Source organism: Fundulus heteroclitus, chromosome 21 (assembly GCF_011125445.2).
Source record: "Fundulus heteroclitus isolate FHET01 chromosome 21, MU-UCD_Fhet_4.1, whole genome shotgun sequence".
Taxonomy (NCBI): domain Eukaryota; kingdom Metazoa; phylum Chordata; class Actinopteri; order Cyprinodontiformes; family Fundulidae; genus Fundulus; species Fundulus heteroclitus.
The window spans coordinates 28460315-28699312 of record NC_046381.1 but is presented as its reverse complement, the minus strand read 5'-3'; the positions used below and the strand labels follow the sequence as shown (position 1 = coordinate 28699312).

At 42.2% G+C, this 238998-nt stretch overlaps 4 protein-coding genes and 3 long non-coding RNA genes across 12 annotated transcripts; 3 read left to right on the top strand and 4 right to left on the bottom strand.

Moving 5' to 3' along the window:
* Positions 1-1667: 1667 nt before the first annotated feature.
* Positions 1668-36361, bottom strand: si:ch211-276f18.2 (glucose-fructose oxidoreductase domain-containing protein 1). Its single transcript, XM_012871197.3, has 3 exons — positions 35266-36361; positions 6445-6638; positions 1668-6233 (listed from the first exon to the last, which is right to left on the bottom strand). The coding sequence occupies exons 1-3, from the start codon at positions 35516-35518 to the stop codon at positions 5493-5495; spliced, it is 1188 nt and encodes a 395-aa protein (XP_012726651.2). The 5' UTR covers positions 35519-36361; the 3' UTR covers positions 1668-5492.
* Positions 36362-39422: 3061 nt separating this feature from the next.
* slc12a7b (solute carrier family 12 member 7b) lies at positions 39423-115600 on the bottom strand. Of its 6 annotated transcripts, none has more exons than XM_012871177.3 (26): positions 115273-115599; positions 68719-68813; positions 68036-68167; positions 65081-65227; positions 61833-61887; positions 60678-60808; positions 59504-59745; positions 59203-59414; positions 56384-56551; positions 56175-56273; positions 55748-55805; positions 54845-55019; positions 54641-54759; positions 54364-54462; positions 53908-54027; positions 53629-53733; positions 51806-51974; positions 50227-50422; positions 49853-50022; positions 49572-49703; positions 49022-49129; positions 48559-48675; positions 45988-46163; positions 45389-45403; positions 43799-43932; positions 39423-41632 (listed from the first exon to the last, which is right to left on the bottom strand). In XM_012871177.3, exons 1-26 carry the CDS (start codon positions 115502-115504, stop codon positions 41541-41543), a joined length of 3498 nt encoding a protein of 1165 aa, XP_012726631.2. In that variant the 5' UTR covers positions 115505-115599; the 3' UTR covers positions 39423-41540. The 6 variants fall into 6 exon arrangements, with proteins under 6 accessions (XP_012726631.2, XP_012726633.2, XP_012726636.2 ...); XM_012871179.3 differs by lacking the exon at positions 115273-115599 and adding an exon at positions 92675-93033; XM_012871182.3 differs by lacking the exon at positions 115273-115599 and adding an exon at positions 76496-76712.
* On the bottom strand, positions 101768-103854 carry LOC118556726. Its single transcript, XR_004927311.1, has 3 exons — positions 103801-103854; positions 102708-102801; positions 101768-101842 (listed from the first exon to the last, which is right to left on the bottom strand). It is a non-coding gene; the product is annotated as an uncharacterized LOC118556726 (long non-coding RNA).
* A 26115-nt stretch (positions 115601-141715) lies between the features above and the next one.
* On the top strand, positions 141716-186501 carry LOC105922897 (NACHT, LRR and PYD domains-containing protein 12-like). Its single transcript, XM_036125540.1, has 9 exons — positions 141716-141843; positions 142317-142552; positions 145521-147324; positions 157956-158141; positions 160054-160230; positions 170857-171030; positions 174315-174491; positions 184705-184875; positions 186243-186501. The coding sequence occupies exons 1-9, from the start codon at positions 141716-141718 to the stop codon at positions 186265-186267; spliced, it is 3078 nt and encodes a 1025-aa protein (XP_035981433.1). The 3' UTR covers positions 186268-186501.
* A 12683-nt stretch (positions 186502-199184) lies between these two features.
* LOC105932155 (NACHT, LRR and PYD domains-containing protein 12) lies at positions 199185-237909 on the top strand. The gene is made up of 9 exons (XM_036125539.1): positions 199185-199355; positions 205583-205815; positions 210843-212628; positions 215786-215971; positions 218759-218935; positions 224109-224282; positions 227420-227596; positions 235150-235320; positions 237344-237909. Exons 1-9 carry the CDS (start codon positions 199228-199230, stop codon positions 237366-237368), a joined length of 3057 nt encoding a protein of 1018 aa, XP_035981432.1. The 5' UTR covers positions 199185-199227; the 3' UTR covers positions 237369-237909.
* LOC118556914 lies at positions 222779-222914 on the bottom strand. The gene is made up of 2 exons (XR_004927486.1): positions 222885-222914; positions 222779-222843 (listed from the first exon to the last, which is right to left on the bottom strand). It is a non-coding gene; the product is annotated as an uncharacterized LOC118556914 (long non-coding RNA).
* LOC118556915 lies at positions 232334-232811 on the top strand. Its single transcript, XR_004927487.1, has 3 exons — positions 232334-232361; positions 232452-232535; positions 232647-232811. It is a non-coding gene; the product is annotated as an uncharacterized LOC118556915 (long non-coding RNA).
* Positions 237910-238998: the final 1089 nt, after the last annotated feature.

Sequence of the window (238998 nt, the reverse complement as noted above, 5' to 3'; positions counted from 1 at the left end):
ATTTTACAACTTTACAAGAAAAAAAAATCCCACTCTCAAAAATGGGAACGCCAGTCCCTGGCACTATTTGGGGGGTCGCTGGCTGAAAAGTTTAGGAACCCCCAGCTCTAGATCCCCTACTTGGAGATACTCACCATGTTCTGAGCAGTTTTGAGGTCCACCAATCTCCAGTCAGTGATGATGGTCAACAGCAGCAGCAGTGCTGCTGTTGTTCTTCTGATGTTCTTCAGGCTAACAAGACAATGAGCAGCACTGGTGTGGAAGGGCTGTGAGAGGAGAACCTTTAAGAACATTGTAGCTGTGTGCTGCATATTTAGAAGACAGATTAGGGAAAAGTAAAAGCATTTATCTGCAGCAAACACTTGTTGATTTAAGGAAGGAAAACTGCAAGCCTGGATAATAATTTATTGTCTGTAAAACATGGTGGGAGATTCATGGTGGGATCCAAATTAAATATTTGGCTATATTCTTAGGTAAAAGTGTGTAAAAAGGCATTAAATGCATCCAGGGCATCCTCACAGTGAACATTTAGGAACACATTTATTGAGGTAAAATCCCATGTTAAGAAAGAGTTGTTGTTTTTTTTACATAAAATTATTCATCTTATTTGTGAAGCACTGGCTAATTGCTAAAGACACACAGGTCAACACAGACGCAGACATCCTTCGCATCTCAACTGCTTTGTAGTCTAAATGTGACACAAACCAGTAACAAATGTAAGAATGTCAAACTTCTCGCTGTACATTTATCCTTTGGCCATCCAGACTGGCCTCTCAGAGGAATGTAGTCTCCTCTGTCCCCCTGGGTTCCCAGTCTGAGGGAAGAGGGTATATGATCCATGAAAAGATGAGAATTTGGCACCATGGCACCCGGTTACTAAGCAACGCCTCCAAGGCCAAAAGAAGCACCTCTGTGAGGCTGTTGGTCTCCACAATAAAACAATTTCCCTCCCGCCTCAGCTCCTCCCTGCCTGAAGAAGAGAGGGTCTTTTCCCAACAGCGACCGTTAGCGCTGCTGAGGCACATCATAGTGGCATGGGGTCGACAATAAAGGCAGTCCAAGTCAAAACCGCTGGATCCGAAGCCCCTCCTGCCTTTATGTGTTTCTGCTGTTCTCCCCTGTCTAAGCAGAGAAGCTACAAGCAGAAACACCACCAAATTAAATACAGACACAACAAAGGCTGTGACAGCTGCAACAATGTTTTAATAAAAAATGAAAATCAGTTATAACAGCAGTCAGGAGATTTATAGAATGCAAAAAAATCCCCATTTTTCAACAGAAATACTCAGGGACTTAGAACCCAGATTTGGCTCTGAACATAGTAGGCAGATACTTTACCATTAAGTAGGATGGTTTCATCCCTTCATCAGCATCGCCACTGTCGGCTGTTTTGGTTTCTGATTCTACACCTTGCAGAATATCACTCTTTCTGAATGAAAGCCCTGCGATGCTGGCTGTAGTTTTAACCAGAGGCAGAAGCTGACGACACGCTGGCCACAGAGCTCAAGTAGCTGGCTGAGGAAATGCCGTCTAAGCTGTTTAACTGAGCCAGCTCAGAGGGCTGAGGGTGGGCATGCAAACATCCACCAACTGAAACCAAGCCAGGCCCCGAGTGAGAAGGCTGCTTAGAACACAGACACCAGACAAAGGACTGGCTGCTGCTTTGGAAAAAAAAAAAAAAAAGTGCTTCTCCGTTCAGCTAACGTGACCTCCCAAAAATATGCAATAAAATGCTCGCTGGGTGAAATATCACCCTTCCAAAATATAGTAAAATTTTATCTGCCGCCGTTGCTGCACTTGAATTGTTGAAGGTCAATGATAACAAAGCTGGTTGTTCACAGAGTGCTGTATCCACGCATATCGATGGAAAGTGGAAGGGGAAAGTCTGATAGAAAAAAGTGGCCAAATTACAGGGACAACCTCAGGCTTCAGATGCTTGTCTGACTATCAGACACGTTTCTGAGCTGAATTAAAAGTTTAAATTTGAATCTGTCAGGCATATGAATCATGTGGGGCTTAAATGTAGAGGGGTATACCTCAACTGTTTATTTCTATTAATCTTGATGATTAGGGGGTAGAGCTAATGAACACCCGACATTCAGTTCTTCAGAATTTCTAAATGTTATATAAAAAAGTAAAACAATGCATTTAAAAAAGGTGCACAAACAGCAGGGATAACTGTAGTGGATTGTCAAACAAAGCTGGTTTAAGACTTTTTTTATTGCTCTACCTCTAGAGTCTGGAGGAATAGCAGAAAGGCAGAGAATCTAAGTTGATCCATTTTAAAAATATTCTATTTTTTAATAAACTCAATTTATATTTAACTTTAAGCCATATTCAAAATTTACAGAATTACACTCTTGAAATAATTATTGTGTACACTTAATGTATTTCAGGACCCATTTACTGCTCTTCTTTTACTAGTGCAGCTCTTATGTAGCAGTGCTGTCACTGTACCCAAAGGTTAGATCTAATTCACAAAATCAAAGCCTAAACATGACAGTGAAATAAACCCTCATGAGAAAAGTCCACATCCTGACAACAGGTTTTATAGGTGTTCATTTAATCTCTTATCTGACAAAGGGGGAAAGTCTGTATGTAGTTTTGATAAGGTGTTTGGTACACAAGGGGCAATCATTTATCTTGAATAGCGATAGCTTATCTGTGTTGAGCTCAGAATTTTTCCCAGGCAGAATATTTGGCGAGCAGGTATTTTTTTTTGTCCAAAAGTATTTCTGCTGTATGTGTGGAACAGTTCGGACCCTAGTAAGTGAGCAACGGCGGAAAAGCATGCTGTAACCTGACAAACCACAAAAACCAAACATAGATAACGCAAACGAGACAGTCATCAACATACAGGCATCACCGATTGTTCACGTCGCAGAACATTTACAGCAATGACGTTGGGTTCTGGCTGTGATCCATTGTGCAGCCTGACAGCAAACATAAAGCTTTTCAGTGTGTTTAGGCGTTTATTTTGGTCTCCAAATGGAACAAAGAAGCTGACTGCTCCAAAGGCCTCAGTCTGTTGTAAATCTCACGCATAAACTGCAGGTCAGTCCACCAAATGTAAAACATCAAAATCACACCATAAATACCTTAAAACTAATTAAAACACATTGCAGTTCCTTGGTTTTCACAGATAGAACACATACAACACTTGTTTAACTGTTTAGACAAACACTTGTTTTACAATATTTTCATATGTACATTTTCAGTAGTTGTAACACAGATAGGACTTTAGCACATCTTATGAACTTCAAACTGCAAATGGAACATGATAGCAATGCATAAAATAAAATGACACCTTTTGGCTTCTTTAAATGTTCAGTTAAACTTTACAGGCAGCTTATTTTGTTAGCTTTGTCAGGAAAAATTGGCAAACAATTCTAAACATAAACTGACCCTACAGTATTTTCAAAAGCATTTGCTAGAGGAAATACAGAGGCCTCCTGCTGTTTCTGCTCTTGTCCATCTTCTAATTCCTCGCCGAGCTTTGAGCTACAGCCAAATTTAAAGCTAACGTGTTAGCCAAACGGTAAACATCAAAATCATTAACATTCATGTAGAAACTCATTTCTGTCCATGTTGTAAATTTCAATTCAACTCTGATTTTTACCATAATTCCATCACCAATATCTCTTTTAGCTATAAAGTGCTCCACTATTCGCCGGACACACTTACTATTTGCTTCGCTGGGGTTTTGTGCACTAGAATAGCTGCCTGCTGCTTAAAGCAATGTTAATGAGGTGTTCAATTTGCTTTAGAGTCAACACTCTGAGTTGGTGATCCTAACTCACTTTCATCTTAAATTGTGAAAACGCCTGGGATTTTGGCTTGTATTGATAATGCTGTTAGCAATATTAGCTGATTGCATATTTCTCATTATTCTCTGAATTAAAAGGCAGTAGCAACATCATCTCTCTTCATGTTTGAACAGAACTGTGGCCATGACTGATTTAATAAGATTTAATGATCGGTATCAGAAATGTAAATTTGCATCTTATTACAACAGTTAGCACTGTATCGAATACAAATTGCAGACATTTTGGATTTTGAGTTTAGGCTTGGTTTAGAAACCTACAACATGTTTAAACATCCTGACTCAAGGGGCATCCTAGTTAATTTTTCAGACTTGGACCTCAGAAGTTCTGACTTCCATATATAAATGAAACAAGACAAAAAAGCAAAAACAGCGAAAGGTAATTAAAACAGGCATATTTTTTGTTCAAGGTAAAACACAGATTTAGCCTCCTTTATAGCTCTAATTATCATTAGCAAGAGGATACAGAGTGGGATAGTCTCAAAATATTACAGAAATTAACACTGTTGGCAATTCGGTTTACATAAGACCTGATGACATTGAAAAAAGCAACAAAGAATACCCCCCACCTCACAGATTAGAGCCTCGTGTATTGGTCTTTGAAGCCGATGGTGGACCACACTGTGCTACATGGTTCACTGGTTGAAAACTTTGCAGTTTTACTGGATGTTTAGGCATGTTGAACAAGATAATATTCAGTTGCAGCAGCAGTTCGGGTAAGCTTAGCATTAACTATGTGCACCAACAAATGGAAAGTAAAAGCAATAAACCAAGGGGAGATCCAAGTATCACCACTGATCACTTGTGCAGAACTAAAATGCACAGCCAACTGCATAAAGGCATACAATAGTGTGTTCTAACCCTTTATTTCAGGCTGCAGCCTTTTTATATTGCATACATTAACCAGAAGGTTAAAGCCTCTGAGAAACCCACCAGCCAAGCTATTATTTTTTTCATTTGTTTCGCGCACACACAGTAGAGTACATAGTAAACAGACAGAGACTATCAAGCGCACTGACTCAAGCGCATTCACTTGGTAAAACTAGCAAGAACTTCAGAGTACAGCAACAACGGAGCGGCACAATTTGAGAGGACCGTCGTTCTTCCTTGGCTGTCCTTGCTCGGACCCACAGTGTAAGGTATTGTGTTTCCACACCTAGTCACCAAGTCATTGAAGGGATGCAGGGAAAGGATGCACAATACTCGTTTGATCAAGCAATCAGCAGGGTGGTGAAAAGCATCAAGACTCATTAGCTCGTCAAACTGAAAGATCAGACGCAGATCCCCAACACGCCGTCGTTACTGACTGACCAGCCGACCAGCAAGTAGATTCCCTCTCTGATACGCTTCCAATGTCGATCTGTTGTGAATTAGTCTGATTTACAATTGCATCTACAGGAGGACTCAAGTCCTTTTATCAAATGTAAAAAAACAGAGGGAGCTTTCTTATAGATACAAAGCTTGATTGTTAATACCCTAACCTCTTCCCCATATGTTGAGGCAGCAAAACCACAGATATTTGCATCACATTGGCATAAACTCTCTGTAACAGTAATGACGCACAAATAAATAAAACTAGAGATGAGTTGAATGAAATCCAGCAGCTTTGTGGAAGAACTTTGAACTAGACCAAGGCCACGGTCCTCCACAGCTGGACATCAGCCAGGTGTTAACAGTAGAGGGACATCCTGCTGCGACGCATGGCCTCACTGATCAAATAGGCAGGGCTGACCTCTGGTTCCTCCTTCATGACCACAATGTTCTGCCATTCCCCACACTGGTTGGACTGCTTGATTGTGTCCACAACGCAAAGAGCATAGAGGCAATCCTCAAAAGTGGCGGCCATCGTCAGGGGCCTCCCATCCCAGGTCCGCCGGTCGTCTTGGTCCTGAAAGGCCTGCCGCACAGCCTGGATCATGCGGATAGTCCCCGTGAGGTAAGGGGATGGAATGTCACTAAAGGCCTTTTCTGGCAAGGACGCCTTCTCCAGAGGAGTGGTGTCTTTGAGCAAGAGTTCAGGACCGCCACCGCTTCCCCCGCCGCCACTGTTCTTCTGGCCATACAGGTCTGTTCCTGTGACCATTAACCTCCCGACGGTCCCCACGACAATCACTTCCTGACGAAACTCCCCGGGGACGTTGAAGTTGAGGGTGACGGTGCAGCAGGCGCCGCCCTCTAACGCCATCTGGAACGTGCAGAAGTCGTCGCTGGTTATCTGACGGATGCCTCGGATGTGGTCCGTCTGTTTGACGAAGGTCTTTAGGAAGCCGTGGACCTTGACCGCACGCTGGCCCGTCAGGAACGTCAGCAGGTCGATGATGTAGCTGCCCACCGAATGCAATCCGCCTCCCCCCATCAGGTCATCGCAGCTCCAGTTGTACTTCTTCCCCAAGAGGCTGCCACTGTGGACCTTAGGGACAAACGACAGAAAATGTGTCAGGGTGCTTGCTATTGCTTGAATTTCTTGCTCCAAAGAAACCCAGGAATGAGTCAGAACATAAGTAGCAAGATAATGTCAGGTGGCTTCCTCCACATTCTGCTGCTTCATGGTTGCTCTAACGCTACGACAGCAACAGACACACCTCCCAGTCAAGCAGCAAGCCTCGGCTTTCATATCATACCTGGGCCTCACAGACCAGAAGTTCTCCGATGTACCCTTCCTCCAGCAGTTCCTTCATCCGAACAAAGGCCGGCAAGAAACGCAGCACATTTCCCATAATGCTGAGCAGCTTTGGGTAGTACTGGGCAGCTGACATCATTCGGAAGGCATCCAGAGGAGTAGCGGTCCTATCGCATATGACATTCTTGCCAATACCTTTGAAAAGAAAAGCAGAAAGTAATGAGTCGTGTGTTTCTCAGCGGTAAAATCAGTTGTTCCTCCATCTTTCCTAAAGTTCAAGTAGAGCCGAAGCTGTCAAGAGAGAGAAGCACCGCGAGCAGATTTAACAACGTCTACAGACATCTTGTGTGTGAAAGCATCCATTCCCGTGAGGAAACAATGCATCACTGCAAAATGAGGCAACTCCCTCAACAGCTGACTCCAAGATTTTGTGAATAGAACAACCCTTCCTCTCTGAGTCTAGTAAAGTGGACACATGAGCAGACTTTGAGGAGAAGCAGAGCGTGTAGTGAACGTGTTGCAAATATACAGCCAATATTAACAAGTAACCAGGAAGATTTTACTCTAAATCTGAATCCTGCATGCAGTTTGTAAGACTTTATACACCCCGGAGGGCTCGACCAATGATCCGATTAGAACTCAAGGGTATAAGACAGCAGAGATTGTAGAGCTTAGATAAGATCAACTGGTATAGCTGAGGCTCAGTAGAAGGCTAATAAAAAAAAGAGTAGAAAGATGCTTTGGACACAGTATGAAAGCTAATTAAAATCTCATCCAGCAGATCAAATGGCCTATAGCTGCGAGCAACACCCAAACACAACACAGACAGTGATGTGAGGACAGGCCGACTCAAGGAGATTTTCTATCAGAGCTAAATGGAGAACATGACTCCAGAAAACACCAGTCCAGCTTCACCTGACTGATGTTTGGGGGGGATTACTTCAACATATTTTCCAACTAAGCAGTCAAGCTCGATCAGAAACTAAAATGTTATATTGATCAATATGATCAATGAATCTATAACCAATAGTCTGTTAAATATTCCTTTAATGCTTTCAGAATCTGGTATCTGAATGTTTAACCTTTCACTGGATTGGCGGCTCAAAAAACATGGTTCCGTAAAATTAGATGGAGGCTGTGCATTTACAGTGGCAAGTGCTGCTTTTCCTGCTGTAACGCCTGAGGGATCATGGGTGACCAAAGCGTTTTGGAAGTGGATGCCCCCTAATAATTTTCTATTAGCTACAGTTTGCTAGGCCAAGACATAAATCCGTCTGACCCAGTTCTGAGGAGCGCGCCCACCCGGTCTCCAGCCGGAGCTGACACACAAAGCCAAGAAACTACAGAGGAACCACTGCCTCACTTGTATTTTTGTCAGCAGACCGATTCTCCTTCTCGGTAGATTTTTAACTCAGCTGATGTTTTGCTGGCCTTCATTTCTGGCTCCAGGACGTTACAGAGCAGCGGCTGCAACAGCTGCAAAAACTAGCGACTACAGGTATTTAACGCAACAAGATTAACTAAAAAATACAAAAAAACGTCCCCTGAGGCTCTTAGTGGGAACTTCATGAAGGCAGAAATAGGGTCAAATTGTTTCTCATGTGCAAAGGTTTGAAAGGTCGGGACTTTGACGTGTGACAGACGAGACAGTGATGCTGTCACAGCTTCACTCAGCGTGTGTTGCCATTCCTTCCTACAGAGGAGAAGCTATGCGTAAAGCGTTTAAAGTGTTTTCTTAAGGGACTATATGTACGAATGTTGCACAGAACTACAGAAAGGCCAGGCACGCCCATCTATTCTTGTTTTCACATGTTCCAAATAAGGTTTAAAACGGGTCTTGTTGAAACAATGGACCTGGATGCCCATGAAAGAGGGCTGGTTCTGACAGCAGCACATGTGCGGCACATAAAGGAAATATGTTATTCCAGTCAAACTATCCACACCAGTGGCTTCTGGTTGGGAACCATCACCCAGTGATTCTTTTGGATCGGTTCTCTTTCAGTATCAACGTTCCTGATCTAAAGCGTGAAGCCCAGTCACTTCAGCACAACACAGCCAATGTTCCGTGTGCATTCCCCTAAAGCTTTTAGTATCTTCAACCTGGACTTGATTGTTTCTATAGCTTAGTTTTTTCAAACTAGTTAAACAGGGACATAAATAGGTTTGCATGGACTTTACTCAAACAGCTGGACACTGATGCTTCAGATTAGAGAAATAACCTAATGTGGAGTAGAGCTCAGGGTGCAGGTTCATCTCCTGGCTCATGGTGACAGCAGATACTGGATAAGGCACAATGAGCCTTCCTGGATTTTTGCTCAGTCCCCCAACATTCCCAATTTATGAACCAGACAGGAGAGCCTGAAGGGACCAACTGACGAAGACATAAAGTGCAGACGAAGTACGAGAGGAGAGGATGACTACTGATACCAGAATGAATCAAACAATAAAGAGTTTACTCATCAACCTGGTATCGCTCGACACCCCCGATATCAACAAGGTGTGCCTTATGAAGGTATTAGGACAGGTACCTGACAGTGGTTTTTACTGCACTTTAACCACCTTAACATCAAGTCAGACAAAACTAAATTATACTCTGTTTGTCCAAATTAAGCCTTTTGTCCGGGGACCCAGACAGCTTACCAAATATTAACAAACTACACACGCTATTATCTTTTATTAAAAGACAGAGTTGGACAAGATAATGAAGCCTTGAGTTAGAAAACTGAGAAAGGTAGATAGAGCCAAATGAAATATTAACATGGTTTAGCAGATAGATGGTGTCACTTTAAAATGTCTAACAAGATAAAAAATTATGACCATATAATATTTATACAGCAGATATGAAAACCTATTTTAATCTCTGCAATATGATGAAAAGAGAGACTCACATACTTGCTCTTTTATAGATGAATTAATGTATATTAGGTATATGATCCACGTAAATGAGTATATTTGCTAAAGTATTCCTACTGAAGCCACCAAATGGGGTATATTTTATATATGTTAGCATTGGCAACGTTAATGCGTTAATGCATGTGATAAATCCAAAATGTTTCACACATTAATATTACTTGACGCAAATGAATCACATGATCTATTTTGACCTAACGCCCTCCCTCCAGCAGAGGGTTACCTGGCTCAAAGCAGTGCGATATAGGGCCTACTGTGGTCGACAGTGCCATAAAATAGAGGGAAATCTGGAAGATAGCCTCAGAGCTGAAAGCACAACAAGCAGGAGTCACTTGTCCAAGATGTCCCTACGTGCTGGAATTCAACTCTGGAAATGATCAAATGGATTCAGCACAACAAGGATCCACTATACACCACACTGGCCCAGCACAAGCACAACTTAGTCATGATAGCCCCAGTTTATAATGATAAGTTGGCAAAGCTAGGAACTCTCCTGAAGCACTGCTGGTGGGGGTTATGTTTTTTTTTTCTCCATTTTAGCGATTAATTTAATCCAAATGCTGATAATAGCTTAATTTCATACAGACAGACAGACAGACAGACAGACAGACAGACAGACAGACAGACAGATAGATAGATAGATAGATAGATAGATAGATAGATAGATAGATAGATAGATAGATAGATAGATAGATAGATAGATAGATAGATAGATAGATAGACAGACAGACAGACAGACAGATAGATAGACAGACAGATATTTCAAACCTGAAATCCAACAGATTCTACTTTGCATCAGCAGTGGTGGAACTCAGACAAATGATTTGTTCCTTTTATCTGACCCAGCAACAGTAAATTTAAGGACACATATAAAACTGAGTTTATCTGACTAGGGTTTTACAACATTGGTTGGATGTGTGCGGTGACTGCACAGCCATGACAGTGAACCGTGGGACACCGGTTCAGTGAGCGGCAGCAGAAAACACCACAAACAGAAACGGTGAATCGATGTTTCAAAAGGCTCATTTTATCACCAAAGTATCAGTGATTAAAAACATCTTAATTGCTTTTAATGCATTAGGTGGAACAGGAGCAGACAAAAGGAATGACCCAACACAGGCAGGGACTCAGAGAGGCCTGGGGAGAGTAGATGCATCATTACAACTGAGAGCCAGCCCTCCACACTCCACCGCTCCTCCCGGCTCGCTGCCGAGCACATCATCTGGGCCTCTCTGCTGGACACAGGGTCTACAATGCTGAGCGCCAACGTTCACAGCAACACACACGTATGGGCCGCGGCCTGCAGAGGGAGGAGGGCAATAACGCTTCGTGTGCGGCAAAGGAACACCATCAAAGCAAAGATTTCCAACCTGTGCTGATGCTGCAAAAGGCGTGGCAACACGGAGGATGGAAAGGCCGTGCTGAGGAATGCCAGGCAGGGTGTAAGCGTTCGCTCTGGAGGTTCACGTTTGGTCTGCTTTTTATTAGGCCAGAATAGTTAGGTCCAACTGAAATACAATTTTCTGATTATTTCAGGAAAACAAACCAAGGCTACATCTGCATGCACAGAGTCCATTGAAATCCATCTGTAACACGGCCCAATGGGAACAGCTGGAACTCACCATACAGAGGAGGCGAGTGGATTAATCTTAATGCCGAGAGCCTAAACAATAGGCCTCTTTGCCTGGTTATGCTAGAAATAGAAAAGCTGGGAGAATCGGTCAGGAGCGCTAACCATCTGGCATGCTGGGCCGCACACGTGCTCCTGCAGGGAGAAGGTCAGCAGGAAGAAAAACACCAAGAACTACCACATACGGATGAAAATCAGTTACAGTAACACAAGCCTCTAAGCAGTGTTTACCTTTCATATGCTGGTCTATTAACGGGGATATGCAAACTGATCTCTTATGTTGACTATTCTTTTGTCTTCACACGTTGATTAAAGGTTTCATGAATCACTAACTGCGTTTTAAACGAATCTCTTATTGGAGCTGAATGATTTGGTCCACGTTTGACTGTTTTTTTTTAACCAGAATTTGTCGAATTCTAAGGTGGACCTAATGCCAAGAAGCAATGAAAAGTATCAAGTAAGATCCTCTTGTGGCTTGGTGCTGGAGCTGCAGGAAATGACGCATTGATGCTCCAGCAAAGCATTCATAGCTACCCAGTCCCCTTCAAAATATGAGTCTTAGACGTAGTTACACCTGGAAGCAGAGTGTTGGCTGACCCTCTCCCCAGAATTCTAGTTTCTGCCTCAAAGATCTAGTTTATTGAGCATGTGATCAGTACCTATGGTAGCGCAGGAATTAGTTCAGTTTAAGCTGCAGCTCCAGCACACCAACACACAAGTAATGTGGGTGCAGCCAGGTACATTTCCAAACTCTAAAAACTATTTAGTCACTTATTGTTAAAATAAATTTAAAACATGAGCAACAAGATCAAAAGGAATGAATAGATGTTGGAAATAGATATCTTTCATATTAGAAACAGCTTTGGTTGAAAAACAAAATTTCTACACAACACAGGCAATGAAAGAAAAAAACATGTCTGTTTTAGCTTTAGTAAAACCAACAGCTAGGCCCTCAAAGAGACAAGCCTGTATCAATTATTCCTAATTTAATTTAGCTTAAAGCAATTACAGAGCAGGGATGGTAGGAAAGAAGAGGCAAACATGTTTTCATGGTTCTTAAGCAACATCTGAATAAAGGTGGGAATAACTTTCTCTTGGAAATATCATGCCTATTACTTGTGATCGATGGAAGCTGTAAGTTACACACCTTAAGAAAAACAGAAGGACAGCCTGTTACATTAACACAGGGCATGATAAAGGAGGGAAATATAAAATAGACTTTATGTGAAGGTCATTATCACATCGGATTGCCACCACACTGAAAAAATTATTTGGGATTTAAAGAGTTGGATACTAATTATATAATACCTTAATTTAGAATAAATGGGCTAATTGACAGATAATTACTAAACAATTAATTAGGGTCTTTAGAATTTGTTTTGATAATTTGGTTTTAGAATATCTTATTTTAATAAAAACGAACATCATCACAAAACCCCAGCATTAGCTAAAGCTGCGTAGCTAGAGACCACTAGCTTAACCTAGCTGCCAAGTGTGAACGATAAACTGTTCATAAGCTGTTTTTTAAAAAAAAAAAAACAAGACCTTTCCTTAAATTATCAGTAACGCACTTTGAAGGTGGCCGTATTGAGCTCTGGTCTACCTAGAAATTAGGCTAACATGAAACATAAACTGTTGAGCTTTTTTATAAAAAATATTAGCTTTAGCTACACCCTTAGCTACACCCTTAGCTATTGCCGTTGCTAGGCTTTGACCTCAGCAATAGATTGTGATGCTCTGTCACACGCTCTTTTGTTTATGCTTTACATTTATCTACAGCTCAAAGGCACAATCCATGATTTAAAAGTGATTTTTGGATCTGAAACCATAAGCTAGCAGACGGAGGACATCTAACATTCAGACAGGATGATCGAACAGCAGCAGCGAGCACTGAGGCTACGCACGGCATGTAATGCAACTCCAGGTCCATTAGTGTACAGCAGAACCATGAATAATGGCGAGCATTAGCCTCACTCAGCCAGCTCTAACCCTCAGCTAATGCCCTTCATCTGGAAGGGCTTTAGCATTGCAAAATGTTTCTGAGTGCCACAATTAACCCCAACAGCAGAGTGGCTTAATGGCTGCTGTAGAGCAGTAAACAGAAGAGGGGCATGCTCTATAGACAAAGGTTCTGTCCCAGTCCAATCAGTCTGTGTATGTAAATATACATGAGCGGCCTTCCACCTGCCGCCACCCTGCCTCTGGTCCTCCCAGGTCTGATTAACTGCTGGACTGAGCTTCTTCCCCTCCTCTCTAATCACTCAGGCACAAGCACAAAGGAGCAGCCCTCATAACTCCCACACAGCTGAGCCATGGCTGCCTCTGATGGATCTGTTCGGGCTCACAAAGGACCACCTCACAGTGTCTCTGGCAAATTTGCATTTTGTTATCCGAGCGGCCAACAGCTGCTTCAGTCGGACAACCAGAAACATCTGTCCAGACACACTTCAGGTTTTAACGTATCTAAATGCCCCATTCATTGTCATTTAAGAGCGCTTTTGTCTTGCCAACGCGGTAATTAATCGCTGTGGTGTAAACACGTCTTTGTAGGCCTTCCAGCTTGTTAATTACAAAGGCATGAGTACCAGATCATTCCATGCAGCTTTAAGGAGGACCAAGAAAAAGAAAAGGTTGGCTGAGGGTTGGCTATTTGCCTACAAGACAGCACGTCCTGATCATGATGTGGAGGGGAAACACTTACTGAGGGTAGAGGCTGTCAGAAATATAAGCAGGTACTGAAACTGTTTGTTTTTTTGTTTCACAGGAACTGCTTCTAAGTAACAGTTTTGTGCAGACTAAATGAGGTTAAAAGGGCAAAGGTAGTTATTGTGTACATAAAAAAAGAGTTATTAAAATAAAAGCATGTTTGGAAGGAACCAAAAACAGAATGAAGGCCAGTTTAGTATCCAAGATAAGTTTCTCGTCCTATTGAGGGATTAGGAAGAAACGATATATAAAAAGGTGCTGACCAGAATCTGCATATTTTCTAAGCTAAATCAGGCCTGATCTGTGGCTGGCTGCTTGGCATAAATTAAAAATGTGATCATTTTCCGATCAAAATAAGTGCTACCATGTTTGTGTTGTTACTGAGTGCTGAAGACCCAGTGTCAGCAATTTCCAGTATCAGAAAGTCAAAGGGAGCACGGACATATAGGAAGCTATTTAAAAGTATTCTCAACATGTGGAGACATGTTTGTGGTTCATTCAAGCTGTGAGAGAGAGCAAGACTTCAAGCAAATAACACGAAGGCTAAAGTGTTTAAAGCTGATTTTAAAATAGTCGGCCAATTGTCAAAGCCTGAGATGTAACAATAAAGAAAAACGGTTGTTAAAACAGCTTTCTCGTGCAGTGTGTGGTGTCCGGTCAACATCTAGCACAACACGCCACACACAAACAGGCTTCACTCAGGATCAGTCAGATATCAGACAAATCTGGCAAAACCTCTCAAGATCAAATGTGAGATCATAGTAAATAAACATGGACGACAAGGGAGAATAATGGCCACAGTTTGTGGACTAATTTTAACAGAGAAAAAAAAACATAAAAAATAAATCAATCAAAGTTTATTTATTTATGTCCACAGTTAACATGGTGCACAAAGTGCTTTACAAGCTAAAATCCAAACAAAAGATGCAGGGACAAAATGGATAAAATCTAAAAATGTATAGGTAAATAACAGGATAAAAAGAGATAAAAACTAAAAAGCGCATAACAGCACAATTCAAAACGATTGAAGAGCTATATAGAAAAATAAAACCACAAAATAAACAACATTTATCCACAGTTGAACAGCTAGGAGTGAAAGGCCTGTTTGAACAAATGTGTTTTAAGCTGTGATTTAAAGAAAAGGAAATTAAAAGAGTGGAGACTTTGCCAATGGGGAGCCCTAAGTTTGCTGCACAATGATATGGAGTAGATATGATGATATGATGTTGTTTTTTCGGGGTTGCCCTCACCGCACTTTCTGATTGGCTACACGTCACATTGCACAGGCTGCGTGCTCGTTTGTCCTCGGGGGGACCCCACATACGCTAGGATATCGAGACAAGACAATCCAACATGCTGAATATCCCCGATTTGAGGTCTGAGCGGTCCAACGTTGCACCGAGCGGACCCGATTGCTCTTAACACACCACACACTTATCTTAAGAGACACGCTGATAGCTGGCGCCTGTCGGAAGGGGGAGATTGGGGCAAAAATCGGACTAAAAATCCTGTCGTGTGAACCAGCCTTAACAAGAAGTTTTTTTTCTTCCCTTTTTTCTCTTTGAACCTCTGTTTTTCATAAAACACGTGACATTTACAAATGTTGACATCCTCATGGAAGTCTCAGAGTGAAGGTAATCTATTTTCTTTTGTGTTTTCACATGGAGACAGCGGGTTTTGTAACGCTAAATGCGACAACTGCTAAAAAATGCAAAAGCAGGTTTGAAATATGAGGTGTGTAATTCTTTTCAGGAGGTAATCATTTTTGCAAAAAGTAAGTCAGCTCTTCAAAAACACAAGATGTGAGCTCGGCTTTTCTTTCAAGAAGCCATCGTGGCATCTTTGTGTCCAGGGAAGCTGCTATGAGGTCCTAGGAGGTGACAGGGCTGGAGGGGGAGCGGAGGGGTCTAGTGATGCTAATGGGCTGCAGTGAGCCAGTAGTTACCACTTTAAAGTAGCTAACTTTTTCCTTGCACACAGCTACGTAAACCTCTACACTTCCTCACACACGGCTCTTCTATGGAACACATGACTCAGCGCACATTAAGGAGCTGACTCCTAAGCTCATTACCTACAGACTATGGGCTGGCAGTTCATGCCAGGAAATTCAGCAGGTCTAGAAAACCCTGAATAATCAACACAATACAGGGGAGACTAAAAACAGATGGACCATGAGATCTTTACTACAAAACAGAGGATTCAAATTAATATCTCCTTTCAAATGATACAGCAAAAGTTTGATTTTCTTAAACCGCTGGAATTTTGAAAACTGGCATAAAATAACACAATAGGGGGGACAAACACTCTTTAGGGAAGAGAAATGCAAATGGTTTATCTAAATAATGTTTAGATTATTTATAAAAATTACATTTCAGTAATTTTCTCACAGTAATACAGTAGTGTCTGTAAAAGCATCACTTGGGTTATTTCTAACCAAAGCATCACTGATCAGAGATTCTGATGTCTCCATTTCATATTAAAAACTACTGATAACAACTAAGTAATTGTTTTTCTACTTCTGGAAAATTGGAAATTGAATTTTCTTGTAACCATGGGTGAGCCTTTAGAACCCTTTCTGTCGTGATCAGATATGTGTGAGAGAGAGCGGTCTGTGATACACAGTCCTGCATTTGAACAGGTTTTTACTGCTACTGAAAAACAAAGACAAAATCATTACAGTGATGACATTGTAAAACATCTTGTTAGCAATTAGCAGTAATAAGGGTTACTAAGTGCAGCCCATAAACACTATGGTAAATTAAACGCAAGCTGACATAATCTTTAAGCACTACTATATTGCCATTGAAATGCCAGATTCATTATGGACAGTACTTTAAATGTCCGAGACACGACAGAAAAGATTTTGTTATTGTTAAACTGTATTCATTATTTATATAGACTACTTCAGCCAACGCTGTTCCAGCACACTGACACCGGTTAACATGGAGGGAAATCATATTGAGATAGTGGACTGTTATGCTGCGTTCAGACTGAGAGCGATTTGAGCGCCAGGGTTTGGTTTATATGCAAAGTCTATGGTAGACCCACATCTAGGAGCATCGAGAGGTCCTGCGCTGCGTTTCACCTGTCTTTTTGCAGTTTTTTTCACTTTTGTAAATAGGTTGTGGTTTCTTACGCATAAATACACAGTATGGAAGTTTACAGACACGCTTTGAACATTTAAAAAAAAAAAATCACTCTTCCCAGTTCCATTTTTCTGTAAGTTCTTGAGTATACTGTTTTTATTAAACGGCAAAGGATTTTACTCATGTTTTAAATTTGCCCTTACTGTGCAGTATTTTATTATTTTATTTTTTTTTTCAATATTTCTTCCCCTTGTGTGTATCGGCATGCTTTCATTTACGTTTCATTTTGCTGCTTTGACACCTTAATCTCTCCCTCTGGGGTACAATACAGGTCATTTTTATTCTATCCTAAATTGACCTGAAAGCGGCGTCCGTGGCCTGTTGTAAGAGAGATGACTTTACTCTCATCAGCATCACCAACATGAGATGTGAAATGTTTTCCCTCGGGTCACTGATATCATAGCTCAGGGGAAACAATATTTCCTGTCTCTATAAACACAGATTGCTGGAAGCGGCCGCAGCGGACAATGTGACTGCTGAGGCGCGAGACATCTCTGTCTGAAGGGCCAGCGAACATGAGACATCAACAGCCGTGTCACATAAACCAAGCAAAGTGACCTCCATTAACTCCTGACAGCATGCGTCCTTCTGACGGAGTATGACAGGCCGAGATGCCCTCTCCCTGAGCTGATTATCTCTACCTGATCCCTTTGCTTGGTCTAGTCTGCTTGTATAGGTCTGTGTGGTATACTTGCTTGCTCAGGATATCAACAAGATAAAAAAAAGAGCAAATTACTCTGGAAAAGACTGTGAGGAGAACCCACACAGCCGAACACAACGGCGTAGTTAACACCACCGACTGAGCATTAGAGTCTGCAGAACGGCCAACATTAGTGGCAATAACCCAACAGATGCTGAAAGCTTATGCAACAACCACCGATGTAGTACATCTATATACATCGCTAGGAACAGAAGTTTGAAGTTTCCAGTGTGGACTTAAATAGCTGCACAGAAATAGAGTAAACCTTAACTCCCACTGTATGCAAAACTTATTTGCATCTTTCCATGCTAATCTGGTTCTACCTGTGAATGTCAGGGATGGAAAAGAGGCCCGCCAATTTCTGCAAAATGTAAACAGTTTATTTCTAGGCTTGCCATCAGAAATTCCTAACTGGTTCTTAATGAAAATCACATTTAAATTGTCAATCCTCGACCATTAGAGACGCTAAAAGCAGATGTCCCCATGCGGGAATCCACAAAAAACATTTGCTCATCTCTGAATGTCAGTCTTCAAGCCTTCCCTCAGATTCTCAAAAGGATTCAGGTCTAGACATCAACTGGGCCATTCTAGCACATGCAAATACACATGGATCTTAAGCATTTTATGTGGTCTAGGCTGTATGTGTAAGGCTATTGTCCTACTGGAAGATGAACATCCACCTCAGTCCAAATTCTCCAAAAAAACCTCTGAAGCCTTCAGAGAAAAGCTGCACGCACACTGGGATTAAATTACACACAGATATGGACTCTATTTACTAATTAGTTGACTTCTGAAGGGATTTGGTATGTGCTGGATTTGTTTAGGCTTAAAGGTTAACCCATGCCCAAATCAACTTTTTTTTGCTAATAAACTGTTAACATGGTTGTCTGATACTGCTGTCTATATATCATGGTCGTTATTTTTGCTGAAATCCTGCTTTTGTCTAAAACCGTCAGTGCTGCGCCCTCCTATGGTTGTCTTCCACTGAACTTCAAATCAATATTACCATTTCTTTCAAAAGATTTTGTGAGGTCACTTAGAGAAACTGACGTGTGAGTAGCTCTGTGGGGTCATTTGAGCTGCACCACTCAACGTTCAGTCTTGTTTGACGGTTAATGTTTCAATTCATTTTTAAGTGGTACAGGAGCAGCATAAAGTTTTCACAAACCTAGAGTGTCCTCTTGCAAACCTAATGTTTACGACTTGGTTGATGTTGGTTAGTACGATTTAGCATTTGATATATAAGTCGTACCTGACTATAAGTCCTAAAAATACAGTATTTAGGTTTTACTTGTAGCCCAAACCGCGGCAACACCCCCATGTTTTCTGTTTGTCTCTCGCCACATTTTCCACAGTCTCATACCTATGACATCAGGCAGAGTAAGGCTCCAATACAGGGTAGAGTTACACATTAATACATATGCCCAACACACTTTTCAGTTGTTTTTTTCTTTGTTAAAAGAGACTTTAAACCACTTATTGTTTCTTGCCATGCCAACAGACTTTGTATTGGTGTGTAACATAAGATAAAAAAAAATACAATGAACATAGAGGTCGTTACATGACAAAGTGTGAAGAGGTTCAGCAAAATATGAGTATTTTTGCAAAGCCGTCCAAGAGATGGTTGCCCCTTAATGAGGTGGCAACAGAGCGGAAGCGTGTGTATCCGCCTATCTTTGGGCACATTACCTGACATCCTTCCCTCACATCGAGAAGGCATTACACTCTGTGTGTGTTGAAAGCAGGAAGCGATCAGAAGAACCCTCAGTATCACACAGAGTTCCCTTCCACCACGAGCACAACAGGAAGTGAGAGGCACTTCAGTGTGGTACACCAAGCTCTCACTTCCTGCTTTACAATATAACGATTTCATCAGCAGTTACTCAGTAATTATCAGCTCTGTGCTGTTTCTTTCTGTTTGATCAAAGGAAATAAATGTGTAGGTTTAAGGTGAAATACTGACAGAACTGACGTCACGGGATAAAAAAAAAAAGAAGCTCCGGCTGTCAGTGTCAAGACGTCGCTCCTCTCATGTCTACAGCTGCATCTTGTCCCCCGTCCCTGCTGGCCAATTAGGACAGACAGCCGGGTATTCTTGAGAAAGAGACTCGAGCAGACCCGTAGCAGCACAGCTTCACCCTGGGAATACAGGGCCTAAGCTGGGACCCGATAAGGATGAGCTGGGAACGTCTGAGAGCACCAGATGGTAGAAACCATTCAGAAAATGATGCGAGGTGTGTCAGAGGGAGGAGGACAAGACGTGGAGTGTTTGTGCAAGATAATATTACACAAGTGATTTCGTAACGCCGCAGACAGAGACAGGTAGCTGCGTCTCAGCATGTTCCAGTCAGCTGAGTCAGCCGCTCACAGCCAGGTGGGAGTGTAAGAGCAGAGGAGCATTAAGAGGCTACCCTGATGCAACCTCCTGCTGTTGAATGGTACCCACTTTGTGTTGCCTCAGGCTAATATGTTGGTGCTTTGTTTTCATTCCTGTCCTCCTGGTCACAGCTAGGGTCATCATATAGAACTCTGTCCACCTTAAAGAGGTTTGGTCCGTTAAGCTTAAATAGACATAGTTCTTCCATAAAAGGCAGATTTATAAGTCTTCATTTTTCTTTTTTCATACTCCACTCATCTGTTTGTAAAGGTAGGAAAATCCATATTTGGAAGCCAGAGAAATTAGGGTCTTATTGCTTATTGCTCTTCTGTTTAAACCAGTAACATAAATGACAATGTGGGGAGAAGAAATAAATATACCGGCCTTACAAATAAAAACCGTGCCGATATGAAGCAAAAAGACAGTGGCTGTTTCTCATTATGCGTACTTGAGCGTTCTCGTGTGCTCGTGACACGTCATCAGCCTCAGACCGAGCACTGTTCTAAGAACACCAGACCGAGAACGCACCAAATACCCGGATGTTGTTCTCGCCCCGCCCTCTTTATCGAGCCTGCATCAGAGCAGACTTGTGCGTTCTTCGGACCGACCACTTTCCCAGAATGCACCGTGGCTGCAGCTTTTTTTAGATATTAAAAATATTATTGCTTTAAAAATGTTTTCAATAAAATATGGTGTAGGGAATAAATCGTTTTATGTTAAAAAAAAAGCTAAGGACTAAGAACTTAAATTATAATTTTTTTAACACAAAATATCACATTCAACAATTAATACATCATTCATGCAATTATTTAATTTTATGATCAAGATAAGTAATAATTTATTATCATCTAAAGACTACTACTACTACTACTACTAATAATAATAATAATAATAATAATAATAATAATAATAGGTGAAATGCAGGTCCAGGCGAGCTGTGCGTGTGGTGATGTCACAAATACACGAGTACGCTTCTGTTCCAATACACAGAAATACGTTCTGCGTTCTCCCGTTCTCCACAAGTCCGTACTTCCTGTGTTCTTGCCAAGAACGGACTTGACGAGAACTGTGAACTTGTGAACTGAGAAACGGCCAGTGTTGTCCCAGGCCCTGGCAAAGCTGTCAGCTGGTCTGCATCATGTAAGACGAGCCCTTCCATAACAGATCGAGGCCCAGGGTAAACACGGGTCTACAGTACGGGCTAAAAGCGTCTGAAGCAAAAGCAACATCCTGATCTTCTAAATGGAATAAGGAAAGCTTATCTGACTTTGTTACTTCCAGGTTTCCACCATTACTTCAGTCTGATGCGTCATTGAATTTTCCTTTATTCAGGCTTTTAAAAGGGAGGAACCAACTTTATCTGGATGCTGATATGAAAACAGGGGGGTAAGGATATTCAGCTCAAGAGACGGGACAATACTGGGTCACACAAGGCTAGATGAGATCTTAGCAATATCATTTGGAAAACTAAGAATGTTTTTTTTTTTAAATCAATTGAACATTGCACAAAGATTCTGTAATCAGAGAAGGAGATTTTGCTCCTAGTTTAATAGTTCAATGCACAGCAGTTTTCATGCCGGTATGAATCTACTGGTCCTAAAGTAAAATAAAAAAAACATCATCAAACAGAATGCTTTCTGGAATCTTCCCAAACAGATAAAACGATCCCCTTTCTTAGTGCAGAAAGGCAGCTCTTCTTTAGCCTCATTAGCGGCTAACAGTTAGCCAGTTGTGGTGCTCTCACGTTGCCTACAAACTGATCTCATCCCATCTTTCCTTCCCTTATTTACTGGCTTCCTTTTGGAGATCAGTGTGGTCAGCCAGCCTTTCCACTAGTCTTTATTAGTTAACTTTGTCAATACAAACGGACTTCTTCCTTTCGTAGACATAGGTCCAACCAGCTGTTAGCTTACAGCGCTAGCCTTCACGTAAATACAAGGGATGCATGAGATATCGTCATTAACATGGGTATTGGAGGATGTCAGTAATTTTTTTTAACTTATCGGTATCTGTTCATAACAAAAACCGGGAAGATATTAATAACTGTTGTTTGTGGGGGTGGGGTTGTTTGGTCATGTGACAGTGATAGCGATGCAGCACAGGATTGTGGGTGTTTAATTGAAGCAGAGAGGCAACGTCAGCAGTGTGATTGTTCTCTCACAGCGGCGAAAGGGTAGAAAGTTTAACATTGGTAAATATTTGTTATCGACGCCTACATAAATATTAATATTGGATATCTTTCTTACCCAAATTTTCCCATCAGTGCAGCCCAAATAACTAGCTTACAAACCGGACGTAGTCACATGCTGACAGCAACTGGAAACCACTCCGAGAGACCCTTCATGGTCTGTAAGGTCCTTGACAACTGATTTGTTAGAGTTAAAGCCGTTTTAATATCACCAGCTCTCGTTACTTCTCCGCTGTCTAATGACGAATTATTTCCTTGACAGCCGCATTTCACAACAATGACCACATGGCTTCAATTTGCACAGTGGTCATTAGAGCAGCTAACCCCCCCAACACACACAGACTGAGTTGACTCATATGTGGGGAGTTTAGGACGTCACTGGGAAATGCCTGAGCTGAGGATCTTTGATGACACCCTTTCTCTTCCTCCTTTCATATTCTGTCGCTTTCCTACCCAAATAAAGGCAAACAGAGCATTCATCATCTGACAGCCTGACCCTCTGACACAAAAAAAACCCCTGGAAGCAAACTCTCGCTTTCTTTAATTCAGTTTGATAACAGAGAGACAAAATCCTTCTTCACATGTCTGCCTAATGATGCAGAAATATTTCGTACTATAAGCTAGCTTTTGATTAAATCCTGTATGAAAAGCTTGCCCTCTCTCTGGCCCCAGGATTTACTACCACAATGTGATTCTCCATCCAAAGCCTCTAACCCAAGTTCATTGCCGCCTCAGACGTCCTGCCGGCTCCACCCATGAATGAAGGGGCAGAGACGAGACGGTTCTTCGGGGTTGCTCACTTGTCAAGCGTAGCGACGAGCTGAGAGAAACTGCCCCGATCCGACCATTCAGCCGAAAACACAAAGGCGATTTCACAGGACGACAAGCCTCCTCTCTGCTATTCTTCCTCGCCGCTCCGTATCGCATCCCCGTCCATTCCTGTCTCTCCCACAACCTCACCGGCCCACAGACTCCCAGGCAGTCATTAGCATGTTAATGGGCGTCCGTGTTCCCCCGGACGAGAAGCAGTGGGAACCTTGTGCTGCTAACACTGAAAGGAGAAGGCATGGGAATGGCAGCGCAGCACTCCATCAGAGCTGACTCTGTGTGAGGGGGGGTGTTGATTTGACTGGGCCTAAAATCGCTCAGAATCCGCTGAGACCCAAAAGCCCCGAACCCATTTACCCAATGAACAGAAGTCAGAGGGGGAAAAAAAGGAGCCTTTCTTCGTATCAAACCTGATTACGTTTAGTCGTGTAAACAATCATCGTGACGGAGCCCAGAATCACTGCAAATAGTCTGACAAAGGCCCGCATCAGGAGTTGAATTTCCCCGCTCCCATTTAATTTAGCCCTAACGCAATATACCTGAATAGTCGCCTTAGCAGGGTTTAGAGGGGTTCTTTACACAGACATTCTGGAAAACACCACCTCTGATTAGCTTCACAATGCTATGCTGGGATTTGCCTTCTTCTGTGACAATCATGGGCAGAAAAGGTTATCTTTTACTTATCAGAACAAGGAATGTGACTCGTACGCTTCTTATTTCCTCATGACACTGATTGTGTGCTGTGGCTAGTTGGTAACAAGCTCAGTGTAAAGTCCTGTGAAAATATTAGGACACCCTTACAAAAGCCTGCGTGTTTGTCTGGTATATTTAGACACAAGGATATTTGATGTCAGTTTTAACAATACTGCAAAATTCAAATATATCAATAGGCAGTTAAAACTGAAGAAAATACCTGTAATTATTAAGAAATCTGTAATTAATTTTTAAAAAAGTGCAATTTCTGGTAAGAACACAATTTCTTATGGAGAAATGGCTAAAATTAAACACAGGCGTGTCACATCAGGTACACATGGGTCGAACATTAATATTCAGTATTTTGAAGATGGTTTGCCTTGTTTACATCACGGACATTTAGTTTGGTGCTGCTGGTTGTTGAAGAGACGGTGGACCCCATGCTGGAATCCATTGAGCTGCCTCAATCCTGCTGAAAGAAAATCGTGGCAGCTTAGCAGCCCGGTAGGGACTTTAAAGACGTCTCAGAAAGAATCTGAAACCCATGTAATACAGTCTGCAAGCGGAGGCCATTTAGAATAACAGCAAACATCAGACTGGATCATTCAGGCAGGTTTTCCCCGAGAGCAGACTGCAAGGTGCTAAAGGAAGTTTCCAGAAACCCTAAAATGTTTGCACAGAACCTACAGAAAGATATAGCTAGAGTTGCTATGAAGCTGTGTGCCTTTACAATCATGAAAATACTGCAGAATCTAACCATCATGGAAGGTGTGCAAGGAGGAAACAACCGCTAATAAAGAAAATCACAAAGGCCAGACTGCAGTTTGAACGTAGACAAAGACCAGGACGTCTGGAATAATGTTCCTGGGACAGACAAGTCTAAAATGAGTTTGGACCCTGGAGCGGAGGACATGTTTGTCTTAAACCAAATGCAGCGTTTCAGGAAAAGAACCTCATACCAACATGGAGCTGGAAGTATCATGGTCCGGGGATCTATTGCTGCAGCAGTAAATAGCAATCCCCAGAAAAAGCAGTCCCAGTGAGGCAGGCCACCAGCGGGCCGGGCCAGAGCGGCTGTGGAAGGGCTCAAAGAAAACACGGGTGTGTTCAAACGACCTCCCTGCTACCAGATTCATCCACACATCTCTGAGAGGGAAACCACATCCATGGACACCCCAGGGGCAACAAAAGGCTGATTGCTAATGTGTCGATACCAGGCACTTCAGAACATCCCATGACGATCTTTGACTGTGCCTCAACTGGCTCAGGCTGTTTGGTGGCGCACATTTTACAGAAGGAATCTGCAGCGAATGAAGAATAAATAATTCAATAGATTGGCCCGGTGCAGAATTGTTTGTCTCCTTCTCCGATTTACGAGGATTACCGCACAATCTGCACAATCTGGCATCGCTGTCCCTTTAAACAAATGTGCCTGCTTGCCAAACAGCCCATCCCTGCTCTGAAGTGCAGTTGCATAAGAGCATCAGAGGTGCAGCGCGTATTTATGATGATGCCGGTTTGCCCTTTCCAGGCTGGTTATAAATAACGCTTTGCCTTTGGGTGGCCGTTCAGAGCAGGTGTCTGGAAGCTGATCAGAGTGCTGATGAACCAGCAGCGCCATGACTCAGCGTGTGTCAGCACTAACAGGAATAACACCCCCATCATGTGTGCTTTACTCTACGCAGATACGCTCTCACATGATGATGGCGCGCTAATAAAAGACTCAGAAATACATCCCCGCCATACGTTGCTTCCACAACAAAACACGGACTATCACAGAGCATTGCGGCGAGTAGGGAAAGCTCTGTGAAGTATTTCTGCCGCTCTTGGTTTGGTTCTACTCTCCACAGACAGAAAACAAAGTTGACTCCCTGAAACACCAACATCCTCTAAAAACAGGATACATGTGACAACCACTTACAACCGAAGTGTGACATCAGAAAGCAGCAGCTCTAGAAATAGAAGCCAGAGCTAAATGCAAAGCTCATGCACTTTAATGGCAATGTTGGTGACAGAGTGAAGACATCAAAATGAACCTGCCTTAGTGTTTGCAGGTTTTGGTGTTGAGTTCTAAAACATTTTTAAAAGACTTTTTTTTTTTCTAAAATGTGAAATACAAATGTGTTGTTGGTAACAGAATATATGGAATACTTAGAACAGAAAAAATGTAATTTGTGAAACAGTCAAATGGATTTCATAGGACCCAAAGATGGCTGCTGGGCCCTTACCTGCCGGTGGAAGCATGCAGACTGAACTTCTTACGGCTTTCCATCAACGGTGGTTTTCTTTTCACCACTACTCCGTGAGAGATGTGAAGTTCACCACTAACAGTTGTCCTGTCAACAAGTTCCTCCACCTGAGCGGTGGATCTCTGCAGCTCCCCCAGAGTTGCCATGGCTGGCTGATCAGTGCTCTCCTCTGCCCAGCCTGTTAGTTTGGGTCAGGGTTCAGCGACCTTTACAACTCACAGAGCCATTTTTGCCCTCGGTCCAGCTAAACAAATTTTGTTTAGAGCCACAAATGTTACATGTCTTTTTGAAACAAGAGCTTGTTTTATAGTTTACTATAGGACATTTGTTAAAAAAATGTAAAGATCAAAAGTTTTTATTATTTAACAAACAGTATTTTTATGTTTAGGTTTAATGCATTTTCTTCAATTGGACATTTGATTTCTATAGCAAAGGGCATCAAAATGATGAAAAAGCAAGTCGTTGGCAACCTATTGACAAAAAGATACTTCATTTATCTATAGTAAAATATTCTATACACCATTAGTTTCTTTCTTTCTGGAAATGTTACACATATATTGCAGAACTAAATGCATCCTAAACCTAGCAATTTTAAATGACCTTTACATTTAGAAACTATTTTTCCCCCTGCATTTTTGGTTTTAAGAGTTTTAAGGTTTTAAGAGCCAAGGCTGAAGGTGTAAAGAGCCACAGGTTGCAGACCCCTGGTTTAGGTGGACAGCCAGATCTAGACGGGTCTAAAGTCATTTCATTCCTATTCCATTCTTTGATGAAGGATTGAAGCGTGCTCTGTGAGAGATTTGGAGCTATGATTTTAAGACGAAGAGCTGTAGCTCTACTGAGATTAAATTAAGTTACACACAGGAGGCATTATTTACTAACTAGGTGATTTCAAAAGAGAGTTAGTGGCACCGGATTTTATTTAGGAATATGAAGATAAAAATGGTTTAGTGTGAAAACACTCTTTTTTTCGCAAGAAATATTGAACATCCTAAATCAGTCTGAATTAACTGTACACTACTTTGTGTTGGTCTGTCACATAAAATCCTAAGAAAATACATTGAAGTTTGTGATTGTAACGAGAGCAAATATGGAAACGTTTTATTGGTTGTTAAAGTAACAAATATCAGGGGTGGCTGGATTATCCATCTCACTCAGCAGCAGTTACTGTGTGGCCTTTCATCTGCACATATACGGTGGAGAAACAACATGTAAGTACGGTTCAGTTACTAGGAGCTGTGGCTGAAGGCTTAAACAAGCGCGTTTAATGGCTGTCAGCAGGTCTTGCATCAGCGTAAGCAGGAGTTCTTCATCGCGTCCCTAATCAAATTCAAGCTGAGAGGCGCACACCCTTTAATTAACCTCCTTACAACCTGCTCCGTAAAATCAACAACCCTCCTACTTTTATGTCTGCTCCGAGCGCTGGCTGACGAAAAGGGAAACTGTATTTGGCAACCGTGTCATCATCTGCAGTTCCAGGTCAGAGTTCATTTGTTTTGCGTCCATAACGCCAGAGGACACTGGGTTACGTCAGTGAACATTTAAGGTTCAATGTCTAGGCAGCAGTGTCGTCTAAGCTCAGCGTTCACAGGAACCAGTTCCAAGTTCAGCTCAAACAGATTAAAACTGAACTAATCCACATTTATAGCTCAGCTACTTAGAAATTCAGAAACAGCATCATAGCCTTAAAATGTACGGATCTACAAAACATTTATCTTTCATATAAAGCTGTTAAACACAGTTGAATAACGTCATCCACCAGTTGGGTTCCTTGCTGCATCCTCATGAGATAGCAATCAGGTTCCAGGCAATGTATTCACATTTGTTTGCTCCATTCTCTCTTTTCTCTGTGTGCACAAACATTGTTGTAGTAAAACTAATCTGCTTTCATTCACATCATCTCCCATAAAGGGTGTTTTCATTCCCTAGCTGTTTTTCCACCGAAACTCCAAGCATTTAAATACATAGGATTATATATATATATATATATATATATATATATATATATATATATATATATATATATATTTTTTTTTTTTTTTTTACCCGGGCGAAATGCATCTCGGGTAATTTGTCTGCTTTCTGTTCCCACTGCCCTGAAACGCAGCAGAAAACATATTCATGGGGACACGTTGGGGAATGAGTGAAGAAAACTGCGCTACACCTCCGGTCCAGCTGGAGGCGGTAATAAGAAATCGTAAACCTTAAAATACGAATCTGGTTTAAAGTAGACTTCTGTCACCTAACAACCATGACAGCGTGAAGCATAAAGCTGTGAAGATGGAAAAATGGAGCCCAAACCTCTGCACCTTTTTTTTTGTTTTGTTTATTCAGTCCTTGAGGAAGTCCAGCAGTTGTACCATTATTGCAGGCATGTGTTAAAGATTAATTCATTACTCATTTACAAACTCTTTCTTCTGCTCTGCAGTAAGAGATTAAAGTTAAATAAAGCTATCGTGTTATGGTGCTTAAATAGTGACTAGACCTAAATTAAATTTATTTGCCGATAAATTGTATAAATTGGGCCTAAAAGGTAATATTTTTATGTTACTGTACTGTCTTTATGCTTGAATGGAGATAAGGCCGGCCTCCAAAAATGTACAATACCATCGTTTGGTCCAACTAAACAAACTTTGCTCAGTCAACTTTATGTTTGAATAAACAAATGTTCCGTGGCAGGTTTCATTTTTAACCTTTTCATGGTGTGGCTCAATAAAAGTCAGTGTTTTGTCAGAGATCAAAACGTGTACTCATCTGTTTAAAAAGGGGGGACATTATGTTGATGCTGGAGACATTCAGGCTGCACTGTGAACCTTCCGTGATGGTGAACATATCTGCTCCGTTATTGTATATTTACTTTTTTTGCTTTTTGGTTATATTTAAAAGTTTCTGATTACCAGAAAAATCTCAGTATCAGGCAAAGTTACTTCCATACTTTGACTAGGCCACAAGGCTAAAACCCATACTCCACAGCCCAGGTGTATTTTAGCTTGAGCTCCTTTACAGATCCATGGACATTCTCCTTTAGGATCTTCTGGTGGAAAGAAGAATTCCTAGTTCCATCAATTACAGCAAGTTATCCCTCTTCAAGGGATTTCTTGATTCTCTAGGTCAGACACTAATTGAGCCTAGGTGTGAAAATTAACCCCACTGAACTCCGCAAGGCGATTGCTTTCTCAGACTGAGTCAAGCTGATTGGGAAAGCTTTTTTCCCTTAAATTCAAATGTTTGATTTTCTCTGTAGGTTGTGAGATTTATTTGATCTCTGCTAAATGTGCAACAATTGGAAGCTTTTTCAATAAGATGTTGAACTTTGGCTGTAAACCACCCTACAAGTTCATTACTAAGTCTGAATATTGTGATGTTGTGGTGCATAATGTACTGTTAAATATAATTTAAATAATAGTATGATGCAATGCCACATAACGGGGAATGTTTGTCTTATAGCCCCTCAGAGTCAGAAGTAAGATACAGCACCAAGTATCAGACATGACCCCACAAGTCCTGAGGGGGCAGGTAGGAGTTCTCATTTTGTGAATATTATAATTATATAATTAATACTATAATTAATACTATAATTAACATAAGTTAATTATAGTATAATAATGAGTGCGGTGCTGCTCTGTAGTGCCCTGAGATGTTATGATTCAGCACTACATCCATCAAACTGACCCAAATTTACCAGATGGCTTTGTAACAAGGGGTGATTTCATTTGCCCTGAAAATTATCATCATTTTCAAAATCAGGGTGAGCGATATAGACTGTAAATTTTATCACGATATATTGTGGTAATGTGTGATAACGATAAAAGTGGTACGAGTATACACAGCTTCTTGCAGTCTCTTTCAGGTAGCTTTGCGGCTGTGACTGCATGTCAATTATTGCCCAATAAGCATGAATACTGTCCTTAAAGATGTTTAAAAATGTAACATATATTAAAACAAAATTCGAAATATGTTTCATTAGGGCTCAAGTTACATTAAGAAGTGTGACTTTTCTTATTACCAAACTGTAACGTAGTAACAGCATTTAATTATATTTTGGAATTTATTGATATTTATTAATGCTCTCAATAAACCAACAGCGGAGAAAACAGCAAAAATAACAATCCTGACAATACTGGCAGTTTTGGGGCTATTCGGACACCGCTAGTAGGGTTTTGTCGTTGTCATAATAAATTCAAATTCTTATCATGATAAAAAAGTTTTTAAGATAACGATAAAACGATACGATGAAGGCCCAGCCCTATTTCAAAATGTGATTTAGTGTCAGAAGCAGAGCCAGTAGGGATCAGTGGATTGCTCCCGTTTGTCTGGAAGCAACAGGCGAGCTGTTGGAACAGAGTGTGTGAAAAACAAGCGTTGGTTCTAATGTGGCTGCTTTCTATACCCAAACAATAGTGACCTGTTATATGCATTTTATATATTTAAAAAGTAAGATAGCAAATACACAAAGCCCACAAGTGAAAGGGAATAGGAAGAAATATAATCTAAATCTACATATGCTTGTAATAATAATAGGTCGCTATCTTAAGTGGGCCGGTCTGAGGCCTGAGACTTCCTGGGCTGAAAATGAGTCCCAGTCCGGTCCTGTCTGCAGGGACACTCATCCTGCTACTACAACTGATTCTGAGTCAGTACTACCGTCTGTATTTACCATTTCCACGTCATGTCACAACAGAACCTGGTGCATTTGGCAGTCAGATACTGAGCAGCCTTAGGCGGAGGCTCAGGTGTCGCCAGCCGCCTTAAAAAGTCACTTCCTGCTGCTGGAGGACTCAGGCGGTCACACAGAGTTGAGCTGCAGGGTTTCTCTCCCACCACATCCTGCCTCCGCCGCCTCAACACAGGCGCACAGAGACGCAGGGGAGAGCACCTACGCTCTGCAGCGGCTTGCATTTCACTGCCGCTCTCACGTTGCGGGCCAGCATCAGGCCCAGAGACTGCTGCAGGAACAACAGCCCAGTGTATAATATCTGCCGTCACCAGCTAATCCAGCAGTCTGTAGCCCGGTTCCTTCAGTCGTGCTGAAGGACACTTAGTCACCTGAAATATTCTGATTCCCCAAAGCGTTCAGCCACATTTCACACCCCGGCCTGCCTAAAAACGCTAGCCCTTCCCTGAAGCGCATTTTCTATGCTCAGACGCCCAGAACTTTCCTCCACTTACTGGAGCATTAAAGCTGCATGGCATCCATGTCCAAGCGAGGACACTTGAGGAGATTTTCACGGCCGTGGCGACGCTCATAAGAGGAAGCACTGCAGACCTAGAAGTTATCAAAGCAGAACATCTGGGTGATCGTTTCCCCTGCTGTGCACCACATGTTTACTTTAACTGGACACGCACTGGTCTCCTTCTACTGGAGAGGAGAAACAATAGTTGTCGGTTTCTGAAGACTTCACATCATCTGCTCAGGCCTTGATGAAACGTGCAGCAGGGTTCCAGCCCCACAGTCACGTCTTCACAGCCACTTCCTGCGCAGCTGATTGGAGGCGCAGCGAAAAAAAACAAGGTAACACCAGCGGGGGCGAGTCACTTTGCCGTTTCCTACCACGGCAGTTTAGGTTGCTTCGTTCGTGGCCAGTTGTTTTCATGGTGCAAAAAGGATCAGCACAGTGGCTTTCATGATGGCTACCAATCAACTGGTACTCATGTTAAGGATCTCTTTGTTCGTGCCTTCCACGGTCTACAGGGAGGATCATCAGTAGGAGCCCGATCAGAGTAGGGCTGGGCGATATGCACCAAAAAAGAATCTCAATATTTTTAGGCTGAAGCCCAAAATATATTTCTCAATATATTTTTCTTTCCATAAAGTAATTATAAAAATGTATCTCTGAACTAAAGCTTCAGCCCAAATGTCTCACAGGCACATTTTTTACCAAACAGCTGTAGATAAATATGAGACACAGCTGTAAAATAACCTGCTGGAATACATAAAAGTATAATCAGAACGCAATATAGACCATCTCGATATAGTCTCAACTTTTGTCTTTTTTTTTTTTTAAATCTCAATATTTTTAAAATCTCCATATGCTCCCCGGCCCTAAATAATGGGAAATATGTAAGAAAATGTAATTAATATTACTTATTGTTAAATAAATGATACATAAAACATGGGCATTTATGAATACATAATTGTAAAAAAGATTGGGTGTTTACAGGAGTGAAATGAAAGCAAATGGCAATGTTAAGGTCCAAAATGAAGTTATGAATTTAAAAAAAGTCAGATCATTTTTCCTCTCCACTGTCGCTACATGCATGCTAGAGATGAGGGATTGCTGCAAAATCAACGACACAACGGCAGCGACTGTCCCCTGTGGCTAAGCGCTCTTCAAGGAGTGAATGCTGCTTGTCAACGGCTCAATTCAATCTGCTGGGCTTCCTTAGATAGGAAACTTTTAACCAGCCTATCTGGGTGATTTGAATGAGTCGACTTTAACGTGCCGTAAGATGACACGAGTTGTTTTAAAAATACCTGACTTGAATTAAATAATCATTATAGAGAAATAAAAAGATTTTTCTTCAGTAACTGTACCTAACTTCATAATTGTGACCGGTTCCTAAGTTACCTATCAAAGTATGGCACGCTGTTAAAAAGGGCTGTTGCTGCACACTGCTGATCAGCAGGCTGAAAGAAGGTACTACCACGTCTCTTTGGATACACAAAGTCAGCTAAACTAGAATTGAATTGTAGGACAAAATTTTTTTGCTTCCTTCCATGTAAAAAAACAAACAACCTAAATATAAGTAACAATAAATAAAAGCTATAACTAACATGATCATAACTGTAATAATCAACGTTTTCTTGCAGTAGAGACACAATCACGTCTTGCTTCTCTGTCTCAGTCAGAGGTGTAGATGGCGTCCGGCAGTTTGGGTTAACCTTTCGACCCAAACACCAGGACGGGACACCGCAGTGTTCTCTGAAGGTTTCCCTCTGAGCATCTCAGGCCGGCCCAGTTAGACTGAACAAGGCGTTCTTCTAATCCAGTGGCTCAGCACAAACGTAGCCAGGTCGGACATTTCCGCTGAGCTAGGGCTGACTTCAAACACCCCAATCTAGAAAGTGGTCTGAAGCAGAGAAACTGGATCTTTTGTTTTTAAGCCCTGTGAAATCACACCTTAACAAACTGGGTCTGAGGGTCCCCTCAGGCCATCAAGGCCCTGTCCTAGAAGGCCGATCGCTGTCAGTGTGTGTGTGTGTGTGTGTGTGTGTGTGTGTGTGTGTGTGTTTCAGACAGCGTGACGTCCTCTGTCCTACTCCTGCTCTGCAGAGATAAAGGCCCGGGTGACAGCCGACGCCTGAGGAATGCAGTTGTAGCAGGAGAAGGAAACCTGGATGTAGGAGGAGGGATGCGGCCCAACCAGACCGACTGGTTGGTCGAGCCGACGTCGAGTAAAACCAGAACGACTGCTGCCACGTTTTTACTGACCCCGATCAGTGCTTTTCCGTTTTCCACAATTACACGACAAACCTGACTTTCTCCCCGTGTGTCCCGGGTCGCGGCGGCAGCCCAGAATCAGGTTCTGTTGCCTTGGAAAGACAAGGCGGAGGACCTGAGGCGGCACAAGGTGAAGCAGAAGGACGAAGACGCGTCATGGAGCTTGAAGCCAAGCTAACAGACTAATCTACTGATCCAAAGTGACATTTCTGTGAGCCAGAAGCCTGATGATGTTTATGGAGGTGAGCCGGCCTCCCCTCTCACAACCTGCTTGGGGCAGGAAGTTAGTCTTTGCAGCTGAACGCAGCAAACGACCGACCGGCAGCTCCCAGCGGTCCGCCCCGTGCTGCGCTGACGCCACAGGCTGAAGGTCCGGCCGCTGTCTGCTGCTCATCTCCCGGCGGTCAGCTGATAGAGATCAATCCCATGTCAGAGCAGGAGCACGAGGCCGCCGCTGTTTTCCACAGGCGGGACAGGAGGAGGCTCTCCCTGCCGCGGCTGCTCGGTCAGCTGCGCAGTCATCCGCCAAAGCGTTTGTTTCACAGCGCGTTCGAGCCCCAAACCCTCAACACTCAAACGGTTGTGAAGCCAGATGTGCTCCACCTGTGTTCTGAATTGGCCCAAATGATCACACGCCGGTCCGTATTGGTCTGCCCAGCGGAGAGCAAACAGGACTGGACCAGGACCGGGCTGATGAGGAAGAGGCGAGGGTGGGAAGGAACAGGCGGCGCTCAAACAATGAGGAAACAAGCTAAGAGGAAAGAGCAGAAGAATGGCATGCAGGCCAAGCTTAGCCGAGCTGAGGTCACGGGGACGTGGTATGGATCAGATGCTGCTTATGTAGAAGGCTCTTCGACACCTTCTAATGCTCAGCTGAAGGGCGTCCTGGGCCCTCCTCCTTCTGTCACACACACACAACCAAACACACCCAATCCCCCGCTCAGGTCTATTCTGCAAAAGTGCTAGATGGTGAAGGTTTATAAACATATAGATGAATAAATTAGATACGTACAGATTTTACTGATATGTATGAGGCATCTTTAAGAATCTCCTTTTCTCAAATATAGACCAAAGATTATTAGATCCGTTTTAAAGCATCTGTAAGTCGTTCAGATTTGATCTGCCCGTATCAGGTGGTTTTTCCACATAATCTCAATCTAAACTGGGATCAGCCAGTCATCTGACGGCTGTCGGCACCAACGTCCGTGCCGTCAGCCTCCCCCCGAGCACGGCGCCATGTCTTCCCTGCAGCGCCTCCACTGTGCCCACCACAGCAAGCGTCCAACGCTATCGACCAGGCACGCACAAAGGACGCTCCCCCAGCCGCCCGCCCGCCCCCTCAGGCCATGCTGCCCTGGGAGGAGAGCCACGGCACCCGGAAACAAAACAAAAAAACCTGCAACTGCTCCGAGGACACATCAGTTTGAAATGAACAGCAGGGTCAGTGAAGAGAACAAGATCAGAGCATCGGTCAGTGTCGACGCCACCTTGGACTGAAACCCTCAGCGGGAGGAAAACTTTCATCTCCTCCTTTGGTCACTGAGGATGCTGCGCGCCACGTCCTCCCCGTTGTCCTAAGACATAATATGCGGGCCAGCCAATAGAAGCCGCGCTTTCAGCCACAGGGAGGACCTATGAGAGCTGGGCTCCGGCTGAGCCCTGCTGGCCAGCTGCAGCGGTGAATGAAGCCTGTGTGGAGAGGCTCCAGGGCCCCCGCCACCATTCATCTCACTGCCGCCCCACGGCTCCTGGATGTCAGCTCCAAAATAGGCTGCACTGCTCCACATCCTAACTAGATCAGCCTTCCGCTGTGCGTGCGTGCGTGCGTGCGTGTGTGTGTGTGTGTGTGTGTGTGTGTGTGTGTGTGCGTGTGTGTGTGTGTGTGTGTGAGGGGCCAGGTCCCATGTGATGAGTGAAGCAGAGGGGGGGCTCAGGGCCGCAGCATCCACTCACCCAGCGTCTTGACGGCGATCTGCCGCGTCAGAGGCGGCGGCAGGTTGATGCACACCAGATCCACGTCCTGGTGCAGCAGCACGTCGTCGATCCGGTTGGTGTAGAAGGGTACGTTCATCTCCTTGGCCAGCTCCTCCGCCTCCTCCTGCGTCCGGCCCCACAGCGCCTTCACGGCGAAGCCTTCGTTCTTCAGCAGCGGGATGATCACCCGGGTGGTCAGGCTGGTGCCGAAAACGCCGACGCCGGGAAGCATGGCTCCGCTTGATTCGCGTCACTCCGGTTCAGGTGCCCTTTTTTTCCGAGCTGATCCGCCTGAGGCCGGACGCCGAGGCGGCAGCTGCCTGCCAGCCGATCGGGGGGGAGGGAGCGGCGGCAGAGGCGGTCAGGTTGGTCATCCACCTGCAGCCGCGCACCCGCCGCGATGCATTCTCCCGTCGCTGCCGCTCTGGCCGGGCATGCGGGTCACTTTCCTCCAGAAAATCGTCCCTCCGCGGACGAGCAGGAGACCCGGTCGGTCGTCCCCGGAGTTCAGCAGGAAGATTTTAATGCACCGTTCTGGTCCTTATAGCCCGGCGATCAGCGCGATGACTGCGGAGAGGCAGCGAAGGGCATTCCAGCCTCCTCCACCGGGTTAGCGCTCCATCTACTAGCGGGCTCCTGCCTTCGGATCAGCGCTGCGGGGGGAAAGGAAGGGACGCCCCGGGAAGGAGCTTCATCCAGCGGCAGGTGGACCCAGACAGCGCCGTCCGTCAGTGCTGATGTTGCGGCTCAGACAGACCTGCGCCGCCGCCGCTGCTGCTGCTGCTCACACTGCAGCGCGACTCAAGCTGGCCGGAAACCCAGCGCGGCCCTTCACAATAAAAGTCGCTCCAAACGCTTCCGTCTCAGAGAATCCACCGCGGCCTTTAAAACGTGTTATTCGAGTCGTTTCGCTAACCAGTAGTGCCTGTTGTAGGGAAACAAAGCAGGCTGAGAGCCGGCAGACGCCGTGGAAGACCCGTGAAAAGCTTTTATTGAAATGCAGCGCTTCCGGTCTTCCTTCAGAAACTCCCCGGCTTTACACGGCGCTCTGCCGCCAGATTTAACCCCTCCGCGGCCGGGCACAGTTTGCCCTTCTATACATAGCGGCCACTACAGCGGACAGCTATTCAGCGGCCGTGTGAGGCTGTTGATGGACGTAAACTTGCATAAACAACTTGATGGGACTGACTCAACGCAGTGCCCCCTACTGGACAACCAGCGCAAGTGCAACAAAACAATCCTACCTACACTATATTGCCAAAAGCATTAGGTCACTTTCCTTTACAGTGATGAGTGTGTAAAGTTAACACACACATGCAACCTTCGTTGACGACCCATTTTTAACACAAAGGCTTTTTTAGGATAGTGTGTATGAAGGTAAATTTGAATCTAAAATATTTGTGAATTGTAACTGTGAATTTGAAGTCACAGAGAGAAATGCACAGCCTTTCCAGCTACAATAGCTTCAACTCCTCTAAGAAGGCTAGTGTTTGCAAGGTTTAGGTTGTTTATTTTTTATTTTATTTTTTTGAAATAGCTGATTATTCCTCCAGGAGATTATTTGCCTAGAAAATGATTGACATAAGATAACAGATGGGCAGAAACACCTCATAACAACTGTTAGGTGGAAGGGTTATGGGGTTTTTAGGCTTGTTATGCAGCCACCTGTATACCATACAGGGGCTGTACAGTGCCACATATATGTTGCACGTGCTTTGAAAAAAAAAAAAGTCTGTGTGACAAATTATAAACGAAGTGCTTGCACAACAGCTTTGCAAGCTAGAGGTGAAGCCATGTCGGGTCATTATGCTACATAGTGGTGGTAGTCTGTTGGGTGTTTCCTTTCAAGTGTTTCCTTATTAATGCAGTTAGCCTCAGATCATACAACAATTCCCACAATTCTCCTGTGTTTACGTCCACTGGGTAGACAGTGTGTGCATGCTCTCAGACAGTCCATGTCTCTGACAAAATGCATAAAATGGTTAATATAATAAAACAGAATTAAGATATCATGGGAAAGTCATGAGACAGCTGAATAGCCCAAGACTGAATCAGTGTTGTAAAGGAGTGAGTAAAAATTCCTTGTTGTCTCTGAGAATTGCTACTAAATGTCTGCTTGGAACTCATCTTCCTCATCTGAAGCTGGACCTTCTATATGGTTTCTGAACCACCAAGCAGGGGTGCCGTCACGAATTTTGGGCCCCATGACAAAAAAATCTAAATCATCTCGAGAGCTTTCTTTTTTTGCGCCCTGTCAATCAAGGACCCTTGGAATTGTCCTAAGTCCTGCTTTGCAGACTTAAAGTGTTAAAGTCTGCAAACCAATGGGTGTCGGCTTTGAATGCTACATCAGATGTCTCGTTTCATGTGATAAAAGGTTTTTCAAACCGTAGCTGACTCTGTGAGACGGGCTACAGCACCACATCCAACAGCTATGTCTGAAGTGAGGTGAATGGATTCTTAGGGAAAGTCCTGTGTATAATAAACAGAAATGCGTGAACTTTGGCTGTAATGCATGAAAACTTCACAGCCGGCTGCCCCCCCATGTCACTCCCAGCTCTGACTGCTGATGCAGTTTATTAGTTCAGCTGGTCAGTGCTGGACAGCTGAGTAGAGATTGGTAAATGGCATTTGGAAATTAATCTAAAAATGACATGATGGAGACCAACGTCCCCCTAGCTTATTTAGTCATCTCTTCATCTTTTTTGCCTCATGCAAACTGCTGTGTTGGTTTAGGCTGAAATATGAGGGAAGGTTGCCCTCTTGTGGGAGTTCTGCTGACAATATTTTGATTATTGCAGCTTTTTCGGCTTCTAATTATGACACTCTTGAAGGATATCTATCTATATATGTATATACTGTATATGTAAACGGCATTCATTTGCAAACAAAACTACTGGCCATGGCACTAAACGAGGAGATAGGAGGGTAATTAATGGACTCAATGAAAAATAAACCTGTGCAAAAATCATAAAGCAACATAAAAGCAAGGCTCTCACACTGAAACAGGCTCTTTTCAGTGTCCAGATTTATTTGGCTTATTTCCTCCTTTGTATTTATTTATTTTTTTCTTCATAGTAGGCACACCTGGTCTGGCGTTCTGTTAGCTGTGACATCATCCAGGGAAGACAGATCATCTGCTTTTACCATCTAACGTAGAACAGATTACTGGATCAACATGTGCTTCTGTGCTTGTTTGTCTCTCTTGTTGTGTCTCTGTCTTCTGTAACCCCCAGTCAGTCGAGGCAGATGACCGTTCATACTGAGCCTGGTTCTGCAGGAAGTTTTCCTACCTGTTAAAGGGGAGTTTTTCTTTGCACTGTCACTTCATGCATGCTCAGTATGAGGGATTGCAGCAAAGCCATCAACAATGCAGACGACTCTCCCTGTGGCTCTACGCTTCTCCAGGAGTGAATGCTGCTTGTCAGGACTTGATGCAGACTACTGGGTTTTCTTAGATAGGAAACTTTTTGACCAATCTGCATAATTTGATTGAATTTGATTGAAAGTGCCTTGAGATGACATGTATCATAAATTGGCGCTATATAAATAAAATTGAACTGAAACCTGTGATGGACCTTTCCAGGTGTACCCCGCTTCACCCAATTACCACTAGTAATAGGACATATGATTGATTTCAATTTCCTCCCAACCTCTAACTTCCCTTTACCTGTAAGGGGGTCATATTACAGAGAGACTGATGGGATGTGCCAAGGTACTCAGTATTGAGGCAAAGTGGTGAGCATGGCTGCCTTCACAGGTGATCTGGGTTCAGTTCCCAGCCGTCGTATTTCATTCTTGGGGAGTGGTGAAATGGAATTTAACCCCTTGGTTCATGTGTGTCGCAATGACAAATAAAGACCATTAAAGTCTTTATTGGTCGACTTAACTCATTAAAAGGTCTGTGCGCTTATACTGGTGGGCCAGTAGGTGTCAGTGTGTGGCAGACAAACTGAAGTCCAGTGAAGCATGTAGCAGCACCTGCATGTATACAAGATGTCCACCGTAGTGCCCAGTATGCATGAAGACTGCCACGTCTCCTTCAGTCTTCTGTTCAAGATCACTACATCTATTCACCACAGTCAGCACGTTAAAAAGAACAAAACCCTCTTTATTTATTCATCTTTACAACATTCAAACTTTTTAAAACAATGTGGGGTTTTTTTAATTTGAATTTTACATTTCATCTTTGGTTACTATAGATGTAAAACAAAGAGCAACATTGAACTTCATGTAGAAACAGAACTCAGACATCAGCTTCACGTCCAGAAGGTCTCTGGATCAGTTTCTTAGTGCTGTGCATGTTGTGTTTCCTTTAGGTTGGAACAAAAACACAAAAAATAGAAGAAAACAAAAGACAACTGCTGCTGTCTTCACACAAACTCTTCCTCTTTTTGTAAAATTCACACCTGTAAATAAACACTTAAAAGTAACAGATCAGGTATGATCAGGTAACAAACACTACGAAGAAAAACAACAACTATAAAGTTGGACAGGCATACATTAACACCAGAACACAACAGTAACGTACACATGTAGAACTGAAGTGAGGAGGTCCCATTCGCCTTCACAGAAGTGCAGGAAAAGGGGACTCCGTTCAACAAAATACTGCACGGCTAATGAGGAGCAGAAACTGTGGAGGTACACACGGCGAGGGCTTCCATCCTGCCTCCTCAGCGCCTCTGGAGCACACGTAACACGGGTGGAAATGCCCTTATTCATTCCAAATGGAGATTGCTTTGAAATAATCCTGCTAGAAACGATGAGCTCTGCTAAAGTGTATTTCTATCTTTAAATAAAATTGTCCAAATACTAAAAAAAAAAGGATCTGAGTGACATCAGTGCGGCCATGGTCGGAGCTGCATTAAGTAATCATACTTCCAGTTTCCTTGTGGTCATTTTGGCACTTTTTCCTCCTACAGAACAACTCGTCTATGCAGTCTGGGACTCAAAGCCAAAGAGTTTCGATGAATAAAACATCACACAGAAACATGACTAATAAAAAAAAAAAACGCATGTATGCCTTCTACTAGCTTCTGTTAACAATTTAGTGGTGTTGACAAAAACAATGTTGGCTTGAAAAATCAAGTGAAAGTGAATTAAGTGCTCGAAGAAAGGTTGTGCAAAGTTAACAGTGCTGTAACCAGAACAGTTTGGGGAGATTCACACAGAATCACAAAGCAGAAATCACTTCTTGTCTTTCTGCTTTTCTAAAATCAATGCTAAAAATCCTGAGGGCCACCTCATTCGGTTTTCTGTGCAAACCTTCTAGCCGATCCGTTTAAAATGTTACACTAATGCATACTGAAGAACAGCAATTTCATTTTAAAAAATTAACAAAAAAAAAATATAAATATATATTTGTTCCCAACCAAGCACTCCTGCAGAGACTCTAAACACACTAGCTCAACATTAGTTATGGCTATTCTCCCTATAAAAACAGAGAAACAAACAGCATTAGCGTAAATGTGACCGATGCACATTAAGCATCCTACTGGCTGGTCCTTTAACATGCTAAATACAGGAAGCCTGAACACCATGTTGGATCCAGGCATGAGAATGAAAGAACAATATTTAACCACAGTGTAAAAGCAGCTTCTAAACTAGTTCATTCTGATAAACCTTTTGACAAGTTGATGAAACTTTGCAAAAAGAAACTGTGTTGTCACCTCTTTAAATAATAATAATAAAAAAATCAGCACAAGGCTGATTTTCCTCTTTAAAGCCACTCTGCATCATGCCATCATGTAAGCTGTGTGCAGGTTTCTCCTCAGGTGCAGAGCTCAACGCACCGGGAGCAACGTGAACGGGCAACAAGGTTGGCATGAGCAACGCAGCCACTTCTTCTGTGCTGAGCTGCAGACGGTGACAGGCAGGAAGTGGACAACATAAACACGCCATGGAGCGGATGTGAAGATGGAACAGAAGAGAAGAGAACAGGGTGTTTCAGGTTAAACGACAGATATAAAGTGTCTCTATGCGCTAGCTCCCCTCTGCGGGGGTTCTGGTGCCCAGCGCGGGGCACACTGTGCTCACGCTGCCAGCCAGTCCATCAGCTTCCTGCCATCTCCTTCATCCCGACGTCGTTCAGTCCATCTGTCAGTCACAAGTGGCCCCGCTTTCCAGCAACCTCCGACCCTTCATAAAAAACAAATTGGGCTTTTTCTCTCAAAGCTGCCTGGAGACAGGTATCCATGGCAAGCCGCCCTTATGTGCAGTGATGGGCGTGAGAGTCTTCAAACTTCTTGCTTGTTTTAGGAGTAGATGGTGATGACTTCCCGGCCCCCTCCTCTCACTAGAAGAACGCGGTTGAGCCCCTCCAGGAGAACCTCCAGGAACTCCATGTCTACGAGGAGGACGGTTAAGGTCCAGACAGGAACAAGCTGCAGGGCTGACAGAACTAACCACATGGATGAGTAGAGGCTCATTGTTGAAGTCAGAAAATAACCTAACCTATGCAAGCCACAGTCCTGTAGAAATGCAGGCATGGTTGCTCCGTGACCGAGCAGGAGGAGGTCTCTACGAGACAAATCGAGTTTAACTGAAACGTAGCCGTCTACTGGACATATGGTGAAATTGTTCAATAAGCTACAGCTGAATACGCAGAGTTAGTAATCATGTCTTAACCAAACAGGTTCAGATTAAACTACAAACCTGAATAATAGACCTGAAAAAAAATTTAAGTGACCACAGCTCATAAAATTGTGGGAACAGATGTTTTTATTGGTTCAACCCCTACACCCTCATCCTCATTGGAGAACAGAGTAATTGTCTTTTCTCCTTCAGTGGGAGCTTCCTGCTGCTGTCTGGTCCATGTTTCATGTAACGACAGGTAGTGACTTCAACAGACAACTGATTTTACTGGGACTTTATGGGACAGACCAAAACTGTGTTGAATAATTACCAGGTAGAAGGACAAAGATATAAATAAAAACAATCCGAAAAGTGTGGTGCACAGTTTTACTCAGCTCTCTTTACCAGGATACTCCCAATAAAATCTAGTGCAATTCCTACAAGTAAAGCCAAACAGGAACCCCTGTGTGAGTAAATCCAGTTGGCCTCTGAAGTTTACTAGAGAACCTCGGTGAACGAACAGCATCATGGACAGTCAGAACCTCAGCAGGTCAGGGCAGAACCAGTGGAGAAGTTCCAGGCAGGGTTGGGATCCAACAACATCACAGACTTTGAACTTCTCCCAGAACTTTGTTCAATCCATCGTCTGACAATAATTCAGGGCACAACTGCAAACCCACTAAGACCTGGTCGTCCAACCAACCGGACAGCCAGGCCCGGAGAGCATTTATCAGAGAAGCCGCCTAGAGGTACCTCTGGAGGAGCTACAGAGATCCTCAGCTCAGGTGAGCTGGTAGTTGTGCACTAACCCGTTAGAGGCTACAACAAACCATGTTCACAGAAGCCCTCCATCCATTCAGACGGAACTTAAACTACTTTGCAATGAAAAATGGGCAAAAATCTCCAGATTGATTTGAGAAGCTTAAAACAAATCCCAAAGACCTACAGCTGGAAGTGAAGAGAAAGGTTACTCCACAAAGTGCTGACTGAGATGTTAAACACACACTGCACTTTGCAGATTTTTTTTTGGTAAAGGTTTTTGAAACCCAACTATACGTTTCCTTCCACTTAACAATTATGCACTAACTGGTGTCAGTGTATCCCATCATATCCTGATGAGACTCAAGTTTGTATGTGAGGAACTGTTAAACAGTTAAAAAGGTATGAAAACTTCTGTACTACTTTGAAAACATAATTTCTGCCTTTCCCTGAACCCTTTGGAGTTAAGGACCCTCCCGGTGCTACAGGAGTGTTCTGCTTTGTTCCTATAGCATGTATTGAAATAAATCTGACCAGAACACGTTGCTAGGCCCAACTAACAGACTTGCTGAGACATCATCAAAGCTGAGAGTACCTGTGGTCAGACCTGTACTGTATTTCCTTTCATTAGCCCTGCAAATGTTCACTAGTGAACTTAAAGGAAGGCAGGAGAGGAAGACACAAGGAGGGACTTTTAGCACACTGGGGCAGTTGAGTAATGGCTGCTTCTCATCACTTAGGGAGGGTAATGTCAGTGAGTACCCTCCCATGGAAATGTAACTACTGATGGTGGTGCCATTTACACATTTAGGACTTCCTAATGATTAATTAGCATCTTTAATATCTTGACGGTTTTGGGCCCTAGCTGTAGCTCTTCAGCCAATACATGCCTTTAACGGTGTTGGCAGGAGAGCAGGTGCTGCTTACATTTTGTTTCGTTGACAGTCAGCTTCCTAAAGCAGCTATAAAAGCTGCCCAGAGAGCTGTGAGAATGAAGCGGCTCCGGAAATCTGCAGCTGAACAGTTAAAGTGTGGCTTAAACTCACTGTAAGACTCAGTAAAGTCACACTGAGCTGCTAACTCTAATGTAGCCCCCCCATGACATGCACATGCAGCTTCTACAGGGATCCTAGGCTAATAAAAACCTATTTAGAGGTAATTACAGCTGATTTAAGGATACAGTTTTCATCTCCTCCTCTGTTCTTCGGTGGTCCTGGCATGTTGAGCAAAACCAGATGGGCTCCCTGCGACTTGTTGACCACCACCTCATTCAGCTTGACAGCTGTGTGCATGCGACGCACATTCGACTGGTTCCTGGTTTGACAAATATTTACAGTGAAGAAAGCAGCAGGAAAGACACCACTGATTAAAAAAAAAGACAATACATGGCATAAGGAGATTGTGTTGAGAAAAAGCAACATTTTGTTAGTGTTAACAAGAAGTCAGGCTCAATTAGGGGATAGAAGCTCTTGAATTTCAAACAAAGAGGCAGCATTTAAACACAAAATGACCAGTTCATAATCAAAAGCTAAGCTGAAGTTTATTTAGACCGTTTTGAACAAACTGCAAGCTGCGAAATTTAAATAGACTAATCGGGAACCAGAGGTCCCTTCAAACGCTGCCTCTTTATTTTTCATGATACATCACAAGGAGACACAGCACAGAAGCCAAGTTACTGCAGAGTTAAACCCGTTTTTCATGTGTTGGAAGATGAAAAACACAGGTGACATATTATGCTTCCTTTAAAAGATTTGGGATAGGTCTATGGACTGTAATTCTTTTTTTTTTTAGATATCCCCTCCCCAGTTTCCCCCATTTTGAGCTCTTTTCAGAAGGAGCTGTTTTTAGGGCTCTGTGACTCACTACATGTCTGTGAGTGTTGTGTTGGGTTATGTTAGATACTTCTAGGAGGCATTTTGGTTGTTTTAGGTCTGGAAAAATCAGAGAAAAAATAAGACCAATAGCACTAGCGTCCTGTAGGATTTCCAGTGCAAATTAGCATCATGCTAAGTGTTAGTTGTCTGTCTCTTTTCAGCTGTGGTTAAGCATAAGGGAATTATTTATTTTGGCAGCTTTTTCAGCATCCATTAATGCCAATGTTCAATTGTGTATGAGATTTATTTGGTTGGTTGGTTTTGCATGAGCTGCAACACCGACGAGGGGGAAGACTAGTTCAGCTCAGCTCTTCCACTACGGACCAGATAAATGCCTCTTGTGCTAAACCTTTTTACTCCATCATGATACACTGAAAGTGGGGACTTTTCCGGGGAAATCAGGGACGTCTGCTCACCCTAATTTAAAAGTAATGTGTTAATTTTTGTATGTTACAGTTTTACTTCATTTGGGTTCCTAGATGAGGGGCAGTGCCCACCGATTGTGATGTAATAATCGTGAGGTTTCTGAAACGTTTCCCAGACTAAAAAAAAATACATTTACTTATTGCCAATAAACAGCTGGATGTTTTTTTGTGCTTGGACTATTTCTTTGAGCAGTAGACTCAAATGGAAGTACAAAGAACATGCAAAAAGTGAATTTCTCATAATAGGTCACCTTCAAGATGCAAAAGCCAATAATATTACACCAGTTTCATGCAGTGTTAATCAGAGGAGGTCATCCAGCCAGAACGGTTTAAACTGGACGATGCAGTGCGTGCAAACAGGTACACCACAGATAGAGACAAGAGCACATGAGCTGGAGGACAGTGAGAAAAGACTAGAGTAACCACAGCAGCAGAACACAGAGGGCCCGGGGCAAAGAGAATGCAACTTACAGACTCTCCCACTCTCTAGACGGAGGAAAATGGGACAGAACAACAGAAACAGGCTTAGATGCTTCTACATCAGCTCTGCAGCGCTCCACAACACCGCATGCTTCCAACTGTCACCACTGACCCACACTACACCTGACACAGTAACATGAGGCTGTTTGATGCATGTTGGGGCGCTTCAGAAAAAGGAGTCTCTCTTTTCCTTTTTTTTTTTTTTTTTTTTTTTTTTTTAAAGATTGGGCCAACCTCATAAAGTCCAAAGGCTAGTTATTGTGGACAGTATGGAATGGAAATGTTAGTGAACAAGGTGTGCACATTGTGTTACCATGCACATGAAGTGTACACACATGCTCCATGTTGGATGCAGGCTGAATGCACACGTAACATGCGTACAGTCATCCAGTGAGGTCCACACGCTGAGGCCTTGGCACCACCCTGAAGTCCTGTCGCTGCTCAGAATGGTGCTAATGTCTCCCACAATGCACATCAAACAACACCATGTCACAACAGGGCATTCTCCTCATATCAGCCGCACCCTTTGAGTTACAAATTCTTCTGAGTGTAAACGTCCAGCAGCTGGGTTCAAGCAGACCGACACTCACGGCTTCATGTTGAACAGGTCCCGGACAGCCACGTTGGCATTAGGTTCCCGGTTGCGGTTCCGCTCCGTGAAGAGCTTCTCTTTTGTCCAGGTCATGTGCACCTGCTCGGGCCCAGCTTCAGCCTTGTCGTTCAGAGCCACGTGAGAAGCTGTGTTCTTGTCGTGGATGAGCTGGGCCTGGTAGGAAGGCAGAGAAGGCAATAAGAAATAATAATTTTAAAAAATCTGAGGATGGATTTGAGAATAGGAGCATTGATAGCAAAGACTTCTATAAAGAACAGCTAACAATGAAGCTACGTCAGTAGGATGGAACACAGAGAAGATAGGGATGTGATTGGGAATAGTGACAAAAGGAGTTTTAACACGTGCACCAAAGACCTGATTCTTCACCGATGTTCTGTGTATGAGAATGCTAACATCTGCAGCTGTCAGAGCAGATTTTGTGCAAACAATGCTTATAACCTCAGACTGAAAGCATCCAGGTAATAGTAAAAAGGTCATAGTGACATACATGTGTGCTCTCTAATGATGTTCCTATCAAAACACACTCTGAATGTGTGACTCTATTTCCATCACTAAACGTATGCACTTTCAGGTTATCTTTGGCGTCCACCATGTTACTGAGTTAAGATGACTGAAAATTAGACCTCTTCAACAATTAATCAGAGGAAGCCCACTGATGTCAGAAGACATTTAAACAGACTGTATTTTCTACGTCATGTTGACCATGTCTGCCGTTGACTCCGGCAGGGAGAGAGTATGATCCTCAGCAGATAACAGGAAGGCTGAAGTACAGCAACGATGGTGTGTTTTATGTTTTTGAACATTCTACTTCTGTCATGGAACACGCTGGGTTTGGAAATGCTGGCAGCCTTATGGAAATTTATGAGTTAAGGTTCAGACACCGGAGCAAACGTCTCTCAGGAATATGCACAGAATGCTGATTTGTAATGCTAGCTTTGCTAATTGCTAACACAGGATGCTGAAGACTGCTTTATGCTGATTGCTCTCTAACACGTGGCGGGCAACATCTCTGAGGTTAAAAATGAGCCACAAAACTCTGAGCTTCTCCTGAACAAACAAGGAATGTTTAATAATGTCATCAGAGCGTTATAATAGGAGCAGTGATCTACAGCACAGCATGATGAGGCAGTGATGGCCTCAAGGTTCCACAACCGAGATGCATTTGTTCTTTTAACGCCAGTAAATGATCAAATATGAGTAATCCACAATAAAATTTGCTGTACTGAGTTTTCATCACATCATGATGCCATGACGCACTGTTGCATACGTTTATTAATTAAATCAGCAAGAAGCAGTGGAATCACTTTAAGGCTTTTTTTCTCTTTATTTCATGCAGACGGGAAAAAGAAGCAGGTGAGGGATGCAACTGTGGTCAACTGGAACAATCTATAGCTGAAGTAAAATAAAAACTAAAACTAAAAATGAAATTAAAATGGGAAGAGAGGAAAGTATTGTCAGGACAGGTAAAGAGGACAACATTCAGGTCATCATTGCTCTGTAGCTGTAATAGAGAGCGCCCCTTCATACGCCACCTTTCATCAGATAAACAGGTTTCTGTGACAATACTCTCCAGTCTTCGTGCTCACAGCTTGGAGGGCGGTGGGATGAGGAGGGATGGTCGGGTTACAGGGGGCCGGGAAGCGGTCTCGGGATGCAGAGGGCTGGTGTTCACAAAGCTGCTTTCATTACTACACAGTAAGTAGCGCTACTGTTGGGTCGATCTGGACCTGCATGCCTGGACTTTAAATGTTCAAGATAGGTCTTTCTTAAATGTTGGATTCTGGCTCTTTACAGGCTTTACAGACTAAACCTGGCTGACAGTTAATAAAAGGTGGGCAGTTTCAGGCTTAAAAGCACTGCTTCCTGGGGCCATATACAGCAAAACATCTGCATTAGACTGGATAAAGCTGGTCCAGGCAGCGAAACGTGGTAACAGCATCATCTTACTCCCTGAAATACAGCCACCTGCCCACCGCATGGACAAGGACAAACTCACGCTAAGAAGGTTAAAAAGCTCAACGGATTATCTAGAGAACTCTTTCCTCACTTTGCCGCGGGCGTGGCTCTTAAAGTGACGCTAAAAACACCCTCTGGGTTTATTTTTAACTAACAAACTATGAACATCCTGTCCAACGCCAAGTATCTTTAGCAAATTAAAACAACTTGTTACAACTATTTCTAGAAGAAAACCCAACTAATAAATTCTCTCAAACAGTTTATCTGATCACAAAGGCTGATGTTTATCTATTAACAAACCTCAGATAAGCAACAGTTTACTGCTTTATTTCTTCTCACTGGTTTGAAAACAAAGAAATCACAACTCCATGTCTGCACTACAGCATCCTGAGATCATGTTTGAACTCTGATCACATGCCCATCGTATTTCAAAATGCGGCAAATATGGGGGCAAAATACCCATCTCTGAGTCCAGATATAAATGTGCATACATCTTGATGATGATGACCACTGCAGCCAAAGATGGAGCTTTGTGAAGACGGCCCTGTGTATCTAACAGGGACGGGACAGTGGGTTGACAAAAATGAACTACCTCGTCCTCCTGATTGTCCTCCGCCGTTGAGGACTGCCGGCTGACGGTGGAGTTCTCGGTAGCTCCCTGGTTCTTCCTCCGGATTGAGCTACGCGACTCGTCAGTGATACTCTGAATCTGAGCGTGGAAGCGGGGCCCACACAGGCAGAGTTGGATGAACACGCAAACGGGCCAGTTGTCATAGAGCTTAGAGTCTGGCCTTAAATCAGCCAGTGTGTGTGTGTGTGTGTGTGTGTGTGTGTGTGTGTGTGTGTGTGTGTGTGTACACACGAAGACACATTTATGTGTCACTCAATGTTATGAAACAGGTTTAGTTTTTAAGGCAGCTCATTATTAGTAGATATATTTTACATGTAGCAAATCAAACAGTATCTCAGGTCTCAGTGTCCAAGCCGTGTGATTTAGAGGAATCCCACAATGCAGCATTGCAAAGAATGATGTGTTTTGTAGCGGTGGACCTTACCTCTCTCTCCCTCTCGGTCCTGGAAAGGTGCATCTGTTTCAACATTTGAGACCTCTGCTCCATCACCAGTGTCTTCTCATAAGTGAAGGCTGATATATCATTGTCATGCTAGCGGGGGGGAAAGAAAACACACGTTACTGTCTGAGGAACTAAACTAAAAAGTTTATGCGTTTACGAATGAGTGTTAGGTTCATTTGTCTTTATTTTGCCATTCTTATGATGTGAATCACTTATATAGAGTATATGCGTCACTTGAGGAGATTTTCTCCTCGTTTTGTATATTGTGTGTGTACTGGGATGAAGGATGCATCAGGTTGAGGTACGTCCCATTTTATGCTTATACATTTCATTATGTGTGAAAGATAGTTTAATGCTCTATACAGGATGACAGCAGAAACAGTACAACATATGCAAAAAATATTAGATGTGTGTATTTAGTTAATGTTCCAAAGAATGCAGAGATGTTTTCTCCTGAGCACATTTACCTCTTTAAAAAAAAAAAACACACCCAACATACTTTTTGTTGCTATGTTATTTCGATAAATCTCACCATCTCCACCACTTCCACTTCAGCATCCAGCCGCAGGTGGTACAGGAACATCTGGAGATCTTTCTTCATTTGGATGCTGTTGTCATCCATCTGGGCAACGGTGAAGATCCTCATCTTGCACTTCCTCCACACCTGCAGGAGCGAAAGCAAAGGAATACAACTAAGGAAATATTGTTGTGTATGCAAAAAAACAACACAAAAACAACAAGATCGGTAAGCAGCAGAATTATATAGCTTAAGGAGCTGGTACGGATAAAACCAGTTCAAACCCATCTGCATACCTTGTGCTGTCTCAGCAGGAAGGGCAGCAGCATCAGCAAGCCTCCGTCATGAACCACCCACCAAACATCAATGGTGCCTTCACCGAGGCGGTCCTGGTTAGTGGGGAAGCTGTCTACGTTTTTAGCTACAAGTAAGGCCTGATGGGCTGCGGTGGTCTCACGTACCGTCTCTGCATGGACACAGGAAGACAGAAGGTGTTCTAAATTGTGTGAGGATATAATTTTTAAATGAATTCTGATGCATATGATGATCATGTCTTTTGATTTGTACTTGCATAAGTACATTTGGTTTTGGATGCAGCATTAAATCACCAGAGAGCCAACAAATGCTCCTGTCTAAATGTTTATCATCTGACTCGTCCCCTGTTCTGTACCTATAAAGTTTTTCCATGACAGTGGGTCACTGGCTTGTCTCCAGGTTCCAGGCCAGCTCATCAGGACCGTGTTGTGCTTCATGCCCCCCAAACCTGCCGACTGAATGAGGTGGGAGACTCCATCTCTGAGGTTTGAAGACACCACAACGTGACAGAAACCTTTGGTTCGCTCAGCAGACATCGCTGACTTGATGTTCTAAATAAAAGAGGATGAAAAAAACATCAAATTAATAGCTTGATCAAGAAAGTGACTGGACTTCCTGATCTGCACCCAGCATTTTACAGAATGATGCATTTGAACAGATCAATGTGAAACTGAACTTGAATGTTACAGTAAAAAGGGTTGTCTCTTGATTAAACTGGCATTTCCCAGTACAATAAGTAAATCATTTTAATGTCTTATTATAACCAGTAGATGGCAGAGTCAGCTTTTAAGACCAGTTATTTCAGCCAGACATACCAGATTCACTGACAGCATACAACGTGAGTACAATATGAAACACCTTATTTATTTTTGTAGCAACTTGGTCCATGAAATTACAGATTTAGTGTAATATAGGGTTCTCAGACTGTTTAATTTTTTAGAAAATAACCTTTTTCATTGTGTTGATTAATTCCTACCACAGTAATCTAACTCAGGCATTCATTTCTGTCAGTGTTGATGATTATGGATACGAGCTCATGGAAATACCAATTTCAGTTCCTCAGAAATGCAGAATATGACATAAGATGAACACAGGCATATTATTGTCATGTTATGGCCTTAACAATCACGGGGAAGGCTGCTGACCCTACAGTGGTCTAGCAGACAGTCTCTACAAGAGACAAAAGATCAATGCTAAGGAAGCAGGTTCTTCACAGACTCCTATATCCAAGCATTTTATGAGAAAGTTGAGTGGAAGGTGGGAAAGAGCTGTAAAGTCAGCTGTCTTCTTCATGCTTTTCATGCTTGCTCAGTATGAGGGATTGCTGCAAAGCCATCAAGAATGCAGACGACTGTCCACTGTGGCTCTACGCTCTTTCAGGAGGAGTGAATGCTGCTAGTTTAGGTCGATGCAATCTGCTGGGTTTCCTTAGAGAGGAAAATTGTTGACCAATCTGTCTGGATGATTTGACTGAATTTGACTTTGTAAAGTGCCTTGAGATGACCTGTGTTGTGAATTGGCGCTATATAAAAAGACTGAGTTGAATTTCACTTTTCATGAAGAGTTATTCAAATATATTAAAGTTCTGACGGTCTTCTCATTTTGTGAGAGGCCCCTGAGTGAGAAGGAAAAGCTTGCTTTAAGGAAGGGAACTAAGGAAATGTCCAACCAGTCCACCCAAAACCATTCACATTGAATGAACATGTGTGAACCCCCAAACCAGGCGTCTCCACTTATGGTCCTAGAGAGCCTTTAGATGAATCCTGGTTCCAACACACTAGAATGGACTGAACTGCCCCTTACCAGGCCTCTGCAGTTCTAGAAGAAAAGCTGAGCACATAATCAGTCACTTGATTCAGGCGTGTTTCAGCAGAGATGCATCTAGACGGTGCATGACAGTGGATCTATGTTTGTATTTAGAAAGAGAACTACACCTGCTCAGCCTTCTTGGCCTCTGCTTCCTTCGTGAGGTAGGTTCCCTGTAAAACATTCCCCACTATCGTCAGGCCTTTCCCCGCCTTCAGCTGAGTAGTCAAGGACAGCAGACGTGGGTGCTTGACGCCTTGATCTGAGTCCAGATTCAGGAGCACCAGTACCTGGGGCCTAGATACACAAGAGAGAAATAATGATTCAAAATAAAAAGACAATAACAGAATTCATTCAGTTCTCCGGTGGTTGAGAAGCATGAAGGGATTATAGTGGGACGTCTTTAACCTGATTCTTAAAAACGTAACAAAATGCATTTGTGCTTGCAGTGAACAAGGGCCTGATCTTCCAAATAATGACTGCTATTTGTGCAGGCAAACTAAATTGTGCGTGTAATAAGTGGGCGTGCTGCGGGTGATCTACAAAGATTGGACCCGCTATAGATAAGAAGTGCAAAACCAATTAGGTCCCATTTAAATGAGTTGAATTGTTGAATTGCGTGTACTACTGGCAGTTTGAGAGGGACCATAAAAGAGATGAAATTTTAAGCAATGGAGATGGAGGTAATAAGGATAATTATTTTTTTTAAATAACATTGATAATAATGATACATTTATTTATAGTGAATTTTTAAGTATCTCAAAGTGCTGCAAACAAAAGTAAAACAAGTTAAAAACATAAAATAACTAAAGTTACATTTAAAGCATTACATCAATCATAAAAGCTCCAGCAACTGCTGACAACAGCTGCTTGAGCCTAAGTATTGCAAACCAAGGCAGCCCCATAAGACTTAATACAACTGTATGAGCAATGAGCGAGGGAAAAAAATCCCTCTTGCCACAATTTATGGATGCGCACTATTCCTTTTCTTATTGGCTCAGCGGGTTTGCATGCCACAATATTGAAGCTCAGTCAGTGTTTTTCATTTTGTTAAATTGCATAAACACTGTTTACTTCCCGCTGCATTAATCAGTAATGGCAGATATCCTTTCTCCACTGACATTACTCTGCAGTCCAAATATGTTTCCATGCACAGACACCCTCTCTCTCTCTCTCTGTTGTCTATCTGGCCACAAGGACCGCAGGCATTTTGCATCCGAGTTTGCTCCTGCCTTTCAAAAGGTACTAAATATAGACGCAAAAACTGCGGCCGCCATCAGTTTCAGCTTTGATAAATCGCTTTGCGGGTGGTAAGTATTTATGTTTGTATATCGCCCTCCCATAAATGTGCGTGGTTTGGTCATTAGCATGTGATCTGCATAGTAATGAAGACACACATGCAATGTTGGTGTCCACTGTTCTGCTCATTTTACACACAAAAACTGCTTTGCTCCTGGTATGAAGATCTGCTTTGTACACTAATTGGTTTGCACATGTTTTAATTTGTGCAAACCTTTTGAAGATCAGGCCCTCACAGTGAAAAATCTAACTGAATGTAGCTACCAGTCCTTCACTTAGCAAGCAGACTAACAGTTGTCTGTAAAGAAATGGCTCCCTAAGCAACAGCTGCAGTAGCATAATTACCTCATCAGAAGGCCAACACAAAATGGACATAAAAAAAACTATTTTTATCTTTCCTAATGACAAGAAGAAATGGCAAAGGATCCACAACTGAACAAAAACAACTACTTGAGCACTCGAAGAATCAGCCAACAGGTTCAGCTTTTGCGGTTTCTATGCAGTACAAAGGCTCACCACCCAGGAGCTGAATTACACAAATCACTGCATCTACTTTGATCTCCTCATCGTCCAACCAAACTGGAACAAAGGCTGCACCATTTCAACCCTTCCCTTCCCATGTTCATGTGAAACACTCCAGAGTATTCAGTACCTCCAGTTCTTGGTGTGTGGCGGAGCATCCTCAAGGCGAATGAGGGCGTAGCGCGCAGCGTTGAGGGAGAGGCCACGGATGCCGTCTCCCCATTCCTTCTCAGCCCTATGGAGCAGAACCAACAAAAAAAAAAAATGATGCCAAAACACAGAGAGCAATACTTCCTGCTCCGTTTAGCTTCTTGCTTCAAACACATATGAACACAAGTATATAAAGGACTTACTGCTCACACTACATGACTCTGAAACCAACCAGTTTTGCATGCAACACAAGTCCTACCCTCGATATTCGATGTATTTGTAGATGCAGCCAGCGATCACCATGGCAACAATGGCATAATACCAGGAAGAAATGAACATGATGGCAAGACACAAGCTCATTCCCAGGAAGGACAGGGTCCTGTTGATGGAAAAACCATTATTAAACAAGGAATGAAAAGTTGCACACTAAATTTAAGGAAGGAACGTCACAATGGAGAGCGCTATTAGAGGCTTTACAAGGATTAAAATCCACAGCTAGCAATAGTGTCCACAGCATTGTTCTGAACCTGCCCTTATCTTAATGAAGGCTGCCACACAGAGCGCACTCCAGTTAATCTGCTTGTGCTTTGACCAACAAGCCCAACAATCTGATCACCAATCCAAATCTGACGGCCTAGAGTTTCGGGCTCCATGCTGTCATTGAGCACTTCTTCCCAAACCCGGAGCTTTCCAGTGCACCTGTAACAGCACCTACCAGTGGTAGTATTTGAAGCGTGGTCTCCAGTTGGGCGTTCGCAGCAGGGTCTGAACGGCACAGGCCAGGTTGACAAACAAGTAGCACATAAGGAAAAACCTGTGGGGAGAGGGAGGGTCGGCAACAAGCCAAAACAAGCATTTCTCACTCATCATCCATCTAAATCCCACTTTATGACTTCATAATTGGCTTTTAAAATGAGGATACTTAAAGGATCTCTGATGATCTGATTTTATAAAGGAGAAGTGGGAATAAATCTTTGCAGACAGACACTCACATGGAAAGGATCGGAGCTACGGCGTCCAGCGAGGCGATGAGGATGCCGATCTCACAGATCCCAGCTGTCAGCAGCAAGGCCCACGTGGGTTCTCCATTAGCTTTCCCATGACCAAACACCTTCAACCACACAGACAGCTGAGTGTTAAGGTTGGTCCAAATGAAAGGAGAGACCACGCTGGCAGTGTGGTTGTTTGTGTCCAACCTGCAGGAACGGGACTATGCCATCTCTGGCGATAGCCTGCAGGAGTCGAGGCGCGCCGGTCAAACTCTGCAGACCTGCTCCACAGCAGGAGAAGAACGAGCCGATCACAATGACCCAGGGCGAGGGCCAGGAAAGTGTGCCGATAACCAGGTTCCCTTTCACCGAATCACCAAACCTGCAGGATGAACAAGAAGTCATAATGACTGAAATAGGCATTATCAACTTTAATTCATTTTTTGTGACATTTCCTCCAATGTTTCTCCACAGTTCGTGGTTTCACATTTACCTGACTCCGCCAGATAGATTTGCTCCGCATATCCATCTGGAAACCTTCCGTTGAAGTAATTTTGGGAAGGGGCGAAAATACTGGTTAGCTGATTGGCCTATGTTGGTGATAGACGGGCCAAATAAACCAATCAGATTCCTCGTCGCTCTGTTACGAGCGACGACGAAAACACAACCACAAGCCAAGCTACTCTTGCTGCTGCAGGTAAAGGCTCGTTAGCTCAGCAGAGAAATACTCTGTAATTCCGATAAAACTTGCTCGATAGCCACGCTAACGCTAGTTTCATCGGCTGAAGCCGCCATGTTCTTTAGACTGAACTGTCGCGCTTCTCGTTGCGTCACACCTCAACCCGCCTCAAAGCCAACGCTGATTGGACGTTCGTTTGGTGAACGGCTCCAAACTTTCTTTAACGGAAAGTAGCCAGACTGATCTGCGAGTGAAACCTTGAAAGCTCGCGAGATCAGGATGGTCTCACAAGGCTAGTTTCACATGGCAGTAGGGTGAATAATCAACAGCATCACCATTAATGACAGGGATAATAACCAAGAGTCATCACGTCAGGTTTTTCAGTGTGCATTTTTTTTTACTAAATGTGTCCAGCAGCTTTAAACTCTCACTTGTCTCGAAGAAGGACTCCCTCGATACAGGCACCAAACAGAATCACGCTGGAGATGTCTGGAAAGAAACGTTCAGGCAAATAAACCCAGCGGAGCAGAAAGGCTTCAGACCGATTGAACGGATGTCACACGTTACTCGGTGGCCGTCTTTAGCTCTGTGTAACCTGTGTTTTATGTCGTCAAAAGCCAGATATTCAAGACGTAATCTATAATCCTGGCCCACAAAGCAGCACAACAGTAAAAATGACATCAGAGTACCATGTGGCATGAACATATTAGTGTAGTAATTACATTTGTAGACATGGTCATACTTGTTGGCTTCATTAATAAACATGGACCTCTGCCAACAGACCGTCCCATATCTATCTATCTATCTATCTATCTATCTATCTATCTATCTATCTATCTATCTATGGTGAAAGGATACAGATAAAAGTAGTGGTGGCTATAGCCAGGATGGTTCCAACAGGGATGGACTTCTGGGCATCCCTCAAGTCACCTGAGCGGTTTGAACCGGCCATGATCCCTAAAGCACAACGCAGCATAGAAGCATCACATGGCAGCTTAACCAGATTTCACATGAGTTCACAGTCTGCTCATTATAAAACACACACTTTGTTGCTCTATGAGACTCACCAGTGACAGAGGGGAAGTAGATGCCGACCAACAGAGTAAAGAAGGTGGCGATGTCGTTGACAACATAGGGGAGGTAAATGTCCTTGGCAGGGTCACTTCCACCAAAAGATGACAGCTTCTTGTTTTCCACCATCATGCCAAGGGGGCCGTACACTGACCACATGTTCTCTGCAGCACACGCAGCAGTGAGGGCCATTAAGAACAAATTTAAGCTCGGTCCAACAGAACACGGTTAAATGAAGTTAAAAACAGAGATCAGTTTCTGGAATAAGACTCCAGAGCTCAACCAGCTGCGTATTTTGCCTTTCTCAGGAGACAAATAACATTTTATTTGGGATATCAATAAAAAATAAAAAACAACACTTGTGCTTAAATCAACATTTAAACAGAAGGGAGAATGTTTAAGTTTTTGCAGATTAAAAGCTGAATGGTGGCAGAAAAAGTAACAGGGAAATATTTGGATTGGATCTATTAATTAGTCATGTCTACATGGATCCCATTTTAAAAGAAAGTATTTAGTTTTGAGACTTGAAAAGAGCTCATGTTTAGCACAATGCTAAATCAATTCAAAGTCCATTTTGTCATGGTTTAGGTTTGGTCTGGCTTTTTCAGTTATTTTTCAGTTCCTCCTCCTCTTACTCAGCTCCTCCTCCACTCAGTAATCAGTCACACCTGTTAGGCTCTAATCAGCCTGAATTCACTCCACCTGCCAGCCTCCCTACATAAGCCTCCCTCAGTCTTCTCTTCAGTCTCTACCAACACCTCGCCTGTCTAGTCCTGTTCTCATCATTCTCCTCTGAGCCTGGTTTGTTCCCCGTTTTGTTGCTGGATTTCCTGCCTCCTCTGTGGCATAAGTAAAGCCTCTGCTAGCTGCTGGATCTCAAGAACCATCCCTGCTGCTCTGTCGCTGGATTGCCTGCTACCGTGTGCTCCAGCAGTCCTACACCCCAAGAACTGTCTCGCTCTGCACCTCTGGTCTGACAGCAGCCCAGCAGCCCCAAGAACTCTCTCCAGTCTCTTCCAGTCAGCCTGCTCCTGCACCCATCATCTCCCATCTGGTTACTAACTCTGGTCATCATCATTTCTACTCATTACTTTCAATAAACTGCAACAGAACAAACTCTGTGTGCGTGCTCTGTCCGGGCTCACGTAGACAAATCATGACACATTTCATCAGTAAAGCTGGACAAAAATTGCCTCCAATATGCAGCCCAGACATCCAACCCATGTTCTGGAGAAACAGCACCATGTGGTGCTGGAATGACCCACGGGCCTTTTGGACAGATGTTTGTGCTGAAAGTCAACCGTGAGCCAGAAGGTTAGTGCTGGAACGGCACCTCCACCTCCACCAGGCTGCGTCTGGGAGTAGAAGCCATTGAAGCACACCTTCAATGCTCTGTTTCACTTTGGTGCTCCTAAAGTTAGCTGATTACCAGGGCGGTCCAGACACTTTCATTAGATTCTGCTTTCTACACCAAAGTTTAGTGGAGGAGTTCAGAATTAGACCATAAAGTCCAGTCTGCTTCCTAGTTGTTCATCTTTCCCCTAATCTGTAGTTCGAAGGTAAGAAGAGTGTTTTATTACATTGTTAGTGGTTAATTTGTGTTTTCCTTTGATTCTTTGTTTCAGGTAATCAGTAGTGAGCAACTACTAGTTGATTAACAATACATTTCATTGTAGATGTGACTTTTAGTCAACTCTAGTAATTTCTTTTAATTAAAATTTCCTTCTTTAGTTTGATTAAGGAAAGGAAAAGTGTTCCCTCTCCGGGCGTGATGAGGCTGGCTCCTTTTAGAACAATGACTTAATTTAAGCCAAAACAAACACTTTTAAGGACTTGAACTTGAAAAGTTAAGGTAAATCATCTAGGTTTAGCAACACAGGGGCAAAGAGTTTTTACATGCTCAGTGAGTTTGCAGCACATCCAGGCTACAGACTTAGAAACACAAAAAAATGACTCAGCAAAATATGAATATTTCTCAGGGAAGAAAAGGTTCAGAGCAAGTTACATAAGCAGGATGAGAAGAGCAATTACACATGGACTCACCCAGCACCTGCACATTGCACATGCCTGTCCCTGCTCCTGAGAAATATGTGGGGAGTGCATTTTTGCTGAGGGTTAGCAGAAAGACTTGTTTTTTTTTCACCCTGCAGTTTCACAGCGTTCTCGCCATGTTTAATAACTGCTTACCATCCATGACTTTGGACATTCCTACAGAGATCCAGCATGCATGTCCACACATGTTCAGACCTTTTTATTACTCACGTACCGCTGGATTATGATTGCTGCCACTAGAGGGAAGAGCTTTCTGACTTTTAGTTGTGAAAGCTGCGGAAGAAACATTTTTGTCGAGGCAGCTGAGATATTGAAACCTTGCTGAGTCACAATATTGTGGACTTTTAAACTGTTTAAAGAAATAAGGTTGACAAACACTGAACAGACTGTCACTATTTGGTTGGTCAAAAGCTCTTTTAAGGCACCCAGGTTAGATGCCTGTTAATTTTGCGGCAATATTTGTACATGTCGGCTTTGTGGAGTGATACTAGAGACTACCAGAAACTAGGTTTTCAAACGTTCCTCTTACGACACATGTATCTCGGACCAACTGGGTTAGGAAGCTGGTTTAGGTTTCAGAAAAGTAGAGCTGCGTGTAGCGCTTATGAGCAATCAGTGTCTTATGAGCACTTGAAAGCAGGAAGGGCAATCTCATTTGAGAAATCATGGAGAAAAACTCCTCAGGGCATTATCATAGAAGAGAAATACAATCAGAAATCACACAGAAAAAAAGGATTGAGGTCCACATCCTTGATGTTCCCACCTAAGAGGACTCCACTGGTCAGGCCGGGGATGCCTTGAACTAGTGTCAGATTGTTGTTTGCAAAGTACTCGTTGCAGGTGGCGTTGAGCTCCGGTCCGTCACAGAACACACTCCACAGCTTGGTGGTGACCGTCAGGTTATCGATGACATCAGTCTTCAGACACTTGTCAAAGCCGTGGTTTTGTAGAGTTCGATTCCCCAACATACAGACTCTGTGTGTACAAAGACAGGAGTCACATTTAATAAAGGTAGTAAAAAGGTGCAAATGACAGCACTGGAGGTTTCTATAAACTGGACTCACGGAAAATCTGGTGGCTCAAAAATGGACTTGATGACTCCAGCATAGATGGCAAGGATGGAGAGAATAACACAAGCCAGGAAGACCAGGGCGAGTTTGTTGACATATTTGACCCCAACAAAGACAACTATTGCCATGAGTGTCAGGCAGCAGGTGCCATAGACACGCATGTTGTTTAACAGGGCATCAACTTCCTCCTCCTTTCGCTCTGCCTTAAAGATGGCAGCTTGAGGCACAATGTAGGTCTGAACAAAGGAGAGGAAAAAGCAGGTTAGTTTTCTGCATCTTCAGTAAACAAGTTGGCAGAATTCATTCAACTCTGTTGCCAAATGTATTTGCTCTCCTGTCTTGACTCATATATGAACTTAAGCGATATCCCATTCATAATCTCAATTTGGTGTTGGTCCACCCTTTGCAGCTAGAACAGCTTCACCTCTTCTGTCCACAAGGTTTAGGAGTGTTTCTGGGAATTTCTGACCGTTCTCCCAGAAGCACATTTCTGAGGTCAGACACTGATGTTGGACCAGAAGGCCTGGCTCTCAGTCTCTGCTCTCATTCATCCCAGAGGTGTTCTATGGGCTTGAGGTCAGGACTCTGGAGTCCAGAGGCGATGGGCTCTACACCGCTGCAGCTGACGCTTTGCGTTGCTCTTGGTGATGTACGGCTGGGATGCAGCTGATCACCATGGAGACTCACTCCATGAAGCTCTCTGCGCTGTTCTTCATCTGATCTGATGCCACATGAAGTTAGGAGGTGTGTAGTGACTGACTGCAGAACCTTGGTGACCTCTTCCCACTATGCGTTCAGCGTTCACTGACCCCGCTCCCTCAGTTTATATGGCCGACCACTTGGTGGCCGAGTAGCTGTCCTTCCCAAACACTTCCATTTTCTGATGATACAGCTGACTGTGGAATATTTAGGAGCCAGGAAATGTCCCTACTGGACTTGTTGTACTGGTGGCATCCAATCACAGAACCACGCTGGAGTTCACAAATGTTTGTAGAAACAGTCTGCAGGCCCAGGAAGGTCATGGAAGTGACAGGAACACCTGATTCCTATCATTTGGAAGGGGGAGCAAATACTTTTGGCAATATAGAGCCTCATTTAGTGGTTTATCAGGAACTAATCCAAATGTAGGTTGAGAAAGATACACAAAGAACAAACGGGTTTCCCTTACCAGCAGAATCTCAATGGTACCCAGAATGTACATGGCACCTGCAAAGGTTGTTCCAAGGTAGAAACAGAGACCCACCGCCCCACCAAACTCTGGACCCAGAGATCTGGAGATCATGTAGTAAGACCCTCCAGCTGGAAAACAGAAACAGTGCAAATGACTTTGAAATTAATATCACAAAGAGAAACCATTTCTTTAAAAAAAAAAAGCATAGTACCAGCAAAATCAACTAATACAAAGAAATGTGAGAAATGCTTTTTCGCTAACGGTAAATTAAATACTGAACACACATTTGCTGCTGGAGCACAGATGGCTATAAGAATCATCTTGATGTCAGACTCAAATGCTTTAATATATAACACAGATGCAGACATCAGATGGTGACTGGAGTCAGATCATTTTCACCTTAATCTACAATTCGTAATGACTGGCCGGTCGGAAACTCTAAATCAGATATTTTCTGATCAGTGAACACGAGATGCAACAAGGTCACCCTAACAGCAACACTTTTCAGTGTGGAAGTTGTAACAGAGGGAAAAATAATCAAGTGAAATATATTTCACTCTGATTAAAACTGAGTCAGGGGAAGCAGAGAGACTGTATTTTCTACGACCTGTTATTTCATGACTGTGGTCCGTTTAGTCTGACAGAGCAACGATTTTAGCAGAGAACAGGAAGGCTGGTAAGAGTTCAACAAAGTCGCTCTGTTTTACCCCTTCAAGCTTTCAACATCTGTCTTGGAACATAATGAAATTTGGAAATTCTGGCAACTTTTTAGAAATCTTAATGTTAAGGTAAACATTGACACTAGCTTGGGAACACAAAAGTGTGGTTTTAGTAAAGCTGACTACGCTAACTGGCCTAATTTAAGACGCTAAAGACTTTCATTTTGTCTGTTTTTTAAACAGTAAAACCCCGTTTTACAGCGACTGCTGTCTCTCACACAGATTCTACTGCTTCTTCTAATAGAAACATTTAACTATTAGACTATTTAACGACTGCTCAACCCAGGAAGTATAGGATCTGTGCATATAAAAGGTATTTTATTATCTAAAATTAATTGGCAGGAAAAGGGACTACATTTCAAGCTTACTGGTAATATCAAAATGTTCAATTACAGAAAAACCAAAAACAGAATAAAAAAAGAAAACATCCAACCTGGTACAACACCATTGGTAGCAATTGCACTCATGGATATCGCTGTCAGCATTGTCTGTGGAAAATGAGAGACAGGTAAAAAAAAAACTTTGAAGGGTGAAACCTTTATATGTCTTATATTCATTAAATGTTATGTCATGGTCAAATATATTTTCCATGCTGCATTAAAACAAAAATATAAACAAAGACCTTCAAAGCAATGAGATCGCTGGAGGATTAATCTGCCATTTAGTCTCTTAAACGGTTCTCAGACGCTTTATGCTCCAAGTCTTTTGGATTTGTTATGGATACAAGCTTTTCTTTGAAATCACTCACTGTGGTGGAGGATATCTACATCAGCCTGTTACCTAACAGTACGTTCCGGATGAGAGGAAGGTCAGGACAAAAGAGGAGAGCAAATTGAGGCTGGTGCAAAGACAAAAGGAGGGGAGACATGCATAAAAGTGAAAAGATGAGTGAAAGAAAGCAGGGAAGAGAAGCTTGAAGGAAGGGAATCAGAGCACAAAGAAAAGAGAAGGAGCAGAGACAAGGACACACCGAAGATAAACCTCATGTCCTCCTCTGGAAGTCTGGTTTAAAGTGACAGACATGTTGGATCAAAACCAATCAGCTCACAGTTTCCAGTGAAACCCTAAGCAGCTCCAGAGCAGCTTGGATTTGATCAGACTGACAGAAAGCGCACCGTGAAGCCCTGACTCTCACTGCACATCTCATTAAATCACTGCTTCGGCTTCCTAGAAGTTCCTGAAACAAGCAAATGGCTCCTAAAAACTCAACTCAACTTACCAGCGGAACTTTAGAAAAAAATTTGAATTTGTTTTTATGAGCTGTGGTGGGAAGTAAACAAAACAACCTAGATAAATTGAATATAAATGACAAAAATAGTACAATATTAAAAGAAACACCTGGCTTTTAAAGTCATTTAAATTGCTAGTGAGAAAAGAGTAAGGGGGGGGGGGACTCTTATTTAGTGAGGAGCAGAGCTGCGCAATATATAAAACTGGAACTGTTAATATCAATGTGATGGTAAAGCGCTGCTTGGAGGAGATATTTGATGAGATATCATCTTTCATATGCAGAGCATTCCTGTTCTGTGGTGCGGTAATTTATTTGGCCAGTTGTTTGGTCTCTAACTTCCCACAACAGCTGCAGATCTTTAAATGCCTGCAATGCTAAAGCTCACAGAAAATGGTGGAGAAATTCTCCAGCAGGAAAAGTCAGAACAAACATGGTTAACTGCCCTGAGCTTTGTTGTTGTAATATTCACTTCACCACACTTTAAGCATATATGGCGTGGGCCTGGTGAGCAGTGTCAAAAGGACCACAGGTCCAGAACAGACCTGCACCCTGCAGAACTGCATCCATGTGGAAGTCCTAAAGAACTATATAGTATTCATAGAAGGCTACAAGGGTTATGGACTTCCTGATGATCTCAGGGTGCTGGAGACCACTGATGTTTTTAACTAAACTTAGGACGAGTCTTTCTGGTTTAGCCTTTATCTGACTATGAAGTATAAAAAGGATTTGTTCCTAATCTCATTTTAAGTGAAAGATATCTGTATTTTAATGGCACTTTTATTTTCATGTTAGATTCCTGCATGTTCCCTACTTATTTATTCTTCTTTCTTGTGTTTAATGATTTTTTTTCTACCCGTTTGAATGAAATATATAATTTATAATTTATTAATTAATATTCCTCTTTTATTTTGGTTCTCTCTTATCTGTACTCAGAATATTTATGTCATCTTTCAGTGTGTTGTCATGGTCAGCTATGGTTAGCTAATTGTTTTTGTATTGTGTTTTTTTCCATTACCTCCTGTCTTATCTTTTCTGAAGCACAAAGTGCTTCACTTGTGTATAAAAAGCACTCTATAAATAAAGCTACCATAACTAAAACAAAAAGAAAAACCAGTGGTAGAACGACCACAGATAAATGCCAACGTTCAAAAGATTAACTTGGAGTTTTCTTTTATTTGTGGTAACATGAAGAAAATGCAAACCTGGAGGAAACGTTTTAAACGTGCAACAATACGTGTCCTTGTTCACATCGGTATAACGCAGATGGATTTGAGATAAAAAAAGATCTTTTATTTGTAAAAATGACTCTGATATGAGTGTGCCTCTAGTAAACATCTGATCTTGCCGAGGACAATCAAAGGCTTAATTCTGAAGAGGAAAATTCTTCAATGGGAGAAGAATGAGACCAGATTTTCTCTTGCCACTGGTGGCCTTTATCTGACAGTTCACTGAGAGGAAATGGGGTTAAGAGCGAGGGGGCAGACATGCAGCAAAGGTTCATGGTCCGGCACTTGAACCCGGGACAGCCTCGTCGAGGACTGAGGCCTCCAAACAAGGCTGCTGCTGCTGCAACGCCCCCCCCCCCTGCACCACCGGCATGTCTCAAGACCAGATTCTAAAGACAACATTGTAGAGGCAGACATAAAGCTTCATCGCTGTTAGCTGGTGTTGTGAAAAGGTCTTCAGCTGGTTTTCAGCAAATGTAGGCAGTTGGGTTTAGCCAGGAATTACTCTGCATGTCATATCTGTAGGATCCGACCTATAAGGAGGCCAGAGCCATTAGTGCCAAGTCAGATATGGTCTAAGCGGTGAAACTGAACGTTAATCTGCTCACTAAGCTCTGCTCTCTTACGTAACAGCAGGGATGTGAGGTACGGTTAACCCTGCACTCTACACAGCTTTTAATAAAGGGAGCGGCGTTCCTGTCATTCTAGACGAGGACTTCTTACAGCCTCAACATCGGACAGAGAGGTGCTCTGCACCGACGTCTGGGTGCTCCTAGAAATCAGCTGTCACAGTGCTTTTATTCTTTAAAGGAATGCTACATAATTGCTTCTTGATTAAGAACAGCCTGCAGCGGCGCCACTGTTGGAGAATTTCATTATCAGCTGAAACTGTGTCACTGAGATTACAGTCATTTTTTCAGGTTTCTACTCTCCATGATTAATCTGGAATAATCCAGTCTGCAGTGGGACAGCCAAATATAGGCCTTGAGTGGGTGTAGATGAATGTCACTGTGTTTTTTCCAGATGGACAGATTAGACGTCAAAGTGGCAAAAACTAGAAAGCAGAGGAGTCTATGGTGGAGAAATGGGGAGTCCCTCATGAGCTCTTCCACGGCCACGCACATTACCACACTGAGGACTCTGCTGCCAAAGCCCTCACTAAAGAGCGAAGCATTTCAGGCCAGACTTCTGTCACTCACAGTGATGAAACACTGAAACACTCACGCAGGTGCAGCACAAGCCCACGATCCCCAAGGACTCCAAGATGCCGGCGGTGCCGACGATCCAGGTAAGGCGGAGAAACAGGATGACCCCCAGAATGTTCTGAAGGCAGGGGAGGTAGACGCCCATGAAGGTTCCCATCTGAGGGCTCTGCAACACATGGGAGGTACATTGGGAGGGAATAAAGAAGAAAAATGAGAGCCAGCAGGTAGAGGTAATTATATACAGAACACACATCTGGAAAGAAGAGAGCAAACCAAGAAGAAGAGAAAGAACAAATCAGACAAATAAGGAAAAACTAAAGAAGAAATATTCAAAATGATTGTTTTATCTATCCAGAACACAAACTTAACAGTGTGTAGTATTGTACTGCAATAGACTAATGTAAAAAAATTAAATTTTAATAAATTAGAAATGTACTTCAATAATTTAATTTAAGAAGTGTAACTCAATCATTATTTGCATTTATTTTCACAGAGATAGACATTTCCTTTACTTTTGATGATTAAGACTTCCAGCAAATAGAAACCCCAAATTCAGTTTCTCAGAACATTAGAAAATTAATTAGGACAAGTAAAAAGAATATTTACTAGAGGGATATGGGCCTACTGAAAAGTGAGAATGTTCTGTACAAAATAGGCAGGCGATACTTGGTCAGAGCTCCTTTAGCATAAAGTACGGCATCATTGAACTTGACTTTGTAAAGTGCCTTGAGATGACATGTTTCATGATTTGGCGCTATATAAATAAAATTGAATTGAATTGAATTGAATTAGTGCAGCGCTGATGGAGGCCATCAGCCTGTGGTTCTGCTGGGGTGTTAAGGAAGCCCAGGAGCTTGTCTGCGGCGTTGGCTCTGATCTATCATCTTCCTCTGGACAATACCCCAGGGATTCTCAGTGGGGCCGAGTTTAGGCCAGTTTATTGGCCAATCGGTGATACCAGGGTGACTCAAGCAGGTCATCTGGTACTTTAGGCAGTGTGGGCAGCAGAGGGAAGCCTGAAGCGCTCCAAACTGCTTGTAAACAACTTTTGGACTTGATAAAACATGGTGGACCAAAACCAGCAGATGGCATGGCTCCCAAAGTAAACACCAACTGTGGAAACTTCCCACAGGAACCCAAGCAGCTTGGATTCTGCACCTCTCCACAGTTCCTCCAGACTCTAGAATTTTGCTTTCCAAAAAAGAAGAAGCTTATTTTCCTTTGAAAGGAGGACTTTGGAGAGGAGGACTTTACTATGCTAGCCCAGGTAAGACCTAACTGAAGCTGCTTGATTTTGGAGTGACCTAACACAAGGGGTGCTACTGTTGTAGTCCATGGATCCATCTTTGTGTCGTGGATCAACTCCAGCGGCAGTCCACACTGTGCATTTCCCCCTTATTTCTTGAAAGGGTTTTGCTTCACAATCTCAAAGCTGTGGTTGTCCCTGTTGCTTGTTCACCTTTTGGTAATGCACTTTTTCCTTCCACTCAACTTCCCATCAGGATTCAGCAAATAGAGACAGCCAGCTGCTTTAACAATGAGCTTTTGGGCTTTACCCTGCTTGTGGAGGGTATTGATCTCCACTGGACAACTGCTGAATCAGCAGAGTCCCCTGCAACTGGGTCGGCCAAAACATGCTCCGGACAGAACATTTCAAATTCCTTTTGTTAATTGGTCTTATATAAGAGCAATAATATTCAATTTGGTTTATTTCAGTAGCACTTCTCAAAGACATGTCACCTCAAGAAACTAAATCCATTTTCTTGGATCATCCAGATTGGTTTAAAGGTTTCTATCAAAGGAAATCTTTGACTCCTCCTGGATGAACATGGAGCTGCACGTCTATTCAAGTTGTCTGGAAAACTGACTTACAAAATTAAGTTATCTATGAACCACAAAGGTAAAACATGAGAAAGAAATGCTTAAAATATATCACTTTCATATTTTGGATGACAATCAGACCCGTAAAAGCAGCATTCTTAGAAATTCACTTTCCAACTGTGTTTAAACAAACGTGTTACCAGTCCTGGTTTTATAATAAACTACTGCTTATTGTAGCAGCAGCTGTGCAAAGCAGAACATAGTATGGTTTTAAATCATGGTTAATATCAAACTGAAATTCAAACATAAATAAGACTTACATGCAAGTGACAAAAGAACCCTTTACAAAGAACGGGCGAACTTCCAGAAAAAAGCAACACCTCGGAAATTCCTTTAATCCTTCAAAAAAAAAGCAACGGTCCCTGCAGTTTGGAAATAACGTGCAAAAACCAGAAAGTGCCGAATTCAGCTCCCATGAGCAAAGAAATTAGCCACTAGCTGTGCAGCGCTAACTTTTCCAGACAAAGAGTGGAGCCAGCTTCATGTTCTCATCTACTTCTTCCACTCATTTCAAGACGTTTCTGCAAGCCAGTGGGAGGTGACCATGGCCCATTTCTATGCAGGGGACGGATGGGGAAACTGACGAGGGTCTGGGTCTGGGGCTGTGGTTAGAAAAGCCTCTGTGGCAAAAATGTCTAAAAGTTTTGATCCTAAGAAGTTTAGACGTAGAGAATGAACAATCCTAAAGGAGAAAGCTGAAAAATAAACTATGGATATTGGTGAATTAAACACGCTTGTTCTAAGCGGTACATTTAAAAACAGTGATGTGGATGCGAGAAATGATGTTGCTGAAGCCTGACTCTTTCTGAACAGTAATGAATAAAAACGATCCAGTAAAATGTGACATCATGGTATAAAAGCAACGGAAAGTGGGGGGAAAAAAGTCTAAAGAAGGCTTAACGGAGGAAGAGTTTATAACCAGGGGAAGATCTGAGATTAAAACCTACAGCTGGGATTCATGGGTCAAAGACCCCGTTACGTAACGGCTGTTCAGCAGATTTAAAAGAACAACTGTTAATATGCAACTGTACGCTATCCTGTACGGAGCCATGTGAACACCGGCTGAAAGCAGGCTGCGTGCAAACTGCTCTACCTTAACAGCTTTCTTCTTGGAGCCCTCCTCTTCGTCAGCTTCCTCGTGCTCATGCGCTCCTTGGGTGAGATTGGTGTAGTTGGCCAGTTTGTTGAGAAGTGATGACACCATGGGGTGGCTGTCCATCTCCTCCTGCAATGCACACACAGTTCACTGGCAGCACTAAACAACACTCTCCATTTTGAACTCACCGAACGGTTTGAAGGTGGTGTTTGTTGAACACATTCTCTGTTAGCAGGGTGAAAGTATGACCTGGTTGGAGCGACTTACTGACGAGCAGCGTTAAGTTCAGTCTGAACCTTCCTAGCTTGTTCTGGATGCATGTTTTGTGTTTTTAATGTGCCTTTAAATGCAGAGCAACAGTACTTTGAAAGAAACGTCTACCCGGAGAAGAATGAATATAATGTGTAGCTTCGTATTTGTCCAAAGGGTTTAGGAGCAGCCCAGCTGGATCGGCTTCACACAGGGAGCGGTGACCACAGAGCAGCCACAGCTTCAGCCCGTTAAAGCACAGACCAGATCCATCGGTCTGCAGCTTCAGCGCATCGCGGCCTGATGAATGGTTTCAGCTTCATGGCTATGTTCTAGATTAAAATGCACCCTGTTTTAGCAGGGACAAACGTTTCTGATGTGCAGCGTCTCCTGTCTGAGGTATTGCTGATCAGAAATGGTGTTACAATCACCTCAAAAAGAGCCATGTTGGTGCCATCATAACTGTTGTTCTTGTCATGCTCGGTGTTGTTGATGAACGGACTGTTTTCCTTCGGGACGCCATCACCTGTAGACAGAAAATGGAGTAAAGTTAACAACCAAAGCAGACTTTTTTAACAGACTTGGGTCGTGCTCTTTAATATGTTAAGTTGCCCAGGAGTGAATTCATCTGAACCTTCTATGGCACACGGTTAGATTTAGCACCATTAAGTGGACTCATGGATGAATGGACTGTAATTATGACGTTTTGCAGTAAATAATTTACAAGAGAATTTTTTTTTAAACTTTTATCTATATCTAGATTATCAACAAAAGCTTGTTAAAAGGGTGATGTATCCAGAACAATCTGAATTCAACTGAAGCAAAACATGAAACTTTGCCACATGAATCCTGTCAGGATGTCGGCTATATGACGGCATTCATAGGGAGCAGCTGACTGTAGATTATAGTAGACTCGATCATTTATCCCTCATCTCTTCTAATCATGTAACCAGGATACATATGAAGCTACTAAAGAATATAAGTCTAAATAATATTTTTCTTTTGCTTGGCTCCATCAGTTCTTGCTCTTTTATGTCTGACAGATAAGTGGTGTTATGTTTGCATCACTGAAACGGTTCCCGGTACATGGGAAACAGGTGGATATGCGTTCTTATTTGTGATAAAACTAAATTTGGAGGGCCAGGAAACCAGACAGTGGTGGCCAATAACACACGAGTTCTCAGCAGGTCAGGGGTCCGGATGTGAAAAGCAGGCTGGACAAGACTCCTGTCACATGGAGTATAAAAGAAGCTTTTAGCTCTTCAAGAACCTAAAGGCTCTCCTGTGATGAAACAGCAGACGGGATTTCTGCAGTGTGTCATGTTGTCGACCACAACACACTTAGACAGGTGGGCCATGTCTCACTCACAACCGTCTTCATAGGAGACGTTCTGACACCAATCTGACTTCCCTGTCGCCAGCAGCCAGCTCTGGATGAACCGTATGTGTGCATCTATGGTGACAGGAAGTGTCCTAAAGGCTCAGAAAGCAGGAAGAACACCAGCCTCTTTCCCAATCCCACTCTGTTTCAAATAAACTCAACCAAATCTGAATCCGATTACGCCAGACAGCAAAGGTTCGAATTAAATGTTCAGCATAAACCTTTAGAGAACATAAAAAAAACTGCACAAGGTGATTTGTTGTGAGAAAACCTTCTAAATGAAATCCAAGAGGAGCAAAAGTGCAGGAAAGATGAAGTTCAAACTACAGACAGGAGTAAATATGCATCCAATAAAGAAAGGAAATGGGACGGACGACTCTTGGAGACGAAGCAGAAATGAATTCAGAAAAGCTGGACTGGCTCAACTGTAGAGGGCCAACTACTTCTAAATCACATGTTGCTGCTCTCTAGAGACAAATGCTTTAAAAATGTGGAGCCATGTTGTTCGTTTGGCCAGCAAGTCCACTGCTAATTATACTTTAGTGGGAAGGAAAGACTGTAGCGTGGCTGGAAAGTGTTATTATGTTGAAGGAGTGATTTTCTGGTAGGGAAGGCTTTATCATTTCATACGTTTTATCCTATCAGGATGTCTTAGAGCCCAAATGGACCCTTTTTTGCCACATTTTATTCAAGTGCATCATAAACGTACAGGAAAGCAGGACTCTGAAATCCATTTTCCTGACTGGAAGCTAGTATAGTAAACACCTGTTTCTACTTTGCTCAGGACCATTTCTGGGAACCAGGTCGGATCGTACAGACGGTTGGCCGTCAGCTCAGAGAAGACTGGGTGCAGGCAGGAGATGCTTCCTTTGCTCATTAATACATGCAGAGAACGCCTGGAACAAAGAGCCAGGAAGACGTTTGTACGGGCCGCAGCTTTGGGAACCGCTTGTGCAGACGGCGCTAAAGGCTCCTCGTCCAGTTTATGCAACACTGAACCGGCAAAGAAAGAGAAGCTTTGCTCCCCAAGGCCTGAGAGAAACGGCATCTGTTTTAAAGCTGGAGCAGATCTAGATTCCCTCATCAGTGACCCTTCTATTAAATCCCTTTTAGCTGGATTGAATTAGAGAATGTGGCAAAGTCTACTTTACAGGACAAATATGGAAACATATGCAGCTGACAGGGGGTTAATTGACAAGCTCCAAGAGTATCTCAGCATCTGTACCCGGTACTTTCCGCTACAGTTCTGTTGCACATCTGGACCTCTGCCACAGCTGTAGCTGCATGATTTTAGAAAAACAGGATTAAGATGCGATCATTCAGTCTGGCAGAGACAACTGATGTGACCCACCAGGACGTCCTCTCTCTGAGCCTTAGCATCTGGCCACTGTGCTCCAGGTCAGGTGTGGACCAGCCATGTCACCAGATATATTGACTTCTCAATGGATGGTGCCTGAAGTATTACAAATGTTGCATCCAAGCAGTCCTGTGCCACTGGAATACACACACTGATACTGCGAAGATGATTGCGGCTTCGTTTTCAGCCAGATGGAAGTTTTACTGAGTGTCCAAAGCACTTTAGCTCTGAGAGTTGTTGTTGTTTTACCTTCTCCTTTTTATCCATCAGAAGAGAGCCTCGGGATTGTGGTAAATCCCGCCGACTGCAGGGAAGTAGGCACATGTGAGCTTAGCAGAAATCAATTTAAGGACTTGTTGTGCGAAGAGAGAAAATAGCTTTGGATAAATCAAGTTGGGTTTTTTCTGATCTAAATACATCTCTATTCTAGTCTGCTGTTTTTCGTTTTGCAGCTCAATTTTCTTTAATGACATGGTTCCCTTGATTCCTGCTCATTCTGATGACGCAACAGAGGCTTTAAGCGACACACAGTAGCAGCAAACCGTTGCCTATGTGAGGGTAAAGGCATCTGTGTTTAGTCTGGATGAAAGAAAACCATAGCATCCTTTGTCCAATCAAAACATGGGACTTAAACTGGCGGGCAGTGATGTAGTGATATAATGCGGTCTGCTTCAACGTGACTGATGTGCACGTCACAGTGTCGGTACTGGCAACCATATGCTGGGCGGCCGGGCACTTTTTAATAACGAGAAAGATGTAAAACATTCAGATTTTTATTAAACCATGCCACAAACAACAGTGCAATAAACACCCCTTTCTGCGTTCATTTCAGTGAAAAGTTTTAATGAAAGTCTCTATATGGTTGGTTATCTGTTTTGCGACTGAGTCGTACATCAATAAACGGCTAACAAAGCAATCATCCAACCCAACACATGTGAGCAGCAAACACCAATTCCATACGATTCAATCCACAGCTCAGCCACTCGGCTTAAATGTTCTGTTCAACAGAACACAATTCAACTTTTAGGACACAATAATTGAGGACAAAGCCAGGGAAGGATGCTTCACAACTCAATGAGAATAACCGTTAACTCACTAAGAAGCAGTGGTGGCGGGCAGACCCTGGAAAGGCGGCCGGTACACCTCAGGGCAACCAATCAGAGCCTAAAGGCCATTAGTGAGAGCAATTAACCTAGCTGTCATGTTTCTGGACTGTGAGAGGAAACCGCCGTACCCGGGAGAACCCGTGCACGCGATCTGAAAGGTTTCGATTTGACGGGAACATTTAAAAACTGCATGTATATTCAGGGAAAACTCTCACTCTGTACGTGTGTGTGGTCAGAAACTGGTACATTCAGTTACTGTCACATCCCCAGTCACTGTTTTCTACCACCTCTGAGCTCTCAGAACGGCAATAGAAGCGGCTGACAAAGATAAGTGTTGAGGTAATCCATCTCGCTGCATATAATAGCAGATTTTACATGTCTGCAATGTGATTTGTCTCCATTCCTTGATGCAGCTGACTCCACCAGTACAGCTAAGGTGATAGATTACTGAATGAGATAATGCAGTACCATCCTGTTGAAGGAAACACTTTTTTATTGTAGTACAAAAGTCTTTAGCATTTCTCCTCGCTGCCTCTGGCTGCATTTCCTGACTAACTTTTACCGCCTGATCCAGCTGTAGGGGAATAAAAGGCTTGGAGCCTGGCTTAGCCTGCTAGTAATCACTGGCAAAGTCATTACGCCCTTGCTCTTTGCAGACCTTCGTCAGTCTGAACAGGATAGCAGACCATATTAAGTGAGGAGAAAGTGTGGATGAGAGAAGGGATTTTAGAAGAGGTCTACTGGGTGGGGGCATGCAGCTAACCCCAGCCTGCCAGTCATAACTCAGCTCGGTTACAGAGCACTCAGCCAGTGATCATTTTCCTTACCCACCCTGGGTAAATCTGCTTTGAGACGCGGCAGCAAGCTAAAACAGGCTGTGCCGTTACCAGATCAGTACAGGTGAGGTTTGTGTTTTTATAGCACGGCCACATGGTCGGTTATGTCATCAACGAGAAAGTGTTCAGACTGCTACGCCACATGGTAGGAAGGCACCAGACCAAGAGAACGAGTTCAAACCTGAGCTCTTCACAGCTCCTTACTGGGTTTAGGACGGGACCTGTTTAAAGATGTGAGATTAAACTATTCCAGTTTTATGAGGAGGAATGCTTTCGGAAAACTCTCCAGATCTGTTTTCTACAATGCCGTTTATGGGACTTCTTATTGCATAAATGGCATCTGGAAGAAGTTAATCTGGGATAATACCTTTACTCTTCTCTGGTCCATCATCTGCATTCTGATGTCATCAATGCCAAGAAAAAAAAAGAATCCCACACATAGACAGAAAGCTTTTGTCCTATGCCCCTTTAAGCTAAAAACAATCTCATATGGACCAGTCCCATCCGTGTCAATAAATCCCACAGTGACCTTGAGTTGCACTATCAGAAACAAGGAGAAAGTGCCAGCTGCCACTGCTGATGTTCAACACTGCAATTAATGCAGAGGCTGTTGCAGCAGATTATGTTCTTTCTAAAAAAGACACGTGGGATAACACAGACAAGGAGACGGGAGCAGAGCTAGATGCAGATGAGCTGGGCTTTAACATGCCTGTTAGACTCTTGTCTATTATCTGGAGGATTGAAGGTGGGAATGTAAACGTGTATGACTGGGATTTGTGTGCGACAGCAAACGGTCCTGAGGGACTTGGTCTAGTTGTTTTATACAGTAGCAGCCATGATAACACATAGGCCCAGCTAACAGATGCTGTGCTGTCAACATCACTCATGCTGTCTATGATGTTTCCTTCTGCATCACCTGGACGTGGATTTCTAAACTTTGACAGTAATTCCTCGTGTTGGCATGGTATCTAGTTATCTGACTCCAGATAACTGTCCTATTTAAAGCCTGTGACATTGTGACATTTGAGAACTTACAAAAGCAAAACAGCTGATTTGGAGTGAATGTGAGGAGAGCCGGCTGTTTAAAGTCACCTTCTGCTAACGTGCTCTCTCCTTTCACATTCAAACACATGCGAAGGTTGGAGATGGGTCAGCCAATCAGAGAACAGAATGATCTTGTTTACCCTAGACTGGTTCAGACTGATAGGGAGGACTAATGCTATAAAAATCTAAATAAAAACAAAACGCCCCAACCCCCATTTATTAAATTAATCAAAAAACAAAAACAGAAATCAGACAAAACTGGTTTTGATGGTTGGAGCTCTGAGAAAACCAGATATTGGTATCAGCCAGTAATATCGCTGTATGTGCATTTACAGTCGATCCAATGCGACATGATGGAGGGAGAAAAACCCTCATGCTGAGTAAAGTGGGACAGCAGGCATTGACACAAGGTTTAGGACGCCATCTGTGGTCACGCACATCTGTTGGTGGGTTCACTTGTCCTTTAAACTAACTTTGGCTCAAGTTCAATTAACAGCTGCGGTTTGCACAGAAAAATACAAACAAACGTGTCATAAAAGCGATCAGCTATTCAAATGATTAGCCCCATGCTGGCTGGAAAGTCTTTAAAATAGAGTCAGACTAAGAGAGTAGATTAAGAGACAGAGGGGAGAAGCTTGGAATCTAGGTACCTGCTGATGAAGAAATGCAGGTGGAGGCAATGATGAGCCGTGTGTGTGTGTGTGTGTGTGTGTGTGTGTACACATGCTCCATTTCTGCAGGTGTTGGGCAGACACTTCCTGTGCTATAGAGCACTACGTGATCACTAATGACGAGCGTTTGCTTCAAAGAACCTGCAGAACATCAGGGGCAGTGACTGTACAAAAACAGCTACGTTACATTTAAATCTGCTCATCTGGAGACATTTTAGTTCACAGCGTGACGAAACATTTGTTGCTAGTTTTGTCGGCTTTTAATTTTCCCAAAAAGCAAAACCATGCAGATCTGATGACCGATGCAGAACAAAGACTACGGTCGTATCCATCAGGCTCTTTTTGGCCAAAACCGATTTATGGTTCTTATGCTGATTCTGATTTTATTCTAAAGCCTTTCTCATCCTTAAAAAAAAAGAAAAAGAAAATGCTGCAGTTTCTTTAACAGAGGTAGAATTTCTATACCCACCAGAATATGAAAAACTAACAACATTCTCTCATGTATTGAAGCTTACATGAGAGAAGTAACATTTTTGGATTTTAACTACACTTCAAGCAGCACACCAAAGTACATGTTAGTTGCAGACCAAAAATGCAATTCTTAGTTTGGATTTATTTAACCAATAGGGAGGAAACAGGGAGGAAATCAGATCACAAAACCAGAGTCCATCACTGGTCAGAGCCCATCAGTTGAAAATTGTCTGATTCTGTTTGGCTGATTATTTGGTGCATCTCCAATAAACATATTTAATGTTCCAAGATTGACAGTAAGCCTGTCAGACTGGACACAGAATATAAAAAGATACCGTTCTGTTGAAGCCAGATCATAACTGCTTTGAATGTGACGGGGAACTGACTTGGACTGCGTAGTTAGTTAAACAGGTTGAACCCACTGCCTGACAATATTTACAGGACCTTTACAGACAGATAACAGCTTCATGTTTTAGCTTTAATGTGATTTCTGACTGTATTAGTGGAAGTGGCGGTGGTGGTGGTGGGCGGGGGGGTTACAGCGCTTTGAAACAACTTTCTTCTTAAAATGCAGCACTCTGCACTGTAAAGGCTGCTCGGAAGTCAGGATTTTCTGTTTCCAAAAGCATGATGCCGCCCTCAGACATCATCTGCACTTAACTTCTGAGCTGGTACAAATGTGTTCAGCAGGTATATTAAGGATGTGCTAATAGTTAGGCTCAGCCTTGCTGGTCGCTGTGGTAATAAATTACCATCCACACTATTTATAACTGCTAAGCCTTAGACTGTGACAACGCAGTAAGCTGCCTAACACTGCCGATGTCAGCCCGTGGGCCATTGTACCAAGAACTCAGACTGATGTAAAAGCAGAAAAAGAGAAAATTACCCTCCAAGCCAAAAACCCTTTCTCCAGCCACTACAACTGATTCAAGAATAAGCAATAAATACATAAAAGCAAGAACACCAAACAACAGTTTAGCCTAAAAATGTAATTGGACATCATGGCTTACAAGACTTTAAAGTGAAATGTGGTGGGCCAAATATAGCATCAGTCAGTCACACATGTTTGAGTCCAAATCTCTGCCCTTTCATCTGTTTATATTCATTTTGAATGGGACACTAAAGTTGACGAAAGTAAATATAATTTGCCTTTAGTGGATCAATTAGAGAGAGACGTCAGACAACACAGCAGTGGTCTTGAGATGTAGTGCAGGTAACTGTCAGAAAGTTGCAGACTAACCTTATTCAAGCTATACTCAGAGTTAACAGAACATACCCCCAAATATTTTCACAGCTCATTAGCTAAAACGTAGAGGTGCTAGCCAAAGGGCAAACAACTTACCCTTCCGTCGAGAGCCACCCTTCAGCTCCATTCTGAGGAGCCTGGATAAAAAGGGGGGTGGAGGGGAGAGGGTCCTAGCAGGGGTCTTTGGGGAACTCCAGTAACGGTGGTCCGATGTATAAAGATACTTCTACTGACGTGCACAAGTCAGGAATGCTGGCTGCACTGTGTGATAATGTGAGGATAAGCTATTTCTGTGACAGTCTGCGTTGATGTTTGTGTGTTTGTGTGTGTGTGTGCGTCCAAAGTGGCCTGTGACGACAAAGTCAGCGACATCAGCAACGCATCACAAAGCACCCTCACCCTCCCACCGACAGACCTGCAGCAGCAGGCGTGTGTGTAAGAGCACACACACACACACACACACACACACACACACACACACACACACACACACACACACACACACACACACACACACCCTCCGTGAGCTTCTGATCGCTGCTGTGGCTACGCAAGCTTGAGTTAACACACACACACACACACTGAGAAAGGGGAGGAGCATAGAGAGCAAAAGAAGCAGAAAAGCATAGTAGAGATAGACCTCCTAGGTACCACAGAGAGAAACAGTCCATCAACTCGCCCTCTACCTATAGAGCTGGAACTCTGACAGTATCTAAGAATAAAATCAACTTTATTCACACCCACAAGGTCATTAGACCGTTTGATTAAAGTCATTCAGTACTCTGAGTTTGAATCATTTCAGTTTGAACAATAACTGTAGCTCTTATATGACGGCTATTCATTGTAAAGGGCAGTAACGCCTCAGAAAGCCATCAAGCATGAAGGACAATGGCAGACAAAGCCTCGCTCCAGTCATTGCCTCGGTCCACCTAGCACTCCACTGTGGTTCTTTTAGTTGCCGTTTAATCTGTTTGGCAAAGAGCACGCGAAGTGGGCTCTAATCACTTAACCAGATTAGGCTAATCCTGAACTTTTTATAAAACAAGAGGTAGCGTTAAGGCTGGGCCTGAGGAAGATATGGCGTTAAAGCCGTCACTCAGAGAGAAGCTGTACTTCCTGTTCCTGTCTCCGGCCCGCGGGTCACATGGCCGTCATTAGAATGTCCAGTGCCAGCCTGAGCGATGCTGGTTAGCAAGGAGAAAGAGGCGAGTCATCGGCGTCATCTACATAGATTAGCTAGATAGGAGCCAAACACGCACATCATTCAAACCCAAAGACCATCACCGAGAGTTTTTCTGCTCCCTCGGGCTTCATGGGCCCATGGGGTGACTCAACTGAACATCTGTTGCCACCATCATTACACTGACAGATGTGTCAAAGCAGAGCTTACAGCAGTGCCGTCAAATTACACTGTAAGAAGGATTTAGTGGCGTCAAGCTCTACTAAAGCTTGTCAGAATAAACTTAAAACCACATATGTTTTGTCTAAAACTGTCAGAAAAAATAACATTTTTAAAATTTCACTATTTAAATTCATTTTTGCCAACATTTCACTTTGCAAGTCAACTCTTATTCATTAAATTCCAATAAATCTATTGAGTTTTCAATCCTAATGAGTGACTATATTAAACAACTGAGTTTGCAATATCAAAAGTTACTGATAATGATTTAAAAATTATCAATAACTATGATTATATTTTCTAAGTAAGATGAGTGGAGTCATTCTCTATGCCAGCTGAAATAGCAACTGTGTTCTTTACATGTTAAATATCAGTTTCCAGAGTTTAGGACATGCTCCACTACGGCATAATACTTAAAAAACACTCAATACTAAAATGCTAGTTAATTGCCCTAAACACGACAGTGTTCCTGATACCTTCTAGGTGAATCCTTCTGATAATGTATTTGTTCAAACGTAGGACCTTATATATGAAAAATAAATAAATCAGAAATTTTATTTATTTCATGAATCTCTGGGAAACACTAAAATAAATGTTAATCAAAGGGTGTATTAAAATAACAAATCTAAGTCAAATGAAACATGGAATAATAAATAAAGTAAGGAAAGTTACAAACGTCCCAGCCATTAAAAATAAGACCAAAGTACAAATTCAGCTCAGGTTCTGTATTACTTACTCATAGATCACTGATTGTTTACATTTGAGGTGGCTGAACAGATTTGTTGTGTAGCCATGTAGAGCCCACAGGGGGGTGAATGCTGGATGTTAAGTAATGATGTAGGTGTCCATTATCACAAATTAATGGACAACGCGGAGGTGTGAACCGTCCGACGCAAAGTCCATTGATTTCTGATACTGGTCACCTCAAAGGGCCTTATCTTGCTTATACCATGGTTACTTACAAAAGAAAGAAATATTAAATCAATTATTAACACTTTCATTTTTTTACACCGTTAAAATTGTACGTTTTTCACAAGAAGCAGGACTATTTAATATCTCTCGTTGTGACGCATTGCCAAGGTAACCAGGGTCAACTGGCTGTTACCAGTTAACGTTTGAGCCAGCGCAATAATTTAGAACAATCAGGCTATTTGACCGGAACTTCTTTTATAGTTGTCCTTTATCACTGCTCAACAGACACCCTGCAGCCAATCAGAATCGAGTATTCCCCCAGACTATGGTATAAGTGTTTTTAATCCATGTTTGTGTCTTAGAAACCAAAGACTTTCCTAATAAACAAACTGACTGGATGTTTGTTGTGCTGCAGATGCAGTAGACGCTGTTCATTCTGTCCCTGCTCCCTGTAATACCTTTAGAGTTTGGCTTGATGACTTCCTGCAGGTCTGAAATGGGTTGGCTACTGCTGGGTGTTGTCATCCTTACCTGCAACGGCTTTTCTGACCATGAACAGTCTAAGCAGGTGGATTTAGCTTTTAAACTTGTAAAGTGGACTACATTTCTTAGTATGCAACACAGACCTAAAAGATGAAGTAAGGAGAAGAAAGAGGACTAATAGACTAATGTCCACGGCTACCGGTGTGATTGTTAAAAGTGAATCAAAATGCCAAGGATAAAACAACTTGAAATGGACTTAAACTGCTGAACGGCTAGACTAAACAACACAGACTTATAATGCCCTTCTTTTAAAATGCTCATTTAAAAAGGAGATAAATGGGGTTTAGGGTGTGTTTCCTAAAGTGAGGGGAAGTTTAGAAGTAAAGAGAAAATGAAGAAGCAAGAAGACAGAACTCAGCCGAGACTTGTGAGATCAATGTTACTTAGTGCCTCTTACATCTGGATCCTTACTCCTCTGTAACCATCAACCATGAGAGACAAGTGCCAGGAAACAAAACGAACATCACTCTGAGTCGACGCCTCTGAAATGGTGCTCTGCTTCCATGATGGCAGAGAGCCTTTAATAGCACCCAACAATTAAGATTAATGGTTCTGAGCACATTACCTGCATCCACAACAACAGAGAGCTAACTATGGGCTGAGGCCAAATAATCCATTCACATAAGAATCGTGATTCCCACTTAACCAAGATTCAGAATCGACATAAGATGTTTGTCGGCCTCCATTCTGTTACTCCGCCGTGATGTCACCACGCAGCCAGTTATGGAAACTAAAACATGGAGGAAAGAGAGAGTCAACCGGCCCCGTCGTTGTTGAAGGCTATTGGATTTTGTTTTTTTATCGAATGCCTGGTAAGACCGAGCTTGACACGAGCCTCACAGTGTGCAAGGTTTGAAGAGTAAGCGCTTTGGGAACACAACTAAAGGACACGGAGCAGAGTCAGCCACCAGCAGCGGACCAGCGCACCCTGCAGCGCTTCAAACACTCTGCAGACTCTGAGCGGGCATGAAAAAGAACCAAGTCTATCGCCCGCTTCATCGGCAAAGAGTTAAAGCCTTACAGTGTGGTGGAGAACAAGGGGTCCATCTGCATGTTGCAGACAGACAAGCCAAGGTACGGCGTTCCATCACCTGATCCACAGCTCTGTTAAGAGACTAAAAAGAAGGGAGGAAGCGCCCCCCAAAAAAATATATATATATTCTGAATGAAATTGTGGCCCCAAAAATCAGAATCAAATCATGAGATAATAAAAGATTCTCAAGAACTCTAAATAAAACGTACATTCATTTGATTTTAGATACCTAGATTTTTGGTCAAATGAGAAAATAGTTTTTGTTTTAAAATGTACAAAGCCTTTTTCATTTTTTCTAAAGGAATATCAGATTCAGCAGAGATGGAGCAACAAAGCCTTCAGTAAAGCCTCACCTGGCTTTTCCTGATCTAGTTAAAGGTTAAAGGGTTTGCACCCGTCTGCCTGCTGGCGCTACAGCAGGCAGACGGGTTCTGTGCGCGGTCGTCGTGTGTCCTGAAAGTTATTTCTGGATTCATAAAGATTGCTGGGATATTTTCTGCTCATGGTACTTGGACTTTTTAACATAGTACCAGCTCGCAACATCTGTGAGATTCCACCTTTTATTGTGGATTCCTTTTGGTTTATTAAATCTCGCATTCACATGTGCGTTTTCCACCACACAGAAATCCTTGTGGGCCTGTGACTGTTTAGACTGGAAAGCCCTTCCAGGCTAACCTGATCAGCTTTCAAGGTTGTTAGTTTCAAACATTGGTCACATTTGAGGCATACTGGAGGGGAGGCCTAGGGAATGGTTAACAAGCTGTTATTATACAGTGATTGTAATCCTACACAGGGCCTATGCACAGCTTCAGTTCACTGCGTGCATATCTGTACATTTATGTGTGTAAGCCCAGCCAAGCAGACACACACAGCCAGAGAGAAAACCTCACTCATGCAGGGGAAGCGCACACTGTCAATAAGAGTGTGATCACTCCCTCTGCTGCTCTACACAAACAGATCACCACTCACTCAAAAACAGTCCCGACACCAGATCATTTTCAAAGAAAGCACCAGCCTCAAAAGAATCTTCTAACTAAACTAAAACTGGAAATATCATCAGAGATTCATTAGTAAAGCAAAACCTCAACAACAAGTGATGTTCTCATACAACAATCTATCACTGTACTCCATTTCTTCCCATGTCTTTGAACCCAAACTGCAAATGAAACTCGTGAGAGCAAGAATTAAATCATGTGACTTCACATAGACAACTTCCTTAAAATGTAGTTGCCTCCCAAACAAGTCTAACAATGTCCTGTTTGACTTTATGCAAATAAAGAAAGTGACACCCTACTCCACCCTGTAGCACATGCTGCAACTAAAGGACCGTCTTTAACAAAACTGCTGACAGGCATTAGAACCCATCCTCAACTAACTTCTACAAGGACTTGCAGCTGAGGCTGGTTTGCTAAAAACAATTATTTCATTTAGAATCCCAACACAGCTTTATCTGGACCTCGTCCAGAACTTCTAAGCACAGACATTAAGCTGCAGCCAGTTTAGGGAGATGCTGTATGATAATCGTTTGGAACAAGATGGTGGCTACTCCACCAACACCTTCATGGCTCTTGGTTATGAGAACCGTTGCTAAAACCTAGGGGGTGGATTTGGAAACATTAAGTTTGATGATTTAGCTAGGCACCATCCTAGTACTTTGCAAACAACACAAATAAGATACTGCTGTTAGTGTTTATGGGTATTCGTGTTTAAAAGACTCCAGCTCTATAATATATTCTAAGTTTATTTCTATAAGTAAAGTTTTTATAAATATGTCTAAGTTTAATATTGTGTGAGAACAACAACTTTATTTATTCAGTCAGTATTTAATACAAGTGACACAATAAATTGTAAAAATATAATGATGATAAGCTTTTTAAATTCAGCATATTGTAAAGAAAAGAAGCCCTTCACGTTATGGAAAGAACCTCTTGATAGAAGAGAACGCTCTGGTTTTTAAGAAAATGTCCACTTATCAAAATGAATCGTCAGTCAATTGATAGGAGCAATGGATTTTAGATTAACTCAGTGGATAACATGCATCCCTAGCCTAGACCTTAACCCCATTGAGAATGCTCAGAATTTAGTCAGACTCTTCGAGGATCAGTACAAGATGCTCCTGAATGCACCATAGCTTTCTGACGCTCGCAAATGCATCACACTGGTCTGTGAACGCTGTGCTGTGTAGATGCACGTTCGATCTTCCGCTTAAGAGAAACCTTTGCAGTTTCAAAACTCACGTCGGCTCTCACGGTTTATTGTGTGTGAATGACAAGAGACAACAACTAATAAATCAGCCATACCTTGGATAAAATCTTTGGATTTAATGTTGTTCATAACACCCGTAATTTTGTAAATGAATCTGCCAAATAACCACATTTTTTCCCCACAAGAGGTATATTAAAACGTTTTGGTATAATTATTTTAAGAACAAGTAACTGCATTGGTCAAATTTGAATCCGTTTTCCTCGTCGATATTTAGTTGTACAGAGTGAGGCACGCTCCCGCGACAGGGGATACATATCTCGGCAGGCATGCACTTTTCGGAAACATGCACTTTGCGAGGGAACGTAAAAGTTTTTGTGAGGGAACGCAAAAACAAAAAAAATCCCCATGTCCCCTAGAGGGCTCCCTAAAGAAGAGTACCTCTTCACCGAATTCAAAGGAAAACCAATGTGTCTAGTTTTCTTGGAGACACTATCAGCCCTGAAAGATTAGAACTTAAGTCGACATTACAACACCTTGCATAAGGTTAAATATGAGAAGTACACTGGAGCTGCCAGAACCACTGTAGAGCTATTTGCAATCAGTTTTTTAAAACTTTTTTGTTCTTTGTTATAAATGAGTTCAAATTCCTTTTGCACTTTTTTAAGCAAATGTTTTGTCTTTGTTGCATATGAAGAATATGTTAAATGCATTTATTTTATACACAGAAACTATTTGCAATCAGTTTTTTAAGCAAACTTTTTGTTCTTTGATATGGAGGAGTTTAAATACCTTTTTGCACTTTTTTTTTAAAGCAAACGGTTTGTCTTTTGCTTCAGGACATATTAAAATGCATATATATGCAGAAAATAGTTACATGTTGGTGCTGTAAACATACAGATATCAATTCATATAAAATGTGTTCTTATTGAGAATAATTTGCAGCGTCTTTCATATCCAATTGTTTGAAGTGCGTGGTCATGTGGCCCTCCAATGGTTGTGCTGAAAAAAATGTAGCCCTCTTTATCATGGAAGTTGCCCGTCCCTGGTATAGAGAGTATAGATAGTACAGAGATATATGCTAGTATAGAGAAAGGCTGTAAGGCCTAAATGGCTTTTTGGAAGGTAGAAAATTCAAGGTTTTCCCCACCGTATTATAAGCTTTACTCACCCCCCGCCAGACTAAGCGTAGTTTGTTTACTTGCCAGATGTTCTCGATGTTTGACAGCAACATAAAACCTCCATACACTAATGTGCTAGCTGTTATTAGCTTCAAACACGCTACGCTAGTCTGCTGCGCCCCCTCCCCCGCTCCATGGTTCTGTGCACATGTCCCGTAAGCCACAAAGACAGCGCCAGGCTCGCCCAATTTTCTGGGGGAAACCCGTAAATGTCTAAAATATTGTCCATACAGTGTTTGCTAGAAGACGACTTTCATCTGTGTGTAACGGATGCAGTGAGTGAACATCTACAATAGAAACAATCATTTCCCTGTCCAGGATATCTGTGGTTGTTGGTAAAGACCAAACTGGTGGAGCCACACTAGTGGTAAGAAAATGTGAGCAAATGAACAATAATGACCATAATCAATTAACTTAATGGGTCTTGTAAGAGAGCACATCAAACGAGTGGGAACTTTGTAGAGCTTTTTAAGTCTGGTTTGGTTTTAGAAGTTCCTTAATGGAGAGCGACTTTATGGTTTATTATTCTGATGCAAATGTCACATCATGTCCCCTCACAAAAATTCTTATCAGTTCCTTATATTAAACTGATAAAAAGTTGAATCCTTGTGAAGAAGCCTTAAAGCTTAAGAACATTTCACTATTTGGATAGTGGCTGAAAATGGGCTATAAAGGTTAGACAACCATCTCTGGATGTCAATATGACTATTTGACATATATTCGTGATCATGGTTAAAAGAAATGCGACTGAAAGTGGCCATGTGAGTGGGATCTCGGTTGTTCAACCAACAAAACTCTGTGACCTTGGTGGCCTGACAGCTGCTGCTGTCAGTAAAAGAATAGCTAGAAGGAAAATAGATCCCCATTAGGATGGGTGTATGGTGGCGGGATAGGAGCTTATCAGAGATAGCACATTGAGAACAAGCAACTGGTGAGAGCGAGATCTCTGAACAGGAACAAGGAAGCAGCAATGCCATTGGGTACAACTCTGACCAAACAACCTGTCAACAATGAGAAGCAGCATTTCATTCAAGTGCTGAAGCTCGTCTTTATATATATATATATATATATATATATATATATATATATATATATATATATATATATATATATATATATATATATATATATATATATATATATATATATATATTTAAATAAGCCCCAAGATGTGGTTGTTCAGACCTTGAGCGATCAGTTCATGTTTTTTTAACTCTACCTTGCGTGTTTGGCTGCTTCCATTGCAGGGTTTGAAACCAACTATACAAAATTATTTCCTCTGCCTCCTGGTTTCTTTGTTCGCTGCATCTATTTCCCCGCAACAACACACCCATCAGTATGTCATAATACAGAGATAACACATGACACAAGGTCCAATCACTTTAAAGAAGAAAGTGGGAATGTGTACATGCTGCATGCACCTAAATGCTGCTTTGTGACGTTTTACTTAGTTTTTCATCATCGACGAAGATTAGATTAAAAAAAGAAGAAGCTTTTAATCTAATCAGCAGCAATAGTTTTCACTTTAAATATTTCCAATAGACGAGGTCTTTCTTCGCTAGTCGTTAAAAGGTCACACTACAGGGTAAAAATGTAACTGTTGCAACAAGGCCAAAGCAAACACACAGAGCTGAAAGTTGAGAAACATGGCAAGGTCAGGTGGGACACATGCTGGAGTACAAATACACTAAAAAATGGCCCTCCAAAGCCGACTTCAAGTACCTGCTGAGGCAGTGAATACAAACGTCCACTGATTCTGTGTGTTTGTTTTTGGAGAGCAACATTTGAATGACGTGAACTGGTAGGAAGCAGAATGAAAATCGATGCTTTAACGTAACAGCTGAAGTGTGCAAGAGAAACTATAGCTGCTGTAATAAAACGTCAGAACAGGGTCTTTAGCAAATGTTTTCTACTCCCTTCAATTCTCTAGAAACGTGTGTAACATCATTAAGTTGCAGAGGATAAAATAGTACCTTCAAACGATCTTAAAACATTGGATTTCGTAACAGTTATGGAACAATTTACAAATGAAAGCCTGTTTCAAAGTTTCACATTTTACCCAAAACAGAAAGACCCGAGGAGATCTAAATTGAAAGGTCAACTACATGGTCATGAGAAAAAGAAACAAAACCATCAAAAAAGAGAGATGGTCACGTTACAACAGGAGGTTTAAATGAAAGCAGATCTGACTGGGAAGCAAACAGGAAACACATGACTCGGACAGATGGGCAGAAATCCTGACTGAGGCAGGAATACCTCGGACACTTCCCGGCTCAGTTTACACTGCAACAATACTCAGTAATGCTGCGAATAACCCCAGATTATTTACTTTGACGATGAAAATGATTTAGCATTGACTGAAAATACGTCCCTTTCGCCTAGTTTGATTAACATGCTTGAAGTGATCATGTCTGCAGTCCATCCTTCACAAGGCTCAGCGTGGTCCAGAGTCCTGCGGACACCAGTGTACTGCTCTGAACCCATAGAGGTACTTTCCTTGCAAAACCACAGGAATTAAAATTCACTTAAGAGGCATGAAGGGGACTTCTTTCTCAACTCATACTGGTCACCTCCCACAGAATATTTGTCCATTTTATGTACACTCTTTACTCCCTTTCCTCTCACACAAACACTCTCCCTCCCTATCCAGCAGGGATCTTGCTCACTACCTTCTGGAACACCATGTTCTGTCCAAAATCTGCTTTGTCTCAGCTGGACGCAGAAATTAAACAGATGTAATTAAGATTTCACACAGGCTTAAATGCAGCAGTCACGTAGAGAGCCCCCCTACATGTGATAACTATCAAACCTAATAAGGACACAGCTTCAAGCAACTGTTGCCATTGAAGGGTGTTCTGATGTTATTTTCTGGTTTGTAAAGTTAATAACTAACAACATAGGATAGCAAGAGGCCAAAACAAGATCCCTGCAGCCAGCCCTCCTGATTCTAGGTAAAAGTGAGACCCGCTCACTGTAAAATACCAGCATACTGAATAAGTCAAAAATATGGTTAAGACAAGCTAGTGGGGGCCATGCGAGACAAATGACTACCTTTGAATAATATTTTTTTAGTATCAACTAGATCAAGGTATCAATTATTTTGACAGCCCTGCTCCATAAAGTTAGTGAGAATAGGAAAACGTCACACAACCAGTCCATATATTGTGGTTTTCTAGTACTGGCAGGGTTTCCCCCAGCGAGTTATAACACCAGGCTCCCCACCAGGCTAAGAGTCGTTTGAAATGCCTCGATGTTTGAGAATGACAGTAAAGTTCCCACCTGGGAGAAAACCTCCCGGTGTAAATAAGCTAACGTGCTAGCTGTTATCAGCTCAACACTCAGTACGTTCACGCAGCACCTCTCCTTCCGAACTGCATGACGCAACACTCATGGCGCTTCAACGTTCCGCAACCACCACCACCCACCCCCGTGCGCACCTCCTGCAACCCACCACGACACCTTCCGCCAGGACTACCCAGTTTTCTGGGGGGCACCCTGACTGGTCTAATAAATAACGCAGCTGCAGCGGCCCTAACACTGCTATCACCCTGGCCAGGCTCGCCTGACAGCGGGTCTCTGCTGCTCTCAAGTCCAAGCAGAATTTAAATTCATCTTGAAACAATGTTTTGTTATAAAAGGTTATAAAAGCGATAGATTTGTAAACTCCTCATCTCCTCACTCCACCGTTGTGGCGGACAGTTTTTCTTACTACATGCCACGCCACCCCCTCAACAAGCGCCGAGAAAGAAGAGAAATACTGGGTCGGGTGGGGGACCAAAGCCCCAGGAAAGTAAAGTGCAGGTAAAGTGCAATTAGTCGGATAAATGTGTATGGAAATGCTACCTGTGATTTGCAAAGTCCCAGGGTAAAAGAAGCTTGTTGTATACACCCAAACCCAGCTTGATCTAGACGGGGCCTAAGTAATATGAATAAAAAGCTAAATTTAAGTTTTAAGCTAAAGAGAACAAACTTTTCAGAAAGGGAAAAAAAAACACCAATATGCAGTTATTAATTGAAAATACGGCATATTCAGAGGAAAATGCAAACATTACATAAAAAAAAAGAAACGCAAAGAAAAGCAAATATACAGAACGATGTGAGAAAACTATGTGGAATGCATGATTTTAATAGCACACACCTCAGAGAAGCAAAAAGGTGTTCAAATGGACATTAGCATCTGAGAGACAGTGTGAATCGGATTTTGATCGGATCAATAACAGATTGATCCGATCAAACCATTAGCATGTTTACACACACTGAGTCTGTTGTGAGCAGCAGAGATTCTAAAGTCTAGCAGCTGCTGGGAGGAAGGACCTGCAGAAGCGCTCCTTAGAGCATCTAGGATGCAGCAGTGTGTCACTAAGAGCTCTCCAGCTCTGCAGCAGCTCTGCATGCATGGGGTGGGAGACATTGTCCATCAGTGATGTTATTTTCCTTCAGTCCTTCTGTCTCCCACCACCTGCACTGGGTCCAGGGGGCATCCAAGGACAGACCTGGCCCTCCTAATGAGTTTATCCAGCCGCTTCCTCTCAGCTACAGATAAGCTGCTGATAGTAAAGAAGTAAAGTAAGTAAAACTTCATTTATATAGCACCTCTCAAGATAAAAATCTGAAAGTGCTTTACAACAAAAGATAAAAACGCAGACAAAATTAAACAAAAGCAGATTAAAAAACAATAGGTTTTAGCTGGCTTTTAAAAGAAACCACTGAATCTGCTGAGCTCAGAGTCAGAGGAAGGGAGTTCCACAGAAGGCTTGGCGATATGGACCAAAAACAATATATTCATAATTTTAGGCTCAATGCCAATATACAACATTTATCTCAATACGTTTTTCTTTTCATAAAGTAATTCCATTCAAATCCAATGTCTTTGTAATAGAGTACAGCCCATCAGCTCAATGGTAAGTCCTTATTTGCTGAGTCCCTCAGCACAAGCAGGCAAGTCAAGAACTACTATTTTTCTTAGTTTAAAATCAGTTTTAAATAGATGTCAAACTTAAAAGAATCACCCTGATTTCCATATTCCACAGTAATAACTAAAGCTTACTATCCCAGAAAATGTCACATAACATCCCTACTAGCTTACGTTAAAGGTAAACGTGAGCAGGATGTTTGGCTGAGTTTGAGCCAAACACGTAACTAGCGGTATCCTTGTCCTACATCTGGTGGGGGTTGAAGGGTTCAAGTAAGTGTGGGCAAACAACACAGTACAGACTTTAGCTTTCCACCACGGTCCGATGCTTTAAGGAATGAGTTTGCTAAAACTAAAGGGCCTCCAGTCTGACCTTTACAGAAAACAGACACAGATTAAAAGTATTTTAATACATGTAACTAGTTTAAACGTGGCCCTGTTCAGTTTTTTGGATTTTAGAGTGAACTTGGATAAAAAAATCAATTTAAGGTAAATATAAGCAAGCAAAAAAAAGGAGAGGGGAACAAAGAGGAAATTTATGAGTCAGTGAGAAAACGTACAGTCTATTATATTATGGGATGGAGGGTGGGGTCTCACCTCCCTCTACTTAGCCAACAGGAAACAGGCCAGCAGGATAATCAATACCAGCGACTCCTGTCTGACTCTGTCCTCCCAACACATGCTCATGAAACAGCAGCAGTGTGGCTAGCTTGAACCCTCCCTATGAAACATGCAGACAAACAACTTCAACCCGTCTCCATGTCCAGTTTGGCCTTTCATCACACTGAGGTTTTCAAAGCTGTTGCCCAATCACAAACCTTGGATGAAAATGCATAAATACAAAATGACCGGTTGGTAACTGAACTGCTGAATTAAACAGTTAGTCGAACAAAAACAACAAGTCTGGTTCTGATACTTCTACAGGTCAAGATACAAGAGATCATTTTGTCTTTGGTGCCTATGTGAGCTCTTATCCCTCGCTCAACATCACAAACACCCTCCGTCAAACACAAACAGTTTGCATGTGCCAGAGAACCTAAAGCAGCATGATATCCCACCTAACTATCATCATAAATGCCATTCACTCTCCCACAGTCTGTAAAAGCTTAACCAGCCGGCAGCTGTAATTACAGCTCCATAGCAGAAATTAAACCCCGAGAAATAAACAGCTCGGAGTCGTGGAAAATGCCGTAAAAGTGGTAACTTCACTAAAATCATTTGAGAAAAACATGGAGTGTCAAATAGGAGTTTGTTAAAGATGCACTCTACGACCTCTCTGGTCTGAATGCTCAGATAAGACTATCTCTGCACACTCGGTCATGCTGATTGATAATATCGCTTTCAGCCAGCAGGAAGAGCGTTTATGAAAAAAAAAAAATGCTAATCTGTCCACTTGTAAGATAGGTTCTGCATGTCAGAAAGCGGGTCTTCAGATGGACAGGTCAATTCTAGGCCAACTCTAAAGAAAAGTTCACAACACTGGCCTCTTTCCAACAGCCAGCCCAATCCCAGGTAATAAAAGCTTCACACCTTGTGGACCAGTCAGAGGTTGCTGTTCTCACAGAGCGGCATTTACAGCCTAAGTGTCAGTGGCCAAGCACTGGAAAGAGAATAATACGACAAAACTAAAACAAATCAACCGTTACGAAGATGGCAGAGGAATTTTTTTTTTTTTACTTTAGTATAAACACCTTTAGGTCTAAACCACATCAGGTTTCAGGTTATGACTAGAGAGCCTTCCTGCAGAGGCTTACCTTAAAAATCATGCCTGTTGGACGTTTGAAACTCACGGACAAAAAAAAGGGCCAGCGTGACTATTTGGACGACAAGGCCAAAGCATGGCTTGCAGGTAGACTAACGAGAAAAGTTAAAGGGGTCGAGCAATGTATTTTGACCATAAAAACCCATATATTTATCTTCAAACAAAACAGTATACGCCAGGCGACCGTCCTGATAGTGTTTGCTTAGTCCTTTTTTAGTCTGAAAAGAACTTTATACCAGGTGTGATCAGCTGACGTAAACATTATTGTGCCATCTGCTAACAGTACCAAAGAACTATAACAAAGCAAGATGGCAACAATATATGCAGCTGCAGTAAGAGCCAGTAAACCGTCCTGCAATGCCTTGCAGTGACATCCCAGCGTGGTCCAAGACCAACCCAATCACACACGATCTTAGACTTTTCCCCTTTTTTGCACGTCCGCTGGATGTTGCCGACTCGCTCGGCTCCACTGCGTCTCCTTGTTCACACGTTGCACGCATGCTAAATATCGTACCTCCAGTCATGTGGTTTTGTTGTGGTAAATATGCAGAAAAGTGCCTCATTTTACTAACAAATAGAGCAAAAACAAAGTGTAAAACACAGAAATAGAATAATAAGCCAACAGGGCCCAATAATTTAATTAGAAAACCTCTGTGTGCAATCAGAGTGAGCTACTCGCGTAGAAATTCGTAGTCATCGTACGTGACTAGGCCCTCTTTAAAGGAGCAAGGGTTATGTGCAACAAAGGCGAGTAGCACAATAATGCTGCCGAAGAATCTTAAAGCCAGATGTTCTGATGTTTAAGAGAAATTAAAAATTAAAACGTAATTAACACTGCTATATCTGTAGCAGTAAAGTAGTAAACAGCAGAAGCTAAAGCTATCTGTTTAAAAATAAGCAATTTACAGATAGTCGCCTATTATGGTGTCACACCATGAAAGTGTGTTTTGTCATTAGCTCCACACTATGCAGTGCCCCATCCTACTATAGACACACGTCAATGTAGGCATATGCCTCGAAGCAGATGGCTCCATCAGGTCCATTAGTCCTCTGTTCAGCAGTAAAGGGATTAATATGGCTAATATGCTAAATGATGATAAAAAGGGTTAAAATATAGTGAATTAAGACTGAAGCTGACAAGTCTAGCATTAACTAGTGAGAACTAGTGGTAACCTACCCAGCTGACTCTGGCGAATCAGCCGGAAATTGGTTGCAAAGTTACAAGAATAAGAAATACAACTGAATAATTTTCATTTAACAGTTCCATGTTTACACTGTAAAAATATATGTTTTCCAAATAATAGCGAAACGGATTCCAGGGTATATGCTTCCTTTAAGAATATTAACACTTCTACCAAGCTTTATCTACTGTTTTGCTATGAAAGTGGCACTTAAAGGTTTTTTGTCTGATTAACACAAATACTCTCATTCTTTTTCAATTGGCTATATTTTTCTGATCTTAATTAGAAAGAATTGTTCAAAAAATATTGCGCAGTGTCAGAAATGGTATTAGTTTTTTTCTGTTAGCATGAAATTTGCGACGACCCAAACTTCTATAGATGCAATATTTAAATGTTTCCAAACAACCTTTTAGCAAACAGCCAAGTGAATTTAAAGTAAACTGAACCAAATCTATAGATATTACTACCTACAAAAACTAAGTCATATGTTTAAGGTAATGAAATAATTTGCAACTTCTTTCACAAGCTCTAAGTCTTAACAGGTCAGCAAACTTGGTGCCTGACGCCAACAAGTCCCATTCATCTAAACAGTTGTGCTTTTCAAAAAGGTCATTTGGAATAGATGGAACAGATTTGGTTCTCCTGAGGAGCTGGTTGCTAAGTGAGATCAGAAGAAAACACAATCAAAAACAACACAACCCCTAGAGCTGGCAGCTGTGAAGGGAGAACAAATGGAGTAGCAGGGGCGCTCAGGCCAAAGAGGAAACAATGGAGCCGTCCTCATGTCCCACTTCCTTGAGTGGCAGTTGCGTGTGAGGAAAACCCATCATGCAGCAGCTGGACCAAGAACAAGCAGTACCTAAAACGCAGCATTTCTTTCACATTATCCGCCCACATGCAGCCATGAACAGTTTTTCTGAAAAATATAAGCTGTAATTACCCTCAAAATACAGCTAAATTGTCAGCTTGCATTGGACCCTGAAATAAAACTCTGGAACTTTCCGGAAGGACCATCTTATCTAGAGGCTCAACAGATGAATGGGGTCTAAAGAAAATGTAAGAATGTGAGATAATTGGTCTGCACCACATGGATATCTTTATCACTGGTTCTTAAATGCGAGTAACTTAAAAAACAACGATGTGATCTCACCTGTAGGATCTTCTTCCTCTTTCAGCACATTGTCCTCCTCTACATCCTCCTCTTCCTGCCCTTCTTTTGCCTTCCCAGTGCTGTCCTTCACCGGGACCACAGTGAAGTTAGTGGGCATTTTTTGTTTGTCCCACTCCCCGCCTTGTGTCTCCTTCTCCCTCTGAGCTGCTTCTTCTCTTTCTCCTCCTCCTCCGTCCAGCCAACTTCCACTCTGCTCTCCCTTCTTGTTCTCCTGCTCAGCTGCTCGCCTTGCTCTCCAGACCCGATGCCCTCATGAACTTAAACACTCACCGGCAGGCGACGCGTCTCACGCCTGAGTTTTTGTCCCAGTCACTAGAATTCAGCTTTTGCTCCCATGTGAGCCCGACCCCCACCTCAACCGTCCAAATAAGGAAGAGTGGGGGGTGCCCCGCCCAGTGGGGGCAGTCCACACAAACAGACACCCTGGCAGAAAACATGACATGCGTTTGGACTTAATAGCGTGGGAGAACGTATTGGCGGCTTTTTGTGCGCCCCGAGGCTGATTTCCTGCTGCTGGAATGCCGTTGTGTCTCACAGAGAACAGGATCGGCTGCGGTTACAGGGCAGGAGGAAGTCTGGAGCTGAGCCGTCGAGGAAAACGTTAAAGCGCACACAAAAACAACCATCTTTCCACTTGTCCTGGACAGTGTTATTTGACCCAGCATGTATAGTCACAGGGTTACAGCAGTATCATGAATTATATATCTGGAGTCAGTCACCTATAGCCCCGGCTTGTATCCGTGCACGTTATTAAGCAAAGTTATCAGTGTGTTGCTTCTTGATAAGACCGTTCAGGAAGGGAGATGGGAAACCTGAAATCATTCGTCTTCCTGACAACTAAAATGTTCAAGAGTAACTGATTGATTGCATAAAAGTGATAATTTAACACCGTTTTTATCACTGTTAAAAACTCCACCTCCACTGGCCATTCCTTGGAACAGAACTGCATTAGAGCAAGCAATAAGGTCTCATCAGCTGACTTGTTCATGTCCATGAGTCATTTCCTAAAGATCTGCAGACAGCCGCTGACCATCATTTCCCATACCAAGTGAGCAACACCATTCAGTGACGGGACGTACTGCAAATAGCAGCTTCTCCTTAACGCCACACAATTAACAGTCTTTTCCAATGCTGCAAATGGAAAATTAACTTGCATATCCACAGAGGACGGCCAGCCCCCTAACCCACTGACACCGCAGATCAATACAGCTGAAGGAAGGGAGGGGGGCTGCAGGAAACAGGAAAGGAGGAGGTGCAGCGGGAGGTAAGAGAATAGGCCACCATGGGCAGGGAGGGCCACCAGCTGCCTCGTCTTGTTAAAAATGACAGCTCACTGCTTACTTCTGGGGACCCAATAAGAGGAAGAACGTGTCTCCGGGACAAAGTCAATAAAGTTTTAGGTGTCTTTTAAATGACCTAAAAATGCATAACCTATTAGATATTTACTCATAAACGAGTTGGATATGGACCAAAAGCTGTGCCTGGATTTCCATTCAAATCTTTTAGTTAGAAATTGCTTTTATCATATCTCTAGATTGAGAGGAATAATTTCCAAATCGGACCTGGAGAGGATTATTCATGGTTTTATTTCCTGTCGTTTAGATGATTGTAACTCTCTTTTTATTTGTTTTAACCAGTCAGCAGTGACCTGCCTCCGGTTGGTCCAGAACGCTGCAGCGAGGCTTTTAACAGGAACAAACAGAAAAGCTCGCATCACACCGGTCTGATCCTCTTCACATTGGCTACCTGTCAAATTTAGAATACATTTTAAAATTGTAGTTTTTTTTTAGTACTTTTAGAGCTTTTAAAGGACAGGCCCCCCAGTCCATCACAGACCTTTTAATCCCTTACTCTCCGGCCCTTGGGCCAGAACCTTCTGAATGACCCGTTTAAAACTCGAGGGGAACCTAACGGCAGGCCCCAGACTGTGGAACGCCCCGCCCCCCTCTCTCCATGTGACCAACTCTGTTGAATCCTTTAAAAAGCAGCTGAAGACACTTATTTAAATAAGCGTTCACTTAAATGTACGGATTTTTGATGTTATTCTTGTAAGCTGTTCTTGTCATATTTCTATTTGGTATTTGTTACACTCTGTAAAGCACTTTGTGGTTTTAATCTGTGAAAGGCGCTATATAAATAAAGTTTACTTGCTTACTTATTTATGCAGTACTGACAAATGTTTTTTTTTAGAATAGTTTACTTTCTTACTCCAGTCACTAGGTTTTTAGTCTGCTTTCAAAGCAGCATCTGAACACTCATATGTGGGTGTGGTTGAAATAAGGCACAGGAAACATGCGACTCAAAAGAGCAGAATCATAGCTACACCGCTGCTTGGAGCAGGTTTCATTTCTACCATAACAGGCAACATTTCTATGCACTGCATGGCAGCTAAACAACACCAACTTAGTAACGGCTCAGTAAACGATGAAGTGGCCTAACCGTGTGGGAGTGGTGGCCTGGTTTAGAGCAGCAGCCTGGCGTTCTGGGAAGGCTGCGAGAACCCAGGTGGAACCCAGCAGACTGCTACTATGGCTCGATGAGCCCCAGGTTGTTCCCAGGGAGCTGTTAGCTGCCCACCGCTCCCTAAGGGATGGGTTATATGCAGAAGACACGTTTTGTTGGAACGTACATTTGCAATGACAAAGATTTCTTCTTCTAACTGTCCAGTTGTTTCCCATAAAGAAATGCTTTTCCCAGAACTGAAGGACAATGTCTGGTTTGTGGGAGCCCGTCTACATATCACTCCAGTAGGGCATCTTTCACTCAGCGTGTCCAACTCTTAAAACTCAGAAGATAAACCACAAGAATTACATTTCTAATCGTTTCCACGTTAAACCACAGTAGTGTGCCACGTAAACAGCCCAGTTTGCTCATCATGCCAGAGCTAACCGGCTAAGCGCTAATCTGTCATGCTAACAGAGACGATCTTCAGTGGGACAGCCATCACTACCGTTCCTACAGAGGCATGACTTTTCTTCACTCATTCTGCTACTTTTAAACTATGACAGAGACTTCAGTCCATAACAGGAAGGCTAAACATAAGAGTTATGCTCTCCTGAATAACGGTTGAACACACGTCTATACCTCACTGACTCCTTCCTAGAAGAGTTGAAGCCGTTGTGGCAGCAAAGGTTGGACGAATGGCATCTTTGCATTTAGACTGGGCCATCACAGTTTGCATGTGTGTAAAGGGAAGTGGCCATCTAGCGGTATGACTGTCTAGCCTCGTGAGACCATCCTGATCTCGCGAGCTTTCAAGGTTTCACTCGCAGATCAGTCTGGCTACTCTCCGTTAAAGAAAATTTGGAGCCGTTCACCAAACGAACGTCCAATCGGCGTTGGCTTTGAGGCGGGTTGAGGTGTGACGCAACGAGAAGCGACAGTTCAGTCTAAAGAACATGGCGGCTTCAGCCGATGAAACTAGCGTTAGCGTGGCTATGGAGCAAGTTTTATCGGAATTACAGAGTATTTCTTTGCTGAGCTAACGAGCCTTTACCTGCAGCAGCAAGAGTAGCTTGGCTTGTGGTTGTGTTTTCGTCAACAGAGCGACGACGAAGCATGTTGACGAGTACGTCATATGCTTCGTTGATCTGATTGGTTTATTTGGCCCGTCTATCACCAACATAGGCCAATCAGCTAACCAGTATTTTCGCCCCTTCCCAAAATTACTTCAACGGAAGGTTTCCAGATGGATATGCGGAGCAAATCTATCTGGCGGAGTCAGGTAAATGACTGTCTCCATTAAAATGTTCAAAACTCAGAGTTTAAAAGAAACAGATTCTTGTTCTGTTGATATTTCCCTCATGACTGAAGTGCAAACCTTTATAGATTTGTTTAGTTATTTTTCTATTTATGCTTATTTCCTATTCTAATCTCCCCATATCTGACACTGAAAATAAACAGAATTTCCTGACCTTTTTATTACAAATACAAAAATGTTTTGTCAAGTGGAGGTTCAGCTTTATGCTTATATTTTGTGCTTTAAAGTGATATCTCCAGTTATCTTGAATAAATTATCGTGAAAAATTGTAGCAGACTCAATAACATGGCATTTCAAACTCTAGTTCAAAGCTTGCACGAAAAGTTGTTATCGCCCAAAATAAAAGCAACTCAGCCATGAAGCATTAAGGGGAAGTGTTAATGGAAATGCTGCATGTTGGTTTCATGTGTCCACGATCCATTGTTCCGGCTGACTTCAACACGATTACAATGATGAGCAGGCTCACATCTCCCATCTCAAAATAGATATATCGATCGATTGTATGTGGGAAAGATGAGCCGAGAGCTAACCTGAAAGCAAGATCAGGGTGAAGGACACAGATGAGCTGAGCTCCTTCTTCTCTCATGCACCATCGTGTCCATACATCCTCAGCAGATAAACCCATCTAGCTACAGTCTTACTAATCTACACTTTTTTATATCTTCTAAACTTGCCAATTCAATTTCACTACTTCTTTTCTGTGGCATTTAACAGCTATAGACTGCATTTTCCTTCAAAACTAAAAACAGAAAGAAAGGTATTTTGAGGACAATGCAGGCAGTAGTCCAACAGCCATCCCCTTTAAGCACGTCCAATAACTAAACAGTGCGCCCTAGTGGATGCAAAGGGTACTGCAGAGTAGTGCAGAGAAGCAATAAACACTACTGACTGCAAATATTTGTCTGCCATTTTCAACAAAAATAAACGCGCCTTGTTTTTATTTGACCACAAGCTGTTAGTTCAAGACTAGTCATGGCACAATGTTGCCCCCTTCTGACCACATGTGTAATTACCTGTGTTGAACATAAACTCCGCAAGAAAAAGGATTTCTCCAAACATCTGTTACATCTGCAATACCAGCCACAGCAGTGTTGACATGTACTCTGGAGTTGAAGGTAAGTAAACAACTATTTTCCAGAAACCACACCCCGTCATATTTTCCTGTCCTACTACTAAAGGGAGACCAGGCCGTCTAAGTGGCTTTATGAAACATTTCCATGACAGACATGTAGTTGTCTGTATGGAAAGGAGACTGAGCGTTGCATTCCAAAGATGCTGGTGGAAAAAAAAAGTAGTCCCAACTAGGCTTGAGCAGTTCAACTTATAAAATGTGTTTCATAAGACATAATGGGGGTTGGGGTTGGGCAACCTCTGCCTTGGCTAAAGAGTCACGCAGTCGTAGAAAGCTGCATGTGCGCCATCACACAACAGTGCACACCATTAAACACTGGGAATAGAGGATGTTACACAGCATGCTTTGACAAGCCCTCAGCTCAGGTTATGTAACCATCTAGAGCAGCGGTTCCCAAACTTTTCTAGCAACGCATCTCCTTTTGTGTCCCAACCGGGTTGATGCACCCCCAATCTTCAAACAATTTTAAAAAGTGCAACAAGCTTTTTTATAGCCATATTAAAAGGCGCCATGTTTAATCATGCTCAAATGACCAGAACACACAAGACAAAAAGGAAAGAAAATTGAAGTCGCATTTACAATAACAACCATGATAACCAAGATTATGGAAATAAAATTAAAACAGAATTTGAATTAAACTGCACTAAAGTTGCACACAACAGGATCCTGAGGATTTTCAGGTGCATCGGTGACTTAGCGTGGCGCGAGACAAAGAAAGAGACGCTTAGATCGGTCACACCTCCACAACCTGAAACGTCTCTGAAGCAGAAACCATCCAGGTGGATTCACGGGCTAAACTCTGATGATCTACCTCTGTGTGTTCTCACTTTATGTACCGGCTTCTAAATCTCAGTCTGACTCACAATTTACGACACAAAATAGAAACATAGAGAACAGTTTGGTAGAGCAGCACAGAGTAACAATAACAGAGCGCTCCATAAAGATGTTAATAAATCAGAGAAATAAAAACTTTCACAGCGGTTACATCCAGCAGGTAAACACGCGCATGACTATGGAGGACCAATCCTGCCATAATTAAAAATACACACAGAAATAAATGAAGGACTTAATAATATAAAATGGCTTAAGAAAAGTGTCTAATAATATTAATTTGTGTGCCATTTAATGTGACAAAATAATAAAAATAAGATATTTCTTCAACAATTCATCAATTATTCATCAAAAAATATATATTTTAACTTACACTTTTATTTTTACTTTTCTTCTTGCTTTTATGCTGACTTATTTTTAACCCTTGTATTTCTGAAACAATCATTTATTTCTGCCTCTAACATTTCTAGCTGTTTTTTTACCCAAAGGATTTACACCTGCCCTTTTATTTCCTTTTCCCCTTTTTCCACTTCGTGTATTTCTACTTCTTGTTTTTAAAGCAACATTTCTAAAGCATGTTTTTCCTCCACCATAAATATTTCTTTCTAATTTATTTTAAACTTATATTTCTGAAACATATATTTATTTCTGCCTCTAACATTTCTAGCTGTTTTTTTACCCAAAGGATTTACACCTGCCCTTTTATTTCCTTTTCCCCTTTTTCCACTTCGTGTATTTCTACTTCTTGTATTTAAAGCAACATTTTTAAAGCATGTTTTTACTCCACCATAAATATTTCTATTTTATTTTAAACTTATATTTCTGAAACATATATTTCTGCCTCTAACTTTTCTAGCTGTTTTTTTACCCAAAGGATTTACGCCTGCCCTTTTATTTCCTTTTCCCCTTTTTCCACTTTGTGTATTTCTACTTCTTGTTTTTAAAGCAACATTTCTAAAGCATGTTTTTCCTCCACCATAAATATTTCTTTCTAATTTATTTTAAACTTATATTTCTGAAACAATCATTTATTTCTGCCTCTAACTTTTCTAACTGTTTTTTTACCAACCCAATTTTTGCCTGCCCTTTTTATTTCCTTCTCCCTTTTTTCCCACTTCTTGTATTTCTACTTGGTGTTTTTTTACTTCCTCTTTTTCCACTTTGTTTATTTCTACTTTGCGTTTTACTTCCTCTTTTTCCACTTTGTGTATTTCTACTTCGTGTTTTTTTACTTCTTCTTTTTCCACTTCGTGTATTTCCACTTCATGTATTTCTACTTGGTGTTTTTTTACCTCCTCTTTTTCCACTTCGTGTATTTCTGCTTCGTGTTTTATTACTTCCTCTTTTTCCACTTGGTCTGACTGCAGCTGTTAATGTTAATACGATGGCAGGGAGGGAGGGGGGAGAGGGGGGCGGTGTCACCGGCAAAGCTTCACAACTATTGGCTAAGGCCTGCCTCCCCGGAAACGAGCCTGCATCAGCTGGCCGCTTTCCCAGAATGCACCGCGGCCGCAGCTTGCTTATGGACAGCGCTAACAGAGATCACAGTGGTAAGTTAAAAATTACCTTTTCTGCTGCTGTTGTTCTTTAAAAGTACGTTTGAGGCGACAACATTATACTTTTAAGCTTCCCTATATGGCCTGTTTACAGAGTTAGTGGGTAATTAAAAAAGAACAAGTCCGACATGAGTGGACCACAGTGATCTGCAGATTCATTCGGGAGCGTCAGAAAGCTATGGTGCGTTCAGGAGCATGGGACGTTTCATATTTACAAGGAAAGAGGCATAAAACGGAACAGAACTTCACTCGTACAATATTGTGTCTATCCAGAAACAGTGTGGGCTTTCTTACAATACTGAATGCTCTATAATTGTATTTCTGTTATTTTTTGATTATGCACACCTGCTAGCTTTTTATTCTGAAACTTCTAATGTCCCATGCTCCTGAATGCACCATAGCTTTCTGAATGCGCTGTGCTGTGTAGATAGATTCACGTCTGATCTTCCGCTTAAGACAAAGCTTTGCAGTTTCAAAACTCATGTCGGCTCTCACGGTTTACTGTTGTGTGAATGACAAGAGACCACAACAAATAAATCAGCCATTCCTCTAGGGAACGCAAAAGTATTCTGAGGTAACGCAAAAAAATATATATTTTCCCCATGTCCCCTAAAGGGCTCTGTATACACTTCCCTCGGCCTTGTCGTGTGTCAAGTGCTGCTGGTTCTGATGCCGTTTTTTGTTGTTTTAATTCGGCAAAACGTTCATTTGTTTTGTGTTTATCTCACTGACTTGTGTTGCTTTGCTAGCCCAACTGTGCCAACTGGTAGTCATTTTAAGATTAACATGCCTATTTCCTACTTTTATCTTAAAAAAAAAACATTGAGGATGGTATTGAACAAGTGATAAGTTTGAAATTGTGACCATTTCTCTATAACTCATGGGAAAATGAAAACACAATTTTAACATAACATTGCAGGGTTAGAGTACTTTGTTGTACCTACTGACCACAGCATTGATCATTAAGATAGGAAAAGTCATTTCTGTCTGCCCACTTTTACAGTGATTAATCTATAAATTATGTGCAGTTAGTTCAGTTCATTCTCTTAGTGAAATGGCAAAATTAATCAATACATCTTACAATGAGAATCTGTACATTATAAAAACACCAGAGAAGAGAAGCCATTTGTTACATTTGCTATATTTGACTAGTTTTACAGGACTATACATTTTACTTTTTCTTGCTTGAGAACTATATTAGTTTACATGTTAACCAGGTATAGTTTTATGATATGAAAAGGTGAGAAATTAAAAACCAATTATGGTAACATTTGGCATTTTTTATTTACAGGAAGAAACACCAACAAAACATGTGAGGATAAGGAGAGTGCTGGTGACCCTCTTCTGGCTGGCGGCGGTGCATCCTATAGGGAAACAGCCGACATCTTTGTGATGCCCTTGTGTGCCAGGTGGTGCACAGAGTCATGAACTCCCTGATGGGGATCATTAAAAAAAAACTTTTCTTCCCAAAAAGACCAGATTTGGAGGAAGTGGGTGCTGGTTTTGCCCGCCTTGCTGGGATCGAGGCGCTCAAAGGAGCAGTCGGTGCCATTGGTGGGTGACGTGCGAATTGTTCCACCTGCAGAGCCACAAAAGAAATGTTATTTAAACAGAATATTCCCTTCAATCATCCTGCAGGGTGTGTGCGACGCACGGGGAAAGATTTTGAATGTTTACATCGACAATGTAGGCTTTGTCCATCACTCACTGGTACTGTGGCGCTCTCCGTTGTATAAAAATGCTTTATACCCACCTGAGGGATTTTTTTCCTACACTGCAATGGTGTGTTTCCATGCCTCCTGGACCCAATCACCTCCCTGACGCTCTATCGCCCGCCAGTTGCCATTAAGATCTCTTACCTTCTTGTCCTTAAATAGAGCCAACAATGACACAAAATTGATACATAGATTATATTAATTGGATAGAACATTAAGACATATCAGCATATTACCTAAATTACAAGTTATTTTATATTTGGTACAGTCCAAGTGGAGGCACGCCACTACAGGCACCACGCCAAGGCAAGAAACATCATTGAGCGTGCCTTTGGTGCTATAAAGACGTGGTGGCGTTCCATTTTCTTTAGGGCGCTGGAGGTCCGCCCGACATTTGCCCCAAAAGTAATCGCCGCCTGCTGCATCCTTCACAATATTAGTATAGAGGCAGGGGACCAGCTTGACGTGGAGGAGGAGGAGGTTGCATGTTTAAGTGAACAAGCCTACATGTGACCTAACCTAGATCAGTTGTAGTTATGTACACATGCTGCTTAGTTTAATTTTTTTTCCACTACCTGTAAAACAAATTAAATCAGTAAATTAATTTCCATTCCTGTTATTTATTAAATAGTATGTTTGTGGGTGTTCTCTTTGTCCATAGTGTTTATAAAACTTAATTATTTGTTTTAAATCATATGTTAATTGTTTTGAACATGTTACATCTTGACTCTGTTCCAAAGTAAAATCATTTGTATAAAATAAATGTCTTTTTTTACACTGTTAGAATTGTTTTCTTTCCCCTATCAATTCTTTGTGTCCTTGCTCAAAAGAAACTCACTTAGATAAGAAAAACATTTATAGATTTTATTTAAAACTTGTCAAGTTTTTCTAAAAGGGACATTTATTGGCCCTTTTGGCAGCCAAAATCTCACAAAATCACTAGTTGAATAGAAAACAAGTTTAGTGTCACAAGAGCTGAACATAAACATTTAGGCAGACATAAATAAAAGTTACTTACTGCCATTCGGTTTTGGAGGAGTTCCTCCTGCCTGTAAATAGGCCCTCATTGGGAATACGCCAGTTGATGAGGGCCTGGGTTCCTTCTGTGGTCCCTGTTTAAAATATAAATGTCAATTATGTAATACTTCATAATAAAAGATGAACAGACAACAGAACCCACGTTAAACCTAAAAGCTAGGCAATATTACGACTGCTTCTGCTATGTGTAACTAACATGACACTCGCAGACCGAACATATTTTGTAACCTATATAATAGCTGATAACTAACTGCTTCTGCTTATGCGTTTTGTCCTGAATGCTGCTGTAGTTTATAATTTATTCCAGCAAGTATTGAGTTAATAAAGCAACACAAGTCAGTGAGATAAACACAAAACAAATGAACGTTTTGCCGAATTAAAACAACAAAAAACGGCATCAGAACCAGCAGCACTTGACACACGACAAGGCCGAGGGAAGTGTATACAGAGCCCTTTAGGGGACATGGGGAAAATATATATTTTTTTGCGTTACCTCAGAATACTTTTGCGTTCCCTAGAGGAATGGCTGATTTATTTGTTGTGGTCTCTTGTCATTCACACAACAGTAAACCGTGAGAGCCGACATGAGTTTTGAAACTGCAAAGCTTTGTCTTAAGCGGAAGATCAGACGTGAATCTATCTACACAGCACAGCGCATTCAGAAAGCTATGGTGCATTCAGGAGCATGGGACATTAGAAGTTTCAGAATAAAAAGCTAGCAGGTGTGCATAATCAAAAAATAACAGAAATACAATTATAGAGCATTCAGTATTGTAAGAAAGCCCACACTGTTTCTGGATAGACACAATATTGTACGAGTGAAGTTCTGTTCCGTTTTATGCCTCTTTCCTTGTAAATATGAAACGTCCCATGCTCCTGAACGCACCATAGCTTTCTGACACTCCCGAATGAATCTGCAGATCACTGTGGTCCACTCATGTCGGACTTGTTCTTTTTTAATTACCCACTAACTCTGTAAACAGGCCATATAGGGAAGCTTAAAAGTATAATGTTGTCGCCTCAAACGTACTTTTAAAGAACAACAGCAGCAGAAAAGGTAATTTTTAACTTACCACTGTGATCTCTGTTAGCGCTGTCCATAAGCAAGCTGCGGCCGCGGTGCATTCTGGGAAAGCGGCCAGCTGATGCAGGCTCGTTTCCGGGGAGGCAGGCCTTAGCCAATAGTTGTGAAGCTTTGCCGGTGACACCGCCCCCCTCTCCCCCCTCCCTCCCTGCCATCGTATTAACATTAACAGCTGCAGTCAGACCAAGTGGAAAAAGAGGAAGTAATAAAACACGAAGCAGAAATACACGAAGTGGAAAAAGAGGAGGTAAAAAAACACCAAGTAGAAATACATGAAGTGGAAATACACGAAGTGGAAAAAGAAGAAGTAAAAAAACACGAAGTAGAAATACACAAAGTGGAAAAAGAGGAAGTAAAACGCAAAGTAGAAATAAACAAAGTGGAAAAAGAGGAAGTAAAAAAACACCAAGTAGAAATACAAGAAGTGGGAAAAAAGGGAGAAGGAAATAAAAAGGGCAGGCAAAAATTGGGTTGGTAAAAAAACAGTTAGAAAAGTTAGAGGCAGAAATAAATGATTGTTTCAGAAATATAAGTTTAAAATAAATTAGAAAGAAATATTTATGGTGGAGGAAAAACATGCTTTAGAAATGTTGCTTTAAAAACAAGAAGTAGAAATACACAAAGTGGAAAAAGGGGAAAAGGAAATAAAAGGGCAGGCGTAAATCCTTTGGGTAAAAAAAACAGCTAGAAAAGTTAGAGGCAGAAATAAATATATGTTTCAGAAATATAAGTTTAAAATAAAATAGAAAGAAATATTTATGGTGGAGTAAAAACATGCTTTAAAAATGTTGCTTTAAATACAAGAAGTAGAAATACACGAAGTGGAAAAAGGGGAAAAGGAAATAAAAGGGCAGGTGTAAATCCTTTGGGTAAAAAAACAGCTAGAAATGTTAGAGGCAGAAATAAATATATGTTTCAGAAATATAAGTTTAAAATAAATTAGAAAGAAATATTTATGGTGGAGGAAAAACATGCTTTAGAAATGTTGCTTTAAAAACAAGAAGTAGAAATACACGAAGTGGAAAAAGGGGAAAAGGAAATAAAAGGGCAGGTGTAAATCCTTTGGGTAAAAAAACAGCTAGAAATGTTAGAGGCAGAAATAAATGATTGTTTCAGAAATACAAGGGTTAAAAATAAGTCAGCATAAAAGCAAGAAGAAAAGTAAAAATAAAAGTGTAAGTTAAAATATATATTTTTTGATGAATAATTGATGAATTGTTGAAGAAATATCTTATTTTTATTATTTTGTCACATTAAATGGCACACAAATTAATATTATTAGACACTTTTCTTAAGCCATTTTATATTATTAAGTCCTTCATTTATTTCTGTGTGTATTTTTAATTATGGCAGGATTGGTCCTCCATACATGACAACACAGCTCAGCTCCCCGCTGCCCCACCCCCCACCGCCGGTTTCCCTGTTTCTGTCTGAATACGCGCTAAAACTGCATCTTTAAAATGAGCTGCACGTGTCTGAATCACAGTGAAAAGTATTACAGCTCTGTGCGTGAGGCAAAGGCAAGGCAAATTTATTTGTATAACACATTTCAGTACAGAGACAATGCAAACTGCTTTACATGATTAAAATATAGGAAAATAAAACCGAATAAAAGCAAGTAGGAATAAAATGGAGAAACAAAATAGACACGGGAGAATATAAACTGTTTGTAGGTGCTGCACTGTCATTCAATTTAACCTCGTAAATAAAACTTTCAGCCCAAATTCACTTTTCCCTCTACTGACGTAAACAAAATGAAGTGAGGAGAGAGGAGGAGACATTTTCTGATTACTGCTGGTTTTCTTCTCCAGGCTCCGTTGCTATTCTCTCGTCTGTTGCCTCTGATTCCTGATTCTCTCTTGGTTCCTCTCCTCCTTCATCACTAACTTTGACCTTAGATGTCTCACCTACCTGACAGTTTCTCTGGTTTCAGCCAATTTCAGATTTGCCAGAATGATTGAAGTAGAGACCACAGGCTAGGTACGCATATACAGCACAATGCGTAGAAGAAGAAAACTTCTATTCATCTTACAATGAAGCGTAGAAGACTTCCTCCAAATAAATAATGTTTCGTTTGAATACATTATTGAAAAAACAGTCAGCCACCATTCCATTATTCAGCTCGCGCACCCCACACTTTGGGAATCCCTGATCTAGAGGATCGATCTGCCTGGTCTGACTTCAGACGGTCAGCTGAAAACTTTTACCACTGAGGATGCTTTCATTTCTCATCAGAATCTAATCCAAGACAAAATACAGCCTTTAAGTAAACTGATTAGTGTTTGAATTATATACATAAAAAAAACTATGATTTGTTTTCATATGTATCATGTACCAGTGACTGGATTACAATAAACATGAGTCACTTCCATTAACAATGTCATTACTCAGTGCTGCCAAAATGCATTCACTTTATAACTATTCTTCACTTTCTAAAGTCATATCAGATTTAACATTTTGCTGTCCTGACCATTCATTCTAACGTTGTAGCCCACAGCATCATTTACTGCGTTAGTAAAGACTACACAGTCACAGTGTCTATAAACAAATATAGAGAAGGTTGTATCAACAGGGTCGCACAAATATAGTTAAGCGGTAGTTTTTTTGTGCAGAGCATTGGTATTTTAGAGTTTCCACCACTCAGATGGGTCTGCAGACTGACACATTGTTATTTTTAGAGTCGTTTTGTCCATTTTGCTCTAGCTATGACCATTTAATGCTGTATACATCATTGCATATTAGGGCAACTTGTAATTTTATACTACTGGTTAACATGACAATATTAATTATAATTAACTTAAATGTAACTGACTATTCTGGCCTCTGGAAATCTATCAAATAGAAAATAAAAAAAAACAATTTATATTACTGGCATGCCTTTTTCGGGCCAATTCTTCAGTCGTGCGAGAATTTTTTGGATCGGGGTTTCAGCTTGATCGTTTGTCTTGCGTCGTGTAGTATGGGGGGGGGGGGGTATCAAGGGGCGATTCGCCTCTCACAACCACCTCCTGATCAGGAATTGGACGATCGGATGAAAATCAAACATGTTTGAAATTCAATAGGCCCTTGTGAGGTGATCGTGAGCGCATCCTGCTGTTGAAATGGAGTTACAAGCGTCTACGAGCTGATTTCACCCAACCTTGCACACTGCCCATGTGCAAACAAGGAAATTCTTCTTTAACTTCTCAGACGAAAACATGGCGGCAGTACGTGGGACATGGAGTCCAACTACAGGGGAGCAACTCGTAGAATTGCCAAGGCAGTCCGTTTCTTTCTAGTGAGCCTCATGTTTAAGGTTTTTCTTTTTCTACTGTTTACATTTTGCTTCCGAATAGACAAGTCTGACACATGCCATCTCTTCTAGGTGTGGTTTTTGGTCGTACAGTGTCAGCAGTCAGGTCGCATCAGAGCGTCGGGCCGTACAGTGTAAGAACAGCAGATATCATGAGCTGTGAACTTTTAAACCCTGCGGTTTAGTCGTACAGTTTGACATGTAACTTATATGAGTACAACAATTGAAAATATCGTACAGTGTATGCCCGGCTTAAAGCTGATACCGAAACTGATTACAGTAATTTTCAGACTATACGGTGCACTTAAAAGCCTAAAATCTTCTCAAAAAATGTATGGTGCGCATTATATATTATATGATTATCATTGTGCTTACTGACCGATTTTATGTGATACAATGCGATCAAATATCTATTAAAATGTGTAAGTACGACTTTGGTAAACAACGAAGCTGCTCCGCTCTATTGATATTCGGAGTAGGGCTGGACGATATAAGTAAAGAAAAAGAATATCGATAAAATAGTAATCATATTGATCAAAATCGATAATTATCAACAAATTCAAAACATATATTTTAAGTGCAACCCTGACCATTATATGCTGTTGCTTAGCAACCTATTATTACATCTAAGTTTACATCTGAATCAGCTCTACAGAGAAGAGTTCTACTGAATCCTAGACATAGTGGATCCACGTAAACTGAGGTTTATTCAATCAGGCATTCAAACAAAAGAACTGGAAAACTCTTCTCTGACACTCATTAGAAATGTTCCACCAGGCTACAATCCCTTCAGGATGATTATTTAATACCGAGTAGTTTTAGTTGAAGAATGGATCTTTTTTAATTCTGCATTTGTGGTTCAAATAACTTTTTTTTTTAAAGATTCTGCCTTTGTCTTGGCCTCGGAAGAGCCGGTCTTGACTAAATAACTGGTTTACAGATTAGAAACGATATTGGGAATATTAAAAAAAAGTAACTGTCTGTAATATTTAATTCATTTTTGTCATTAACATGGTAAATATCAGACATACCAGCAATATTAATATCGGATAATGATATTGGCTTAAATTTTCAAATCGGTGCATCCCAGACATCAGTGAAGAAACTGGTTGGGGTGTTTGTGTATTGCATGCGATGGATTGAAGATATTTTTATCCCATAGCTGCAAAAGGAGATTACATTATGTGTTACACAGAGCACACTCTTTCTGCAGTTCGTAAGGACTCAAAGAAGTTCAATTAAATATTTTCATTGTTAAGCTACAGCTGACGAGAATCCAAATGCATATATGTAATTTACACAGAATCAGCAATTTATCAACTCATGCTCCTACACAGCCCAGTTGTCCTGCTGCTCCTTGCACTCAATATGATTATAATTTTCACTGCATGTCTCAAAAGCAACAAGGGCACGTCAACGTAATCCTTTCTTTAAGCACTGCAATAGCAGGGGCCATTGTAAGCCGCTGGAAGCAGCCCATCTGGCCCACAAAGTATGAAATGATTTCTAAATGACATGAAATCCAGCTGAGGAGTCAGGCCTACGGGAATTAGTAGACAAGTGTTCCCATGATGCGGCTCCTTCACCCCAGCCCTTTGCTCAAGCACTGTGTGAAGGTCCTTAGAGATTCAGTGATTATAGGTGTCTCAGCCGCAGCAGCTACTTCATTTCAATGTAAGCTCTAAATCTTCAATATAAGCCTCACAGCAGGCAGACACTTTGTAGAGTGAGCAAAATGCCACTGACAGATCCCCCCCGCTCTGGTTTTAGTTACGTTACGACAAAACGCGACACCTTTAGCTGACCCGGTGGATGCAGAAGCTGATTTACGTTTTAATGGCTGTTTTATCGTTCATAAACCTGAATGCAGTCTCAGTCATCCCCAGCATCTAATGCAGACAGCCCACATCCTTAGATCGCTCCACGTGGTTTATAGTGATCTACTGACAGCTTCTGGTTGTACCACATGTATGTAACCCAGGGGGCAGCAAGATGCAACACAGGAGCATGAATGAGTCACAGAAAACACAAAACATTATCAAGATATTCACATTTTTTAGAGATGTACCTGTATAAGAAAATGTAGTTTTGGTCTTTTTGCCAAAGTTTTATGTTTTTCCTAATATTGGAACACAAAACTAGAAATCAAATGGGGCTTCTTTAAAATAAGTTGTTGTGTTTCAAAAGGTCATGTGACATTTGTGGCTCTAAATGTGTTTTAAAGGTTGCAGAGCCATTAATTCCCATTGTTTATCAGGCTATTTCTATTGCTAGTTAAACTTTTGTTGAGTTATGGAGATGCATTATCATGAAAATGTTGAAATCTCATTCAATTACAGTTAACTGTTCATCATTTTCTCAAGATGTTTCATTACTTCGTATTTTTGCTGGTTGCAACTCTGTTCCTCACTTGGACCATCCGACTCTCACGAGCCCAGATCAAACTTTAATAACGCGGTGACCTCTGGTCAGATGATATTTATTGGAGTCAATAACATTTATTCACAGTTGACATGAACAGAATTTATAGGAAATCTCTTTCCATAATCAATTATCAAAGTGGGAACAAAGTGTCAGATGTAACTTAGCTCCAAAGACAGTAAAACTGCTGAAGTACGGCAGTGTAGAGTCAAACCATGCTAGCCTCGACTCGCCGATGTTATCTGACCGCCAGAACTTTGAAGAGTCAATCCGCCATGAGATTTTGATGAGTTTAAATCAAACTTTGGTCTTTATGTCCAGTTTTGATCATCATCTGACTGTAATGTGTAGCTGCCACCAGGCAGACAGCTCACATTGATCTCACCAAATTGTCCCTCTAGATTAGATTAGATTAGATTCAACTTTGTTGTCATTACACAGGTACAAGGCAACGAAATGCTCTACCTTGTATCGACGTACTGATTGCGTTTTGTGGCCACATATACTGTAGCGGCTTATTTGCTCAAATCTCACGGATAACTTTCTTTAACTCTATGTTACATTTGCTTATGCCTTGGCAGACGCATTCATCCAACCTGACTCACAAATGAGACTATAACGATGCAGCAATTATTTGCAGCAACTTTATATTACACTACATCCTCAATTGTTTTGTTTAAATTCCTGTTTAGGCCACTCGACTCTTGATGATGACCCAGGGCTCTGGCCAGCGCATTTCAGCGTAGCGGCCCGTCTGGAATGATGTAACGGCCAGCACCACACGGATGTTTGAGAGCAACATAAAAAGGGCGGTAAAGCTCTTGAAGGTGCGCCGGCGCCGCTATAAATCTCCTGTGCAACATAAGCTAAATGTAGCTGTTATTAGTCTGATGAACTGTCCTCCTCGTGCTGCGCATCGAAACGAAGCGGTGAAACGACACACCAGCCTAAGAGGTGAACGACCCGGACCCTGCTGGTCCAGGTCGAGGTGGCTGATTAGAAAACTTACTCTCCTCAGGGTGTCTGAGATGCTGAAAGGTGCTTAGAGCTGCTTCTGAAAGTGTAATGGATATTTGTTGTGATCCTGCTGCATAAAAACGAAAACTCTGTGTAAAGACGAAGAACAACAGCTCTCTAGAGGCACGGCGAATATCAATGGGGGCAAACAGAGCTGACACACAAAACTGAAATCAGCGCCATTTTTCATGGGCAAAAAGCCTGCTGGCTGCAAAGCTTTCAAGGTTCAACAACTTTCTATTGTGAATTTGCAGAGCCCTGAGAACCAGGCCCAGACCATGTGTGGCCGTGTGTGTTTGTGTGGGCCGGGCTGCCATATGAGACAAGGCGCACTGACCGGGCTTTGACTGAGCAACAAGTCCCGTTTAGCACAAATCTGTCATCCCCAGACCTCGGGATGCCGGTTCAGAACGAAACCAGGCAATCGTTGCCCTCCACCAGCACCAGAGGTACAGCTGAGCAACAGTTTGCTGCTGTGGACTAAAGTTGTCGATGAGTCACCTCGCCTCTGGAGCCCTGCAGCCCACAGCAGAGGAAGTTCAGCAGGCTGTACTGGGAAGCAGCTTCAGACGGGCAGCTACCAGCTTGTTCCCCGATCGCTGGCTCTGGGCGGCGCGGACGGCCGACGGGTGAAAGCGCTGAATACATTTTCCTAAAATCAACTAATAAAATGTGCTTTCTGATGTGTGCTGCAGCCTAAAACTCCCATCCCCACTGGTCACCGTCAGCTCTGCTTCCCTTCTCATTAAAAAACGCCCGTCTGAGTTTCCGTTCATAATTTCTCCTCTTGAGAAATGTTGGGCTTCTCTCACATTGGTTTTCAGTTTCTCTTCAACGGATAACTGCATTTGCAGCCGTCGAGCAGCAGCTCAGTCACATTAATGAAACTGAGCACTCTTCTCCTGTTCAACCTGCACACCGGGCTCTGGATCAGATTTAACAGCCGCTCTGTGAATCCAGCCATATTTGCCCAGTGGTCGCTGCTAATCTGGACAGGGCTTCATTTCATCCTGTCTGTAGGAGGAAAAGCAACATCTCATTGTCTAATCACCAATGATTGCGTTACTTTCTTCACAACCACTGCTTCCTCCTTTCTATGCAACACTTCATCTCCCAACATTCGTTTTGCAACCACGGCCAGAACAGAACAACGTTCCACGTCTCTGTTTGACTGTGCTGCATGATCCTCTGAAGGCCAAATAAAGTCCCACAAAGGCATAGGGCAACTTTTCCGTTTAGCACACCCCTTCTATCTCAGAAAACCTGCAATATTTGTGCAAACACGGCGACAAAGGCAGGCCTGTTTCCAACGGCGCGCTGGTATGGCAGATCTGCCCCTCGTCACTAAAAATACCACAAGGTGTTTCCTTGTGTAATGGAAAGCGCCTGACCGTCCGTCACCCCGACATTTTCTGAACTCATTATCAGCAGCAGTCACCAGCTTCATCCCGCAGACACGCAGTTTCAGGAGAGGCACCTCCTGAGGAGGAAATTAATCACCACAAAACAAACTGCGCCGGCCACTGCCATTCATCAGGCACTGAACGCTGAACAAGAAGGGAAAAGAAAGCAAAAAGTGTCGCAGTGATAAACAGCTCCTGGTGTTTCAGAGTTATTATCTCTTGCCAACGACGTAGTGGTGCTTTTGAAACGCCCGCGCTTCTACGGCTGAACGATATGGACTGATTATTTAGATTATTTAGGCCTTGGAAGGAACACAGCTGGCCACTTTTTTAGCAAAAACGATGACAGAGGAGCCAGAAGTGAAATCAGCTGAGATCGACACGCCGTGGCTGCGACTGCCAGCTTCCCGTGTCCACAGAGGAGACAGGCTCTTCCTCAGGATCAAGTAACAGAGACTTACTCTGACATGTGCTGGTGAAAGCCCACGTACAATCCTCTCCATCGCTGGCGACAGAGAGATTTACAGCAGAGGCCGCGACAAACAGCGAGCACACATAATGCCACCATGACGGCCCAGATCCGCGTCCACCGCAGCTCTTCCCGCCGACATCTGAATGAAACTCAATCCTTTTGTTGAACCCGAGCAGACCCGTCTCAACTTGTTGTACGATTACATTTTTTTTTTTTGGTGGGATTTTTGTAGGGAAATGGTGTGGAAAACATTTTCCCTGGCTTTGCTGCTTGTCGCTGGCTAGACACCCCTAATCATTCCAGCGCCGCTATACACAGCATGAAGTAGGACCAACCGGTCACTTTTCAAACTTGGATGGGATCTCGTTGGTATCTGCAGTGCAGACACCAGCTCACGTGTTAGTCGGCCGTCGTTTAGCTGTGGCTCTGAGCCAGAGAGACATTTTTCAGGCTTAACATAACACACTGGCTCGCTGTGTCAAGAGCAAGCCTCTTCCACGTCCCGGTGATTCATAACAAGTCCATCAACCACTCCACTTACTCCCTGACTCAATTTGTTCAGCCATGCTCTCTTTTTAAAGACACGGAAATCTAATTGATGGTTTCACGGCCGCTGCTCTCTAACTCTTTTATGGCTTTATGAGCAGATTTTATTGTGGTGAGTGGAGTTAATCAGATGGGTCTCAGGAAAAGCAGCCCAGACAAGGTCCGTCTAAGCCCCGCCTCAACCGGTGACCCATCAGAACGTCAGAAAGCCAGATGAGCCTCAGTGTGCTCTACTGATCACCAATCAATACACACATCAGACAGCTCCCACCCCACACCCGGCCATCATGTCGCACGCTTCCATGACCAACAGGGCCGGGCAGCTCCTCTGGAGCCTTCTTCCTACCCGTGTGTCGCTATAGAAACCTTGTTTGTCAGCTACCGCAGGAACATGGTCTGAGTGCAAGGAGAGCAAACAGAGTAAAGCGGAAGGATTTGGCTGAATGTCAATAGTCACATGGATCAATACGGCTTGTAAAATAAAGTGATAGTAAAAGGGGAAATACTCCTAGAAATCACCTGTTGACTGGAACAGGACCTAAGCAGTGACCTCCCAGAAGAAAACCCAAATAACCAACCTTTGTTCAGATCAGTGAACACACCATACGTAAGCCCCAACAATCACACTGACAGAAAGTCTTCACTGTGGATGCAATTACAGAGTGAAGAAGACACGGACATAGGTAATCGGAAAAAAAATCTGTATGTGAACACGGAAATCGAAACATTGCGATGGGATTAAGCTCAAACCTGGAATGAAATCGTATTCTGAACGAGATGGGGTGATTTACGCCGATCTTTAACCCGGCAGCGTCCATTTGAACACTTGTTTGGGTCGCGTCGTTCGGATACGGCCAAGCTAAGCGTGTGCTCGGAAAACACAAAACCAACACACTTCCACATTTGCTTGTTTTGGGGTTGTTGTTTTAATTAAAGATGGAAACATCTTCTGTGGGTTTTTTTTTTTTTTTTTTTTTTTTTTTTAGGGGAATTTAACAACTCATAAACGACATATTCGGATTTTTTATTTTTCAATCCGGTCAAGGAGTTTTGCACATGTAAGCAAAGCTAACGAGGTCTTTAAAATAAAGTCAGACCAAAGAACACACATAAAAAAGCAATATAAAAGGAAACCATTTCCTTCATGGCAAGACATGTCTGCAGATCATTCAGGGTGCAAAGCTTTCAGTAGCGGTCAAGTTGCTGTCCAATCCCTTTATTTACCCTTTCTAACATGAAACATCCTGAATTTGGAAATATATTCAGTCAAGGAAAGAGCTACATTGTAGAGGAAATACACACAAAGACTGTTGTTTTATTGCTAGACGTACAAACTGCACTAATTGCTCATCTAAGCCACAAAACCCAGTGTAAAAGATCAACTGTATAAGCGCTTTGTTTTTCTCTTCCTCTCCTCCGGCAGGTCTGACCTCACCTCCTCCTCCTCTCCTCTGAGCAGGAAGGCTGGGAAAAATTATGTCAATGCTGTTCTTGTATCTTCTTATAGTATACATTAAAAAAATAAACATTCAGAATTGCCCAAAACCAGCAAAGGTAGAACAAAGTTGTACAAAATCCAGGGATCAGAAATGGGACACAACACTCTGATCAGTGCGTATTTAAATTAAAAAAAATTACTAGCACACAAAATGAACAAATACCTCTTTAAAAACGACTTTGTTTCGGCCAAGTGTGAAACAACTTATTGTTTCCTGAGACAGAGCATCAATATTGCGCCAAAGATATGAGTGTAGAAGACATTGGCTGCAGACAAAGACCAGCTTCCCGTTCCTTGTATTTATTTGCTGCTGTTTGCTCTTAAAGATAAGACAGCAGGCATTTGGGATTTTTCCATCAATCAAAGGTGCCTTGAATCAGGTCGTTCCTCTCGATCCCACAGGGATCTGTGTTGCCTGTGTCCTGCTAGCAGAGACAGAGCCAGGCAGGACCTGATGGTCCAGGACAGACTCAGTGGAAGTCCACCCTCCCGAAGTTTAAGCTAGCTGAGTAAAACCTTAATAACTATTAAAATACCCCCTACTGTGTTCAGCTGATTTTTTTTTTTTTTTTACAAAGACTCTGCTAATTAAACAACCACCTTTTAGGAATATGCGGAACTACATTTTCACTATTTGTACAACTAGCTTCTCCTTGACTTCGCCCGGCTGTGGTTTAGGGGGGTGCAGTTACCCCAAACTTCATCAGCCTCCCGCGGTAAACAGCACTACAACCAAACGCCCGACAGCAACACGTCTAATCCAGTGAGATAAGAAGTGGGACACGGACTAATGTCTGAGCCAGCTGTCTTACCGTACTTATTAGGCTCCCTGTTGTACTCCAGGATCGGTACCGCCGCCTCGGGGTCCTGCGGTTCGAACACGGAGTCTTCCAACGGCTCTTTTTCCTCCGCGGTGCCAGCCCCGCTGCCGACGCTGCCACCGGTGTCCGGTGCCGGGTGAGCCCCAGTGGTCCCCGGGTGCTCTCCCTCCCTGGGACCCATCCCTCCGGTGTCCACAGGGACCACCACAAATCTCTCCCCCATGTTGTTTTTCGTCTCTTTTTTTTTTTGGTTCTTCGCGCTAAAGGAAACACGCACCGTTGGGCTCTGCCTGTCGGAGCCGTCACTGACGCTCAGGATACGCTCACGCGCTGATCAGAGGATTGATTACAGTAGCGTAAGGCCCGCCCCCGCCTTTCTCTGATTGGTCCAGAGGGGTAAGGCGCGCCGTCAATCACCAACGGCAGCGAATCGAGAGTTATTTGAAATCATTTGTTTAATAAGAAAGTTTTAATATAAGCAGAAACTTGCTCTTCTCACGCTAACCACGAGAGATAGCACAGTTGGAAGTAAAGAGCTAAAACAGACAGAAACATGCTTTTTGCACACCCTCCGCTGGATCTTGACTGCCGCCCTAGGCGAGTCCCTGCTTGCATCCCTTCTCACAGATAATAAGAATACAAACATCATTCGTGCCCCTGGCAAATCTATATGGAAGTATTTATTTAGCTGTCCTGTCATGTTTATTCATTTCAGCAACTCAATTAATTTGGTAAAACCAATCATGCACATTAAAACAAAGACGTTAAATAAGTTAATTGTCATGATTTTTCCAAATGAAAACGCACGCACACACACACACACACACACACACACACACACACACACACACACACACACACACACACACACACACACACACACACACACACACACACACACACACACACACACACACAACTGCACCGCACCTAAAAGTTTAACTGTGCAGCTGAAAAGAACATTCTTTAAATGGTTTCATTTAAACATTCTTTAAATGGTGTAATGACTTTCTGAAGACCCAAATAAAAATGCATTAAATAAATAGCGTATACGAGATGGAGCTTTGCTATCACAGTGGAGTTTGTATGCTGGCATGTTACTGTGCCCACTGCAAGCTTCCCTAATGATCTCAAAATGATAGGGTGATTAACACCGACTCTTAACATCCTCTGCTATCTATAGCCCTGCCACTGCAGCTCTCTCCGTAGATCATTTTAATTTAAAAAGTAATGATAGTTTAGTCATTTAGCCTACACCCCCGCCTTATTAACTCTGGTATGTTCCAGCTTAGAATAAATGTTTTGTCAATACATCAGGATAAAATGACCTCTCATGTTTCCAAGCACTTTCGACACGTAGTCTCTGGGGAACAGGTTTTTAAGCATTCTCAGAAACAGCACAGGAACCAAAAATATCTAAAATGACCAGCATGCATCTGTTTCCTTTTTTTTTTGTCACAGATTATGTAGGCAAAAAATAATCTTCTAATACTGTAAATACATCCCCCAAAAAACCTTAAAGGCATGCGGGTTATGAGCATGACCCCTTGACTGAGATCACTGAAGCACCAGCCTTAAAGAATCCAACAGGTCACTGTACCAAGTAACAGGATCTCAGCATAGCAAAATACTTGATGAAGCACGATAAGTTGAGGTCAGTGGGTCACACTAAAGCCTCTGCAGGGGGTTGTGTTCTCCTAACATGCAGGGTTAGGGTACAGTTGTAACTTGGCTGCTCATGGTCTACAAATCAAAGCATTTAAAGCTTAAAATTGTCATACAGTGAAAGAATCGCAGGTCCTCAAGGAAGTAGTCACGCCAGTTCAGTTCTTTTGGGGATAGCATAGGCCACGCTGAAGTCCAGAATTGTACAGTTTCATATTTCCAGATTATTGCAAAATAAATCAAATAACATTTTGTCATAACTCAAACTTAAAAATAACTCAAACTTAAGCAAAATTTTTTTTATCTCAAGCTTGTATGTGATACATACAAAGTAATGTATTGATATGAAAGGAAGATAATTCATGTTTTTTAGATTATTTATTTAAAATTAACAGAACAACAGAAAACTGGGGCTACCTGCATTTGCCTTCACCCCGTCCACTCCCATAGAGTGCCCCTGTGTGTATTTTAATCTCAGTATAAATCCAGCTGTTCTGTGAAGACCTCAGAGGTTTGTTAGAGGACACTAGAGAATAATGTGAGCAAGAAGCTCATGGTAACTCAAGGGGAGCTGCAGAGCTCCGCGGCTCAGGTGTGTGTAAGTGCGTTGTCTTTTTGACAGAGTCTGTCAAAAAGACAACGCACTAAACCAATCTAGCTTTTATCATGGAGTCATAAAATAAAGATATTTAAAAAAAAAAAAAAACACCAAAAAGAAGTCGCATTTGCAGTTTGCCACAGGAAGCTGCGCTGGTCTGATGGGACCAAAATTGAACTTATATAACATACATGCAAAGCACAGTGTGTATTGCCAAACAATGACTGCACATCCTCCTGAACACCCCATCCCCATCATGCTGATGCTTTGATGGGAAGATGGATGGAGCTGAATGGAGGGCAAGGAAAAAATTATAAAACATGAATCATTTCCCTTCCGCTTCACAAACATGTGTTGGCATGTCACATAAAGTTCCAATAAAACACATTGAAGTTTGTTGTTGCAACGTGACAAAATGGGGGGGGGGGAATTAAACGAGCATGGATATATTTGCTAGGCAATGTATCTATGTGTGTTTGGGTGTCCGTGTGGGGAACATGGCAGCATTAGAAACTATTTTTAAGTTGCTCTCTTTTTTATCCCCACTGTTTATGTATAGCAGTAAATAAAATAAATGTCTGTCAATAAGAACATTAGATCCAACTTGTCTTACCACCCTGTTACAACTTTAAGGAATGTATGTCATCTTTGAATCTGTATCCCAACATGTTCTAATTAAAAACCCATTGCTCTGTATATTATATATTACCCATTTAATATACTTGGACCACATTCATTTTTCATTAAAGGAACTCGTAAATTCTGACCAGGAAACCCTTTATTTACTTGACATCCAAGCAAAACGTATTTAGAGCGAATATTCTGGAAGAGCTCCAGACACCATTCAGACAGTAATTGCTTGAAGGGTGTCGCATGGACCAAAATAGACAGCTGGCAGAACAGTTGGATGACCGATGGGTGGGAGCATAAGCGGGGGTGGAGATGGGCCCTGTGGACGGTACAGAGGCAGTTTGAATGAGTTCTCTTAGCTATCAAAATGACAGGGAAGTACAGAAGTGATTCCCCGAGCAGATATTCTAATGCAGGCCATAAAACAGAGTGGATAGATCGCGTGCTGGGTTTGAGACAGAGCTGACAAAGTCTTTTGTAATCCACCATGTCCATGTTGTTTTATTCATCTGCAGCTAAACTCATCACCTCAGTACAGAGTCATTCATAGGCTGGAAGGAGTGAATTGCAGATTGCTTGTGCCAGAACAGCAGCAGCCTGTTCTGAGTGAGAAAATGTCAGGAATCATTTTGGATCTACCCTAGATTTCATCATATACAGCACAGCCTACTTTATTTTGTTAGTGCCACCATCTCCAAACCACTATCCTTAACTGGTCTCGCCATCATTTTGTAAAACTCCATGTAATCTCTTGCAGCTATGATAAACTACCCCTGACACTGCCGTCTACCCAATCCACCCCTGTCTCCGCTGTCCTTTGAATGCTTTCTGATTTTATAAGTTTGCTCACTTGCAGAGAAAGGAAATGTAATTTTAATGGCAAGATACAGAATACTAACCAAAACTCCATAAAGCAAAGTACACGAGAGTAACAAATCTATTTGCATATATTGTTAGACAGAAGTACCTGGTCCCCAGCACCCAGAATTCAATTTTTATGATCAGTTTCTTGCCAATGTAGCAAACAGATCAATCACTCAATCGCACACAGTCATGACCTCAGCTCATTAAGGGGAAGAAGCATACCTTTCCCTACAATCAATTTCTTCTATTCCAACCTCTCCACCACCAAGGACAGACAAAAGCATTGTTTTGTCCGTCAGGGCTGTTTCATCCTCCCCACAGTGGTCACAGTACCCTGTGTTATGCTTTTCTACATTAATAAGTGTATAATTAGGTACTGTATGTCCAAATGTTTGTCGTGTTATTATTCAGTTATTTCTTCTGCTACCTTTCCATTAAAACCATCTTCCTTTTCTTCCCCCATCTTTCTGTCATTCCTTCTCTCTGAATTACAAATTGTAAAGTTCTTCCTTAGTTAGGTGGATTGCAACCCTTTGTGTTACATAGTGCCAATTACTGTACAGGAGTAACCTGGAGCTCTGATATGTCAATCATCTAGGGGTGGGATCAAATGTTTGTAGGTGATCCAGTGCCCCCCCGGCCCTCCTTTTAGTTCCACCCTTGTGTAAAATGGCCGTCAGAGCTCCTTGGAAGATCTTGGTGAGGGATCAGCCCATGGCTACATGTGAAGTGAATGGTCATTATCTTGAAGCAGTTGGCTCCGGGATCTATAAAAAATACCATTGGTAGCCCACTGCTTAAAATCTTGTAATGCCCTGTGATAACAGACTTAAAAAGTATGTTTTCAGGCTGTATTTCTGTCAAGACTACAGGGAAAGTTTGACATACTGAGAACCCATTGATAGGTCATGTAGTTAGAAAGCTTGGATGAGAAACTTGTCTTCCTTCAGCTAGACCAATGACAAAGTGCTATGGATGGGTCTTCCGGAATGGTCTAAAACTCACTATAGGAATATCTATGGAGGTAGTTTAATCTTTGAGCTGAAAAGAGACAGCCAACAATCCTATATTTAGAGACTTTCTATTTCAAAGAGTTAGCCAGAATCCCTCCTGAGGCACATGTACACCTATTGACCACCAACAGAAAATGTCTTTCTGCCAACAAAGACTTGTCCACCAAGTACTTAATCATGTTGGCAAATGCATTACACTCAATGACATCTAAATCAATTTCTAAGTACTGGATGCCTCCCTTAGTCTCAGTGAAATTACCATATGAGAAACTGTACTTCTTTCAGCTTGACTGTTCCACCTGCTTCATGCTTATTTATTCACGTGTGATCTGTCCTGCTTCAGCTGTCTTCCATTCCTCTTCTCTCTAGAGCCATTTTTCACCTGTTCCACCACTCTCAACATAAATCACAATGTCACATGCAAGCATCACTGACCTAATCTCTTTACCTCTCCACCACCAATACTAAATGGAAATGTTCTGTAATGTTCCTTGATGTAACCCTACCTTTAAACCACCTACTAATACTGCCATATACCTCACCACCATCTTCCTGCTCAGCCAAGTTTCTGCAACCATCCTCATCTACTCTTCTCTACCACATAGGACAGTTCCTCAGTTGGGAGCCTATCAAAAAGCATGTCCTTCCTTGCAGATTAAAATTATGACTCACTCAGTAAATGTAAATGCAATCATCTGACTTCACCTTTCACACATGGCGCGTTGTGAGTATAACTCAATCTAAAAGTATAACTCAATCTGCTCTTTATCTTTGAGATGAAGGTATGTGAGTGTGTCCAGGGCCATTTCAAGAATCATTTGGATTTACTGACAGAATGCAAGTGACGGGGAGGCCTGTGCAGCTGACCGCTTTAGACAGCAACAGTGTCAGTGGAAAAAATGGAAGTGCAGTCCATAAACAGTCTCCTCCCATCAGACTCTGTTGCCACAGAGACTGCCCTCTGGGAAGTAACCGAGCAAACAGGCTGCAGAGGTAGTTGTTGTTAAGAGGGCCCCAGTGGAATAAATTCAGCCCTTTTAACTCAGCTTTATGGTTGTATTGATTTTAATGGAAAACATCAGCTGTGTGACATACGGAGCTTTGCAAAACTATCTGTGGTCCCATTCCTGGTCACAAACTTCAATGTGTTTTTAGAGCGATTTTATATAATAAATTATACTAGCGCGCTGGAGAATTTACCTGACTCCGCCAGATAGATTTGCTCCGCATATCTGCGAGTGAAACCTTGAAAGCTCGCGAGATCAGGATGGTCTCCCGAGGCTACTGGAGAATAGCAGGTACCTGTATTCAGCACCATCTGAAAATAGAGTCAAATTGCATGTAACTTAATCTTATCTGATGATTCCAGTTGTGCTATTAAGGCCTCAAAGGTTGGAGAACATTAGAAAACAAACGGCATCATGCAAAAGTTCAAAAGGTATGAATACTTTAAATGATGTAGGAAGCTCTTCCCTGTCCTAAATTCACTTATTTGAGTTTAGAAGTAACAAAGGTATTTGTTTTGGATTAATATCTCAGGCAAACTGTGAATGTCTCTCTCAGCACTTTAAGCACCAGTAACTACTTAATTTATTTCCTTAGGATCAGGTGATCTGAAGTGGGCAGCTACACTGAGTTCTCTTTCTAAAGTTTCCTCTGTGACGGCCTCAGCAGTCATTTACTGCAAGGCAGCGCTCCGGAGACTGCCTCAGCTGTGTTGGGGAAATTACCGGAGCCAATGGTGCGTGCTCGAACTGAATGTGGGGCAGAGATACATCATGAAAAGGAACTTTTATTCTGAAATGGGGCCCCTGCTGCGTTGTCATTGTGCTGCTCCTGTCACAGCAGCGAGGGATGGTGGGTCATCAGCGGCACATCCTTGGTTGGAAAGTCAGCTCAAATCTCAGTGGGGTGTGGGATTAAAGAGTTTGCTGAGGACCTGCGAGGTAGCAAGACAGCTGCCATGTCTACATATGAGCAGGAGTCTAGCAGGCTCTCTCCCCTCTAATATTTGCAACGCAGAATGTACAATGTATGAATCCTAAAAAGAGAAAAGCAAACAGACAAGCACTGAAGATAGATTTTTTTTCCATAATAAAACAATTTTTTTAGCAAAACTGTCAAAATTATCTAATTTATCTGAGCCAAAACTGTAACATTCTGTTGTGGTTTAGGTTATTTTCAGTTTGCCAACTTTCTGTTTTAGGATTTATTTCTGTGTTGTGTTGTTTTTGATTTGTGATTAGTCTGTATGTTCATTCAATTGCTTTCACCTGTTTTGGTTAATTGGTCCCGCCCTGCTCACCTGCTCCATCCTCCTATTTAAGTCTACCTTAGTTGTTTGTGTGTTGCCGGTACGTCTTGTGTTTATCCCTCTCGCCAGCCTGCGGTAAGCTCTTTCCAGCCTCTGATTATTTTTGTGTACAACCTGACTGTCTGCCAGTCCGTGCCTGTGCTGTTATTTGCCTTTCAGTTTTTTGAGTCCGCCTTTTTGCCACCTGGATTTTGTTAATAAACCCCTTTTTTAAAATACAGCTCCGTGTCTGGCTCACATTTGGGTTCAACATTAGCAATTCATTACAAAAACAGAAAAGGTTAAATGTAAGTAACACTGGAACTAAGATTGTTTTCACATATAAATTCTTATTTATCAAAACTGTTTTCATTAATATTGTCAATGTAAAAGCTTATCAGGTCTGCAGGGCGGTGTACGCTCTGAACAGCTCGACCGTCCGCAGGGCAACACAGAGACATACAGAACTAACAACTATGCATACACACTAACTCCTCAATGTAATTTAGAGTAACCAATTAACCTCACACACAGGTTTGATTGCCTGCATGTGCAATAGTCACACAAAGTACTACTTCTGATAGCAAATATGTTGCAGAGCTTGAATGCACGCCGAGTAGTAAAACGGCTCAAGTTATTAACTGTGGTTAGTCAGCTCACCAAAAAACCAACAATGAAAAATTCTGTCTAGTTTTCCAACATCGAAGTGGAACATAGCTGGGTTCGGTGTGACATTTTTCATTGAGTGGAGTTCTGACTGAAACAGAACGCTGTGTTCCTTTGGCTAAAGGAATACATGTGGCCCCACACCAAGCTCTACCATCAGCTATCAGGACCAACACCAAGAAAACTTATGACCAAGAAAAACAACCCACTACACTTGGTCAGTGCCTCTCAAATAGTGGGGCGTGCTCCGGAGAGGGGACATGAAGGTACTGCAGGGGGGTGCAAAAACAGCCTTGCCTTTTCTGTCCAAAATACAGACTTTCTAAATGTGACAACAGCACCCCCTGCTGTTTGGTCTGTACCTGCGGTCAGTAGTATGATGAATACTATTAATAAACTCCAGCGAGCCCCCTTTCAAATGGGCTTGAGCTCTTAAGCAACAATAACGCTCTTGTAGCTGACTAACTGTGAGACCAACACACACTTATATGTCCAGATCTTCATATGAGACCCCTCCACTAAAGTGTCTACCAAATATATAATAGCATGCCACATTTTCAATTTCAAGAATAAATTCCAAATTTCAGAAATTGTGCAAAACTATGCTAAAATGGCACAAAAGAGTAGGGGTCCACCTGGATTTTTTTTTTCAGTCGAAACATGTATAGCTTCTCAATTGTTTGTTGTGTGGACACCAAAAGATGTAACCAAAATGTGGTAGTTACAATTTATTATGTACAAGTAAGACGTTTTGTATGTAAGCATTTGTTTATTTTTCTTTAGGCGAAAATTTTTATTTTTTCGGGCATTTAAATCCTTTACTCAAGCCCAGAATAGTTCACTCTCAAACTGTCACATCTATATCATCCTCCAGGACCTCTATGTTAGTTGATAACAAGGTTAGCCATTTAAGCATTGAGAGAAGTTGAGAAATGCCTAATAAAGCATGAGTATGCACTTTTGGAAAATAGACCCTTGGGTTTAAAAGTTTAAAAAAGTACTAAACTTAATGTAACTGATGTTTATCTTTAATATAAATGGTTTGATATATTTGCCAAATGAGGTTAATAGCTTGTTAAAAGTTGACTGTGGGTATTTATCTTAATATTATATAGTTAAAGTGTGGCATTGTTGAATCCTACCAATATTTAGAAAGGGACTCTGGATAAACATCAGGACGACAACTTTAATGCATTGAAACAAACCAAACAAAAAAAACGCTTAGTTACATTTTTGACCAATTTTGTTGGGTTGCAGGCACCTGAAAAATTTTACTTCTTCAAGGAGGGGAGGGGGGCAACAAAATATATTCGAGAACCACTGCACTAGGTTCAGTATCAGGTGCATAACAGGTGAGAAAAGAGGAAGGATATTCTGAGCACCATGCAGCCAGAGAAAGCCTCCACGCTTCTGATGCTCTCTGGCATCTTATTAGTAGTACTGGTACTTTAAATCAGGGGTTCCCAAACTTTTCAGCCTGCGACCCCTCAAACTAGTGACCCACTTTTAGCAACTGGGAGTTTTTTCTTTTTAGGGGAAATTATAAAAATAAAATCAGAATATTTTGAAAATACACTTGTAAAATTATGAATATTTTCGTAAGAACTCTTACGGAAAAAAGTCCACCCTTCCTCCTGCATTAAAATGAGGAATGTTGTGTCACGCTTTAATGCAGTTGAACCCGATTTTTAGCCAGACACAGAGTTACGTTTTAAAGAGTTTATTGAAGGGGTGAATAATGGCAGATGAAGCAGGCACAGTCTTGGGAGAGAATCCTGATAGAAAGTGCTGGTTTAACAGGATGAGCAGAGAACCAGGAGATGTAGGCGGTGACAGAACCAGCAGGCCATGTGGACTGGAGAACCACCAGAATGGGTAACCAAGCAGCAGAGACTCACAGAGGAACAGCTAGCATAGCAGCATGGAGACTCAGGCAATCTCAGCTAGGAGAGTTCAGCTGGCAGGGCACACAGGATCCTGTAGAGCAGGAAACAGGCTGAACTATCTCACCACCGGGGTGAGATACACTATTATTATACATATATATTATACATTATATATATATATATATATATATATATATATATATATATATATATATATATATATATATATAGTTCAGTTAAAGTTCAGTTTAATCTTACCTTTAATCTAACAAGAAGCAGTTTTACTTCAAACACAGCGTTTACAAAGAAGTACCTGAGTCTTGCTTGGTGGTTGCTGTCCTAACAAGGCTGCAACAGACCACAGCTGAGGTTAGTGATTGTAGAGGGAGATATTATTGTGGCCTGTTTGTGCTTGTTTGCAGATGGCGCACTGCAACGAGATCCCACGGGGTTTCTGACAGTGAGACAAAGAGAGAACTACGTAATCGTTACATCTGGAACTTTGCTGAAAACACAGCTGGGTGGGTGAGGAAGGACTTTTAGAGATCCTTATGTGGTTGAAGCCGAGTCATTTCAACTACTCACAGTGGATGTGTTGTTCAAATATCTACCAGATTTTAATTTTCCTATAGGGTTTAAATTTGCCAATATTTTCTATGGGGAGTCATTTTCATTCTAGGTAGAAGTCTGAGAATTAAGAGCCGAAACTGCTGGACGTTTGTTGTCACTCTACCAAAAGACCCATTCTACAACCCATTGTACATTAGTTTGATTACTATTGTCTCATTCCAGTTGTGAAAGTGATGCTCCTGTTTGGATTAGCTTTTTAAAAGTCTTCTCAAATCACCTTTTCTTTGTTTTAGTGAACACCTTTATTTGACTTTGTTGTTTGAGTCTTTTTGTGAGTCAAGTGAAGGAAACTGGTTGAGTATGTAAAAGTATCATCAGGATAGATATTCTACTAATTCTCCAGGAGTATACGAGGAGACTGCTGAAGTGATGCTGTCCTCTAGTGGAATAACTCCGTCATTGCACAATACCTTCTTTTTAAACCAGCCAGTTTAGCTCTTGTCTATCCCTCCATCGTTACAGACCAGCATCTGCAGAATAGCAAGAGTCCATGGTTTAGTATTCAAATTTATCCTGCCACCGTAAACCCCAGTAACAAAGCAGTCACAATAAGTAGTCTTACACTGCAAAAAAACTCATCTCTTTCAATGTAGTTATTTCTAATAAGCTGTGTTCCTTTAAAACTAGAGGTTATATTGTTGTCATATTCAATAAATATTGAATATGACAACAACACTGAAAATGTATAAGATTTTTTTATTTAATTATTACAAAGTGCACATCATAATATTCCCCAAATGTTAACATTGAACAAGTGCAATGTAAAATTGTAATTCTTGGGATCTAAAAAAACACAGCAAATAAAACTAGTCATAATGATAAAAAAGATCAAATTTCAACATAAAAACTCTAAAAAGTAATGCAATACAACAATTAAAATAATAAAATTGTAAAAACCTCAACAACACAGCATTGCAAAGTGCTCAAACAGTGCAAAGTTGGCCTGATACTCTTTGCACTACAAGTGATGCTCACAAGCTATGGCTTTTACCACCTCATCCAGAACCAAAGACCTTCGCAATTTGTTCTCTATTGAAATGCATCATGTCTCCCTTGGGACATGATGGACCAGATGTGGTTCGTTGTAAGTTCTAGGGCTGAGAGGCCTCTCTCCCCAGAGGAAACAGTGATTGAAAGAGTTAACAGCAGACAAAAGGCAATGCTTAGGTTCCTATATGGATCCAAAAGCAGCCCTTGTAAATGTAGTTTTTCATGGAGAGGTTGCATCAGGAAAGCTCAGACCTCCAGCACCAAATCATCTGAATCTTCTGAATCTATGTAAAGAATGGCCTTTTCTAGTTTTTTTTTACACCTTTCTGAAAGTATATCACTCCAAATAGCTGCTGACATTTCTTCCTTTGAAAACAGCAAGCCAAAAGGTTATAAAAAGCTTTGCGTCTGGATAACCTATCATTTAGACTGGTATGGGTTGTGTCCACTAGGGGGAGGAAAAACTTTCCATTCAAGTGTTCCTCTGGAGTACACCGAGTTTCCTTTCTGCTTTCAGGTTGTTTTGACTTTTTTTCTCGAAAAGTTTTGTAGACAGCCAGCCCATTCACCCTGAATTGCTCCAGGTACTTTCTCACTGCACTTGTTTCACTTTTAAAAACATCCACTGGGGCTTTGCAGAAGCTTATTTACATAGCTCTCAACTCTCACGCATTGACCGTGTGACACATGCATTTCACTAACTTCACACGCTCACACGCAACACATGGCATTTCACACGCAAACATGGCATTTCTCACGCATAAAAATCACAAAGCCCATCTGGGCTGCGGACGACAAAACTCCGCCTTCTGCTGAGATGTTTCGGCTTCTTTCACAGCTTGTGGCCATCAGTAATTCCTGCTGCAGTTCGTGTTAACAGAGCAGCAGGAAGAGTGATCAGAGTTAGGAATAATTTTAGTCTAACCAGTGGTGAAAGTGAGCCGGTGTTATGCTCAAAATGCATGCCTGCCGAGATATGCATCCCCTGTCGCGGGAGCGCGCCTCGCTCTGTACAAATGAACATTGACGGAAAAATAATTAAAATACGACCAATGGAGCGACTTGTTCTTATATTAATTATATAAAAACGTTTAAATGTACTTCTAGTGTGAAAAAAACTGTGTGTATTTGGCAGATTCGTTTACAAAAGTACGGGTGTTATGAACAACATTAAATCCAAAGTTTTTATCCGAGGTACGGCTGATTTATTTGTTGTTGTCTCTTGTCATTCACACACAACAATAAACCGTGAGAGCCGACGTGAGTTTTGAAACTGAAAAGCTTTTTCTTAAGCAGAAAATCAAACGTGCAGACACAGCGTTCATAGACCAGTGTGATGCATTCGTGAGCGTCAGAAAGCTATGGTGCATTCAGGAGCATGGGACATTTCAAACTTACAAGGAAAGAGGCATACAACGGAATAGAACTTAACTCATACAATAATCTATTTATCCAGAAACAGTGTGGACTTTCTTACAATACTGAATGCTCTATAATTGTATTTCTGTTATGTTTTGATTCTGCACATCTGCTAGCTTTTTATTCTGAAAAATGTATAATATTACAGCAGCAAATTATCAAAGTTTTTCAAAGCCTGTTTAAAAGCTCCAAATGGGGCTTCAGATCATAGAGCGACAATTTCGCTGTCATTGTTTTACAGGGCAGAATTTGCATTTGCTGACCCTTGTCCTTTAATTACAGATGAATATCCAGGAATACAGTCATACAAGTGTCAACTCCTCTGAGATAGCAGGGGATGCATTTTTTGGCAATGGGGCTGCCAAAAAACGCATCCCCCTATGTTTTTAATCTAAAAATTGTCCCACACACCTGAAATTCACACTAGTAGTTTAGAACACATGTGTAAACACGTAGAAAATTTTACATCAACTACAAGTGTATATTTCTATGAAACAGCAGGGGATCTGTTTTTTGGCAATGGGCTGGTTATAAACTGTAACAGTCTAGAAGTGCATGGAGCTGAAAAGAGGGAGACATCAGCAGCTGGATCATGCATAAAGACGCAGCGGGAACCTCTGTGTGCTTTAGTGTTGCTGCTGAGGGGAAATGTTGACCACAAAGACTTGATGAAACTGATTCACCAATCAGGTTATAGATTTACAATGATCAACAAACCGATTAATGTGTAACAGTGTAATATTTCGGTGAATAACTTAAAACTACTTAATTTTATTCAGTATTATTTGAACAATTGTGTGTTTTTTATGTTTTAATCCAGGGGTGTCAAACATACGGGCCCGCCAAACAATTTAGTCCGGCCCTGTGGCTAAATGCATTATCATTGTTAAAAAAAAAAATATATATATATATTTTTTTATTTTTTTCCAGTGTCCTGTCTGGCAGTGTGTCAATAAGATGCCACAAAGAGCTCATCAAATTTGACTTTCACAAGTGGACAAGATAAAAGGAAGAGAATGATAAAACAATTATTAAAAAAAACATGTACTTCGTTTAATTGAAAATATGCAGTTCCTATATTGTCCACGAGGGACGCTGTGTTTTAATTAGCAGATTAAGCTGCAGGTGTGGAAAAATTCAAATCATTTCTTAATTTTTATCTATTTGATGTATTTTGTCATGCAGGACAGTGTTTTTAAGTTCCAAAAAATGTGAATAAATGTTTTTGAACATTGTACAATCACTGTGATCAGTTCTTATGCATAATGCACAAGTAAATGTTTAACTGAGTAAAAGTATTGTTGAAATTGCACATACTTTTCTTAAAAACGCTGAGGTTATTCATAATATATTGTGTAAAAGTAAAATTAACTTAATATAAAAAATCAACAACAAGTCCACATTTATTAGTTCTATTTAATCTTGCAATGAGTTAACTCGTGTGGCCCTCTTGAGATCAGATAAAGCTGTATGCGGCCCCTCAACCAAAATGAGTTTGACACCCCTGTTTTAATCCATTAACTGAACAATAAGGTATTAATACGTCTCTTTCTCTTTTTAACAAAAGTAATACATGTCTAAATGAGATGGAGTTGAGACTCCACCGGCTCTTCCAGGGTCCAGTTAGCCCCGCCCCAAACAAGCCCCGCCCCCAAAATTAGCATAATCTCACTCTTAACTTTTGATAAAAGTTGAGAGGTCTTATTTACATGATTAAACTGGTATAATATATTGTACCAGATTAAGGTACACAACGCAAATCGGCATATCAATATTTTTTGTTATGCTGGTGGCTGCTGACAATGTTTCTGAGTCCTTCTTCAATACCGAGGCAGTATGAAGGGCAGCCAGTGTATGGAAGGCAGTAACAGAAAACTTTGACAAACGTCAGTTTGTCAAAGTTAGCTTCCTATCTGGTCACTGAAAGAGATTTGATGGTTGACTGTTTTATAAGTTGCTGTAAAACTGCCCAGTGTTTTACACTATTTTAAAGGGGACACATCATGCTTGAAATGAAAAGTTCTTTTTCACATTAAAATCATTCAGTTGTGGTCTATTTAAAGTGGAACTGCAACTGGTCTGAATTCACTCGTTATTGTTACCCCTCAGACCCCTCTTTACCCCTGTTCTGAGATGTGTCTGAAGTTACATCACACCAAATACAAAGGTGGCGGCCCAAGTGACAGATTTATATGTTACCCCCATGTACAGATGCAACACAGGAGCAATGCGACACAATGCGATGCAAAGCAAGACAACAGTTTATAGTGATGCAAAATGTGTGATTTTAGCAGTTAAACTGAAGCCAGAACGACACGACACCTGCGATGGAAGCGATGCCTGAAATTGAAAAATCTGAACTTTTGTGTCCTGTCATGTTGCAACAACCAACCAGGAAATGGATGTGGCTGTGATGTGGGGGACTGCGGCAGAGACAAAGCAGTTTTCATTCAGCATGGAATAAAAGCTGATAGGGGCGGTCTGCGGTCGGGTTGTATGACTCAATCGATACCTAGACAAGTCCAGAAAGGGCCGAGTCTGGAGAAGAGTGAGTCCCACTAGACTTGTAGGGAGACGGAAACATGTCAAATAAGATGTAGGTATCACATTACCACACATTACCATGAGCACACCATCCTGTCTGTAAAACATGCAAAACAAAAGACTGGGAGTCTGTCTCATTCCGCCTACTTCTACACTTCAAACACTTAGTTTTAAGTATATAGTGTAGATAACACAAAAAGTCAGTGCACTGAAGGTACCCGGATGACCCCCTAAAAATGGTCACAAAATGCTGTGTGTAACGATGCACCCTACTCGCACTAAACTGACGCCATCTTGACTACAAAGCGGAAAGGGAGGGACTAGGGACGTCGGGAAGATGTTCCCATTTTGAAAATAATGGCGTACAATTCAGCCGAGACAGCCGTAATTCATCAACTTAATGCAAGGAACTGCTCCTGACTGTTTTGAAAAGGTAAAGTGATTGATTAATCCTACTGGTGTAGCCTACTGCTGCACTGCAATTTGTGCATGATAGGTGTTTGTAAAATACACGAACATACCTCATGTTCAGCCAATAGTAGGAGGATCCTGCGTTGACGTCGGAGGCGATGTATTTTCCACATGCTGTGAGTGTTAACAGCTTTGTTGTATTTCTCCTCAGCCTTTACAGGGAAGCGAACCCCAGCTGGAGCTGAAAAGCTAGCAGAATGACCTGCTGTCGAATTCTGGGGAAAACCTGCTCTAATCGGGACTGCAACCGAGTCAGAGACTGTCTGCAGGACATCAGGCCTCCAATTACGACCACATGTTGCTGCTGTTAAGCCATTTGCCCGCTGCTTGATGAGCAACAGTTCCCCTTTTACTGCCTTCTCGGATGACCAAATTGGACTGGACTCACATGAGGCACCAACAGGTTTGGGCAGCGAGAGCTGAGGGACAAGTTAAATGGTTCATTTGGAAATGTTTTGTAAATTGTTGTGCACATGGTGCCCTTTAAACAAAGGGCTGACTAAATAGCTCATTGCTGGCATTCGGTACCATGTCATTGTTGAGTGTGTTTTTATGGTTATAACAATGGTTTCATACATTGATGGGACATTAATGTTAACGTTATCCAGCCCACTCATTATGACTAAAAATAAAGCTAAAGCTTTTATTTGTTAGCGCCGAATGCCCGCTAGCCAAAATGCTATTAGCTCCTGCTAACATCCACTTCCGGTAATTCAAAAGGAGCTTGTTTTAAAGCATTAAGCGTAACCATTCTGCTCGGCCATCCTTTGATGGTGCTATGAACCTTATTCCCGCATTAATATTGAATATTAATGTCGGTTTAAAGGCAAGTTTGATAACTTTAACCAATTTAGCGACCAATCGCTACAGCAACCTCTAGCGACCGAAGGGAGAATCACATTAAGATCGGCCGTTCATAAGGGTTAAATGATTTTACTGAGCAAATCAGTCTTTAGAATATTATTTACTCAAAATACTGTTCTGGTTAACTTGTGCTTTGCATTGTGAATGGTTTGAAACACATGTCAAATGTTTTTTAAATTAGTCAAGCTAATTTAACCTCAATTCACATTCTTTAAGTTGAACTTATATTCTTTAATTTAAACAGAATATTATTTCATCAAATAATGTTTTATGTCAGGATTCTCATTGTGAATGGATTGAAACACATGCCATATGTTTTTTTAACTCCTTTCCATGTTTTTTTTAATCAGATCTGCAGTGAACGGGATTCACTGACTTATTCTGATTATAATCAGCCACTTTTGTTTGTCTTCTGTTTGTTTTGTTTTTTTCATGTAAATAGTTCCTTAGCTTAGCTTCTTTTTTATCTTCATTTTGCTTAGTAGTTTAGTTAAGTTTCACTAGCCTAGTAGAGAGGATTTGTTAATCTAAATATTGTGTTAATTCAGGTAAACAGCATTACATAGTGATGTTCTCTGGATGTTCATTTTATTTCTGTTATTAAATCCTTGAACTTGAAAAGAAGTTGTCACTCCTTTATTCTATGTGTGTGCAGGGTTTGACGTTAAAAGATTGCTAGTGCTCGAATTCATCCCTTTCAACCATTGTCTTGATCCAGCTCAAGAGCTGATTATCACCAGACAATACTTAACAGACAGAGGGTTATTTAATAAACATTCAATAACATTAAACAGTGTATAATTGCACAACAATGGCTGAAGCACAACATTTTGGTGACAAAGCCCCTGATCCAGGAGCAGGGCACTGCTGATAATCCCATATTGTGGAGCTTCAGGGCCAGTTTGTAGTGGATGATTATCCCAACCTCCGCAAAATGTATTCACATCATCCTACAAGTGAGGCAGAAAAATACAGCGGAAGAAGTATGCAGCATTTGAAATGTCGAAAAAGCCCTCTTCCTCAAGGTTGTGAATAAATCGTAGTTAAGGCATTTAATGGCCACCAAGAGATCTCTCCATGGTTGGTATATCATGAAATAATATCCATGAATACTAAATATATAATAATTTAGTATTCATGGATAAAACAAGTCATATTTGAATAAATCAAGTGCTTTTTCCTCTCAACTTCGAAGTGATGGTAGATATTTAAGTGCATCTAAACACACTTGTTATGATCTATAAGGACATGTTCAACTGACTGATTAGAACAATTGTCTCCTCGTTTTGTTTTTATCTCCTGTGTGTTGAAGAGAATTGTTGAGTTTAACAGAATTGTTGAGTTTAACAGATTTGCCTGATTATATGCTCAGTAATTCAGTTTGGCTATCTAACATATCTACAGCTCTTTTTATATTGACTGCTATTACCAAGCAGCCAATTCAGAGCTAATGCAGTGGCTTTCAGTTTAACAGTATACATTGCAAGATAGACACACACCTTAGCTGTCATACTTTGCGGTTTTTGTTACGGACTGACGGCGCAGAAGAAGCGGCGAGGAAGCATCAGTAGGCAGGTAAGTGATTTAATCCAGAAAACACATCAGGTAGGTAACAAAGGCAGGCCACAGACTGGGACGGAACACCAAAAAGAGAGACCTGACTGACTTGGATGGTTACAGCGAAGACATTATATACGTAGACGCGTCATTGGGCGGGTTCTGCCTATGGTGCGATGCGTCAGAGTGTCGGCCATCTTAAATGTGGCAAATCTGCAGTTACTCAGTCACTTAAACAGTATCGGAGGGACTTTAATCTCTGAATATACTTTGTATTCGTAGTATTTTTGTTTTTGTTATATTACAAGTTTATTTTCATATCCCTTTAGCTTCATTCTCCTGAATTTATTCTCGTAAAGAATAAAAATAATAAAAATAATCTAACCTGGTCCTGTTCCTCCAGGAGTGAAATAATTCTGCAAACTGTGACTATTCTGGAAATGTTCCCTCTTAATTCTCATAATATGACGTTTTTCTCACAACATTATCACTTTTGTGTTTGTTTGTTTTTTTTCTTTATTGACTGTGATGGACCGAGCAGCAAGGACAGTCAGGCACTGGTATATTTTCAAAACAGGGTTCTTTTATTTAACCCAAAAAGGATAAAATGTACAAAAATGGATCCAGAAAAGAGGTCAAAGGAACAAAACTACTCAAAATAACTAATAACAGAAATAACTCAAACAAACTGACCTCCCTCAATAGGACAAAGAGGAACTTAAATAGTGGCTGAGCAGTCCACAAAAGAAACACATGGGGTGAAACATACACAAACCTAACTAAACCAAATGAAGCAAAACCCCCATTTCCCCCCATAGACTGATTTGGTATGGTCCAAATCAGCTCAGCCCCTTGGCCACCTGCTGGTTCCTCAGCCAAGGGACTAGAGCAACTGAAAACTCAAACAATCATAACAAAACAGGGTAAAGCAAAATGTGCACACTAATTTTGAAATACAGTGTCATGATGATAAATAAATTCCAAATAACGAAATGGCTCTGTAAATGAAGCCCTATATGAAAAAGAAACTAAGTTACATAAATGGTATTTTTACCACATCTGTGTGGCTGTAAATGCAGCCATCACACACTCCCCCTCTTCAGAAATCTCGCTGGAACAGCGAGAGAGACAGTCCGCAGTACAGTTGTCTTTGCCGGGAATGTGGTTTACTATGAACCGGAATGGCTGGATTGCGAGGTACCACCGTGTGATCCTCCCATTTGTGTCTTTCATTTTCTTAATCCATTGAAGAGCTTTGTGGTCCGTCTGCAAAATGAACTCCCGTCCGAGCAGATAATACCTGAAGGAATCCAGGGCCCACTTAATGGCCAGTGCTTCCTTCTCCACTGTTGAATAACGCACTTCTCTTGGAAACAGCTTGCGGCTAATGAAGGCAACCGGATGGCGTTCTCCAGGTGGTCCCTGCAACAGAACTGCTCCCAATCCTCTTTGTGAGGCATCAGTCTGCAGAATAAACAGTTTATCAAACTCAGGGCTATGTAAAACTGGGCTCTTACTGAGTGATCTTTGCAGGTCCTGAAAAGCTGCCACAGCCTCCTTAGTCCACTGGATTTTGTTTGGACTCCGGGAGCCAGTCAGATCCGTCAAAGCAGCGGCCCTGGCAGAGAAATTAGGAATAAAGCGGTGATAGAACCCTGCCATCCCTAAGAATGATCTTAATTGCTTTCTTGTCCCTGGCAGGGGACAGGACTCAACGGCAGCAATTTTATCCACCTGAGGCTTTATCACTCCATTTCCAATTACAAATCCAAGATATTGAGTTTCTGCTTTGGCAAACACACACTTTGATGGATTAACAGTCAAACCAGCAGACTGGAGACGCTCCAACACTTTCTCCAGATGTTGAAGATGTTCTTCCCAGGTTAAACTGAAAATAACAATGTCATCCAAGTAAGCTGCTGCAAAAGCAGACACGTCAGCTAGTACCTGATCCATCAGTCTCTGGAATGGAGCTGGGGCACCATGCAGCCCAAAAGGCATTACTGTAAACTGAAAGAGGCCCCAAGGGGTCCGGAAGGCCGTCAGGTCCCTTGAGCGCTCTGTGAGTGGTACCTGCCAGTATCCCTTACAGAGATCTATGGTGGTTAGATATTTGGCCTTGCCCAGCCGCTCAACCATGTCGTCGATGCGGGGTGTTGGATAAGAGTCAAACTGGGATATTGTATTCAGGTGCCTAAAATCTATGCAAAAACGTATGCTGCCATCCTTCTTCGGAACCAGGACCACCGGGTTGCACCACTCGCTCCTTGATGGTTCGATGATTCCCAGTGACAGCATCAGGTCAACCTCCTCCCTCAGCGAAACCAGCAGACGCTCAGGTATTCTGTAACTCATTCGTCTCACAGCAGCTCCATCTTTTAGCACAATATCATGCTTTACAATGTCAGTTCTACCAGGGTTCTGCTGGAATACTTCTGAATTACACAGATTTCTCACCTGAGTCTGCTCTACTTCAGAGAGATGGTTGAGGTCCAGGTCTTGAGGGATGGGTGCTGGCAGATACTGCTCATCCACTTCCTCATCCTCCTGAACATCTTGGATCAATAAGACTTCCGCCGTTGTTGGCCTCTCCACCCACTCCTTTAGCAGGTTGATGTGTAATACTCTGCTTGAGCGGGGCTGATCTGGAATGGCCACCTGGTATGTTGTCTGTCCCAGTTTCTTTTGGATCTCATATGGCCCCTGCCACTTTGCTAGCAGTTTGCTGTCATCACTTGGAAGAAGCACCAGCACTCTTTGGCCAGGACTAAAGGACCTCTGCCTGGCAGACTGATCATACCAAGCCTTCTGGTGCTGTTGTGCTTCTGCCATATGAGCTTGCGCCAGTTCTGTCATCTTTTCCAGCCGCTCACGCATCTGGACAACATAAGATGCCACATTAACAGTTTTGGACTGTTCCTTGTCACCATCCCAAGTTCTCCTCAGCAGAGAAAGGGGACCCCTTACTTCATGGCTGTATAGCAGTTCAAAAGGTGAAAAACCTGTTGAGGCCTGTGGTACTTCTCTATAAGCAAAGAGAAGGTAAGGTAGCCATTGATCCCAGTCGGTGCCCGTTTCATTGACAAACTTACGCAGCATCTGCTTCAAAGTCTGGTTGAATCTCTCAGTGAGGCCATCAGTCTGAGGATGATATGGAGTTGTCTTTAAGCTTTTGATTCCAAGAAGCCGGTACACCTGTTTTAACAGACTGGACATGAAGTTAGTTCCACGATCAGTTAAAATTTCATCTGGGAACCCAACCCTCGAGAATAGCTGCACCAGACAGAAAGCAACTGCTTTAGCTTTTATGCCCCTCAAAGGAAAGACTTCAGGATATTTTGTGGCGTAGTCCGTAATAACCAACATGTAACGATTGCCTGCTTTACTTCTTTCCAGAGGGCCTACAATGTCCATTCCTAGCCGTTCAAATGGAGTGCTGATGATTGGTAAAGGCTGGAGAGGAGCTCTGGAGGGGAGTTTCAGAGAGGATTTTTGGCACTGAGGGCAGCTTTTACAAAACATGGCCACATCCGCCTGCAATCCAGGCCAGTAAAAGTATTTTTTGATGCGGGCAATGGTCTTATGTTTTCCAAGGTGGCCAGCCCATGGAACGGAGTGCCCAAGAGACAGCACTATCTCCTGGACTGCTTTGGGAACCACCAGCTGCAATGCTGACCCTTGCTGACGGTAAAGAATGCCATTCTTTAGGAAAAACTCCTCCTTGTTGCTGAAATCTTGCGCAGACCTTTGTTTTCCTGCTCTCTGAAAAAGACATGCTAGCGTTGGATCATCATGTTGCATTTCAATAATGTTGTTGGGGATTTTAAAACCCAAAGGCAACTCTGGCTCAGTAGAGGATAATTTAGGAGTGTTTTGGAATTTCTCCTGCCTCTTTTGTCTACGTGACTTGCGAGATTTTCCCGGTTCTGTCTCCAAGTCTACATTATAAAAAGGCAGGGCACTAAGTGTATGTGAAAGTTCCTCTTTTCTCGTGGCTTGAGCTCTGGTTACTACAACATTACATGTCTGACTAGAATTGAGTAAGTCGAACAACACAGGTAGATCTCGACCCAGTATAGCAGGAAATGGCAGATTCTCTGCAACGCCAATATTTAAAAGGTAACTTTGTCCTTGTACCTTAATATATACATCTGCCGTTGGATATGGCTTCTCATCCCCATGAACACAACGAACAGGGATGGTCTCAAAGACATTGACTTTATTTGGTGGCACAAAATGTCTGTGCACAAGTGTTTGGGTACTTCCTGAATCAATAAGAGCTTTCAGTGTTTTACCATTAAGCTCCACTGATCGTTCTGAAACTCCACTTTAGGTTCAGTCTGTCTGGGCACAAAACACTTTTGAGTTATTTTTGCAGAGCTCCTAGGGCACTTTGGTTTTGTATGACCCTCCATTCCACACAAATAACAAATCACAGTTTTGGCTGAGGCTCCTGTGGGCATATTGAGTGGCTGGTTCTTTAGATGTCTACTCACACCAGCTCTCGGGTAATCCGGTGTAGATTTCTGACCATCCCTCATTTTCCATGCTGTTTGGCTCCAGGGCTGCCCTTTTCTCCTTGCTGCCACAAACACATCAGCCAAGTCTGCAGCCTTCTCAGCACAATCTGGGTCATGTTCTTTTATCCAGACCTTTAACTCAGGAGACAACATTCTCAAGTATTGTTCCAGAATCACAATTTCACCAATCTCTTGAACAGTTTTTCCTTTTGGTTTGATCCACTTCCCATACAACTCCTTCAAACGGGCATACAGTTCTCTTGGACTCTCATCTGGCTTTACATCCAAGGAGCGAAATCTTTGTCTGTATGTCTCAGGGTTGATATCATATTTCTGAAGGATTGCTGCTTTAACTTTATCATATTCTAGAGAGTCATCCATGTCCATATGAACATACGCACCTCTTGCTTTACCAGTGAGCAATGGAATGAGACGAAAAGTCCAATCTTGTTTAGGCCACCGGCAAGCCAGAGCAATGCGCTCAAAAGTTGTCAGGAAGTGTTCAACATCATCATTATCGGTCAACTTCTCCAGCCTGGGTTCATGAAAATGAGACTGACCTGGTTGAGCATACATTTGGCAGTTACTGGGGCCAGCAGAGGGAGGATCATGTAATTCTATGTGCTCTTCTGGTGGTCCAGACGTAGTCAACTGAGGCTCAGAGATGGGGGAGGTGCGAGCTTGAACTTCCACCTGTAACATCTGAAACTGATGCTGCAGAGCTCTAAAACGTTGTTCTTGGCGAGAAGAGTCTTCCCTCCTTCTTGCTTCCTGGGCCTCCTGCTGACCCATATGAGAACGAAGAATGGAGATCAGTTCTGACATTGTCGGCTCCTTACCTTGGCCCTCAGTGCTATCCACCCCTCCAGAGGCTCCATTTTCCTCTCCTCCATTTTGTCCATCTGCTCCAACTGGTTGGTTTTGACCATCTCCTTTTGCTCCTTTGCCACTCCTTCCAGTTTTATGCATGGCTCAAAAAAAAAAAAAAAATCCTGTGCCTTCAACTGCTTGATCCCACTCCTGACACCACTGTGATGGACCGAGCAGCAAGGACAGTCAGGCACTGGTATATTTTCAAAACAGGGTTCTTTTATTTAACCCAAAAAGGATAAAATGTACAAAAATGGATCCAGAAAAGAGGTCAAAGGAACAAAACTACTCAAAATAACTAATAACAGAAATAACTCAAACAAACTGACCTCCCTCAATAGGACAAAGAGGAACTTAAATAGTGGCTGAGCAGTCCACAAAAGAAACACATGGGGTAAAACATACACAAACCTAACTAAACCAAATGAAGCAAAACCCCCATTTCCCCCCATAGACTGATTTGGTATGGTCCAAATCAGCTCAGCCCCTTGGCCACCTGCTGGTTCCTCAGCCAAGGGACTAGAGCAACTGAAAACTCAAACAATCATAACAAAACAGGGTAAAGCAAAATGTGCACACTAATTTTGAAATACAGTGTCATGATGATAAATAAATTCCAAATAACGAAATGGCTCTGTAAATGAAGCCCTATATGAAAAAGAAACTAAGTTACATAAATGGTATTTTTACCACATCTGTGTGGCTGTAAATGCAGCCATCACATTGACCTAGGACTTTTTTTCCCTCATATTATTAATTTTACCTCTTTAATACTCCCCTAAAAAGTCTGTTCCTAAAGATTCACATGTGACACGGTTTTATGAAATAATGAAGACCACAATGTTTAGATTTAACAAATTGATCCTTATATTCATAACACACACACACACACACACACACACACACACACACACACACACACACACACACATACACATATGTGTATATATATGTATATATATATATATATATACATATATATATATATATATAAATAGCCTGTGTTGCCACTCTGCAGCTTTAGTGTGTCGGGCTTTGCAACATCGTGCAGCCTTAGTTTATAAAAGGCAGATACAAGTAGTGAAATCAGCCAGAATACATTTCCATGCAGCACAGGAATGAGGCATTTTCTCTGATTTACGTTCACAATAACAGAACTCAACTTTTTTCTGCCACATACAAAATGGCAGTGACGTTTACGTGCGAACCTGCGCTCTATGACGCGTCTACCTATATGATGTCTGTGGGTTTCAGACTAAGGATCCAGCGAAGACTTCTTCTTCTTCTTGTTGAGTTTATTGGCGGTTGGCAAACAGCTTTCCGGTGTGCATTACCGCCACCAACTGGTGAGGAGTGTGAGTCAAAATGGCCATATTTCCAAAGATGCTTATATTTATATATCTATATGTCTATATCTATAATATTAATTTATAAATACTAAATCCTCCTAATTAATCCTGTTATTATTAAATATTTAAATAAATATTGATATCATTTATTTTTTGACTTTTTCTGCAGAATATATATTATATACAATTTAAAAAAATCTAACAATCTGCTTCACAATCATACATCTTTTTACAATAAACGCCTTTTTTGCTTACAACTGAGTACTTACAAATGAGTTCACTAGAAACTCATGGCAAAACTCTCTAACAGTCCTACTTTTTGTGATTCTGATACAGATTGGGTCAAATTCACCCATGAGAGAATTATATCCGATAAATACTTGGATCACTTAGCAGGACATTGTTTTTTTTCCAAACTGCATTTCTGGAAAAGTCTACATGTTAATTTGACAGAACATTAATTCTCTTTAAGCTTTGCCAACAACATCTTCCTCTGTTTCCATGCTCCATGTGATCTAATTCCTGCATTTCATGGCAGACCTCCTGTGCCAGTTTCATCTCTAAGTTGTTGTTTATTTCCCATTAAACTTTATTTGCCAATACCTTGTCCTGCACCTGTGTCCTCCCTAAACCATATAATGACAGAGATCTCTTGAAAATTGTGCACTCATTTTTCATAAAGCATCCTGAATGTTGCAAAACATGTCAATTGGAGCATAAATCCATATAGATGTATAGCTGAGATAACATCTTGTTACAAGAGAAATTGTTAAACATTTCTTTGAGTTTCTAAAGCTTCAGGTAATTTGATCAGCACCTTCCTAGGGAGTTTGGACTCTGGATACTTGTAAAAGGCAGCAAAAGATATTTTATTCCATGAAGCCTTAAGTTAAATTTTAGCTTTTGCTTCGTATTTTATGGGGTTTACAGTTTTTGTGAAGCACTTTGTGACAAACCTGTTACATAAAAACTTCTTCTTCTTAATTACTTATGCACCTTGAACTATACATTGATCAAGTGGTGGTGGACTTTCTACAAAGAAAGTCCACCACCACTTGATCACTTTTGACGTAAGCTGTGTTTTACTGTTGATGCATCCTTTATAGAAATGTTTTATTTTTGTTGTTTTGTGGAACCTGTTCTTTCATTTTATTTAATCTGCTGGCTCAGGTCACTTAATGCCAAACAGAAGGTTAATCTTTAGAGTGTTGTAAAAATGTATCTGTACATTTCTATGACATTCTTTCAGGTCAGGTCAGAGCTTTTCCAATCTGTCCAAGTCATTCAAAAAGGATGGCCGTTGTTTTGCTCCCATCAGCCTGCAGATATACCGTGCCATCATGCACAACTAACTGGTACAGAAAGTCACTCATACTATCAGATTTAGATTTTTTTTAACTTTACAGTGTGACTGTATTGCAAGTGTGTTTGTTTTATTGCCATGTTTTTACTGATTGCTGTAAAACGAATTGTCACCTGGGGATAATAAAGATTCATTGGACGTTGAAACTTGAAGTAGGGTGTATGAAGGTGACAGTTACTGGACCTGAATCATAGGAATTGACTGGTTCTGATTTCTCTCTCAGACTGACCTAAGTCCAGAAGATGGAAGGTTGGGATCTAAAGGTGAACAGAGCAGAACCTTCAGGATCAAGCTGTCCTTCTATGAAAAGTGACCGGTCCAAAGGAGAACCTATATACTTCAGTAATCAACCTGGACCCTTGGACACAGAGTAAGAAACCAGTTTCTAACTGATCTGAAGTAGTTTGTGTTCAGAGCTTCTTCTGGGTTTTTTGTCACAGAGTTTCTTACTGATTAATGTGATCTAAATAAATAATTATAATAAATACATTTTTTGTTTATGTGTAACCTAAACTGGGCTTTGAGAGAACCGAACAAACAGTGGAGGTAAAAAAAAACTAATTAAGAATAGAAATAACAATTCATTTATTTGTCTTAAAACAACATGTTTCAGTGTTATGAAAACAGTGTTAAAAGAATAAACAAGATATAAGCTAACAGTAGGGAAAAACAATTTGCATCTTTCATTACAGTGGAGTCCAGATAAACTTTGCAGTTATTGCCAATGTTGTCTCAACATAATTCTGATGTACTTAATTTGTTAAATAGCCTTAATCTATAGCATGACAGCTGTGGGAGGAAAGAACATCTTCAGCATAAGTAAATGCAGAAATGTCTTCACAGATGGAGGATAATGAGAAGTGTTTGTGTGGAGGAGCAGCTGTCCTGCTGTGCTATGTGTCAGAATGACCTGACAGATCCAGTCTCTACCAGCTGTGGACACAGGTTCTGCAGACCATGCATGTCATACTGGGTCCAGTCTGCTTTATCAGGACGCTCCACCTGTCCTCAGTGTGGAAAAAGACCCGGAACAGAAGTTGGACTACTGACAGCCAATCAGAGAAGCTGTGCACCAGGTAAGAGTATCTGCTTAGCTGTTTCTTTCCCAGATGAAGCCAATAAATGAGCTAGTTTACCACTACCCATTTTACTTTTCTCTTACAGAGAAAGTACTCCTGGTTCAGTGCTTCTGAGTTCTCTTTGTGTCTCTGCTCTGTCTTCTCAAACCCCCTGTCAGTTGCGGCTGATGGCTGTTCACATTAGCCCTCCTTTGGGTTCTGCTGGAGGTTTCATCCTGTAAAAGGAGAGTTTCTCTCTCCACTGTTGCTACATGCATGCTCAGTATGAGGGACTACTGCAAAGTCAACAATACAATGCAATTGGCTGTCCACTCTGGCAACCAGCTCATCCAGGAGGATTGAATGCTGCAAGTCAATGACTGTATATTGGCACTATATAAATAACTTGAATCCAAACTGAAATCTATTATTTCTGATGAACCAACGCAACGTGTTTTGTTGGAATTTGGAAATTCTGTCACGTTCTGTTCTGGTTTATGTTTATTATTTGGTTAAAGTAGCTCTTTTCGCCCTTGGATTTATTTCCGTTTTTGGATTCTAGTTTAGCCCCTTTACTGTGTTAGTTATCTGGTCCCTGTTTTAGCTCTGCTTTTAGTTTTGTGCTTGGTTTGCTTGGTTTTGTCTTAGGGTTATTTTCTAGTGTCCTGTCTGCTCCCTTAATCACTCCCACCTGTTCTTGATTAGTTTCCCTCCGCTCACCTGTTCTATCCGCCTATTTAAACCTGCCTTAGTTCTCTGCTCCCCGTCGGTTCGCCACACTTGTCACCCATGTGTCCGCTGCCTCAGTTTGGTAAGAGCTCCCAGCACATTGATCCTGTCTGTAACCTGATCTGTTTTGTTCTGCCCAGTTCTGTTGCCGGTTCTGTTGCCGGTTCCCTGTCAAGTTGTCTGGATGTCTGCCTTACCCTTTTTGGACTCTGTTCTGTTTGACTGTTTTGATTCCCTCTCCTCACCTTCCCTCCATTAAAACACCGTCAAAAGCATTTCTACAGTGTTTGGCTGAATTCTGGGTTCTTCACCACATCATTCATTACAAATTCAGGTTTTTAAAGTCTTTCTGTGACTAATTATTTCTATAAGAGTTTCTATTTTTCTGCTGGTGTAAATGTAAGGTATTTGTTCAACCCAAAAAAACCTGTGTTTGCTTAGAAGTGTGCCTATTTTCAGTCTTTTGTGCAAATCAGTCCAACACCTTTTCTAATCTGTAATTCTTTAAAGACATGCAATAATTCCTGGATTTGCCCCTCTTTCCTTCCCTGCCCATTCATGGTCACCTCCTGCTCCATCACAAAACCACTCATGTAGGGCCTTGGGGTGAGGGAGCATCATTGTGGTGCAGATAGGGTTTTCTATCTCCGCAGTCTTATGGCAGAACCCACCGCACTCCACTTACCCCACTGTTTTAAATGCACTCTATAACAGCACACATTAACAGCACACTTGAGTGGGTGGAGGTAGGGATGGGGTCTTTCAACACCCCTCTTTTCCATCTACCATCTTGGGATAAAGGCCAGGAAAAGGAGTGCACAGTCTGGCCAGGATCTGGGATGGAACGGGTCTTGGGGATGAACTGGGCTGGCATTTTGGTTCTCCTGGGGTCATTTGGATTCTTGAATTTTGGTCCTTGGGTCTTCGGGTATCCCGTTGAGGGGTTGGGGGTCCTGAAAGGGATTTCCGCATCTTGTGAGGGGGGTTGCATCTCTTTTTGGCTGTGGAGTCACTCCCTCTGGGCTGACGTTGCAGTCACAGTGATGTTGTGTGTGTGGGGGGCATGGTAGGGGTCATCAGTCTAATAGTGTGGGACTGGGGGGGGGGAGTCTGGAGTCACCATCAAGCTATGAGGCTTGGTGGTTTCTGCTGCATTGCATTCGTGTGTAGTGGATGGGGATATGCTGTCTGGTGGAGGATGGGGTACTGTGGGGTTCCTCCCTCTCTCTCTCTCTCTCTCCTGTATTCTTTTGTCCTTTTCTCCCTTTTAACTTGTTACCCCATGTCTCTCCTTTACATTTGAATAAATCCCAAAGCAAACTCGAATACAGTTTTTTTTTTTTTTTTTTTTTTACATTTCAAGTGGATTATTATTGTAAAAGCTGTCGGGCTCTACTTCTGAAAGCAAATCTGCTGGGTTTCTTTTTAGCACAATTCTGAAGGACATAGTGGCAGATAGGACACATAAAACAAACAGATCAACAAACAAAAACATAAAATACAGTCTTTTAGTTAGAAATTCCATTTTAAATGTGAACACTACCTGATACAATGAGCAACTTCTCTGGCAGATTAGAGCATTTCCTCAAGATTGTCTTCATTAAGGCTGGAAAATGCTGTGAGAAAAAGTTTTTCTTTCTCTCTGCCTCTTCCGTAGCTGCTGTGTTTGTGGGAGAAGGTCAGATATAAAAAGTAAAATGAGGACAATGGTGACATGATGCTAAAGAGTTCATGTTGCTTGAAGCAGCTAAATGTTTCAGTCAGCATCTATTTATCGGATCTCCTTTGTCAGATATACTTTAATCAGATATACTTTAATAATCCCAGAGGGAAATTGGTGTTTCAGTATCATCACCATAACATAAACATCACAAACATTTCAGGGGGGAGACAATTCACTGAGGCCGTGCTGCCAAGGACACTACTGTGTCCACAAGGCGCTGCCCTTTGATCTGTTGAAGGAAGATTACAAGAACATGGGGGAAGTGGAGGGAGAAAAAAAAGACAGATGCTTGCCAATTTATGCTCTCACAAATAAATCAGATTCTGTGAATCAGAAACTGACAGTGAACAGATACTGGCCAAAAAACTGGCAGAAATCTTTGGTCTAAAAAACTGATTAGGTTCTAGTTCAAATGATGGAGTATATTGTTTAGCATTACATTATGTAAAGTAAGATACCTCATAAATATAACACCTCCTAATGTTACAGCTCCGACCTAGTCACAAAATCATCTTTTTTCCTTCAGCTGTCTTTTCTTTTTTGCTTCAGCAGATGCTGGTTTACAGGAGATTTTAGAGGAACATAAGATCAGTCTGAGGAGGAGATGTGAATGTGTGACTGAAGGAAGTGATGAACCAGGAAGTAGAACCCTCTTCAACATGATCTATACTGATCTCTATATCACAGAGGGACAGAGTGAAGAAGCTAATACCCAACATGAGTTGAAGCAGCTGGAGAGAGCTTCCAAGATCCAGAACCCTTGTGACTCTCCAATCAGGTGTCACGACATCTTTAAAGCCTTACCTGACCAACATGGACCCATCAGAGTGGTTCTGACCAATGGCGTTGCTGGTGTTGGAAAAACCTTCTCAGTGCAGAAGTTCACTCTGGACTGGGCAGAGGGCTTGGAGAACCAAGATGTCAGTGTGGTGGTTCTGCTTTCGTTCAGGGAGCTGAACTTGATCAGAGATGAGCAGCACAGTCTTCTCACACTGCTCCATGTTTTCCATCCAAAACTTCAGAAGCTCCCAGCAGAGAAGCTGTCTGTCTGTAAACTTCTCTTCATCTTTGATGGCCTGGATGAAAGCAGGCTTTCTCTGGACTTTGAAGACAGTCAGCTTGTTTCTGACATCACACAGAAGTCATCAGTCAACGTTCTGCTGACAAACATCATCAAGGGGGACCTGCTTCCCTCGGCTCTCGTCTGGATAACTTCCCGACCTGCAGCGGCCAATCAGATCCTTCCTTCATGTGTTAACAGGGTAACAGAAGTACGAGGCTTCACCGACACCCAGAAGGAAGAGTACTTTAGGAGGAGGTTCAGTGATGGAGAACTGTCCAGCAGAATCATCTCCCACATCAAGACCTCCAGAACCCTCCACATCATGTGTGCAATCCCAGTCTTTTGCTGGATCACTGCTAGAGTTCTGGAGAACATGCTGACCACAGAACAGAGAGGAGAGCTGCCAAAGACCATGACCGACATGTACTCACACTTCCTGCTGGTCCAGATGAAGAGGAAGAAGAACAAGTATCAAGAAGGACATGTGAGAAGTCCACAGGAGCTGATGAAGGCTGACAGGGAAGTTCTTCTGAAGCTGGGGAGGCTGGCATTTGAACATCTGGAGAAAGGAAACATCATGTTCAACCAAGAAGACCTGGAGCAGTGTGGTCTGGATGTCACAGAGGCATTGGTGTACTCAGGAGTTTGTACAGAGATCTTCAAAAGAGAGAGTCTGATCTTACAGAAATCAGTCTACTGCTTTGTTCATCTGACCATTCAGGAGTTTCTGGCTGCAGTCTACATCCTCCACTGTTTCACCAGCAGGAACACAAAGGTTATGGAGAAGTTCCTGGGACTAAAATACAGTGAAGAATCTCTGGATGACTTCATGAAGACAATAATGAAGAAATCCCTCAGAATTAAAAACAGTCACCTGGATATGTTTGTACGCTTTTTTCATGGCATCACTGTGGAGTCCAACCAGAGACTCTTAAGAGGCCTGCTGGGTCAGACAGAGAACAGTCCAGAAACCATCCAGAGAGTAATCAACAATCTGAAAAAGATGAACACTGATAAAATCTCTGCTGACAAAAGCATCAACATCTTTCAATGTCTGGTGGAGATGAAGGACCTCTCAGTTTTTCAAGACATCCAACAGTTCCTGAAATCAGAGACCAGATCAGACAAGGAGCTCTCTATATTCCAGTGCTCAGCTCTGGCCTACATGCTGCAGATGTCAGAGGAGGTTCTGGATGAGTTGGACCTGGAGACGTACAACACATCAGAAGCAGGACGACGGAGACTGATTCCAGCTGTGAACAACTGCAGAAAGGCTCGGTGAGTCCAGATGTCTTTATTGTGTGATAGTGATTCAGCACTGTTGTCATCCTGTTTGTTCTTCATTATTGAAGTTGCTGCCTGACATTTTTGGGCCTTTTACTACTCCCTTCATACTTTGGACAATTTCAATCATTCAGATATCTAAACATTCAGCTCATTCAGGACAGCTCTGCTGGAGCTGTTGAGATTTTCATAATTTTAAACATATTCCTCTTTTTTTATCAGTTTTCATATTCAATTGCAATGACTACAAAAATTTTCAGAATTCTAGATAATCTCTGTTTTCTATGAATATATATAGCCAGTCAGATACATTTTAAACACCTTTTCACTCATAGGGCTATTACCTCATATTTCACCTCGTTCTCACTGCGGCTGAGACAAACTTCTCCATAAATCCCAAAAGTTTACCTTTTTTAACTTTGGAGCTTTTGAGCTTTGGTCTGCGCAGCGGACCAAAGGAGAAACAGAGTGGAGGCATGCCCCCTACCACCCATTCAAATCTAATCCCTTATCAATTCTTGCATATAAAATTGTACAAACATTTCCTTTGTATTTTATTTATATATGTTTTCATTCTGCATTAATTTTTTAATGTATCTATTTAACTGTTACAGAGCCAGACTTCTGACTTGTTCCCAAAGATCATATCACCCTAATTTATATATCCTACACTTCATTTTAATTAGTCAATAAATTTACACTAGAAGCAAAATACTCGTTATATGCATGTATTATGTTGTATTTACGCTAGACAATGCCTAAATTAGATTGAAGTTGTAATTTCAGACGTGTACACACTCCTATTTGGAAGGGAATGAATGGGAATACAACATCATGTGTCAAAATTCAAAAAAGAAACCAGAAAAAAAAGAAAGTATCCCAAAGATAATAGTCAAGTCTCATTTTACCCACAAGGTGGTAGAAATCACCTTGTTGCTGTGGTTTGACAGGATGCTCTTTCCATGTGTCGAAAGTTCTTCTCTGCGCAGAAACACATTGCTGTGGAGCATGCTGTACAGCGTCTGGTGTAAATTTACACTTTTAAAAACAAGCCTGTAAGCCGCACCCCTTACGTTAAGCACCAAAGTGTATTCCCTGCTTAACACATAGAGCACTCGATAACCAAGCCTCAGATTGATTATGTAATCTTCCTACAAAATATTCATTTTTTTCCTCAGTGTCCTGGAAATAAGCAATAAGAATTGATGTCTTAATGCCAAATAGAGCTTGACAGAATTTGCTTTCACAAGTGGAGCAATCAGCATTCGCCATAGTGCTCCGCTTGATTTATGCATGTTTTATTGTGATTCCTGCAGGGAGAATTTCAAATTATATGGACACTACAGTGGGGAAATAGGAGTGTAAATGAAGAACAAGAAGAGAAAAAAAAGAAAGAGAAGAGGTGAAAGAAAGAAGAGATAAAAGGGAAAGAATGATAAAACGTCTTCCGTCTGCTTCATCACCTGGAAAGAGAGATGTAAAAATAACAGCACAACCAACAGACATAGTGTAACAGATACAATAGAGTAACACCTTAATACCATTGCTAAATCACATGTATTATTATTTAAGCTGATGTGTGTAAAGTGATACCTGAGAAAAGAAAGTGTAATAAATAAATAAATAAATTACGGGCTGGTGAACAAATAATACCTGGAACCTAGCACCTGTGGGTGTTTGTGAGAGTGCACTAGTTTATGTGAAAATTATCCTGAAGGAAATTGCTCGATAGTGGTTGTGGAGAACCAAAGGCCTGCCTTCCCCGGCAGGAGTCAGGAGACCCATAACCCCGGACTCCCAAAGGGGCCCCCAAAGCAGGGCGCCCAAGAGGGGCCAACACAGGAAATCTGCAAACCCCCCCCACCCCACAGTAGGAGAGACGACCCCGAGGAAATCCCCCAGCCACCGCAATGCTGAAGCCCCCAGGAGCTGCGGGGAAATTCCCCAGCTACGCTAAAGGGGTCGGAGTTCGGGGGTGTGCAAAAGACCCCGATCCTCCCTACGCCTGCTCAGATGTTGTGTTGTTGCATGTTGCTCTTAAACGTGTTTAAAACTGGGAGCGCCGAAGTGGGTTCCCGGCACAGCCCACCCCCCCTCCGGAAGGAAGCTGGTGCCGGCGCACCCCCTCCAAGCAACTGCCCAGAACCCTCAATGTCTAAAAGCGAGAAGGGGTGAAGGGAGCTGTTCGATGCGAGGCTTACACAACATAAGCTCCCCCCTGACGTCTTCACCCCCACCCCCCCATACCATGGCCTACATGAATGTGCGTTGTGAAAATGTTTGGAGTGAAAGTGTCTAAAATGCATGATAAAATTGGGGAGATGGACGTCATCAGAAAGTGGCAACCTCTAGTAACACCCCCACTCCCCAGGGTCCTACATGTGTGGCAGCGTGATGGAGCAGGCAGAGGGAGGAGTCTGTGGAAGGGGAGAAAAGGACTGGGGAGCCGTCCCAGGGAGCCAGCTCTCTTACTGACTCCAATAGGTAGCCCCGCTCCCCGAAAGCCCACCCGGAGAAGGGGGCCCCGCCAGTGGCACCACCATAGCCCGGGGGCTAGGCTCTCTACTGGCTCCCCCCCCCCCCCAAAAAATAAAATAAAAAAATAAAAATAAAAATAAATAAATAGACAAATAAGAGGGGGACCCTGGCTAGCCAGCCCGCACGAGTCATCCCAAACTCCACCCCCCAGGCGAAACCCGCACTGGGAGACGACACAAACCAGGACCGGGGGCCGGACACAAGCCCACCAGAACGTCCATATCACCCGCCCCCCCCACCCGTAGATGTAATCCCTCCCCAACACTAACATTCAAACAACTCACCATACATACAACAAAAGACATCCAGACTGGGTTAGTCCCTACTCCCCCTCCCTCCCCTCCCCCCACTGGCAGAGTGCCAATCCAACGAAGGGAAAGAGCATCTGCCCTGAGATGTTAATGTCCATGCCCCCCTACCAGCTCAACAGGCCCCGAGGCCCCCCAGCACACCAGAGGCCCCGTGCAGGGGCAGACATCTGGGTGCGCGCCGGCCCAGACCCCAAGCGGCATACCCCCCGGAACCTGAACCCCCGGAACCTGAACCGCCCGAGGGCGGCAAACCCCAGGGACCTCAAGCCCCCAGACCCACCCCGGACATACCCAGCGGCAGCACAGCTACCAGGTCAGTAACCCACGTCCGTCACCGCAGAACTCCCCAAGAGCGCCGCAAGCAGCTGCTGAAGGTCGCCCGTAGGCCTCCCAAGCCCCTCCCAGATGGGGACAACAGACCCCGGAGTCAGACCCACCAGGCGCCCCACTCCGAGTGCCCCCCAGGAGCCCCAGCAACCCCACCCCATCAAGCCACTGCGCCCTGCAGGAAGCAACCCACCGCCCTCCATTCCACTAAGTGATGGTCAGATGTGGATTCAGATGCTTTCTCAAGATTAATATGATCCAACAAAAGATCTCTGTACTGATTGATACTAAGATTTTCCTTACTTTTTCAATTCATGAGGATAGTTTTCTTTGCGATACATAATGCAGTGAAAACCATGTAAACTATTTTTTTCCCAGAGGGCTTTCCTCAAAGTTACAGAGCAAGCAAACTGATGGGGATGGTGAAATTTCACAACTCAGGCACTTTGATAAGTCCTTACATATCTGTGTCCAGAACCTCTGGACTGGTGTGCATAACCATAATGCATGAATATAATTATCAGGATGATTGGCTATGCAGTGTGGACAGATATTAGATTGTACCAAACCCATCTTGAATAATCTTTGTCCTGTGTAGTGTGAAGGATTTTGTATTGTATTAGTTGTAAGTTGGTGTTTCTACTCAATTTGAAAGTTCTTAGACATATCTGAGCCCAGAAGTTTTGTTCAAAGCTGACTGATAAATCCTCTTCCTATTTCATAATAGGAAGAGATATTGAATCATCTATTTTAGTCAGTGTCCTGTATGATTTAGACAGTAGTTTGGGGGGGTTGAAATCTAGGAACTCTAATATATTAGTTGGGATTTGTAAACCTCCCTCGGGATGTGTTTAAAGTTCTCCCACCTCCGGGAAAACTTTAAACACGTCCCGAGGGAGGCGGGGGACATTGAGTCTGAATGGACCATGTTCCGCGCCTCTATTGTTGAGGCGGCTAGTTGGAGCTGTGGCCGCAAGGTTGTCGGTGCATGTTGCGGCGGCAACCCTCGAACCCGCTGGTGGACACCAGCGGTGAGGGAAGCCGTCAAGCTGAAGAAGGAGTCCTACCGGGCTTTTTTGGCCTGTGGGACCTCGGAAGCAGCTGATGTGTGCCGGCGGTCGAAGCGGCAAGCGGCTCGGCTGGTGGCCGAGGCAACAAGTCGGGCGTTGGAAAAGTTCGGAGAGGCCATGGAGAAAGACTTCCGTACGGCTCCGAAGTGATTCTGGTCCACTATCCGGCGTCTCAGGAGGGGGAAGCAGTGCAGTACCAACACTGTTTACAGTGGGGGTGGTGTGCTGCTGACCTCGACTCGGGACGTCGTGTTTCGGTGGGCGTAATACTTCGAAGACCTCCTTAATCCCACCAACACGTGTTCCATTGCGGAAGCAGAGCCTGAGGACTCTTGGTCGGGTTCTCCCATCTCTGGTGCTGAGGTTGCCGAGGTTGTTAAAAAGCTCCTCGGTGGCAAAGCCCCGGGGGTGGATGAGATTCACCCTGAGTACCTTAAGGTTCTGGATGTTGTGGGGCTGTGTTGGTTAACGCGGCTCTGCAGCATTGCATCGACATCGGGGGCAGTTCCCCTGGATTGGCAGACTGGGGTGGTGGTCCCCCTATTTAAAAAGAGGGGCCGGAGGGTGTGTTCCAACTACAGAGAAATCACACTCTTAAGCCTCCCTGGTAAGGTCTATTCAGGGGTTCTGGAAAGGAGGGTCCATCGGATAGTTGAATCTCTGATTTAGTAAGAGCAGTGTGGTTTTTGTCCTGGTCGTGGGACACTGGACCAGCTCTATACCCTCAGCAGGATTCTGGAGGGGGCATGGGAGTTTGCCCAACCAGTCTACATGTGCTTTGTGGATCTGGAGAAGGCATTCGACCGTGTCCTCCGAGGGATCCTGTGGGGGGTACTCCGGGAGTATGGAGTACCGGACCCTTTAAGCGGAAGAAGATGGACGGACGGATTTGTAAACCACCTTTAATATGCTTAAATTTATTTCTAATTATAGATTTAAATTGTTCATATTCCAAGAATTTATTTTTACTTATGCCATATTGCATATTTAGTTTGGCAAAAGTGATGAACTCGGTTCCATCAAGTAAATGTTCCAGATATTCAATACCTTTATTCTTCCAGTATGTAAAGTTTATCATATTATTATTTTGTAGGATGTCAGGGTTATTCCAGATGGGTGTACGACTGCATGGGATAAGGGATGACTTCATCATTTTAAGAAACTCCCACCATGCTGTCAGACTAGAGCTGATATTATTATTTTTAAAGCATGTTTGCCGTTTTATATTTGAGCTAATAAACGGCAAATCTGAAATCGTGATATTATTGCATATTTTCTGTTCTATATCTATCCAGGGCTCGTCTAAAGGAGTATGTTTTATCCATTTAGTGATGTATTGTAGTCTATTTGCTAAGTAGTAATTATCAAAGTTAGGCAGATCTAGACCCTCTCTGTCTTTAGTTTTCTGTAGCGTCTTTAAGCTGATACGGGGTGGGTTATCTTTCCAAAGTAATTTAGAGATAGAAGAGTCTAGAGATTTAAACCAGTTGAATGATGGTTTATTGGGGATCATTGAAAATAAGTAATCAATAGGGTGTTTTCAGCTGACGTCACGCTCACGTGACTACTCAGCGCGTCCGCCATATTGGGTGGCAGTCGTTTCGCACCGTTGACCTGCATTGTATGACGCCTTAGGCAGTATTGGAAGTGAACAATGGGGAAAACGTGTTTAATGGTTGGTTGCACGGCCCGTGGAGGTGGAGATCAACGCTCTTTCTATCGCCTACCAGCCGTAATAGTGAATCAGTGTGAAAAAAAAAAACCAGCTGTCTGAACAACGCCGTCACCTATGGCTGACACGGATATCCAGGTCCGATTTGGACGGTGTTAAGCTGGAATACGCCAGAGTCTGCGGTGCTCACTTTGTCACAGGTAATTAACTGTTAAGTATTTAAAACATATAAGAAGAATATATTAATAATAGGGCTTGGGCGTTATGACTTATTACTTTCCACGGCTGTCGTGTTGACTGCCTCCGCCGCCTCTACTGCCTATTACTACCGCATACTGTACTCCCTCTCTCAGCCGTGTTTTAATTTGATTAATTTCACCTTAACTTGATTTCAACCATGGTAAACCGTTGCTGTATTGTGGGCTGTAACAGCGCAACACATGATCGCCATGGGAAAAACATAGAAACAGATTAATTTTCCACCGCTTTCCTGCCTGGAGGTTACCTGACTCCGCCAGATGGATTTGCTCTGCATATCCATCTGGAAACCTTCCGTTGAAGTAATTTTGGGAAGGGGTGAAAATACTGGTTAGCTGATTGGCCTATGTAGGTGATAGACGGGCCAAATAAACCAATCAGATTCGTCGTCGCTCTGTTACGAGCGACGACGAAAACACAACCACAAGCCAAGCTACTCTTGCTGCTGCAGGTAAAGGCTCGTTAACTCAGCAAATAAATACTCTGTAATTCCGATAAAACTTGCTCGATAGCCACGCTAACGCTAGTTTCATCGGCTGAAGCCGCCATGTTGTTTAGACTGAACTGTCGTGCTTCCGGTTGCGTCACACCTCAACCCGCCTCAAAGCCAACGCTGATTGGACGTTCGTTTGGAGAACGGCTCCAAATTTTCTTTAACGGAGAGTATCCAGACTGATCTGCGAGTGAAACCTTGAAAGCTCGCGAGATCAGGATGGTCTCACGAGGCTAGCCTGGAGGCGCAACCACGGAGAACAACTGTTAGCGATAACAAAGAGTCGTCGGCTCGCTTGGATCGCGGCTGTAAGTCGACCGAACATAACTTTCCACAGTACCCCGATGTCAATGAGAGTGTGTTCTAAACGTTTGAAACACATAGCAGCAAATTAAAAGTACATTACATGCGCAAGTGGTTGTTAGCGCTAACGGTTAGCATGAGCCAGAGCCCGGCTCAGCGCAGCTTACCTTTGAACAAGTTACAGAGATAAAGAGATCGTCGGCTCGCTTGGATCGCGGCTGTAAGACCGAACATAACTTTCCACAGTATCCCGATGTCAATGAGAGTGTGTTCTAAACGTTTGAAACACATAGCAGCAAGTTAAAAGTACATTACATGCGCGAGTGGTTGTTAGCGCTAACGGTTAGCATGAGCCAGAGCCCGGCTGAGCGCAGCTTACCTTTGAACAAGTTACAGAGATAAAGAGATCGTCGGCTCGCTTGGATCGCGGCTGTAAGACCGAACATAACTTTCCACAGTATCCCGATGTCAATGAGAGTGTGTTCTAAACGTTTGAAACACATAGCAGCAAGTTAAAAGTACATTACATGCGCGAGTGGTTGTTAGCACTAACGGTTAGCATGTGCTAACCCGTCTGTACGCAGCTTACCTTTGAACGAGTTGCTGTGTTCCCACTGTTTGCTGGCTTTATGATCTGCAGCTCCTACCGGCGCCAATACGGTAAATACAACTTAATTTTGCACTGGTCATTGTTCTGCTTAAATAATTAAAGCCGCGAGCGGCGTCGATCGGCCTTGCAGCCAAGCGCCTTCGCGCACCGCCCGCCGCCGGCGGGCGGTGCAACACATTTGCGTCGGATTGTTTACATTTTTACCATCTTATTAAAACTCACCCGTCCATGTATGATGGCGATTTCCTTGATGTACATAACCAGATGTGAACTGGTTGTGAGCCTCTAGATCCTTGTAAGCTCTCATTTCCTCAAGAGTGTGCAGAGGGTTTTCACCGAACACCAGGTAATGCACTATGTCGCCGTGCTCTACATTTGGCCAATCATCTGGATTACGGCTAAACAAGGCACCGTGGAGGGCATAGGGGTCCATATGGTCGATCACGGAACATTTCCTCAGATATACGTCCTTATCTGGTCGCTCTAGCGTGCTGGCGTACTTATCCATTCGCGATACGATAATACGTGTAAGACAACTAGAGATAAGGAAGTGTGCCACCCAATATGGCGGACCGGAAGTTGGCCAGTGACGTCAGTGAAAACACCCTATTCTAGGTAAGACCATCATTTTAATTGAAGCTACCCTACCCATGAGTGAAATTGGAAGCAATTTCCATCTTTCAAGGTCCTCTTCTATCTTTTTTAAAAGGGGGATGTGGTTAGATTTTACTAAATCCGCTAGTTTAGACGACACAGTAATACCCAAATATTTAATATTTCCTGATTGCAAAATGTAGGGGGTTCTGAAAAGAGCAATTAATTGGCAGTACCGTAGATTTAGACCAGTTTATAGGATCTGAAACCTTTGAGAAGGATTCTAGTTATCTTATTACTTGAGAGAGGGAAGAGTTTGAGTGCTGAAGATAGAATAATACATCATCGGCATAAAGACTAATCTTATGCTCTATATTCATGCATTTTTTATCTTTGACAACCTTTGTTTGTCTAATTGTTGCTGCTAGAGGTTCGATAAAAATGGCAAAACGTGGACTCTTTTAAGAAGCAGCCATAAACTTACTTACTTTAAAGAGGTCTTTTGTTGAAACTTTATTTTATTGTGATTTTATATTATTTTTATTAATTTATTTTAATTCTTGTTTATTGGTTTTCTGTACAGCTCTTTCTGATTGCTTTGTCTGTGAAAGGTGATAAATACCCTTGACTTATTTTACTTACTCAGATTAGCTTAATGTGACAATGTCACAAGTGTGTACTGAATCAAAGAAATCATTCATTACATAAGGTCAGATAAGGTTTAAGATAAAATGACACATATCGGAATGGTAATCAGGTATACTAAGCATCTGCCCTGTAATGGTCCAATTATGGGCCAGTGGAGCTTTACTGGCTAAACAAGCGCAGATATGCCAGAGGTCCATATCAAGCTGGAATTCATCCTCTGCAAAGTCGATTTATAACACAGTTTCTGCTTGGTGAAAGATTTTAAATACTTTCAAGCTAAACCTGTCCAGTCTCAAGTCTTTTGGGATTTCATGAAGTCAAGTCCAAAGCCATGACATTTGTGTCCCTGGCTGACCGGAGTCAGATCTCTGAGCTTCTACCTATAATCCCTAGTGGTTTCCTTAATTCAGCTCAGTCAGCCTCTTTATCAGTCTGTCCTGTTCCCTTGAATCTCTGATGATGCAGGTCCACCAGACGCTGCAGAGAAAACTGAACTTTCTGTCACAGACCGATAGAAGACATGAAACAACGGACTGCAAGTGAAAATCCAATGTTTTCTCAGGAAGGAGAGTTTTATTGCTGTTCCATGTCAGAAGGGCATATGGATATGGCGGGGTGGATCCAAATCAATATGTGTTGACAACATCTGCATTCAGAAGATAGCCAAATCCTTACATGGACATCTGAATGTTGTTTGTTCTGTCGTTTTACTTTAAAAAGTAAAAAGTAAAACAATGTACAAATTCAGTTTAATATATCCATTTTTATGCAGATTTATTGTCATGTCCAGAATGTTTCCTGCCTCTCACCCATTGGCTGTTGCAAACAGAGAGGAGCCGTGTGATCCTAAGGATGGACAAGTTTATATAGAAAACTCATGAATAGTAAATATTTGAGGTTGCATGGTCGATTTTTGATTATCACCATCCAACTGTTAGGATATTAGTTCCAGTGATATAATATAGTCCATCTTCCAATTAAACGGTTTTTAAAGTGAAGTTCATCAAGACATTCAGTGTATCAAGATTATTGACAGCAATCAGAGCTCAGCGTGAAGACAAGGATGATTGTTAACAGGCAGCCAAGAAGCTGCTGCTAAAATCCTCAGTGTTCTTCAGTGATTATGAAGATTGAGATATTTTAACCTGTTGCTCAGCTGCTCTGTTTCACTCCATCAGTCTGAATAAATTGAGCTTTTAACAAAATCAGAGAGAGCAACCGAACCATGACCCAAACCAGGGGTGGCCAACTCTGGTCCTTGAGAGCTGGTGTCCTGCAACCTTTAGATGTGTCCCTGGTCTGACAGGCCTGAGTCAAATAATCAGTTAATTAGCAGGACTCTGAAGAACCTGACTGCATACTGAGGAGATAATTGTGCAATTTGATTCAGGTGTGTGGGGCCAGGGAAACTTCTAAAAGTTTCAGGACACTAGCTCTCGAGGACCGGAGTTGGCCACCCCTGACCCAAACCATGACCTGAACCTAAACCAAGGCCAGGACCAGGACCCAATCCCTGAGCTACACCAGGACCATATCCAAACCAAGACCAGGACCATGAGCTGAACCATGACTGAGCCATGACCACAACCTAAAACAAGATCTTAACCAAGACCAGAACCCAAACCATGACCTTAACCAAGACCAGAACCTTAATCATGAGTTGAACACAGGACACAGAGGTGAAGAGCAGATGTTCATAATATGATGACGTTACAATTTAGTCATCATATTTTAGTCTGGGTTTACCATAAAAAGTGTCTGATTTAATCATATCTGACTTGATATGTTTCTCTGTTCTTAGGTTTTTTGGATGTGAAGTGTTACAGGCTGAATGGGAGGTTGTAGCATCAGCTCTGAAGTCCAACCCCTCCATTCTGACTGAATTGGAAATAGGTGTGATCCATGGAACGGGAACCTTTGGAGACTCTGGAATGAAGCATCTGTGTGAGATACTGGAAAGTTCAGTCTGTAAACTGAAGATTCTCAGGTTAGTTTTCTCAAGTTAACCGAGAGGCTGGGAGAAGCGGAGTCGATGCGCTGCAGCAGCAGCAGCACTCCGCATCATTTTTGTTTTCTTCGTGCAATCAGTGTACAATAATGTGCACCAGACAGCGTCTGCATTATGCCCCTGTTCATGCGCGCTAGTACGTCTGTGTTTACGCTGCAACGTCGCCGACACCCCCACCCATTTTAATAAGACAAAAACACCAAAATAATCCGTAGTGAACAATGTTTTTTTTAACCTACCGGGCAGGTCTTCCTCTCTGCTGAGGCGCGGTCTGTGTCCGACTCCGCTTTCTGCTGTTACACAAACATGTCTGAACATCCATCCATCAATCTATTTTCTGACCCGCTTAATCCCTCATGGGTTGCGGGGGTTGCTGTCTCGATATGAAATAATTGTAGCTGTCCAGTGGCTTCATGGCTTTCATGCTCTCTCGTGTGTACTGGCCTGCGTGTTTATAAGGTAGCTGTATATGTCGCTGTACGGAACACTTGGCCAGCATTTCACAGACTCGCTCCATCCCTTCAGGCTTTTGCTGTGTGGATCTGGCAATCTGATACCATCAATTTACTCTTATAACGATCTTGTGACACGTTATCTAAAGAAGAAAAATACGTTGAGAACTCGTCGTTTCCTTTGTTTGCGTCCCCCATTGTGTTCGCCTTTTGCCTACCAGTCCAGCGTGCATGCGCAAAAAACCCGGATCAAAACAATAACAATGAACTGGTCTATATCCCATTAATGTATAAAACCCTTGTGGAGGTAATGTTTGTTATAATCACACTCGAATTGGAATACTGGCATGGTTTGGCATCAAGTAAACCTTCCAAATAAACCATTTAACTTACTCTGTTTATTTCTCTGCCAACCCTGACAGTGCCTCTGTATCAGTTCACTTTGAGCATCCAGTTGAAAGCAGTACCCCATGGAAACGCTGGTTATTTCAGCAGCAGGCATGCGGCTTTTGGTTAGTCGAAACGCGGTCAGAACAGGCAGCTCCGGATCGTAGTCGAGTCCCCTAAATGCAAAACTCAGCCCTGCAGCAGGCGACATCAGCTCAGTTTTTGCTCTCAGCTTGGTAAAAAGGATCCTGTGCTGGCTCCAGGTGGGAGGCCGCTCTGGGCCGTCTGGAGTCAGTTTCCTGAAACAGCTGAGAAAACAAAACAAGGCTGGTTCGGCATAGACAGATTCTTTCACTCCGCCATCTGGTTAAGCAGAAGTCAGACTGCAGACTTAGTTTTGATACAGTTCTCCGAGCCTGGTCCGTTCCTCCAGACGAAGAGAAATCCCCCTTTTGCCATCCCAGACAGGGGCGAGTTTCACAGAAAGCACATTTTACTCAGCTTGGTTGACCCTGCATGTGAGTCTCTGAGCCCCACGTGGGCCGTATGGGTGGCTGGTCTTCCCAGCGTGGACCCTCTCCTCTAGAGTCCACAAAAAAGAAGAAAAGATAAGTTAGGCAAAGCCTGACTTCATAGCAGGGTACACTGCTGAGGGGGCAGTTATTGGTGCAGCAGTGTGAAATTCCATCGCTTCAACCCATTTCGATTTTTCCCTCATGGCCTGATGGCACAACAGATTGAACAACTTAGAGCCAGGGGTAGCAAGCTACTCTGCTGGAAACAAATAAGCACATTTGCAATATTACAGTTATGCCTTACCTCTGGTACATATATATGTGTGCATGCATACATATATGTGTATGTGTGTGAAAATGATCTAATTACATTCATTTACTTCTTTAAATTATCAAATATTACAGATCAGTTTGTGTTTCCGGGACTTTTACATTAAGGAAAATAAATTCTTTACAATTTTATTATTTATTTGTTCACATTTCAGTTTATACCTATAATCTGTTGGCTTCAGTTCACATGTTGTATTCTTTATTCAGATTGGAGGGCTGCAAGTTGTCACAGATCAGCTGTGCTTCTTTGGGCTTTGCTCTGAAGTCCAACCCTTCCCATTTGACAGAACTGGACCTAAGTGAGAATGAAGACTTGAAAGATGCTGGAGTGAAGGAGCTCTGTGGTTTCCTACAGACTCCCCTCTGCAAACTACATATACTGAGGTAAGACTCCAAGTTTTAGTTTAGTGCTGATATTTCTGATGAGAAAGTTGTGTTGACACTAAACTATGGGGCCAAAATAGTAGCTTTAGCCGTCTGGTAGCGTTTTGCTACCAGACGGCTGACAAGGCAACTTGTTATAACTATATAACTTTCTCCCTTTAACGGCAAAAGTTTATCTTGCTAAAACGACATAATTTCCTTCTCATAACAACGCAACATAACCTGGCATCAGCTCGCGGGATATTTGAGTGTCATGGAGAAGAGGAGAGACGGACGGACGCCTTTTATTTCTTTTTAAGGAGTCGTCATTTGTCGGAGGAATGTGTTTCTGCACTGAGGAGTGACAAGGTAAGTCATGCATATACAGCAAGTCCTCTACTTGAAATTTTATCAATTCGGCAGTTATTTATAATTAACAACTATGCTTTGGAAACACTTGCATCACTGTAGTGCAGTCTCTGGCTCTGTTTACACGGTGAAAACAGGTTTGCGTTGCCTTTGTACTCTCCATTTACACACTACAAGGTTTAACTGTTGCTTAGGGGGACTTTCAGCTATAGCTGTGGGTTCATTTACAACAGAACTGTGTCTCATCACATGTGAATGGTCCTCTGAAGACATTGGACTGTGCAAGTTTCTGCCGCTTGCTTAGAAACCTGTTTGAGATGATCTTGTTCACCAAAAAGCCATGGAAGGGTTCACAGGTGTCAAAGCCCAGTCCTCAAGGGCCGGTGTCCTGCAACTTTTAGATACGTCCCTGGTCCGACACGCCTGAGTCAAATAATCAGGTAATTACCAGGACTCTGAAGAACCTGACTGCATACTGAGGAGCTAATTGTGCCATTTGATTCAGGTGTGTGGAACCAAAGAAACCTCTAAAAGTTTCAGGACACGCCCTCGAGGACTGGAGCTTCACACCCCAGGTATACATCATGTAGGGCCAGCCACTTGGAGCAATTGCATCTCTACTCTTACAAACGATGTTCCATAAGTAAACCACTTTTTAGATTTTTTCCTGAAAGACAAGAAAATAAACAAGTTCTTAAAGTACATACTCCATATTTAAGAGCATGTATCAGTGTTGTAGGACTCGAGTCCGAGACTCGAACTCGAGTCCGAGTCATTAGCTAAATTTAGAGACTCGTGACTTGACTTGGACTTGAGCACTGATGACTCGAACTTGGACTCGGACTCCTACATTCAGATCATTCTGACTCGGAAATTGAGAAAAAGACTCAACTTTTTTTTATATCATTAGGCTATAATTTTAATATGTCATTAGAATATTATTTAGTGTATGATTTTATTATCTAAATTATTAGTGCAATGTGGTGTAGTGTGGATTTTTTTTAATAAAAACATGTAGGCTATGCTTACTTTAGTGCGGAACTTGGACACGACTTGATCAATAAGGACTCGACTTGGATCAATAGTGACTCGACTCGGACTTGACTCGGACTCGACTCAGATTTTTTTTAATGACTTGGACTTGACTCGGACTTGAACACTGGAGACTCGAACCTGGACTCGGACTCGAGGCATAGTGACTTTACTACAACACTGGCATGTATCATATAGTATTTATCTTTTACATTCAAACATACCTCAGTGATATTTAAACAGGTGAGCAGAATTGGCTGCTTATCCAAGAAGTCACCAGTAAAGTAATCTGTATTCTTCAGTTTTTGAAAAAGGTTAATCCAGTACTGTGCACAACGTTTCCTTAAGAAATCCCACCAGCTGTTGATGTGCTCGCTGTGGGTGCTGGATCCCACAATGAAGTAGTTTTCAGGATAGTTGTCATCAAGACGCAAAAATCTTTGAATGTCTTTCATTGTACCATTCTCTGTCTCCATGTCTATATGATTGAATTCTGGCTGTGGTACCCCCTCTGTTACTGCTGGAACAAAATATCCAGCAGTATTTTTTGGACAGCACCATCCATGTATTCAGCTTTAGAGATGCCAACCTGTAAACACAGCAGACAATTTGTTATGGTTTTTTCAAGTTTTTTATTTTAAACAAAAAGGTAAAAATAACATAATTTATTCTTTCTAAAAAATTGAGCACGTTACTTATGCTAAATGTGAGAAGCTAAATATTACAAATTCAAAGTTTTTAAGTATTTAAATTTTGAGTGTCAGATCCAATGCACCGGCATTCTAAGATGTAAAAGAGAACATTAATTTTCTGGCTGTATTTTTAATGTAGGTATCTTAATCCTGGTCCTCCTATCTTAATGTTTTTGTTTATGGGAATTTTAAAAAGTACTTTTACAGAATTCCCATCAGAAGGAGAATAGCTGCTGTTTAAAATTGTGATTTAAGGTTGGACTGGATCAATGTTAAAATTGCTTAAACGTAGACTGTAATGGAACAATGTTGTTGATTAAGATTTGTTTTCTTTTCTGAGTAAGTTTAAAGACATCAGAAAAAAAACAAATGGAACAACAAATAAACTGAGAACAATGGTGCTTTGCTGCCAGGTGCTTTTATTGATAAATTCTGATATTAACTTTTGAATTTCATTCAATTATCAGTTTTTGCTTTTACCCTTTTTAAAGCATGTCAGTAGTTGACTGGGTTTATTAATGAAGTTCATATAAAAAGTTGTCCTTCACTGGCTTGTGAATTGTCCCATTAGAAAGCTCTGTATTCATATCTTTGTTTTGACACAATAAAATATGGATAAATGTAACTTTATCTAGCCTCACTTTCATTGTGTAGAATACACATACTTTTAATTAACCTTACAAGTGTCAAATTAAAATTTATTTTAACCATATTTAATTAAAATACATAAAGGCATAGGTACATTTGCAGTCACAGGCCCTGTTTACAGAGTACTTAAACTGTGTAATTCCCATGCTGCACCACTAGTAGCGCTATGATTTCTGAAGCTCCGCGTCAAATTGCCCAGAAGAAGAAAACAGCGGCTGGCGGAGGACTGTTTCTGCTGCGAACTGTTGTAAATAAACCCACAGCTATAGCTGAAAGTCCCCCTAAGCAACAGTTAAACCTTGTAGTGTGTAAATGGAGAGTACTGTCACTACCCGATCCGTACTGGTAGCACAATCCGTACCATCAGCTCATTTGCGCGTGCGCGAACAGAACAACTTCCGGTGGGAAATATTTAGTTTTTCCTACTTTTTTATTCTTTTTTATTTTTTCGAGGCAGGGGTTTCTTTTTGTATATCTTTGTATTTGCGGCAATAATACATATTCTAAAAAATAAGCAACAAAAATACATAAAAAATACATTTTTTTTTATAGCAAAAATGTTTCCCAGTTGTGGTTAGGGAAATAAAAATATATAAACCATTTCTTAAAGTACATAAACCACCAGCTATAAACACATATAGGAGTACAGAAACATGTTTGATTTTGAATTTTTTTGAAGTTTGAAGTTTTTTTTAATAATTTATTTGATTTGCATATGTATGTATTTTGTGCTTAATAAATGTATTTTAATAAGGTATGCCTTCGCTTTGTGTGTGTTCTATATTCTATTCCCTGTTCGTTTTTGTAAAAAACAAAACAAAAAAACAATGCAGCCACTATAATCACGAGGTCTCCTCTAGTTTATGATGTGTACACCAGAGGGCGCTGATTTCTCAATCGATAATTTCAACTTTCTAATAAAATAAATGTTTAGAACAAGATTATTTGTATAACGAAATTCACCGTATAATTAAGGATTAAGTATTTTTTTCCAGTCCTGTTTGAACAAGCAATAAAACTAACAGAGTGCATTCAGACAATACAGTTAAACGTTATGCAATGATAACTTCCCTGACTGGAGGATGCTGAAGCATATCCGATGATGATTTCAAGCAATACAATGGAGAGAATGTAAAACGTATCAATATCTTTCAGAAAAGTCTTTAATATTTTATTTACGATATAGTTTAGCATTTTTAATGATTTAAGTATAGAAATAAGTATTTTCAGTACTGTAATTATTGTTATTATATTTTTATATTTTATATTTTTATTTTTATTTTTTATTTTATTTGTAAAATTTTTTTTTTTTGCGATCCGGAAGTTATTCTGTTTGCGCTTGCGCAAATGAGCTGATGGTACGGATCGTGCTACCGGTACGGATCGGGTAGAGACAAGTACAAAGGCAACGCAAACCTGTTTTCACCGTGTAAACAGAGCCAGAGACTGCACTACAGTGATGCAAGTGTTTCCAAAGCATAGTTGTTAAATATAAATAACTGCCGAATTGATAAAATTTCAAGTAGAGGACTTGCTGTATATGCATGACTTACCTTGTCACTCCTCAGTGCAGAAACACATTCCTCCGACAAATGACGACTCCTTAAAAAGAAATAAAAGGCGTCCGTCCGTCTCTCCTCTTCTCCATGACACTCAAATATCCCGCGAGCTGATGCCAGGTTATGTTGCGTTGTTATGAGAAGGAAATTATGTCGTTTTAGCAAGATAAACTTTTGTCGTTAAAGGGAGAAAGTTATATAGTTATAACAAGTTGCCTTGTCAGCCGTCTGGTAGCAAAAGGCTTTGGTTCAATCCTTGAAAGTCACGTGAGCCTGTGAGCCTGCGCAAGGGGTCACAAATCGAAAAGATACAGATACAAATCCTTCCACGCATTTGTGCATCTCACGCGGCAGAAGAGTAGCAAAAATCACGTGTGTAAAGAGAGCCACCCGAAAAACCGCTTGACTTGTAACCAATGATTTGTCTGTATTTCTGGGTCTTGAGGCGAAAATACTTCAGACACAAGTGTCTCTGTGTGTGCTTACAGATTGATCTACACATTTGCGAATCTCAGTACACATTTGCAGATCTGAATACAGATTTGTGGATTTTTTACACATTTGCAAATCTCTGTACACATTTGCAGATCTGAATACAGATTTGTGGATTTTTTACACATTTGCAAAACGGATTACACACAAGTAGTTTTACACATTTGCAGATTGTTGTACAGAAACACAAATCTCCTCACACATTTACAGATTTATTTACACATTTTCAAATCCCACTGCACATGCACAAATCGAGATACAGACACACAACTCTCCACACATATATTTGCAAATGTTAAAGCTACTATTTTGGCCCCATACTAAACGGCAGACTTATGGATGATATAATACTGATCCACACTATAGATCTTCATGGTGAAGTTCATTGTCTACTTCACTGTTTTATCCAGAAAAGGTTTCTTTCTTTTTCAAACTTTCTTCTATCAATATTTTGAGTTGAGTTATGCATATATGTGAAAATATTACCAGACATGTTAAGATGTGTCTTAAAAGTACAGTTTGAAGTAATAAAACTGAAAAGTAAGTATTGTTAGAAACTATTGCGAAACTAATGAGATCACATTTGGTGCGTGTGCTGCGTTTTGCTCAAAGATGGTAAGAAATTTATGATGTGACTAAGTTACCTAAATAAGGTGATAAACAAGTTCAAAGTCAAAAATAACTTTAAATAAAATTCATGCTAAAAATTGTTAAACTGTTTTGGTTTTAAATCTAATCCACTTTGAGAAATCTCACCTTTGTCAGATTTGTATGTGCAGTACGTGCAGTACGTGAGCTAGTGAGCGCTCTCACTGCAGAGCTATGGTTGATGTATTTTCTCTGGAGAAAGAAGTCTTTGAGCAAGTAAAGGAGGAAATGGATCTTTAATGCACTAAATGTGTTCTACACTTTTTTGTTTTGGGAGATGTTTGTTTGTTCAGAAAGTACTTGAGTGGAAATTATTTTCAAGAATCAAGAGTATGTAATCATAATACTTTTTTTGGAAGAAACCATCTCAGAATTAATGTATAATACTGTTATGCCAGAAGCTGGTTGAATATGCTTATTATTATTATTAATTATAATTTGGTATTATAATTTAAATAATAAATCATTCAACTCAAAATTCCGCTATAACACAATATAGTTCAAATGGTGGTGATGTTAGCTATAAGCTTGTAAGAATTTATACCACTAATGCATTAGTTAATTTGCTATTATGAACTCATTTATGCTGGAATAAATGATCTGGTCGGACTTTTAACCGACGAGGTTTATCCGGCAGCTGTGAGAACCCCAGTGTAACTGCAGTTAGAGTTTAAATCCTTATTCCTTATCACCATCCAATGATATGTCTCTGTATTAATATCAGATGTTAACTCCAAAGGAGGTTAGCTCTGAATTCTGAATAGCCAGGTAACTGTGAATTAGATTGAACACAAAACAAAGTCTATTCCGCAGTCGTTGGTTTTATTGAACCAAAAGCAATTCCCTGTTACAGTAATTCTCTGATTCAACAACTTTGGAATTCTTACTCACTACTAGAACTAAACATGCAAAATATATATGTGGAAATAAAAGAACAAAACAAAATAAACAATGGATTAAAATGAGCGGTTAGCAGATCTTAACTTAACTCACAGTTGTTTAACACCGCCCTCAAAACACCGGCATTTGACGTATCAGCATTGACAGACAGAACAGCTTCGGGAATCTCACTGGACGCTTTGATGTCTTACGAAAGCTAGTTCAGCTAAGCTCCCTACAGTTCAGATACACGTCACCCTCCCAAGATGGCTGCTACGATGACGTATGGTCTACCAATTTACGTGAGGCGTGAGGGGAGGTCCTAATGACGTAACCACGTTTACGCTGATGGGATAATGACTCGCTTCGAGAGGGCGCGGCTAACTGGGAGTTTAAACAAAACCCGCGAATTGGGCTCGGACAAAGAGATTAAACTGATAAGAAGAAGCGAAAAGAGAGAGGGGGAAAGCAGGGAAGAAGATGAAAAGAACTGAAGCAGGGACCCACGGCGGGGTTATTGATGAATCACAAATCAACACAGCAAAATCAGTTGTAAAATGCATGCACAAACAAAGAAAAACATTCAGCAAAATAATTCCAACTTCGTCGTGGAATAAAAGCATTAATCTGCGCCTACAAAGTTCTAACGTCTGCCCAGGCACTTCTAAACACCCTGTTGGTGAGACAGAAATAAAAGGGGAGAACCCGTTACTTTGAGGTGCCTCGGGCTGGTCCGGAGCGCTCCGAGTAAGGTGGCTTTCTGGACGCGTCTTGACGAACGCAGTTGTCCGCAGGCTGCAGCGGGACGGGGAAGAGCTCCTTCGTTTCTTCCTCCGGGTTCAACAGTCGCTTTGCTCGGCCCAGCAGAAGCGTAGTCCTCTTTCGATCACTGGGAGATAAGGCGGCTTCCAGTATTTTGATCAGAGGGAATTAAAAAGGGTACCTTTTGAGTCGACCTCCTGCGTCCGCAGGGAATAAGTTTGTGTCGAAAAATCTCGGTCCAGCGAGAAACTCGAGTGGCGTGGGATTGCCCCAACGGAGTGAAACAGCTGTGTGTCTTCTCGGGTTGGCAGGGAGCCAGGGAAGAAGGAAGATTGTCCTGCGTGGCCAAGTTTTATCAGCTTTTGCCTAGCAACGTTATCTCTCCGCTCCGTTGTTAGGGCGGCAGCCATTTTGGGCTGCGTTGCATGATGGGAGTTGGTGGCCATTTTGACCACATTGCATCATGGGTAATGCTGTCCGTTACGTCCCGAATTAATGCTGTTTTGTCACGTCATGTAATGGCATAACAATACACATAAATTGACAAATTTAAAGTTAAGCTATACACCAGAAGAGAAAGACAAACTACTGTGCAATTGTTAATAAGACATAAACAGATAAAAACAAAAACGTTCAAGTTGGATGTACCAAACAACACTTCCTGAGAAGCTACAAAGTACGCAAATTATCCTTCTCTGTGTAAAACAAAAATGTTCAAATCAAGAGATAGCAGCCAGTTTACTGAACAAAGTAAAACACTATTGTTGTGCAGTTATGTTTTAATTATAAACATAAAAATCCAAATAGAAAATCATAATTAATTAATATTTAATCCCAACGAAATATCTGTCCAGAAGTTGCAAAGTACAATAAACGTAATCGAGAGTAGGCTTGACATCCAGTTGAAGCAGATTCTGAGAAAGGCCGGCCACAAATTCTGTAGGATGTAGGCCCTCTACATCCTTTACAATCCCCAGAATTTGAATATTGTTCAGTCTGGAGCGTCCCTATAATTCACCACATTTTTTCGACAAGAAATGTCCTTCTTCTTGCAGTTGATCAACCGAGGCTAGTTACGCTCTGATCGTGTTTGTTAGCAGCTTCTTCCAGCGAGAGATGACAGACGCAAAACGAGGTGATGTTATTTTCCAAGGGAGCCCTCCTAACCTCCTGCTCAACAACATTTGCAACAATAGTCTCAAATCTTCCAACAATGCATCTCTTCCCTCTTCTCCCTCATGCTAACTAGCAAATAACTTCTAATGTAGCCGAAGCCCCCTGCTTGGACATCCTTCAGGTTGTCATACCTGTCTCTGTTCATCTCATTTGAGTGCCAAACAAATACATTTTAGAGCAAGATGAAGACCAGTGTAGATCATATTTTTACAGTAATCATGAGAAGGTGGTATAAAACAATAAACAAACAAAAAGTCACATTCCATTAGAGCCTCCTAAAATCATATCCTATGCCATCAAAGCCCCCCTCCCTTGTTAAGTCTTGGTATACTATGAGACCAGGGTTAATTTACAGGGAGGCTCCCCCCAGAGGGCAAAAATAAAAGTGCACTGTCGTAAAGATGCTCAGCTGTTCTCCTGGTTTCTCCGTCAAGCCAGGCGCGGTTGTTTTGAGCTTAGCAGACAGGCAAACGCAACGAAAAGTCGAAAAAACGGCAGTACAAACAATGACTAACACAGTGAAAGTATGAACATGCACACAGAGAGAGAAATAATTCCAATGTTACTTACAATCGCATCAGCAGAAACGCGAGGTCCACGTCAGCCTTGCAGCCTTCTTTTTCTTTTAGCTCTTGCCAGAGACATAGAGAGAAAGAGTTGCGACACTCTTTGATGTCACCGTCAGGGCAGTCACGTGGTTCGTGTAAACCGCTATAGTTCCAAAACATACGCTGGCTTTCTTGTTCTTCTATGGGACAGACAGCAGCGATTGCGTTATTTAATGGTAAATATATATATAAACATATACCCAACTACTTTTTTAGCTGTTATTGGCGGCAAAAAGCGTACAACGGAGTCCAATGGGAGTGTCGCAACTCTTTCTCTCTATGGCTCTGGCTCTTGCCATTCGGAAAAAGCTTGCCCGATGTTCACCCGTGTACGACTCCTCTCTCTGTCCAGAGCCCTTTTCCTCTTTCTTTCCTGCTCCGACATGGGCTTTCACTGTTTTCTCACTGGTTCCGCCATGATAACTGCACAAATATCGCCACTGCGCTAGAAACGAGCATGCCTTTCACTGGGGGCGTGTAGCAGTTCTCGCCGTAAAGCAAGACCGACTCTCGCGATGCACCAGACTTCTGAGCCTGTGGGTGCGGGCCGAGGGCTCCTGCAATTGCAAGTACGGTATTTCCCCTACAGACCACCAGGGTGGCCGAGAAAACCTTTGTTCGACCTGAAATGACTCATTTAATCATCCAAAACGGTATGGAACACATTAATTAACTTAAAAATGTTGCATAGTATGCCTTTAAGGGATCATGGACAAAGCAACTTTGGGTGGGTGAATCTTTTTTGTCTTAAAAAGAAAACTGTTGTCATTTCAGGGGTACGTAAACAATGCACTTTGGTGTTTTATGGCCGTTGTTCTTTTTTCCTGTGCTAATTGCAAATCTATTCATGCCCAGGTTTACGCATAGCAGCGGAGGGAGGTTATTCTAAATCCTGGGTTGTTCTTGATGCAAGTGGCAAGATCAATTCTGACCTTGCCACTTGCATCTTTCCCCTGATCTGATGTTTGAAGTAATTCCCTTTTCCTTATATTATTCTTGTTGTAATGGCGACTTCTGACTAACACTTCTATTTAATGTGAATATTTATTATGATACTGTTTCCATTTTTCTGAAATAATTGCAATATCCCAAAGTATGTTTATGAATTATTTTAAACATGCTATTTAATCCTGTATGTCCAAATCTCAATCTTGATATAACATTCACTTCTTTTTTATATATAATATCCAGCCTTGACTTCTCTATCCCATCGTTCTTGCCATTTCAGCTTCTTTATTTTAAATCTATTTTTATTTCAAACTCTTTTAGTTCATGTTAGAGAATTTTCTTGGTGAGTTGGGTCTGATCAGAACCTGTAAATAAATACATAGACAAAATAATAATAAAGGACAATATAACTGAAACATTTTTTAAACATATATTTGTTGAACTTTTTATTAAAAATAATATCTGTACAATAATTTTAATAAAGCGCTACCTAATGAGTCCAGCGCTATACTGCTCTCAGGTAGCGCTAAGCTGCCTGAGAAGCAGCAGGATAATTTCTTCAGTAATATTTAAACACATGTTTATTTGTATAATAAATAAATAAATAAATAAATATTCTATTAATATATAATATGTTATAATAATAACTTATTTTAGTTTTTCTGTTTTTAACTCTTCAAATCAGTTTGACTAGATACAATATTAGACATCAGTTCATCGTGTGACTTTTGCATTCAGTAAAATTAATTTAATAAATTTTTACATATTTACTCATATGTCAGTTTTAACCTACAGCTCCCTGGCTTCAGCTCACATGTATTATTCTTCATTCAGATTGAGGTACTGCAGTTTGTCGGAGGTCAGCTGTGCCTCTCTGGTCTCGGCTCTAAAATCCAACCCCTCCCATCTAACCGAACTGGACTTGAGAAGGAACAACCTAAAGGATGCTGGAGTGAAGGAGCTCTGTGTTTTTCTCCAGACTCCCGTCTGTAAACTACAGATATTGAGGTAAGACTCCATGTTTTAGTTTAGTGCTGATATTTCTGATGTGGAAGCTGTATTAATACTAAACTGCAGACATATGGCTGATATTAAACTACTGTTCCAATGATACTCGACTTCATTTAAGATATGTGAGTGGTATTACGGTTTCTGGGAAGCTTAAGTCGATATATTCCTAACCAGAGTCCAGAGTGGGCCTTTTGTACATTTTGCATGGTGTTAGTAGCAACTTACTGCTCACAGGTGTTTAGTGTTCGGAGATGGTGTTTCTGCACACTTTAATAATGTGTAACTCTCTATGCAGATTTAAAAAGTCAGTCTCTGAGCCTCCTTCTTACAGCAGGACAAAAACAATAAAGGTCTCTACTTTCTTTATTTATGGCATGGCTATCATGTCCTGGCCTAGGTGTGCATATCGTCTCAACTTTCTCCTGAACCCTACAGTCAAGAACATCTGATATCCCTGTGGACCACCTCCCAGAGCAGTGCAATCATGTCCTTTCCCTTCACCCCCTCTTCTGCCTTTAAATATCAAATCTTCACAGTTAGACAGCAACCGATTATGTGGAAGCCTTTTTGTGAGTAAATGCCCAGCGTTCCTCTCCTGCCTTGCCTGTTCTTTATCAAGTTCTGGTTTCCGATATTTTCCTGTTTTGGCCTGTTCCCACCGGACACCTCATCAGCTTTCTGTCTTCTGGACCTAGATCTGGACAGAACAAGCCATAACCCCTGATAAAAGACAAATATAAATCCCTTTGACCAATAATCAAAGAACATACAGGGGTTGGACAATGAAACTGAAACACCTGGTTTTAGACCACAATAATTTATTAGTATGGTGTAGGGCCTCCTTTTGCGGCCAATACAGCATCAATTCGTCTTGGGAATGACATATACAAGTCCTGCACAGTGGTCAGAGGGATTTTAAGCCATTCTTCTTGCAGGATAGTGGCCAGGTCACGACGTGATGCTGGTGGAGGAAAATGTTTCCTGACTCGCTCCTCCAAAACACCCCAAAGTGGCTCAATAATATTTAGATCTGGTAACTGTGCAGGCCATGGGAGATGTTCAACTTCACTTTCATGTTCATCAAACCAATCTTTCACCAGTCTTGCTGTGTGTATTGGTGCATTGTCATCCTGAAACACGGAATCTCCTTCAGGATACAATGTTTAAACCATTGGATGCACATGGTCCTCCAGAATGGTTTGGTAGTCCTTGGCAGTGACGGGCCCATTTAGCACAAGTATGGGGGTCAAGGGAATGCCATGATATGGTAGCCCAAACCATCACTGATCCACCCCCATGCTTCACTTTGGGCATGCAACAGTCTGGGTGGTACGCTTCTCTGGGGCTTCTCCACACCGTAACTCTCCCGGATGTGGGGAAAACAGTAAAGGTGGACTCATCAGAGAACAATACATGTTTCAAATTGTCCACAGCCCAAGATTTGCGCTCCTTGCACCATTGAAACCGACATTTGGCATTGGCACGAGTGACCAAAGGTTTGGCTATAGCAGCCCGGCCGTGGATATTGACCCTGTGTAGCTCCCAACGGACAGTTTTGGTGGAAACAGGAGAGTTGAGGTGCACATTTAATTCTGCCGTGATTTGGGGAGCCGTGGTTTTATGTTTTTTTGGATACAATCCGGGTTAGTACCTGAACATCCCTTTCAGACAGCTTCCTCTTGCGTCCACAGTTAATCCTGTTGGATGTGGTCCGTCCTTCTTGGTGGTATGCTGACATTACCCTGGATACCGTGGCTCTTGATACATCACAAACACTTGCTGTCTTGGTCACAAATGCGCCAGCAAGACGTGCACCAACAATTTGTCCTCTTTTGAACTCTGGTATGTCACCCATAATGTTGTGTGCATTGCAATATTTTGAGCAAAACTGTGCTCTTACCCTGCTAATTGGAGCTTCACACTCTGCTCTTATTGGTTCAATGTGCAATTAATGAAGATTGCCCACCAGGCTGGTCCAATTTAGCCATGAAACCTCCCACACTAAAATGAGAGGTGTTTCAGTTTCATTGTCCAACCCCTGTACATACCAAAGAGAGACAAGACCCAAACAATACCTACCAAACACACAGAAACCCACTAGAAACTATTCACCTTGTATGATAGAGAACATATGAACCAAAACAACAGAACATCAACTCAGTGATCAGGGACTAAACGAGCAGCACTCTAAGCATGTTTCCTTATAGAGAAAACACTTTATGCAGGCTGCAGTTTTATGTTGAAAATAAATATAAAACAATATAAGCACAATCTCTGTTAAATTATCAATATTTAGACGGTTCTAACAAAAGCTTGACCCAGACTAGAAGACAGTAGCACAGAGATGAGATTAAAAGTTGTAATAAACAAACATAAGAAATGGTCCAACAGAACCTGCAGATACACAGCAGCTAAGACAATAATATAACAACAGATCCAAGCTGGGCAGAGGCACATTAGATCAATGTTCAGAAGGAAATGATGAGAACAGCAGCCTATTCACACACTGTTCTGGTCCAGAAAACTCTGCTTTGAAGTAAATCCTGAACAATGTCAAAGGAACACACTATAACCCAAAGCCTCATCTTTGATAAATGCAATGATGATAAAGTTCATCATACTTTTCTCAGGTTACCAGCAGCAGTTATGATGGTGATCTAAAATCGTTTAAGGGATGACTTTGGACTAAAAGTTCGGTTTGTTTAAAATTCTTCCTGATAACCACGCCTTGATCCAGAGCTCTTTTTATTGCAAACAAGTCATCTGCCGGCACCTCTGATACTGAAACTCTCCACATAGGCGGGAAGGGGGTGAGGGTTGCATTCATGAGCATTAAGTAAAACTAAGCTTTCAGCAAATTAGATGCAGATTGGTCATGGTTGCTCTAGAAACTCACAGTCAAGTTATTGTTATTTTAGACATCACAGACAGTCTAGTTATTAAAGTCCATTTTATTCTTATCAGAACCACCCAATTTCTGACTGAAATATGTGCTGTTTGTCACAAAGGATCTTAAAACTGTAAAAAAAGGAAGTTACAAAGGAGACCAATAAATACAACTTTATCTTGATATTTACTCGTTATTATAACATATTCTCGTTCTGCTTGTTTTAACTCTTTAAATCAGCTTTACTGGATCAAATATTAGACATCAGGTCATAATGTTTCAGGGACTTTTACATTTAATGAAATACATTTTCTACATTGTATTTAATTGTTCATATTCCAGTTTTAAGCTGCTCCATGTTGGCTTCAGCTTGCATGCATCATTCTTTATTCAGATTGAGAAACTGCAGCTTGTCAGAGATCAGCTGTGTTTTCCTGGTGTCAGCTCTGAAGTCCAACCCCTCCCATCTGACAGAACTGGACCTGGGCTGGAATGAAGACCTGAGAGATGCTGGCGTGAAGGAGCTCTGTGGTTTCCTAGAGACTTCCCTCTGCAAATTACAAATATTGAAGTAAGAATCTGTGTTTTAGTTTAGTGCTGATATTTCTGATGTGAAAGTTATGTTGCTACTGAACTGCAAAAATATGACTGTTATGATACTGATCCAGACTGACGATCTTCTTGGTAAAGTCTTACTTTCTTTCTCCAAGTTCCTGCACTTATTTATGCAATATTAATCAGAAAACATGAAACACGTAGTTGAATTTTAGTATAGGGCACCAGCTATTATACAGAATTTCCCCAAATCTAGTGAATCTCAAGCGGATAATGCAGGCAATTCCCATTCTCAATCCCAGCAATGTTATTTAATGATGTTGAACCAAGATAGGTAGTGGTGTGGAGCACAGGAAGAATCCATAACCTCTCTAACCCCAGGGTTCTGCTGAATGTTGAAACGCCAAGGTGTGGGTGTGCTGCACCATCACAGCTGATTGTAGGACCTTTAGTCAGTCAGAGCACATTTCTGAAGTGTCCTTGATGTGCTGGATTTCACCACTTTTTTTAAATATGTTCTATTTTTGCCCCCTGTCGTGGCGACTCAATGTCAGTCTGCAGCAGAGCGGATCGTTCAGGCAGGAAGTCAGCTGAGGAATAGCAAAATGGCACCAGTTATTGTATGGCACATATATCAAGACTTTTAAAGCCTTAGGCACCAAATGCCTGTGAGCATTAAGTTCACATCTGCTATCTGCACTCCACACAAATTACAATGATGGCGGGATTTTTTGGTAGCCAAAAGTTTTGAACTCGTTTGACCCTTGCATGCACAAATGCAATGCACAATTTACTTATTCATGTAAGCAAATTATTACATATCACACTAAATGAAATGGGAGTGACAAGGTTACAGGGTAATAAGCCACATCATTTTGTTTATTGCCATGAACATCAAAAGTGACACAACATTAAGCAAATGCACATTTTAGTGAAATGTAACAGATATGCAAAAGTAATCAAGATAACGGAAAATGGCATGATGTATTCCTGATTCCTTTAAGAATGCAAATAGTGCAGAAGTGCACTGTTTATAGTGGGGGTGGTGTGCTGGTGGCCTCGACTCGGGACGTCGTAAGTCGGTGGGCGGAATACTTCAAAGACCTCCTTAATCCCACCAACACATCTTCCATTCAGGAAACAGAGCCTGAGGACTCTGGGTCGGGGTGTCCCATCTCTGGTGCTGAGGTCGCAGAGGTTGTTAAAAAGCACCTCGGTGGCAAGGCCCCGGGGATGGATGAGATTTGCCCTGAGTACCTTAAGGCTCTGGATGTTGTGGGGCTGTGTTGGTTAACGCAGCATTGCATGGACATCGGGGGCAGTCCCCCTGGATTGGCAGACTGGGGTGGTGGTACCCCTATTTAAAAAGGGGGACCAGAGGGTGTGTTCCAACTACAGAGGAATCACACTCTTAAGCCTCACTGGTAAGGTCTATTCAGGGTTTCTGGAAAGGAGGATCCGTCAGATAGTCAAATCTCAGATTCAGGAAGAGCAGTGGTTTTCGTCCTGGCTGTGAAACACTGGATCGGCTCTACACCCTCAGCAGGATCCTGGAGGGGGCATGGAAGTTTGCCCAACCAGTCTACATGTTCTTTGTGGATCTGGAGAAGGCATTCGACTGTGTCCCTCGAGGGATCCTGTGGGGGGTACTCCGGGAGTATGGAGTACCGGGCCCTTTAATAAGGGCTGTTAGGTCTCTGTATGAGCGGTTTGAGAGTCTGGTCCGCATTGCCTGCGACAGACTGGCGACTGCTCTCCCTTACAGATAGAATGAGGAGCTCAGTCATCCGGGAAGGACTCAGAGTAGAGCCACTGCTCCTCAACGTCGAGAGTAGCCAGTTGAGGTGGCTCGGGCATCTGGTCAGGATGCCTCCTAGACGCCTCCCTGGTGAGGTGCTGGAGGACTATGTCTCTCGGCTGGCCTGGGAACGCCTTGGGATTCCCCCAGAGGAGCTGGCCCAAGTGGCTGAGGAGAGGGACATCTGGGCCTCCCTACTGAAGCTGCTGCCCCCGCGACCCAACCCCGGATAAGCGGAAGACGATGGATGGATAGTGCAGAAGCCAAATAATATCTGAAAAGGATATTATGATATTATGATATTATGTGATGGCGCTGCGCAGACAGCAGCCAGTCACCTCGGCTCTGTCTTCTATTTTCCTACTTTCTCTTCTTTATAGTGTTTTCCGAAGTTTTTTTATGCTTGTGACTGCCGTAGCTGGCTCCCCGGGATTATGTGCACCGAGGAGACGTACTTTTGGGACACTTATGCTGTGCTTTTTGCTACTTTTGTCACTCTTCGATGCGGTGAGGGGAGATTCCATTGTCCGCGACTCGGGGAACCCCATTGTTTACACTCGATCTGAGCTCCTGGGAATACGTGACTCTACGCGCTGCGGCTCTGCTCATCAACAAGCGGATCGAAGAGCGGATAAACCGGAGATACCCGCAGAACTACGGAGGAGGCGGAGGGGAAGCAGAGGCGGCCGGACAAAGCGCTCACCGCGGAGGAAAAGTTACCTTCCATCGGTGATCTCGGGGAACGTTAGATCAATCGCCAACAAGTCTGACGAGCTGGCAGCGCTAACCCGCTTCCAAGGAAGGTACAGAGACGCTAGCATTATGTGCTTCACTGAGACTTGGTTGAGTGAAAATGTCCGAGATTCTGAGATCAACCAAACTGGCTTCAAGCTCATCCGCGCGGACAGAAACTTGGCGGAGAGCGGAAAAAAGAGAGGAGGAGGGCTGGCGATATTTGTTAATGAACGCTGGTGCAATCCAGCGCACGCACATAAGAAGCAACAGATATGCTGCCCGGAAGTGGAGATATTAGTGACGAGCCTAAGACCCTTTTATTTGCCGCGTGAGTTCAGCCATGTTATCGCGCTCGCCGTCTACATTCCACCCTCTGCTGACGCAGCTGTTGCGTGTGAAAAGATCCACGGAGTCGTCAACAAGCTGCAGACAGATCATCCACGCTGCCTCCTGCTGATAACGGGGGATTTCAATCACGCGCCCCTCCGCTCCACCCTCCCCACGCTCACGCAGTACGTCACGTGCTCCACAAGGGGAACCAAGACGCTGGACCTCTTCTATGCAAACGTTAAGGACGCCTACACCTCCGCCCCCCTCCCCCCACTCGGTCGCTCGGATCACAATCTTATCTCCCTGCTCCCCCATTACACTCCACTGGTGAGAAGGACATTAGCACAGAAGAAGTCGGTGAAAATCTGGTCAGATGACGCCACTGAGAGACTTAGAGATTGTTTCAGAACCACAGACTGGAGCATGTTCCAGAGCTCTCATGGTGATGACATCAACAGCCTGACCGAATGTATCACCGACTACATGAACTTCTGTGTGGAGAGCATTGTGCCTACACGACGGCTACGGTGCTTTGACAACAACCACCCCTGGGTGACCCCTGAGCTGAAAGTCCTCCTGAACCAGAAGAAGAGGGCTTTCCACTCAGGGGACAGAGAGGAGCAGCGTAGAGTCCAGCGGGAGCTCCAGTGGAGGATCAGGGAGGCAAAAAAGGATTATGGGAAGAAGATGGAGGAACAGCTGGCACAGAACAACGTCAGAGATGTGTGGAGAGGCCTGAAGAACATGTCTGGCTTTGGGCAGAAGACCAGCAGGGCTGCAGACGGTGACACCAAGTCTGCAGATGAACTTAACAGGTTCTTCACCCGTTTCGAGTCCCCTAACACCGGACCCCTCCCTGCCCTAAACTCTCCACACGACTCCAACGACCAGCCATCCAGAGACCTACCCTCCCCCCTGCTGTCACCATCACCAACACCAGACCCATCCACACCTTCAGCCCTACCTTCCTCCCCCCTTACAGTCACACCAATGCAGGTGAGAGGACAGCTGACGAGGCTGAAACAAAGGAAAGCCTCAGGACCGGACGGCATCCCCCCCAGGCTGCTGAGGACCTGTGCAGATGAGCTCTGTGAGGTCCTCAGCTACATCTACAACCTGAGCCTCAGCCTGGGGGTGGTGCCCACCCTGTGGAAGACCTCCTGTGTGGTACCGGTTCCCAAAACGCCGCACGCCAAGGAACCGGCCGACTTCAGACCAGTCACCCTGACCTCCCACCTGATGAAGACCATGGAGCGCCTCATCCTAGCTCACCTTCGCACCATGGTGAGCCCCACCCTGGACCCGCTGCAGTTTGCCTACCGGCCCAACATCGGAGTAGAGGACGCCATCATCTACCTGCTGCAGCGGGCGCTCACCCACCTGGAGACCACCGGGAGCGCTGTGAGAGTCATGTTCTTTGACTTCTCCAGCGCTTTCAACACCATCAGACCGGTGCTACTGAGGGGGAAGCTGGAGGACGCTGGGGTGGACAAACATCTGGCTGACTGGACCATGGACTACCTCACAAACCGCCCTCAGTACGTGCGGCTGCACGGCTGTCAGTCAGAGGTGGCACTCTGCAGCACCGGGGCCCCCCAGGGCACCGTTCTATCTCCGTTTCTCTTCACCCTCTACACCTCGGACTTCACCTACAACACGGACAGCTGCCACCTTCAGAAGTTCTCTGATGACTCGGCCATTGTGGGCTGTGTGTCTGAGGGGAACGAGGTGGAGTACCGGTCGGTCATCGAGGACTTTGTGGACTGGTGTGAGAAGAACTATCTGTGCTTAAACACCAGTAAGACCAAGGAGATGGTGATCGACTTCAGGAGAAGACCCCCACCTCACTCACCTGTGAACATCCAGGGGCAGGACATAGAAACTGTGGAGAGTTTCAAATACCTGGGTGTTCACGTCAACAATAAGCTGGACTGGACTCATAACACCAACGCTCTGTATAAGAAGGGCCAGAGCCGGCTCCACCTCCTGAGAAGGCTGAGGTCCTTTGGAGTGAGCCGGCCTCTGCTAAAAACTTTTTATGACTCTGTGGTGGCCTCAGCCCTTCTCTACGCTGTCGTCTGCTGGGCTCCTGGCAGCGCAGAAAGGGACAGAAAGAGGCTGAACAAGCTGGTGAGGAAGGCCACTTCTGTCCTGGGCTGCACTCTGGACTCTGTGGAGGAAGTGGCTGAGAGGAGGGTGTTGTCCAAGCTCACATCCATCATGGACAACACCTTCCACCCCCTGCACCAGACTGTAGAGGAGCTGAGCAGCTCCTTTAGTGCCAGACTAAAACACCCTGTCTGTAAAAAGGAGCGCTACCGTAGGTCATTCATCCCTGCTGCAACCAGATTATACAATGCTGCACTGTAACTGTGACCATAACCGTTATTAGTAATATGCAATAACTAATGTACAATAATATGCAACTCATGTAAATTTAATCTCTGGACTATACATATAACTGTATAACAGTTACAATTACTGTAACAAGTGTTTTGCAGTAACTACGTGCAATAATGTGCTGTGTTTATTATTATTATTATTATTATTATTATTATTATTATTATTATTATTATTATTATTATTATGGTGTTATATTATTATGTTATAAATGTCACTCATTCCTGCTGCTACCTGATCATAGCTTTATAAGTGTAACTATTAGAGTAACGACTGCAACCACGCACCATAGCTGCAACAATAACTGTAATAACTTATGTGCAATAAGCTATTTAAACAAGGTGCTACAATCCGTGCATTAAGCCTGTGCAATAATCCTGTATAAACTGTATAAACTGTGCAATAAGCCTGTGCAATAGTCCTGTATAAACTGTATAATAACATATGTGCAATAACATATTTATACATAGGAGTGTACAGAATTGTATATTGTATATAGCTGTATAACTGTATCTAACTGATTCTACTTACCTACTTTGACACCTTCTTCTGACTTTTGACTATTGAGCCGATGGGACAAGTGAATTTCTCCACTGTGAGATCAATAAAGCTTATCTTATCTTATCTTATCTTATCTTAAAATACAAATAAATAAACAAACAAAGATCCAACTCCTACTCTATCACTATCTGCAGGCTCTCACTGACAGCCAGTGCTGCTGCCTGGTCTCTGCTCTGATACACGGTCTTCAACCTGGGCTAGCCACTACAATTGCAGTTAAAATATTTTAGAGTGAATGACATATCATTGAAAACCCTGTCCTGATAACCTCTTGGTTTCCCCTTGCAGATAGATATTTTTTACTCAGCAAGAAATAACTTCTCCTTACCCGCTAAGACCCAGCATCATTGTCCACTGCTTCTGGCGTCTGCTCTCCCTACTTCTTCTCTTTTTATTGTGGCAATAAATATTTATTTTAAATATGGGGAAAGCCACAATTTCTATAAAGGAATTGAAGAGGGCTGTGTGTATATTCGCCATGAACTAACTACTGTAGCAATCACAAGCTTTGTTATTTTAAAGTTATTTTCTATCTGCTGAGGTCAAATGAACATAGAGTAAATAGTAAATATTGTCACTGGAAGTACTTTGCACTGTTCTAATATACTTTACTGCTGGAATTATTGCTGTCAAGTTTCATGTTAAAAAAATAATTTAGAAAAGTTTCTTCTGCCTGATGTGCAATTATCTTATTCTTTGTGTATTTTTGTCTTAAAAATGCCAAAATTTGCATATAACCTTATATTTTTGTCTGACCGATTAAATTATTTTAAAATATTAAATCATCAGTTCTGATTCGTTACTCAGTACTGGAGTAGCCTTCTAGACTTAGACTTAGACTTAGACTTAGACTTTCTTTATTGTCATTTTGTAGCACAGAGTGCATACAGAACGAAATTTCGTTTTTTCATACAGCTCAGAAAGATTGCAGTAACTCTACAGGATACCTTGCAGTGAATTTACAGTACAGGATAAGAAAAATGCAGTGGTAAATCACAGTCAAATACAGGATAACTTTCAATTAACTTTCGGATAAAGTGCAGCAGTGAGCAGTAGGCAGATTGAAATGTAAAGACAATGTAAGCAATGTAAACAAATATGCAGTAAGGTGCAGCAGTGATTTAACAATAGACAGTTGCATTGTAAACAGTTTTGCAGTACGTTTCCGAAAAAAGTGCAGCAGCGATATTGAAGGATACATATCTATACTGAATACTTTTTTACTCTTACTTGAGTAATTTCTTGGCTGACTACCTTTTACTTGAGTAAAAATATGTTTAAGTAGTGCTACTCTTTCTTGAGTACAATTTTTGGCTACTCTATCCACCTCTGCTTAACATAATAGACTAGCATGTAATAACGAGTCATCTTTTAGCTAACATCATCTGCATGCAACAGCAGTATTACTCAACTTACATGTTTTATTTGAAAAAGAAAAAAACAGTTTAAAGTTTTCTTCCTCTAGATGGCTCTGTCTGGGTTGCTGAACATCCTGCGCACACATACACTGTAAAGGACTGCTCAGCAGCACTTCAGCGTTAACGGAGCTGAGAGATTTCTTATGGTGCGTTTAAAGACAGCTTGGAAAAACACTTAGCCACATGTAAATAACTAATTAACAGTTGTACCGTCTGAAAAAAGACGTGGGGACAAGGGGCAAAGATTTGAAAAGTGAGGGTGGGGGGGGGGGGCATGTCCCAACTACATCTTCTGTCCGTTACGCCCATGCTAGAGAGGCTTGTTTGATCTGGACTTGAAGGTGGGGGCATTGTTAGGCTTTAGTGTCCCTGTCCATCAGCTCCAATGTTGCTCGATGGAGGTTTTCATTTTCATACAGAGATGTTTTCCCTTGTTTCACTGGCCTGTGGTAAAATAGATTTTTTAAAAAACAAGAAGAAACAACAATGAAAAAGAGGGTGATGGAATAAATGAAAAATCTTTATTCACTTTGCCATTTTTATTCTCTGCTAAGATATGTTTTTCAAATGTTTTTACTGGATCACTATAAAACAGTCAAGCTGATATTTCTGAATATCATATGATAAACAAAGTTCCTATCTTCTGTTTGTGGAATTCTAATATTTACCTTACTAATATTCATTTTACCAAAACCTTTTATCACCAACCTTGAGGTTAAAGTGGATGTTGACATTAAATACGACAATTTCAGGTAAGGGGAGTTGTGAAGTTCAGCTTCTATCAGTTATTGGTTAAAATAAAGCCAATTCTCTCCAGTAAGGACTTTGGGACAGTAATGCATCCCTTTGTCACTACTCTGCTGGATTAATGCGCTTTATATGGGGGTAAGCAACTCCTATATTGCCCAGCTACAGAGAGTGCAAAATGCAGCAGCAAGTCTGTTATCTGGGTTAGGGGTACATGGAAATATGAGCACATCTCCGCTGTTTTAGCTTCACCTTATTGACTTGACGTACATCTAAGGATTCATTTTGAAATGTTTCTATTTGTTTTTAAAGCTCTTCACGGCCTTGCCCCATGGTAAATGCTTCACCATTATAAATCATCCTGCTCCCTTAGGTCAGCTGATCAGCTGCTTCTTAGTGTGCCTTAAACACAACTTGATGTTCATGGCAATAAATAAAATGATGTGGCTTATTAATCTTTAACCTTGTCACTCCCATTTAATTTATTGTGATATGTAATAATTTGCTTACATGAATAAGTAAATTGTGCATTGCATTTGTGCATGCAAGGGTCATACGAATTCAAAACTTTTGGCTACCAAAAAATCCCGCCATCATTGTAATTTGTGTGGAGTGCAGATAGCCAATAACAACCCTAACGACGAGGAGACGTTAGGGTTGTTATTGGCTTGGCTTAAAGGAACAATGTTTTGATCACCCGAATGAGGGTGAGAGTTAAGGTGATGATTGGCCGGAATTAATCCTCAAAAATTTACAACACAGCTATAGGATTAATCCTCTGTAACTCCTCGTTACAGAGGAGTGGACCAGTTTCGGTCCAATCTGCTGGCTTAATGGCTTTAACGACCGCCCATTACTAAGGGGTGGACCTGTTTCAATTGAATTTGCATGTTATCTAAGCCATTGCAAGGCCTTTGTTTGGCAATGGTATAAAGCTTGTTACTCCACATTACTCCAGACTTTTTGAATTGAGAAAGCTTCTGGGAGAGGAAGCAAAACGTCTTCAACTACGGAAAACAAGTCCAGTTGCTTTGTTTTTTACTTTTTTTTAAAATGACCATGACCTGGATGACTGAGAATCTTCACCGGCAGATATAAGAACTACACAAATCATAAAGACCATAAGTCAACCGAATTTAACAGTATACTAATAGCATAAATAATACAGAACAGAAACTGAATAAACAAAAGCATAAAATAAGGTTCTAACATAACCTGCCTAAATAGTAACTGGATCAAACAGATGCCCGAATATCAAATTAACCCCCATCCTGCACAGAACACTAAATAGGTGACACGAACACAAAAAGATCTGGGAATGAATAGAATTGAAGAATAGCATGTACAGACTGCAGGGTCCCCAGGGAACTAGCATAAGAAATCACATCCCTGGGGATCCTGACAGCTTCAGCACTTTTAAAAGGTCTGTAAAGATTTTACTGAATAAAACACTCAAACACAACATGTCACAATATACGTTTCTGGTTCTGTGTTTCCTGCTCTTAAAGTCAGTTTTACATTAAGTATTATCCATGATATCATATTTTTATAAGATAACCCTACTCCAGTCACACTGTCACAGGACACCATCGTTTTTACAATCAATGCTGGAAGTACACAGCGGAAGTCTAACGGAATTACGGGCAGTCGGTCCATAACTCCAAAAGTCGGTCCCAACAGAAAGTTAATTAGGTTATGTTAAATCTACTGACCTTTAGTGTTTAGGTTTCTCAGCTATCAATTTTAGGGTTACCCCTCAGGGGAGCCGGTAAACTATGTGTTTTTAATCAGGTTTAGTTATTTCATTCACTGACCCTGTGGTTTAGGTTTCCCTTCTTGTCAAGAAGAAGAAATGTCCAAAATGTCTGGTGTGAACTTTTGACATTGATTGTAAAAATGGTGGTTCCCTGCGATTGCAGAATGGTGCTTCTCTGTTTTTATGGCTGTGGAATAATTAAAATAGTTAATTTATCTGCATTTATCTCCATTTGTTCTCAAGTCCTCCAAATTTCTCCTGAATTGTTTGTTTTCTGTGAAACTTGAATAATTTGGCTTCAAATCCTGAATTTGTGTTGATGGAGTTGCTAGTGGAGCCAACAGAGCTTAAGAGCTGAAGTCAGCAGGTCTAATTTGAAGCAGCAACATGTTGTCGTTAATATTCATGAGAGCTCATTAAGTGGTTCTTTTTGACTGTTTTAACCTGTATTCTGTTAGCTCACATGTTTTATTCTTTTATTCAGATTGGATCGCTGCAGTTTGTCAGAGATCAGCTGTGCTTTTTTGGTTAATGCTCTGAAGTCCAACCCCTCCCATCTGACAGAACTGAACCTCAGTTTCAACAACCTGAAGGAGTCACATGTTCAGCAGCTGGAGAATCTTGTAAAGAGTCCAGACTACAAACTTAATTCTGTGTAAGTAGATGGCTGGAGTGAGTCCGGCTGCTGTCAGCAGTATTGAACTGAACCCAGTTGATATCAAAGCAAAGATCCAGCTTTTCAGTTGGGGGGGGAGGGTGACAAGGGTCCTGATTAAATGCTGTCAGAGTTAAGTTTTTACCTGCTTCACCCTGGACTTTTCTAGCATCTTCCTCTTCCCATATAGCCCATCTGCGCTCTCCACTAATCACCTACACCTGTCATGCTCTAATCATTCCGGACTCAATCCACCTGCAAACCTCTTTATAAAAGCTATCCTCAGTCAGCTCTTCCCCGCTGGATCATCTTCACTCAAACCTCGTCCTGCCAGTGCTACCCGCGTCTGCCAGACAAAACTTCCTACATCTGCCAGACAGAGCTTCCCATGTGTGCCAGACAGAGCTTCCTATGTCTGCCTGACAGAGCCTCCCACGTCTGCAAGGCAGAGCTTACCACATCTTCCAGGCAGAGCTTCCTATGTGAAAAATAGAGCTGTTTGTCTGCCTGACATAGGAAGCATTTCTGGATTAACATTTTTTTGAGCATTACCATTTTTCGCCCCAGTCACTAATTTGATAATATTCTCCGCCTGCACATTGTTCATACAACACAACAAGGGGACGTTCTTAGTTCTGGCAAAATTATTTGTGCTGCAGTTTGCTTGTCTGCTGCTCAAGACGAGAATGTCAGCTACACATTTACCCCAAACATGTAAATTTGCATGTTTTAGAGGTGCCCTCTCTCCGCCCCAACACTGTCAGGGCCACATTACATTCCTTTACTTATATAGCCCACCTTTACTTCTACTTAAAATGATGAAAGATTAATAAAAAAGTGAGGTTGGCACAAAAAAATTTTTTTCATTTCATCTTGATTTGCTGCCATGTCCTTTTTGTGTCACAGCAGAACCTTTGCTGAAACCCACTCATCACGTCTGGACATGTGTCCTTATGCCATTTGTTTCATCCAGATGTGTTCAGGGACAGCATCCATTTTTATTAGTCAGTTGATGTTTCAGAAACAGATGACATATTCATCGACAACCAGAGTTTGTGTGTTTAAATGGAGCATCAGTAAATCCATCACTAGAGTATTTGTGCAGTAATGCATGACTCTCAGCAGCTGGTTTCCACTGTGGAATTGAGTGAAACCTGCAGAAAAAACAGACTTGATGCCAAAAGTTGTGCCCAGGTGTGTAAGCTCAGAGCTCAGTGCGTTAACATGCTGCTCCAGATCTGCTCTGAACAGGACTGAAGTCCCTGCAGCTCGTTATCCTGGATGTGGTGCATCACTGACTGATAGCTGATGGAGAGAGGGTGGAAACATTCACTGATCTCCCTTGTTCCTCCCTCTTCTCTCTGCAGGGGGCGGTTGCCAAGATACTGGTAGACGAGAGAGGCTGAACTGTGTCCTGATGATCCACAGAGGTCGAAGCTGCAGCAGTTTTAGTTTAAAGAGACTCTGACTGGATGATGATGAACCATGAGTTTATATCCTGTTTATTTGACCATGCCTATCATTTAGTGTCTGATATTGCTTGTCTCTTTGGATTAATGAAGATGAAATATTAAAGCAAGCTGCATTTATTGGCTACATGTAGTTTTTATATGAATTAGATGAAACTATAAGGTAGATGTTTTGCTCCTAGGTTCATTTTAAGCCTTTAATCAATAAATATAAAATTGTTAAGTTGTCAGGTTGCGTTGTGTGTTTGTGTCATTGAGATGCAGTTTCTAAAAGTTTTTTAATTATAGTTGAGATGTTGTTGGTGAGCACTGGTAACATTTTTTGTATGTCATATGTAAGACATACTCTGGCATAGAGATAGGAGTTGAATTTTAATGTTAAACATGTGGCTTAAGTGAGTTGTTAAAATTATTCATGCATTAAGTCACTGTGCCGCTCTCGCCCTGGAGGTAGGAGTTCGTCCTCTAAAGGGTGGGCTGCCAGTTCGAACCATATCCATGCTCCGACCGTTTGAGTCGTGTCCTTGGGCAAGACACCTCACCCGCTTTGCCTGCTGTCGGGGGCCAAAAGGCCCGGTGGCGCCAATTGTATGGTAGCCTCTTTTCTGTTAGTGTACCCCAGGGCAGCTGTGGCTAGAGTGTAGCTCACCACCATCACTGTGTGAATGTTTGAGTGAAAGACTGAATGTAGTGTAGAGCACTTCTCAGGACTTGATAATACAAGTACAGGCTATCAAACAAGAATTAGACTTAGACAATTTTATTTGTCATTTTGTATGCACAGAGTGCGTACAGAATGAAATTTCATTTGCATACATCTTGAAAATTAAAATTACAGTAAATTGCAGTAGATTACAGGATTAATAAAATTACAGGATAAAATATCAGGATAAAGTGCAGCAGTGATTTAACAGTAAAACAATTGAAATGTAAACAATGCAGGAAAAGGAGACAATGTGCGATCACAGTGTACAGGTGAGTATTTTTTTAAAACCATTTGTGTGTGCAGAAATGATTTGTGCAAGAATGCATTTTAGAAACTGAGAGTTCGGCAGCATTTGTAATGCTGGATAAGGATGCAATGACGCAAATGTGCAAATATGCGAATGTGGTACAGAGTCCAGTTTATAGCTTCAGCAGTTCAACAGTCTGATGGCGACAGGGAAAAAGCTTTTGCAGAACCTGGTGGACCTGCAGCGGATGCTGCGGAACCTCTTCCCAGAGGGCAGCAAAGAGAACAGTCCATGGTGGGGGTGTGAGGGGTCCCTGATGATGTTACGGGCTCGGCCCACGCAGCGCTGAGATGAAATGTCCTCAATGGAGGGAAGAGGAGCCTCAATGATCTCTTCTGCTGTCCTCACCACTCTCCTCACATTCTTCCAGTCGGAGGCACTGCAGCCTCCACTCCACACAGAGAGACAGCTAGTCAGAATGCTCTTTATGGTGCTACTGTAGAAAGTCGTGAGGATGGGCGGAGCCAGGTGGGCTCTCCTCATCCTCCGCAGGAAGTACAGTCGCTTCTTTGCCTTCTTCACCAGTGACGTGGTGTTCACAGACCAGCTGAGGTTGTCTGTGATGTGCACCCCCAGGAACTTGGTGCTGCTGACCACCTCCACAGCTGAGCTGTTGATGAGCAGTGGAGAGTGGTGCGGCCGGTTCTTCCTGAAGTTGACGATGATCTCCTTCGTCTTCTCCACGTTCAGGATCAGGCTGTTATCTCTGCACCTGCCCATAAGCTGCTCCACCTCCTCTCTGTAGTCCTTGTTGTTGTTGTCTCTGATCAGGCCCACCATCGTTGTATCATCTGCAAACTTCGCGATGTGATTGGTGGTGAACCTGGGGACGCAGTCATGAGTCATCAGGGTGAACAGCAGGGGGCTCAGGATGCAGCCCTGAGGGGAGCCGGTCATGAGGGTGATGACATCAGAGGTGTTCTGTCCAACCCGGACTGACTGAAGTCTGTTGGTGAGGAAGTCTAGCAGCCAGTTACGAAGGGGTGTGCTGAAGCCCAGATGTTCCAGTTTTCCCACCAGATGCTGTGGGATGATGGTGGTAAATGCTGAACTGAAGTCCAGGAACAGCATCCGCACGTGCGTGTTCTTCTCCTCCAGGCGTGTCAGGCTCAGATTAAGAGCAGAGGAGATGGCGTCCTCAGTGGAGCGGTTCCGTCGGTAGGCAAACTGGAATGGGTCTGGTGTTGAGGGGAGAGTGGAGACGATGTGTTCCTTTACCAGCCTTTCAAAGCACTTCATCATGATGGGAGTCAGTGTAACAGGCCGGTAGTCGCTGAAACAGGTGACTTGAGGTTTCTTCAGCACCAGAATAATGGAGGCCGACTTAAAGCATGCTGGTACTGTGGCTTGGTCCAGCGAGGTGTTAAAAATGTCTGTGAGAACACCAGCCAGCTGACCTGCACACTCCTTGCGCAACCGCTCAGGTATGTTGTCGGGGCCTGGGGCCTTCCGCGGGTTCACTCTCCTCACAGTCTTCCACACGTCGTCTGTGTCAAGGCAGAGGACCTCCTCTTCCTGATGGGGAACAGCTTTTACTGCTGGAGTGCTCTTTAGTGCCTCAAACCTCCCAAAGAAGTGGTTTAGTCTGTTGAGAAAGTCAGCATCAACTTCACCCACCGGGGGTGATGTTTTACTTGATGCCTAATAAAAATCTATGAGCCGAAATTAAAAGACCGTTAAGCTGATAAAATATATGGAAACCTAAGAGAAATTTTTCTTTTTCTTTTCATTTGTTGTGAAATATTTGTTTTCTTTGGATGTGTCCCCTGGTTTTCAGCCTCCATTCTGTCTCCATCAGGACAGGAGACCAGGAGGTGGAGCTGGTGAGCTGTTTCAGGTTTCTTTCTAGCCAGATTAGCAGGAACCTTAAATGGAGACCAAACAGCAGACTGCAGTTCCCCAGGACACTGCCGGAGAAACCACATCTCTGCCAGCTAGCTGAGGATTTTATATTAGAGCTCAGCGGAGAGTGTCCATCCTGGTGGGGTTCTGTAACTGTTCAGAGGCACACTGGGTTGATCTCCAGATGGGGGTGGACATGGCAACAAATACCATTGGTTCCCCCCGAAAAACATCTATAGCTCAAGCTCCTACAAGATAAAGGGAATACATAGAATGAACACAGACTAAATGGAACACAGACCTACGTTGGCCACTACAGCTTCTGTAGCTCCAGCATACAGAACAGTAAATTCAAAAAAGGTTGAAAAATAAAACAACTGGGCTTCTATTCTGAAATTCAAGACATTTTGCTTCCCATCCAAAAAGCTTTCTCAATTCAAAAGGTACATCATGTGATGCAGATCACCATTTTGTTTGGGCTCAGATTGGTTCTGAAGATTTGTTTTTACTTGTTGAGCATATTGAAGAAACCCCACCCATCCATCTTCCAAACCGCTTTATCCCTCATGGGGTCGCGGGGGTTGCTGGTGCCTATCTCCAGCGTTCACTGAGCAAGAGGTGGGGTACACCCTGGACAGGTCGCCAGTCTATCGCAGGGCAACACAGACAAACAGGACAAACAACCATTCACGCACACACTCACACCTAAGGACAATTTGGAGAAGCCAATTAACCTAACAGTCATGTTTTTGGTCTGTGGGAGGAAGCCGGAGTACCCGGAGAGAACCCACGCATGCACAGGGAGAACATGCAAACTCCATGCAGAAAGACCCAGGGGTGTACTCGAACCCAGGACCTTCTTGCTGCAAGGCAACAGCGCTACCCACTGCGCCACTGTGCAGCCCATGAACCCCACCCATGAACCATAATTCTATGCTTATAAAGGTGTTGTGTCAGCATTTTGCAAACTAAAGCTGAATCACATTGCAAAATGCAAGAAGCTGTGCAAAACAGTTCTTCTTCAAGGAAGAAGCCCTCGTTGCAAGCAGGTTAGTGTAAGAAACTGGAATGACCTGGAAATGTTAAAGACCACTTTTCTAGGCCTTAAAAAAACTGTGTGCATGCACGTATGGACAGCACACAGAAATATGAAGAAATTATTGCTGTTGGTGTGTACATAAGGCTTAGGGTTAGATGTGTGTGTGTGAAATAAATTAAAATAAACAATCAAAGTTGTGTCTTCGTTGAAACATAAAATGTATTAATTTATACATTTATTATCCATCCATCCATTTCCTGACCCGCTTCATCCCTCGTGGGGTTGCTAGTGCATATCTCCAGCATTCACTGGGCGAGAATACATTTATTAATAAATGGTAAAAATTTGGGGAATTATGATTTATTTTAGTTGGGCATACAGCTGCCTTGGTACAAGTAAATGCACTGGGGGCACGTAAGAGACTCATCCAAGAAGGCAGCCATGCTCAAACGTCAGCTCCAATAGGCAGCGCCAGACCTTGAGGTGTCTATATATATGTATATATATATATATATATATATATATATATATATATATATATATATATATATATATATATATATATATATATATATATATATATATATATATGCCTTAGAGCACAGAACATTTTCATGTTCTGTGCTCTAAGGCACAGGGTATCAATGTTGTCTCACTGGATCTGTTAAAATACAACAGAAAAGATACATGTTCAGTTTTATAGTAATACATTACATGCTCCTCTCACAGATTAGGGTGTTTATTTGCTTGTCATCTATAAATTACTACTTCAAGACTGCCAGGAGTTTGTCCATATTTATGCTTTAAATTTACACATTGACAACTCATACTCTCACGCAGTCTGTAATAGGGGGTTTTCACTGACGTCACTGGCCAACTTCCGGTCCGCCATATTGGGTGGTACACTTCCTTATCTCTAGTTGTCGTACACGTATTATCGTATCGCGAATGGATAAGTACGCCAGCACGCTAGAGCGACCAGATAAGGACGTATATCTGAGGAAATGTTCCGTGATCGACCATATGGACCCCTATGCCCTCCACGGTGCTTTGTTTAGCCGTAATCCAGATGATTGGCCAAATGTAGAGCACGGCGACATGGTGCATTACCTGGTGTTCGGTGAAAACCCTCTGCACACTCTTGAGGAAATGAGAGCTTACAAGGGTCTAGAGGCTCACAACCAGTTCAGATCTGGTTATGTACATCAAGGAAATCGCCATCATACGTGGACGGGTGAGTTTTAATAAGATGGTAAAAATGTAAACAATCCGACGCAAATGTGTCGCATGCTTCTGCAGTGGCTGACGGCCGGCGGCCGGCGGTGCGCGAAGGCGCTTGGCTGCAGGGCCGATCGACGCCGCTCGCGGCTTTAATTATTTAAGCAGAACAATGACCAGTGCAAAATTAAGTTGTATTTACCGTATTGGCGCCGGTAGGAGCTGCAGATCATAAAGCCAGCAAACAGTGGGAACACAGCAACTCGTTCAAAGGTAAGCTGCGCTCAGACGGGCTCTGGCACATGCTAGTTTAGTAGCTGCTAACCGTTAGCGCTAACAACCACTCGCGCATGTAATGTACTTTTAACTTGCTGCTATGTGTTTCAAACGTTTAGAACACACTCTCATTGACATCGGGATACTGTGGAAAGTTATGTTCGGTCGACTTACAGCCGCGATCCAAGCGAGCCGACGACTCTTTGTTATCTCTAACAGTTGTTCTCCGTGGTTGCGCCTCCAGGCAGGAAAGCGGTGGAAAGTTAACCCATTTTCTATGTTTTTCCCATGGCGATCATGTGTTGCGCTGTTACAGCCCACAATACAGCAACGGTTTACCATGGTTGAAATCAAGTTAAGGTGAAATTAATAATTTAATTAATTTCACCTTAACTTGATTTCATTTAATTAAAACACGGCTGAGAGAGGGAGTACAGTACGCGGTAGTAATAGGAAGTAGAGGCGGCGGAGGCAGTCAACATGGCAGCCGCGGAAAGTAATAAGTCATAACGCCCAAGCCCTATTATTAATATATTCTTCTTACATGTTTTAAATACTTAACAGTTAATTACCTGTGACAAAGTGAGCACCGCAGACTCTGGCGTATTCCAGCTTAACACCGTCCAAATCGGACCTGGATATCCGTGTCAGCCATAGGTGACGGCGTTGTTCAGAGAGCTGTTTTGTTTTTTCACACTGATTCACTATTACGGCTGGTAGGCGATAGAAAGAGCGTTGATCTCCACCTCCACGGGCCGTGCAACCAACCATTAAACACGTTTTCCCCATTGTTCACTTCCAATACTGCCTAAGGCGTCATACAATGCAGGTCAACGGTGCGAAACGACTGCCACCCAATATGGCGGACGCGCTGAGTAGTCACATGAGCGTGACGTCAGCTGAAAACCCCCTATTGGAGGTCCAGAAACCGGGGTGTATATATATATATATATATATATATATATATATATATATATATATATATATATATCATTCTTAATATTTGGTTGTCTTCCTTTGTTGATTAGTCTTTGATGACTTGACATATTGAACAATGTGTGTTTCCTGCCAGCCCCCAGTTTCTTGACGGTCTGAACTGCACCACCGCGTATGGGGGGAGGGAGCAGCTGAGAGACGCTGGCCGAAATCGGGGTCCCTCAGCCGGATCAACCGTGAGCGAGATCCCGCTGATTCCGCGGAGCTTTAATATCCAATATCCAACTTCACCGCACTATCTGCCAGAGGGATGGCGGCTTGCGGGACATGGGCGCCAGAAGTGAATCGTCAGGGCACAGGGGAAGCAGTTAACGGCGAGGCCGATGAGAATCACTGCTGTCCGGCTGGAGATCAGACGGAGGAAGCCCACGTAGTTAGACGTTGGGAGCTCAGAGACCAAGGAGCGCTGCGGGTGGATCCGAAGCGACTTGAAGTGAGCAGAGAGGCGGCTTTTGACGTCAGCTGCAAGGCCGGAGGGTGGAGGCGGACACCTGCTGCTCGGCGCCTCCCCGCTCATCAGCAACCACCTGCAGAGAGAGAGGGAGAAAAACGGGTGCTGCCTGCTGAAGCCTGACATGAAGCTATCTCTTTCTCTGTATCCCTTAGGAATTATGCTGCAGTTGCACTAATAAACCAATTAAAATTAATATTAAAACAAAGTATCATACCAAGCAGACAACACGTTAAGCATATCAAGTTATTTATTTTACCTACCGCTCCACTGATGTCAGAATCCATGCTGAGATCTGAAGGCCCATTGTGCTCATAGTACGCACTTCCTGAACAGGTTGAATGTGATTGGCTTATGACCAGAGCTGTGCATGTGTGGATCTTGTCCTGTGAGTGCATGGATTTTTTTGTGCATTTGTGGATTTTTTGTGCTTGCATGAATGGGGTACCGCGCGTGAGCTATTTTTAGAAACACAACGTCACGATGACGTCACATCACGTGGTACGCAGTGGGGCAAACTCCGGAAACCCGCCGCTGTTTCGCTGTAAAAGAGACGTGCGTTAGCCTAGGTTTTACTCGATAAACGACTGCTTTTTCCAAATCTAAGACCATGGTTTTAAACATTGTTGCTATGGAACGTGCAACAGCGACTCGAGGTACGCTGATCGGCCGCATATGAAGGATGTTTTCTTCAAGACTGCCAAGGAGAAATGTGTGCGCTTGGAACACCGGGGCGGTCGGCCTACATAACAGTTCAACCCGGAAAAAGTTACCAAATTCACGTACATATGTAGCAAGCATTTTGTCGGAGGAAAGAGCCCAACCGAATAACATCCTGACCCAATTCCAGCGACATCAAGTCAAGGGAAGAGTATTTTGGTGGCCGACATGTTAATAAAGTAGCGCCTGCTACCATGATAGCATATAGGCTATCATGGTAGCAGGCGCTAACATGATAGCCTGCTACCAGGATAGCTTAGTCAAAAACATTTCAAATGAGACAAATATTAAACATATACCCATTCCTGGACGGTGATTGCAAACAACAACAAAAAAAACGGCCGACGCTGCCATGATCGCCGCGCAGAAAAAAAAAACAAAGCTTACCGTTCATCAACTCGGCCAGTTTTCCAGTCTTTTTAAGCCCTCGAACCTCAAGCCATCGTTTGAGCTGAAGGTTGGTGTGTTCTTCGACAGTGCGACCAGTAAACCGTGTGCCTGGGACATCGTCTTGGGAAAGTTTAACGGCTGTAAAGTCGGTCATATCGCTGGTTCTGTTGCGCTTGTAATAGCTGGGTTATCCGTGCGTTCTCTCCTGTATGCCCTACCTAAGCGGCAAAAGGGGCGTTGCTCTTGAGACGGTGACGTCACGTGCGCAGTACCCCATTGAGCTGTGCATGTGTGGATCTTGTCCTGTGCATGTATGAATCACATATGTGTATTTGTGAATATTGAGACCCTTCTGGCTCCATACTAATGCCACTTGATGTCTGGAATCCAGACATCCTACATTTTACAAAACTATTGGGAAAGAATAATTGTGTACAAGAAACACTGAGCACAGAAAATGAGCATCTTTGCCTGTGTTTCTGGTTTAGGAACAAGGTGATGTGCGTGACCCAACACCTACTGCTATTGGAGGCTCATGTTGGTTTCAGTATGTAGTGGATGATTATCCCAACCTCTCCAAAATGTATTCACATCATCCTACAAGTGAGGCAGAAAAATGCAGCAGAAAAGGTGTGCAGCATTTGAAATGTTGAGAAAGCCCTCTTCTTCAAGGTTGTGCAGAAATCGTAGTAATCGCATCTAATGGCCATCCGGAGGTCTTTCCATGGTCGGTCTATCATGAAATAATATGTAATGAAATGTGTTGTTAAATATGGCTTCTCTTTGCTGTTCTTGAATAATTTAGTATTCATGGAAAAAACTCATGCAAAAAGAGCGTAAATATTTTATTAGCAAACTACTACAGAAGATGTTCAGATGGGTTTTGATCTATATTTTACATTCATTGGTAACTATTGGAACCCTCGGAAGAACATCCTGGATCTCACATGTAGGAAACTACTGCTAAAATATGCAGCTTAAGCGAAAATTCAGACTGAAGAAACTCTATTGCCTACCTCCATCAATCAGGGACTCATCCGCCTCCGACACAAGCCAATCAGCTTTGAACTGCTCCTCCTCGAAGCCAATCAGCATCCTGGGTTCATCTTAAAAAGAACTCCACATCCTCGTCTCGACCTTCTGCTCAGCGAGCAAGCAGTGGCTGTGCTGTGTCTGGTCTGGACTCTGATGACCGGTTTCAACCCACCTCCATCCCCTTCTTCACCATCGTAGCAAGCTCCGCCTGGCTTTCCTACGGTCCTCCTTCAACCTCGTCCCTATCAGTGTAATTCCTCCTGGACTCTTATGGAATTCCCAGTCACTCCTTAAAGCGGTCCGGCAGAAGACCGCCATGTTGAGCCTAGTTCTGCCAGAGGTTTCTTCCCAAAGGGGAGTTTTTCCTCTCCACAGTCGCTTCATGCTTGCTCATCATGGACAGTTCATGCAAACCTGTGTTTATCAAGTTGGACATCTAGCTCAAACAGTTCATCATTTGGACTGAACAAACTTTGTTTATCTCCACTCCACCACCAGTTTCAGACCTGGGGGGAAATATCCCTATTCTCATACGCCTGCTTATGCATATTGAACTATAATTCAGCGTGAATTTTTCCTGCCAAGGTCTGAGCGCCAAACTCTTAAAATATTGTATCAATAAAATTCTTCTAATTGCCTTTTCTTTCTGTGAGTTTTTCAGATTGAAATTACTGTTGAGAGACTATCTTCTGGCTTGTTAAAAGCTTCAAGGTGGAAAAAACAAGAACCAGGGCTATATCCTCATGATAACACCACAGGATACTTAAAATTGGCAGAAGCTAGTGTGCGCATCCACTTTCACTGTGAATATTTTAACAGTGACCTTGCTAAATAAGCTTTCCAAATAATCAGAAGACCAGAATCAGTCTTCAAAGTGCCTCTCTTTTAACAGCTGCGTGAAGTGTGTTTTGACCCAGCGGAAGTTTCTATCAATTCTAAGGTTTTTGATCTTGTTGAGATGTATCTCATATTTGAATAAATCAAGTGCTTTTTCCTCTCAACTTCGAAGTGATAATAGATATTTAAGTGCATCTCCATACATGTTATGTTCTATAAGGACATGTTTAACTGACTGATTATAATAATTGTCTCCACGATTATTTTACCCCCTATGTGGTGAAGAGAGTTGTTGAGACCTGTATTGCCATCTCAATTTAATGCCTTGTGTCAATACTTCGGCATCCATCTTTTAATACCACCTGCATTCTTTTGGATATTATATAATTGTCTTCAAGTGTCATTTTTATCCCATCGCAAAAGCGGAGCTTGTATCTGCCTCTTCATTTCCACCAATGCTTACATGAGCAGGAATTGAGACAAACCACATAGGTATTTTTACTAAATAACTGGAGCAATATATGATATATTTTAAATAAAAAAAAAAATCAAGTTTAAGAGATTTGCTTGACTATATGCTCAGTAATTCAGTTTGGCTATCTAACACAACTACAGCTCTTTTTATATCCCCAAAGCTATTACCAAGCAGCCAAATCAGAGCTAATGCAGTGGCTTTCAGTTTAACAGTATACATTACAAGATAGGCACACACCTTAGCCACTTTTCATATTGTGCTGTGAATAGCCTGGTGTTGTCATAGTTTAGGTTGAAGAACCAAAGTGGCAACAAGACGACGGCAGGCACATGCTGATAATGTTAATAATAATATTTTAACGAAGCCAACTCAAGAAATAAACAACGTGGGAACAAGGATCAGAAAACGGTATGAAAACAGATGACACAATACAGGAAGAACAAAAACCCGTAACTTAAATACAACTGGGAATAAACAAAGTGCTCAACACAGGTGAGTAGGATTAACTAATTAACACAAACATCCTAGCATCATGACAGGTGTTTTTTGTTTGCTACCGTTTTTCCAATGTTGACCTGAATATTTCAGCTTTTTTTACCTGCGTGTGCCCTATTATCATTAATTGTGCGATATTTACTCTGGCATTTCTTTTTTTTCTTTCATTGACGTCTCTGATAAAGCTCATCCTCTGCTGCTTTAAAAATAATTCAAGATTAGATTATCTTGAGTTTTCACTACTGTAAACTGTGTGTAACTGTCAGTGTCTTTGCCACTGTCACACCTGAATTTCCCGTTGTGGGACAACAAAGGATTTCTTATCTTATCATATATTAGTGTCGCCTTTTATTTATTTTTGTGACGTTATTGTTGGATGTTCACCGCTGCTCCTGTGCTACCGCTATTTGGGTCCTCAGGCCATCAATCCATTCTGGAGCACTACTACTCTATTCTTTTTCAGTGTTTGTTGTAATTGCAGGTCAACCACTGATGTGATAAACAACCAAGCTTCCTAACTGTACTGGAAGCTCTCCTGTCTCAATCAGTGAAGACTAATTCCTAACCTGAACATTTTCCGCTACAATTTAAAAAATCTAACAATCTGCTTCACAATCATACATCTATTTACAATAAACGCCACTTTTGCTTACAACCGAGTACTTACAAATGAGTTTACTAGAAACTCATGTTCAAAACTGTCTAACAGTCCTACTTTTTGTGATTCTGATACAGATAGGGTCAATTTCACCCAAGAGAGAATTATATCTTATAAATTCTTGGATCACTTTGCAGGACATTGTTTCTTTCAAACTGCACTTCTGGAAAAGTCTACATGTTAATTTGACAGGACATTCATTCTCTTGAAGCTTTGCCAACAACATCTCTTATCTCTTCTACAATGCCACCCAGTCTCTCTGTTCATGTCTCACATGCTCCATGTGATCTAATTCCTGCATTTCATGCAAACCCCCTGTGCCAGAGTCATCTCTAAGTTGTTCTTTATTTCCCATTAAACTTTATTTGCCAGTACCTTGTCCTGCACCTGTGTCCTCTCTAAACCAAATCATGACAGAGATCTCTTTAAAATTGTGCTCTCATTTATCATAAAGGATCCTGAATATTATCAAGCAAAATATGTCAATGGGAGCGTAGATCCATCCATCCATCCATTTTCCGTCACGCTTGTCCCTTGTGGGGTCGTGAGGGGTGCTGGTGCCTATCTCCAGCATTCAACGGGCGAGAGGCAGGGTACTCCCTGGACAGGTCGCCAGTCTGTCGCAGGAGCGTAGATCCATATAGATATATAGCTGAGAAAACATATTGTTACAAGAGAAATTGTTAAACATTACTTTGAGTTTCTGAAGCTTCAGGTAATTTGATCAGCACCTTCCTAGGGAGTTTGGACTCTAGACACTTGTAAAAAGCAGCAAAAGGTATTTTATTCCATGAAGCCTTTAGTTAGATTTTAGCTTTTATGATTTTATTTTCTATGTTGCACATTACTTCGTATTTTATGGGGTTTACCCTTTTGTGAAGCACTTCGTGACAAACATGCTATACAAAAAACCCTTCTTCTTCTTACTTATTTATGTACTTATTTATGTAAAAAAAAAAAAAGTCTGTCACCTTGATCACTTTTAACATAAGCTATGTTTTACTGTTGATGCAACCTTTATAGAAATTAATCTTTAGAGTGTTGTAAAAATGTATCTGTACATTTCTATGACATCCTTTCAGGTCAGATCAGAGCTTTTCCAATCTATCAAGTCATTCAAAAAGGATGGCCGGTGTTTTGCTCCCATCAGCCTGCAGATATACCGTGCCACCATGCACAACTAACTGGTACAGAAAGTCACTCACACTATCAGATTTACATTTTTTTTTTACTTTACAGTGTGACTGTATTGCAAGTGTGTTTGTTTTATTGCCATGTTTTTACTGCTGACTGTAAAACGAATTGTCACCTGGGGATAATAAAGATTCATTGGACGTTGAAAGTTGAAGTAGGGTGTATGAAGGTGACAGTTACTGGACCTGAATCATAGGAACTGACTGGTTCTGATTTCTCTCTCAGACTGACCTAAGTCCAGAAGATGGAAGACTGTGATCTAAAGGAGGACAGAGCAGAACCTTCAGGATCCAGCTGTCCTTCTATGAGAAGTGACCGGTCCAAAGTAGAACCTTTAAACTTCAGTAATCAACCTGGACCCTTGGACACAGAGTAAGAAACCAGTTTCTAATTGATCTGAAGTAGTTTGTGTTCAGAGCTTCTTCTGTGTTTTTTGTCGCAGAGTTTCTTACTGATTAATGTGATCTAAATAACATGTTGGGGTTTCAGAGGTCACAACCACAGACAGAGAGCAGAACCCTTTGGATCCAGCTGTCCCTCTATGAGGAGTGACCGGTCCAAAGTGGAACCTTTAAACTTCAGTAACGTACCAGGAGCCTTGGACACCGAGTAAGACACCAGTTTCTAACTGATCCGAAGAAATTTTTTGTTCAGAGTTTCTTCTGTGTTTTTGTCACAGAGTTTCTTACTGATTAATGTGATCTAAATAACATGTTGGGGTTTCAGAGGTCACAGCCACAGACAGAGAGCAGAACCTCCTGGATCCAGCTGTCCCTCCATGATGAGTGACCAGTCCAAAGGAAAACCTTTAAACTTCAGTAATCAATCTGGACTCTTGGACCCTGAGTAAGAAACCAGTTTCTAACTGATCCAAAGTAGTTTGTGTTAAGAGCTTCTTCTGTGTTTTTTGTCACAGAGTTTCTTACTGATTAATGTGATCTGAATAACATGTTGGGGTTTCAGAGGTCACAGCCAAAGACAGAGAGCAGAACCTCCTGGATCCAGCTGTCCCTCCATGATGAGTGACCAGTCCAAAGGAAAACCTTTAAATTTCAATAACGTACCTGGAGCCTCGGACACAGAGTAAGACACCAGTTTCTAACGGATGAATGTGGCTATGCACAGACCGATCAGGGTCCAACTTTGATTCCTGGTTCGAAATTGATGTATAGAGACAAAAACAAGACTTTAAATTATTTAAATTTTTTGATTATGTGTGACCTAAACTGGGCTTTGAGAGAACCGAACAAACAGTGGAGGTAAAAAAAATTTAAATAACAATAGGAATAACAATTCATTTATTTGTCTTAAAACAAGATGTTTCAGTGTTATGAAAACAGTGTTAAAGTGCATTAAAAGAATAAACAAGATACAAGCTAACAGTAGGGAAAAATCCATTTGCCTCTTTCATTACAGTGCAGTCTAGATAAACTTTGCACTGATTGTCCGAACATAATTCTAATGTACTTAACTTGTTAACTAGCCCTAATACATAGCATGACAGGTGCGGATGGAAAAGAGCCATGAAAACACTCCCTTATGCAGCTGGGGTGCTGCAACCAGCAAGCAATTTAAATGATTTTATTTCCCTTGGGTGCACACCATTTTCAGCTTTTGGAAGTTGATAAACTTTTAACATAGATCTTAGGCAATGTTTTATAAATGAGAATCCTGAATTTTAAATAGTTGTTAGCACTTCTAAGAGGATCAATTCAGTTCATCCATCCATTGTGTTCCGCTTATCCGGGGTCGGGTCGTGAAGGTAGCAGCTTCAGTAGGGAGGCCCAGATGTCCCTCTCCCCAGCTACTTGGGCCAGCTCCGGGGGAATCCCAAGGCGTTCCCAGGCCAGCCGAGAGACATAGTCCCTCCAGCGTGTCCTGGGTGTTACCCTGGGCCTCCTCCCGTTAGGACGTGCCAGAACACCTCACCAGGGAGGCGTCCAGGAGGCATCCTAACCAGATACCCGAGCCACCTCAACTGGCTCCTCTCGATGTGGAGGAGCAGCGGCTCTACTCTGAATCCTCCCCGGATGACTGAGCTCCTCACCCTATCTGTAAGGGAGAGCCCAGACACACTACGGAGAAAACTTATTTCGGCCGCTAGTATCCGGGATCTCGTTCTTTCGGTCACAACCCAAAGCTCGTGACCATAGATGAGGGTAGGAACGTAGATTGACCGGTAAATTGAGAGCTTCGCCTTTTGGCTCAGTTCTCTCTTCACGGATCGGTACAGCGCCCGCTTCACAGCAGACGCCGCACCAATCCGCCTGTCGATCTCCCGCTCCATCTTCCCCTCATTCGTGAACAAGACCCCAAGATACTTAAACTCCTCCACTATGGGTAGCACATCCTCCCCAACCCGGAAAAGGCACTCTACCCTTTTCCGGCTTAAGACCATGGTCTCAGATTTGGAGGCACTGATTCTCATCCCAGCCGCTTTGCACTCAGCTGTGATCCGCTCTAGTGAGAGCTGTAGATCACGCCCTGATGAAGCCAATAGGACCACGTCATCCGCAAATAGCAGAGATGCAATCCTAAGGCCACCAACACGGATCCCCTCAACACCTTGGCTGCTCCCAGAAATTCTGTCCATAAAAGTTATGAACAGAATCGGTGACAACGGCCAACCTTGGCGGAGTTCAACTCCTACCGGAAACAAGTCCGACTTACTGCCGGCAATGCGGACCAGACTCTGACACTGGTCATACAGAGACCTGACAGCCCTTATTAAAGGGCCCGGTACTCCATTCTCCCAGAGTACCCCCCACAGGATCCCTTGAGGGACACAGTCGAATGCCTTCTCCAGATCCACAAAACACATGTAAACTGGTTGGGCAAACTCCCATACCCCCTCCAGGATCCTGCTGAGGGTGTAGAGCTGATCTAGTGTTTCACGGCCAGGACGAAAACCACACTGCTCTTCCTGAATCTGAGATTCGACTATCCGATGGACCCTCCTTTCCAGAACCCCGGAATAGACCTTACCAGGGAGGCTTAAAAGTGTGATTCCTCTGTAATTGGAAAACACCATCCGGTTCCCCCTTTTTAAATAGGGGTACCACCACCCCAGTCTGCCAATCCAGGGGAACTGCCCCAATGTCCATGCAATGCTGCAGAGCCGCGTTAACCAACACAGCCCCACAACATTCAGAGCCTTAACGTACTCAGGGCGAATCTCATCCACCCCCGGATCCTTACAACCGAGGAGCTTTTTAACAACCTCTGCGACCTCAGCACCAGAAACGGGAGAACCCGACCCAGAGTCCCCAGGCTCTGCTTCCGCAGTGGAAGACGTGTTGGTGGGATTAAGGAGGTCTTTGAAGTATTCCGCCCACCGACGCACGAAGTCCCGAGTCGAGGTCAGCAGCACACCACCCCCACTATAAACAGTGTTAGTACTGCACCGCTTCCCCCTCCTGAGACGGAGGGGGAAGCGGGAGGGGGATTTCTGGTGGACCAGAATCGCTTCGAAGCCGTATGGAAGTCTTTCTCTATGGCCTCTCCGAACTCTTCCCACGCCTGAGTTTTTGCTTCAGCCGAGCCACCTGCCGCTTTGACTGCTGGTACACATCAGCTGTTTCCGGAGTCCCACAGGCCAATAAAGCCCGATAGGACTCCTTCTTCAGCTTGACGGCTTCCGTCACCGCTGGTGTCCACCAGCATTTTCGAGGGTTGCCGCTGCGACATGCACCGACAACCTTGCAGCCGCAGCCCCGACTAGCCGCCTCAACAATAGATGCGTGGAACATGGTCCACTCAGACTCAATGTCCCCCGCCTCCCTCAGGACGTGTTCAAAGCTCTCCCGGAGGTGGGAGTTAAAGCTCTGTCTAACGGGGAACTCCGCCAGACGTTCCTATCAAACCCTCACAATACGTTTGGGCCTGCCAGGTCTGACCGGCTTCCTCCCCCACCATCGGACCCAACTCACCACCAGGTAGTGGTCGGTGGAGAGCTCCGCCCCTCTCTTCACCCGAGTATCCAAGACATGCGGCCACAGCTCAGATGAAACGACAACAAAGTCGATCATTGAATTAAGGGTAGGATGTCCTGGTGCCAAGAGCACATATGGACACCCTTATGCTTGAACATGTTGTTTGTGATGGACAATCCATGATGAGCACAGAAGTCCAACAACAGAACACCACTCGAGTTCAGATCAGGTGGGCCATTCCTCCCAACCACGCCTCTCCAGGTCTTACTGTCATTGCCCACGTGAGCGTGGAAGTCCCCCAGAAGAACGAGGGAGTCCCTTGGAGGAACACTTTCCAGTACCCCCTCTAAGGACTCCAAAAAGGGTGGGTAATCCGAGCTGCGGTTTGGTGCATACACACATACAACAGTCAGAGTCCGTCCCCCCCACACGTATGCGGAGGGAGGCCACCCTCTTGGTCACTGGGTTAAACCCCAACGTACAGGCATCGAGATAGGGGGCAACAAGTATGCCCACCCCAGCTAAGCGCCTCTCACCAGGGGCAACTCCAGAGTGGAAGAATGCCCAACCCCTCTCAAGAAGACTGGTTCCAGAGCCAGAGCCATGCGTCGAAGTGAGTCCGACTATCTTTAGTCAGACCCCCTCAACCTCGCGCACTAGCTCAGGCTCCTTCCCCACCAGAGAGGTGACATTCCACGTCCCAAGAGCCAGCTTCTGCAGCCGAGGATCGGAAAGCAAGGTCCCCGCCCTGGACTGCCACCCGTTGTACAATGCACCCGACCCCTTTGGCCCCTCCAACAAGTGGTGAGCCTATTGGAAGGGGGACCCATGTTTCATCTTCGGGCTGAGCTCGGCCGGGCTCCATGGGCAAAAGCCCGGCCACCAGGTGCTTGCCAACGTGCCCCACCTCCAGGCCTGGCTCCAGAGTGGGGCCCCGGTGACCCGTGTCTGGGCGAGGGAACACGACATCCATTAATCGTACTCATCATAAGGGGGTTTTGGGCTGCTCTTTGTCTGGTCCCTTACCTAGGGACCTGTCTGTCTTGGGTGACCCTACTAGGGGCATAAAGCCCCTGACAGCATAGCTCCTAAGATCATTGGGACACTCAAACCCCTCCACCACGGTAAGGTGGCAGCCCAAGGAGGGGCAATTCGGTTCAATTCAATTTTATTTATAAAGCACCAATTCATGAAACATGTCATCTCAAGGCACTTTCCAAAATCAAATTCAATGAGATTATACAGATTGGGTCAGATTATACAGATTGGTAAAAAGAATGTCCTAAATAAGGGAACTGAGTTAACTACATCACAGTTTTGACAAGCAGCATTCACTCCTGGAGAAGCGTAGAGCTACAGGGAAAGTTGTCTGCATTGTCCATGGTATTGCAGCCATCCCTCATACTGAGCAAACATGAAGCGACAGCAGAAAGAAAAACTCCCTATTAACGGGAAAGAAAAACCTCCAGCAGAATCAGGGTCAGTATGGATGGTCATCTGTCTCGACTGACTGGGGGTTAGAGAAGACAGAGCAGAGACACAACAAGAGAAACAAAAAAGCACAGGTGCACACATTGATCCAGATATCTGTTCTACATTAGATGGTATTAGCGGGTGATCTGTCTACCCTGGATGATGTCACAGCTAACAGAATGCCAGACCAGGTATACCTACTATGAAGAAAAAAAGAGAGAGAACAAAAAGTTAAACGCTGAAATCATGACAAGCAATGCAAATTGGAGAACAGTAGGAGAACTCAGCAGAGACCCTGATGTCCTCCAGTTGCCTAAGCCTATAGCAGCATAACTATAGAGATAGTTCAGGGTAACATAAGCCACTCCAACTATAAGCTTTGTGTAAAAGGAAAGTTTTAAGATTAGTCTTAAAAGTAGACAGGGTGTCTGCCTCACAGACCAAAACAGAAGAGGAGCCTCAGAGCTAAAGGATCTGCCTCCCATTTTACTTTTAGAGTCTCTAGGAACCATCAGTAGACCTGCATTCTGAGAGCGAGGTGCTCTGTTAGGAACTTACGGGGCAATCAGAGCTCTGATATGTGATGGAGCTTGATTATTAAGGGCTTTATATGTGAGAAGGAGAATTTAAAAATCTATTCTTGATTTATCAGGAAGCCAATGAAGGGAAGATAAAATTAGAGAAATATGATCTCTCTTGTTAATTTTCATCAGAACACTTGCTGCAGCATTTTGGATCAGGTGAAGACTTTGAACAGCAATTTGAGGACTTCCTGGTCCAAGCAAAGTGCGGTCTAAGTACAAGGCTCTTTCTAAAGTGCCAAGATAAATGCAGCCTGACACTGAGTTCTGTTTCCTTGTATTACACCATTAAAGAATGATCCAATTTTCTCCTTTTGAATTTAGGCTTTAGTAGTTTTTGGTCTCTTTAAGCAGTTTTCTACTCGGGCACAGACAGAATAATAACTATTGTCCCAGAAAATATCTCAAATGGACAAATCCAACTAAAAAGCTTTATCACGATGGCAGATATAATACAATGAACACTTCAAACCAGACATCACCAGTTTTCTGATCTTCTATCTTTACCCAGCTTTTGATCAGTTGTTTGTATTGTACGTTCATGAACATCTTCAGCTTCAGTAAGTCCCTGTTGGTAGTGAACTGTTTGAGTGATGCAGAAATGTCTTCACAGATGGAGGAAGATGAGAAGTGTTTGTGTGGAGGAGCAGCTGTCCTGCTGTGCTATGTGTCAGAATGTCCTGACAGATCCAGTCTCTACCAGCTGTGGACACAGGTTCTGCAGACCATGCATGTCATACTGGGTCCAGTCTGCTTCATCAGGACGCTCCACCTGTCCTCAGTGTGGAGAAGGACCCGGAACAGAGGCTGGACTACTGACAGCCAATCAGAGAAACTGTGCACCAGGTAAGAGTATCTGCTTAGCTGTTTCTTTCCCAGATGAAGCCAATAAATGAGTTAGTCTACCACTACCCATTTTACTTTTCTCTTACAGAGAAAGTACTCCTGGTTCACTGCTTCTGTGTTATTTTTGTGTCTCTGCTCTGTCTTCTCAAACCCCCAGTCAGTTGTGGCAGATTGCTGTTTACACTGGCCCTCCTTTGGGTTCTGCTGGAGGTTTCATCCTGTTAAAGGGGAGTTTTTCTCTCCACTGTTGCTACATGCATGCTCAGTATGCACCTTTCCTACTCTGCACCTTCTTGTATGAACCGATGTGGCAAGTGAATTTCTCCATTGTGAGATCAATAAAGCCTATCTTATCTTATCCTATCTTATGAGGGACTACTGCAAAGTCAACAATACAATGCAATTGGCTGTCCACTCTGGCAACCAGCTCATCCAGGAGGATTGAATGCTGCAAGTCCATGACTGTATATTGGCACTATATAAATAACCTGAATTGAAAATGAATTCTATTATCTCTGATGAACCAACTCAATGTGTTTTGTTGGAATTTGGAAATTCATGTTTTTAAAGTCTTTCTGTGACCAATTATTTAAACTGAATTTCTGTTTTTCTACTGGTGTAAATGTAAGGTATTTGTTCAACCCAAAAACGTGTGTTTGCTTAGAAGTGTGTCTATTTTCAGTCCTTTGTGCTAAATGCAACTTCTAAAGGGGTAAATCAGTCCAACACCTTTTCTAATCTGTAATTCTTTAAAGACATGCAGTACTTCCTTGATTTGCCCCTCTTTCCTTCCCTGCCCATTCCTGGTCACCTCCCTTCCCCTGCTCCATCACAAAACCACTCATGTAGGGCCTTGCGGTGAGGGAGCATTATTGTGGTGCAGAGAGGGTTTTCTATCTCCGCAGTCTTATGGCAGAACCCACAGCACTCCACTTACCCCACTGTTTTAAATGCACTCTATAACAGCACACATTAACAGCACATTTGAGTGGGTGGACGTAGGGATGGGGTCTTTCAACACCCCTCTTTTCCATCTACCATCTTGGGATAAAGGCCAGGAAAAGGAGTGCACAGTCTGGCCAGGATCTGGGCTGGAACGGGTCTTGGGGATGAACTGGGGCTGGCATTTTGGTCCTCCTGGGGTCATTTGGATTCTTGAATTTTGGTCCTTGGGTCTTCGGGTATCCCGTTGACGGGTTGGGGGTCCTGAAAGGGATTTCCGCATCTTTTGAGTGGGGTTGCATCTCTTTTTGGTTGTGGAGTCACTCCCTCTGGGCTGACATTGCAGTCACAGTAATGTTGTGTGTGTGGGGGGCATGGTGGGGGTCATCAATCTAATAGTGTGGGGCTGGGGGGGTGTCACCATCAAGCTATGAGGCTTGGTGGTTTCTGCTGCATTGCATTTGTGTGTAGTGGATGGAGATATGCTGTCTAGAGGAGGGTGGGGTACTGTGGGGGTTCCTCTCTCTCTCTCTCTCTCTCTCTCTCGTATTCTTTTGTCCTTTTCTCCCTTTTAACTTGTTACTGTCATGATTTGTCTTTGGATGAACCCGGACACAGCACGCACGCACAGAGCTCATTCTTGAAGTGAGTTTTATTGAACAGAATGGAGGGTTAATGACGAGAGGAACCAGATTCTTTATGGACGGAGATGAAGGGTGCGGAAGCTGGCTGACAGGAGGAGCACGGGGAGACTGACCGGGAGGAAACTCTGGACTTGAGACCGTGAAACAGCTGCGGAACCGGAGAGCGTGGAACTGTTGCTGAACTTGAGAGCGTGGAGCTGAGTTGCAGGACTTGGGAGCGTGGAGCTGAGTTGCAGAACTTGGGAGCGTGGAGCTGAGTTGCAGAACTTGGGAGCGTGGAGCTGAGTTGCAGGACTTGGCAGCGTGGAGCTGAGTTGCAGAACTTGGGAGCGTGGAGCTGGATTGCAGAACTTGAGAGCGTAGAACTGAGTTGCAGGACTTGAGAGCGTGGAACTGAGTTGCAGAACTGGAGAGCGTGGAACTGAGTTGCAGAACTGGAGAGCATGGAACTGAGTTGGAGGAGATTGCCGGGGCGTGTGGTAAACGGCGAGACGCAAGGGAGAGATTGCCGGGGCATGAGGGAAACGCCGAGGCAGAACGGGCGCACGGCAGCGCCAAGGGGAAAGTACAGGCGTACGAAAACGCCAAGAGGGAAAGAACGGGCGCTTCACAGCGCCAGGGGAAGGAACGGGCGCGCAACAGCGCTTAAAGGAGGAAGACAGACGTACGGGAACACTAGAGAGACAAGACAGGCGTACTGATATGCTAGGGCTCAACAGCGTACGGAAACTGTGGAGCACAACTAGCGTACAGAAAAGCCAGGGAAGAGGACGGGCGTATGGAAACGCCAGTGAAAGAACTGGCGTATGGAAACGCTAGAGAAAGGTACAGGCGGACCAAAACACTAGGGCTCAACAGCGTATAGAAACGCTGGAGCACAACTGGTGTCTGGTAACGCCTGGGGAAAGAACTGGCGTATGGGAACGTCAGGGGAAGCAAGAATGGAGGGCGTCCTAACACGCCTGAACACGAACGGGGCGTCCTAACACGCCAGGAAACACGAACGGAGGGCGTCCTAACACGCCAGGGAACACGAACAAAGGGCGTCCTAACATGCCAGGGAACACGAACGGAGGGCGTCCTAACACGCCAAGGAACAGGGAATGCGCCGAGCAGCAACTGGCCGAGCGCGCCAGAGGCTCACCCGGCGACATGGGAGCGCTGGAGGGCTCTGGCGGCGGCTTGCATGCGCTGGGCAGCAACAGGCTGGCGCACCAGAGGGCTCAGCCGGTGACTAGAAGCGCCGGAGGGCTCTGGCAGCGTCTAAACACGGAGGAAGACAAAACAAGAGGACTAGGCCAGGGATTACAATGGACTACTACACTAAGACAGGGACTACTAGACTAAGACAGAGACTAAAAGACTAAGACGGAGGCTACAAGACTAAGACGGAGGCTACAAGACTAAGACTGGACTCGAAAGGAACTACTGGGGCTAGACAGGAAAACCAAAACAAAACCAGAAAACTAGGAGGGGAACCGAAACCTAGAGCTAAACTATAAAACCAAGCAAAACAAGGAGACGAGGGCAGGTTCAACTAAACTGATGAAAAACTAGATAACTAAAGCTAGAAATAGGAACACGAGAAAAACAGGAAATCTAAGGTGAAAACTAAAATTCAGAACCAAAATTCGAAAGCCTAAAGGGAAACCTAGAACAATTAAACCGAACTGAAAATAAACCCAAAGCAAAACAGAAACTCATACTTTAAAGAAAACGAGAAAAAAAACCTCCTAAATAATTCCGAAACACAAAAATCCTAGAGAAACCAAACTAAGGTTAAACCTATATAAATTATCAGAAAGCAGAACAACAAACCAAACTAGGAACTCTAAAGGAACACTGGAAAACTGTAAAACCAAAGAATGTTAAGTATCTCAAAACCTCGGGGCCAAAATAACTCAAAAACAACAACTGAAACTAGAGAACTGGATGTCTAACTAGAAAACGAGAATCTGGAAAATAAATCTGGAAAAATAAAGCTAAACTAGGAAACTAAAGATCTAAGGCGGAAACTTGAGCACGCAGACAGGAACTTGAGACACAGACAGGAAGTCGAGAGCGGGGATCTTGAGACGCGGACAGGAAGTTGAGCACCCAGACAGGAACTGAGACGCTGACAGGAACTTGAGAAGCTGGGCTGCCTCGGAGGCGGGCTCCGCGGAGAACGATCCCTCCAGCGGAACTCATCAGCGGCGAAGGCACCCACGGAGACATTAACTGAGGCAGAGCAGATCCTGCCAGCTTCCACACCTAGCTCTGTGCAGAACTTGGGAGCGTGGAGCTGAGTTGCAGGACTTGGGAGCGTGGAGCTGAGTTGCAGAACTTGGGAGCGTGGAGCTGGATTGCAGAACTTGAGAGCGTAGAACTGAGTTGCAGGACTTCAGAGCGTGGAACTGAGTTGCAGAACTGGAGAGCGTGGAACTGAGTTGCAGGACTGGAGAGCGTGGAACTGAGTTGCAGGACTTGAGAGCGTGGAACTGAGTTGCAGAACTGGAGAGCGTGGAACTGAGTTGCAGAACTGGAGACTGACTGAGACTAAGCTGGAGTGAACACTACGGGCCGGCGACGAGTGCAGAAAGAGGTACGTTTAAATAAGGGTGGAACCAGGTGGAAGCAGTTGGGGGTTAATTGCAGCCTGTCAGGTGAAACCGATCAGGCTGCGCAGGAACGAGAGAGAGGGAGAGAGGCTCAGCATGCAGCCTACAAGCTACATCCTGACAGTTACCCCATGTATCTCCATTACATTTGAATAAATCCCAAAGCAAACTCGAATAAAGTGTTTTTGCATTTCAAGTGGATTATTATTGCAAAAGCTGTCGGGCTCTACTTGTGAAAGCAAATCTGCTGGGTTTCTTTTTAGCACAATTCTGAAGGACACAGTGGCAGACAGGACACATAAAACAAACAGATCAACAAACAAAAACATAAAATACAGTCTTTGAGTTAGAAATTCCATTTTAAATGTGAACACTACCTAATACAATGAGCAACTTCTCTGGCAGATTAGAGCATTTCCTCAAGATTGTCTTCATTAAGGCTGGAAAATGCTGTGAGAAAAAGTTTATTTTTCTCTCTACCTCTTCCGTAGCTGCTGTATTTGTGGGAGAAGGTCAGATATAAACAGTAAAATGAGGACAATGGTAACATGATGCTAATGAGTTCATTTTGCTTGAAGCAGCTAAATGTTTTAGTCAGCAACTATTTATTGGATCTCCTTTGTGAATCAGAAACTGACAGTGAACAGATACTGACCAAAAAGGAATCTTTGGTCTAAAAAACTGATAATGTTCTAGTTCAAAGAATGGAGTATATTGTTTAGCATTACATTATGTAAAGAAATATACCTCATAATTATAACATCTCCTAATGTTACAGCTCCGACCTAGTCACAAAATCATGTTTTTCCCTTCAGCTGTCTTTTCTTTTTTGCTTCAGCAGATGCTGGTTTACAGAAGATTTTAGAGGAACATAAGATCAGTCTGAGGAGGAGATGTGAATGTGTGACTGAAGGTAGTGATGAACCAAAGAATAGAACCCTCCTCAACATGATCTATACTGATCTCTACATCACAGAGGGACAGAGTGAAGAGGTTAATACCCAACATGAGTTGAACAAGCTGGAGAGAGTTTCCAAGATCCAGAACCTTTGTGACTCTCCAATCAGGTGTCACGACATCTTTAAAGCCTTACCTGACCAACATGGACCCATCAGAGTGGTTCTGACCAATGGCGTTGCTGGTGTTGGAAAAACCTTCTCAGTGCAGAAGTTCACTCTGGACTGGGCAGAGGGCTTGGAGAACCAAGATGTCAGTGTGGTGGTTCTGCTTTCATTCAGGGAGCTGAACTTGATCAGAGGTGAGCAGCACAGTCTTCTCACACTGCTCCATGTTTTCCATCCAACACTTCAGAAGCTCCCAGCAGAGAAGCTGGCTGTCTGTAAACTTCTCTTCATCTTTGATGGCCTGGATGAAAGCAGGCTTTCTCTGGATTTTGATGACAGTCAGCTTGTTTCTGACGTCACACAGAAGTCATCGGTCAACGTTCTGCTAACAAACCTCATCAAAGGAAACCTGCTTCCCTCGGCTCTCGTCTGGATAACTTCCCGACCTGCAGTGGCCAATCAGATCCCTCCTTCATTTGTTACCAGGGTAACAGAAGTACGAGGCTTCACCGACACCCAGAAGGAAGAGTACTTTAGGAGGAGGTTCAGTGATGAAGAGCTGTCTAGCAGAATCATCTCCCACATCAAGACCTCCAGAAGCCTCCACATCATGTGTGCAATTCCAGTCTTCTGCTGGATCACTGCTAGAGTTCTGGAGAACATGCTGACCACAAAGCAGAGAGGAGAGCTGCCAAAGACCATGACTGACATGTACTCACACTTCCTGCTGGTCCAGACGAAGAGGAAGAAGAAGTACCAAGAAGGACATTTGAGTAGTCCACATGAGCTGTTGGAGGCTGACAGGGAAGTTCTTCTGAAGCTGGGGAGGCTAGCGTTTGAACATCTGGAGAAAGGAAACATCATGTTCTACCAAGAAGACCTGGAGCAGTGTGGTCTGGATGTCACAGAGGCCTTGGTGTACTCAGGAGTTTGTACAGAGATCTTCAAAAGAGAGAGTGTGATCTTCCAGAAATCAGTCTACTGCTTTGTTCATCTGACCATTCAGGAGTTTCTGGCTGCAGTCTACATCCTACACTGTTTCACCAGCAGGAACACAAAGGTAATGGAGAAGTTCCTGGGACTAAAATACAGTGAAGAATCTCTGGATGACTTCATGAAGACAATAATGGAGAAATCCCTCAGAAGTAAAAAGGGTCACCTGGACCTGTTTGTACGCTTTCTTCATGGCATCATTGTGGAGTCCAACCAGAGACTCTTAGGAGACCTGCTGGGTCAGACAGAGAACAGTCCAGAAACCATCCAGAGAGTCATCAACAATCTGAAAAAGATAAACACTGATAAAATCTCTGCTGACAAAAGCATCAACATTTTTCAATGTCTGGTGGAGATGAAGGACCTCTCAGTTTTTCAAGAGATCCAACAGTTCCTGAAATCAGAGAACAGATCAGACATGGAGCTCTCTATATTCCAGTGCTCAGCTCTGGCCTACATGCTGCAGATGTCAGAGGAGGTTCTGGATGAGTTGGACCTGGAGACATACAACACATCAGAAGCAGGGCGACGGAGACTTATTCCAGCTGTGAGCAACTGCAGAAAGGCTCGGTGAGTCCAGATGTCTTTATTCTGTGATAGTGATTCAGCACTGTTGTCATCCTGTTTGTTCTTCATTATTGAAGTTGCTGCCTAACATTTTTGGGCCTTTAACTACTCCCTTCATACTTTGGACAATTTCAATCATTCAGATATCTAAACATTCAGCTCATTCAGGACAGCCCTGCTGGAGCTGTTGAGATTTTCATCATTTTAAACATTTTTCTTATCAGTTTTCATATTCAATTGCAATGACTACAAAAACTTTCAGAATTCTAGATAATCTCTGTTTTCTATGAATATATATAGCCAGTCAGAGAAATTTTAAACAGACTCATAGGGCTATTACCTCATATTTCACTTCGTTCTCACTGTGGCTGAGACAAACTTCTCCATAAATCCCCAAAAAAATCATTCATTAAATAAGGTCAGATAAGGTTTTAGCTAAAATGACACATATTGGACTGGTAATCTGCTCTGTAATGGTCCAATTATAGGCCAATACATTTTTTAAATGTTAACTACTATGCCCATAAATGTCTCATTTGATAATTGTCAACTTTGGGTTGACCCACTCACATCCCTTAGCCCACCCTCCTCACCATCTAATAGTTTCCTCTCCTCCCTGTCTGGCGCCCTGAGTTGCTGTTGGTTTCATCACTTCAGCAGGTAAAGATGTTAAAGATGGAGGAGGCAGAATGGGAAGCCAAATGAGAAAGGATGGTGCACACAAGTTGCATGGAAAAAAAGGAAAATCTGCAGGCAGTTATTGTGTGACAACATTGAGGTCCTAATGTTTCAGTCAGCATCATTTCTAGGACAAATTTTGTCTTCTAACTTGATTCTCATTTTACTATACAGGCTTTACTACATACATACAGAAATGTCAGCATAATAAATACTGAAATCTATGTGTGTATGTAGTAAAGCTTGTTAAGGGAAAATATTCAGAAATGGGCCTGATACTCATACATGAAATACTGCTATTATTATTGATAATCATGATTATAATTATGGTGATTATATATGCTGCAATTTCACGTGGATTTTTACTGGCTAAACAAGCACAGATATGCCAGAGGTCCATATCAAGCTGGACCTCATCCTCTGCAAAGTCAATTTATAACACAGTTTCTGCTTGGTGAAATATTTTAAATACTTTCAAGCTAAACCGGTCCAGTCTCAAGTCTTTTGGGATTTCATGAAGTCAAGTCAAGCCATGACATTTGTGTCCCTGGCTGACCGGAGTCAGATCTCTGAGCTGTTCATTCTTCTATCTATAATCCCTAGTGGTTTCCTTAATTCAGCTCAGTCAGCCTCTTTATCAGTCTGTCCTGTTCCCTTGAATCTTTGATGATGCAGGTCCACCAGACGCAGCAGAGAAAACTGAACTTTCTGTCACAGACTGATAGAAGACATGCAACAACTGACTGCAAGTGAAAATCCAATGTTTTCTCAGGAAGGAGAGTTTTATTGCTGTTCCATGTCAGAAGGGCATATGGATATGGAGAGGTGGATCCAAATCAATATGTGTTAACAACATCTGCATTCAGTAGATAGCCAAATCCTTACATGGACATCTGAATGTTGCTTGTTCTGTTGTTTTACTTTTAAGTAAAAAATGTAAAATAATGTAAAAATTCAGTTTAAAGGTATACTATGCAACCGGGGTTGATTTTCCAGCGAGGCTCTCCCCAGAGGTCGAAAGTAAAAGTGCACTGTCGTAAAGATGCTCAGCTGTTCTAGTTTCTCCGTCAAGTCAGGCGCGGTTGTTTTGAGCTTAGCAGACAGGCGAACGCAATGAAAAGTGGAAAAAATGGCAGTACAAACAATGACTAACACAGTGAAGGTATGAACATCAAGCTTCCCGCAGCGCTATCTTGGCGAGGCGGCGGCGGCGGCCGCCTCGCCAGTTTTATTATTATTATTTTTTTTTTTATGTTGGCGAGACGCTACCGCCACCGCCTCGCCAAGCCGCCGCCGCCGCCTCGCCGCCACCGCCGCCGCGGTAGCGTCTCGCCAACATAAAAAAATAAATAAAAAAATAGTAATAATAATAATAATAAAACTCGATATGCTTGCATGTTTATTTGACGTTAACACGCGGTTCTTTGTTGTTGCTTTCGCGCGTGCATATAGTGAATGGCAGGGCAAAAACACATGGAGTTCTCGCCGTAAAGCGAGACTTCTGTGAGTGCGGGCCGTGAGCTCTTGCAATTGCAAGTGCGGTATTTCCCCCACAGACCCCCAAGGCGGCCGAGAAAACCTTTGTTCGACCTGAAATGACTCATTTAATCATCCAAAACGGTATTGAACACATTAATTAACTAAAAAATGTTGCATAGTATGCCTTTAATATATCCATTTTTATGCAGATTTATTGTCATGTCCAGAATGTTTCCTGCCTCTCACCCATTGGCTGTTGCAAACAGAGAGGATCCACGATCCTAAATATGGACCTATATATAGAAAACTCATGAATAGTAAATATTTGAGGCTGCATGGTCGATTTTTGATTATCACCATCCAACTGTTAAGATATTAGTTCCAGTGATATAATACAGTCCATCTTCCAATTAAACAGTTTTTAGAGTGAAGTTCATCAAGACATTCAGTGTATCAAGATTATTGACAGCAATCAGAGCTCAGCATGAAGACAAGGATGATTGCCAACAGGCAGCCAAGAAGCTGCTGCTAAAATATTCAGTGTTTTTCTGTGATTATGAAGACTGAGATATTTTAACCTGTTGCTCAGCTGCTCTGTTTGACTTTATCAGTCTGGATAAATTGAGCTTTTAACAAAATCAGAGACAGCAACCGAACCATGACCCAAACCATGACCTGAACCTAAACCAAGGCCAGGACCAGGACCCAATCCCCGAGCTGCACCAGGACCATATCCGAACCAAGACCAGGACCATGAGCTGAACCATGACTGAGCCATCACCAAAACCCAAAACAAGATTTTAACCAAGACCAGAACCCAAACCATGACCTTAACCAAGACCAGAACCATAACCTTAATCATGAGTTGAACACAGGACACAGAGGTGAAGAGCAGATGTTCATAATATGATGACGTTACTATTTAGACATATTTTAGTCTGGGTTTACCATAAAAAGTGTCTGATTTAATCATATCTGACTTGATATGTTTCTCTGTTCTTAGGTTTTTTGGATGTGAAGTGTCACAGGCTGAATGGGAGGTTGTAGCATCAGCTCTGAAGTCCAACCCCTCTATTCTGACTGAATTGGAAATAGGTGTGATCCATGGAACGGGTACCTTTGGAGACTCTGGAATGAAGCATCTGTGTGAGATACTGGAAAGTTCAGTCTGTAAACTGAAGACTCTCAGGTTAGTTTTCTCAAGTTAACCGAGAAAATTAAATCATTTGCTGATAATTTTGTAATGCACGAGACAGAGGACCTAGTGTTCAACCAAGACAGGCCAGTGACGTTAAAATACACTTTATTGTGATCGTAAGTTCAGCAACTCGCAAGGCTTTCATCTGCACCATATGCCCAATGTGTCTTAGAGGAAAAGTTCGCTAACCTCTTAGAATCCGGGTCTGGATAAAGAAAGTGCCAGATCATGTTGGTAGGCGACGGGCCAGGGACTCCCGTGCTGAGCGGGGAAATGCTGTTGTGGGCTAGGGCTGGAGCTCAGTGGTCCGGGGACAGGCAGGGGTTCAGAACTGTGACGATGATGGCAAGCAGGAAGATTAAAGGGACTTTCCAGGTTAGTGTTCCGAGGTGTGGTCCGGGGACAGAGCCAGGAGATCAGAGGTCCAGAGAGAATCCAACGGGGAAACCCAAAGCAGAGTCGGGGCACAGATTCGGGTCCAATAACCGGCTGGCTTGAAAAGCACACAGGAATCGGGCAGGTTCATTAATACAGAGGCAGAACTGGTCAGGCTTACAGGCAGGCCATCGGAGTCAGGCAGGGATCAGACAGGCTTGGTAAAGGGAGGACAGAACAGGTCAGGTAACAGGCAGGCAAGTAATCAGGTTTGAACGCTGGATTAGTTATACCGGTAGACTCGAGATAATCTGACACTGATTCTGGTCTGAAGGCTGGTTATATACTGGTAGGTGCAGGTGGATCAGATGAGAGTTGATTGAAGACGGGGCGGAACTGGGCAGGTGTGTGGAGTGAAAGATCAGACCAGCATCAGTGCAGAGATCATTACAACTTTAATACTTATTTTATTAATATTTTGATTATTATATATTGTCCTAATGTCAGAAATCAATTTTTAAACTTTTTAGTTTATTAATGAATAATTTCTTTATTTCAGACTTCCAGAATATTGACAAATATTTTACAGTTGTTGACACTTTAAAATAGTGTTTCTCATCGGAGGTGATACCACCTGGGGCGTAGTGGCAGCAATATTTACAAAAGGAGGTGCTGCGATTCTTTCAGGAGTCATTTGCTTGAAGGCAAGGCACGGCAAGTTAATTTATAAGGCACTTTTCAGTAACAAGACGATACAAACTGCTATACATGAAAAAAAAAAACATTTACTCAGCACTTAAATGGGTTAATAGTCACCTGGTGATATTGTGATGTAGAGCTGTCATCTGCATAGTTATGGTAACTGATGTTGTCTTTTAATGATCTAAGCTAGAGGGAGCATGTAGATATTGAATAGGAGGGGACCACGTGTAATTTTTGTGGTCTCTGATATAAAGTTACCTACTGACACAAAAAAGTCACTGTCCTTTATGTAGGATTTAAACCAGACTGAAGTGCTCATCAGTATCAAATGCTGCACTATAGACCAATAATACCAGCACTGTGGTTCTTCCACTTTCTGTATTTATATATTTGTATATGTATTTTGAAAGTAATGTTTACACCAAAGATGCACAACAGTACCAGTTTAAACCTTGAACTAAATTGGAAAACTGTGGTCTGCAAACTTAAAACTTTTATTGCCATGCAACTGTATCAGATATTTGTCATCTTCTTGAGGCGCAGCTTCGTGCCGTCTTCAGTAGAATGGGTATGGATATCATCTATAAAATGTTACCCACATGCTATTTACTGTGTAAACTCAACATTCTCTTTCGTGGTATTACCCATGGAAGAATTTCTTTCTCTTAACGGGGTTAATTTCTCTGAAGGATACACCATGAGCGCATTATTATCACAGTGGTAACACATTAACAACAGGGATATTCTATTTTTGGACTTACCTTGAAAGAGTCCGGCAGCCAGATGCCCACAACATCTGTGTGGGCGTTCCTACTGTGTGGAATGCCCACACAGTAGAAACACCTACACATGTCCCTGTGGAAGGTCCGACAGGGTTGTTCGTGCAAATGATTACTGGTTCGTAGTCGAGTCCCCTGAATGCGAAACTCAGCCCTGCAGCAGGCGACATCAGCTCAGTTTTTGCTCTCAGCTTGGTAAAAAGGATCCTGTGCTGGCTCCAGGCGGGAGGCCGCTCTGGGCCGTCTGGCTCAGCTGTTTCCTGAAACAGCTGAGAAAATAAAACAAGGCTGGTTCGGCATAGACAGATTCTTTCCCTCTGCTGTCTGGTTAAGCAGAAGTCAGACTGCAGACTTAGTTTTGATACAGCCGGCAGTTCTCCGAGCCCGGTCAGTTCCTCTGGACGAAGAGAAGTCCCCCTTTTGCCACCCCAGACAGGGGCGAGTTTCACAGAAAGCACATTTTACTCAGCTTGGTTGACTCTGCATGTGAGTCTCTGAGCCCCATGTGGGCCGTATGGGTGGCTGGTCTCCCCAGCGTGGACCCTCTCCTCTAGAGTCGACAGAAAAGAAGAAAAGGTTACACCATTTTGATTTTTCCCTCATGGCCTGATGGCACAACAGATTGAACAACTTAGAGCCAGGGGTAGCCAGTAGATAGCCAGCTACTCTGCTGAAAATAAATAAGCACATTTGCAATATTACAGTTATGCCTTACCTCTGGTACATATATATGTATGCATGCATACATATATGTGTATATGTGTGAAAATGATCTACTTACATTCATTTACCTTTTTAAATCAGTTTTACTGGATATTTTAAGGAAAATATATTCTTTACAATTTTATTATTTATTTGTTCACTTTTCAGTTTATACCTATAATCTGTTGGCTTCAGTTCACATGTTGTATTCTTTATTCAGATTGGAGGGCTGCAAGTTGTCAGAGATCAGCTATGCTTCTTTGGGCTTTGCTCTGAAGTCCAACCCTTCCCATTTGACAGAATTGGACCTAAGTGAGAATGAAAACTTGAATGATGCTGGAGTAAAGGAGCTCTGTGGTTTCCTACATACTCCCCTCTGCAAACTACAGATAATGAGGTAAGACTCCAAGTTTTAGTTGAGTGCTGATATTTCTGATGAGAAAGTTGTGTTGACACTAAACGGCAGACTTATGGATGATATTATACTGATCCACACTGAAGATCTTCATGGTGAAGTTCATTGTCTACTTCACTGTTTTATCCAGAAAAGGTTTCTTTCTTTTTCAAACTTTCTTCTATCAATATTTTGAGTTTAGTTATGTTTACATGTGAAAATATTACCAGACATGTTAAGATGTGTCTTAAAAGTACAGTTTGAAGTAATAAAACTGAAAAGTAAGTATTAGAAACTATTGTGTAACTAGTGAGATTACATTTGGTGTGTGTGCTGCGTTTTGCTCAAAGATGGTAAGAAATTTATGATGTGACTAAGTTACATAAATAAGGTGATAAACAAGTTCAAAGTCAAAAACAACTTTAAGTAAATTCATGGTAAAAATTGTTAAACTGTTTTGGTTTTAAATCTAATCCACTTTGATAAATCTCACCTATGTCAGATTTGTACATGCAGTATGTGAGCTAGTGAGCGCTCTCACTGCAGAGCTATGGTTGATGTATTTTCTCTGGTGAAAGAAGTCTTTGAGCAAGTAAAGGAGGAAATGGATCATGAATGCACTAAATGTGTTCTACACTTTTCTGTTTTGGGAGATGTTTGTTTGTTCAGAAAGTACTTGAGTGGAAATTATTTTCAAGAATCAAGAGTATGTAATCATAATAATTTTTTTTGGAAGAAACCATCTCAGAATTAATGTATAATACACATAAATTGAAAAAACACTTCGACATCCATTGAAAAATGAACAATGATCATTCATAGAAAAGAGCCTCAAAAATGCAAAAACACAATATGAAAAAAAGAGGAAAAAGACAAATTTAAGGAAGGCCGGCCACAAATTCTGTAGGATGAAGGCCCTCTGCATCCTTTACAATCCCCAGAATATGAAAATTGTTCAGTCTGGAGCGTCCCTATAATTCACCACATTTTTTCAACAAGAAATTTACTTTCTCTTGCAGTTGATCAACTGAGGCATGTATGCTAGTTAGGCTCTGATCGTGTTTGTTAGCAGCTTCTTCCAGACGAGAGATGACAGACGCAAAACGAGGTGATGTTATTTTCCAAGGGAGCCAGAGCCCCCGTAACTTCCTGCTCGACAACATTTGCAACAATAGTCTCAAATCTTCCAACAATGTCCCCGCACATCTCTTCCATCTTCTCCCTCATGCTAACTAGCAAATAACTTCTAATGTAACCAAAGCCCCCTGCTTGGACAACCTTCAGGTTGTCATACCTGTCTTTGTTCATCTCATTTGAGTGCCAAACAAATACATTTTAGAGCAAGATGAAGACCCGTGCAGATCATAGTTTTACAGTAATAATGAGAAGGTGGTGTAAAAAATAAACAAACAAAAAAATCACATTCCGTTGGAGCCTCCTAAAATCATATCTGACGCCATCAAAGCTCCCCTCCCTTGTTAAGTCTTTAAGGGATCATGGACAAAGCAACTTTGAGTGGGTTAATCTTTTTTGTCTTAAAAAGAAAACTGTCGTCATTTCAGGGGTACGTAAACAATGCACTTTGCTCCATTATGGCCGTTGTTTTTCCTGTGCTAATTGCAAATCTATTCATTCCCAGGTTCACGCATAGCAGCGGAGGGAGATTATACAGGGTGGCCGCGGGTCCTTAAAAAGTCTTAAAAAGTCGTAAATCAATTTCCTCAAAATAAGGCCTTGAAAAGTATTAAATTGTCTTAAATTAATTTTGCATGGGTCTTAAATATTGGTGTGTCACGTCACCGTGAAAATACGGGCAATCTGTTCTGCTAGGTCAAATATTTTTTTCCGGTAGCCTATGCACTGCGTTGTCGATGGCCGTTTCTCAATATGCGTTCTTGAGCAGGCTCGTGTGCTTGTGACACGTCATCAGCCACAGACCGAGCACTGTTGGCGCGGTACGCACGTGACGTCACCATCTTATGAGCAACGCCCTTTGCCTCTAAGGTAGGACAAATGGTGTGAGAGCGCACGTAGCAACCAGCCGTTACACATGCAACAGATACAACAATATGACCGACTTTTCAGCTGTTAAACTTTCCAGGCGCCCGGTTTACTGGTAGAACTGTGGAACAACATACCAACGTTCAGCTCAAACGATGGATTGAGTGTCGAGAGCTTAGAAAGACTGGAAAATGGGCTGAGTTGATACAACGGTAAGTCGATGTTTTTCACATGCTCGGCGTTAATGGCGTCATCGGCCGTTTTTTCTGTTTGTAGTCACCGTCCAGGAATCGGTATAAATTGTCCGGCCCGCCGAAAATTGTCCGGCCCGCCGATCGGTATAAATTGTCCGGCCCGGGGGGCTGCCAAACGCGTTCGTGTGAATCGCCCGGTGGACGGGCCGGGAAAATGCGTGACAGCAACCGCAGCGGTGCGCGAACCCCGCCGGCCGGCCGGTGTCGCGGGAGCGCGCCTCGCTCTGTACAGCTGAATATCGACGAAGAAAACGGATTAAAATGTGACCAACGGAGTTACTTGTTCTTATATTAGTGATATCAAAACGTTTGAATATACCTCTTGTGTGAAAAAAACGGTGTTTATTTGGCAGATTCGTTTACAAAAGTACGGGTGTAATGAACACCATTAAATCCAAAGTTTTTATCTGAGGTACGGCTGATTTATTTGTTGTGGTCTCTTGTCATTCACATACAACAATAAACCGTGAGAACCGACGTGAGTTTTGAAACTGCAAAGCTTTGTCTTAAACGGAAGATCAGACTGCATCTACAGTAAACAGCACAGCCTTCATAGACCAGTGTGATGCATTCGCGACTGTCATGGGCATGGCATGGGACATTTCAAACTTACAAGGAAAGAGGCATAAAACGGAAAAGAACTTAACTCATACAATAATGTATTTTTCCAGAAAATAGCATGACCTTTTTAACAATACTTTAATGCTCTATACTTGTATTTATGATATTGTTTTTGATTCTGCACATCTGCTAGCTTTTTATTCTGAAAATTCTATAATATTACAACAGCAAATTATCAAAGTTCTTCAAAAGCCTGTTTAAAAGTTCCAAATGGAGCTTCAGATCATACAGCAACAATTGCCCTGTCATTGTTTTAACGGGCAGAATTTGCATTTGCTGACCCTTATCCTTTAACTACAGATGGATATACAGGAATAAAGTCATACAAGTGCCAAACCCTCATAGATAGCAGGGGGTGCGTTTTTTGGCAAATGGCTGCCGAAAAATGCACCCCCTATGTTTTTAATCTAAAAATTGTCCCAGACTCATGAAATTCATACGGGTAGCTTGTAACACATTTGTAAACATGTAGGAAATGTTAAATCAGCTACAAGTGTATATTTCAGTAAAATAGCAGGGGGTGCGTTTTTTGGCAAATGTACATGTAAATGTATAACACCGGCACCACAGCGATGGCCTATAAGGTAGTTCATTGTTATTGTTTTGATGCGGGTTTTTCGCGCATGCACGCCGGACGGGTAGGCAAAAGGCGAACACAATGGCGGACGCAAACAGAGAAACTGACGAGTTCTCCACGTATTTTTCTTCTTTAGATAACGTATCACAAGATTGTTTTAAGAGTAAGTTGATGATTGATGGTGTCAGTTTGCCAGATCCACACAGCAAAAGCCTGAAGGGACGGAGCGAGTCTGGGAAATGCTGGCCAAGGGTTCCGTACCGCGACATATACAGCTGCCTTATAAACACGCAGGCCAGTACAGATGAGAGAGCACGAAAGCCCATGAAACCACTGGACGGCTACAATTATTTTATATCAGGAAAAAGGCTCCAGCAACCCCAGTTTTATTTATTTTTGTTCTGAAGGAACAGTATTTTATATATTTACTTGATTTTATAAGCATTTGTTCATGGGACCTAAATGTTCTGAAAATATTGTAATACATATAATTTAGGACTGTAATGACATGTTTGTCTTTTCGCATTACTCACATTTAGTCAATGTTCTTAAACTCAACAGTCATTTTGATTTGTATTTCCATCATACGTTTGGTCTTAAATTTCATTTAAAAGTGGTATTAAAAGGTCTTAAAAAGTATTAAATTTAACTTGTTTATACTTGTAGACACCCTGTTATACTAAATACCTGGGTTATTCTTGATGCAAGTGGCAAGATCAATTCTGATCTTGCCACTTGCATCTTTTCCCTGATCTGATCTTTGAAGTAATTCCCTTGTCCTTATATTATTCTTGTTGTTATGGCGACTTCTGACTAACACTTCTCTTTAATGTGGATATTTATTATGATACTGTTTCCATTTTTCTGAAATGATTGCAATATCCTAAAGTATGTTTATGAATTAGCCCTGCAACAGACTAGCGACCTGTCCAGGGTGTACCCCTCTCGCCCAGTGAACGCTGGAGATAGGCACCAGCAACCCCATGAGGGATTAAGTGGGTCAGAAAATGGATGGATAGATGTTTATGAGTTATTTTAAACATGCTATTTAATCCTGTATGTCCAAATCTCAATCTTGATATAACGTTCACTTCTTCTTTTTTTATAATATCCAGCCTTGACTTCTCGATCCCATCGTTCTTACCATTTCAGCTTCTTTTTTTTAATCCATTTTTATTTCAAACTCTTTTTATTTCATGTTCTTATATTCAAATGAGTGGGTAGAATTTTCTTGGTGAGTTGGGTCTGATCAGAACTTGTAAATAAATACATGGACAAAATAATAATAAAGCACAATATAACTGAAACATTTTTTAAACATATATTTGTTTTGTTTGAAGGATTTTCTAGAACTTTTATTAACAACAATACCCGTACATTCATTTTAAGAAAGCGCTACCTAATGACTCCAGGTCTATACTGCTCTTCGGTAGCGCTAAGCTGCCTGAGAAGCAGCAGGATAATTTCTTCAGTAATATTTAAACACATGTTTATTTGTATAAGATGAAATATTCTATTAATATATAGGTTAATAAATAAGTTATAAAAATAACTTATTTTAGTTTTTCTGGTTTAAACTCTTTAAATCAGTTTGACTAGATACAATATTAGACATCCATTCATCATGTGACTTTTGCATTCAGTAAAATTTATTTTATTAATTTTTATATATTTGCTCATAATAATACCTGGCTTCAGCTCACATGTATTATTCATTATTCAGATTGAGGTACTGCAGTTTGTCGGAGGTCAGCTGTGCCTCTCTGGTCTCGGCTCTAAAATCCAACCCCTCCCATCTAACAGAACTGGACTTGAGAAGGAACAACCTAAAGGATGCTGGAGTGAAGGAGCTCTGTGTTTTTCTCCAGACTCCCCTCTGTAAACTACAGATATTGAGGTAAGACTCCATGTTTTAGTTTAGTGCTGATATTTCTGATGTTGATACTAAACTGCTGACATATGGCAGATATTAAACTACTGTTCCAATGATGCTCGACCTCATTCAAGATATGTGAGTGGTATTATGGTTTCTGGGAAGCTTAAGTAGATATATTCCTAACCAGAGTCCGGAGTGGGCCTTTTGTAATTTAATATAACTAGGTCTACGTCATCAGTGTCGCCAAGACCGGAATAATTTCAGACAGCGGAGCGGAGCCACCCGCGCAGCGATCAGCTGATAACTGATCAATGAAAATGCTACATGTGCTGGAACGCTTTTATATTTTAATATTTATACAATAATGACCACCTGCCCAATTTACTAGGGGGCAAATATAACTCAAGTCACTTCAGCGCAATCTCTCCTCCGCCACAGCGCCGGCAAAGCTGGTACGGTACCAAACGGAGACTGAGCGCTTTGGAAGCTTTGGCTATGTTACAAGACATGCCAGACTGTGATTCTGATGCCGAAAACGTTGACTTCAAATTTGGTGGCTTTCATTGCAGTTCTGTTTATGAAGGCAGCACAGGGGAGTGTTGGCACCATGCGGGATTTGTGGTCCAAAGACTTTGGGAATGCACACATCAAAGCCACAATGCCTCGAAACCAGTTTCAAGACATAATGAACAGGGGCAGATTTAGGAAATTTGGGGCCCAATGCAAAGAAAGGCATGGAGCCCTCTGAATTGTGAAGACTACACATAAAACAGACCCATTATATACAAATACAATTTTTTTAAGATATACATTATTTTTTCTACTTTTTGTCCCTCTCTTCTTATCCCTTTTCTTGTTGTTTTCTTCTATGTTTTCTTTTGTCCCTTTTTCTAGTAGACAAGCCATGATTTGCTTATTTGTTCTCCATTTCTCATTTGAATGAAATAATAGCTGGAAGTAAATCTGCACCCGTCTCCATTTCTTGGAAAGATCCCGTTCTTCACCTGGAGCGGTCCTCTCAGTACTATTGAGCAGCATGCACGATCAGACAGCTGATTGGCCAGAGCTGGGTCATCTTCAGGAAATCCACTGTGCTGACTGCTTACCAGCAGAGTGGATGATGCTGGACTCTCTCAGTCTGGTGGAACAACATCATTATCAAAGCCTGGCTGGATAATCGGGGCCCCCAGGAACTTGGCAACTGCCCTAGGCAACTGCCTAGTTTCGCCTAATGGTAAATCCGCCCCTGATAATCAAATATCTGCGCTTCGACAACAAAGACACTCGTTTGGAACGTGTGGAACACTGTGTGTCCTACAGTCCAGGGCAACATATCCCTGTTGATGAGCAGTTATTTCCATCAAAGGTTTGTTGTCCCTTTCTGCAATTCATTGCATCCAAGCCTGATAAATTTGGAATTAAGTTTTGGATTGCAGTGGATCTGGACACAAAATACACGTGTAATGCTATCCCCTATTTGGGAAAAGATCCCTCCCGCCCCACAGGAGAAAGGCTGTTTGAGAACATTGTTGTGAAACTGATGGAGCCATTTATGGACCAGGGCAGGACTGTAACTATGGACAATTTGATGAACTTCGTTACAGGTTTATGCAGGAAAAGGCAATACAAGAAGAAAAGATGAGACAGCATCGTGAGATGAAAAGACGTTCTCATGGTAAAACAACACAGTGCCAGGTGTGCGCAATCTCTGCAACAGGAACCAGAGCACTGAGCGTTGTGTGCACTGCACAAAGTATACCTGTCGCAAATGCAAGAAGGACTCACTTTGGGTTTGTGGAAACTGCTAAATGGGACAATTGTAGCTTTATATGTAATGCTTTTCCTTGGGTCAAATCAATGTTACTCCAATACTGAAGTCATACTTCTTGTCATTTTCTAAGCTGAAATGTTGAATGACATAAAAAGGCGAGACAAGACAAAATACAATTATTCTCTAAGTTGGCCTTTCTTTCACATAGTGAGCTTTACAATATAAATAAGTCTGTTGGTAAATGGACAATATAAATAGGCTCTGCCTTGTCTTGTTGGAAAAGCATGTCTATGACCTCTTCTCAGCTCAGGAACGAGGACCCGTCACAGGTTATTTGCATTACAATAGGGACAGTTAGCAAGGTAGAGTGAATACACAAACTAGAAGAGGGGAGGGGGGCTTGCAAGAAAACCGAAATTCTCTGGGACTTCTAGTGTTAAACTAACCCTACTTAGAACTTTATGGGTCATCAGACTTGAGCTGTTGGGGATGTCCAAACAGTGAACAATTTCAGTCAGTTTATTAAAAGGTATAGACCTGCAACCTCCTGCTGCAGGTTGCAGGACTATCGTCAGGATTAGGTCCACAGTCAGAGCCGGGTGATCCGAGGTCCAATGGGAATTCATAGGGAAATCCAAGACAGAGTTAGGGCACAGGTCCAAGTCTGGTAACAGGCAGGTTTACAATCAGAACAGGGTCAGGCAGGCTCAGGTATCAGGAGGCAGGTCCGGTCAGGCAAACAGGCAGGCAATCCAATCAGGCAGGGGTCAGGCAAACAGAAGGTAGAAACAGGTCAGGAAAACAGGCAGGCAGGAAGTCAGGAAAAGAACACTGGATTAGTCTCACTGGTGGCTCCAAATAATCTGGCACTAGTGTCTGGTCTGAAGGCTGGTTAAATAGCAGGTGGTACAGGTGGATCTGATGAGGAATGATGAGCACAGGGAGGAGCTGCACAGGTGTGTAAGGTGTGGGATCAGACCAGCAGTAGTGCTGAGATCATTACAATTTTAGACATCACAGACACAGTTTAGTTATTAAAGTCCATTTTAATCCCAGCAAAACCACCGAAGTTCAGACTGAAATATTCCAACAACATGTGTTGTTTGTCACAAAAGATCTTAAAACTGTAACAAATAAGGATCACAAAAGAGACTAATAAATACAACTTTATCTTGACATTTACTTGTAATAACAACATATTCCGGTTATGCTTGTTTTAACTATTTAAATCATCTTTACTGGATCAAATATTAGACATCAGGTTATCATGTTTCAGGGACTTTTACATTCAGTGAAATTAATTTTCTACATTATATTTAGTTTTTCATATTTCAGTCTTAAATTGCACCCTGTTGGCTTCAGCTTGTATGTATTATTCTTTATTCAGATTGAGAAACTGCAGGTTGTCAGAGATCAGCTGTGTTTCCCTGGTGTCAGCTCTGAAGTCCAACCCCTCCTATCTGACAGAACTGGACCTGAGCTGGAATGAAGACCTGACAGATGCTGGCGTGAAGGAGCTCTGTGGTTTCCTAGAGACTTCCCTCTGCAAATTACAAATACTGAAGTAAGACTACGTGTTTTAGTTTAGTGCTGATATTTCTGATGTGAAAGATTTGTTGATGCTGAACTGCAGGCATATGACTGATTTGATACTTCCACACTGAGGATCTTCTTGGTATAGTCTGTTTTCCGCTTTACTCGGTTGGTCCAGTTAAACATTCTTTCTTTCTTCAAGTTCCTGCAATGATTTCTAAAATAATAAGCAGAAAACATGAATTTTCATGAATTTTAGCCAAAAGTTTTGAACTCGTGCACAATTTGCTTATTCATGGAAGCAAATTAATACATATCAAACTAAATGAAATGGGAGTGACAAGGTGACAGGGTAATAAGCACCATAATCTTATTTATTGGCATGAACATCGAAAGTGACACAAAATTAAGCAAATACACATTTTAGTCAAATGTAACAGATATGCAAAATTAATCAAGATAAAGAAAAATGTCATAATGCATTTCTCATTCCTTTAATAATGCAAAAAGTGCAGAAGTCAAATAATATCTGAAAATACAAATAAATAAACAAACAAAGATCCAACTCCTGCTCTATCACTATCTGCAGGCTCTCGTTTACTGCCAGTGCAGCTGCCTGGTCTCTGCTCTGATACATGGTCTTCAACCTGGGCTAGAACCGGGCAGTGCTGGAACTTTTAGTACAGATCAACATGAATGCTTCATAGAGTTTTAGCACACAAGATAAAAGGTTTAGCTTTTATCTACAGTTTAGGTTTCATCTACTTAAGTAAGGCCTGTTTTAGGTCTGTGTGCACATTACTTTAATCTGACATTAGACTAGGTAAGCTAAACCTGTTCAGTAACCAAGGTTGAATCCGTCTACTCTTCCCCAACCCTGTCAAACCCCACTTGGTTCTCCATTCCCATGGACAATCATCCATCACTTTCATACCTTACAAATCCATAAGTACCAGTGTGGGGCATCAGAGGGCAGGCCGGGCCTTCAGTCCCCAGAAAAACTCATCCTCTCTAAAGGATGATAAAAACTGATGTGACCCCAGATGAAATAATGCTCTCGGCAAATCTGAGCGAGAAGTACCTCTATTAAAACTAGGAGTTACCATTACCAGCTAATATTAACGGATCTTTAGAACCAATCAGATCCTGGTTCTTCCTATATCAAATCAAAAGGTGCATAAACCATAGGTGTGTCTGAAGCAAACAGTTTCCTTTCTTTACCATAAAACCATATTGATCAACATGATGTAATATTGCAGTGTAGATCTCATAACACACAAAAAAAATCAAACATATGAGTCAGTGGAACAGAGCAGTTAAACAAACAGCAACACAATATGAGAAGAAGAACGCAAAGGTAAGAAAGCCTTCAGGCCATTCAGGGCACAAGGCACAAATTTATCTAATCGCACTTAGGGTCCTTCAGGTAACTCCTCCCGTCGAAGAAAAAGAAATCAGAGTTCTCTGGCTTCTGCAACCCCAGTCCTCTTCTTGGTTCCCCCTTGCAGGCTGGATGATTGAGCTGGATGGTAATGAATGTTCAGTTCTGGAAGTGGCACTGAGCATTTTATTTGCATTTCTCCCTAATAAAACACTTTGTGAAGATGTCTGCAGACACGAGCCCTTGTTTCTATTGGGGAACAGAAACAACGTGTAATTAGTGTTCTTATCAAAACCCCCATTCATGTGTCATTTATTAAAAAAACATCCTCCAAGCACTTTCACATTCAAGATATTTCTGTGCACAATTATTTAGCTCTCAGAATTCTGCAATTGAATTATTAATTAAAAGAGTAGTCTTTAAGTTTAAATGTATTTGGTGTAGTTTTCTAGTAATTCTTAACAGAATGCATTTTATGTGTGTCTTAACTTTTATTGTCTGACCGTTGAAGTTCTCTGCAACATAATTTCATCACCATATTTGTTTCATATCATTTCCCATTTTATGTTGAAAACCCAACTGAAAAAAGAAAGCATTTCCATGTGAAAGCCTTTTCCCTCTTTCTCTCTCTTTTTTAAAAAAAAAAAAAAAAAAGTGCAAGCAAGGTGCAAATCTGCACAGAGAAGACAAATATTTATACCATTCCAAGGTTCTTCACAACAAAGCAGTGAGCAGGAGAGGAAGAGAACAGGAGCTCTTTTGAAAATATTCTAATATGGCTGAAAAACCAAAGCTACTTGAGCAAAACAGAATTAGCTCCCAAATTAATCCTAAAATAAAGTAAACCATACATGTGATTATATGCCTTTTTTCAACTGAGGATTAAGGACTCCGATTAAGAAGTTCTTGGATGACTATCTTTTACTTTTACTTGAGTAAAAATATGTTTAAGTAGTGCTACTCTTTCTTGAGTACAATTTTTGGCTACTCTATCCACCTCTGCTTAACATGATATACTGGCATGTATTAACGAGTCATCTTTTAGCTAACATTATCTGCATGCAACAGCAGTATTACTCATCTTACATGTTTTATCTGAAAAAGAAAAAAACAGTTTAAAGTTTTCTTCCTCTTGATGGCTCTGTCTGGGTTGCTGAACATCCTGCACACACACACACACACTGTAAAGAACTGCTCAGCAGCACATCTCCCATCTGTGATCCACAGCGTTAACAGAGTTGAGAGTTCTCTTATAGTGCATTTAAAGACAGCTCGGAAAAACACTTAACCACATGTAAATAACATATTAAACGGTTGTAGTGTCTGAAAAAAGTGGTTGGGACAAGGGTCAAAGATTTGAAAAGTGAGGGGGAGGCACATGTCCCACCTGCTTCTTCTGTCCGTTATGCCCATGCTAGAGAGGCTTGTTTGATCTGGACTTGAAGGTGGGGGCACTGTTAGGCTTTGGTGTCCCTGTCCATCAGCTCCAATGTTGCTAGATGGAGGTTTTCATTTTCATACAGAGATGTTTTCCCTTGTTTCACTGGCCTGTGGTCAAATAGTTTTATTAAAAAAAAAAACAATGAAAAAGAGGATGATAGAATACATGAAAAATGCTAATTTACTTTGCCATTTTTATTATCTTCAGACCTTCATAAGATTAGTTTTAAAAAATTTTTTCTGTATGACTACAAAATAGTTGAGTTGTTATTTCTGTAAATATTTGAATATCACTCAGCTGACACTGCATGAAAAGTGTGATTTTCGTCACTATGCGGCACTGTAGATTGTCGTGGAAGTTCAGGTTAACGGCTGTTCACGGTAATTTGCAGTCAACACCGAAAACTGCCATGAATTGTCAGAAATTGACGTGGCAGTTGTCCCCCCATGACCCCCCTCCTCCTAATTCTAGGGCAGGCTTTAACATGTAAATGAAAATGCTGTGAGCTATATAAACGCAAATCAGTGTTGCAGGGGGAGGTTTCGCCTTTAGCAAGACAGAGCCACATTTCACAGACTTTAGCTGTGGGTGATTGTAGAATGGTATGTGACCACAAGTCTTACAAACCTTTGTGCCATCGCGTCTGAGCTCGTAGGTTTCAGTAATCATGTATACTGTCATACATTTTGGACAAACCACATACTGTAAGAAGTTGTCACGGAGGACACCAGTCCATTTCCTCAAGGAGAATAAAGTCTTTGGAATATTGCTTGCAAAGGCAGTGAGGGCATTAGCACACACAGACAACATTTCCAAGTATCCACATGAAATGTTGATGCACAGAAGAAGTGATGTGATGGCATTGTCAGAAATCTTGAAGGTTGATTGCCATAACAAAAGCACCATGGCCAGAAGTTTCATCAACAAGTCTCCTGGTTTTTTACTTGTGGACTGATCACTTCGTAAAATGTGTTATTTGGTTAGAAGTTATAAATTTACTGAAGGCTGTGGCTGGAAATAATTGGGGTGCAGATAGACAATCATTATTAAACATATATAGGGCTCTCATGAGATCAATAATACATTATGGCAGTTTTATTTATGGAGCAGCAGCTAAAACAACATTACAATGAATAGATCGATTACAAAGTAGGGCTTTACGTATATGCACAGGAGCAGTGAAAACAACACCTATCAACGCTCTTTTAGTAGAGACTGGAGAAACTCCACTGGAATTCAGAAGAATGAAATTAGGTTTAGTATATTGGAGGAAAATTAAAAGTAGTATGGATGAAAATGTAACTTCAACAATTTTACAAACTTGTTGGGAATAAAAGGACAGGCCAAGAATGGAATCTTAAAGGATTATTGGGAAATAAAGGAAATATAAAGGAGATTTATAGATTAAGGAAAGCATTATTTATTTATTATTTATTATCTTCAGAATACAAAATTAACAAATAGAATTTAATAGATGTAAAACAGTGTTGCTACACACTCATGAACAGTAGGTGACAGTATGCACCTTAAAGTTGCTTGCGATCCGCCATGATAGAAGAGAAGAAGAAGAAGAAGAAGAAGCAAAAAAAAAAACGTGCTGAGCGCTCCGCTCCTGAAGATGAAATAAAACAACAACAGCTGGTAAGTGATCAATGGCTGGACGACGTCTCGCGTTCAACTTGCAAGAACAAGCTTTATTAAAGTGTATTTTTTGTGATTCACAGTAAGCAGTACGCCGTCTTCACAACTCGGAGACAAATTGCAGGCGCTATGAACCGGAACAAGGGTAAGATTTAAAGAATATGCTTTCATTCTGCGGTAAAAGGAAATAGATACGGATAGATACCGATCATAACTGTACATTTTGTTTTCACAGACTAAGCACGCCTCATAATGAGGTGGTGACCTCCTATTTGCTCGGAGCAATAACTGCAAGTCCAGATTTACACGATGTTGATAAAGACGACATTGTGTGTAAGTGACTTGTTTTACTGTTTTCTCCTTCCTTGTTACTGTGACTTGCGTTTGATTTTTATTCATACCACTCATTTAACTGTTTTCCAGCCGCCTGTAAGACGTATTATGAGACGTTACGCAGGAGCTGAAGCTGCCAAGAATTCAGCTCGGAGTCGAGCTAGAAGAAAGAGGGTAAGACTTTATTTGGTGACTATTTTTCAGGTGCATTGATAGATGTGTTGTGTCCATACGCAGTGCATCCCATCGCACAGTACTGATTCATTTTTTTTTTTTTTTTTACAGCTGCTGGAATCGAGGCAGAGTGTGCAGGCGGATGAGGAAGTGGAACTCTGGAAGTCCGCCACCGTCGACCTCATGTCTGGCGAACAAGATGGCGTCGTTGGCGGGGTCTCTGGATGGATTGTATGGCTGCCGTCATTTCGTAGGCCGGATTTCTCTGAACTCTGTGTGAAGCTAAAGTCCCGGTTAGAGGCGACGCCGAAGTACAGAGCCACGCACAGTAGGCGTCTGCACATCGGACCTGCCTCGGAGAGAATGCTGCCAGCATTTACCTACAACCCCGAGGAGGCAAACGGACAGTTCACGGAGTTGTAATTTTTGGATTTGCATGTGTGGGCAAATCCTCACGTTGTAAATAGTTGTGTTTGTTTTAATAAAGCTCTTTCTTTGCATAAACATCTTCCTGGCAAATGTTAATTTCCTGTATAAATTCATTCATGTCCTTGATGGTAGCCTAATAATAGTGTAGTAGTGTAGGATAACATGAATATACAGCATAATATGAATAAATACATATATATATATATATATATATATATATATATATATATGTATGTATATATATATATGAATATATGAATAAATATATATATATATGCCAACCAATCATGAGTAAGAACATTCAAGCCTGGCCTGGCCACGTGTGGTTTTGCTGCCAATCACGAGCGATTTTACTTGTTTGAAATAGTGGATTCAGCCAATACTGAGTAGGTTATTCAAGCCAGACCTGGCCAGCCGCGTGGGTTCGCTGCATTCATATGCTAATTAGGGCCATTAGTACAGCTGATCGCTCTCCACATACGTCATTGTCCGGTTCCGACAATTTGTGGCACAGCACGGGTTGCAAATTGTCGTTAACTGCCGAAAATGAGGGAGATCTGCGGTAGTTTACGGGGACGAAAATCTCACTTTTCATGCAGTGTGAGAAACAAAGTTCCTATCTTCTGTTGGTAGAATTTTAATATTTACCTTATTACTATTCATCTTACTAAAATCTTTTATCACCAACCTTGAGGTTAAAGTGGATGCTGACATTAAATATGACAATTTCAGATAAGGGCAGTTTTTAAGTTCAGCTTCTAGCAGTTAAGGCAATTGGTTAAAATAAAGCCAATTCTCACCAGTAAGGACTTTGAGGCAGTAATCCATCCCTTTGTTACTAGTCTGCTGGATTAATGTGCTTTATTTGGGGGTAAGCAACTTCTATATTGCCCAGCTACAGAGAGCGCAAAATGCAGCAGCAAGTCTGTTATCTATTACATGGAAATATGAGCACAGCTCTGCCGTTTTAGCTTCACTTCTTTGATTTGTCGTACAACTTGGGATTCATTTTAAAATTTCTCTATTTGTTTTTAAAGCTCTTCATGGCCTTGCCCTATGGTAAATGCTGCACTATTATAAATCATCCTGCTCCCTTAGGTCAGCTGATCAGCTGCTTCTTAGTGTGCCTTAAACAAAATGGAAGCTTAATGCCTTTACTCTGGCAAGTCCTAAAATGTGGAATGAGCTTCTACTAAACATCAAATTGGCTACATCACTGTCTGATTTTAAATCTCTTCTTAAAGCTAATTTCTTTGCTTTGGCCTTTGACACCATGTGACAAGTTGATGTTACCTTCTGCTCAGTTTATTAGTCATTTAATGTATTGTAATTTTTTTTTACAATATTTTTATATTCCATTTCGATATTTTATGTGTGTTCTCTTAAACTAGCATTTTTTATGTTTTAAATATTTTTAGGTATTTTGTACAGCACTTCAGTACCTTTGGGAATTGAAAGTACTTTAGAAATAAAGATGGATTGAATTGTATTGAACTAGCAGGTGCACGAGAACAAACAGAATGTATGATAAAACTCCAGTCACACTGTCACAGGACACCATTATTTTTACAATCAATGCTGATAGTACAAATCTGAAGTCTAACGAAATTACGGTCAGTCCATGACTCCAAAAGTTGGTCCGAACAGAAAGTTAATTAAGTTATGTTAAATCCACTGACCTTTAGTGTTTAAGTTTCTCAGCTATCAATGTCAGGGTTACCCATGTGTTTTAATTAGGTTTAGTTATCAACTCACTGACCCTATGGTTTAGGTTTCTATTCCTGTCAATAAGAAGAAATGTCTAAAACATGCAGTGTGAACTTTTGACATTGATTGTAAAAATGGCCTTTCCCTCTGACTACGAAATGGTGCCTTTTACTTTTTATGGCTGTGGAATAATTAAAATAGTTAATTCATCTGCATTTATCTCCATTAGTTCACAAGTCCTCCACATTTTTCCCAAATTGTTTGTTTTCCATGAAACTTGAATAATTTGGCTTCAAATCCTGAATTTGTGTTGATGGAGCTGCTGGTGGAGCCAACAGAGCTTAAGACCCGAAGTCAGCAGGTCTAATTTGAAGCAGCAACATGTTGTCACTAATATTAATCAGAGCTTGTTAAGTTGTTCTTTTGGACTGTTTTAGCCTGTATTCTGTTATCTCAAATGTTTTATTCTTTTATTCAGATTGGATCGCTGCAGATTGTCAAAAATCAGCTGTGCTTTTCTGGTGTCGGCTCTGAAGTCCAACCCCTCCCATCTGACAGAACTGAACCTCAGGTTCAACATCCTGAAGGAGTCAGATGTTCAGCAGCTGGAGGATCTTGTAAAGAGTCCAGACTACAAACTGAATTCTGTGTAAGTAGCTAGTTGGAGTGAGTACGGCTGCTGTCAGCAGTATTGTACTGAACCCAGCTGATATAAAAGCAAAGATCCAGTGTTTCCAGTGAAGTTACAGCTTTTCAGTGGGTGGAGGATGGTGACAAGATTCCCGATTAAATAAAAAGTCAACAATGGGCCAATAGAATGAGCCATAAACTTGTTGTAGTCGTGTGTTTGTGTTGACACGAAGATGACTTATTGTCATGTCTCCAGGAAATAAAGCTGAATTCCAAGGTCCTGTTTCTGAAAGTTAGTAGAAATTCAGAGTAAGTTCTCAGGTAATGCTGCATACTTTGGGTCTTCAGTTTCAGAAAGACAGACAGCATTTTGTCCAATTTTTTAGCTGAGACTTGGTACTAGGAGGTGTCAGATATATTTGCACTCCCTTTCTGGAGTGCAAATAATCCACAGAAGGCTCCATCAACAGTGATGATCAGACCACAGATACATTTCTAAACATTTCTGAATTCACATGTTTCAAGCATTACCGTTTTTCGCCCCAATCACTAATTTGCTTTGATAACATTCTCCGCATGCACATTGTTTATACAACACAAGTGGACACTCTGAGTTCTGGAAAAATTATTTGTGCTGCAGTTTGCTTTTCTGCTGGTGAAAATGAGAATGTCAATTACACATTTACCCCAGACAAGTTAATTGCATGTTTTTGAGGTCTCCCTGCCCCAACACTGTCAGGGCCACATGACATTCCTTTACTTATATAACCCCACCTTTAATTCAACTCGAAACGATGAATGATTAATAAAAAAGTGAGGTTGGCACAAAATCCACATCTAGAAAATTATCAGTGTCAACTGCTTTTTTAGATGGAAGGGTGTCATTGAGTAAAGGGTAAAGGGATGAATAAACATAATCAGGTATTTTAATGCCTCACATCATACCATCGTTAATTGATTTTGTTGAACAGCCAATTAATGTTTTAGTTGGTTAAGGTAAAATACAACAATAGCTCATAACAGGTCCTTACTTGATTAAAATGTTTTTTTAAATTTCATCTTGATTTGCTGCCACGTCCTTTTTGTGTCTTTTGGGTTTCACCTAGACATCTAATCATCGCACACAAATCTCTTTATGGAGGTTGATTGAGTGTATTGTGAGAATACAACATTAATACTTTGTCAAATAACACTCATGCATTGACTTGTTCAGCATTTCTCTGCTGCTAACTCCTGCTTTTTCAGCAGCAACAGCATTGTTTATTTTTGTTAATTATGTTTTGATAATCATCATTAAGATTTCTTCTTTACAATATGTGCAATCCATTGATGAGGGCCTCTTACATGACTATTTTTAAATCAGCTGACAACCATCTAACATATCAAGTGACAGTGGTCCTCATTCAACAGGAGCATCAAATTTGGCATCAGACTGTTTGTTCTCTCATTTCAACAGGAAACGGCTGATCAGTTTCCTCTTAGTCACCGCTCTGAGATCAGTCTGACTGCACCCTGGAAATCACTGGTTCTGATTTCACAAACCATTGTTACATTTAGTAACCATATGTTCTGTTTACACAGTAGAACCTTTGCTGAAATCCACTCATCACATCTGGACATGTGTCCTTATGCCATTAGTTTCATCCAGGTGTGTTCAGGGACAGCATCCATATTTATTAGTCAGTTGATATTTCAGAAACAGATGACATGTTCAACTACAACCAGAGTTTGTGTGTTTAAATGGAGCATCAATAAATCCATCACTAGAGTATTTGGGCAGTAATGAAACCCTTTAATGAGTCTCAGCAGCTGGTTTCCACTGTGGAATTGAGAGAAACCTGCAGAGGAAACAGACGTGATGCCAAAAATCATGCACAGATGTGTGAGCTTGGAGCTCAGTGCGTTCACTCCAGATCTGCTCTGAACAGGACTGAAGTCCCTGCAACTCGTTATCCTGGATGTAGTGCATCACTGACTGACAGCTGATGGAGAGAGGGTGGAAACACACTGATCTTCTATGTTCCTCCTTCTTCTCTTTGCAGAGGGTGGTTGCCAAGATACTGGTAGACGAGAGAGGCTGAGCTGTGTCCTGATGATCCACAGAGGTTGAAGCTGCAGCAGTTTGAGTTTAAAGAGACTCTGACTGGGAGATTTGACCAATTCATTCACTTTGGAAAGGGAAACGAGACAGGGGTGTTGTGCATCGCCGCTTCTCTTTGCCTTGTTTATTGAGCCCATGAGTCAACTGATCAGGCAGAGGTAGGGGGTTAAAATCACATCTGGGGAACAAAAACTATCTTTGTTCGCTGACGATTTATTGATAAGTATAACACAGCCCACACAGACAATCCCAAAAGTTATGAAGTTGCTCAAAGAGTTTTGTTTAATCTCTGGTTACAACATTAATATAAATAAAACTCAAGTATTAACATTTAACTATTATCCACTGACTTCAATTAAAACTATGTACAAGTGGAATTGGGAGGCTGAGACTATCAAATATTTGGATGTTTCACTACCGAGGGACTTCTCAAAACTGTTTGATATAAATTATGGCCCACTAAATTTTTAAATAAAATTAAATTTACATAGATGGAATATTATTCCCTTTTTAAATTTAAGCTCCCAGACAGAATCCATCAGGAGGAACATTCTTCCACAGTTGCTTTATTTATTTCAACGTCTACCAGTCAGAATCCCATCTAAACAATTCTTAGCATGGGATAGATTAATAACGAGGTATTAGTGGCAGGGTAAAAAGGCCAGAATTAAGTTTAGAACTTTGCAACTAAAAAAAGGAAAGGGTAGAGTGGGCCTTCCCTGTTTACAGGAATACTATCATGCAGCCCAGCTGGGACCTTTAGTCTGCCTCTGTTCACCATCATACACCGCAGCCTGGAAGGAAATAGAAGAACAGCAGATCCCAGAAGACTCCATAACAGGTAGCTTTTTCAAGTCCTGACAGGTAGCTTTTTCAAGTCCTGGCAGGAATTGGCTAAAATTTGCGGAATAGGAGATTTGTCTAAAATTATGAGGTGGTGTCAGATTTTGCACCAAATAGATTTGATAACAGATTCAAATTATGGATCTCAAAAGGATTAACTACCTATTATTCATTTGTCCACAAAGGCATATTTCACAGTTTTGAAACCTTACAGAAGGATCGTGAACTAGGAAAAGATGATTTATTTTAGGTACCTGCAGGTGAGACATTATTTTAACAGGAATTTTAAAGGGGTGTTGAGAAAAAGTGACTCATGTTTCATGGGGGTATTTTTGTCACTAATTAAGCCCAAATCAGAAAACAGAATTATCTCCAAATTAGATACTGCCATTCATCTTTCTAAACATGAGAATACAGAATACATAAAGAGGAAATGGGAAAAGGAAATTAAGGTAATAATCACACAAGAAGGATAGGAGGAAATATGTCAACTGCAGTGGGTCTCGACCAGATCAAATACATGGCGGGAGTTCTGCTGTAAATTTTTTTTATGATTTTTTGTTACACCCATTCAGAGACGATATCAAAGCAACGGGACGCCTGCAGGAGACTTTGCGGGTCCAAAGGAGCCAACCACTTCCATGTTTTTTGGGATTGCCAGGTAATAAAACCATATTGGGAAGAGTTCCACAAAGATATTGAGAATATATCCAATGTAAACATTCCATTCAAATGTGAAACGTTATATTTGGG

Bases quoted from the DNA above. Each gene is read 5' to 3' on its own strand.
- slc12a7b (XM_012871177.3), bottom strand. From the start codon at position 115,504: ATGGGGGAGAGATTTGTGGTGGTCCCTGTGGACACCGGAGGGATGGGT. The intron at 60,809-61,832 runs GTTGGATGTTTT...TCTGTTTTCCAG, and splicing joins TACCAATGGTGTTGTACCAG to CTGGAGGGTCTTACTACATG. The intron at 41,633-43,798 runs GTATCCTTAAAT...TCCTCCTCGTAG, and splicing joins CAGAGGAGGAGATGAAAACT to ACATGGAGTTCCTGGAGGTT.
- LOC105922897 (XM_036125540.1), top strand. From the start codon at position 141,716: ATGGAAGGTTGGGATCTAAAGGTGAACAGAGCAGAACCTTCAGGATCA. The intron at 147,325-157,955 runs GTGAGTCCAGAT...CTCTGTTCTTAG, and splicing joins AACAACTGCAGAAAGGCTCG to GTTTTTTGGATGTGAAGTGT. The intron at 174,492-184,704 runs GTAAGAATCTGT...TCTTTTATTCAG, and splicing joins TGCAAATTACAAATATTGAA to ATTGGATCGCTGCAGTTTGT.
- si:ch211-276f18.2 (XM_012871197.3), bottom strand. From the start codon at position 35,518: ATGCTTCCCGGCGTCGGCGTTTTCGGCACCAGCCTGACCACCCGGGTG. The intron at 6,639-35,265 runs GTGAGTGGATGC...TTCTTTTCAAAG, and splicing joins GATCGCCGTCAAGACGCTGG to GTATTGGCAAGAATGTCATA. The intron at 6,234-6,444 runs GTATGATATGAA...TTTGTCCCTAAG, and splicing joins TTCTGGTCTGTGAGGCCCAG to GTCCACAGTGGCAGCCTCTT.
- LOC105932155 (XM_036125539.1), top strand. From the start codon at position 199,228: ATGGAAGACTGTGATCTAAAGGAGGACAGAGCAGAACCTTCAGGATCC. The intron at 199,356-205,582 runs GTAAGAAACCAG...ATGTCTTCACAG, and splicing joins CCTGGACCCTTGGACACAGA to ATGGAGGAAGATGAGAAGTG. The intron at 218,936-224,108 runs GTAAGACTCCAA...TTCATTATTCAG, and splicing joins TGCAAACTACAGATAATGAG to ATTGAGGTACTGCAGTTTGT.